Raw genomic sequence first — 288,358 nt, 5'->3', positions numbered from 1 at the left:
CCTGTATCCTGTAAGTTTTGTTTATATCCTGAGCCTTGTGTTTATATCCAGGTGGCTGGATCCTTTCTCCAGCAGACAGCGTTCAAGTGTGTTGGAAATAGAAATGTGAAATAAGCATTCCAAGAGTGATGGGGGGAGTGGCTATGATGGTACTGGGGTCGATAGGAGTACTGAGGGTAAGGACCAAGGTGGGAGCATTGGTGGTGAACATGGGAGTGGAGGGTGTGGCGGCAAGAGTGGCAGCAATGGTGGTGCGTGTGATGATGGTAGTAGTCATGGCATTCTGGGGTGGTAGACATTATGGTGAATATGGTGAAGGTGTTGCGATGGTCTTGGAGCTAGTAGTGATGTTAACAATGGCAGGAAGGATGGAAGATGGAGATGGTGGTGATAATAATGGTGAATATGAAGCTGGTGACAATGGTCCAGCTTTTAAAAAAATTAAAAAAACAAAACTAGGCATGGTGGATATATTAGTCAGGGTTCTCTAGAGTAGTGATTTCCGAGCTTCCTAATGCTGTGATCCTTTAGTACAGATCCAGTTCCTCATGTTGTGGTAATGCCCAACCATAAAATTATTTTTGTTGCTACTTCTTAACTGTAATTTTGCAGCTGTTATTAATCAAAATGCAAATATTTTTGGAGATAAAGGTTTACCAAAGGGGTTGCAACCCACAGGTTGAGAACTGTTGCATTAAAAGAGAAAACTGATATAATGAATCTATTATCTCTCTCTCTCTCTCTCTCTCTCTGTATGTATGTATGTATGTATGTATGTATCTATCTATCTATCTATCTATCTATCTATCTATCTATCTTTATATCATCTATCTATCTATCTATCTATCTATCTATCTATCTTTATATTATCTATCTATCTTTATATCATCTATCTATCTATCTATCTATCTATCTTTATATTATCTATCTATCTTTATATTATCTATCTATCTATCTATCTATCTATCTATCTATCTATCTCCTATCAAAATGAGATTATTAGAATGGTTTACAGGCTGTGGTTCAGCTAGTCCAGCAGTAGCTGTCTACCAATGGAAGGTCCAAAAGCAGTTCACGATGCTGGATGTCTCAGCTGGTCTTCAGTATATGCCAGAATTCAGAAGAAGTAGGTTCTAATGCCAGTGAAGGAATGGATTTGCTGGTGAGAGCAAGTGCAAGCAGGTAAAGAAAGCAAGTTTCCTTCTTTCATGCCCTTTATATAGCCTGCCAGCAGATGGTGTGACCCAGATTAAAGGTGGATCTTCCCACCTCAGAAGATCCATCTTAAATGTGGGTATTCCCATTTCAAATAGTTTAATTAAGAAAAATTTAATTAAGAAAAAAATCCCTCACAGGTGTGCCCAGCCACTTGGGTTTTAGTTAATTCCAGAAGTAGTCAAGTTGACAACCAAGAATGGCCATCACACTCCCCAAAACTCCAAGAGCTGGAGATGTAGGGATTTAGTTCAGCTGGCAGAGTGCTGGTCTAGCATGCATGAAACCCTGTATTCCATCCACAGCACTGAGTAGACTGGGCCTGGTGGAACACTCCTGTATTCCCAGCCATGCAGAGATGGAGACAGGAGGATCAGGAGTTCAAGACCATCCTTGACTATACAAACAGGTGAAGGCCAGCCTGGAGTCCATGAGGCCTGGTTCAAGGAAACAAACAAACAAACAACTGGCTTGGGTTTCCTTAGGTCTCCTTTTTATTGGCAGTTGTCACCGCCTTTGTCATTCTGCTACCCCAAGAACTAGCTTTGTACTCAATGCGGACTTACAGTGGCCTCTAGGTGGCGCTAGTGGACTTTCCACTGCTTTGAGGCTCTTGTGACTACAGTCACATTCTTTATGAAAAGGGTAAGCAGTCTGGTGCCCTCTTCTGGCCTGCAGACACAGAAAAGGGTAAGCAGCGTTTACCAACCCTTAATAAGTAGAACTCTAAAACAGTATTTAGAAGATTATGCTAAAATAAATGGCGTCCTTTTCTTTCCCATTTTCTCTATTTACAAATTGTTCTCCTATGAGTTCTCTAGATAAATAACCTCCAGTTGTCGGCTTCTGCAGGCAGGGTAGGTTTGGGATGTTGTCTGCAATGCAAACAGGTAGAGAAGAGGCTTTGATTGTTTGGACAGAGGGTCTTGTATAACGCAGGCTGGTCTCGAACCCCTTAACTACAGACTACTAAGTTCTGGGATCACTGGGAAGTGCTTTACACCCAACAGAGAAGGCTTGCTTGAAGTATACATCAAGGCCCACCAGAGTGAGGAACTTTTAGGCAGTTGGAATGCAGCTTCCTGGTTCTTCTCAGACCCTGAGAAGGCTTGCTTTGGAGACTATATTTTGGTACGCACATGAGGGGATTAAGATATATATTATTTATTTTTATTTGTGTGTATGTGTTCGTGCATGTTTATGTATACCACATGCATGCAGATGCTCGAGGAAGCTAGAAAAGGATGTTGGATCCCCTGGACCTGGAGTTACAGGCAGTTATGAGGCGCCTGATGTGTGTGCTGGGAAAGGAACCTGGTCCTCTGCCAAAGCAGTAAACGTTCTTAACTGCTGAGCCATCTCTCCAGCCTCAGACACCAGGGTTGTTTTTTTTTTTTTTTGTTTTGTTTTGTTTTTTTTTTAAATGTAGTCCTATTAATGGATCTAAGTGTTGACTCTTTGTGACATTGCTGTAGAGGGCTAACACATCACATTTTGTCCTTCGCGGTCCCACTTATCTAACTGGTATCAGAATCCTCTGAATAGAGAGCTCCATGTGCCAAGGCTGCCATTTGGGGATTGAACCCAGGTCCTCTGGAAGAGCAACAGTTCTCTTAACCACTGAGTCATCTCTCCAGTTCCAAGGCTGCCATTTAAATGGCTCCTCTTCCCAGCATCTGCTTTCAAAATTAACCAGGCAGAGTTGACTGACATCTTGTTCACCTGATTCTTTCTTCTTCCCCTCATCCTCACCCAGAGCTCCACCTTAGAACCTTCCAGATCCAGGGGCTAGAAAGATGGTCCAGTTAGTAAAGTACTCAATGTATAAACGCATGAGGATGTTTTGGCGTAGTGGTGGAAACCTGTAGCTCCAGCACTTAGGGAGGTGGAAGCTTAGGATTAGGAGGTGGCTGTGGTTTGGCTAAGGATTCCTGAAGGCTCATGTGTTATCAGTTGGAGATGGGGAAGGAAGTTAAGGTCCTGGAGGGGGGTTATGTCTTTGAGTGTGATATTAATGTACCCTCTGTTTCTTCTCTTCCTGGTCTTTGGATTTCCAGTCAACATGAAGTGAGCATCATTGCTTCAGTACATATCCCCACCATTGCTTGCCAGAGACCAAGAAGCATGCGCCAACTGAACGTTGACTGAAGCCTCTGAAATGGTGAAGCAATGTAAACTTCGCCTTCTAAGAAGTTGTTCAATGAGAGCATTTTGTTACAGTAATGAAAAGTTGGCCGACACAAAGAATATCCAATGATTTTTATTTCGATTTAGGCCCAGAAAGGAAAGGTAGACTGTTGGGGAATATTATTTTCAGGCGTGTGACTTTTGTTTACACTGTATCTGATTAACCTTGAAGCTGTGATTTTTTTTTTTGTCTATCTAAAACACCTGATGGTCCTAATAAAGAGCTGAATGGCCAATAGCGAGGCAGGAGCAAGGACAGGCGAGGTTGGCAGAGGGTAGAAATAGGAGACGGCTGTGAGAACAAGGAGAGCAGGGAGAGGAGGACACCAGGGCCCAGCCACCCAGGCACCCACCCAGTCACGGAGTAAGAAGGAAAGAAAGGTATACAGAAATAGAGAAAGATAGCCGGGCGGTGGTGGCGCACGCCTTTAATCCCAGCACTTGGGAGGCAGAGGCAGGCGGATCTCTGTGAGTTCGAGACCAGCCTGGTCTACAAGAGCTAGTTCCAGGACAGGCTCCAAAACCACAGAGAAACCCTGTCTCGAAAAACCAAAAAAAATAGAGAAAGATAAAAGCCCCGAGGCAAAAGACAGATGGGATAATTTAAGAAAAGCTGGCAAGAAACAAGCCAAGCTAAGACTGGGCATTCATAACTAAGAGTAAGCTTCTGTGTGTGATTTATTTGGGAGCTGGGTGGTGACCCCTCCCCCCTAAAGTCATAAGAGTAAAATATTCCACAGTGGCAGACTCAAGAAAGGCAGAGGGAAGCTGAGAGAAAATGATTTCTAAGACAAACACAAGAAGCATGGTATAGAGGAGTAAATTTGTTTTAAGGGAAGCAGACGGGGATGGGGGAGAGCTAATGACGCTTCACAATTGTTAGCAAGGGCCACGCCATTTTGTAAAGCTCCTCTTGATTAAATGGTTCTAATTCTCAAAACTACAGTGATTTTTTTTTTTTTTTTTTTGGTTTTTTGAGACAGGGTTTCTCTGTGGTTTTGGAGCCTGTCCTGGAACTAGCTCTTGTAGACCAGGCTGGTCTCGAACTCACAGAGATCCGCCTGCCTCTGCTTCCCGAGTGCTGGGATTAAAGGCGTGCGCCACCACTGCCCGGCAACTACAGTGATTTGTATTAACTAAAGTAACTTGTTTTTCTAGATTCCTGCCATTCCCACACTTTCAAACCCCAGTAGTGGCCGGCCACAGGAGATGGCTATCAATCTCCTGCTAGGGCTAGTGACCACTCCCTGGTCACCCTTTGTCAACATTTTTTACCCCCTCTGCCCCCCCCCCCCCCGTCTTTTCACTCTATAACTATCCCTAGTTTGTAAGTGGACAGCAGCTCTCTCTCTTCCACATGTGTCTCTCTCTCCCACGTGCCCCATATGAAACCTGTTCTGTTGTGGGATTGCTTGGTTCCTTGTCTGGCTTTTTGTTAGGTTTTAAACCTGGGACAAACGGCTGAGGAGACTGTCTAACATATCATAATGGGCCTGGACCTGGCTGCTAGGTTCTCTCTGTATCCTTCAGTTCCTACCTGTGACAGAGCCCTTCTGGCTGGCATGCTCCACCCCCTACCCTAAATTCTCCAGCCAAAGGCCTGGGCTGCCTTTCCGCCAGCTCCCTTCCCTATATAATCCAGCCATTTTACCTGGTCCCTTCATGTACTCTTTGGGTCTGCTGGCTGCTACACCTGGTTCCCCTCTCTCCTGTCTCTCTTCCTCTGCCCCATGTCCTCCCATGAGCTGTCTGGTCACGTCCACTCTGGACTCCCGCAGATGTCCCTGCCTCTGGCTACGCTCTCCTACGTGTCTATAGTAAACTCTCTCCTCCACCACACCTAGGAGCAGTCATGTCCCGTTCTTTTTATTTCTTTTTTCATTCACCCTTTGCCAACCTTTCAATAATCTCTTCTTTGTAAGCACTTGTTCCTTTATTCATGGAAGGAGTCTGAATTCCTGGCATTGAACAATCTGGGGCTCTTGTGAATGTCTAAGCAGGTGAGCAATTTAAGCAGTTTAAGAAATAGGAAAGGAAAAGGCCTAGCTGATAGGGTGTGGGTTTTTTTTTTTTTTTTTTTAAATTTTAGTTTAAAAAGCAGTGGTGAACTTCAGTGGCAAAGCATGTGGGTATGTTTGCCCTTATGAGTGTGAATATAGCACCTGCCACGCTGGGCTAGCGACTTCCAGGGACTTCTTCCTACGATGGAACTTAACGTAGACTCAGGGAGTAGTACCCCAGCAAGCCAGGTTTAGCCATACATCCTCAATCCAATTAAAGGAGTCAAATTAATAATAAAATGTGGTGATTCCCCTGCAGGTTCTACAGCAGGCAGGAGAAAAATGATCCACAAAGAGACAAGAATGGAACTTGGCTCAGCCCAGTTTTATTGTAACCGGTGCTGGCCAGGACTTCTACAGTCTGGCCCAGATCATTTTACTTTAGCCATATTTAAGCACAGCACAATTTTTGAAAAAAGTATTCAGATGACAGTGAACTTAGTTCTAGGTGCACGACAATTTAAGACATACTTATACTGAGAGTCTTTACAAAGTACCTCTGCTTCTTTCACAAGAATGGGTTCTGTTGACTCAGAGATAGTGCCCAAGATTTAGGGTCTAGGGAGCTTGACTGAGGTAAACATAGTGCCTGTGGGAGTCAGGATTGGCCTGGCCCTATGATAACAGATGTCACTTAGGCTGTTCTAAAGCACAGTGACCTCACTCATAAGAATAGGTTTTACGGTCTAAAAGCAATGCTCAAGATTTAGGGGGAAAGGTCTTGGATAAGTAAAGCCATAAATTCTGGGAGATAAGGCAGAGCCTGTCTCATCAGACAGCAAAGATCACCAGGTTGTAAATCGACATCATTCCAAGCATTCCTGGAAGAGCCGCTTCGCACCTCCTTCCTTTGAAGAGGTGAGCTGTGTGTTTAACTTTCCTGTCTTTTCCAGTGCTCATCTGTGCACAGGCTTTTTGCTCTCTACGTCTCCCATTTCTAAGCTTTTAAGAAAAAGTTAGTGGCCGTGATAGAATGCATTGCCTCTGTGGCTCGTCTAACTAATGCAGGCAAACAAGAATAGCTTACAGAGGACCAAAGAACGGGGAGAATGATCTTTGTCGTAAGGACCATTCAAAGGTCACCTGAGAGATTTTATCTATCGCTTTGTACAAAGCGTTAATTTGATCATCAGTAGGATGAGAAGAATCTGACACAATGAAGCAGACCGTGTTGGGGAATCGTTGACAACCAAGATTACGCTTGAGCAACAGATAATCTATAGTAGCTCTGTTTCGTAAAACTCCCCCATCTCTTGTTGATTTTTGCCAATATTTTTGCTCTAATATTAGTAGTTTTACTAATCATCCAGCCCATTTTAGATACTTCTCTTTGTATTCCGGTAACTGATCCTGGAATAGGCAACAAAAGAGCTGAGGTGGCTGCAGCCATTACAGGAGCTAATAGAGGTAAAGGATCTTCAATTTTCAGGGAGACCCTGCCCATTCTGTTGATGGACTGCAGGATTTACTGAGTAAAGTGGGTGTGATATGCTCCCCACTCATGTGGTTAAATATTCTTAGACCATCTTTTATCCAGACAATCGGTCCTATAGGATTACAGCAATCCCTAGCACGGCAGAACAACATCAGCCTATCTCCCATCACAGGTGTTGCCCTTTATCCCCCCTGACAAGCATTTGGATTCTGCATGAGCAAACTGAGATTTAACTTGCAATATAATCAGTAAACAACAGATTACTTTTTAGGTCAGTCATATAGTATCTTTGCTTCTTCAAAGTCTCAGCTCAATGAGTCAGATTTGTAATGTTTCCCAAGTTACCAGTTCACTCTTTCTCTTGGGGTGTCCCCTTTTGATGGGTTTGCCATCTGCCTTCAGAAGTTTCTTTTGCCCAGTGGTCTCTAGATATCCTAGATGGCTACTTCAGATCAGGAGCCATCTGGAGACTTTATTTTTCTGTAAAGAAATACACATAACCTTGCCTTGATAGTAACAGAGCATCAGGCTTTTTATTTTTTTATTTAGAATTTACTTTAGGTTGTGACTGTTATGGTAAAAGTAAACCGGCGCTGTTCCCCCGAGCGGCTGCAGCGGGCAGCGGGCAGCGGGCCGCGAGGATCTGCAGTGGGAAAATGCTGTGGTTCCCCTAGTGGCCTGCAGATCCCAGTCAGGGAGCTGTGTGGCCAGTGAGAGACAGACGCACCATACAGAGAAAGTGGGTATTTATTTAATTTATTTAGTTGGTTATGGAAGGGAAAGGGGAAGGGGGGTAAGGGGAGAAGGGGGAAGAACAGAGAGAGGGAGAGAGAGGAGAGAGAGAAACAGAGGGTCGGGGGGCAGAGGAGAGGAGCCACCTCTCCAGAGAGCAGCTACCTCTTCCAGAGAGAGACTGAAAGGAAGGGACTCAGGCTGGAAACTGGAAGTGGAAGGAAGATCTGCCTACCTCAGCAGATGGGAGGGAGTGGGCAGGGCTTATCTCTTGAAGGGACAGGACAGACCATTACAGTGACTCCTTTAGGGCAAAAATGCTTTGGGGCAGTAGAAAAAAACATTATCCTTTAAAAAAATTTAAGTTAACGTAACTAAATGCAGTGTAATATACGGGGATATAAGTTGGCATAGCCTCTTACCCCTCTTTTTAATTTTTTAAAAATTTGTTAATTAAGTATTTGATGGTATTTTATAAAAGCTTTACCCATGTATAGTAAGGAATTTTAGTAACATGATTGATAATAAAATTTATTAAATTATTTTTAGCTTAAGCAGAACCATTATTAATGTTCAGTTGTAGTGAGAGTCTTAGGGAGGACAGCTATCAAGTTATTTGACAAAGTCAATAATAGATAAGATAAATAGTCTTTTCTGGAATTTTCAGGGCCTCATGTCATGCCTGGGATTGTGTTTTGTAGTTGACTAGTTAGGGAGAGGCATTATGTATGTCCGTAGTGAGTTTTAGCACAGGTCTTTACATACCTGATAGCAGGGAATGTCTAAGACACAGACATCCATAGTTGCAGCATCAAGTTGATATCCACTTATTTCTAATTATGTATTAGAAGCTTGAAATAAAATTATGTCTTTATACTGTATAAAATAATGTCTTTAATAAAGGTTAGGCTTTTGTGAGCTTTTTAAAAATTACTTCCCTTTTCAATGTCTGATCACTTATCAGACCAAGGGCAAGTATAAAATTAAAAACAAATCTATTTACTTAACAGTGGTCATTAATTTTTTTTTTTTTTTTGCATTTTTCAAGACAGGGTTTTGCCGTAGCTTTTTGGTTCCTGTCTTGGAACTAGCTCTTGTAGACCAGGCTGGCCTCGAACATTAATTTTTTTTAAGAACTTAAACTTAAGGTTATAAGAGTTGAGATCTTTAAAATTTAGGGTAATTTTAATTTTGAGCTTAAGGCTCTCTTATTAGGTAGCAGAATATTTAGAATTACCTGAGAAATAATCACAGAAAATCTTGAAGGAGGAAATGTCTGAGTTTTTCCATGCAAGCATGAAAGTTTAAATTTAGCTGATATTGTCAATGAGGACAAAAAATGTGAATAGCATCAATGCGTAGCAACTCCACGGAGGAAGAACTAGTTAGAGGGCTTTAGTTTAATCGCATTTTGTAGGCAGTGTGAAGTAACAGGTTTTCAGGCTGCACCAAAATAATTTTAGATAAAAAATTTTAAAATAATCTAATTTTATTGACTGTATTTTTGGTTTAACTCCCTTTGGCCTCCAAAGAAATTTAAGAAACATGTAATTATATTTGTATGTTTTTGGTCATCATATTATTTAGAAGAAATATTTTAAAAACTTTTGATTTTAATTTGCTTCTATTTTAATTCATCCTAAGCCTGTTTATATTGTTATTTTAAAATTTTTGTTATGTTGTACAAAAATATAAATTTAAAAATGAAATTTTAGTAATAAGAGACAAGATGAAATATTTTGTTTTGCTAATGTTGCTAGCATGTTATTGAATGGCTGCATAATTTAACCATTAAATAATTTAACTATTAAATATACCTTATTTTAAGCAAACTTTGTACTTAGTTCTTTGCTTTAGACTTAGCCATGAAAACATATACAGAAAGTCAAAGCTTCTTTTTAAGTCAATTGTATTTGTACTTAGGACTACAAACTTAGTTTTGAGCACATTAAAAAATTTGATCATTGGGCCGGGTGGTGGTGTCACAGGCCTTTAATCCCAGCACTCAGGAGGCAGAGGCAGGTGGATCTCTGTGAGTTTGAGGCCAGCCTGGTCTATAAGACCTAGTTCCAGGATAGGCTCCAAAGCCTGCCTCGAAAAACAAAACAGTATTTTTTTTTTTTTTTTTTTATCATTGGAAGTTGGAGTGATGGCTCAGGGGTTTGGAGTGCTGGTAGCCCCCCCAGAGGTTCCAGCATCCACATGGCAGCTCACAAGCCTGTAACTCCAGTTCCAGTGGATCTGACACCCTTTTCTGACCTCCTTGGGTACCTGGTATGCATATGACGAATAGGCATGCATGCAGGCAAAACACCCATGTACATAAAATAAAAATATATAAAAAAAGATCATTTATAAAGTGATTGACCATTAATTTGTATGTCTTAATTATCTTTAACAGTTTATAAGTTAGTAGCTTTTATAAGATTAGGATTTTATAGTTTTAGACATACATTTCTAAATTAATTTTTGTTAATCTGAGTATACTTTTATAATCTTAGACATTTATCATAAAAAATTCATTCTAATCCAAGATATCTTGGAGAGTTGTTGTTTCTTTAGTCTAAAAGGGGGATATAATAATAAACAGAAGGCTGAGTGTTAGTATCCAGATGAACCTGGCCCTGCTCCTTGACGACTGGACTGTTGAAGTAGTGGCGGCGGGCTGCTTCCCGCCACCCGGCTAGCTTTACCCAAAATAATTACATGGAAACTGTATTCTTTTAAATACTGTTTTGCCCATTAGCTCTAGCCTCTTACTGGCTGGCTCTCACATCTAGATTGACCCATTTCTAATAGTCTGTGTAGCACCACAAGCTGGTGGCTTACCAGGGAGATTCTTAACCTGCGTCTGCCTCGGAGAGGAGAATCATGGCGACTGCCTGACTCGGCTTCTTTCTCCCAGCATTCTGTTCTGTTTACTCTGCCTACTTAATTTTCTGTCCTATCAAAGGCCAAGCAGTTTTCTTTATTAATTAACCAATGAAAGCAACGGATAGACAAATGACCCTCCTCCATCACTGGACAGTGCATTAAGCCCTGCATCATGTCTTCCCTGTCTCTTTAAAAGGTGAAACTCCACCTACTTCTCTCTCTTCTTCCTCTTTCTCTGCCTCCCTCTCTCCTCTCTCTTTCCTTTCTTTCCTTCGTGTCCTTTGTGTCAATAGAACTCCCCACTTAAGCTCTGTCTGAATGATGTGCCTGTCCCTCCCTCTCCGAGAGTTCTCACCTGCAGTGGTTTGGACCCACCCTCTGCCAAGGTTCCTCTTGCACGGAATAATTACACCTAGTACGACTAAGGTTTAAGAGTGCTGTCTTAACTGGTTTATGCCACATGATCATATTAAGTTAATGATGAAATTATATGGCATGCATTTTCAACCTTAGTAAAAATGTCTACCAGGCATATGGTCTTTTTATCCTGATGAGGCATCAGCTAAGATGAAGACAAACCATGTAACTGTTACTAAGAACATCTATTTTGTGTGCTATATTGTAGCAGACCTAATTTCTTTCAACAACAGCTATAATAAATTTAAATTACCCATATAGACTTAACTATCAGCCTTTTGTTAAAAGTTTTAAGCTAAAATTTTTGTTACATATTTCATCAATTTTTAACCATAGACAATAAACTTATAAATCTGGGGATAAAGAATATATAGAACAGAGAGATACCTCTATCCTCTATGTGTTGATTTATATGTGGGGTCAGTTATTTTTGAGCCTTATTTTTTAGGATCCCCATTTTGGTAAACTGGGGATCCAAAGTTATCCATTATGTCTATAAGACTCTGATTCTTTTTAATCCATTTATTTAAACTTAAATAAATGGCAAAGTCGGTTAAAATACTAACGACTGGGAAAGATTTAATTAAACTGATTCATTAATTAAAGCAAGCTTCCATTTTTGAACTATCACCTGGCATGGGTACAATCTTTGAGGAACATGTGGAATTTGTATACAGAATACCTGTTCCATATCCTTTTAAAGAGTCATCTATAAAAGCATTAAAAGCAGTCTCTTAAAACCCTAAATCTATAGAATTTTTAGATGTTATTTTAGGCAATACCTGTAAGGTATCTTTAAAATCTTAAGAGGAAAAATTCTAGATAATTACGTATAGAATCCAAGTAATGTGCTAATGTCACCCATCAATTATTATTAGCGTGAAACAAATAAATGACCTGCATTTTATCTAGTGACACAATACTTTCTATGGGCTCTCTATCAGGAAGGGATTATTCTGAGTTACTGCTTTAGCAATTGCACTATTTAATAAACCAATAGTCTGCTCTGTTTCAGATGTTACATTTGTTTTAGAATTTAACTGAGAGCTTTCAGAAAGCAAGTTAAAGAGCAGAGCTAAATCCTAGCGGTGCTAAACATAAAGGAGGGTTCCTAATGATATGTCCCTCAAATTTTAAATTTTGCTCTTACCATGAAAATTAGGTGTTTATTTAAGCATATTTAGGTGATCTGGAGAAGATAACATCTTCCATGCGATATATGACTAATACCTCTAGAAATGAAACAGCATTGGCTTGGTGTGTTATACCCTGATTGCAATCACCTCTATACTGTAAGTTGGCCTTGTTTGACTTTTTTCCTCCCATAAAGGGACCATTGATAATTACTTTGATAGTTACTTCCAATATGAGGGAAAAACAAAACAAAAAATTATTTCTCATATGGGATCTTTAACATTGATTTATTTCTGCTATGAAAAAAACTCCCAAAAACATTTAAACAAAAATCAAGCAAGCAAAAATAATCATCCCTGGGGTCCTGATATGAGGGCAGGGCTTAAACAGAAAGCAAGAAAAATGTTTAACTAGGTAGTCTAGCCAAGTGTGGCTCCCTAGCCACCATTGCGTCAGTGCCGAGTCTTTCCACCAGGGTCACCTGACAAGTTGTAATCTTTCTCCTGGAGACAAGTTCCTCCTCTGGGTGTCCCAGACATTGTTCCTCTAAGCCAGAGATCCCTGGGGAATCTGCTTTCTTGGGATCCACTCTTTCAGTAGTGTGATCGTCAGAGTGGAGCACAAGAGGTTGCTAAAACAGAAGCATTTTTACCATTTCTGCCGTCCCTCCTAGTCCCTATTTATTGCTCTCTCTATACATGACGTAACATCTTTTATGAACATTAGGTAGAGTCTTTGGATTGTATGAACAGACTCATAGTTCCACTAGCCAGTGGGCTAAGACTGCTGCCAGACAGCATTGGAGGTCAACAGCAGAGTTGCTCCCACTCTGAGGTTACCGCCTACCCGAGGTATGCACAGATGTGTTTTTGTAGTGTGTTATCCTATGATCTTCTTTGTCTTGTTATTATAAAAAGTTCATGAAATCACTACCTCATTGGAACATGGCATTTGGAGAAACCGAAATCTGTTCTAGGCTGTGTCTCTCATGTTTGACTCTAGAATAAAGCATCCCTCTCTTCCTTTGAGGTGAGAGCTTTTTTTTTTTTTTTTTTTTCCACAGACACCTTGAGCCTCTGACCATCAGTGTCCTGAGCAGCTGGCATTCCAGAGCCGTCTTTACCTACCAGCCCCAGCTTCTGGATTAGCACTAACCTTTGCTCTCAGCTCTTCCAACTGTCTAGCAATGTTGCCAAGAGCAGAGATGAGGATAAATTGAGTCAAGATTCAATTTCTCAGATCTACCTGAAAAGTTTTTGTGCCCCAGTAAACTTCTCTACCAATACAATAATCCAATACAATAATCCAAATCAGATACAATAATCCAAATCAGACCAAATCAAACCAAAGTAGAAAAAACCCAGGTTTAATGGATACTAGGACTCCCAGGTGGCCTTCCAGGCCCTCAGAGAGGAGATGGGGAAGACTGGGAAACCACGTGTTTGCTCTGGGGGGCAGTTTAAATACCCTGTGGGAGTGGTCTTAGCCTCTCTGGGGAGGGGTCACTGTTTGGCGAGCTTTCTTGGAAGTGGAATTTGGTCTGAGGTAACTCCCAGAGGAGGGAGCTTCAGATGGAACTGTCCACCCAAACATTTGAGACTCTTTGCATATACGGATGCCAAGGGCTGGGGTGAACCTTCTTTCCCCCCTCCCCATCCATCTTTCTTTCTTTCTTTCTTTCTTTCTTTCTTTCTTTCTTTCTTTCTTTCTTTCTTTCTTTCTTTCTTTCTTTCTTTGTTGAGACATAAGCAACACAAACATACAGGCTCTACTTCTTTTGTGGAAGTTTTATCTGCAAATTCTTAGACACATATCCTATCTTAGTTAGGGTTTCTATTGCTGTGAGGAGACACCATGGCCACAGCAGCTCTCACAAAAGAAAACACTTAATGGGATAGCTTACAGTTTCCAAGGTTTAGTCCATTATCATGGTGAGATAGGCAGATGTGGTACTCGAGCTAAGGTCCTGCATCTTGATAGGCAGGCAGCAGGAAGAGGTCTGACTCATTGTGCATGCCTTGAGCATATGAGTTCTCAAAGCCCGTCTCCCCAGTGACACGCTTCCTCCAACAAAACCACAACTACTCCAACAAGATAACTCCTCCTAATAGTGCTGCTCCCTTTGGAGGCCACTTTCTTTCAAACCACACAAAATACACCTCCTATTGAGAGCCAGGGTCTATGAACCTTCCTTGGGAATTTGAGGATGCTATCTCATTGGCTTTGACAGACCATTGAGGACAGGTGTGATGCCCTGTGATTTCTGGAGGTTCTTCTGGTTCTTTCAGAATGTCACTCACAGACGTCACTATGAAAGTGGTCACAGCCTGAGGTTCCCAGCCTGGAAAGGCCACATCAACAGCCCTGCGGATCTCCAGGCCACAGAATGGCTTCCATTGTCCCTCACAACTTTGATTTGCTCATCAGCTCCCTTCCTGTGCCTCCTCAAATTCTGCTGATGACAATCAGAGGACTCCCCTCCCAGCCTGGCTTCCCTCAAGGCTAGCTTTTTTCCTATCTCTATTTGCTATTTGAGGAGTGCTGGGTTTGCATTTGCTCCTCCCACTCTGGAACGGAGTGCAGCTAATGATTCTTTTGAAATTGTAAATTGGCAATTTACAATTGTATAAATTGACATGGCTCAAAGTGATATGAGGATCAATGAACACAGCGTGCAGCAATTAAGCTGGTTAAATTGAATACCGCCTTAAACACTCTTTGTTATGAGAACATTCGGAACATTCCACAGTTTTGAAATGTCTCCTACTCTTGTCAACTATTATTCAGAGCACTGCACAGAAGAACTAAAAAGAATAATCCTCCTGCCTGAGATTTGTGCCTCTTGGCCCCCAGCCCCCAGTTCCCCTCCCTCTCCAGCCTTGGTAACCACCAGGGCTGCTCTCTGCTTCTGTGAATGCTTCAGATTCTAATGCCTAAGTGAGAACATGTGGTTTTTGTCTCTGTGTGTCTCTTGTCTATTTCAACTAGCAAAATGTCTCCAATTCCATACGTGTCGTTTCAAATGCCAGAGCTGCTTCTTCCTCCTGTCCTCTTTACTGGCTCCTTCCCTCTTCCCCTTCTCCCCGCTTTTCTCTTTTCCACTCCCCCCACCACTCTACCTCCCCCAGCAATCCCTTACTACTCCTCTCCACCCCACTTTAAAAATCTTAACACCTACCTACTTGTGTGTGCAGGGTGTGTGTGTGGGTGGGGTGGGAGGTGGGGGGGTCAGACCACAGATTTTGAGAGTTCTCCTTTTACAACTTGAATCCCAAGACTTGAATTGAGTTCATCATGGCCTGGAGGCAAGCACCTTTGCCTACCAAGCCATCTTACCAGCCTGTTTTCTTCTACTTAGAGACAATCTTTAGGGGGCTGGAGAGCTGGCTCAGTGGTTAGAGTACACTGACTGCTCTTCCAGAGGACCTGGGTTCAATTCCCAGCACCCACATGGCAACTCACAACTGTAACTCTAAGATCTGACACCCTCCTGCAGACATACATGCAGGCAAAACACAGTGCAAATAAAAATAAATTATTAAAAACAACCTTTAAAACTTATACATTTATTTAATACATATGTATGTGGACCACATGTGTGCAGAGATCAGAAGAGGGTGTCAAATCTCTTGGAACTGGAGTTACAGATGGTTATGAGCTTCCGTGTGGGGTCCTCTGCAAGAGCAGTAATCAATCTGGCTGGACAGGACTATTCTCTGACCTGAATTACTGCAGTCTCCGAGAATTATGCTGGGCCTGTGAGTAAGACATGTTCATCACTGCTGGGCCTGCTGATTATTTACTGTCTCTCATAGAAGGAAGGTGGACAGAGGCTCAAGGGACCCTCATCTGAATATCCTGCGGCTCCTCCCAACAGGTGTATGCAGTTTCTCCAATTGGAGACGGGTCTTGGGTGAAGGGCTGGAGGATATGGGTGGGGAAGAGTGAGGGGAGGGTTCCACCTGCATGGCTGTGGGGATGCAGTCACTTCTGCAGGATGTAGACCTTTTAGGGCTGCTTTATGGTTACTTACAAGCATGGTCACAACCCTGCAGCCTATCTACTGGACGGAAGTAAGTTTGTTAAACTCACTGATTCTTCTAGGTGAGCTTTGGTGGAATTTGACCTGAGGAGGATGGCTAGACATTTGTCTCTCTGAGGGAAGGAATTTTAGCTGTAGCTCTTAACTACTGAGCAATCCCTCCAGCCCCTGATTTCCTTCCTGAAAAAATATTCCACTGTGTTTATATACAATTTCTGTTGGTTTTGCAGACAGGTCCTCATTATGTATCCTGTGCTGACCTGGAACTTTCTATTTTATAGGCAAAGCTGACCTTGAACTTAGGTGATTCTTCTGTCTCTTTCCCCGGAGTATGAAAAAACAGGCTTGTTCCATCACACACACTTTGCCAAACCATTTCTTAAAATGTGACTCCTGGGTTGGCAACATCAATAGCACCTGAGACCATCATAGCAATGCAGATTTCTAGGTCTCAGAGACCCAGAAATGGGGTCCTGCTCACCTGTGCTTTAGTGAGGTTACAAGGTTGGGGATGTAGCTCAGTTGGTCCTGGAACACACAGATTTAACAAACAATCCCGATAGCTCACGTGCTTCTGAGCCACTTAAATTGGCAAAATCCTGGCAGAGAGCATGAGGTAGCGGGCCTTAGCCACTTGTCGCTGTGTCCTCAGAACTGAAAATGGATGCCCAGGGAATCAACAATATTTGTTGAGTGAGATTTGTGGAGTACGTTTCAAGCCAGGATGACTTTTTAAGTACTTTGAAAGTGTGAACTTGGTTAATCCTTGTGCGCTGGGTTAGGTCCTATGGGGGTCCTATAGCTATCCTGTTTAACAACTGAGGAACCACAGAGATATTAGGTGGCAAGTTCAGAGTTAAAACTTAGCCCTCCCTTCTTTCTGGTGCTGCAGCAGATACCACACTCAACATTTTCCAAGCCTCCACTGTGCAAAATGGGAAGGAGAATAGAAATTTGGAGCCAGTCAGGGCTACAAGCAGCTCATACAGAACAGAAGCAGATGTAGCTGGTGCCTGCCACCGCTTCCCACGGGGCCTTCAGAGGGAGTCTCTGGAGGAGCCTCTCCTTGCGGTCTTCTGAGGCATCCTGTCTGTTGATCTGGGGTTTGCTGTGCTGTGGGGTCATGGCAGCTGAAATCCGTTGAAGTAACAGCCTCCTGTCTTGTCCTCCCCATATTTCCAGGATCATTCCACAGACAAATCACCCATCTCCAACTTCTTGTATCTAAGGCCTTGACGTCATGAAGACACCTGCCTTTTTCAAATTGGAAAAGGAGAAAAGGGGAGTGGTGGTGGTGGTTGGGGGAGAAGCAGCTATTGACGGACGACAAAGCCTCTGTTATGCACAATTTGGCCAGCAGATGGCAGTCTGTGTCCGTATCCTTGCAATTGTACCCAACTGCCTGAATTCTGATCCAAGCTCAAATCAGATCAAGAGAGCCTTCCTACTGTTCCTGGGGTGACTGGCTCTTGAATCGAGCTTTTGAAGGAGATCTGTGGAGAGGCTGACATCTTTTGTGCTCAGAAGCCTGGGACAGAGGCTGTAATTTGCTGGAAATCAGCCTTTATCTTTTGTACTCAAAAAAAGCTTGCCTAGAAAGCTCTGCCAAAGGCCTGTGCTGGTTCAATCGGAGAGATACTCAGCTGCCGAGGCCTGGGGCCAGCTCATTCCTTCACCTTAGCGCACTGCTCAATGCTACCTCATTTTCGATCACAGGAAGAAGCAAACAACTTTGAAAAAGCAAAACTAGGAAGATTCCCTGAAAAGGGGAGCCCTTGAGAGTGCGTTTGGCTAGCAGGGTTCTCTAAATTTTAACATTTTATTAAAATCCTGGAATGTATTTTGTGCATTTTTTTTATTATTATTATTTTATTTTATTTTTGAGACAGGGTTTTATCTAGTCCAGGCTGGCCTGAAGTAGCCCGGGCTTGCTGTATAACCCAGCGTGGCTTTGAATTCATGGTCTCCTTGCCTCTGACCCTGGAGTGCTAGGGTGACAGATGTGCACAACCGCATTTGTCTGTGGAATAGTGTTCTGTGCTGTGTAGGAGGTTAAGAGAGAGACTCAACTGTGCAGAACATCTGTCAAGTAGGCAAGTCATCAAATGGCTGAACATAGACCGTTATATGTTAGCGACTCAACTTTCTACCAAAGAGCAGAGTTCAAACACAGCCCAGGGGTTGGAGAGCTGACTCAGTGATTTAGAGACAAGTGTTCCCATTGCCAGATACCTCATAACTATGTGTAGTTCCCGCTCCAGCAGGTCCCATGCCCTGGCCTCCAAGGGCTCTGCATTCATAGACACACACACATAAACATAATAAAAAAATAATACAAATGAATTTCAATTTAGCTTTTAAAGGAGATTTATTTATGTTTATTCTGTTTGTATGAGTGTTTACCTGCATGTATATATGTGTACCATGTGTATGCCTGGTGTCTGCAGAAGTCAGAACAGGGCATCAGAAAACTTGGGATTGGAGTTGTCAATGGTTGTGAGCCACCATGTGGGTGCTGGGAACTGAACCCAGGTCCTCTTGAAGAGCAGTCAGTGCTCTTAACCATGGTTCCATCTCTCTAGCTCCATAAAAATAAATCTTAAAACAAACACAGAAGACAGAATAATTGAAAACTATGTACCAATGGAGTAACATTGATATCAGTTTAAGCATGATGCTGTCCTTTGAAAACCAAAGGATGTCAAACTTGCATACTGAGGGTTTTTAGGTTTGAGACCATGAGTGATGAGCCAATCTAGAGGACGGAGTTAAATGGTTCTGTTTCTAAACCTTATCCATGTTGACTCATTCAAGTTCATGGTGAATTTATGTGATCGATCAGAACTATTACTTTCACCGTGGAGATGAAAAAACAAACAAACAAACAAACAAACAAACACACAAAGCAGAGGAGCAGGTAGATCAGTTGGCCCAGGATCACAGCGCTAAAAGCAGGAAGAGTTCTTACTCTCAGTTCCCTTTCTGTACTTTTTTCTCCCAGTGTCACGGTCTCTTCCACGATTTCTTCTATCTGGATGGCGGGGAATTCAGCTGTAGGCAATGACTGGAATTCTCTCCTCAGGCTCATCTCTACAGGCTTAGTTGGAGGAAGGAGGGGGTCTTGAGTTCAGGTTATTCCTATGTGGGCTGCAGCTGCCTGGTTCCATAATAGTGGCCACGCTAGAGTCTGTTCTCTCCCCATTTCCATGCAAAATGGAGAGGTGTTCCTCAGGCTGCACTGTGTTGCAAAGACCTGTCCTCCACAGTCCCCATCCCTGTAGCATGTAGTATGTGGGCTGTGTCCACACTAGAGGTGGAGTTTCAGAAACTTCTGTCTCCCTTCTCAAGCCCGAGTCATGGCCTCTGCTACTTCCGAACATCTTACTGAATCCCCCTCAGTTGTATGGGTACAGGATTTTTAAAACAATCCCTAAAAAGAAGGAGGAGGTGTCTTAGTTCTGGTCCCTCCTGTCAGGGAGGGAGTTAAGGACAAAGCATCAACACGTGTGTGTTTGTAAATCCTTTATCCCATTGTAAACCCTCACGAATCAACCTGGGAAGGAAGTGAACCAAGAATGGGCAGAATCTGAGATGGGAGAACATTTGCTTTAGAGCAATGGTTCCCAGCCTTCCTCTTGCTGCCACCCTTTAATCCAGTTCCTCATGCTGTGGGGACCCCAACCATAAAATATTTTCACTGCTACTTCATAACTGTAATTTGCTACTGTTATGAGCTGTAATATAAATGTCTGATCTGAAGGGCATCTGATATTCAACCCCTGTGGAAGGGGGCTGATAAGTGACCCACAGGTTACAAGCCACTGGTCTAGAGATTAGAGAAGGCAAGACCTAGACTCACTGGGAGATAATTGTTAGAAAAACACAGAACTATACTTTAAGGCTGGGAATCAAAATACCTCAGAAGATTCGGTAAACACTCAAATGTGAGATCCTTTGGTCTGTAGAACCCAAAAATATGCTTCATGTGTGAACTGCCATCTGACTATTGACAGGAAAAGTTAGACAATATATGAAGTCCATCAGGAGACCCAGGGCAAACATGATTGATATGCCCCAGTGGTAATGAAGTGTCTGTATGTGGGATTTATCCATCCATCCATCCATCCACCCATCTATCCATCTGTGTATGATTGTTCTGCCTACATATATAGCTGCATGCTACATGAGCTACATACATGCCTGGTGTCTGTGGAGAACAGACAAGGGTTCTTGTAGAACTGCAGTTACAGATGGTTGATCATGATTTGGGAACCATACCTGGGTTCTCTAGAAGAACAATCATCTTTCTCCAGTCTCTATGAAAATTTTTTTTTGAGACACTGCCTTAATATAGTCTAGGCTGGCCTTGCCCTCTTCAACCTCAAGTGCTTAGGGTACAGCCATGTGCCTCCATGCCCAGTTTTTAGGGTGCTGGGAATCATACCCAGGGCTTGGTGCATGCTCGGTAAGTACTACTGTCTTAGTACTTTTCTGTCTCTGTGATAAAACACCACGGCCCAGGAAACTTACAGAAGAAAGCATTTAATTGGCCTCAGGGTTCCCAAGGTTAGAGTCCATGATGGCCAAACAAAGGTGTGGTGGCAGGAACATCTGAGAGCTCACATCTCTCAAGCAAACAGAAGGCAGAGCCACCTGGGAATGTGTATGGCTTTTGAGACCTCAAAGCCCACTCCTCCAACAAGGTCACACCTCCTCATCTTTCCAAATACTTTCACCAACTGTAGACTAAGTATTCAGACACATGAGCCCATGGAGACCATTCTTATTCAAACCCCACAACTAGCAACTAAACTGTCTCCCCAGACTCTGTAAATGGAGTATCCCCATAACAGTGTCTCGAGAGAGCAGATTTGGATAAAAAAAGGAAACTGCTAAGTAAAATTATGTAAAATTGGGAATGGAGTAATAGGGTGAGTGCCTGGCATTTTAATGCCATGCTAGAGTGCTTTCTAATAAGCCTGCTTTAGGGCATTCTGACTTGTCGGTAATGTAATTTTCCTTGACTTACCAACCGCAATTGATTAGACCGCATGTGCTTTCCAGCTCTGAAGAGTTGGAGATTAAATTGAATTGAACTGAAAAGAAATCTTTTTTTTTTTTTTTTTTTTTTTTTGGTACCAATAGAGATGCTAACCCTACAGATTAGGGCTTTGCTCTCCTTCAGCAAATCCTACCGGCGTGCGCCACCACTACCGGCAGGGCTTTGCTCTCTTATAGAAAATTAATCAATACTATGTCTGATTTACCCTTACTTCCTCATTCTTTTGACCCCTGACTATACACAAGTCCAGTTTCTCAGGTCCACGTGGAATTGCTCATGTCTGCATTGATGAATCAAAAACTTTGACATATGCTTATTAACTATGCATATGAGAATCACGACTATTAATAACCAAGGACCATGCTTTCCAGTAGCATCCTGAATGTCCTTGGGTGTGAGAGGTAAACTGAGGCAATGGAAACTGGTCAAGAGGACAGAATCACGCCGCTAGGAAGAGGTTGAGTAATTCAGGGTGAAGGCCACACATCAGACCAGGTTGCCAGGCCTCATGCTGGCCAGGCATGGCCCTACTGGGCTCCACTGAGATAGTCTAGGCACTGTCTAGAGCCACACAAACCACTGTCCTTCATTCTTGTTTAAGCAGTTAGAAGCCCAGAGCTAATGGTGTATGCCTATAATCCCAGCGTTTGGGAGGGTCGGGAACTCTAGGTCATCCTCATGGAAGGGAATGACGCTCACTGGGCATATGAAGTATACGAGGCCCTGCCCCTTCCTAAGGATATCTAAGCCGTCAGCCATTGCTAGGGAAGGGGAGACTCTTATGTAGCATAGTCCTCTGTAAGTTGGTCATGTTCTTTGAAGTAACCTCAGTTAAACTTACTGGCTTTCTGTTGACTGAGTTTTCTGTCCTGCCTGGTTCTCGCAGTCATTAAGTCCCAAAGAAATCACACATAGGTCCTCATTAATTATAAACTGATTGGCCCTTTAGCTCAGACTTCTTATTAACTCTTATAACTTATATTAGCCCATTATTCTTATCTATGCTAGCCACATGGCTCGGCATCTTATTCAGTGAGACAGTCACATCTTGCTTCTTCTGTGGCTGGGTCAGGACTGCAGAAAGAACTTTCTTCTTTCCAGAATTCTCCTGTTCTCATTGACCTGTCTCTACTTTCTGTCTGGTTGTCCCGCCTATACTTTCTTCCTGGCTACTGGCCAATTAGCGTATATTTAAAATATAATTGACAGAATACAGCCCATTGTCCTACACAAGTTTTCCAAGCTAGATTTGGAAGGAAGTGTTTCCTTGGTCTATCCTATCCCATGTGGTATGTGTCAGTGTGCTGTCTCGCTATAGCAGCAGTCCTTGGCCCTGCTGGAGGCCCATGCAACTCAGGCTGAGCTACCTGAAGCTGCGGGAGTTGGGGGGTGAGGATGGTTGCCTTCTTCTACAGTATGGAGTGGCACACTTCTTTGGTGAATGGGTTCTATTGTGTGAGTCCAGGGATACCTTGAGAAGGGCTGAGAGACTAAAGAACACATTGCTGTCCCTGGAAGTCACATGGGATAAAAATGCATGTTGGCTATGTTGTTGTGGCCTTTGCTGTGGGGGAGAAAACAACCGAGTCTGAGTTGTTTTTCTGGATAGTTTTATGTCAACTTGACCCAGTCTCAAAGTCATCTGGGAGGAGGGAACCTCAATTTAAAAAATGTTTCCATAAGTTGGAGTTGTAGACAGGCCTGTAAGGCAGATTCTTAATTGGTGATCAGCGGGGAAAGGCCCCCAGACTATTGTGAGTGGCACTATCCTTGGGCTGGTGGTACTGGGTTCTATAAGAAAACAGACCCAGCAAGCCATTGGGAATAAGCCAGTAAGCAGCTCCCCTCCATGGCCCCTGCAAAGCTCCTGCCTCTAGGTTCCTGCCCTGTTTGAGTTCTTATTCTGACTTCTTTCAGTGATGAACGGTGATGTGGAAGTGTAAGCTGAATAAACCCTTTCCTCCCCAACTTGCTTTTTGGTCATGGTGTTTAATCGTAAAAATAAAAACTCTAACTAAGACAGCTGTCTACCCAGGAAGAACTTGCAGGGTAGAAATACAACGGGAAAATCACACGCAGTTACTGCTGCCACGGTGGCCTTGGAGCTGGCAGGAAAAGTGGACAGAAGGGAAAATGGGGTGGGTAGACTTGATAGAAGAAAACCCTCTTTGACCTTTAATGTCGAGTAAGGGAATGTAATCCATGCATGATTCAGTATACAAACAGGGGCCTTCGTGGTCTAGTATGGAAATTCCCTACCCCATCCAAGATTCAGGTTTATTAAGGGCACAAGGGGCTACCGAGAGCTCTGGTGTATGCGGGTAAGGCCTGGCATGTGCCTGGGCAGGTAGGGAGGGTTTTCCCAGTTTAGGGCTACTTGAAAGTGTAGCTCTCAGGACCACCTCATCCAGACTCTTTGGGCCTGAACATGGCGAGGAGCAGGGATGGCTGTAGTATTGTTTGCCTTCATGGCCCCCAGATCTGTGTCTTTCCACATTTCTCACACTTCAGGCAGGGCTGAAGCCAGTCCCTGTCTAGGGAGGTGACTTCATCAATGAAGAATACTTCCTCGTCACATATGAGGTGTTGGGAAATAGTACTTTAAGGTGTGTGACTTTTGTTAATGCTGCATTTGTTTAACTCTGTGACGCTGTGATTCTTTGCCTGTCTAAAATACTTGATGGTCCTAATAAAGAGCTGAACGGCCAATAGAGAGGAGCAAGGATGGGCGGAGCTGACAGACAGAGAGTATAAATAGAAGGAGAAAACGAGGAAGGGAGGAATGAGAATAGACCAGCCGCCTTATTGTTTTTTATTTTGAGGTAAGGTCTTGTTATTATTTTGGTTCTTTGAGACAGGGTTTCACTATGTAGACCAGTCTGGCCTTGAACTCATAGAGAGCTGCCTTTGCCTCTGGAGTGCGAGGGTTAAAGGTGTGTGCCACCACAGTTCTGACTGAATGTATACGTTTGTGACAGCATTGTCTAATTCATTTTAAACGTAGATCCTTATGTTTCAGAACACAGTGATTGTAACCGAATCTTAGGGATTCTTGAGTTTGGCACCAAGACTTCTCTTGAAGCCTTAACAAATACTGTCTACCTTTTCTGAAGTGCTTGACCCCTTGCTGGTGTAAACTCGGGGCTCTGAAATGATTTCAGAAGTGTTAGTTCTTGGTAATGACCCATTATCTCTCCTCATTTTCCTTTCTCCTTTCTCGAGGTCACCATTTCTCCACTGTCCATCATCCTCCCATCAGCGAAGGAAAATGGACTTGTTCTCACTGAAGGCAGTTTCCAGATTAAAGGATGGACTGGACAGAAAGGGATCAAAGTGAGCAAACCTGAGTTACTGAAGAGCATGTCTGGGAAGGGCTCAGGTGATGTTCCTTGGGCAAATAGCATTCTTAGAAGACAGTTTTTTTTTTCCCTGTAAAAGGTTTTGACTACATAATCTAATACATCTATTCCAAGGCTAAATTCTGTGACTATAAATGTATCTGAAATGTATTTGCCCATTTAGGTCCTGTGTTTGGCTTTACGATTCGTGGGTGTAAAGGACAAGATAAAGCCATATTGTTTTGTGAGGTTTGTGGTTTAACTAGCAGAAGCACAACCTTGCATTTTCAGAGATGGCATGGATGGTAAGCCAGAAAGCATGGTTTGGACTCCGGAGAAAGTGTTTAATCGCGTCTGCAGAACTCAGATGATGATGGCGGATCACAAGTGGCCAAAATTCACACTGAGCCAGTTAAAGCAGAGAAGGTCATATACTCACTCTCATCAATAACACCCCTCCCCAATAAAGACCAAACAAACGACATACAATGAAATAAAGAACGTGAGACGGGCAGAGTCCAGGATTTCAGCTCCTCTTTTCTTCTGTGCTTTAGAACCAGAGACCAAGCTGAAACCAGAAACCAGGAAACATTAGCATCCATTTCTAAAACTTTATAGCAAGAGGTATGTGTGTCTCTCTGTCTGTCTGTATGTATGTATGTGTGGTGGTGGTGGTGGTAGTGGTGGTGGTGATGGTGGTGACTAAGGCAAGATTATTATTGGTCAGCCATGGTCACATGCTGATTCTTGGCTCAGCTGAGGTGTGGACTGTTTTCTGTGATTGGGAGCTCCCAATGTAGCTGAGGATGGAGTTTCCTGCTGTTACCACTACGGTAGCTCCTCTTGGCCTGGTATTTGTAATGTAGATCAGGCTGGCCTTTAACTCAGAGGTCTGCTTGTGTTTGCCTCCTGAGTGCCTCTTTCAAAGACCATCAAACTGTGCATAGCGGCTCAGGTTTGTAAGTCCATCACTTGGGAGGCTAAGGCAGGGTGACTGCGGTGAGTTCCAGGCCAGTCTGCACCACAGAATAAAGCATTGTCTCTAAATAGTGTCTCAAAGCAAGGTCTGGAGAGATGATGGTTCAGTAGTTAAGAGCGGTTACTGCTTTTGCAGAGGGACCTTGAGTAGGATTTCCAGCCCCATCTATAGCTGCCTGTAACTCCATCTGCACAGGGATCTGATGCCTCTGGCCTCTGTGGCAAACACCCCCCCCCCCCACAATCTTTAAGCAAAGCAAAGGAAAACAAACAGTAACAACAAATCAACCTAAAACTCCATGATAACGATATCAGATCCCATTATACCGGTAACGTTTCTAAGTCTATATAAAAAAAAAAAAAATCCTGACTTGGGTTCTGATTGACGTTTACCTGCCCAGTGTTTTTTTCTATCTGTCTCTATGCAGTTTTTATGTCAATGACTAGCAGGCTAGACCTAATAATCGGTGATGTATACCAACTGACTAGAGATGAGCCAGTCAGCTGGGCAGGGCAGTGCTCAACCGTCAGCCTAGCTCAGACCAAAGAACACAATAAAGCAGCGACGAAACAAGGAAAAGTTCATCTGATAAAGACTGCGCTGATGTCTGACAAAATTAGGTTAACTTGCTGAGCCAGAGGCATCCTCCATCAGAGAGCAGAGAGGCCGTGTGGAGGCACAGTTACTCACAGCACTCCAAGAGGAGCGAGGTTCTGATGAAATTGCAGCAAAGCGGTTTGTTAGCTCAAGGCAAGGCTGGGATGTGTAGACAGAGATTGACATCTGGCTTAGGCTGAGAGGAGAGCTACGGATCTTTGTTTCCTTGGAAACTACAAAGTGAAGCCGCCTGTAGAATGCTGGATGGTAATCCCTTATCTGATGCTGTGCACCTGGGATGGATGGAAATGGAGGCTGTGTTAGAATGCCTTCGGTGCTCCAGGCAGGAAGGAGGTGCTCGTTCTCACTGTGATTTTTAACAGTTGAGTTTCTGACACCGTCGTTTTTAAAACAAGATTCATCATGTCCTTTTGTTAATTTAAAAGAAAAAAAAGCAGCGTGTTTTTTATTTTTTAATTTAAAACAAACAAACCTATCTTCATAGGACATCCTCTCCGTAGAAATCGGTTTATGCTGGGCGCCAGGGTCTCCTGGGAACAGCAGCCTGTCTTCCTTAGCCTGACACCGGGAAGTGTCTTGGGATGGAAAGCCTTGATAGGACTTTTGGAGTTTATGTTCCTGAGGTGAAAATCCGCTCACCTATCTGTCCTGTGAATACTTATGGAGAGCCTACTGTGTTCTACCCGTCGTAAAAGAGATAGTTTCTCTCCTTGAACAGTTTATAATTTGTTGAGGGAAAGCCTGAAACCAGGAACAAGCCCATTACGCCCCCATGAGGTCAATAGAGGGCACTGGCAGAAATTTGTTTTTCAACAGTAAAAGGTGAAGGCTTTGTGGCCTCTAGCCTGGGAATTTGGTCCCATCCCTGGTGAGATTAGACAGTGCGAGTGGAAAGGGGAGGTTCTGAGACAACATCCGTTTTGAAAACGTTGGCGAGCATGCCCACGGTGGTAACCCACTGTCCAGATCCGGATCTCAGAGCATCCCTGAACTCTCCAATCGCTCGCTGGTAGGCGGACCAAGTCACACGCATGCGCGCATCCTTCTTCACCGAGCTTTCAGCCCTGCACCTTCAGAACTTTCTTAAGTGTGCAGCGAGTTTACCAAGTCTGCTCACAGGGTAACTTGGAAATGCCAGGTGTTACCTCTGTCCTGGAAGCAACCACTGAAAGGTAGCAATTGCTCCTTAATGTGCGGCCTCCAAAGCTCATTCTGTCAGAGGATGCCCAGAAGAACTGAACTTGTTAATTCCAGGTGAGCTGGGGGCACTGTGAGCATCCCCAGAATCAATATTGAGTGTTGGCAGGCCCCGTCTTTTGTATATCACCGTGCTGCAAGAGTTCTTGAATGCCAAGGCCCCATCATGCCCAAAAGAGAGCCTTCATGTCATGCCTCCATTTCATCTGACTCTTATGTTCTTTCTGCCTTCCTGGGCTCTGAAGCGGGGGTGGGGGGCGTGTGTGTGGGAGGATACAGATAACAGCAAACGGTTACCCTTAGCATTTTGATTTGGCCTGAGTCTCTGCATCAATCACTGTTTGCCGCAACAAGAAGCTTCTCGGACCAGGACCCCGGGCCGCACTAGTCCCGGGGTAGAAGCACAAATATTTTGGAGGCATTTTGGCCTTAAGTATTTGAGCTTAACTGTATTGGTAGGATTTTAAGCATCATAACTTGCTTCTCTCAGGAAACCAACCTCATAATGAACAATGGCTGCTTCTTACCTACATGCTAAGTGACTGTTTCCAAGAGGAGCAGCCTTTGGCTCCTATTATCCCTGTGTCATGGATAATTAAGGTGGAGGGTGAACTGGTCCAGCTCTTTGGGGCTAATCCTCTGTGGAGGAAGTTCCTTAGGTTTTTCTGTCAAATTAATCAAGTCAAAAAAAAAAAAAAAAAAACCAGAACCCACTGAGAAATGAGAATTCAGCTCTCTTAATGACAGGCTGTCTTTATAGTGACAGTGTATTTCAGGAAATGTCATTTGACCCCATTTACTCAAATAGCAATGCCAGAAATTAAATAGTGCTTCATGCCAAGCATGTGCCCTCGGGTCCTAAGATGATGGTAATAATGACAAGTCCGAATCGTGATTTCGATGACAGCCAATTTCCAGGCCCCTCGTCTCTCTGCCTGCCGCTCTTACATGATAATGGAATCCAGCTGACTACATGGCTGTCTAGCTGGAGAGCAAACCTCCCATCTTCCTCTGAAGCTGGATATGGTAAGTGTCCACACTTTGACTAACAGAATGGGAGTGGAAACGATGCAACTTCCGCTTTCCTTGTCTAGAGGGAAGTTGCTGGGTTTAGCCCTTTCATCCTTTCCACTGACTCTCAGGTGATGCTTGTAAGACTCTCAGGTACCAGGTATTGAGTATGGCATCTGTGTTCGCCTCAATCCCTGAAAGACCATGTGGACTATGCCAGCCACCTGCTGACCTGTAATACCTATGAATGTGAGACAGAAACAAATCTTTCTCCTTTAAGCCAACGTGTTAGGTCTTTTCCTATAGCAGGTATGTGCTGGTTAGCTGGTCTTTTCCTATAGCAGTTAGTTATGTGCTGGTTAGCTGTTTTTGTCAATGTGCCATCATCTGTCTGGGAAGAGAAAATGCCTTCTTCAGATTGGCCTGTAGGTGAATCCATAGGGAATTTTCTTGCTTAAGCTTGATGTGGAAGGGCCCAGGCCCCTGTGAGTGGTGGCATCCCCTGAGCAGGTGGTCCCGAGTGTTATAAGAAGGCAAACGGAGCAAATCAGTAGGTAGTGTTCCTCCATGGACTCTGATTCGCTTCCTGCTTCCAGGTCCTAAGTTCCTGCCCTGATTTCCTTAATGATGAACTATAAGCTGTAAAACGGAATAAACCCTCCTCCTCCCCAAGGTGCTGTTGACCGCAGTGTCTATCACAGCAGCAGAAATCAAACCAGGACGGTCTCTTGGTCTAACTCATGCGCATACACATGTACATGCTGATACACAGATTTTTGATTCCACTTGCCCCTTAGTCTGGTTGTCATGGCTTTTTTAGAGCATTCAAGGTGAATGCTGACACTTCCTACACCAGTTTTAGAAATGCAGGCACTGCTTGTCCTTGTCTGGTTCACCAATTTTTTTTCTTTACCCATCCGTTATATAAATTGTGTTGAGACTCAGTATGTATAGAACTCTTTGACAGAGGGTAAGCAGGTGTGTGGATGACCCAAAAAAGAATGCTTTGAAGAAACTTATAGTTTAGAGACTTCAAAGAGGGTAAAAATATTAAATCAGGCGTTCTTGTGATAGACATTTTTTTTCCCTTCAGAATATAATTAGAATTGGAAAAAGAGTTGGTTTCATTTGTGTTATTTCCTTAGTACTATTTTTCTTTTTGAGAACGTCCTCCCTGGCACGTTTGTATATTCATTCTCAAGGCCAGTGTTCACAGGGCAGGTTACCATTTTTGGTTAATGACAATCAGGCAGGCATGAGTGTGGGCCTCGTATCACCCGTAAACTCAGCCCCCTTTCCACCCCGCCCCCAGTCTCTGGAGAGTATTAAACACTGGGGAAGCTAGTGTGTCATAGAGTCCTTCAGGCTTCCTGTGTGCCAGGGAACTAATTCCTAGGTTCAAACAGAATCTGAAGTGATGAGGATAAGAAATTGAAAAGACTCCAGGGTTTGTCAGGTAAGAACTATTTGCTTTTCCTAGGGGGCAGGTTGATATAGATGTATATGTTTTGTTGTACTTTTTCCACATGAAAGTATCTTTTATTATGAATGAACACAAGACAAAATCCTAAGCAAGTAGTTTGTAAGATCTACAGATGTCCTGTTTTTAAATATGACCACAATAAGCTTTGTATTTAAACTTTACCACTGTGTCATGACCCTAACTGCCCAGTTGTAAGAGTAACAGTTATTGAAAGAGGTTACATTGGTTTTGACTGGATACTGTTGCGGAATCATTAATTTGGCTATAATTGTTTTTGTTTTAACAAATTCTCTCTCCTCCTCCTCTCTCTTTTCCTCTCCTCTTTTTCTCTTCCTTAGCATTGTTTGTTTATTTTGATTTTTTTTTGAGGTAGAGTCTCATTGTAGCCCAGGATGGCCTTAAACATGGTATGTAACAGAGGCTAGCCTTGAACACCTCCTGATCCTCTGCCTTTCCCTCCAAAGTACTGGGTTTGCAGGTCAGGCACCACCATGCCACCTATGCTTGGCCTCTAAAAGCATTTTCTTTCCTTCCTAGGCCAAGAGAGAAAGTGGCACGTGAGAACACAGATGAGAGGGAGAGAGAAATCGAGGCAGGGGCAGAGGCAGAGGCAGAGAAGAATCCAAAGGAAAACTTGTTAGAGAAATAAAGTAACTCAGGTTGAAACCGGTAAGGAGGAACCTGCAAGCCTCTGAACTTTTACTGAGCAAGAAGATAAGAAGTAGGAGACACATCCAGAACTTTCCATCCCATGGAAAGGAGAACCCAGCTGGTTATGGGTCTCATGTGTGCTCTGTGGATTATTCCACACATACAAAGCTTTTGGAGAGTTAAAAGTTGCACATTGGTGTTAGCTGGCAGAACTAAGGGGAGGGGACAGGCCTGACAATTTAGTGCTTCAACAGGTGTAGTCAAGATACAAACTCAGGGGAAAGGCGACTGACTGTCCTTGACAGAGCCTGCTGGGGAGACGGTGGCAACCCTGAGTCAGAGACTGGAGTGGTTTTCTTTTCTTTTCTTTTTAATAATTTATTTATTTTTATTTTATTTGCCCTTCCTTCCTTCCTTCCTTCCTTCCTTCCTTCCTTCCTTCCTTCCTTTCCTTTCCTTTTTTTAAAATTGATTTTTAGAAGCCAGGCAATCACCTCAGGGACTGCAAAATGTAGAGAGGCCATTTTTTATTTTGGCCTCTGAATGCTGCAGCTCTAAAAACCTGATTTCGCAAAGTGGTTTTGGACTCTCAGCGATGGGCTTCCTGGAAAGATCTTTGGAGCTGTTTGCTGTGTCACTGACCAAGAGGAATGGAATCCCATCTGTATTCTTCAGCAGCAGCAGCAGCAGCAGCATCAAATCCAGCATGTTACAGTTAAGAGGAACTGAAATGATGACCCTTGTCTGCTTGGGGCTTTAGCCCTGACCAGTCTGTCTTGTTGCAACATCCCTAGTTCATCTTGTGCCTTTTGTGTAAGGAGCAGCTCGGGACCTTACTGACTTTTGTGGTTCCTCTTCCTGACCACATTCCCAAGTCTGCCTTGGCCAGAGGATGCAACAGCAGACTGACTCCTCTTCGGTGTTCTCTGGGCTCTTAAACTCAGTGCCCACATTCTGTTTGGTTTTGTGCTGTTGGTTCTGGATACACACACACACACACACACACACACACACACACACACACACACACACACAATTTTAGGGTCTCTCTCTATGTAGTTCTGGGTATCCTGGAACTTGATCTGTAGACCAGGCTGACCTTGAACTCACATAGATTCACCTGCCTCTGCCCCCATGAATGCTGGGATTAAAGGCATGAGCCACTACACCTGACATGATTATATCCTTAATGCAAATGACTTTAAAATTTAATTTTGATTAAAGTATCAGTGAGAACACAATAGGGTTCACATCTGTTGTGAACAGATGAGGGCACACCAGATGTCCTAAGGATACCTTTAAATCTTTGTAGAACATCCTATCTTAAAAGAGAAGCCTTTCCCGGTAAGCCAGTAAATCTATACAGTCACATTCAAAGTACAGCATGGAAAATGGAAGGGTTCGGCTGTGTTCTAGAGAGGGGTGGGGGTGTGAAAATGGCTCTCAACGACCACAGTGACAAAGGGGAAGTGGAGCAGGAAGGAGGGCTGATAACTACAGACAGCGTGGTTGTGAAGGTGGCATCTGAGTGCAGACATCAAAGAGTAACCTCTTGATGGTCATGGAGCCGCGCTGAAGAACACTCGAAACAGAGGAAAAAGACATGCAGAGCCCCTCCTGCCACAGGGAGTGAGTGTCTGGCTGATGTGACTCAAGTCAGGAGCATAAAAAGTGAAGGTGTGGGATGGGGAGATGGCTTTGTAGGTGAAGTGCTTCCTGGGTGAGCATGAGGACCTGCTTTGGTCCCCAGAACACGGTAAAATGCCCTGTGTGTGCTGGGAGGCAGAGACAGCTGGATCTCAGGGCCTTGCTGGCTTGGCTTAGCTTTTTTGGCAAGCTCTAGTGAGAGACACTGTCTCCAGAGGAGGATGGTTTTTGAGGAACAATACTCCAAGTTGATCTCTGGCCCCCACATGCACGCATGTGCACTTGCCTTCACCTAAAGGCCCCTCCTCCTCTACCAGATTAATTAAAAGTGTCAGTGAGAGAGAAATGGGAGAGAAAAGCCAGGTCACATCGCTTAGCAGTCTGCGGCCTAATTCATCTCTTCCTCGGAAGAACAGGGAGCCTCAGGAGGTTTTGAGTAGAAGTGGCTTACATTTCACAAGTATTGAGAGCAGAGTTCAGGAGACTTCAGGAGACAGGTCAGAACAGGGACCCAGGAAAGTTGTTGCAGCCATCAAGCAAGAGAGGTGAGATTGTCTTGTGCTCAGGTGTTTGCAGTAGAAATGGTGACAGATGAGCCATTTCTAGTTAGCTCTCTTCAAAGGCAGAGCCAACAAAATTTCCTCTGCATGGGAGAGGAGTGTGTGCTAAGTACAGGGTTTGTGTCTGTTCAAGTAAAGTCTTTAGTTGCCTCTGTTTTTTTAAAAATTTTTTAAAGACTTTAAGACAGGGTTTCTCTGTAGCTTTGGAGCCTGTCCTGGAACTCAGTGGATCAGGCTGGCTTTGAACTCACGGAGATCTGCTTACCTCTGCCTCCCAGTGCTGGGATTAAAGGTGTGTGCCACTAAGCCTGACTTAGTTGTCATGAAGTTAAGTGAGGAAAAAACTGGGGTGTGGGGAGACAGATTCAGGAGAGAACTGCTAGGGACACTGGCTGGTATACACAACAAAGAAAACCTGACCCGTTTGAGTTATTCATGGAAATAAGTGTACTAGGTTCAAAGGCGAAGTGCAAGAGGAGCGAGGGACTCTCCCTGGCTTGGCTTGGGAAGTGACCTGTGGGCTGGGTTCTGGAAATGCTTAGGAGCCTGCCGGGTGTGTTCACATCCATAGGTGTGAGTCCTGAGGATTCCAGCGAGAGGAAGGAATACAGAAGCTTTAGGAATCTGCGAAGCCGGAACCAAACTGGGCAAACGTGTTATCTTGTAATTACCACCTCCAAGTTTGTAGCCCAGGGAATCTTAGGATAGAAAATGAAATAGCTGATCCTTTTCAGCAGCAGATAGGTTTGTGTTATTGCGTGCTTTTCCAATTCCATTTAAAGTTATTAAAGATTTCAAAAATGATGCAGAAGCAGTTCAATGTCACTGAGTTCCTTTAAGCTGAGATCCTTGAGATAAAAATGAAAGTCATTGAAAAAGACATAGGCAGCTAGTTCTGAAGAGTTTGTTTCCCTGTGGTGACCATGGTCTCCAGGGGGGTGTCACATCCCCACGAATGCACCATTTTGATGTAGGGAGGCTCTCTCTCCCACTGCCATAGAAAGTCTGTTAGAATCTGAAATCTCATGTTCATCAAAACATGGCTATTTCCTGGATTTACCCAGTCAAAGACGTGGTCAGGTCTTTGATACAAAGGAAGCATTTTTCTTTGGTTAAAAAATACTGATGTTTTGTTCCACCGATGAGAAAGGACTCAGCCCGGGGTCCTGTTTTGTCACTCAAAGGAGACAGACATCTCTAATTTCACAGCTCTCTACACATCTGTCCTCCTCCATGGGTTCATTGTCCCCACACTCACTCTGTTGAATGGTGCTGGCAAAGAAGCACACGCTCTAATTTTATGGCTGACAGAGCTGAGGTGTAGACTATTCCAGAGATGTGCAGGAAGACGTAAAACGGGAATGTGGCAGGACTGTCATTGGAACAGAAATCATGGGCTAGCTCTACGCAGTTCTTACTGTGCTTTACTTCCCTTCATTTCTGGAGGAAACTTGGGTTCTGGGATTTCAGCTGCTCCCCTGCCTGTGTATATCATCATCATCACCATCATCATCATCGTCATCTTCATCATCATCAGTAGCAGCACACTAGGCCGGTCTGGCACTGGGAGGATGAAGTTGTTTTACACCTAAGTCCTCTACCCTTCTCCCCTCCATCCCTTTTCTGGTCTCAGATAAGCCCAGGCTGGCTCAAAATTTGTTATGTAGCCAAAGCTGGCCTTGAACTTTTTGCCTTTTCTCTTCAAGTGCTGGGGTAATAGGTATGTATCACCATGTCCATCTTACAGGCTTAGGATTTGGGTAGTCAAGAGCTGGGGCCAATACCAGCTGGTGGAGAGAGATACAGCAACTTGTCCCCAGGGAGTAGGTTGGCTTGGGGATACATGTGTGGGTATGGTGCAATGATGACCATGATGATTGTGATGACCTTGGTGACAGAGATGCAGTAACTAGTCATCCTCTGGGCCAGGATTCATCCTAGCAGTAACTTCAGCTTCAAGGCGACACACACCGTAGCAGCTTGGGCCATAGATGGATAGCATATAATGTAGGCTCCTTTCCTGGATTAGTGTAGTTATGTGGCCTCTAGGCTGCTTCCCCAGCTGCTGAAGCCGGGTATGGATTGCAGTGTTCCCCAGCAGCAAAGACCTCAGATGTCTGGGCAGTGCTTAGGGCCACTGTGAGATTCCTTACTTTCCCCCAAGGGGTGATGTGTAAGCCATGTGCTGGTTAAGCTGATCTTGACTAGGAAAACAGGGAGCAGAAGTGGGGTGTTTCCTTCCATCTCTGACTGGCCATCTTGAACGTCTGTGTTCTACAGGGCTTCTTCCACTCCTTGTAGCACCACGGTATGACGCCTTAGACACTCTGACCAAAACAGAGGTGTTTACTCCTTGTTCTGGTCACTTTTCTCTGTGGAGGCGAGCCTGAGACACCTCTAGTTGGCTCTTGTACTGATGTCACTTTCAGCAGATGGCCCAGCTGATGTCTGAACCAGGTATCACAATGAGTTAGACAAGTCAGCCTGTGAAGAAGACCCAGGCTGATTAAAAATAGCCCTGCAGCCAAGGTTCCATCCCATTCCAAAAGTTTAAACTCTTCACTGGTTGTGTGCCAGTCTTTGGATTACCATGGGTACTTGGCACATGGTGGGAGTCAGCATGTACTTATTGCTCCACAGAGAGCCATGCTAGCCTTCTGTCCTCACCACTTGCTGATGGAAAACTCCAAGCTTTACATATTGTTGTTTTTGGAGTCTAAAGAGCCATTAATTGTCATTGAAATGTTTGACACAGCTTCCCTCAAATATTTTACAACAAAGTTGTATTTATGTCTAAGCCAAGATTTAGGAATGGGCACAGGAAGCTAATGTTAGTGTTTATGCAATCTCTTTAGGCTGAACTTTAGGTTAGTTCTTACTGCCAAACATACCATTTGGGATCCAATATGATGTGTGTAGAAGATGATCTTCACAGCTCCCAGTCATTTGCTTTCTGGAGCTGACAGTCCAGATGTGTAACACTGCAAGACCGCGCTGTAAGAAAGTTCCTGATCCAGTGTTCATCCTAACCCCATGGGCATGAGAAGAGAGAACGCCAGTGTCAGAGAATAAAGGATAGTGAGAAAGAACATGGGGAAATACATTAAATTAACTGTGCACGTTTGTATGGGATAGTTTGTCTGCTATCCTATCACCGCAGTCTATCTTCACACACATTTTGGCTGTTTACTTAGCTCTTTCAGTCTTTCAGAATATCTTTGAGGGACACAGGCAATTAGTTTTCAGACTGCCCTTAAATTGTGGTTTCTGTGATTATCTCCCTGTGATGAGATTTTGGGGTGGAAGGAAATATAAGGAGGGATGGTGAGGTTTCTCATGCACAGTTCCAGGAGATGCACATTGTCACTTCATCCTGTTTGTTGATGTTAATTGTGACCATTTGGTTGTCATGCCTGCCAGCTTTCTCCATTAGAAAGGCTATTTGTTGTGTCCTTTGTAACTTGTAGATAATATTTAAAAGAGATACTTTGAGACTTTGTTGTTGGCTTAGTTACTTTTCTATTGCTGTGACAAACAACAAGGCAGCTTAGACAAGAAAGCATTTAATTGGGCTTCTGGTTTTAGAGGGTTAAAGTTCATGGAGGCAGAGCAAAGGCATGGTGGCAGGGACAGCTGAGAGCTCACATGTGGATCCACCAATAGGCAGAACACACTGGGAATGGCGCCAGCCCTTTGAGCCCTCAAAGCCTGCACCTAGTGGCACAATTCCTTTCCAGCCAAGCTACATCTCCCAATCCTCCTCATAGAGCCATCAGCCAGGAACTGTTGACTGAGGTTTTTGTCCTGCCCGATTCCCACAATCGTTAAGTCCCAAAGAATTCACACAGAGGTCTATATTAGTTATAAACGGATTGGCCCATTAGCTCAGGCTTCTTATTAACTCTTATAACATATTAGCCCATTATTCTTGTCTATGCTAGCCACGTGGCTTGGTACCATATTCAGCGAGGCAGTCACATCTTGCTTCTTCTGTGGTGGGCTCACAACGGCAGAGGAATGGGCTTTTTACTTTCCAGAATTCTGTTCTCTTTGACCCGCCTCTACTTCCTGTCTGGTTGTCCCATCTATACTTCCTGCCTGGCTACTGACCAATCAGCATTTATTTAAAATATAATTGACAGAATATAGACATTTGTCCCACACCAACGAACCACGTATTCAAATGTCCAAGACTCGTGGGGGCATCTTATTCAAACCACCACAGTAATTATCTTGTTTTTCAAAAAATTTTATCCAATGGTCTTGAGGTGTCATCTGGAGTCATTTGTTCCTGTGGTGGTTGCAAAATTAAAAAAACATTTCGATTATCTGTGTATATGTGTGCTGAGAACCAAACTCAGGCCCCCTGCGAGAGCAGCAAGTACTCTTAACCACTGAGCTATCTCTCCAGCCCAACAAAGCAATTCTTTGAATGAGTGAATCTTAGAAAATAGATTTTTGGGTTGAGGATGAAGCTCAGTGGGTAGGGGAACTAATTACTTGTTTATATATTAATAGAGAAGCATTTCATTCTGTGTATTTAATTTATTTGTTTGATTTAATTAAATCAGTTGGTTTAATTTTAACTTTCTCAACATTGATTGCTGTCAGGCTGGGGTGTATTTCAATGGTAGAGTACTGTTCCAATGTGCAAGGCTCTGGGTTCAGAACCCTGAGTGGTAAAAAGAGCAGCCAGTGCTCTTAACCGCTATACCATGTCTCTAGTCTTGTCAGGTACACAGCACTGTATAAAGTTTAGATGAGTTATTTGTTCAACATGATTCGAGAGAAGTCTTTCTCTATTGCAGTACCATTAGTTATTGGACTTAATATCCCCTGGTTTCCCAGCCTAATCATACTTCATCCAGTGGTTTTATGTCTTGCTTCCATGGTGGGCCCTGCATGTTTAAATGCAAACTATCAGACTTAAACAGCTTCCTGAAGTAGTATATATGATATAAACATCAAGTCATTAATGTATATTTACCACATGTATGCACAGCTGTCAAGCGTTTATAAATGTTTGACTTTCCTACTAGATTTTATTTGCAATCGTAAACACATTTTTGACTAATTGTATTAATTATAATAAGGAGGACATAATGCAATATGAAAATGTAGATGCCTTCTTGGGAGATTTTATCTTACATGTAACTTTATTGGCCCCTGAATTAAACAATATTGAGATACAACCTTTTATTTCTTCCTTTCCTCCCTCCCTCCCTCCCTCCCTCCCTCCCTCCCTCCCTCCCTCCCTCCCTCCCTCCTTCCCTCCCTCCCTCTCTTTCTCTCTCCTTTCTTTTCTCCCTTCCTTCTTCCACAGGATCTTAGTACATAGCCCAGGCTGTCCTGGAATTCACTATATATAGCCCACGCTGTGCTTGAACTCGTGGCTATCTTTCTGCCTTAACAACACATGGCTATTTATTTACTTATTTTAAGACAAGGTTTTGCCATTATCCCAGGCTGGCCTGGAATTCTGCTCCTTCTGCCCTGACCTCCTGAGTGCTGGGATTATAGGCATGTGTGACCGCTCCTGGTTGAAATGTCGTATGTTATTGTAACTGTGAGGGCCATACATGAATTTATTCTGGCTTACTTTTTCTTGCCATTTTTATAGATAAAATGTTTTACAAAGACAGATTCATTCAATTTTGATCACAGCACTATGAGGCAGGTGCTATTGGGGAAACTAAGGCACAGAGAAATGATACAATTTGCCCAAGATGCACTGTTTAGTGGATCATGGTTTAGAATCAAACAACGCATCTCCGGAGTTCTGGGAGACTGATGGCCAAGAACATAGAGATGGGATGTCCCCTGCGCCACGTGGAGCCTCACTCATTGTGATCCCTACACCGTCCTTACAGTAAAAGAAAAATTGGCTCAGACTCGATAATTTTCATGGATGCCTCTGGAAATAGGCTCAGGTTCAGGGGGAAGAGGTTATTTTATGTCCCTTCCAGGGGAAAATAAAATATGCTCAGGCTGAACTGATCTTACCAGGCAGATGTGTTCTAAGATATTGGACTGTTTCCGGATGCTGCAAATGTTTATCGGGTCATCTAACTTTTGTATAAAAATACAAGCAAAATCACCCAGAGATGTTTATGTTCCACTAAATGGATTCAGTGTGTGAAGTGGGAGTTCTACCTCCAACCCTCATATGCTTCCCCCGCCCATAAGCCACATCTGCACAGATGTCAACACAAGTCTGAGGTGCACTCTTAGTGTTTACAGAAATTTTCCTCAAGTCAGACTAGTGGGACACTTTCCTTGCATAGTTGAAGCACCGTGGCAAGGTTATTATTATTACTATGAATTATCATCATTTTGTGCGCATGAGTGTGTCTTGTATGTATGGGTGGGTGTACTCACCTACATAGGCACGTTCAGAGGCTGGAGGTCAGTGCCAGGATGTTTTCCTCAGTCATGTCTTCATGTTATTTCACTTATTTACTGTGCATGTGTTTATTATTTATTTGTGTGTGTGCACTCATTTGCTATGTACACCTGAGGGGTCAGAGGACAACTTGCAAGTGTTGGTTTTCTCTTTCTATAATGTGGGTTTCAGGGACTGAACTCAGGTTGTCGATTTGGGAGAAAGTAGCTTTACCCACTGAGTTATCTTGCTGGCCCTTCACTTTTTTTTTTTTTTTGAGTGAAGGTCTCTTCTTGAACCTGACACTGCTGACTTGCTGTCTTCTCCCTTCCCCCTGCTAGGGATGGGGTTACAGGCTACATGCCCAACTACATGAGAACCTGTCTTCCAAATTTTTTTCAACATTGCCCAAGTATAACTTACAGACAATGTGATACAATGTATCACTTTCAATGAGGACATAATTTTTGATCACAAGGTTTCTTTCTTTTCCTTTCTAGGATCACATCTAGCATGGGGACTTGGAAGACATTTTGGTTGATCATCTCCCTTGCAGCTAGTTTGGACTGCATTAAATCACAAAGGATTGGTAATATATGAAATTCTTAAACTCCTAATGTTTGTTTGCCAGGGACCTGGTAATAGTGACAATCTTAAACGGAAATGTGACAGGAACATCATACTTAATAAAATTCCTTGAATGGAATCTGGAAGCTCTTTGTGAGGGATGGGTACTTGATTTTTAAAAAATAATTAACCCCAAATGGTAAGGCAAATAGGTGTGTTGAAAGCGTCATGCATCTGAATGGATTGCCAGAGTCTAAGAAGCCTGTGTTAGGGGGCTTTGCAAGAGTTGTGTGGTTTGTTTTGTCTCCACGACAGAGCTGTTCTGAGGGAAATTGTCATCACGAGGTGGGCACTTGTGTCTGATACTAGTGACACCTCTGCACTTGTTTTGTAGTCTTTGTATGTATGTAGTATATATGCATATGGGTATGTTCACATGGTATACATATAGGTGTGTTCATGTGTGCTTTTGGGTGCTTGTACACATGTATATATCATCTCCCCGGCCCATTTGGCAGTCATTTTAATAGACTGTGTAAACTTTTCAAGATGAAAGTCTTGTCAAGGGAGCATTTTTTGAGTGATCTGAAGCCCCACTGAGATACCACTGAGGTTTAAATACTCAAATGCAGTTGCCCAGACCGCCATATGTGTTGGTAGAAAACTCTGAAGGTCTCCGTCTTTCCCATCCTGTGAGCAGAGCTGTGACGGCAAGTCTCGTCATGTTTCACATGCCTTCTAAAACTACAAAGAACTGACGGAGACAGTACGATGAAAGCGTGAGGTACCTCTGTGGTGTTTCATGGTAGAACCAAGACTTGCTGGAAAAGATGGGGGTGGTTCCTTCAGCTTGGAAGGACCAGGGAAAGCTTTATGGCTGTGTTTGCTCCTGTGAGAGGTGTGTATTAGTCAGTGTTCTCTGAAGGAACAACTGATAGAATGAATATGAATATATATGATGTGGGAGAGTGGCTTACAGGCTGTGCTCCCAGTAGTCCAACAATGCTGTCTCCTTATGGAAAGGCCAAGAATATGGAAGTTGTTCAGTTCACGAGACTGGATGCTTTGGCAGTTCCAATCTGGTGGTGGAGTCCTGGAGATTCTGAGAGAGCTGCTGGTCTTTGGTCTACACTGGAATTCTGAAAGAAGATTCTAAGTATCAGGGAGGGATGGCTCAGCAACAGGACAGATGAACTTGCCAGTAAGAGTGAGGGCAAGCAGGCCTCTTCTTCCACAGCCTTTCATGTGGGCTGCCACCAGAAGGCATGGCACAGATTTAGGCTGGGTCTTCCCACCTCAGATGATCCAGTCAAGAAAATCCCTTCATAGGTATGCCCAGAGTCATGGTTTTAGTTGGTTCCAGATGTATTCAGGTTGACAACCAAGATTAGCCATCACAAGGGCAGAAACTAATGAGGCGTTTCTGGACTAGTGATGGAATTCTCTCTTCCCAGTGGAAGAGCCCAAGAGCAACAATACCTGTGTTACCTGTCTTCCTTTCCTAAAGTCAGACTCCACTTGGCTTTCTGACCAAGGTCAGGCAGACTTCTGCAAGGCAGGTCCCAGGATTCCAAAATGGACACAGGGATTTGATGTCCCTGGGTTTTTACCACGTTTCCCCCAGCCCTTCTCTGTTTATGCCTGGATGGGGTTTTTCCTTTCGAAAGCACGGACTCATAATTAAACTTTTACGGGTTGGATGTTGGAAGAGCTGGGCTCTGTGTAGCTCTTTGAAGGAATGTCTGTGGGGTGCTATGCTGATAAGTTGTATGTCAACTTGACCCAGGCTACTGTCATTTTGGATGAGGGAATCTGTTGAGAAAATGTCCTTACCAGACTGACCTACGGGCAAGCCTGTGGTACATTTTCTTGACTGATAGCTGATGTGGGTGGGACCATTCCACAATGGTGCTGCCACCCTTGGGTGAATGAGATGTGTTATTTTATACATGTGTTGTCCAATACAGTGGCTACTAACTGCCTGTATCTATTTGAGTAGCCTGTTTTTAGTCTATTGTGACTATTTGACTATTTTGAGTATAAAAATGCAGTAAAATACAGAGTCATGTTTCTCCTTCACACTAGCTGTGTTGCAGGAGCTCAATGACCACATGTGACTAGTGGCTACATTCCCCTGGTTACAATGATTTCTAGCTCTAAAATGTCAATGTCTTCATTGCTTTCATTATTGTTCAAGAGTTCCATCCTTGGGCCAGTAAGATGGCTCAGTGGGTAGAGGCCTTTGCCTGATGACCTGGGTTTGATCCTCTGAACCCATGTGAAGGTGTCAAGAGAACTGGCTCTATGACGTTGTCCTTTGACTTCCACACGCATGCTGTGGTGCACACGGGACAATATGATGATGATGATGACGACGATGATGACCATAGCAAGAGTAAATGCTATCTTCTCTCTCTCCCCTTCCTTTTCTCTTCTTCCAGACAGAAATGTGAGTAGTTAACTGGAGCCATTGTGGCAGCTAGGGAGATACGTGTGTCAGTCAGTGAAAGAAGTCTGAGTATTTCTACACTACTAGTAGAAAGTGGGTTTTCTTATTACGTGGGCAGGAGGTCATGGAGAACCTGCGGGAGGGACCTAACTGAAGGGTGAAATGTCTGAGGAGGGGATGAGAAGGTGGTAGATGACCAAGGAGGGCTGGTGAGCAAGCAGGGATCAGACAAAGGAGATCGCCGTGTGTCTGGGCTGCCTACTGTCTGATATCTGTGCCAGCACACTGGTGGGGAGGAGACATGGCGATGAATGAGACTGGCTTTCGGCTGGTGGCTGTCCACTTGTATTTTTTTTTTAACACAAAGTCATTCTCTTTTGAAGCCTGCAGGGAGGCCTCTGTGGGGGATATTGTGCTTTTGGTGCACACCAGCATCGACCCCCAGCAAGCCCGCAGCGTGCGGAACTTCTTGTATGTCTTGGCAAACAGTTTCCATGTTGGCAGAGAAACTATCCGTGTGAGTCTGGCCCAGTACAGCGACACACCTGCTTCTGAATTCCTGCTTTCCACCTACCACCGCAAAGGTGACGTGTTGAGACACATCCAGAGACTTCAGTTTAAGCCTGGAGGCAACAAGATGGGCCGGTCCCTGCAGTTCATTCTAGAGCATCACTTCCAGGAAGGAGCTGGGAGCCGGGCAAGCCAAGGAGTGCCTCAGATGGCCCTGGTGATGAGCAGTGGCCCAGCTGAGGATAACATCCGCCAACCTGCCGAAGCTCTCAGGAGGGCAGGAATCTTGGTATATGCAGTTGGTGTCAATGATGCAGCTCAGGCTGAGCTCAGGGAGATCGCAAGTAGTCCCAAGGATAAATTCACCTTTTTTGTTCCCAGTTTCTCTGGTCTGCCCGGCCTCGCCCAGAAGCTGCGGCAAGAGCTCTGCAGTACTCTAGCAAAGGCAGCTCAACCCACTGAGCACAAGTCTCCAGGTATTCTTCCCTTCTTTCTCATCTGGACATCAAAGAACCCCAAACTTTGTTTTTCTTGTACTCCTTTACTACTTTATTATATATTATATATCTATATCTATATATATGCATGTTTAACTCAGAGATTAGAATTTCACCAACAAGATGCATCTGTATTTCTCCAACCACTCACCACATCTCACCCATCCTGGGGCCTTGTGGTGGCGCCATACACCGAAGGAGCGTGCATCTGTTTTTGAATGAAGGGTTCTTTGTTCCTAGAATGATATTATTGTTCTGGGTTTACCTTCCCACTTTGCTTGGTCAACGGGCCACAGGAGTTGAGAGGACCAGGATGTCCCCAGGATGTTTGCTTGTTTCATTGTTGGCAGGTTGGTTAAGAGGACACATTTTTGAGAAAAGAAAGACCTGGCCTTAGATCCTAGTTTTTCCACTTACGGTGTCATCTTAGATAAGCCATTTAACCTCTTCAGATCTGAATTTTCTTCCTGGGACATTAGTACCTATCTCAGTCAGAAGGATCAAACAAAATTGTGTCATTAAAAAGCTGGGCACAGTGGTCACAAAACCAGGGGTACCCGTGCATTCCTTACTGTTTGTCTGTTGGTGCCTCCGAGAAGACATACCTGTCTTCAACTTTGTGTTGCTGGTGATCGGACCCAAACTGATGAAGATTCTTCATGCTAGTTACTTAGCTTTATGAGAAAACATGAACCTTTGCTTTTTAAAAATCCTCTCAATGCATTCATTTTAGATTTGCGGACACCTGCATTGGATTTCCTAAAGTATAAACCTTCAAGTAGAGAAAGAGATGATTGTGTATGAACTCCATTAAAATCCACAAGGACAGAACTTCATTATTTTGATATTTTCCTATGGTTATATGAGTTGGAAGAAGTGCTAAAAGTTGACCCCTTAGTGAGGCAGTGTGTGGCATTCCTATGACCAAACAGATATTATATACTTTTAGAATAGCACTTCAGTGCTTAGAGACATTGTGTATATGTAGTCATAGTTACCCCCCTGCTTGTTTTACAGTAGCGGTTCTCAGTCTTCCTAATGCTGCGACCCTTTAATAGAGTTCTCATGCTGTGCTGACCCCAAATTATTTTCACTGCTACTTATAACTGTAATTCTGCTACGGTTATGAATCATAATGTAAATCTCTGTGTTTTTGATGGTCCTAGGTGACCTCTGGGGAAGGGTCATTTAGCCCCAAAGGGGTCACGACCCTCAGGTTGAGAACTGTTGCTCTACAGTTTTCAAACCTTGTTTACATTGCTGTCTTAAATTTGCAAATAAGCAGGATGATTGGTATCATTATTCTTGCATTTTTCAGCTCAGGAAACTGAGGCTGAAGGCACCACAGGAATGTGGAAGTGCTAAAGATTTGGATCCCAGGACTGTTAGGCCCACTGTCCACAGCAGGCATGGTAGACTGCAGGGGGCAGTCACTAAGGCTGTGCCGGACAGAGACGCAGAGGAAAGGAAGGAAGGGTGTGACTCTGGCAAAGCTCCGCCAAGGCTGGTGTCGTCCTGACCCTTTGTGCGACCTTGAGAGCAGACGTTACGCCTCAGGGTTGTCTTGACCCTGAATCTAGGTCCAGCAAGAAACTGGCTTCTGTGAAGCTGAGTAAAAGGCAGTAGTGGGAAGCGAGTCTTCCAAAGAGCAATGCTTAGAAACGGTCCAGAGGAACCAACAGGACCTGGGCGGAGTAGTGATGTCTACTAGAGCAGATGCTCCTCGAAATACCCGTGAGCACGCAGGGACTGGTGTTAAGATCACAGCTGGGCAGAGAGGAAAAACCTCACAGGCGAGTGGCAAATAGGTCACAGGTCCGCCAGCTGGCAGAACGGCAGCGAGACCACTAAAGAAGGGTGACATACTCCAGCTCTCTGAGCTGTTAGTGCCGGCACGAGCCTGGAGATGAGGTTCGGGTCAGGAGGGGAGAGACAGCTGGCTGATTGTGACTGGAGAGGAGGCTACCCCATCTTGCAGTATGCTGCCAAAATTTCAAAAGGTTTAACTTCTTGATGTGAGTCTAGGCATTGTCCTTTGGATTTCAAGGCTGGAGGTGGCCATGGCAGTAGAGCAGGCCTGAAGTCTTGGAAGACGAGGGGGTGGAGGGAAGGGACACGACTTCCCGGTACACTGATATTGGGAGCATGAGACCCCAGATCCTGAATTTCTTGTAATCCCCTGATCTGAGTGCCTACAGCTGCTCTGAGCACGAGATCTTCAGGAGTTCCTGATGGCAGGAGAGTGGTTTCTGGTGGGTTTGGCTGGGGCGTGGCTCTCTCTATATAATCTGCCCTTGAACACAATAAAGGGGGCATTCTTGGGGAATTCAAGGATGGCCCGTGTCGCTGTCTCTCTGTCTGTGTGTGTCTGTGTATTTTAACCTCCAGCCCCCTTGCCCGAAGCTCGGTAACTGGGTGCCAGCGCACAGAGTGCAGACACAGGGGCGCGGTGCGTGGCACACTGCCACGCCACTCTCCTTTCTTTGTGTTCAGCATTTTGCTCTACCGACTCAGTCTTTAGAACAAAACCTCTGAGCCTCCTTTCCTTCCCTCTTTCCTACAGTTTGCCCAGAAGCCTCCCTGGCTGACATCGTGTTTTTAGTGGACAGCTCAACTAGCATTGGACCTCAGAACTTCCAGAAAGTAAAGAATTTCCTTCACTCGGTTGTCTTGGGGCTTGACATCAGCAGCCACCAGGTCCAAGTGGGTCTGGTCCAGTATAGCGACAGTATCTACCCAGTTTTCCAGCTGAAACAGTCCTCTCAGAAGAGCGTAGTCCTGGAATGGATCCGGAATCTGCCCTACAGCACAGGAGGCACAAATACGGGAAGTGCCCTAGAGTTCATCAGGGCCAACTACTTGACTGAGATGAGTGGCAGCCGGGCCAAGGATGGGGTTCCTCAGATAGTTATCCTGGTGACAGACGGGGAGTCAAATGACGAGGTCCAGGATGCGGCTGACCAGCTGAAAAGAGATGGCGTCATTGTGTATGTGGTAGGGATCAATGTCCAAGATGTCCAGGAGCTGCAAAAAATAGCCAGTGAGCCGTTTGAGAAGTTTCTCTTCAACACAGAAAACTTCAGCATCTTGCAGGAGTTCGCAGGAAGCCTCCTCCAGGCTCTGTGCTCAGCAGGGGAGAGACAGATGGAAAGTAAGCCATGTTCGATCGACCACTCCAGATCTAGCACTGAATTACAATGTAGCGATGCGATTCCAAAGAGGAAGGAAGGCCTGCTCTCATGGGAGCACCTAGAAATGCTTCCGAGCTGAAAGGAAGTTTGAGCCAGGCTAGACGGAAGAAGAGAGTGTTCATGGGTGGGAAAGAAGGGAGAGGCTATGCTGTGGTGTTGTTGGGAGGAAACAGCATGGGGGCTGGAGTCCAGAAGACATGCTTTTCAACCTTGCATCGGCCACGTGTTAGTTACCCTTAGGTCCAAAGGAAGCTCCAATTCCCCAAATTCTGAAAGGCAGTCCATATATCCAGAATGAGTTCAACAGATTTCTGGCAGTTAGATCAAAGCCAACATTCTCCAGGAACTTGTAAAACCTCTTTCCAGCTGCCAAAACAAGTCATTTCCCTCATCTCTGATAGAAGGAACAGATGGCTAACGGTGGTGCCTCTCAACACATCAAAGCGCATGCGGGCCTCCAGCTCCCTCAGTATCGCAAGTACCTGTTATCTAGCATCCTAGCCCTTCTCACCCCCTCCTCAACCGCAAACTGCCCCTAGCTCACAGGCTTCCTAGCCCTTCTCACCCCCTCCTCTACTGCAAACTGCCCCTAGCTCACAGGCATCCTAGCCCTTCTCACCCCCTCCTCTACCCCAGACTACCCCTAGCTCACAGGCTTCCCTCCCCGCAGCTTCTCACTCCTTATAATCCAGCTATTCTCAGTATTCTCCGCTCTGGCTGTCCTCACTGTACTCTCCATCTCTTGCTATCATGCTATCTCCACTATTCTGTCCTGCTCTCCTGCTTCCCTAGCCCCTCCACCCCCCATCATGTCCAGTCTGCTGGTTGTGTTCAGTCTACATCTTTCTCTGTCTGTTCTGGACTCTTCTAGATTCCTCTGGATATTTGATCTCTCTTAAGTACAATTAAAAGAAACTTCCCCTTAACCATACCATGCTGTGGTCATGTCAGCCGTTATATGAGCATGAAGCAACTCCAATTCTCTTCATTGCCCTCACCTTCACGATGGGGGCAATGATCTCATAGAAGAATGATTTATGAGGATTAGGCCACTAAGGTATATAAAGAGCTGTGGCTTGCAGAGGCTGTGCAGTTGTGGTTAGTTTCTCACCTTCTCCATTGGTGGAAGAAGAATATGAAGTAGAAAGTAAAGAAGCAGGCCAGAGAGGAGGAAGAAGAGGTGGAAAAGAAGACATGGAGGAGGAGAGAGACAGAGAGATAGATATATAGATATGGATAGAGATAGATAAATAGATATACACACATACGGATGGATGGAGAGAATGCCCGTGATAGAGTCCCAAGCAGAACAGGGGCAAGCCCTGGGTGTACAATGCTATGTCAGTATATTACCTGTCCTCGTTATTGCCCATGCCAAATCATCCTTGTACTCCATTTTTCCCCTAAGAACTTGATTTGATTCATCTTTTCTGCCCATCTTCTTTTCCCTCTAGAGTCCACCAAGACCTATGCAGATGTAGTCTTTCTTATTGACAGCTCACAGGACACATCACAGGCCAGTTTCCAGTGGATGCAGAACTTCATTTCTAGAATCATTGGCGTCCTGGAGGTTGGCAAGGACAAGTACCGGATTGGGCTGGCTCAGTATGGCGATCAAGGTTACACCGAGTTTTTGTTTAATACCAGCAAGACCCGGGATGAGATGATTACACACATCCATGAGCATTTGGTGCTCCGAGGTGGCTCCAGAAGGACGGGCCGAGCCCTTCAGTTTCTTCACCAGACGTTTTTCCAGGAGGCAGCAGGGAGTCGGTTCTTACAGGGTGTTCCTCAGTATGCGGTAGTAATTACCTCAGGCAAATCTGAGGGTGAGGTCCAAGATGCCGCACAGATCCTGAGGAAGAGAGGCATTGAAATCATGTCTGTGGGGGTGCAGGACTCTGACAGGACGGAACTGGAGGAGATAGGGTCTCTGGTGTTTGTGTCTGACCAGCAGGGAGAAGATGGAGTCAGACAGCTAATACAGGATGTAAATGTGGTGATCCAGGAGACTCAAAAGTCTGAGGTCACGACTGAGGCTGCAGAGGGAGCTGCAGAAGGTAAGTCTTGATCCTTGGCTACCTGGGTCACCAGGAAGTCACAGGGTAGGAAGAAAATCTGGGGGACTGCAGTAGTTCTATTGGCAGAGTGCTTGCCTAGCAAGCCTGAAGGTTTGGGTCTGATTCCCAGCACCACATAAACTGTCCAACAACGCATGCCTATTACCTTAGCATTTTAGGTATAGAGGCAGGAGAATATGAAGTTTAAAGTCATGCTTCATTAGTTACATATTGAGACTCCTCCCCTTTTTGAAGGAGGAGAAGAAGGAAGAAAGTGTCGGGAAAGACTTCTACTGAGGGCATCCCTCGGTGTTAGGGCACTTGTCCCTGTACATAGGAGAGAGAAAGGGGACACGGAGTGCCCCAGTCGTCATCTTGTCTCTCTTTGGTTACCACTAATACGCTGCCGAGCAAACTCTCTGCAATCAGTGCCTGAAATAATTTATCCTCACAGCAGGTCTGGGTCGGCTGGCTGTGGGGAAGTCCCACACGTAGATTTGCTGACCTTGCCTGGGTTGGTTCAGAGATCTGAGGTTTAATGGGAGCTGACTAACTGAGAACGGCTCTGCTTCTGAGGTCAGCCCAGCTACTCCGAGCACATTCTCCCTGTGGTAATTGCAGAGCCCTAAGAGAAAATCTAACTATATAAATGCTTTTCAGAGCCCTGCAGCACCTGCTGACGTACTATTAATCCAAGTAAATCACACGACTGTCAGCATCCTTGGAGGAAGAAAGCATATTGTCGCATGGACATATGAGGAGCAGGAATGAACGTTTCTAAATATTAACCTAAGCTACCACGTACTTTTCCTAGGCTGACCATTAGCCTTTCATTTGATATTGTTATTTTATGTATATGGGTGTTTTGCCTGCATGTATGTCTGTGTACCATGTGTGTGTTTGGAGCCTATGGAGGCCAAAGGAGGAAGTTGGCATTCCAGATGCCTGAGGACTGCCTGTAGGTACCGGGAAACAAACTCAGGTCCTCTGGAAGAGCAGCCAGTGCTCTTAACTGCGGAGCCCTCCTTCCACCCTTGTTTATTATTTTCATGTGTATGTGTGTGGGCTTGCGTACAACACATACATAAACGAGTTCCTAGAGGCCGGAAGAGAGCATCAGATCCTTGAATCCGGAGTCATAGGTGGTTGTGTAGATGCCTGGAACTAAGCCCAGGTCCTCTGTAAGAGCAAAAAGTGCTCTTAACCACGGAGCCATGTTTCCAGCCTCTCAATTTCTGTTTTTGAGACACAGTCTCACTACATAAATCAAGCTGGCCCTGAAAATGTGACCCTCTGCCTCAGCTTCCCAAAGGCTGGAATTACAGGCATGCCTCACCCTGCCCAGTTAACTCAATATTTGAAGAAAGATTTTCACAAAGCTTTCAGAATTTCATGTTGTTTCTGTTGAAATAACATGAAGAGGGGAGAAGTGATTAAATAAAGGGTGTTTTGGACCCATAAGGGGGATTTTGACCCAGAGTCTTTTTGAAGGTAGAAAATGAAGGAAAAAGCCTTCCAATACTCGAGCTTCTAAGATTGTTACACAAACCAGAAGGTGATCTCGAGTGACTTTATGATGTATGTCTGTAAACCGAAAGAGATGTGGATACGTTTTGTGTGTGTGTGTGTGTGTGTGTGTGTGTGTGTGAGAGAGAGAGAGAGAGAGAGAGAGAGAGAGAGAGAGAGAGAGAGAGAGAGATGGAGAGAATATTTTGGGATAGGTATGAACCTCTTGATTATCATGTTAAAAAAGACTTTTCTAAATTCTAAAGCACCAAGTAGAAGTTAGCATAGTGTAACTTAAAACCTTAAACACGTTACTGTGGCAGATAGGCCACGTCACAGTGCCGCCTATATATATGAGTGTTTCCGTTATTCGTCTGTTCTCATGCTGAAATCCCTTATGTCTTTTTGGTTTCCAGAATGTCCAGTTGCCATCCCAACTGACTTGGTGTTCCTTGTCGAAGAATTTAGCAGGGCCAGGCAACCCAATTTCCAACAAGTTATCCATTTCCTGAAGACTACTGTCCAATCTCTCAGCATCCACCCTCATGCTGTGAGAATCAGCTTGGTCTTTTACAGTGAGGAACCACGGCTGGAGTTTTCCTTGGACACATTTCAAAGCGCTGCCCACGTCTTAGACCATTTGGACAAGTTGACCTTCCAAGGAAGAAGAGGAAGGGCGAAGGCGGGTTCTGCATTGGATTTCTTGAAGAATGAAGTTTTTATTCCAGAGAAGGGCAGCCGTTCCAAGCAAGGCGTGCAACAGATAGCCGTGGTCATCATGGAAAGTCCCTCTCTAGATAATGTGTCTATGCCTGCTTCTCGCCTCCGCAGGGCTGGGGTCACCATCTATGCAGCGGGCATCCAGCCTGCCTCTGTGAGTAAGGACCTGGAGAAGATTTCCACATACCCTCCCTGGAAGCATGCCATTCACCTAGAGTCCTTTCTGCAACTTGTCATTGTGAGAAACAAGCTGAAAAACAGGATTTGCCTTGAGACCGTGAGCAAATTCTATTCTCCAGTGGGTTTTAGTCCACAAAGAGCAGAAGAAGGTAGGAGGGATTGGTGCATTTCGGGTGTGTGTGTGTATATGTGTGTATGTGTGTGTGTGTCCTTCCTGTCCTTTTCTCACTATGAAAAATATGGAGTCAACTCATTAAAAAAAAAAAAAGAAACCCCCACTTAGGAAATACTTATTGTCTTGGTTCTAAGCAGCGCAGAGGAAGTGCAGGGCTAGTAAGCATCTTACTTTTTGAGAGAGGCTGTCTTGTAACCCAGGCTGGCCTCAAATTCATCACAAGCTGAAGTTGACCTACAGCCCTTATCCACCTATCTCCACCTCTCAAATACTGGGATTACAGTCCTGTATTGCCAAACCTTGCTTAATATGTAAAATTTAGATGTTGGGCTGCTGCGAAGGCCTTTGGGTCTGCTTTTCTGGTTTCCCCTCCCCTGCTAATATTTCTTAGATTCAATTTAGAATAATAGGTTTCAATTCAAATCACTGAAATATGGATAATTAACTAAGAAATTCAAGCCCATGATGATATCTTCAGGGGAAAGACATCACTGAGGTTTTATTAAAAATACTAAATGATTTTTATATTTTCTTGATTTCTTGTCCTGAGGTCTAGAAATATGAAATTATACAAACATGTTTCAGTCTTTCCCCTTGACCTGTGTTGTTAGTCCCTAATTCTGTTCTGGGAAGGTGAAATTTGTTAAAGATGGCTTTCATTTCCTGGTCCATTTCCTGCTTATATCCTATTGGGCAGAAAGGGAGAAAAGGAGTCTGACTAATTTATAGTGGTTCGAAGAGTCTGAGAGCTGACTTCTGTCCCAGGCTGCACAGTGGCTAAGAAGGGACCTGGAATCAGGAAAACTGTCCCAAAGTCTAGAGTGTAGAGGGTGCCTAGATATTAATAGAAGGTTGGATGATTTTTTTATCAGTAGGGTAGAGATTGGGATCAGTGACTGGGCACACACCTCCTCCTGACATTCTGTTCTAACGGGTTGTGGCTTCTTCTCATTGGCCAGGCTGCGTGCATGTGGAGAAGGCAGACATCTACTTCCTTATTGATGGCTCTGGCAGCATCCAACCAGAAGACTTCACTGAAATGAAGGCGTTCATGAAGGAAGCGATCAACATGTTCCACATTGGGCCGGACAGAGTACAATTTGGAGTTGTTCAGTACTCAGACAAGATTATAAGCCAACTTTTCCTCAACCAGTGTGCCAGCACGGCGGAGCTGAAGACAGCCATCGACGACATCCAGCAGGGAGGAGGTGGTACCACAACTGGCGAAGCCTTAAACAAAATGGCCCTGATCTTTAAAGGAACCGCCAGAGCCAGTGTTGCCCAGTACCTCATAATCATCACGGATGGCAAGTCTTCAGACCCAGTGGCTGCAGCTGCACAGGGCTTGAGGGACATCGGAGTCAACATTTATGCCATTGGAGTAAGGGATGCTAATACGACTGAGCTCGAGGAAATAGCAAACAACAAGATGTTTTTTATATATGAGTTTGACTCCTTGAAAGACATTCAACAGGAAGTGATTCGGGACATCTGCTCCTCAGAGAGTAAGAATTAATAAAACAATCGTATATATTAATTACACGTAACAATTGGGTTCCATTACGATCCCTCATATGTGTGTATATTTTAATCACTGTCACCTCATTATTCTCTCTTGCCCCCTCCTGTTTCTGCTGATCCCCCTTTCTTCCCAACTGTCCCCTTCTACTTTCATGGTGTTTTCCTCCCTTTTTCTTTTATTCCTTTTTCTCTGTGTGCGATCCAGTAAGTTTCATGAGAGTTGCTATGGAAACGTGGGTGGGAGGTTGCTTACAGGAACGTGTGGCATTGCACCAGAGGTTTTACCACTGCTAGAGTAAGAATTTTTTTAAATCTCTTTAGTGGAGCTTTAATCGTTTGAATGATCTTTCTTAAGTAATTCACTGGCTTATGAGGGAGTTTTGAGCGCAGAGTGACAGTGACCTAGAATAAACCAAGCTGGTCAAATTTTATATCTTTATCCCATGCCTGTGTCTTATTTTGAGACTACTTTGTGCTGACTTGCTGGAAGTTTATTGACTGATCTTCACCCCCTTTAAAAATATTTTTGTGCTGTATATGCGACCCTTGATTGTCTGCTGCAACTTGTAATCCCCGGGCTCCTGGTTCTGACCGAATGTCCTCTTGTGCTGCCCTCCTCCCCTCAGCCTGTAAAAGCAGGAAAGCTGACATCATCTTCTTGATTGATGGCTCAGAATCCATTGCCCCTAACGACTTTGGGAAGATGAAGGAATTCATGGTGAGGATGGTGAACCAATCTAACGTTGGTGCTGATGAGATTCAGATTGGCCTTTTGCAGTTCAGTTCTGCTCCCCGGGAAGAATTCAGGCTCAACCGATACTCCTCAAAGGTGGACATGCGCAGAGCCATCTTGGACGTCGAGCAAATGAACGACGGCACTCGCACTGGGAAGGCCTTGAATTTTACTCTGCCTTTTTTTGGCAGATCAAAAGGAGGGAGACCCGGTATTCATCAGTATTTGATTGTGATCACCGATGGGGTCTCCCAGGATAATGTTGTCCCCCCAGCCAAAGCCCTCAGGGACAGAAACATAATTATTTTTGCCATCGGAGTAGGAGCGGCTCAAAGAACCCAGCTTTTGGAGATCACTAATGACCAGAACAAAGTGTACCATGAAGAAAATTTTGAGTCCCTGCAGAACCTGGAAAAGGAAATCCTTTATGAGGTCTGCAGTTCCCAAGGTGAGCGAGAGAGAAGCTGTTTGACCTGTGAGCTATCAGAGGTGACAGCGAACCTGTTTGTCTTCTCAGTAAAGTAGAACTCTGATCCTCCATGCTAGGCATGAGGTGGGTGGGGAGGTCGTCTGTGGGATCTGAGCTCTTGACACTGCAGCTTCCCTGGGAACTCTTAATTATCCCTTTGCTGTCACCACCCTGGCCACCTGAGATCTGAGCATGCTCAGATCCATCACCACAATCCCTTATCACACTTCCTGTAGCATAGACAAAGCCAGAAGGAAATGTGTGTGCACATCTTCCTGAAGTTTGTGACTACTGTCGGGGAAGGAGCAGAGGGCCATGTCACTGATACAGTCTCTCGTGAAGCAGAACACACTGTCTTTTCTGTGAAACCCTTGTACAGAAACTTGCTGCCCGTTCTGTTGTTTCTAGAGGGCCAAAGTTGTCTTTGATTCCTCTCTGCCTTATCCTGTTAAGCTTCCACTCACTCCCTGCCCAAGATAGCGAGGTCTAACCTCATCCTGGCAGTCTGGACCTATTCTCTTCTTTCCTTAAGATTGACTTTCAAGGAGTGATGGAGATAGAAAACCACCTTCATGAATGACTCTACACTAGGTGAGAGGCTGTCACAAACACCTTCCTCACCACAGAAGCTAACACATGCACAAGCAGACACACACACAGATATGCAGAGACACACAGATACACACAGACACACAGACACATGCATACAGACACACAGACACATGCACACAGACACACAGACACACACATGCACACACACATAGACATACACGGACACATGCACACAGACACATGCACACAGACACACACACACATGCACACACACATAGACACACACGGACACACTTATACATATACCCACACCCTAACTTTGAGGAACCAGTCCAGGAACTTGACCATCCCAGGAAAAGTATTCTGCCATCATGTTCCATCTTAAACCCCTAGGATTGCTAATCTTTACTTTTTTCAACTATGTATTTTTATTTTATGAGTATGTTTTGCTTGCATGTTTGTCTGTACACTACATGTGTACAGGTGCCCATGGAGACCAGAAGAGAATGTTGGATTCTCCCTAGGACTGGAGGTACAGACTGTTATGAGCCACCATGTGAGTGCTGGAACTTGATTCTGCAAGAGTAGCCAGTGCTCCTAACCACTGAACCACCTTTCCTGTTCCGCAGGCTGCCCCTCCCCCTTCAGCATCCCCAAGGCTTTCAGGATGCTAAACAAGTTCTCTGCCCCTGAGCTGCATCCTCAAGGCTGTGGGTTCTGCAGTCTCTGTGGCACAGCTCGTTTGTTTATTTATTTATGAGACCGGTTCTCCTTATGTATCCCTGGCTGGCCCTGAACTTGCTGTGATGACTAGTGTGGCCTTAATCTCCAGAGATCCACCCGCCTCTGCCCCTTGAGTACTGGGATTAAAGGCGTGCGCCACCTTGCCCAGTCACTATTGTGCCTTTTGAAGCAGTCTAAGATAGCATGACAAGGTCTTAAACATGTTTGGATCATCTTCGGTCTTGTTAAAATGAAGAATCTAAGGTCAGGGTCTGCATTTTAAAAATGAATTGACTAATTATTCTTTGAAAATTCCATCCATTTCTATAATGCACATTGGTCATGTTTATACCCCCATCACCCTCTGTCCTTCTCCTTCCGCTCCTGGTGAACTCATTCTCTTCCCAACAAGTATCCATGTGTGTATGTGTGTGTACATGTGTGTGTGTACACATGTGTATACGTGTGTATGTGTGCATGTGTGTGAAAACCACTGAGTTTAATTAGGGTTGGCAGCCTTTGCATGGATAGAGTTTGTTTACTGTAGCATGGGCAGGAGTCTGTATATCTAGAAAGCTACCAGGTAGTACTAATCCTGCAAGTCTGTGAACTGTGCTCTGATGGGGGGAAGTGTAATATGATATTGTGAGGCATAATACAGCCATGGAATGGTATAGTATGGGGTAATGTATAATACACCATAGCATAGAATCATGTAGAGGAATATATAATAAAACCATGAACTCTAATATTCCTACAAAAAATACTATGTATATAGGAGATGATTTTGTTATTTTATCTCTAAACATATATGTTTTTATATACACATGAGTACATGAATTATCCATTTATTTTCTTTGAGACAGGGCCTCTCACTGTAGCTCAGGTTAGCCTGGAACTCCCTGTGTGGCCTGGCAGTCACGAGACTCCTGCTAATCAGTATTAGCCTTGTGAGTGCTGAGAGGCAGGCATGCGCCACCATGTGTGGCCTTGTAACTTTTTAGCTCTTTGAGTCTGAAGGGACCAAGGAAGAAAATATGGTCTTTTCCTTATTTAAGTGCCTATTAACAGGGTCCCATGACTTGTCAGCCTTGGCGGGAGGCAAACATGGGCTCTGAACATTTACAAAGCCCTTGGTTCCTCAGAATCTGAGAGAGCAAGCAGTACTTAAGAACAAAAGAAATGCTTTCACCAGGATGCTTTTCCCAGGGGAAGCACTGCGTTCCTTACCATACGTGTCTCACACGAAGTGGCTTCAAGGCGGGGCGACTCCTCTGGGGCGCAATCAACATTCTTTCTCACTCCGAACAGTGCTGTCAACGTGTTAGATGGTGTCCGCTCATCTGATAGTCATGTGGGTTCCCGTGAGGTAGATGCCATTATTGAGATACTCAACTCCTAGGTGAGGAAAATCGGGCTGAGAGTGGTTGCAAACAAAAGGGAAATGGTGGGAGGCAGGGGTTGAATTACTCAACAAGGCAGCAAAAGACAGATCACTCACTGCCTGGCATGGTGGTGCATGCCTTTAATCCCAGCATGCAGGAGAAGGAGGTGGAGGCAGTTAGGTAGGATCTGTGAATTCTAGGCCAGTCTTGGCTATAGAGTAAGACTCTGCCCCCCCCCCCCAAAAAAAAACAAAACAAAAGGCCAGGTCAATATCATTTTGGTTCTAGGTCAACCTCAGCTACACAGAGGGTTCAAGGATAGCCTGGCTATATGGGACCCTATCTCAGAAACAGATATGGAAAACAAATAGGGCCTGGGGAATTGGCACAGTCAGTAAGGTGCTTGCTTTTCAGAGCCAAATACAAGCTTGGTGGTATGTACCTGTTATCTCAGGAGACAGAACTAGGAAGATCCTTGGGGCTGGTTGGTTGGCAAGTCTAACTGGACCAGTGAGCTCTGGGCTCATCCAGACACCTTTGAGTCTAGCTGGATCAGTGAGCTCTGGGCTCATCTAGACACCTTTGTCTCAAAAAAATAAAGTGGCCAAATACTTGAGGGAGACACCCAGCGTCAACCTCTGGGCCCCACTCACTATGCACATACACATGGACTCACATTCTCTCTCGCTCGCTCGCCCACTCTCGCTCTCCCTCCCCCCTCTCTTTCACACACACATACAAACTGTACATATGTACATATGTGACTACCCCCCCCCGCAAACAACAACAAAAGCCCACACGATAATCATTATGTAGGCACACAGAGACTTTTCTTGAGCAACTGGGGTCTAAGAGGTGCCAGGCTTTATTGTGGAAGACTCATTTGGGCTTCCCTGCGTCCTATCAAAGCTTTAAAGTCCATTTTTGTGAAGTATTAAATTAGGGTCTGCTCAGGCTGCTTCAAGATGCCCAGTGAATTTGGAAATTGTTTGAAACAAACACATAGATGAAGCTGTTACAAAGATGGGGGCTAAGGTGTGCTCTGGGATCATCCAGATACCTTTGAGTCTAGCTCAAAGTGGTAGAGGACACCTGCTTAAAGCCAACCAACCAAAAGCAAACCACAAAACAAAACAAAAAAAGCAGGATTGTAGGCTGCCCTGCATATGTAGTTCGAATTCTCCGGATATCAAATTCCTGAGTTTTCTTTCTTTGCAGGGGAACATGACTACCTTTTCTTTCCGTTCGCTTTGTACCAGGTGGATTAAGGTTCTTGCTCATTCAGTTTTACTTTTAACTTTTTGATGAAATTGGGCTAGACATTCTAATAGCAGCCAGAAGCTAGTTAATTACAGAATTCTGGAGTCACAGAGCTGAAAAAGACCTTGGAGGTCGCCTGCCAAGATCCAATCCTCTCCGCTAACAGAGAAGAAAATGGCTCCTTGCATTTGTCAATTACGGAGTAAAACCAGTTGAGAAGGTTCTAGGGGAAACGGAAGCGAGCAACACAATCTTATGCCACTGAGAAAGCCAAAGTTCTCTTGTCTCAAATTGGATCTAACATAGAAATGGGATTTACTTCTGTGAAACTGCTATTTTGTCAACTTGAACTAGATTTTAAAAACAAAGCAAAATCCAGTTATTTTATACGAAAACAGGAGAAAGACACTTTCCACTGTGCTAGCTTCAGGAACATACCAGCTAGTGCGGGTACAACCTTCAGGGGCTAAAGCTCATGATCCAGCCATGGGAAATATTTCACTGGTGAAGGGTCAGCTACATACTCATTGCTCCCCAAATTGTATTGCCTAATCTTTGGTTTAATTTTTCTAGTTTTGAGTCAAGTATTCCAATGTGTGTGTGAGTATGTGTGTATGTATGTGTATGTATGTATATGTGTGTGTACGTATGTCTGTGTATGTATGTATGTGTGCATATGTGTATATGTATGTGTGTGTATGCATGTATGCGTGTATATGAATGTATGTGTGTGTGTGTGAGATCAGAGAACAACTTACAACAAACAGTTTGTTCTCCTTCCACTATACGGGTCTTGAACTCAGGCCCTCTGGCTTGACAGCAAGAGCCTTTACCCACTGAGCCATTGTGCCAGCCTACAATGTGTGAAGATTTAAGGAGGAAATGTCCACATACTCAGTTGCCTTGAGTAGTTTTAAGCTATCTATTGCCCCTGCTGAAGTAATTAATAGTGCTAGCTCTTTCATGGTGGCTAAGTTATTCATTCATCTACATTTGAAACCAGATGTTGTCTGTGGGCATCAATTTTGCATTCTCGATGGAGTTTCATAAGTGGGCTTATTATACACTAATTATACCCTGAAACGCCAGTGGACCTTCAAATTCTAGATTAAGCCTCCCCAGGGGACCTTACAATTTATTCAGGCAAAAGAAACAGAAAATAGAGGGTACCATTCAGCCCTGGCCTTTTCTAATAGTCTACCACCCCACAAAAGGCTGCTATATGGGCAGTAGACGAGGAAGAAGACTCCCAGCGAGGAAGGTGAGTTACAAGGACTGCTGAAAGAGACTCAAGGTTTACTTATAGGCTACCCTTACCTGCCAGACATCCAGTGAGGGTCTGTATTAGGTCACGGGAGAATAGCATGACATAGCACCCACTCTTAAGGAACCACCGTAGTAGAGGAGACTAAAGGGAAGCCTCAGTGATACACAGGATATTACAGACTTGATAGGAGGGGGCACAGGTAAAAATTGGAGACCACTTGGAGGGTGAGGCAGGCATTTGGATTGCTACTTAAAGGACTTGAATATGTCAGTTGGCTACTTAGGAAAGGACATTCCAGGCAGAGGATAGGATCTGCCATGACAAAGACAAGGCACAGCCTGTTTTGTATCAGTTAGCTTTTACCATGTACCAACCTTCACACTTAACCCACCATTTTCCAGGCTTGGCCTTGTGGGAGTTGTCTGGGGGAGCGTTCTTTCCAGCGTGGGTACTCACTTCCACCGCAGCAGGGGACTGATACTACTTCTCCACTTTCAAAGGATGCAGCATGGATCTGTCTGTTGGAATCGATCTCTCAGCTTCTTCAGAGCGAGCTCAGCAGGACCTTCGAAGGCTGCTCCCGGGGCTGATGCAGCAGCTCGCTGTGCTCTCTGATGTCAGCTGTGACACTCCCAGCCAGATGGACCCCAGGTTCCGCTATGTGATCCCAGGCTCCAGCGGCCAGCTTGTCTTTGATTCAGGCTTTGAGAAATACAGTGATGAGATCATCCAGAAGTTCCTGGTGCATCAGGGTTTGGTGAACAATCGTATGGATGTAGACTTTCTGCAGAACCTGGGAGAGACTGCCATCCAGCTATCTCTTGCTACAGTGAAGGTAACACATGCTTAGGACCCAGGCTATGGAGCCTTGGGGTAGGGTAGGATAAAAAGGCTTTTGTAACTGAAGCCAACAGAACTGACAAGAGGAAGCTTTCATTCAGCCGTCATGTCTTTATTAAGTCATGGAGGCTCTGGGCTAAACAATACCAGGAGGGACCAAAGAATACAGCCCTGCCTTCCAACTGCTCACAGGTTAGAGATCCAAATCCTTCCATGATATAATTCATCCTTTTGCTTATTTGTTTGTGACAGGGTCTCTCTATGGAGCCCAGGCTGGCCTTGAACTCACAGAGCGCCACCTGCCTCTGCCTTCCCAAGGCTGGGATTAAGAGGTGCGCCACCACACCCTACCTGCACAATTCTTTCTTAAGACATCCAGAGCATGCTGCTAGGCTCCCTAGTCTCTTGTGTTCGCTCCCAGCTATTCGGAGTTCAACCATTATTTTTGTAATCATCACATTGAGCTAGCCAAAGCCCACCCGTGGAGTCCCTCCCTTCCTGATGCCCCTTGAATGGTGTACCTCAGGTATAAAGTGCACTTAGTTCTTCCTCCATTCAATATCCAGTGTCCCTCACATGCCTCCTCTCCTCTTGTCAATGGCACTTTGGTAGTTTTTGAATGGATAAAGATGGAGGAGATGATTTTAAAAGCATCTTTGAGTGGCTAGTTTAGACTGTTTCAATTCTTCTCTTTTTCTCCCCTGGGGGTGAAGGGGAGGAAAAGTTGAAATGGAAATAAGTTTGTAATTTAGTAACAAATGGATAGGTCAGGAGGAATATTTTAAACTGCTGGGCGCGCACAGACAAATTCACTTGTATTTTTAAGAATTGTGTCTGGGTAGTGGTGGCAAATGCCTTTAATCCTAGCACTCGGGAGGCAGAGGTAGGCGGATCTGAGTTCGAGGCCAGTCTCATCTACAGAGTGATTTCATGGACATCCAGGGGTACACAGAGAAACCCTGTCTCGAAAAACCAAAAGAAAAAAAGAAAAACAAATTGTGCAACTTTTAGCATTTACTTCTGCATTCTCTTTTCTTCCTTCTTTTGTTTCCTCTGTTCTTCCTGCTCTCTTCCCCTCCCTCTCTTTCCCATGTCCCAGGTCCTTTTAGTGCTTACTGATGGACTTGACGAGGATCTACAGAGACTGAGGAAAACCTCGGAGCTCCTCCGCAACAGAGGTAAGCCTGCACACCTCCTGCATGGACTGGATCCTCCCATCGAGGCCCCTCCCACCAAGGCCCCTCCCACCAAAGTCGAGCTCCTTGAACAGTTACACCGCTGTACTCCAGTATTGTCATTGAGTATTTTGGGTTTCTCAGAAGTCTCTGTATGTCTTTTCCTTAACCGCTGGAGCCAGCTGGAAGCCAAACATTGCTCTTAGCCCCGCCGTTCTCTTCAATCTTTCCCCCTGCCTTCCTCCACTTTGAAGGGTCAGGGAGCTACTCCAGGTGGCACGTTTGTGAAATTCGAAGATGCCCATTGCCCCGAGTGGATGCAGCCCTGTGCTGGCTGCTGGCTGCATCTCAGAACACACTTGCTGCTCAGCTGGGTGTCCTAGTGTAGGACAATTTGTGCATATGCATAAAGTGGCTTTGGCTGTTCTCGTTTTGTGTCACAAAAGCAAACGCAGCATGAATATCCAGCCACACTGATTTGTTCAAACTCCCTTGAGGCAGAATAAAAAGGAAGGGAGAATTCTGGGGACGCAAGGATGGGGAGGGGAGGAGAGAGAGGGAGTTCCTTCATACAAGAATTTGGTTGAAGTTCCTTACCCACAGCAGTTGAAAAGGGCCAAGGAGTTTAAGTGGTGAGCAGGAAGCAGAAAGTGCATATATTCCGACAACCTCATGCCCCTGAGATTTGGAGAATCTGGGATTTTAGGCAGACCCTATCCTATCTAATGAAACAGGCACTAATATATCAGTGGGGTCACACTGAGATCAGACAGACATGGGTGTTCAAGAAATTCAACCAGGAATTGCCATGTTTGTTGTCAGGACAAATATTACTGTTAATATTTTGATCTGTAAACTCCCAGCATATACACAGTTGGCTTCTTGCTACTGAACAAACTGCTGACAACCTTGTACATATTCCCAATTTATGCCTTAAAAATATGTTCTTGGCAACTAATGTGTGAGCAAAGTTTGCAGGCTCTTGTCACACACTCTCAAATTTCTTCCAGAAAAAAAAGTTGCAATAATTTAAATTTCCAGGGTAATCAATGAAGCAAGTTCATCTGGAAGCAAGCTGTCATTAAAGAAAACAAACAAACATGCTTTTCAACACCAATGGCAAAATCGTCCCCAGTAGTATGTATTGAATACGCCCCATCAAAGGAGAAGGACAAAGGTGTCACCCACAAGGGGACTGACACATAGCTCCTGATACACTGTCTTTCTTAGCAGCCTGAGAACTTCCTCCAAACTTGTAGAGACCTAGCCCTGATATGGGATTGCCCTCTGTAAGCTGTGAATATTATTGGTTAATAAAGGACTGCTTGGACCTATAGCAGGGCAGTACTTAGCTAGGCAGGCAAAACTAAACTGAATGCTGGGAGAAAGGAGGCAGAGTCAGTGAGAAGCCATGTAGCCCTGCCAGAGACAGACACTGGGAACTTTACCTGGTAAGTCACAGCCACGTGGCGGTACACAGATTACTAGAAATGGGTTAAATTAAGATGTAAGAGTTAGCCAATAAGAAGGTAGAGCTACTGGGCCAAGCAGTGATTTAAATAATATAGTTTCTGTGTGATTATTTTGGGGCTGAGCAGCTGAAAACCAACAAGCATAGCCCCAGGCCAAACCAGGGTTCATGTTGTTAATAGAGAAGAATTACAGGACTAGTCCTGATTACTCTTCCAGAGGACTCAAGTTCAATTTCAGGTACCCACATGGTGGCTCACAACCATCTGTAACTCCAGTTCTGGGAACCTAATACCATCTCTGGCCTCTTTGGGTACTACATGTGCATAGGCATACATTCAGGCAAACACTCATACACATAAGATAAAAATAAATAAAATCTAAAAACTTAAAAAAAAGATACTTGAGGGAGAGGCAGGATACCATTGATAATTTGAGGTTAGCCTGAACTTTCTTGAGAGCACTGGGCTAGCTAGGGCTACATAAGTAGATTCTGTATGAAAGAAAGAAAGAAACAAACCCAAACCAGACAAGCCAGAAACAGCAATGAAAAAGAAGGCAAATTGTACTTTCACTTTTTTTTTTTTTTTGAGTTAGTCTCACTGTGTAGCTCAGTTTCAGCAAACCATGTAGCCCATGTGGACCTCGAACTCCTGATCTTTGTGTCTCAGCTTGCATGTTCTGGGGCTGCAGATGTAAGTCTCAATTGGTATGGGAACTAGTTTTAACAAAAACGCAGCTTGAGACAAGAAAGCCTGAGGATGTGGCAGTGGTGGAATGATGGTGACCATCTGGGATGGAGACGGAGACAGATGGTTTGGGAAACAGGTAAATAACCCCCTTTGATACTTCAAAGGACTCTCTGGACTCCTGCTCATCGGCCTGGAAGGCATGCAGAAGATAGAGGAGCTGCAGGAGCTAGAGTTTGGCAGAGGGTTCGCGTACCGGCAGCCTCTGAGCATCGGTCTGCCGTCCCTCTCAAGCGTCTTACTGAAGCAACTTGTGAGTCCTCTTCCAAAGTGTCCTTTGGTTGATCCCAGTGATGATAATGACTTTGAAGACTTTGGGTGTGTGTGTATGGGAATTTTTCCTGTCTAGTGTGTAGTATGACCCAGGCTGACACAGATTCTGTGTTTTAGGACACAATTGTGGAGAGGACATGTTGTCATGTGTATGCCAAGTGTTATGGAGATGACGGGCTCAGAGGTGATCCTGGGACTCTTGGGAAGAAGGTGAGAATTCCTGGTGGAGGGAAAAGGTGACACTCAGTGCCCAGTGCACACTGAGGCTGACATCCTCACAGCCTTCTTTCTAGTTCTACAGTCCTAACAAATGTTTGAGGACCTTGTTACTTCACATATGCGATCTTGAAGTTCTGGGAGTGGACAATACTCTCCCCAAACTGACCAGTATGGAAAGGCATTTGAGACTCGAGCTCCTGTGTTTTCCTGACATCACCATAGCCTGTTCTTTCTATCACACAAGGTTGCCTTTTTATGTTGATTTAAAATTATTATTATTTTTTAGTTTATCACTCATTTTATTTTTAATAAAATTATTTTTAATTCACGTGTTTGTTGCATTTATTTGTGTGCATGTGTATGTATGTGCACATGTGCAGGCTATGGTGTTCATGTGGAGCTCAGAGGACAATCTTTTGAGAGTTGGTTTTCGCTTTCCATGATGTGGGTCCCAGGGATTAAATTTAGGTTATGAGTTTTTGTTTGTTTTGTTTTCTTTTTTGAGAGGGTCTGGCCTAGAGCTCGCTCTGTGCACCAGGCTGGCTTTGAACCTACATAGGTCTGCCTGACTCTTCCTCCGAAGTACTGGGCTTACGGGTGTGCACCGTGTCTTGCCCAGGTCATCAGTCTTGATGGCAAGTGCTTTTATTGGCAGACCGTCTTGCCGGACAAGTTGTTTTACGTTTTTTTATTTGTACGTGTGAGTCTGTGTGAAGGTCACAGATCAACATCTGGAACCTCCCTCAGGCGGCAACTGTCCACTTTAGTGTTCTGAACCTGGAGCTTACCTATTTGACCAGGTCAGCCAACTGGCCAGCAAGCTGCTGAGTGCTCCTGTCTCCACCTTCCCAATTGCAGGGGTTACTGGCACGTGTTGCCACGTAAGCTCAGAAGTCATGCTGAGGAGCTCGGACTTTACCTCTGAGCCATCTCTATGCCCCCTTCTGTCTAATTGACAGAAGGATGTTGCACTTACCAAATATTGACCTGGCCAGCATCTTTTTTTCCAGCACTAACTGCCTTTCCCTTCCTAATGTTCTTCTCACAGCATTAAAATCGGAGAAAAGATACAGTCTTCGGCTTCACGCAGCAGTTGCTTTTCTTCTCCATTAACTCTGACGTAACTGGCAGGAAAATTAGTACCTGATGCTCTGAGGGATGACTAGCTCAGAGAAACATTCCTCAGGTACTCAGGGCTGGCCAGGTTCTAAGGGACACCCAGGGGCCAAAGTTTTGTGAGAGGTGCATGGCCTCAAATCCCTGTGTGAGGTTGAACCAAACCCACCTGCACGGACACTGTTCTGGAACTCTCTAGGCAGCTGGGGCAGCCTTGAGCTGAGGACAATTACAGGTGTGTGCCAGGCATGTGCCAGTGATTGCCAGGCGTGTGCCAGGTGATTGTCAGGCGTGTGCCGGGTATGGTGGCACACACCTGTAACCATCCTCAGCTCAGTGCTTGGCTGGAATGAGTTCTTTTTTGTTTTTTCTTTGTATATAAAGATTTAATTTTATTTTTACTTGTATGTGTGCACCCATGCCTGTGTATGGACATGGCTAAACAAGGCTGGCACCTGTGGAGGAGAGAGCATCTGCTTCCATCTGTCGTGGGTGCTGGGAACTGAACTTGGGTCTTCTTCAAGAGCAGCCTGCTCTCTTAACTGTGGCACCATCTCTCCACCTTCTAGCATGAGTTCTTAATGGCTTTGCAGGTCCGTCCTATCAATTTGAAATAGTAGAAAGTATGTAAGGATTTTTTTTTTTCTGAGATAAGGTCTCAGGGGACCCTGCCTGGCCTTGAACTTCTTATGTAGCTGAATATAACCATAATGTTTTGTCCCTTCTGGCTTCAGTTCCCCAGCAGCAGGATCAGAAGTGTGCACCAGCATGTTTAGTTTACACAGAGCTGGGGACTGAACTCAGGGCTTCATGCATGCCAGGCAAGCACTCCGCCAACTGAGCTCCGTGCCTAGCCCTGTGAAGTCTTTTAAAAAAGAAATCGGTTAGGCCTTAGTGACAGGTTTGTGTCTCTCACGTTCTTTATTATTAGACTAAAGGATTGAGTTTGGGAACCCCTTACTGTGTGCATGGCACCTAAGTGGTCATGTCTCGAATGCCAGCCGTGTGAGGGCTAGAAGATGCTGACTTCCCTGCTCGGTTAGAACCGAGTTGTGCTTGGTTGTATTGAATTTACAAATAAAACATGTCTCGTTGATGTTACTGGTGGATTTTAGGCTAAATAAACAAATCTACCTTTCAAATAGCAAGCCAACATTCCTGGGGATGATACAGTTTGTAAACATGAAACTGAAAAAAAAAAAGACTAAACAGTTGAGTCAGAAAGAAGTGCTTCCTCATGACAAATCGGGGCGTATGACCCCACAGATTGTGTTAAACAGGGTCAAAGACCTATGTAGGAATAACACTATAAACTAGAAACTGGTCTTGGTTTGAGTTTTCATAATAGAATGGCTTAAAAATATTTTGGAATCATAGCAATAACCTGATGAGCCAAACAATTGTCCATATGCCCCCTTTAACGTAGGCCAAAAATCTCTACTTTCATGCAGCTCCTCCAGCAAGCAGCGAATGGATTGATTGATAACATATGAACCTAGTGAGACAAGACAATCTGATAGTAGTGATTAAATTTTTTTGAGAAATGACAAAGAATCCAGAGTCCAAGTTACTTATTTGAGTTTCCTGTCTTCTCAGGGTGAGAGGGGTTTGGACGGGCTTCCTGGCCATCCTGGAGAAGAGGGTGACTATGTGAGTACTGAATGTTTTCCTTTCTCTTCTTCCCTTCCTCTCTCCTCCCCACCAGCTAAACTGAGGTGATTTGTTATGATTATCGGGTCACCCACGATAATGATTGAGGTAGCAAGGTGAACTTAGTCCAAGTCTGTTCTTATAAGGACCCAGCTTTCTTGGGTGGCAGTGAAGGCTCTGGGGTCATGGCGAATCCCTGAAGGTTGTATAAACCCTGGATACTTCATGCCACCCCAGGACGTGCTGCAGGAGCAGCACTTCCGTTTGTTTATCAGCGAGACAAATGTTTGTTACAGAGGGAGCATGAGGTAGGAGCACAGAGCGCGGTTGAGACCGTGGTTTTCAGGTGATTTTTAAACAATTCTTTGTCCCCCGAGCCTTTTGCATGTACACCACTGGCTCTCAAGCTTTCCCGGTTTCAGACTGTAGGTGTTTTGTATTGAGTGGGTCAGTTGAAGAAAGGAGGTCACCCTGAGATGGAGTTTAGGCTCTCTGCAGCATGGAAGAACGGTTTCAAGGTACCGTGTCTCGAACTGCCATGCTGAAGCATTTTTATTGACTGTTACACAAAAGTTGCTTTTGGGTAAGACAAGTTCCTTCTACCAAAGCCCTGATCTAAACTTTATGTTTTCTGAAGGAAAACATTGCATCCCTGCAACCTTAGTCCTTACTGTGTACAGTTTACCTGCAGGGTGAAATAGAGTTCAGGTTTCCAAGCCCTAGTGGAGCTTGTAAGTCAAGAGGCCTCGGGTGTGTCAGGATAGTCTTGTGATCAAACTGTAAAGCTCCTTCAGAGACAGAAAACGACCACCGTTTTGTGATGTCTACTCTAAGTTAAAGCTAAGAGAATTTTATTTACTTATTTCATAATGACAACAATCCACTATGCATTAACGTGCATGATATTACTTTATGAAAAATGAATATATTTGACAGAACAGAAAGCACCAGCATAAAAAGAACAATGTTTTCCATATTTAGCTTTTAGGAAGCAGCCGAATTTGCATGCCTGATTCTTTGTCTAGCCTGCTCTGGTGCCGCTATCTATGTGACTCTTCCCTCTGCCTCGTACTTGGGAAAGAATGCGAGTTGAAAACAGAAAATAACACTGGAATGCTGTTCCACCTAGCCCGTTGTGTCCCACGGGGAAGGAGAGAGACAGTACTTACAGCTTCCAAAGACTTTACTAACTCACCACATAAGCAGTCAGTGATGATCAGGGCTGCAGGACAAGGGCTCTAGAGCCTCGTTTCTCCCGAGCAGAAATAGAAGCAGGGGTTATTAGCACAAAAACCGCAACACATTTGCTGCCAAGTTAGAGTTACAATTTTCACCAACCAGGAATCAAATTTTAGGGACTTTTCCTTGTGTGTTCCATACAACACAAGCCTTTCAGTCCAACCAATCAGATTCGTTGTTCCTTCTGGGGTCAGGAGCAGCCACAATGTTTCTAGAGAGCTAAAGATACATAACAGCTGCTTCTATGGTTTAGGGAGGAGGGTGGTCAGCTATTGGAAGGTTCCCGCTGCTCCCCTAGGGCTTGGGAACCTGAACTCTATTTCACCCGGCAGGTAAAATGGAGTCTGAAGTCAAAATGGCAGTACTCAGGCCAAGGTGCTTTGGCCTGTTTCCTTCAGTGTAACTGGGAAAAAAACAAAAACAAACAAACAAAAAACCAAAACACCTTTGGGAATTACTGTACATACAAACATAGATATTTTCTTTGCTCCAACTGTTTTTTTAAAAAAATTATTTTATTTGCCAGAAGATGTGTCTACATACTACATATGTGGCTGGTACCCAAAGAAGTCAGAAAAGGATGTCAGATCCTCTGGAACTGGAGTTATAGGCAGTTGTGAGCTACCATGTGGGTGTTGAGAGCTGAACCTGGGTCCTCTGGAAGAGCAGTCAGTGCTCTTAACCACTGAGCCATCCATCCTTCCCTCTAGCTGCTGCTATTCTGAACACCTACACTGTCCGAATGTAGAAGCTAAGCATAAATTAAAGAAAGAATATAGCTGCCAAGACATGTGTAAACCAACCTACTTTGCAGTTTTGGGAGACTTGCTCAACCCTCCCTCCCTTTTTTCAGTAAGCACAGCCTTATTGAATACGAGTTCTTGCTCTTTCATTTAGAAATAGCAAAAATATTCCTTCTATTTTTCGATGATATTTAAAATGTCCTGTGCTATTTTTTGTACCTGTGGGGTGGGTCGATGAGTGAGCATGTGTGTGTGTCACGTGGAGGTCGCTTTTTGGAGTGGGATCTCTTCTTCCCTCTTGAGGCAGAATCTCTCTTGTTTATACTTAGGCCAACTGGCTTGGAAGCTTCCAGACAATTCTATGCCTCCCATCTTCCTACATGAGTACTAGGATCATACCACAGCTCCGGCTTTTTAATGTGGGTGCTAGGGACTCAGCTCATCACATTGGCACAAGTTCCCTTGCCCACTGAGTCATCTCTCCAGCCTTCTTTTATCTTTAATGCAATTTCTTACAAGAGAAGATGACTTCACTGCATGCTGTCCTCTGAACAGCTCTTAATATTGTTTTTTTTTCCCCTAAAAATGGGTAGGTTTTCCTGCTCAGCACCAGAGATATCTCTGTAGGTGGGATGCTGTCAGAGGTGTGAGCACGCATTTGTAGACTCAAGCAGAACGTGTCTCGGGAACAATTTATTCTCCCCGATGTCTTCTGTTAGTAACTCATCACGCCTCTCCCGAGCCCACCCTCCAACCCAAGGGTGTAAGATAACATCCTGAGACTGGGAGAATGGCTCAGCGGATAAAGCCCTTGCTGTGCAGTCTTGAGGACCTGAGTCTGGATCCCACAACTCTGTGTGCATATATAGTTGTGTGTGAACCTGGTCTCCCAGGACTCAGATGCAGCTAAGAGCAGGAAACTGTGTGTCGAACAAGGAGGAAGGCGAATCTGTCCTCCTGGCTTCCACACCCGGCCATGGGCCAGATGTGCTCCACTCACACATGAACACACGCACACGTGAACACACATGTGCACATGCACAAGATTAAAATAAAAATTGTTATGTTCATTGATGTTGTGGGTGAGGAAATAAAAAAGGGCTCAAAGGCCAGGTGTTCCTCTATGTTTGGGGTCCCAGCTGGGCTGATGAGAACTTCTGGGGCTCTAGAGACTGGATTGGAGGACCCATTGCTGTGGTGGTATCTTCTCTTTTGTGCCTGGCATCTCTGCTGGAATGATGGATCGACACAAAACTAAAAATATAGCAGGAGATTCTAATATATTTTAAAATACCTTGGCTGGTGAGATGTCTCAGCTGGTGTGAGTGCTTGCCAAGCAAGCCTGGCAGCCTGTGTTTGACCCATGGAATCCACAGTGGAAAGAGAGAACCAACTCCTGCAAGGTGCACCCAGACTTACACACATTCATTGTAGTACCTTGCACCCATATACATGCATACTTATGTACACACGCCCTTGCACCCGTACACACGCATGCTTATATACACACGCATGTATACAAACATATGTGTCAATAATAATAAACTGCAAAAAATTAGAAAACATCTACCAGTCTTGGTGGTATGTACTTATAATCCCAGTCCTTGGGTAGAGGCAGCAGGATCACAAGTTCAGAGCTAGCCTGGGCTAAATAGCAAGACCCTGTCTCAAACAAACAAACCCAAAACCTAAGTAAGAGAAATGCAAAGTTGATCTCCCAAATACTATAAGGACAGTAAGGGAAAAATTGGGCGATCTCAACAGGAAAAATTGCTGAGGCGAGGCAGTAACCTTAGGGACAAGAAGGGAGTCACTGATAAGAAAATGTTAAACAATAGTTTATTTCCCTCTGAGACCACAGTTTGAGCTATCTGAAGGAGATGCTAGACACATCTGAGGTTTGCAGTTTTTTCTCCTTTGGGAGCTCATCTTGGCCAGATGAGTTTATAATCTGATGACCTTGTAGGTGCTGTCTGGTCGTGTGTTTGAAGATGTGAAACTCTAGGGACCTCTGTGTTCCAGCCCTGTGCCGGGCATCCCTGCTGGTTAGAATTGCTTTGTAGGCTTGGAGATAGCTAATTAGTATCTTCCTACGTTTTTCTTCATAGGGACAAAGAGGCCCCCGGGGTCTTCCTGGACTTCGAGGTGAGGAAGGGTGTCCAGGTGTGAGAGGTCTTAAGGTGAGTGTGTCCTTGAACTTTGAGGTTCTTTGCCTTTCATGATTTTGTCCCTTGCGTTGGAGAAAGATCTTAATTCCTCACCACAACTATAGAATCTCAACTCCTAAGAATGAAGATTGCCTGAAGGAAAACCTGTAGCCTTTGCAGGGAGGTGATCCCAGGAGACCCCAGGAGTGATGTGATGATGAAAGGGAAAGTGACCTAAAAAGACAGTATCAGTTAGATTCCATGCCGTGGGTGGAGCAGGCCCATGACCAGGAGCTCTGGTGGTCAGTGGCAAAAATGAGCCTGAGCCATATCCACTCAGACACAAGAGACCTGGAGATTCTACTCCAAATCACCAGGAAGGGGTATGGGGCTGGTCCCAAGAAGCTTTAATTCCCTAGTACTTTAGCCTGTCCTGCATTTGAGAAGAGCAGGCTCTGGTTCCAGAAAATGAAAGAAAGAAAGAAAGAAAGAAAGAAAGAAAGAAAGAAAGAAAGAAAGAAAGAGAAAGAAAAGGAAGAGAGACCCTCAAGACAAGAGTTGATCGTGCTGATAGTAGGAAGGTAGGCTTGGAATCTGGATTTAAAGGATTTAAACAGCTAAGGGGAGATGAGCAGAACGCCCCCTTTGAAATGGCTGCTTTAGGTGGCTCTGAAGCTTCCATGATTGGAGGGTCTCCTTCAATAAGTTCAGAAAAAATATCTACAACATAAAAGTCCTAAAGAGAACACATACTGATTGTGTCCCCCACTGAGCTATATCCCCAGCCTTCAGTCCTTTCTATCTTAGTTTTAATTAATATGTAAGAATTGTATCTATGAATGAATTCAGTGGCTTATTTCAGTAGCTGCACATAGACTGCACCAGCTGAATCCAAGCTTCTCCCTCTTCTGTTCTGTCCCATTGTTGTGGAATATTACTTTAACTAGGGAAATGTGTTACATTTGTTTCTGCTGCCTTTGTTAACGCTGTAAAAATGTGCTACATTTGTTTAATTAGGTAAAGATATGTTTCATTTGGTTCACCTTGCCTGCCTAAGGCAACTGATTGGTCTAATTAAAAGCTGAACAGCCAATAGCTAGGCAGAGAGAGGGTTATGTGGGACCAGCAGGCAGAGAGAATAAGTAAGGAGAAATCTTGGCTGGAGAAGAAGAGATCAGAGAATGAGGGAGAAAGAGAGGGACATGCCTGGGGCCAGAAACAAGGCAGCCATCAGTCAACCAGACAGGAGATGCAGTGAAAATTAGATATACAGAAAGAAAAAGTAAAAAGCCCCGAAGCAAAATGCAGATAAAGAGAAATAGGTTAAGTTATAAGAGTTGACAAGAAATGTGCCTAACTAAGGCTGAGCATTCATAACTAATTAGTCTCTGTGTCATGATTTGGGAACTGGTTGGTGGCCCAAAAGAAAGCCTGCTACACCCCATTGCCTCTGCATCCTTTAGTGATCAGTAGTCTACATTTGGGTTGACTTCCTATTTTTACTTTTAAAAACTATAAATGTATTACTAGTCTTTTTTGTGCCTAGCTTATTTCATTTAACACAATGCCTTCCAGTTCCAGATGGCAGAATCTTTCTTTCTTTCTTTCTTTCTTTCTTTCTTTCTTTCTTTCTTTCTTTCTTTCTTTCTTAATGGTTGAATAACATCCCATTGTGTATCTGTGTCACATAAAAAAATCCTTTCCTCCATTGATGGGTCCTAGGCTGCCTTCCTACCTGGGCTATTGTGAACATTGTCATAGTAAACACAGGCATGTAAGTATGTTTTTGGCATGGTAACTTCACTTCTTGGATCTGTGTACATAGCTTAATTATTTTTATTTCTTCCTGACTTCAGGGAGCAAGAGGATTTTCAGGAGAGAAGGTAGGACCACCTTCCCTTTTCTTTCTCTGGCTGGCAGCTTCCCTGGGAAACAGTACCGAGTTCATGCCCTGTTCTACGGCTTCAGTAAAATGCCAAATTCTTAGACAAGGAGGTAGACATTCCCAGCTGACTGCCTGGCTGATGGGCTGACTTTAAGACAGTTATTTAAGCACAAAGGCTGTAACATATATTGCTATTTCCAACTCTGTAATAATTGAACTACCATTATCTATCACATGATGATCTAAAAAGAATTGGTTCTGGTCCAAGTTGTGGTAGGGAGAATGGGGTCACAGTGTACATATGGGGGAGAGGTTGATAACCTTGGTGGTCACAATAAATGAGTAACTTTGTATCCAGATTCAGAATCAAAGTATCTATTTGTTAGCCGGGCAGTGGTGGTGCACGCCTTTAATCCCAGCACTCGGGAGGCAGAGGCAGGCAGATCTCTGGGAGTTCGAGGCCAGCCTGGTCTACAAGAGCTAGTTCCGGGATAGGCACCAAAGCTACAGAGAAACCCTGTCTCGAAAAAAAAAGTATCTATTTGTTGACTTATTTGCTCCAGAAACATACATGGCACACCCTTTGTGTTCCCCTCGTTACCATGGAGGAGAGTTTACAAAATGATAAGACAGACCAGGGCTCAGGCTGATCTTATGCATTCTAGAACCTTCCCTTACATCCTGTGACCTGGGGCAAAGGTGTCACATCAATTCCAATTCAAGAGCTTGCTAGATGTGTTTATTGTCATATGCTAATTCAATTTTACTCGGGTTAAAAAACGAACTCTTTTTAAACTTGATTTTATTGGGTAGACAATAGGTATAAACCCATTCTTTCACAAGTGTGGCAGGGGTTTCATTTGGTTGAAATTCTGACAGTTTTTCTTCAAAAGATGCTATCTCTCTGTCATTTTCTGTCTCTCTGTGTCTATCTATCTGTCTCTCCCTCTCTCCCTCTCTCTTTCCTCTCTGTGTGTTATGTTTTTAGACAGGGTCTTACCTATAGCCTAGGCTGGCTGAACTCTTGATCCTTCTCCTCCAGACTCTTGAGTGCCGGGATTACAGGTGTGGGCCACACCAGCTACAAACGTCATTTTTAGAATGTGACATTGACAAAGGGCTTGCTCACTTTCAGTGCTGAGCTGCAAGAGTCTTACCGTTTCTTACCACACTTGTGTGTCCCCCCTTGCCATTTTTTTAATACATCTTCCTCTTCCTCTTTTTCCCTTCCTAGTCTTTCTCCTCCCACTTCAGCATGGAACCATCTGGGAAAGCAATAAGGACTGTTTTGGGGAAGACCAAATTGTTACTTTTTAATAATTGGGTGTGGTGTTAACACTGTTTTAGAATCTCTGTGCTCTTGTCAGCTGAAAAAGAAATTAACACAGAAGAAACAATCTATCCCGTGGTCTCTTGTCTGACTTCTGCCCTTCATTCCCACAGGGCAGTCCTGGTGAGGAAGGTGCCCGGGGCTTAGATGGAGAACAGGTATGGAACTCTCTTGCTTTATATTTTCTGCCCATTACTCTGGCTCTATCTGTCTGTCCATCTGTCTGTCTATCTATCATGTACCTAATTAATTGTGTATGTGTGTGCACACACACATGCCTGTGTGCTTACCACTGCACACACATGGAGACCAGAGGTCAGATTGTAGAAGCTGGTTTTCTATTTTGACCTTGTGGGTCCTGGGGATTGAATTCTAATAGACAGGCTTGGCAACAAAAGCCTTTACCTGCTAAGCTATCTTGTTGTGTCCCTATTTATTTATTTACTGAGACAGGGTCTCAGTAGTTCTGGATGGTCTGGAACTTGCTATGTAGACTAAGCTGGCCATGAACTCAGAGATCCACCTGCTTTGCCTCCTCAGCACTGGGATTAAACATGTCTTCTCAGAGACCACATTCATGTCATTAAACTTCCCCTCTTACTTCCAAGGAAACATCTCATGTCCATTTTAAATTAATTATATACAACTTTGCAAGAGTGATTTTTTTTTAATTTTGAAAACTTTATTGTCAGATTGTGATGGAGGAAGGTCATTGGCTAATAAAGAAACTGCCTTGGCCCATCTGATAGGGCAGAATTTAGATAGGTGGAGTAAACAGAATAGAATGCTGGGAGGAAGAGGAAGTGAGCTCAGACTCGACAGCTCTGCTCTCTGGAGCAGACGCCATGCTCCCCTCTCCCCGGCAGATGCGGTGAAGCTCTGACCCAGGATGGACGTAGGCTAGAATCTTCCCGGTAAGCGCTCCTTGGGGTGCTACATACATGAACAGAAATGGGCCAAGCAGTGTTTAAAAGAATACAGTTTGTGTGTCGTTATTTTGGGGCATAAGCTAGCCAGGCAACCATGAGCCGGGCTGTGGGAAGAGGCCCGCAGCTCCATACTACAAGATTGGACTGAAAAACAACTTTTGACCCTTAAAATTTTTTTAATAATTTTATCACACACACACATACGATATGTACTTTGATCATCTATCCCTATTATCTTATCACCCCCATTCTACTGAACCCCACATCTTTCCAAGTCCCCTTCCTATTTTCATGTCATTTTGTTTCTGATTCACTGCTTTTAGTTAAAGCTGGCTTAACTAAACATGTGTGTGTGTGTGTGTGTGTGTGTATTTATTCAAGCAGGGTGGCTAACCAATGGCCATAACACTAAGGACTAGACTCCCATCTCTCAGCTACCATTAACCAAACAGCTTCTCGAGGCAGGATGTGGTCTCTCCGTTCCATGATGGAATGCTGATGGTCCCAGCCTTGTGCACACAGCCGCTGCTACTGTCAGTTGACGTGGCAGCAGCCATGCTGTGTCCAGAAGACAGCCTTCCATGCACTCCTCACTGTCTCTTGCCTCTCACATTCTATCCGCCTCCTCTCTCACAATGGTCCCAGAGCCTCAGAGCGAAATGTAATCTTTTATTTCATAGATCTCACAATATATGTTAAAAGAATTTAAGTTAGTATGTAAAAATTATGGCGTCTCCATATGTCAGGGCCAGGATCCTTTGTTCTTATTCATCTCCTTCTCCCTTCCCTTCCTTCCCCCTTCTTTCTCTTGCTTCCTCTTCTCCATCACAAATAGTTCCCCCTTCTGCTCTCCTATTAGCCCGGTGTATGTACTCTTAAAGCAAGGACAGCCTTCCTGACTAGTCATTTTAAAGCGCACATTTGACAGCGTCCTCATCTCTCCATCCGAGGGCCCTTAACGTCAGTCAGTCCCCTCCCAGACTGCCTAGCATTGTCCTGAATTTCATTTCCATCTTCTGTTTTGTTAATTTCAGCAATTAGACATTTTTCTTTTTTGCTAAAGATTTATACTTGTATGCATGCGTGAGTATACGCCCCTGTGTGAAGGTGTCTGCGGAGGCCAGAAGAGGGTATTGCATCCCTGATAGCTGGAGTTACAGGCTGTTGTGAGCTACCCTGGGGGTCCTGGGAACTGAATGCAGGTCCTGAGGCAGAGCAGCAAGTTCTCTTCACCACCAAGCATCTTTCTAGCCCCAGGCTGTATTGTCAATACTGTTTTAAAAAGCTGACATTCTCTTAGCTTTCCTCCCATATTTATCAGCATCACAGGTAATCTTCCTTCAAATAATTGATATCTTCAAAAAAAGAAAACACGAAATGATCTCATTTCTTTTGCCTAAGATACTTGCAGAGTTTCCTTTAATGGGGGTCATGGTCATTGTAAATTCCCTTGGCTTTTGTTTCTCTGATATCTCTTTGTTTTAGGTTTTCTTTTTCTTTTTTTTTCCACAAAGGATATCTCACTGAGTAAACAAATTTGTTCTGAGAGTTATCCCTTCTCAGAACTTTGAGAATGTCATTACTTAGTCTCTGGCTTCTTTTGCCTTGGATCTTTCATTATTACTGTTTAGAAGCTATCTGTCAAAATAATTATTTCTTGGCAAGCAACATTTCAAAAGTATATAACAGGCTGCATAAAAAAATTCCCATTGCTGTTAGTTTTGGCAGTTTCGATATGATGTATCCAGCTGTACGTTTCTTTCTATTTATTGTCCTTGGAACTTGTTAAGCTTTTGGATCTATTTATGCCTTCTGTGGATCTTAGAAAATCCATAGAAAGTCACCCTATTGGAAGTTTTAGCTTTTGTATTGCGGTCAGCTTCCCATCACATAACGAAATACCCCAAATAATTTACATATAAAGAGAAATGGCTTATTTCCATATTGGGTAGACCCACTCTTAAGTTTCTGATGTGGAGGTCACAAAAGACCGTGATGGGGAGCGTGTCATGGAGAATTCTGCTCACTTTGTGACTGGAAGAAGGAGAAAAAGAAGAAAGGACAAGGGGACCTCCCCTGAGGCCCTACTCCTGAAGTTCCACAGCGTCTCCCAGCACACTGGGCTCAGGACTGAACATGTAGACCTTGGGGAGACATTAAAGACAACATACAGCAGCTGTTTCCCCTGTTACAGTGGTTCTCAACCTGTGGGTCACAACCCCTTTGGGGGTTGACTGACTCTTTCACAGGGTCCACCTAAGACCACAGAAAACACACATAGTTACATTACAATTCATAACAGTAGCAAAATTACAGTTATGAAGTAGCAACAAAAATTATTTTATGGTTGGGGGGGTCACCACAACATGCAGAACTGCATTAAAGGGTCACAGTATTAGGAAGGTTGAGAACCACTTCTCTATTATGACTTTATGGATATCTAACTAGAAATGTATGAGAAATTCCCATTTTGTCCTCAACTCTCTCCACATTTTCTTTTTGAGCTCCATTCCATATAATTTCTCCTCCTCTTTCTCCTCTTTCTTCCCCTTCCTTTTCCTCCTTCTCCCCCCCAAACAAAAGTCTCACTGCGTAGGCCTGACTGGCCTGTAACTTGTTATATAGATAGACCAGGTTGGCCTTGAATCCACAGAGATCAGCCTGCTTCCCCGGTGCTGAGATTAGCAGTGAGAGCCACCGCACACGCTTTGGTTTCTTACTGGTTATTTTTTTTACTTCATTCATTTCTGTTTCTCTTGCTATTTAACACATCATTTTTTCAGCTCAAGAAGTTCTATATGAATCTCCTAAAATTCCATCTGTATCCTGATTTTTCTTCATCGAGAGCCCTAAGAATGTTCTCTTATTTCTCAACTTATTAATGACCTAAGAGTTGTTTTAATTTATCTGGTATTTGAAGTTGTTTTGGTGTGAGGGTCACTCAGAGCCCCTGATCTGTCCTCTTGTCAAAAGCACTAAAGCACCTCCCCTCCCACTCCTGGCTGGAGTGTAAAACTACCTCAAGAAAGCTTCCAGAGTGATCAGAGAATAAATATTACTTGCATATTTATTTTTCTTAGGGTGATCGTGGAGCTGCAGGGCCGTCTGGAGAAAAAGGGAGCAGAGGCAGTCGGGTAAAGTATGAGCATGTCTTTACTCTGTTGTATGGCTACTGTGCACACCGACACCAGCAGTTTAGGCTGTGGGAAGGAAGTGTCTGGTGGTTTTACTTGACACCTATGTGAAAGGAAGCTCATGTTAAATGACCCTTTGGAAGCTTTCCTCGGGACCTGAAGGACGGCGATGAAGCAAGTTGCGTGAATCTAGGACCTTGTGCTTTGTACCATGAGCTTGTCACCCTGCGACTCATAAGCTTCTCATGGGACCCTGGCACTGATGATGTGGTCTCCCACCAAGGACCCTTTGGTCTCAGTTCAGATGCATCCCTCCAGCCAAACTGTACCCCCCTCTGCCTCCAGAACATTCCTCATGCTTGCCTGCCCCTGTGACTTTGCCCATGTTGGGTGCCATGCCCCCCCAATGCCTTTTCCATGACTACATCTTCAGTGGGTCATTTGAATATTAACTTGTCTTTAACTCTCTAGTTCCCTTTCATTTCTTTCCATGATAGTTTCCTTCATGTTATGTAAGACTTTACTGGGGAGATGTGAGCCAATGCTTCCTTACCCCAGATGGAAACCAAGGATCAACCAAAGTAACTATTCTCCCAAGTCCAGCTTGGTTAAAACGATGAGTTCCTTGGGGTTACTTGCAAGTGTCTGAGTGAAGGGTTATTTAGGAGGTATGCATGACACAAAAGAAGCTATCACTAAAAAGGCCACCAGAGCTTGGGTGATGACTCACCGAACCTGGAACCCTGAATCCTATGCATGACTGGCAGACAGCTGGACAGGTCAAGTTGCAGAGTCTCCTTGGGCAGTTGGCTGGTTAGAGCATTTCCTCTCCCCATGTTTTTTACTGCCTCCATAACCTTGGGGAAGTCTTATGAGTCTTAGATGTTTCAGGAACTTCCTGAGACTTCTGAGTTGCTTGTGTCCTGAATCTAAGGTAGCTTCCTCCAGGATAAAATGTTTGAGCTAAGGGTAGTTGCTACACAACACTCCACTATGCCAGTTTGTAGGGATCCCTCTTTTCTCTATGTCTTTGATAGGCATTACTTACTGTCTCCTGTCCTACTTTTAGTTCTGTATAGGAGAAGGGAGATATCTGCTGCATGTACTTCACCTCCTCCATTTTGTGCCCATGGTAGACATTACTAATTGAACACAGACTCAAACTTAGCTGGAGAAGCCATCTCAACAAAGACTTGGAGTTGGTGTCAAGTAATCACTAGGTTTGCAGAGGAGCCTAAATTTACTTGTCACTGTACTACTTGGGGATTAAAGTGGTGCTTTTATTTCTGGGGTGCATAATCAGTGGTGTGGACCAGCTTCCTGAGACATGAAAGAGAAGGGAGCCTTTCTTTAGGAAGGTTTACTTCCCAATTAGAATGTCCAAGTAAATACTAGACATTTGTGGGTCAGGGTTTGAAACCTATAGAGGGTACTCTGCTTCCTAAGTTTCAGTTAAATTGAGATGAATATAATAAAGATCTGCCAGGTACCTCCTACCAATGGGGCATTTTGTTATCTAAATAACAAAATGGTTCATAAATAAGTTGTGGCTATGGCCAACACAGGGCTATTACCACATGTAGGAAATAAAGTTTGCAAAGGGCTATAGTACAAGATACACCACGGTAAAGAGTGTAGAATGGTGCAAATAAAAATTACTGGGGCACAGCTGAGGAAAACAAATAGGGTCTTTCTCCTTCAGTCATCATATCAACTGAGCATCTGTTAGAATCCAGACATAACTTAGAATGGGTGGGACTTCCTGGTGCATTCAGGAAGACTTCCTCCATGAGGTGAAGATGTGATGAAGTACAAAGGTTGAATAACTAAGAGGTCAAGATGGCTACCATTGACCTTAAGGCCCTGTGGGGCACTTGAGCAGAGACTGAAGGACAGAGGGGACCCTAGCATTCCGGGGACCAAAAGTAATTGTGGTATTTTTATTCGGATATCACTGAGAGGGGATGGGAGAGAGAGACACTGAACCAGGGTATTCCAGTCAGGAAAAAGACACAAGGAAAAGCACAGAGTTGGGAAACTTCAGGGTGGGCGTGAGGATGCAGGAACAGCGGATGAGTCAGAAAGACAGGATGAGCAGGAGGCTGTCCTGAAAGGCGAGCTGAGGTCAGTTCTGTGCCATTTCCCCCTGACTTTGTAAGAACTAATCAATCAATCAATCAATCAATTCTTCTCTCATATATAACATCCTGACTGCAGTTTCCCCTCCTCTCCTCTCAACTCGTCTCTGCCATGACTTTTGTTTTTCTTCCCACTGAGTCCTTCGGGGCTGTTGGCTGTTTCTGGGTAAGGGAGCCATCCTTGAGGCTACAGGCATGGGGAAGGACTCTGCGAGCTCATTGTGCAAGCTGGAAAGGGCCCCGGAAGAAGTATGAGAGACCACAGTAGGAACGCTGTGCCTGCCTCTGTACTGAACATTATAATTTCTCTTTAGATCCATAAAATGGCCTTATAAGGTCACATCTAACCCTCCTAAGCACTGGGTTCCAGCTGTGTATCCATAAGTGTATCCTGCCTCCTCCTTCCATCCATGGGATCTTTCCCTGCCAATCCTACCCAGAGGCATGGTGGGTAAAGCAGAACCCCCTTTGCTGCAGATCCCCCCACCACTGTCCCACTGTGTGTGAGTCTTTGCAGAGCATGGGGGGTGTTACATGAATGTAATTGGTCTTAATAATAAAAAGCCAGAGTCAGATATTAAGGGGTGAAAGCTGAAAGATCAGAGAAGCAGAGCAGCCAGTCACTAGTTCTTCATGTCTATGAAATCCTCAGACTGAAATGGGTATCCTGTCTGTACAAAGTTCTCAGACTGAATCCTGAGCTCCTGTCTCCTCCCGCCTTATATTCCTCTCTCTGCCCAGCCATATCCCTCCTGTCTCCACCTCCCTAGTGCTGGGATTAAGAGCATGGGATCCCAAGTGCTGGGATCACCTTTGTGTGAGCTCTGTTTCTCTTTTAGACTGATTCAATCTCCTGTAGCCCAGGGTGTCCTTGAACTCACAGAGATCTGCCGCTATCTTGGTAGAGACCTCCAAATGCCGTGCACCGCACCCCCGTGTCTGCACTCTGTGCTCTGGCACCCAGTTACCAAGCTTTGGGCAAGGGGGCTGGAGGTTAAAATACACAGACACACACAGAGAGACAGCGACAAGGGTCATCCTTGAATTCCCCAAGAATGCCCCCTTTATTGTGTTCAAGGGCAGATTATATAGAGATAGCCACGCCCCAGGCAAACCCACCAGAAACCACTTTCCTGCCATCAGGAACTCCTGAAGGTCTCGTGCTCAGAGCAGCTGTAGGCACTCAGATCAGGGGATTACAAGAAATTCAGGATCTGGGGTCTCATTGCTCCCAACAGAGATCCATCTGCCTCTCTCTCCTAAATGCTGGAATTAAAGATATGTGCCACCACTGCCTGGTCTTTATGACTAACTAGTGGCTTAGCTTAATACTCTGATCTTCAGGCAAGCTTTATTTGTTAGAGCACAAGTAAAATACCATCACAGGGAGGTAAAAAGACCAGGGGCTGAGACCATAGGGAGACCTGGGTCCTGGTGTATGCAGAAGGATTAATTCCTGAGATGTGAGAGTCAGGTGTGCAGACACTTCCATAGAGCCCCGCATCGGGAGGCTTTCCAGAAAAATGTTAATGTCTACCTCTCAACCTTGCTGCTGTTTTGACTGTGAATATGTTAAACCGCTCTTGAGATCTACTCCCCAGTTCCCCTCTTACACCTTTGTGAGCGTCCAGTGATTTTATAATGTGGTTCACTTTTCATTTTTTCCCTTTGTGATTTAAGGGTCTGACTGGACTGCCCGGACAAGCTGGACATCGTGGGGAGCCTGGACTGAGGGGCGATCCCGTAAGTAATGGCTGTGGGTTTTCTGTGCAGAGGCAAAGGCTGATCTAGTGTTGGTTAACGAGGCGCCAGCTCAGTCTGTCTTTATGGCATTGTGGCAAGCTAGAGATTTGAGAGGCACACAGTCTCAGGGAGGATCCCACTGTGGAAAGAGGGTGGGGCTTTATTTGGCTCGGGTGTCTGTGATTATTGAGTAAACAGGTCTGGGCACTGCAAGGGTCCTTCTTGGTCCCCTCTTCCCCTTGTTCTTCTCTCTCCTCCCTTCTCACCTAGTGCTACGAATGGAACCCAGAGCCTTGTGATTGCTTTGTAGTTACTCTGCCCCTTTTGTTTCCTCAGGGGGATCCTGGGATTGATAATTTTATTCAAGGCCCTAAGGGAGAAAAGGGAAGGCGTGGACGTCAGGTAAGATGGGTTCAGTTTGCATGTAGGGACTAACACAGGTAGCAATGACCATATGCTCTTTCAGAACACTTGGACACGTTGGTTGAATCCAACCGGACACCAAAGAGCAAAGCCACAGGACTCTCATTTTCCAGGACACAGGCGTCCTGGCTGCCACCTCCCTGTGCTTCCTTGTCCTTGAGTTCTTATTGAACTGTTTCTTTTCCTTACACAAGTCCCCGCCCCCTCACTCCAAACTAGTAGCTTTGTAAAGGTGATCTTAAACCTCTTCCACCTTCGGTTTCTTTCCTAAAATGAAGGCATCAGACTTAGAGAGGTCCAGACTCTTCTCTATCTTGACTTTCCCTGCTCCTGGAGGGCTGTGTTGATTTAAATGTCCTTATACAGCTGCCTTGCTTTCCATCCTAGCCAGAGCTGACTGGTGTGAACTGGGCAGTAGACAGTGGTAAAGATGGGATGCCCGTCTCATCCTGGAGACTGGGCCCGTCACGACAGAAGACATTGCAGAGGGAAGAGAGACAGGTCAGCCTGACGGTTGCTAGTGTCTTATAGGACAGCCTTAGATTTTTATGGCTCAGACATTAAAATGCATGATCCTGAAAAAAAATGACTAAGATATTGAGGGTATCAGTTCTTATAACTCACCTTCCTAAATTCTGGTCAGAAGGTCTACATAGCTAATATTTGGGAATATTCATTTACTTGGAATTCCAACTTAGGATCCCTTGACAAAGCCTAGGGCACTTGTTCCCCTCTTAGAGTGTGGTTAGCCAGAATCCATGTTGTGATGTCTAGGTTCTGAGTGAAACTCGTCTTGGGACCATCGTTTTTATGTCACTGTGTGGGAAAAATTTCCATCCTGCCATTCATTACAATTATATTGAACAAATAAGTTGTTTCCCTCAGTGAGCTGAGATCAGAGAGCCCTGTGAATGGCCACGCTCTGGGGTTGAGCTAAGCACACAGTGAGGATTCAACCCTTCCCCTGGCCCTCTGGATTCACATCTGGAAGATGGGAAGGGTAGAGAAACTATCAGTCTGTGAGTCATTGGTTGTCATGGGAAGAAACGTCACGATTGCAGCATCACCGTGGAACGCTCTAGCTGTTAGGAAGGGCCCTAGGCTTCGGAACACACTGTTCAGGGTGGTGACCACCACTGCTCCGCAGCTGTAGTGAGGGCCTCATGACCACAGCTCCCGAAGGCCTCCATCCCTGAGTCGGCCTGTTAATCTTGACTCCATTCCTGTATTGTGTGTGGAACAGAAATTGTAACTATTTCAGAGAGTGCCATGTTCGATTGGATTTTGTGTTTCCTGTGGCTTCTCCTCCTACGCTGGGCTCAAGGAAGGGTGTTAATGAGTTATGCTTTGACTAGACTCGTGACAGAAAATCACTTCTTTGCAAAAGCAGTGCATACTGCTAGTACAGTCTGCCTGCGATTAGAAGATAGACCTCCAGGGGGCAGTCTTTCCTTGCTAGTATTTCTGAGAGGCAATGGGATCAGTGTCACAGTTAAGATGGGAAAATTCCTCTGTGAAACCGTGTTTCCAAGCAAGCAGAGAAATTGTATTTTATACCTAGTATGGGGAAGGAGCATTCATGCAGGTCACGAGTGTGAAAGCTCGCGCGCGCTCTCTCTCTCTCTCTGTGTGTGCATTCGTATATTCTCATGCCTGGAGAGGTCAGGGGTTGACACCGGGTATCTTCCTCAAAGCTGATCATGGATCAAGAGCAACACTTAGCTTCAATTATGATTATTGCAGTGATTTTTAAAATAATAAAAACAAGAATGGGAATGTGGCTCAGCTGGTAGAGTGCCTGCCTAGCACACACACAGCCCTGGTTTGAATCCTAATGTGCCCTAGCTGGGTGTGGTGGTGCATGCCTGTAAACCCAGCACTTTGGAGGTGCAGGCAGGAGGGTCAGAAGTCGAAGTTCATCCTTGGCTCCATATTGATTTCTAGGTCATCCATGTTATATACATGAGACCCTGTCTGAAAAGAAGTAAAATATTGAGATAGTCAGCATCTAATTGTAAGAGATCACTTACATACTCAGTGTTACTTTCATATGCTGCAGTTGTGTTAGGCAATGAAACACAACAAAGAACACTTTATTTTTGTTGTTTGTTTTTGAGGCAGCCTTACCATGTAGCCCAGGTTAGCCCCAAACTCACTGACTACCTTCCTGCCCTAGCTGTCTAAGTCCTGGAATTCTAGGCATGAGCTGCCATGCCTGGTTTTCTGCCGAGGGTCCAGCCTTCTGCAGGTCTGGGAATGAGATGCAGAGTTGGTGAGAAAACACACAGACTTCCGAGGGATAAAGACTTCTTTTATAAAATTATTCTTTCTGTTGCTCATTCTACTCGATTCTTTGTCCCTCCTGTTTTTCTACCCTGTTTCCCTGCTGCCTTTTCCCTGGCATCTTCCTTCTACCCTCTTTATTTTTCCCTTACAACTTATATGCCCAGCACACTCTTTCAAGCAGTATAAAAATCACAGTGTGGCTGCATTCTATTTTTTAAGTGAATGATTACAATGAGTACAAGTAAAAAATAGCATATTTCCCATTTCCCTTACATGATTAAACATTTTACATATTACAGGTGAAAAACAAATTATCCCCAAGAACCCACATATAGTTAAACATTTATCTTTTAGACTTTTCATAAATCAGGAGCCTTGCAGCCATGACTGTTTCCATAGGCAGCAGTTTTTATAATTGCCAGGAAAACAGGTTACTGGTCTCCCTTTTCTCATTTCAGGATCCTGTCCAATTATCTCAACTAACCATCCAATTTCTTGTCTTCTAGTCACACGGAGTCAATTATTTAAAGCTTTGCTTTAGCTATGATGCACACTGAAACCCGTGAAACACATTTTCCAAAACCAGAAAGAACTTGAGCTAACTCCTGGGACTCAATTGTTTTCCTTAATCATTGACCTAAACCATTGTCTGTAGGACTCCTCAAGAGACGCTCATAAGCCCAAGCTGCATGACAATCTCTTGTTCCTATTTTCTACCCTCTGCAGCCTTTGCTTCATCAGGGGCGGGGGCAACATCTTATCCTACCTTTAATTTTCTCTCTAAACTAACCTCTATCATAATCCTTTACTACATTTGTTAAAAAGTCGTCATCAAAATTCTATTTGAACCAACTCTGTTATTGTATAAAACCTTTGCTTTAGTTAAACAATATAGCTTAAGAGAGTCATCTTCATTATAATCCACAGGTAAAAATGCCCAGTAGAACTGGATATTCCATGAGATAGTCACACTACACTAAAGGTAGTGGAGATCCCCCAATACCATACAACATGACAGAAACCAGAGAAAAATGGCAGTGGCAAACATATAAAGGTACAGCAGGAGCAAGAGACATTCTGGAGCTGAGCCCTTGGATCTTGCTTAGCTGAGAGTCACCCATCAGTGCCTTACATTCTGGTGGGCTGATGCCCTGAAGTCAGTTGCTACCTCCTGCTCCTCTGACATGGACACCAGCAGTTTCTACATATTTTCCTTTCCACTCCCCCTTTTCTCCTTCCTCTCCCCATCCCCTTTTCTTTCTCCTGGGAATTGAAACTGGGGCCTGTGACAGTGGGCAAGCACTCTGCCACTGAGCCGCATCTCCAGCCACACAGCTTCTCTCCTGAGGGAAAACATCCGTGACATAGCAGTAAGTGAAAAAAAAAATCACAGGCTTGCAAGAGTGTATTCAACTCGTGACCACACTTATGGTGAAAAAAAGTCACTACCTTTATCACCAGAATGTATGCATTTCTTTCCCTTTGCATTCTGAGTTATTGATATAGTCCATGAAGAGCTTGTATGACTTTTTATTTAAATGTAACTGCAGGAATGAATAGCAACCATTACCGTATTTGCTTTATATCCGCGTGTGAGTGTGTGTGTGCGTGCGTGCGTGTGTATGTATGTATGCTTTTGGAGCTACTTGAAGATCAATTGAAAGCATTACAGCACATTACCCATAGTATTCAACAGGCATAGTTTAAGAAAAAGGAAACCTCTCTATATTGACACAATAGAATACTCACACTACAGAAATGAAATATTTATACATTATTTTCTTTTTAAAACTTTTAAAAATTGAAATAGAATTATATCATTGCCTCCATCCTTTTCCTCCCTTCAGCCCCTCCCCACTACCCTTCCTCAAAATCCTCCCATGCCCCACCAACTCTCAAGTTGATAGCCTTTTTCTTTGATTATATTTGTTACATACATATTTATGTATGTGTATGCACAAATACACACACACACACACAACCTTCTGAGTCCATTTTTGTTGTTTGTGCCACACATAAACAATATTATTTTCTGCACAACCCATGGTCACCTTTTTCTACTTTTCTCATGTCTTAGTTTGGGCTACTATAGCGGAATGCAGCAGACAGGTTGTAGTAAACAACATTTATTTTCACACCAGCCTCTGGAAGACTTGGCACGTGATGAAGGCCCAGTTCCTGCTTCACGCGTTGCCTTCTTGGCTGTCACCTCGCAGAGGGCTAGGGTGCACCAATCCCACCCTCAGGACCCAGCTCACCTCCCAGAGGCCCTATGCCCTGATTCCTTCAGATTGGGGATTAAATTTGAACACGTTTCCTTTGGGGGAGCACACTGATGGCTAGCTTCCATAGTGACAGAGGTACTGTGCAGACTGCTGGGGAGAAAGGTCATCAATGGTATTGCACAGCGCTGACCCCCGAATTTTGCAATACCAACTTGCCGAGTAAGATGCGTTCACTGGTGCGAGCTTGGCATGAAGTGCAGTGTTGGAGCTGTCACGAACTGTCACTCATGGAATGTTCTCTAAGCCCATGGTTGTCAGGGCATCTTGCCTTTTTATTTTTCTTTAATCCCAGCAGTCAGCATGTTGCTCGTTCGCTTAGATGACATTGGCATTCCTAAGTGTTTTTTTTTTTTTTTTTTTTTTTTTGCTACACATCCCCAATTAGCACTTGTCTGATTGTTTCTCTACATCTAGAGGCAGACGGATTCTTCCTTTTCAACGTATGACTTAGTAATGCTGTTCAGGAGTTTGCCTTGGTTTTGGTGATGCTGTATAAGTGAATAGTTTGAGGAATGCACTTACTCCAGGACCGTGGCAGCCTTTCACCCAGTGGCTCCAGCGTGTGTCCCAGTAATCATTTGACTATGCTGGCGGCAAAGTGCTGTCTGCTATCAAAGTGAGGTGATAAATCTTTTAGGAGAAAAAAAAAAACCTTGCTATGTACAGATATCTATTATGAGAGGCTTTATTTAGTGTCTTCTCCCACATACAGCCCACTTCAAAAAGAAGTTCACAGAAGCATTTACTACAAACTGTGGGGATATGGAGAAGGCATAGAGGAGACAACTATCAATATTTCCAGTAGCTGAGAGCAGAGGAAGTCAGGTCCCAGGGACTTGTTAAAAATGGTTTTGTGTGTAACATATGCATATTATATATTTATGGATGTGTGCATTGTGTGCATGGGGGAGGGGAGAGGGAGGACATGTGCATGTGCCATGGTACACACGTGATGGTCAGAGTACAACATGTGGGAGTTGATTCTGTCTGCCATGTGGGTCCTAGGGATTCAACCAACTCAGGTTATCAGGTTTGGCAGCAAACACCCTTTCCTGCTGAGCCATCTTGCCAGCCTTATACTTGAGACAGGATCTCTGGTGGTTCTGGAGCTCACTGACTTGCTAAGCTGGCTGACCAGTGAGCTCTGGGGATCCATTTTGCCTTTGTCTCCCCAGCACTGGGTTTACAGATGTGTGCTTCTGCTTTTCTGTGGTTGCTGGGGTCCTCAGATCCTCACACTCATGTCCTAGGTGCTTTTTACGCACCGAGCCACCTCCCCAGCCCCCAGAGGTAGTGGGATCCGTGAGAATGGAGTCTAAAGACAAGGCAGACTAAATTCTCATGCATAGCCAACTTTATTTTTATTTATTTATTTATTTATTTATTTATTTATTTATTTATTTATTTTGCTTTTTTGAGACAGGGTTTCTCTGTGGTTTTGGAGCCTGTCCTGGAACTAGCTCTTGTAGACCAGGCTGGTCTCGAACTCACAGAGATCCGCCTGCCTCTGCCTCCCAAGTGCTGGGATTAAAGGCGTGCGCCACCACCGCCCGGCAGTAGCCAACTTTATTTAGAGCATCGGACAATTTATATTCTGAGCGTTAATCAAGGTCATATGACAGAGCTCACGTGAGTTCAAGCTGCATATGATCACAGAACGAGCCTTGCCCGGGAACATTATCTGAATATCCATATGAGATGATGGGCAATCTGAGTAAACCCACTCTCTTTCCACCTGGGAGGGGCACACAAACACATTCTAAGAACAAAGCTGTGCTTAGAAGGAGCGGAGGTCGCAGGACTCTTGTTTTCTCACAAGCCCTCAGAACTCTCCTCACATAGCTCCATTCTGGGACAGTCTTTAGACACCTAATATAGTATTTTTCTTTTCAAAAATGAGGACTTGTCATTTTTCTTTATTTGGGATAAAATTATTCTTTTAAATAATTTGCCTTAAAAGAACAGGCGCACACCACACAGTTTTCTACTTTATAAAGTTGAAGAAGATGATTTGTCTTTGACTGTTTCACACTTGTGTGTAAGGTGTCTTGGCCATGTCCACTCCCAGTTCTCCAAATCCTTCCCATCATGTGCCCTTCTCGCCTTCACGTCTTTTCCTCCTTGGATTTGCTTTGGAACCCACTGGTCCGGACAGTGCTACCGCTGGAATGCTGACTAGCCTTGCTGGAGTGATCTCGTGTGGGTAACAATATCGGCAGTGAGGTCAGGAATGCAATGACCACCTCATATCCAGAAGACATCTGGTATTTCCCCACACTCCTCTCTAGTCTCTAGCTCTTATATGCTTCCCACCCCCTTTTCTTCACTGCTGCCTGAGTCTTAGAGGGTTGACCTAGACAGTTGTAAGTCTCTGCGTTCGCTGCTGTCCACTGCAGAAGAAGCTTCTCTGGTGTGATCAACAGTAGGTATGTGGGTACAAGCAAAAGCATTTAGAGTACAGTTTGGCAACATTTCCATTTATTAAAACAACAGTAGTAGGTTGCCTCTAGGGCCTATGATGTCCATAATCATAGACTTTTGGCCAGGTTTACGGAGCAGGTCTTGGATTCCCTCCTGAGAGGGAGGCTTCAAATCTAACCAGGAAATGCTTGGTTATCCCCACAACCTTCATCCCAGTATTGCACTAGTGAACACTCTTGACAAGTTGGTATTGCAGAACTCAGAAGTTAATGCTATGCATTACCATTGATAACTTTTCCTCCCCCGGTGGTCTGCAGGGTAACTTTTGGCACTATGAAAGCTAATAGCGAAGGGGGAAGTTTTTAGATCGTTTCCAGCTTGAGTTCTCATGACCTGCAATCAAGGTGTGCTGTGTCTTTAGTAAGAGGGCTTTATTGTCTAGTCTGGTGCACGGTAAAGAGAAGTAGTAATAGTCTATGCTGTTTTGGTGGTCTCAAGGGCTTTTCTAACCAATAACTTGTAAGGATGTACCCCACACTCGACACTGAGATATACATCTCATAACCCATGTCTTCTGGGGGAAGCACTGTGTCCAAACTCCTTTTTTTAAAAAAATATTTATTTTAAACAAAAATTTGCTTACAAAGTAGTTGGTTTTCTACAGAGTTTTCATACAGCCTTAGTTTTGGTTAGCGTACCCGCCTCTCCTCTCCTGTCACTCTTCCCCCATCCTTGCTTTAACCTTTAACCTGAATATTTTTCTTTTCTACTTTAATATTTACACCATTCCCTTACTTGATAAACTTAAAGTCAAACAGATTTATTATTTGTGTTGATTTTAAGGACCTCCAAGAAAGTATATGAAAAGTAAAAAATTATAACAGTGTTTATTGTATGATCCCACCTGAGTTTATGAAAACATACATTTATATCTTCTTGAGCGTTCAGAAAAATTTTGGAATTTTACAAGAAGTAATTGGTTCCTAGTGTTTCTTGTCTTAGTCACTGTTCTATTGCTATGAAGAGACGCCATGGCCAAGGTAGTGCTTATAAAGGGCAGCATTTAACGAGGCGCTTGCTTGCAGTTCCAGAGGGTTAGTCCATGTTCATCACAGCAGGAAGCAGACAGGCATGGTGCTGGAGCGGAAGCTGAGAGCCACCTCCTGATCCACAGACAGCAGGCAGAGGGAAAGAGACAGACAGAGAGAGAGAGAGAGAGAGAGAGAGAGAGAGAGAGAGAGAGGAGAGAGACTGGGCTTGGAGTGGGCTTTTGAACTCTCAAAGCCCACTGCCAGTGACACACCTCTTCCAACAAGGCTACACCTCCTCCAACAAGGCCATACCACCTAATCCTTCTACACAGTCCACCAAGTGGGGACTAAGCATCTAAATCTCTGAGCCTATGAGGGATCAGTTTCATTCAAACCACCACACTACCATAGAAGAAGAATGAGTCTGAGATTTTCTTTCTAAGTTTGTATTCTTTAGTTTTTATGCAGTGTTTTTGTGTTCTGTGCATGCGTGTATGGATGTGTAGTAGGAGCTGCGGGCTGTGTTCCTGCCGCCCCAGCTCCTGGTCACCTGGCTAGTTTATGCCCCGAAATAACATCACACAAACTGTATTCTTTTAAACACTGCTTGGCCCGTTATATGTAGCCTCTTCTCGGCTAACTCTCGCACCTAGACTAGCCCATTTCTAATAATGTGTGTAGCACCCCAAGGTGTGCTTACCGGGATGATTCTAGCCTACATCCATCCTGGGTCGGAGCTTCATCACATCTGCCCTGGAGAGCAGAAGCATGGTGTCTGTCCTGGAGATCAGAGGCATGGAGTCTAAGCTCACTTCCTCTTCCTCCCAGCATTCTGTTCTGTTTACTCCACCCACCTATGTTCTAACCTATGAGGGCCAAGCAGTTTCTTTATTATTTAACCAATGACCTTCCTCCATCATTTCCCCTAGCTCAGTCGGTAGAGCATGAGACTCTTAATCTCAGGGTCGTAGGTTCGAGCCCCACGTTGGGCACCAGATGAAGGTGTAGGTCACAAACAATTCCACACCAGTTTGGAATTATGATTAATAGGGTGGTATTTATTTAAAGGGGAAAAAACATACAGATAACCGTCCCAGACAACAGCCCTCTGTGCAATCAGGAAGGAGTCTAGTGGCTGGAAGCGGAGCAGGAAGTAAGAGAGCGCGAGGAGGAAAGTGGCCACTTTTTTAAAGGGAGAGAGACCACACCCCAATGGGCTGGTATCTCAGCGGCTATTGGCTGAAGGAGCGGAAGGACCTCCCGCAACATGGATGTGTGTTTCCGTACATATGGGAGGCCCAACGTATCAGGGATATTTCTAGACTGCTCTCCACCTTTGTCATTGGAGCAGGGTCTCAGAAGAACTCAGAGCTCGTCAAATGCAACCAACTAGTCTAACTAACCTGGTTTCTGGTTTCTGGGATCCCCTGTCTCTGCTTCTGAATTCTATAATTACAGGAGGATACCTTGCCCACCTGGCATTTACTTGGGTGCTGGCATTCTGATCTCCTGTCCTCAAGTTTCCCTGGTCAACACTTTATACATGTGACCATCTCCCCAGCCCCACAACATTGTTATAATTTTTTACTTTTCATATAATTTCTTGGTGCTCCTTAAAATCAACACAAATAATAAATCTGTTTGACTTTAAGTTTATCAAGTACTTAAGAGGTAAGGGGATGGTGTAAATATTAAAGTAGAAAAGAAAAATATTCAGGTTAAAGGTTAAAGCAAGGATGGGGGCAAGAGTGACAGGAGAGGAGAGGCAGGTACGTTAACCAAAACTAAGGCTGTATGAAAACTCTGTAGAAAACCAACTACTTTGTAAGCATTGTTTTTATTATGATACATTTAATTCCTTAAAAAAACATTTAAAAAGAAACTTTGGAATACTGGAGACTTGTTGGGGACTGGCCTAGATGAAAACAGCTATTGCCAGAGTAAGGGCATGGGGATTTAGAAATCCTAGTAAAGAATACAAAGATGCACGTGAAAATAATAAAACAGTGAATACTGGAATCATCCACATTTAATTTTCCATACCCTTTTATACCCCATTACAAAAGAGGAAGAAAGTAACAAAAGACTTCTTTAACATGATACAAAGGACAACTGAACAGTTAATTGCTTTAACCCTTTGAGGCATCAAGTCATTAGCATTCTGTTGTTTAGGCAGTGAAGTCACCCTAGTCCAAATATCCTGAAGACAGCCACTCCCCGGGTGACCTCATAATACAAAAGAAGGAGCAGAAGTACGCTTGCATACCCTGACCATCTGTCAGGGTGGAGATGGGCTCACATTTTTGGGCCTCCACAAAGACTACAATGACAAGGAGTCGGCCATCCTGGAAAGGCAATTCCGAATAGAAAAGTCAAACTGAACAGGGTCTCCCAGCCAGTGAATGCAGAGGACCAGTGGACAGCAGATGCTTCCGTGCATCTTTTGGGTGGTTTCTCCTCACAATGCTGCCATCTCAAGCATGTGGCACCACTTTCATTTGTATATTTTTATCATGTGATCTTAAACCAAAATCAGTACCTATTTAAATATTGAAAATAAATCAATATTTAAAGTCCTTGAAATATTTAATGAAAAGATATAATGAGCTGAGTTGGTGGATCACACCTGTAATCTCAACACTCAGGAGACTGAGGCGGAGGATTGTAAGATCCCTGTGAATCTGAGTTAGGATGAGTGTCTGTCACAGTAATAGAAACAGCAACCAGGTGTGATAGCACATGCTAGGAATCCCAATACTTGGTTGGCAGGAGGATCTGAAGTTCAAGGTCAGCTTGAGCTACCTGAGACCCTGCTTGAGAGAGAGAGAGAGAGACAGAGACAGAGAGAGACAGAGAGATATCACAGATATAAGCTTTCATGATCCCACCACACAACTTAAATGAAACTATCAATAATGGGTCTATTCAAACATATCCTGCCCCTCTCATGCAACTCTTTTGAATTTTTTACCCTTTTTTGTGTTTTGATAAGTAAATGTTCCTTATTTAACTAACAGCATACTAGGCTAAATTTAGTCTTTCGTAAATAACAGTAACATGATAGTTTTTGCTTCAGTATTTCATTTAACTTTCCTCACTCTTCCTACGGAGGTAGCAGATCCTTCACTGAATGGTTATCTGTGGGATTCCTTCTTGGGATCCTATGATGTTTCCATTTCTCCTGAAAGATAGGTTCATTTGCTGGACTCTATTTCTGACTTCACAGAGGTGACAGCACCAGGTCCTTTTCCTGGTAGCTGTGAGACCTTTCTTTCTATCATCACCAGGGTTTGTTGGTCCCTTCATGACCAGAGACACAACTTCCTGCCTCCTCCTACCTGCCACTCAGGACCCTGCATAGCACCTGTATGAAAGGAAATGCCAGAATGTTTAGATGCCAAGCATGGCTTGCTGAAGAGGATTTGATTTGCTGTCATAGCATAGCATAGAGAACCTTGTGCTATTGTCGAAGGGACAGAGGGAAGGACAGCAACTATATCAATATTCAGAAGCACAAGAATCTAATGCCATTTACTTCTTTGTACATGTGTGTGTGTGCATATGTGCATGCTCGTGTGTGTGTGTGTGTGTGTGTGTGTAGGTGAGAAATCTGTGTTGGGTATCTTTCTTAATTGCTCTACCTTATTTTTTGAGACAAGGTCTTTCACTACTCCCTGTTTTTGCTAAGCCATCTGGCCAGTGAGCTACTGTCTTTCACACACCAGTGCTGGGGTTACAGGCACACAACTCTGCACTCAGCTTCTTTGTGGGTGCCGGGGATCTGAACTCAGTTTCTCATGCTTGCACAGTAAGCACTTCACCTACTGGGATGGAGGTTAGCTGTTGAGCAGTGCTGACCAATGGATATTCTGTCTCCACACTTCCCAATATGACAGCTACTAGCCCTATGTATTTGTTGAGCCCTGGGATGTAGCCAGTGCTGATTTTTAATTTCATTTCACGTTAGTTAAGTTGACTCATCACATATCGCCAGCAGCTTGGCATTGGACAACACAAGTCTACAGAATAAAACCAGGACTCTGTTGTTTCTCTGTTGGCACAAAGGCCATGCTTTCATCTACTGCTGTTTCAGCCAGCGACTGTGACTCTGCAGTGACTGGCCTGCATCTCTGGCATTGGCCTGGAGGCTCAGGCTGTGGCCTGGAGGGAATTCTGTTCCCATAGGCACTGGCTATGTCGCTGCCACCAAATATAGTTTTTCATTAAATCTCTATCATTCTACTTATCAATAACACTTGGGAGTCAAGGGCTGGGGTGAAAACCTGCTAGCTCAGAGAGGTTGAGTAACTGCCCTTCTTGCTTTGCTGGCATCTCCGAAAGAGTGTCCCCTCCACTCTGCTAAAACAAAAAGCCCACAGCACAGAAAGTCCCTCCCTACTACATCCTGTGCATCTCTATTGTCTTACAGAAGTCCTCTGAGTCTCTATGACGACTTTCTGTCAACTAGTTGCTAACTCAGCCTCCTGAGTTGATTTTATTTAATTAACGCAAACACACACTTGGGGTTCACACAATACTCTGTGGAATTTAAACAGGTCTTTCTTTTTTCTCTTACTTTTCAGGGAAGTGCTGGTTTCCATGGACCTCTGGGGGAAGCAGGCAGTGCGGGACCTCTGGTAGGTGTAATTGCTGAGGGGGCAGGGGACTCCATTGCAGGAGAGCTGGGTAGTAGAAGAGGGCTAGGCTGCTGCACGGCTAACTTGTTTCCTTTTTTGAGATCTTTTCTTCCCTTGTGCTCTTAGGGGTCACCTGGAAGACATGGCCTGCCAGGGTTGAAGGTCAGTATTCTGGAGAGTTCTCTTTGTTCTACAAGGAAAGTCTGTTTTTATGGTTCTCTCTGAGGTCAAGGGGAGTATTGGTTGGCTGCTGAGGGGGCATAGGGATCACTGGGAAGTTATTGTGGAAGAAGAGAAAGGATAAAATGGCCTCCACCCACTAAATTTCATTAGGATTTAAAACAGTACTCTAGAGAAGAGTTCTCATTTCTGAATAAAAAGACATTTCTGGGTGAAGGCCAGGGCTCCCTGTGTGTGCACGAGCAAGCGCACACTGTGGAGATGAAGGGAAAGCACTGAGGCCAGGATGTCTCCAGAGGAGAGTCAGTGTAGTTTGATAGTGGGCTGGGGACTGTTCCAGGGAGGAATCTTGTTTTTCCTATTAGATGCTTGCCCATGTCAGCTCATGGAACCCTTCCCATCACTCCTGTTCCCATAGGGTCAGGAGAATGGCCTACAATAGCCATTGCTTTTGGTTTAGAATGAGTGAGTTATGAAGTACATAGCAAGTCAAAGCAAAAGAATAAAAAAGCAAAAGGTACATACAGAGCAAACTGTCATCAAATTGGGTGTTTGGAACATCCAGCAGAAATCAGCTGGGGAAGCTTCGGGAATGGTATCTTCAGATCCAGCATTCATGATGTTTAGTAGATGACACCAGGGGAAGCTGAGGCAGTGACCTGGCAATTCCCAGGTCACTTTGTCTCCATGGATGAGCTTCCCATGGCTGAACTTTTGACTGGCCCTCCCCCACAGTGATGTGGGAGTCACCTCTGTGTACTGTGATTACCATTAATGAATAAAAAGACTGATTTGGGCATATAGCAGAGTAGAACTTAGCTAGGCAGGGAAAACTAAGCTGAATGCTAAGAGAAAGAAGGGCGGAGTCAAGGAGAAACCATGAAGCCGCTGTTGGAGACAGATGTGCTAAAACTTTGCTGGTAGGTCACAACCTTGTGATGATACACAGATTAATGGAGATGGGTTAAATTAAGATGTAAGAGTTAGCCAATAAGAAGCTAGAGCTAATGGGCAAAGCAATGATTTAATTAATACAGTTTCTGTGTGGTTATTTTGGTTCTGGGAGGCTGGGACAAATAAGTGGCCTCTTCATACATCATGGGATAAACAGCAGTAACTTCTGTTGGGATGATTTTTAATTTAACTGTTCCCAAGATAAAAAGCTTCACTCTTGGGCTGTTTTGCTCTTCTCTGCCCTCCTCACAGAGCTGGGAGTTGGCAGCCCATCCTGGGACAAGGGAGCCTGAGATGACCCCTTCAGAAAAACATGCTTAGGTCTGAAATGGAGGGGTGGGCCAGCCCCACTTCCAGAGTCAACTTTCCAGAGAGTTTAAACAGCACATGTCAGTTTAGTAATATACTGACGTATGTTCCAGTGCCCCAGCCCCAGAGAATGGTCAGCTTAAGGTTTGTCTAAGCTTTTACAGAGCGAGTTCAAGGCCAGCCTGAGCAACTTAGTGAGACTGTCTCAAAATGAAAAGTAGAAACTGGTTTGGGGTGTACTCTGCCTTAGAGCTCTTGCCTAGCAGATCGACTAGCAACTTGGAAGGAACTCGCTAGAGACCCCACAATTGACTGATTCAAATCTAATGCCCAAATCAAAGACTATGATGCTCTTTTGAAGATTTTGTACACAGCTTAATGCCTCTAGGCTTCTCTTGGACGCAGTCTGACCACACTCTGCTCATGTTTTAGAGACATGGAACCAGTTTGGCTCACTTTGCTGTTGATTTCTTACCCATCTACCTCCTTTCCCATCTACTCCCTGCCACATCCTTGTCATGTGTTTATCTGTCCACTCAAGGTCACATTAATTGGGTATCCATCACTTTATGATTTTGTTTTCTATGAACCCCCCCTTGCCCTATTTCTTCTATGTTCTGTGTACCTGTTGTTAATTAATCACATAGCTTCCTAATAGAACCCTACTATACTCAGTCATGTGAGGATTTTTTTTTCTGTCACTCTTTCATCTGGCACAGGGATGAACTTATGAAAATTATGGGATGTAACTAGATGCTTCTTCTTTTCACAGATTATCAACATGATGGGCTCTTTACAGAGGCCTGCTTGTGTTTCTATTCAAGTTTTTAGTTAATGTTTTTCCTCAATAGATGAATGGCTAATGAAAATTTGGTCCACCAACAGAATGCAATTTAGCTCTAAAGAAAATAAAATCACAAAATTTGTAGAAAAAAAAGGATGGACTTAGAATGTATACTATTAAGTGAATTTACATAATCTCAGAAGGAAAAAACAGATTATTCTCCCTAATATGTGGATCCTAGCACACATATTTATCATAAATGTATACATACAGTACAATATGTAGAAAGGAGAATTAAAAAGCAGGGATGGGGTGAGGTGTAAGGGTCACCCTAATCTAAAAGTTCAAGAACAGCTTGGCCAACATAGTAGGACCACATTCCCAAACCTCAAGTGAGGCCTCATTCCCGACTGCCATGTGTGGTCAACATTATGTTTCCACATGTAAGATAAAGATCCTTGACACTAGGGTGTCTATTGTTATGATAAACACCACAACTCAAAGCAAATCAGTGAGGTGAGGTTTCTTTCAGCTACTAGGTCCACATAACCATCCATCCCCAGGGAAGTCAGGGCAGGAACTGAAGAGGAGACCATAGAAGAATGCGGCTTAGGAGAATGTGGCTTAAGGCTTGCTCTCCCTAGCCTGTTCAGTTTGCTTCCTACATACCCCAGGATCACCTGCCCAGGGTTAGCGCCACCCATGTGGGCCCTCCCATGTCAATCACTAACCATACATTGCCCCACAGATACGTCCACAGGTCAGTCTGGTGAGGGCATTTTCTCAAGTGAGTTTCCCACTTCCCAAGTGACTCCAGTTTGTGTCAAGTGACATAGCACTAGCCAGCACATGAAAGCTGAGTCCATGTATCTGAAAGAGAGGGCAGAAGGGCTGGAGAGATGGCTCAGTGGCTAAAATGCTTGCTGCACAGATGCAGGGGCCTGAGTCCCATCCCCAGTACCTACGGGAAAAGGCAGAGGCAGGGAGATTCTGGGGCTCACTGGCCGGCTGGCTTTCCTAATTAGTGAGACCCAGGTCTCAGTAAGTGACCCTGTCTCAAAACAAACAAACAAAAAAAGGTTGACACACACGCACGCACACACGCACACACACACACACACGCATGCACGCACGCACAAAATACAGTTTTTTTTTGAGATACAGTTCTTATGCAAAATAGAAAAGAGTTTGGGTTATTTAAATAAAGGAATTCTGTCCCATCACTGGTGGAACTTCTCGCAAGTGATGTATGAAGACTGGGAAGGAAAGACAGTAACAATCAGCCCCTGTATTTTCTCAGTCAAAGGGGAAACCCCTCAGATTCCTTTTCTGGCATGGATCCATTTCTGGGGAGGATTGAGCATAACCAATCTAGTCTTTTTTCTGTGACTTATCCTGAGGGTTTTTAAGGGATGTCTTGCAAAACTGTCTTTAATAGAACACTTGCTTTGTCTAGAAGCTCTCTGAGTTGTTTTTTCTTTTTCTTTTTTTTTTTTTTTTAATTTCTGCAGGGTGCGCGTGGAGATGCTGGTGAACGGGGTTCTCAAGGAGAGCCTGGGTATCCAGGCCCACAGGTTGTATTGGGAACTGGGTTTTAATTTAAGGAGATGTATTTGAAACCTTTTCTTTGTGTGATATAAATTTGAGTCATAATGACCCTAAGGAAGTTTCCTGGCCTTCTAAAGCAGCTGTACAGCCCCTCTTTTGGAAAGGCCAAACCACAATAGCTGGTATTGATTAGATTCCACGTCCTTGCTACTAACCTAGGTCTCAACACCGGTTCACTCATTCTGCCATCCGTGGGCTGAGAAGGTTTATTAGTCCATTTCACAGGGACCAGATAGAGAGGGGACGGAGAAGGTGGGCAAATTGGCCAAAGTCCCACTGCTAGTGAGTTGATAGGGTTGGAAATCGAAGTTAAGTCAACGCTCTTAGTGAATGTCTCGAGCTATGATTCGAGTTGCTCCAAAGTTGAATTTAATTCTTTAAAACTGTATTTATTCCATCAGCAAAGCACTTGCTTGGTGTCTGTTATGCATGGGACTCCCTCCTCACAGTCCCTGGGGTGCTTAGACCAGCAGGATGTGAGTCTTCTCTTAAGAGCTTCAGTCCATTGAGGGTCGTAAATTACAAGGCATCAAATGGACATGCGAATTTCCAAGCAGCTCATTTGGAACCTTAAAGAAAAAGCCAAACCTACCATTTTCCAGACCTTCACGTTGTTTCTTTCATAAAACAAATTATTTCCAAGTTCCTTGCAAACTTAAAACTGACAACAAACTTCACTTCCGTCGACTCCTCTTCCCATCGTTAAAAACCCTGTGAGTGTCAGACGACAATTTGAGAAGCTGTCTGCTGATGTACGTGGCAGAGACACTCAAAAGAAAAGAGCAATCAAAGTGTAATTAGGGCGTGTTTGCTTTATGACAGAGAAACGGCATCTGGAGGATATAATGAAGAAGCCTGTTTTCCCCGTTTTCTCTTTGATCACTGGCTCATCTCAGATTCGGACCCCTGCTACTTCCATAGCCCTGCTTTCTTTCCTTTACTCACCGGGTTCTGCTTTTTTGAAAGGGTTACACATCGTGCTGAGAACCATAAGCGAGATAATCGATAGAACCCGCCCTCCGTTCTCACCTTCCCACTGGGCTGTGTGGGGTGATGGTCTATTTAAATCAATGATTGTCAGTACCTCACCTGGGAGAGTAGAAACCAAGATCAATGCTTCCATTAGGGAAGTATTTCTCAGAAAAACCGGAGAAAAATTAAAGTGTCGAAATCAGTAAAGCAAAACAGACCCAGAGGAAATAAGCACCTCTTGCTATAGCAACAACATAGAGTCACTCCAGGAAACCTCTGGTTCTGGAGAGAGAAACAGTTGTCATCTGGCCTGTGCAAATAAAAGGGTCCTTTCCAAATTAGAGGGGTACCATAACTGCTGCCCTCAGTCCGCTCTGTCGGGTGGGTGAGGATATGAAAACACTTTCAAACTCCAGTGCTTGGCAGGTCCATCTGGAAAGATTGCTAAGGGCATCTATGCCCTACCTTGTAGATGGAGGGAGTGTAGAGTGGGCGGTCTGTGAACACGTCAGCGTGTAGAGACGACACAGTGATGGGTCTGGTCTGGGGTACCTTTGTTAGCAGACGTCTGAGATGATTTTGCACTTGCATGGGGGCATAAATGACTCTTTAAAAATTGGTTGAATTTTAATATCTCTTCTGGAACAGGGACCCAGAGGAAGGCAAGGACCCCCAGGAATTTTTGGCCAAAAAGGGGACCTGGGTGCCCAGGTAGGTTTGCAAAACAAGTAGCTACAGTAGAGCTGCTGCTGAGCAGTGGCTGACTCGTGCCTCTGAGGACTCATTGGGTGAGCTGTTTGGGATCTGTGAGTACCAAAGACTTCCAGAACATCTAGTTTGATGACGCTGGCATTGGTATCAACTCTGTACCCCCTTCGTTTTGGACACACAGTGACCAATAAGTTCTGAGTTTGAACCTCAAGGATAGATCACAGCTCGTGTTTCTGTACAGGAGGCACGTTTACCTTGCTCATTCCTCATGAGTATGAAAGGCATCCTTGTCTGTGAAGATAAAGCCACAGAGGCTGAAGGAGAGGCAACGACTTGTACAGATAGCAAGTGGTCAAATGGACTCCAGCTTGGGTCTTTCTAGTGCCCGTTCCACTGTCCATCTAATGTCTGTGGCTAGTGGGATGTCAGAGAGACTGAGCTGTGTGGTTAAGTGACTTCCTGAGGGCAGGGACATTTGCCTCTGTTTAGACACTCGAGCAGCAGGATTGGAGTCAGGTCTGCAGTTTCTACCCACTCAGAATGGGAGCTCTAGGATGCTCAAAGCCATAGTCCTGCCCTCAGTCTCATCCTGGGTAACAAAGTCTAGTTTGCTGCTTTTAAAGCTTTTGGAACACAGCTATCTGTCTGTCTGCCTGCCTGTCTGTCTGTCTCTCTCATCTGTCTGTTTCTCTCTCTGCCTATCATCTATCTATCTATCTATCTATCTATCTATCTATCTATCTATCTATCTATCTATCTATTTATGTATGTATTCTCTATCTATCTATTGATGTATGTATGTATGTATGTATGTATGTATGTATGTATGTATGTATCTATCTATCTATCTATCTATCTATCTATCTATCTATCTATCTATCTATCTATCTATCTATCTACCAATCATCTATATCTATTGAGGCAGGGTCTCACTATGTAGTTCTAACTGGTCTGGAACATACAGAGATCAATCTGCCTCTGCCTCCCTAATGCTGTAATTAAAGGTGTATGTTACAAGCCCTGGCTAAGCTGTTATTTAAAAAAATCTCACTGTGGGGGTTAGACAGATGGCTCAGCAGTTAAGAGCACTGGCTGCTCTTTCAGGGGACCCAGGTTTGATTCCTAGTACCCATGTGGTGACTCACAGCTGTCTGTGACTCCAGCTTTCTGCACATCACTGCACGTAAAATAAGGTTAAATTAAAAAAACCCAACTCATTGTGATATTGTAAGTGTTATTTAAACAGATTTCCAGTTTGGAGTGGGTAAAAGTCTAGGCTCTAGTTTTCCTGATCTTTTGATCAAGTCACCTTTCCCAGATAGTGTATAGATAATTCCCCCCAGTTCTCAGTATTTTGTAGATTTAATTCTCACATAGTAGACTTTGTGCTTCTTCCCAGACTTCCCCAGCCTACAGTTTAACTGCATCTGCTATGCATTTTGCATGTTGGAAGATAACAGTGCTTACATCTTCATGCCAATTCCCTTCTTCCTTGTGAAGATACAGGCAAATGTTCTGTTCCTGTAAATAGCATCACAGAGGTTCAGGGAGATTAAGCAACTTGCCACCCAGACAGAAAGTAGTTGGATTGGCCTCTGACTTGGGTCTGGAGGTGGTGATTCATGAACACATTGACAATTCCAGACCATTTCAGTAATATACATGCTCTTGACTCAGAGTGGGATGATATCCCAACGAAGCCATCCACAGCTGAGAATGTCAGCGTGGCCAACCAACATTGTAGTTTAGCAATACAGCCCTGGAGAGTATCGGTTGTGGACTCCTGTGGCTTCATGGTGGTGTTTCACTGCCAATACCCAACATTACAAGACAGTCTTGTATCAAGTATGAGTATCCCAGGAAAAGGTAACTTGAAGTATGGGTTTGACTATATGCATATGATTTTTTTCTCTATTATAAAGTATAAAACAAAAATTAGTCAAATTGCTATAAGCCAGGGGCTATATGTAGTAAGAGCCATGATTTTAGTCGTGGTATCATTGCAGGGGACTCCTGGGCCTCCAGGACCAAATGGCTCAAAAGGACGAGCTGGACCCAGAGGAGTGAAGGTGGGTGTCAGAGAACAGACGCTTGGGGGATGACTTTAAGAGCCCTTTGGACTTTCTTCTTAGGCAACTCTTTCCCTGCTGTGTGATCATTTCCAGCATGTTTCTGATGTTGATGATGCTATTGGCTGCCTTTTAGCCGATAGCAGGATAACGCATACAAAGAAGGAAATTATATAAACTGACCTACGGCGAAGTGGCTCACATATATCAGGAGGCAAAAGCGCAGTGACAGAGAGACACATGGACTCACTGCAAGTGTACGTTCTCACCCCCACATCTGGGAAAGTGACAGCGATAAAGACCTCTCTCATTTATTCTGTGCATCTATTCTCATCGTCAGCACAAAGACCACTGGTATACTTACAATTGATTTTATTTAACACACACACACACACACACACACACAGAGAGAGAGAGAGAGAGAGAGAGAGAGAGAGAGACACATATACTTTTGAATCCAGCTTCTGTGTCTGAGAGGAATCGTGCAGAATTTGTAAGTATGGCTTATTTCTCTTAACACAATGAGTTACAGTGGCATCCATTTTTTCCTACAGCTAGTGTGTCTTTTCTTTGCAGCTGTATCCAATTCCACTGAGCATTTGTGTTCCATTTCCAAGAAAGCCTTACGCCTGTTGACTGTATGGTGATACTAACGGCTTGAAAAGTCTAACCAAACAACCTCTAAGGAAAATGGCACAAAGATGCACAAACTCATGAGAGAAAATTAATTTCATCTTTCCTCTCTATTAATAGGGAGAGCTTGGCCTTGCAGGAGAGAGAGGCCCACTGGGTCAGCGAGGACCAAGAGGGCAGCCTGTAAGTCTAGTTTCTGGTTTCAACCCCTGGTTGAATTCCTTGTGTTTTTCTTATTTGGTCTGTGTTCTTGTTTCACATAAAAGAATACCCTTGATGATTTAACTTGGGGTTACCAATGTGACATAATGGCTTGAGTTGTTGAGGATTTAGTCAAAGGTTCGTAAGTTACACATAAATAAAGGATCCAAAAATGTGCTGGGGTTTCTTTTGCCTTTTCATTGTTGAAGGGGGAAGTGTCTGTGAGCCTCTTCTATTTGATAAGAAAGTTTTTCAAATATCTGAGTCTTTGGGGACTAATGAGATGCCCAGAGAAACTTAAAAAAAGCTGTGTATGTGTGTGTGTGTGTGTGTGTGTGTGTGAAAGAGAGAGAGAGAGAACACGTACACATGCTGTGTGTGTATGTAAGCATGCTCATACCATGGCATGTGTGTGGAGGTTAACCTTGGGTGATGGTCTGCATTTTTTGGCTTCATAAAAAGATTTACTTTATGTGTATGGGTGTTTTTGTCTGTGTATCACATGACTGCCTGGTTCCTGGGGAATCCAGAAGAGAGTGTTGGATCCATTGGAACTGGAGTTACAGACGGCTGTGAGCCACCACATGGGTTCTGGAAATTGAAGCCAGGTCCTCTCTGGACGAGCAGCCAGTGTTCTTAAACTCTGTGCCATTTCTCCAGCCTTCAGCCTTGTTTGAGGAGGGATCTCTCTGGTTTTTATATGTGTGTGAGGCGGCCCAGATAGCCAGTGAGCTCCACTTCCCTCTGAGAGGATTGAAGATGCGTGCTACCATATCTAGCTTGATGTGAGTTCTGGGATTCAAACTCAAATCCTCATGCTTGTTTGGCAGGAGCTTTACCCACAGAGCCATCTCCCCCAGCATAGAGACATACCTTTCTAGATATCACCAATAAGACATCCAGTTAGAATGGTTAACTTTTCAGACTATGAGTTTAATTATCTAGAGCATAGGAATAATGTTGGAGACCAATAATCACGAGTGATTTCTTCCTACAGATGGCTAGCACTTTCAAAGGCAGTGCTCTGTGCTCTTACCTTGCCCAATGATGTGAACACAAGAATAAATTAGTTATTTTATATGGCTATTTTCAGCTCACCACTTCCCTGCAGTTTGCTTTATTATAAGAGTAACGCTGTCTTCCAGAGATTTCTTCCAGCAACAGTTAGGAAGGGCCTAAAGAGTGTCCCCCCCCCCCTTCAGCACTGAAATTAAATTTGTTGGGAGGGAGAGAAAACTGAAGTAGGCCCAGGAAGCTTAAATTAAAATGTGCAAGAAGAAGGAGCAGAATAGGACTTCTGTGGACTGAGGCAAACGACGCCCAGTGTCTATACTCCAAAAAAGTAGTGAAATTAGTATTTTGTTTGATTTTTATTCAACTCTCTTGGTTGAAAATATTTCAGAGCTTATGCTGTGCTCCTTCTTTCTTTATCTCTGTATCTCTCTGAAAGCTAGGGAAAGATATTATTATCAGAGGTGACATTTCAGGACCACATAGCCTGAGGACCTACATTTGAGCCCCTAGAACTCAGGAGAAGATAGACGTGGTGGTGCACATCTTTAACCCCAGCTCTCCCACAGTGGGCAGCTTCCAAACACAGGCCTCAGTCTCTCCCTGTAGCTGCCTGCGTGAATGCCCTGTGTGTCTTCAGGAGACGGAGACAGAGTAACAACCAACAAAAGGCACTTTCCTCCCCACAGAGGATTCAGTTTTTTTCCCACTTCCCTTACTTTTCTTTCTTTTGTACTTTGATTTTTTTCCCAATTAGGGCCACAGGAACAGGTTTCTGGCCTTCAACTTCATTGTTTGCCTTCCCTGTTGATTCAGAAACAGTTTCTGTTCATTCCCCGTAAAACCTACCACGAGTTTCTGAGTTCACTCCTTATGATAGATCCTTCTTATCTGTATATGTAGGTGTTCAGATCAGCAATGTACCAGAGCATGTATGTGTGTGTGTGCGTGTGCGTGTGTGCATGTATGTATGTGTATGCATGTGTGCGTCGAGACAGGGTCTCACTGGGTAGCGCAGGCTGGCTTAGACTCAGCCCTCTTGCTTCAGCTCCTGAGAACTGGAAATAATATCAACATGTTTCCCAGACGATGAGCATGTTGTGGAATAGTCCTTTACACCATGTGAAGATATGTCACTGGGATTGGCTAGCTAAAAACAAGCCTAAGCTATCAGCCAAACTTACCTAATTAATAAGAGGTCTCCATGTGGTTATTTGGGAGCTGGCAGGTGGGACAGAAAAATCCGCCCACAGAACACATCTATGCAAATTTGCCATCTCTTCCCAACAATCATGTAGATGGAACTGTCATGGTCTTTTAAGTCTTATTTCCTCCAATGTGAGTGTTTATCCTGTTAAAGTATTCTCCCAACCTCCACCAATCCCCATCCTCTTCTCCAGTTTCTTACGTAGTTAACTTATGCAAAGGTTTGGCTCTTGTCATGAGCCATGAGTTGGTCTGGGCGAGTCATAGTAGTTCATCTTGTGTTCTCTTCTTAGGGTCTTCTTGGTCAAGATGGTTATGGTCATCCGGGAAGAAAAGGCAAGAAGGTGAGTTCCCTCCCTGAGAAGTAAATGTCTGATTTAGTTACTTATTTAAAAACTCCCCCAGCCTTGTCCTCCAGCCTCACTAGGTATGCATCCCCACTCCATCCGGATCTGGAGACATGAACCCTTTCCCAACTCTGTGTCTCTGCAAATGATATAGACTTTTCTTTTCATTCTCCTTCCCTTGAACAACTGTAGCTCATGTTCTAAGATGAACTCACACATCCACTTATTCTCGTAGAAGCTGTGGACTTCCCCAGACACAATCTACTGCCCTTTGCTCTGTGCCTTTAAAGCATCAGGCCCTTCCACCCTGTGATCTCCAGCTGACTCTTCTATTTTAGATCAACACACAAACTCCTCAGATGTCTCTTTTTTATCATCCACAACAAATTAAGATCAGCCCATCTTCCAACAATAACTTTCCTCTTTAATTTTCAACATTTTATTTATTTACTTTTACATTTTAATTCACCTTTCTCTGCCCCCTCACCTGTGTGTGTGTGTGTGTCTGTGTGTGTATGAGCATTGTATACAGGGACAACTACTTTAGGGAGTAACTTTTCTCCTTCCATCTTGTCAATTCTGGGAACCAAACTCAGGTAGTTAGGCTTGGCAGCAAGTGCCTCTAACACTGAGCCATCTTGTTGACTCCAAGTTCTTATCTTGGCAAACATGTGAATGGACAGGTTGGGATACTGACATATGTGCCTAACACCTTGATTCATCAATGGAAATCTTAGGGCCAATTATGTTTTATCTTACTCAAAGTCTCACTCATTTTTCCTCCCTCATAGAAATTATTTTTAAGAACATCCCAGAAATCATACATTTCATGCACAAACATTTTAAGTTACTTATTTAAAATATTCTTTATAAGTATAATCAGATACCATTATCATACCTGAGAATTAACAATTCTCCTTTAACATCATCCAACATCCCATCCATCAAAATTGATGCTTTGGACAATGATGGAGGAAGGTCATTGGTTAATTAATAAAGAAACTGCTTGGCCTGATAGGTTAGAACATAGGTGGGTGGAGTAAACAGAACAGAATGCTGGAAGGAAGAGGAAGTGAGCTTAGACACCATGCTGCTCCTCTCCAGGGCAGACGCGATGAAACTCCGACCCAGGATGGAAGTAGGCTAGAATCTTCCTGGTAAGCGCACCTCGTGGTGCTACACACATTAATAGAAATGGGCCAGGCAGTGTTTAAAAGAATACAGTTTGTGTGTTGTTATTTCGGGGCATAAGCTAGCCAGGCGGCCGGGAGCCGGGTGGCAGGAACGCAGCCCGCAGCTCCTACAGGACAAAGCTCTTTCCTCCTGCAGCCTTTCCTGTCTCAGGGACAGAGAACCCGTCCTTCTGATCTCATCCTCTGATTGCTAGGACAAGTGTTTAGAGCCATTTTTGTCACACGTCCAGCCAAGCTAGTTATCACTTCTCATTGTCATTGCTGCCATCTAGGCCAAGTCAACACGGCTTTCTACTTGGATTCTTTCTGAAGCCACCTAAGTTGTTGGCCTCCAGGGGTGAAATGTGGCCATATGACTAGTTCTTTCTCAGACGAATGTTGAGGAAAATCTTTTTTTTTTTTTTGGTTTTTCGAGACAGGGTTTCTCTGTGGCTTTGGAGCCTGTCCTGGAACTAGCTCTGTAGACCAGGCTGGTCTCGAACTCACAGAGATCCGCCTGCCTCTGCCTCCCGAGTGCTGGGATTAAAGGCGTGCGCCACCATCGCCCGGCTTGAGGAAAATCTTAATCACCTGGCACTGATCATTATCTTGTCTCATTTTGACCCTAGGGTGAACCTGGCTTCCCTGGCTATCCTGGTGTGCAAGTAAGAAGAGCTCTCTGTAGGCCTGGCAACTGGTAGCCATTGTCTGTCGTGGGTTTGCACATCTTTCTTTACATTCAGAACTGTTTTTGTCTTTGTTAAGGGAGAAGATGGTGACCCAGGCCATGGAGGAGAGAAGGGGGCCAAGGGAATCCGAGGGAAGAGGGTAAGAACCAAAGGGTCATTAGTCATCATCACAGGCGTGGAGGGCACTAGCCTAGCCCTGCTCAGTTGGTACACATTGCACACCCCACCGCATCTTCTCGTTTACGTTCAGGGCAGAGTGCAGCAGCTTCCAGTGACAAGGAATGGTAACTGCAGAGCAGGCAGGCCAGAGTCGCAGCTCTGCACTACCAATTGCTCAAGACAATGGAGGGCACCTCTGCCTTGGTGATTCTAGGGAAAATTTGGAAGGGCATTGTCGAGGACAATGCTTTTGATCAAGTGTAGTTTATCTGAGTCTTCCCTAAGCTTCTCAGGGATTAGAGTCCCAAGAGCATGGCTTCTGTCTTGGTAGACTTTAAGTCTACTGTGCTTCCTTGAGTCTCCCATTAAGAACCCATTCCTATAGGTTCAGCAAATTGAGTCACCTGCCACTAAGCCCGACTACTGAATTTGAACCCCAGAACTCACCTGGTGATAGGAGAGATGTGATGGTCTCCACATGTGCACTGCAGTGTACACACACACAAACACACTGTCAAATAAGTAAGTGTAATTAAAAATGTTTAAAGTAAAGCCTTCTGGGAATAGAACATGAGCCTGTATTCGGAGCAGAAGGGAGGGAAGGCAAGAGAGCGTGTGTCTTCCTTGGACTCGGTAGTTGGTGTTTTCATCTGTCGGCCAGCTCATCTGTGCTTGCTCAGCTTGCTTCTGCTCGTGGTTGCTCTGACCTGGTAACTTATCTTTCTCCTTTCAAATATAAAAGATAAAGCTTTGATTAAATCTAGTTAATCGGTGTGCTGTGTTACTTCAAATACCTAGAACGTGAGCAGTGAGCCCCTGGCCACCCAAAACCTTTCCTGAGACACTGAGGCCCAGAAAGCGCTGTGTGAATTTTTCCTTTCCCATGGTCAGACCCTCACTCCAGGCCCACACAGTATGATTATCACATGCCCATGAGACGTGACTGAGGGTTAAGTCATCTTTTAAGGCTCTGCATGGAAATGTATCTGTGTGTGTATCAGCCATGGGCAAGCTGGAGCTACATGGGTAGACTAGGAGGGAGCAGTCTAGTCCCCAGAAAGCCTCCTGTTTCCATGGATACATGGTTCACAGAGGTCAATGACGGACTCATTGGTCTTAGGTCTGAAGCAGTTTGTTATTTTGGGAGGGTCAGTTCTTGTAGCCAACAGGGAAGCTTATTGCTTTGGTTTTTCTCTTTTAGGGTAATTCTGGCTTTCCTGGGTTTGCCGGAATTCCAGGTGACCAAGGCCCACCAGGAAAAATGGTAACAAGTACTCTTCCTGTTTTTATTTTCCACCTTGTGTAAAGATGAGTAAGAGTTTGATAAAAGGCCTCATGGAAGAAGAAACAAACACCTGGGACATTGAGCAGGGTCACGGGAACAGGCAAACTGCTTGGAGAATACCGACTTCAAACCCTAAACATAATATCCCATGTGCAGTTTTTCTCTGAATGTGGGGGTGACCTCAGAGTGACTAGAGCTTTATGGATCTTCCTAAATACATAAGCCAATATAGAAAACTCATGGGAGAACGTACTTACCAATGCAAATCCTATGACCAACAAATAAAACCAGAAGGAACTCATCCTGTAGATTAGGCTGCCTCTGCCTCGAGAGCTGGGATTAAGGGTGTGTGCCCCCACTGCCCCACCCAACCATACAATCTAAACTGAATTGATAATATTGTAAGACTAGATGAATTTTAAAATTCCCTGGGACAAGCTGGCCAGTGGTGGCACATACCTTTAATCCTAGCTCTTGGGAGGTAGAGGTAGGTGGATCTCTGTGAGTTCAAGGCCAGCCTGCTACAAGAGCTAGTTCCTGGACAGCTAGGGCTGTTACACAGAGAAATCCTGTCTCCAAAAGCCTCCTCACCCCCCCCCCAAAAAAAAAAGGAAAAGAAAAAAGTGGGATGGGTGAAGACTAGAATTCCCTGGGACGTGGAAAGACTCCGAGGCTCCACCCTCTGTCCTGTTTTAGAGACTGGTTAATATAGTTTACCTCTCTGTTGCTGTGAGAAAACACCAGTCAAAAGCAACTTGGGGAGGAATGGGTTTATCTGGCTTACAGGTGACAGTCTATCACTGAGGGAAATCAAAGCTAGGGCTTAAAGCAGGAAGGAGCTTGATGGCTGGGACTGACGCAGAGACTATAGAGGACTACTGCTTAATGGTTTGCTCCCCTACCTGGGACGGTGCTCCATCTATTCAGGGGTGCTCCATCTGTCCACAGTTGTCTGGGACCGTCTGTCTCATATGGCAATCGAGAAAATGCCTCATGGGCATGTCCATAGGCCAGTCTGAGACAGTTCTTCAGTTGAGAGTCATTCTTTCAAGGTATGTCTAGGTTTGTATCAAGTTGACAAAAGCTAGCCAGGGCAAGGACTGTCATTTTGTGAGGGGTAGTGTATTCATCAGTCAGGGACAGGCAAGGGGGACATGCTAGACTTATTGGAGCTCAGGATTTTTACTGTAAAGAGCAACTAAGTCAGAACACCAAACATCACAGAGGTAGTTCATGGCCATTTGATGGTGAAACAGATTGAGCAGGGGTTTCAGTACAGCAAGATGCCTAAGGCTACCAGTTACTGCCTTGTAAGGTCTAAAAAATGACTTTCCAGGCTCCCAGAGGGGCTGGAGGCAGACAGCTAAAGTTGGAAGGCTTCAGGGAGGCTTCCTCTACTATAAGGCAGAGACAGGGTAGGGTGAGGGGCCTGAAGAGCAGGAACAGGGAGATAGAAGGATATACTTTGGAATAGCTTGTGGTAGGACCTGGGATTGTGAATGACTGTGTTTTGAATTTGAACTTGAACTATGGATTGGTCTCAAAACTATCTGGTCTCCCAAGGGTCTGTGTCCTGTCTACCTGGGCTTCCTGGACTCCAAGGTCTGGGCTGTACCGTTCAGGCACTCTGTCCTTCCTACTGGGCTGGACAGAGCTCCAGGGCCAGTGTGCCATGGAGAATCCTCAGGATCTCCAGTTGGTTGTGGAGAAGAAAGTGTTGGCAATCAGAATGTTGCATTTGATCCTCTTTTCTGTTCTTTCCAGGGTGCCAAGGGCTCAAAAGGTTTGGCAGATAGGACGGTAGGTAAAGACTCTTAATTTGAAAATTCACTCATTTTAGAACATAGATTTTTCTATATCCACAAAATAAGGTTTGTTAATCTTAAAAATTCTTTATTTTAATAAATTCTGTTAATATTGTAAGTTTGCAGAGTGTTCCCAGAAATGCCACTATAAAAATAGTAGAATATTTTAAACATTAAATGACACAAGAGAAAATATTTGGAAGATACCACCTTCCTGCAGTGTGCTCTTTCATTAAGTTAAAAACAATGCTTTTAAAACTATGCATTTCTAATAAGCCAATTCGCAGAATAGTATAGACTTTTGTGTTTTATGGGACACTTTAAGAAACAATCTCAGGAATTATGGCGTGTGCTTCTCTTCCAGTACACACAGACTGTTAGGTAGGGATTGGAGGATGTGGAAACACCTGAGGAATAGGAAGTGGTGGGGTCTGATGTTGATGGAAGAACAGAACAGAGGAAGGGATAAAAGGAAGGAGATAGAATTATGGGGGTGGGGGACACAGGGACACCTGTCTTGGCATTCGTTCTAAAGAAGTATTCTAGCAAACGCTACTATAAAAGTGCACACACTGGCAGTAATCTCCAGTGTTCTGTGCTTAGATCAACAGATTTCACCTTCAAGATCAGATATGATCCCATTGATTAGTAAGGCAGATTATGAAGTAAAGTGTTTTAAATTAGCTACTGGATCTAGAAATAAAGTTGTTAGGTGTCAGCTCTAGCAATTTTGTGGTTTTTCTGTTACAAATTTAAACACTTCAGCTAGGCACTGAAGACGCGCACACGACATTTCAAGTCACGACGGTGAAATCCGCTTCACATTAAATGCTTATTTCCTCCCTCCGTCCTCCCCCGTCTCTTTACAGCCTTGTGAAATTGTTGATTTCATGCGAGAGAACTGCCGTAAGTTGTTTGGGAGACACTCAGATGGAGCGTGGGGGGGGGGTGCGGATGGGGTGGGGTGGGAGAATCTAAGGGCCTAAGCCAGCGGTGTGGATGGGGCAGGGATCAAGGTCTAAGGGTACAAGTATTTGATGGAGGCTTGGGAAGTGGTTTGTCTGTCATAAGAAAGATCTTATTCATTGACAGAATGGGCCCAATCCCCCTTTGAGTACGTCATCTTTTCCTAAATGGGCTCAGAAAGGAAGTATTTGAAAGACATACTGTCTCACTAATGAAGAAAAACTCCCCCCAAACATAACCACACTCACACACCTATGTGCCTGAATCTTGGTGCATGAAACAGAGCGTGGCTGGTACTGTTCTTTGATTTCAACAAGTAGGATCCGTGATGGTTTTTCAGAAAGAATATGCCCCATTTGGTTGTCATTTCCATTGCAGAAACGGAACTATGAACTACTAGGCCTTAGGTACTGCTTTGTCACATAACAGCGGACACTTACGTATTCCCTTTAACAAGCATCTTGGGTGCGCGTGTCTACCGAGAGCACACTCCTCCCCTTCCTGGAGGAAGTTTGGGCTTTGTCCACAATCGCCTGCTTTCTTGCTCAACCTTTTGGCTTCTGTCCACTCCCAGCTGCTGGTTAAGGAGATTCCAGGATCCGTTTTTGTGGAAGTCACACAGAGAAATACTATCTGTCACCTTGGACAGAAAGGAAGAACTGGCTGTGTAGAAAGTTAAAACCTTGTCACGTTTGAGGAGCTCCACAGGGGCAAGAGCAAATAGAAAAGCAGGAAAACAGACATTTGAGATAGAAGCAACAGGCTCAAGTAGAGGGCTCAGTGTGCTTGCTATGCCAAGATAAAAATTGCTGCTGCATAACCATGTTATCTATAAACAGACATTTTTAGAAAGTTAATTCTAAATGTTTAAAAAAACTTTTGAATTGAAAATAGGCAAAAGACTTGAAAGGAGAGTCAGAGAATAAAAAAAAATTAACAATGCACCTGTGAGAGTATTCACCCTTGATGGAAATAAAAAAATTATCAATTAAAACAATGATAGGTTCTTTTTGGTTCTCAAACTGAAAACATATATACAACTGCTATATATTCATACATATATATGCATATTTGTTTTGTATAGTTTTGGCCTTTAGAGATAGAATCTTGCTAACTAGCCTTATCTGGCTTGGAACTCCTTATGTATGCTGCTGTGGCTTCAAACTTGTAATCCTCCTGCATCAACCTCCCAAGAGCTAGGAATGCAGGCTTGTACCTCCAGGCCTAGGCTTCATATTCGAAATATTAAGAAAATGAGAATAATCTTTGCCCCTAGTTTGGGGAATGTGTGGCAGCTTGTGTGACCTGTGGAACTACTACAGTGCCTTCAAAAGAACGATTGGACCGTCCATGTAAAAACCCACGATTCTAGTGACAGACACAGACTGTGATTGGACAGACAGACAGAGACTTGCATGATTTTCCTGAGAGACACTGGCTGAAGAAGTCAAGGGACATCTACATAATAAGAATATATGATAGCTCTTGGAATTTACTGATTAAAAAAAGTCATACCAAGTGGAACATATTTCAGAGTCAAACATACTTTAAGCTCCAAGTTTTATCAAATAAGATGAAAAGTACTTTTATGTATGGATAAAACAGATGGTGAAATAAGAACAAGCTTAACTTTTTATGCACATGTGTTGCTCATATATATGCACATCTCTATACATATATACTTTTACATAAGATATCATTGTATATGATTTATATTTATGACTATGTATATATGAGATACATGTAAAATACAGCGTCAGAATAGCTTAGTGTTTTAGTTGGATTTAATTTTAGCTGAAAGTAGTCAACATCCTCATAACAATGGGGAAATTGTCTCTTAAGTCAAAGCTTGGACACCATCAGTCTGGGCTGATGAGGAGTCCTGGGGGGCTGGCGTGTTCCAGAATAGATCCCCCTCCCCCCTTAGTCAAGCTTCAGTCATTGCTTTTGCATTTCTGCCAGCCTGGAAGGGAAGGAGAACAGAGGCAAAGGGCAAAGGGTAAAGGGTGCGTCAGCTTTTCTTTTAGCCTTTCAAGTCATGGATTTCATTTCTTACCATTTTTCTTATCCTGTTACCCAGAATGTAGCAAGCCAGTCAACTCCATGAAAGTGTGGCCTGCATTTCAGGCAGCCATGTACCCAGGTGGAAATTGGTGCCCTATTATAATGGGAAAAAAAAATAAGAGAGTGAAGTGGTGGCCCATGTCCTTAGTCCCAGCACTCGAGAGGCAGAGACGGATATCTGTGAGTTTGAGGCCATCCTGGTCTACAGATGAGTTCTTGGACAGGTTCCAAAGCTATAGAGAAATCCTATCTTGGAAAGTCAAAGAGGAGAGAGAGAGAGAGAGAGAGAGAGAGAGAGAGAGAGAGAGAGAGAGAATAAGAATACTGGCAAATAGCAGCAGCTCTTGCCATACTGGGGAGGGATGTCTGGAAGGCCATTTGGATTTCTCAGAAGAGAGGGTTTTTAAAGAGAGGGTTTTAAAAAAGTGGACATGGTTTGAAAATACCAACATCTGGGGTGCTGAGGCAGGAGGATTTTTAAGTTGAATGTCAACTTGAGTAATACAGGAAAACTTTCAAACCAAAAGAGTATATTTTATATTAAGTATAAACTTCTCATATCCACTAACAGTGTCTTCTTTTTCCTTCCAGCTTGCTCAAAAGGTAAATAACACTCACTGTTCAGGTAATCCATAACCCATCCGGAGGCAGCACACATAGCTCAAGTTCTGTGTATTCCTGTGTCAAGGGATTTCCAGATGCCCAGCGTTCCCAACAGAAGTGCTCTTTGCCTTGGACATGTCCAACGATGTCTCCCAGTCAGCCTTTGAGAGGATGAGAAACATTTTATTATCTCTGTTGATGAAGATGGAAATGGCCGAGAGTAACTGTCCCATTGGTGCCCGAGTGGCCATCATTTCCTATAACATGAGGACAGATTATCTAGTGCGCTTCTCAGACCATCAGGGAAAAGATGCCCTATTCCAGGCTGCCAGGAAAATCCCCCTCGAGCGGTCCTCTGGGTCCCGGAACCTTGGGGCCACCATGAGGTTTGTGGCAAGACACGCATTCAAACGTGTGCGCTCAGGCCTTCTGGTAAGGAAGGTGGCCCTGTTCTTCCAGGCTGGTGGGAACCATGACACAGCCTCTGTCAGTACAGCCTTGCTGGAGCTCCATGCTGCAGGCATTGTCTCAGCAATTGTAACCTTCACAGAGGAGCACAACCTCCCGGATGCCTTGCTGGTACGTGAGGAGTGGGGAAGGGCTGATGGGAAGAGGTGCTGGGGCTACTCTCGTTCTTACCCCTCCATCAGGGATGGCGTGAGCTGTGAGTGTGGTTCAGGGGAGGAATTCTCCAGATCTGCTGGAGAGGAACCAGCTCGTCTGGAACACATGGTCTGTGCAAAGAGAACACAGATGCTGTCTTGTGTAATAGCCCCAAAGCTTTATTAGCTCGGCTTCGTTGGTTCTTTCTGTTTCAAGAATGAGAAAAACAGACTCAGAGAAGAAGGTAAGCATATTCTTGAGGGCCAAGTAACTAGTTAGGAGACTAGCTGATCTAATCTGCTGTCACACGCTGTTGTCTGAGGGTTTCTGTCCTGCCCGGTTCCCGCAATTGTTAAGTCCCAAAGAAATCACACAGAGGTCTACATTAGTTATAAACTGATTGGCTCATTATCTCAGGCTTCTTATTAACTCTTATAACTTATATTAGCCCATTATTCTTGTCTATGCTATCCATATGACTCGGGACCTTTTTTTAGTGAGGCAGTCACATCTTGCTTCTTCTGTGCTGGGCTCAGAACTGCAAAAATAGCTTCCTTCTTCCCAGAATACTCCTGTTCTCATTGACCCACCTCTACTTCCTGTCTGGTTGTCCCACCTATACTTCCTGCCTGACTATCGACCAATCAGCATTTATTTAAAATATAATTGACATAATACAATTGTCCCACACCAACATGTGTCCAGAGCACTGTACTCATCTGTCACCCGAGATTGGACATGTGATTTTCCTCCTCTTCCTCCTTCCTTTTACTGGTATATAACCTTATAAACTCATTTAGCAACATGGAAAAATGAAGTGCTTTTAAAGCAAACACATGAATAGATTGTGTGTGTGTGTGTGCACAGAGACATGCATATGAAGGCCAGAGCTCAACCTTGGCTGTCAGTCTTCAGGGGCTGTTTAACTTGTATTTTGAGACAGGCTCTTTCCCTGTCCTGGAGTTTGCTAAGTAGGCTAGGCTGGCTGGCTGGCAAACCCCAGTACTCTCCTGTCTCTACCTCTCCAGTGTTAGGATTACAGTTTTGCACCACCATATAAGGTTTTTTGCCTAGTTGCTGGGGATCTGAACCCTGGTCTTCCTGCTTGTGTGACTTTGTTGACTGAGTCTGCTCGTCAGCCCCAGGTGGATTCTTGTGTGGTTTATTCCTCTGTGACCAGGATGTGATTTAAGGCTCAGAACACCTTTGGTATTTATAAATTCTCTCCCCATTCCTTCCCAAATCACAAAGCCCAGCATAGCTTCTCCTCTGACTAATTACAAGCTTATTCTGAATCTTGATATAAATGGAATCATTCAACGTCTAGTCTTTTGTATATGACTTCTTCCAATCAACATGTCTGGTCTTGCTTATCCATGCTGTGTGGAGGGGGAGTTGTTCACTGTTGTTTCTGTGTGGCATTTCAATATGTGTAGAAATACACATTGGAGTTATTCACCTATCTAGTCTCTAAAGTTTATCCTTCTAACTAAAACCTATATAGTACATGCTCACAGAATTTCTGAGACGATTTCTCCGAATGAAAGTTGATTTTTTTTTCCCACTGTGTGTGAATGCTAGATTTAGCCATGTGACATTACCAACATTTGACCATTTCTGACCTGGAAAAATGGAAATGCCGTACAGTTTTACTTAATAACTAATGGGTTCCTCTGTGCCAGGCCACTTCATCTTCTCTTGAGACAGAGCTGTGCAGCAGAAGTGCTAGGTGAGAAATCTGGTTGACACACAGTGCGCGTGACTAAGACCCAACAGATAAGCTTGTGGTGGCTTACAGACTCCTGGGAAGATGGGCAGCTGTTCAGGTTGAGAAACAGAAAATGAAGAGAGGGCTTTTTGCTGTTCTTGCCACATCCCTCTTGTCTAGCAGGATGTCTGGATAGGGCGGGCTGGTGGCGGAGGTCTGCCCTGACAGAGAGCAACACCGTGGTGCAATTGCGTCTCCTTGAATGCACCCCAATGCTGCTCTCTGATGGCCTGCTTGCTGGACAGTCAGTGGTCGCTTCTGATTTGTAGATAATCCTCAGTCATAGCCTGCTTGCCCTTCTTGTCTTGAAGTGGTGTGCGAGGAGAAGCTACCGGCTGGAATATTCTCGCCTCTCTGTGCTGTCATTTTTAACTGCTCTCCCCTCCGTTATGTGGGCATGTTCTTGCCCCAGGGTTCTGGGAGATAGAGCGGCATCTTGGAAATTGAATGGTTTAGAAAAGATGTTAAATGATGCTTGTCAGCTCAGATGTAACAAATGACCTCGCTGCTGGTGACACTGGCAAGGAGAGAAACTGTCAAAATGACAGCCCGGTCTTTAGGGCGTCTCAGGAAACCCTTGTTCTTCTCCAGTGGGCACATTGCACTCTTCCCCTGCTCTTCCTGTTCCTTACATGAGGGCAATCTTGTGAAGACAGTGGGCTGATCGTGTGGTTTGTTTTCTGAATTCATTGCCTAAAGGCTTTCTGATTCTGTGTGAGGCTTTTGTCTTTCAACTCTATGCTATTATCATTTTCCAAACAGTCCCCACATACTTCTGGGCAAATGACGGTAGCTCAAATTGAACGGCTTATACAAACAGATATCCTAACTTCTCAGTTCATTTAAACACACTTGGAGACTGCCACGCCTATTGGAAAGCTTTTTTTACATCATCCATAGAATTATTTCAGTCCTAAATAAAACAGCATTATCGCATTTGGGCTCCTGGTGCCTAAACCCGTCATTAAGAAGCATCTTATGTCTGAAAACATAAGCCTTCATTAGATAATTTTTTTTTAAAGCAAAGGAATAGAGCCTTAGAGGAAGAAATGCAGCTTGCACGCCAGGCTTTAGATTCCATTTTTCTTTCTAAAAAGCCTCACGCAGGTTCCCTTGAAACAACGCCTAGGAAAATAGCTCATGTTTATTGATCCAGCCACCATTCTAAGCTTTTATTGATTCACTTAATCCTCAGAACCCAACGAAATAGGCAGTATGATGAGCCTATTCGTCAGACAATGGTGCCGAGACCCAGGCAGTTAAGTAAGCGTTCAAGGTCTGGAGCTCGCTCTCACAAGCGCTGAGGCTTTGAATTCAAATGCCAAGAGCAGGAAAGAAAAACAGAGACCTTCCAAGCTTAAATCATTCCTCTCTTTTAATGCATTTTATCTTTATAATAATATTAGGAGATATGGCTACAAATTGGTCTCAGTTTTACCCCTTAACCAATCCAAAGAATGGAAGGCTGGCTGTCACAGAAGTCCCCTCCCTCCATGCAGCATGAGCTTTAGAAGATAGAGACACCAGGGTGTGTGTGACTTTTAAATTTTGATGTAATTTTAGAATTTATGAAAGCTGCATAAAGAAATAGCCTCTCTCTGTCTTTGTCTCTGTCTCCCCCCCCCCTGTGTGTGTGTGTGTGCATGTTCAAGCACATGTGAGGGTGTACATGCACGTGGGGCCAGATATCAACCTTGGTTGTAGCTCCTCAGGAACTGCCTGCCTTGTTTTTCAACATGGTCTCTCCCTGGGAACTGTTGCTCTTCTGTTAGGCTCAGCTGGGTGGCTATGGAGCCAAAGGCGTCCACACATCTTGTTCTTTCAAACTCACACTCACACCACCATAGCCAACCTTTCACATGGGTGCCAGGCATCAGACATCCTCAAGCTGTGTGACAAGCACTTTATCAATTGATCTATGTCTCTAGGTCAAGATATTATTTTTTTAATAAAAAGACCGACCTGCTGCCAACACCTGAGGCTGTTATGTTCCCTCTCAGCTGTGCAATGTTCAGGAGCAGCAACTTAGGGAAGAAATTAGACTTCAAACCATGGTTTTGGCCCTTAAATTATTGTACGTGAGAAACAGAAGATTGCTAAGCAATGAAGGCTGGGTTAAGTCTTATTTGCTTGTGGTCGAGAGCAGGCTCATGCCTAAAAGGACTATTGGCCCTGAAGTGAGACAAGAAAGGGCTTATAAAGTCAAATCCCACAATTATGTCACACCAGGAGCAGGCCACGTAACAGAAGTTTCCAAAGTTTCAGTTCAGTGGATTAAAACAGCTTGTTTTATGTTGTAAAGCAGTGGATCTCCTTAGCTGCAGGTCCGCTCTGCAAGATGTGGCTGGTTGGGCTGGGTGGGGCCTGGGAGCAGTCGGGTGAAGCATGAGATGGAGTTAGCTAAAATTAGAATATAATGGAGTCACTTTGGGCAGTTCAACATAACGAGAGTATGGTTTGTGGCTCATAGGATTATTATGAAAATTATAAAATATTTACAAGGACATCTGATACCCTCTGTATGATAATCAGCATGGATATATTATACCTTATGTGGCCCAGGAGCTACCACTGAGCAAGCACCTACATAGTTCTAGCCACCACACTGCACATTGGCCACGCTTTATTATCCTAACCTCATGGGACTCAAACTGTAGTCTGGGGACCAGAAGTAAAGGCATCACCAGGCAGTACAGATGGCCAAACTTCAAGCCCTGATTAATCTGATCAGTCTGAACCTGCGTGTATATGTCAAGATACTTGGGTAGTTTGTGTGAATGCCAAGGACTGAGGAGTGTTCTCATTTCATTTCTGCTACTATGTTAAAATATGTAACAAGAAGCAATTTTAAGGCTTATTGCAGCTCATAATTCCAGGTTATAGTCCATCATTGTGAGGAGGTCGAGGCAGGAGCTTCAGCCTGCTACTCACACTACCCCCGCAGTCAAGAGCAGACACACGGGCTTACATGCTTGCTTGCTTTCATGTGCTTAGTTTTTTTTCTCTATTCCTATATGTCTCAGGGCCCGCTGGGTAGGGTATGGTGCCACTCACGCCTGCAGTGAGCTGGATCTTACCACATCAGATAACTTAAGATTCTCTTCCACAGACTTGCCTGCAGACAGACCCAAAGCAGACAGTTCTGCACTGAGACTCTTCCCTGGTGATTATAGGCTGTGGAAGGTTGTCAGTTAAATCTAACCATCACCAGCACTGTCTAAATCTCATGACTGTCCTCCCCATTAATAACGCTGACCTACATTTCCCAGATGAAGAGAGCAAAGGGAAGAGGGAGAAGGGATTTGCTCTGAGCCAGGTCGTCCAGGCATTTGCATTCAGTTTTGAGATGGTCCCACGTCCTTCTTTCTCACTGTGTACTCTTAACCCAGTTCCGACTTGCAGTGTTTCTGCAGAGTACAGGGAGTGTGGGTTGCTTGGTTGACCTTAGTGGCACTATGATAATTTAGAGGAGCCGAAACTGTACACAAGCTCCTTGGGCCATCACAGGTTAGGTGGTGACTTTGTCCTTTCTCCCTTCCTCTGTCCTCCTAAACATGAATTGTCCCTCATAGTTTCTTCTTCTTGCTTTCTGAGCCATCCCCCCAACTTGGTGCCAGATAGTTCGTAAGCTTCCAAAGATCTCTTCAGTTCTAGGTAAACCTTCCTCCCTAGCGCTTGCTTCTTCCCTCCTTCTCTGCTTCGGTTCTCCTAAGCCAAGAGCCTCCCCAACTCAGTTCCAGGAATCATCCTTTCTTGGCCTCTGGCAGCTGAGTACAGCAGCTGAAGCCTCGACTTAAGTCTGGGAGTCTCTCCAGGACAAGGATTCGTGGGAAGTTCTTTAGTGTGAGGTAAGATGGGGTGAGGTTTGAGCATGGATGTGGTGCCACTCTGCCTGTTAACTAGAAAGGATGTCAGTACAAACTCACGGGTGTATGTATTCCCTTCCTGTCTTTACTGTACTGTGGAGGTGGGATAGAGAGACAGGAAACATTGGTGGTGACATGAGAAGGGAAAGAAGTCCCTCAGCCTGGTGTTGTTGGGGTTTTCTGTCCCACCCGGTGCTTGTGCTGCCTGGTTCCCACAATTGCTAAGTCCCAAAGAAATCACACAGAGGGGTCTACATTAACTATAAACAGATTGGCCCATTAGCTCAGGCTTTTTATTAACTCTTATGATCTATATTAGCCCTATATTCTAGTATATGTTAGCCACATGGCTCGGTACTTTTTTCAGCAAGGTATTCACATCTTGCTTCTTCTGTGTCTGGGCCAGGACTGCGTCCTCTTCCCAGAATTCTCCTGTTCTTCTTGACCCACCTCTACTTCCTGTCTGGTTGTCCCACCTATACTTCCTGCCTGTCTACTGGCCAATCAGCATTTATTTAAAATATAATTGACAGAATATAGACCATGGTCCCACACCACCCTGGGACCTAGTTTGCTTTTCCTACAGACTGAGTGTCAGGAAATGTCAACATCATGGATCCAACTGAAAGTGCCTGCAGAAACCATGTGTGTTTTCCTAAAACATCTCAAATATGAACCTCAAAATGGGTGAATAAATTATGTCTACTTGGAGTCAGAATGTTTGTAACCCTGAGCTCACCCTATCAGCATTGCTCTTATCCTAAATCTTTGTGTGTGTGTGTGTGTGTGTGTGTGTATGGTATATGCCCATATGGGCAAGAGCACCCCTGAGTCAGGAGAAGATATTGGGTGTCCTGTTTATTATTCTCTTCCTTATTCCTTTGAGACATGGTCTGTCATTGAACCTGGAGGTGACTGGCAGCCAGCAAGCTCAAGATCCTCTTATCTCCACCCTATCACAACACTGGAGTTACAGGAGTGTGTGTGGCTACTCTGAGCTTTTTACATGCTTATTGGGGATTTGAACTCAAGTCCTCATGCGTGTACAAAATTATTCTAACCCATTGAGCCATCTTCCTAGCCCAATTCCTAAATCTTAAACAGTACACCTCACCCCCAAAACTGCCTTACAATTGCATCCACAAGAAGAAATTATTTTGTGTGTGTCTATGTGTGTGTGTGGTGGCAAGCATACATATGTGCAAATGCAGGTTCATATGTATGAGGGTGGCCTGTGAAGGTCAGAGGACAACCTTGGCTTTTCATCAGGTGTCATTCACCTTTTCTTGTGAGAGAGAGTCTCTCATTGGCTTGAATCTTGCCAAATAGGGTAGTCCTGCTGACCATTGAGCCCCCGAATCTGCTCGTCTCTGCCACCCCAGTGCTGGAATCCTAAGCGCGTGTCACTGTGCACAGCTTTTACCCCTTTTTCCTGCGGGTTCTTGAAATCAGACTCTGTCTTCATGTTTACAGGGCAAGCACTTTATGATCAAGCTATCTCCCAGACCACAAAAGGAAAGTCTCCAAGATAAGAAAAATAAGCACACTAGCTTAAATAGATTTTAAATCTCACTTAAATTTTAAGCTTTGCTTAATGTTTACATTTATTCCTAGTCAGATGTCTCAGAAAGGATCACTTGGCTTAGTCTTTCGTTCTAGTTGTAGATTATATCCTTGGAGGAATGCAGACAGGGTGAAGACGCCACAGCACTTCTCTCTCTCTCTCTCTCTCTCTCTCTCTCTCTCTCTCTCTCTCTCTGCCCACATCCACACTTTGGGACTACATCTATCTTTTTTCTGTAAGAGTCTGTCTAAATACTTAATCAGTCACTTTGCCCCATTCTATCTTGTCCTGTAATTGTTTTCTGTGGCATAGCCAAGAATCCCACTTTACCCGAGTGGGGGTCCCTGAGGGGCTTGTACTCCTGAGGCTGCCGTTGACTCTGCTGTGCTATGACTTCTGCTGCTGCAAACACTACTGGACATTTCAAAATCAGGTTGGTTGAAATACGTCAGTGGTGCAGATTCTAATGAAAGTTGCGCTTTGGTTTGTGTTTGAGGCTTTCTGGTTTTGATTCTCTACTCTGGTGTGGATGCAGTTCTCAGTAAGAATCAATGGGCCAGTGCTCCCTCTTCACATTGATGCTCCCTCCCACACTTTCTCTCTGCTTGAGTTTTCTCAGGAAACCTTTCTTCTACCTTATTACTGACAGTGACTATGCTGACAGGTCCAAGGTCAAAATCATGGAATGTTATTAATAAACCCCCACACAGATGCACCTAGATTGAATCACAGCTTCCCTGTGGACTTCCATTGCATTTTTGGTCTTTGTTACCACAATTATTTGGCAAGAACAGTACAGATATTAAGTGAGATCTTGAAGTGATTGTTTCTAAGAAAAGTTAAAAGTGAAACTCGTGTCTCTGGTCAAATTTCGTTGAATTTGACAGTTTTCCAATGAGCTGAATAAAACACAGAAGAGTTATGGGCTCCAGGATGCTCAGCACAAAGTAGCTCATATATTGTCCCAAACAGAAGCAGACATGAATGATGGTAACCTAGGACCAGGCTCTGCTGGCTCAGGAGAACTCAGCAGCATTGACTTCCTCCCTAAAACTGTTCCCAAGGAAACCCAAGGCAGATGCCTCTCTCTGGCCACGTATCCACATTTGGCAGATCAAGAACTACAGTCAAATTCCCAACATCGAGTCTGTTGACCTTTCTTTCCCCTTGAGCCATCTCTAAGATGGAAAAACATGACTTTGTAAAGATGTAAGATGAATGTCTATATTTGTCTGAAGTTTCTCATTGCCCTAAAACTTCAAATTTGCATTTTCTCGCTTCTACCACACTTCCTGTATTTAAAGATGGTTGTATGCCAACTCCATCTCCCTGCAAGGCTGGAGTGAAGTGCTTGGGTTGTTCCAGCTTTTTATGTCTCCTGGCTCATTGCCATGGGTCCTGGTCCCAGTAGCCTCCCAATTTCCTTCTGTGATTTCCAGTAAAAGGATGACATGTCACATTCCTGTCTACGTTGTTTTAATCTGGAGTGGTGAATTGGGCCCATTTGGTTAGTCCGTGCTCAGATCTGATGACTGTTTGGAGGAGATCTGCACGATGAATACCAGCTCTACTCCAGAGGCTCAGTGTTAGTGTCTTCCATGTGTCAGGGAGCCTCGCAGCTTGGATGTGCTCAACAGCTGTACCCTGGAGGTGGCCTTATCTAATATATAGGACATGGGGCAGAGTTCAGATGAGCAGTGTCCAGCTCCAGGCCTTTGTGCATACCATCCTTCACACTAGAAGGCCACCACTACTGCTTTGCCTGTTAAATCTCTTTTCTCACTCTCTTTAAAACGTCAAATGACATGGCCTTCACCAACCCCTTTCCTTGAAATACCTCTCTCTCCTCTTCCCATGTTTCTAAAATATATCACTAGAGCCCTTCCTTTCGGGAAGATCTTTGTCCCCCTTTCCACAAGCGAAGGCATGGCCATGTTACCTTTCTGTCCTTACATGGCTTGTGAGGACTTCTGGGAGTATCTACTAATCAGCCTGAGTATAACCTAATTGTTGCTTTTGCCTCGTAAATAATGAGAGAGGATTTTTTTTCCTTTCTTCTTAGATTTTTGCCTGTTTTTGTTTTGGTGTGTGTGGTACATTAATATAAATGTCAGTTCTTCACGTTTCTTTCCTCATTAAGATGTTTACTTCAAGTGAGCTTGTTCTGAAAGGCAGTGCCGCAGGTTGGCTAGAGCATCAAGACGAAAGATTAAAGAGCTTTGTAAAGAACACATGGCACAGAAATAACCCTGGACTGTCTGTCTTTCTGAGAGCTGGTATGATGTCTTCATGACCTGGGCACCCTATGACCTAGAGGTGAACTCAGAGTCGGCGTGTGCCTAGCCGTGGGCATGGAGTGTGCGGAGCAGACCCTCAGTGGGGCTTCCTCTTACAGCCTTGGACAGAGTGGATAAAAAGATGGGTGTGGCTAAGCTGGGACACTTGAGGCCTTCAGACCTCACTCGGCTCCTCGGAGGAAGGATTGGAGGACATTTCCAGCTTTCATCATGAGATGGAAGTCTCGGGAACTCTGTTAGTCAGGGCTGGCTAACTGTGGGGACATTCATACCACACACGAGTGCCATGATGTTTTCTGCTGAGTGCATGTAGCCCTTAGGGAAGAGCGTGGGGCAGGGTGTGTTCACTGCATGTAGCCACTTCAGAAATTGGGCTTCTTCTCTCTGTGCCTTCACTAGACTGTAGGGCATCAACCCATTTCTTCACCACCCTTTAAATCTGTCAGACAAGTGAAGGAGAGGGAGCAAGGAACTACAATGTTTGTACTAGAATGACCTGAATCACTTTTACCTTCATCTCATTAGCCAAACCCAGTCATATTTAGGAACTCATTGCAAAGGAGCCTGGGAAATGTAGTCTGACTGTGCCTCTAGGAAGAAGGTGGGAGATTGTTGATCTGCTTTCATGGTGTTCCAGGGACCTTTTTGAGTTTATTGTTATTGTCCACATTTTATTTATTTATTTTTTTTTGAGATAGGGTTTCTCTGAGTAATAACCCTGGCTGTCCTGGTACATTTTATTTTTAATCTTTCTTGTTGGTTTTTAAACTTATCGTGATCAGAGAGGTACATGAAAGAGATAAACAGATTTTCCCATCTCTTCAAAGCGTTCTTCATTCCTCTCCTTTGCCACCTTCTAGTTGTATTGTGTTCCAAGGAATGGTCTACAGGTGCCTCCTACACAGTGTCCCCCTCAATCCCTTTGAGTGTTACAGGACTCCCTCCTTACCACACAGTGTGTGTCCTGTTAGAGCTAGGGCTGGACATGATTCTAGTATGTCACATAATGTCAAAGTATTTATAAGTATTTTTAAATTATATATTTCTTAAAAACAACATTAATGTTTTATTTTTAATCTGACTTAGGAAAAAAAAGCCATAGAGACCATGACCTTGAATTTCATTGACCATGAACTTGTGTGTGTATGTTTGAATTAGGTGGATGGACTTAATGGATTTCACTTGTTTACATGGGAGACCGAGCGCCAGCAGGATGTGGAGCGCCTGGCCAGCTGTACTCTCTGCTATGGTAAGAGCTAGGCCAGTGCTTCGGATCTGAGGGCTTGAGAGAGGATGGATAAACTGCTGGCCACAGGCTGATCTGCCCTGCAGATGTGCGTTTGTGCAGATGTGTGGGGCTTTAGAATCTGGGAATTTTTATTTCATCTGGGTGTTTAGTGTTTCTTAGGAAGTCAGAATTATCCTGAGAGGCACACACACTGCATTCCCGGGTACCCACAGACTAGAGGATGCCTGATTCCTCACGGCTTGCGTGCCTGTGGCTCCCCACAGTTCCTTCTCCCACCCTGCCCCTTGGCATATCCCTGAGACATTCTGTTCACTTATCTTCTTCAAAGTTCCCACGTGTGTCTGGGCATGAGCATCACCCTTTAATGGCTCGTTTGTGGGAAAACCACTGAACTAAGGGTCAAGAGTCTTGGGTTTTCGATAATGGATCTATTCTGGTCTGCAGTGAGATCCACCCCCTCAACCTCCCTCACTGTATACCACACAGCTCACTAGCTTGTGCCCAAGGGAACTGTCTGCAGAAGCCCCTGCATGCCCACCTGTAAGGCGTTCCCAGCCACACCCATTTCACTCAGGCTAGCGCAGACTGAGGAACTGCACGTGTGGACTAAGCCACGACCGGGGAGCTGCATTCACATGTGTCAGCTCACGTGACACATGATCACTCTTTGAGCTCCAGCTTCTCTTTTGTGGAAACCTAACCTTATGGGTGTTCCTTGAGATCTTACAGTCCAGCAGGCTGTGTTCTGAGAATCTGCATAGATGAACTCATTTCTAAATATATACACATAAAAATGACCTCGTTTTTATTATTTATAAATTGTGTGTGTGTGTGTGTGTGTACATGTCTAGAGGCCAGGGTGTCAGATTCTCCTGGAGTTAAAGTTACAGGCAGCTGTGAACCACTCCATGTGGGTGCTGGGAATAAGAACTCGGGTATAAGAGTGGTATGGGCTCCTAACCATGGCACCATTTCTCCACCCCCTGAAAGCAACCCTATAAGATGAGTGCTATTATTATCTTAATTATCTCTGACAGATGGAGGTTGGAGGAGACAAGTTCATTTGCCTGAGTAAAAGATGAACCTGGATTGAACCAGGCAGCTAGGTTCATTTTAACCTCACTCAGAAGTGAGTCTTGTTGGACCTTTTTCTCTGGGATGATATAATCACATGCATGCTCCCCCAAATAGGACACCAATGACAAACCAAAGCATGTTTCCAGTGAAGTCCAACTTGGGGGACCAGTGACTTTATGGGGCTTTCTTGCAGAGCATGGTGAGGGGTTACTTCCGGGAGTGTCAGTGACCCTAAGGCAGTTGCACCATCAAAGGTCTCATCCCAGCATGGGTGACAATTTACCCACAGTTGTGCAGAGGAAGTCCCCACTTCAGTTGACAGTCTGCCTTTTATATATAATAGCACTTCCTGAGACCAGGAGGCTACAAGCTGTTACAGAATATCTTAGTGGTAGATGGGAGGAGCAAGAAGGAGTAGCTGGGATCTCAGTGGAGGGTCTGCTGTCCCTCCCTACCTCTTCCTTCTATGAGGGAATGTCAGTAGTCAACAGGCCCAACCTCAGGGTCTCTCGCAAGTAGCTATAAGCACTCTGATGGAGGGGCCGACCCTTATGCTCAGGGGATTGAGTTCTGCAATGGAGAGATTGTATGGTGTTTTCTTCTCTGTGCTTTGTTTATTTCACTTAACATAATGTCCTCTTGATTTATTCACATCACAAATGACAGAACAGCCTACTTTTTGATAGTTTAATGCTCTTCTATTGTGTCTATACGATGCACTTGTTAATATAATTAGTCCATCATGTGCTTTAAAAATTAGTGTGCCAACAAGCTCTAGCAGAAAGTCTAACCACTACGGCAATGATAAATGCGTGTAATATTGAACTCGTACCTCAACTATAATACATGGTTGGTTGCCTTTATGCACAATGGAAGGAAATATAAAATTTCATTGCAATAGAGGTAGTGAAAATAAAGATGTCATACCCCTCCATGCTCTATAGACCACTTGGAGGATGATGGCTCAAGGTTAAGAACACTGGCTGACCACCAGTTCTTAATGAAAGGGTTTGTCTCATGGATGGGTTTCTAAAACATTGGCAGAACCTAAGTGCACTTCCATGTCAAACTCCTGAGCCCTGTGTCAGCTCTATTAAACTAGAATCTGTTGGTGGAGACTGCTTGTTTTCTCCCTGCCATCCAGACCTGAAATAATCACAGAAACTGTATTAATTACAACACTGCTTGGCCAATCACTTAAGTGTATTGCTAGTTAGCTCTTATATCTTAAATAAACCCATTTCCATTATTTTGTATTTTACCATGAGACTTGTGGTTTACTGGTAAGGTTCCCAGGTGTCTGTCTCCTTTGGTGACTTATATGGCAACTCTCTGACTCTGACTTCTTTTCTCCTCTATCTCTGCTTGGAATTCCCACCTTGCTCTATTCCGCCCTGTCATAGGCCCAAAGCAGCTTCTTTATTAACCAATGGTAATAAAGCATATTCACAGCACACAGAGGGGAATCCCACATTAAGAATCCACATTAAAAAAAGGAAAGAAATTCCATCTGCTTGTGAGGCTGAACCAGTTTGAGAACTCCGTGCTTGTGACCAGATTGTCATTTTAAAACCACCAATATTTGCTTTCACGTAAGAAAACAAACATGAAATGTCAGTCTCACCTGGTTGCTAAGTTCATTGTTAGCTCTAGCAGCCGATGTGTGTGCGTGTGTGATTTTTCAAACATCAGTATGATGTTCATGGACTTGCTTAAACAGTTTGTTGCTAGTTCTTTTTTTATGGAGAGGAAAAGACACTGAGAAACCAGAGATTAGGAAGTCAGAAGGCCTAATGCACGTGTTCAGCCTGGGCCCTGTGGGCCCCGTGCATCCCAGGATAGCTGTAAATGTGGCCCGACACACTTGTAGACCCCAATATGCTTTTGCAGTGTCAATGGTCTTGACACGGCGGCAGTATTGGAGAACATTAAATGCGCAGTCGGTTTCAATTTTGTCTTCTGAAGAGTGGGCACCTGTTTTTAAATGAACAGATCGCTATCTCAACCCAATTCTTCTGGGGCAGCGCTCAGGACAGGTGTCCTCTAGGAGACTGGAAGGGTTTTCTGCATAGAAAGGAAGGATGTCTGGTTTAACTCTACCTTTTTCCTGTTTCCTTGCTAGACAAGTGCCGACCAGCCCCAGAGTGTCGGCCCGATGCTCCCAGGCCACAGGAGTTGGACATGGACTTGGTGTTCCTGGTGGACAGCTCCCAGGGCGTCAGCAGGGATGTATACCTTGGGGCTTTGCGGCTAGTGGATTCGGTGCTCAATGATCTGGAGGTGGCTGCCCAGCCTGGCACATCATGGCAGGGGGCACGTGTAGCCCTGGTGACACACACGACTGCAGGCTTTTGGCCTGGTGTGGGCCGAGCCCCTGTGCTTGAATACTTCCACCTGACCTCCTATGGGCATCGGATGCAGATGCAAAGGCAGGTTCAGGAGGCTGCGGGTCACCTGCTGCAGGGAGCCCCTGCCCTGGGCCACGCCCTGGAGTGGACGCTGGAGAAAGTGCTTCTGGCAGCTGCTCTGCCACGGAGGTCACAGGTCCTCTTTGCCATTGTGGCCAGTGAGACAAGCAACTGGGACAGAGAGAAGCTGAGGACTCTGTCTCAGGCGGCCAAGTGCAAGGGCATCACATTGTTTGTGCTGGCTGTGGGCCCAGGAGTGGGAGCCCCAGAGCTTGCCGAGCTGGCTGGTGTGGCCAGCGCACCCTCAGAACAGCACCTGCTACGCCTGGAGGGCGTCTCAGAGGAGGAGGTAGCCTATGCCAGCAGATTCACGCAGGCCTTCCTGAGCCTTCTAAAAAGTGAGTGGCCATGGGGATGGGTATAGGTGTAGGTGGGGATGTACATGGGTGGGGGCGTAGCGGGGAGGGATGGGTAGGGACTGGGTTACCCTAGGTAGTGCTGGCCACAGAAACTTACAGATTGTTTGTATGTTTTTTGAAGCAGTTATTTTATTTTTTAGTGTTATTTTATTTGGTAGTTGAAAGTTTTTATATTTTATATTTGTTGGTAATTTCATACAGGAAGATAATGTATGTAAATCACATCACTTCTCTTGCTTCAACTCTTCTGGAACCTTCCCTCACATCCTCCTCCCAGTTTTACCATTTCCTCCTTCCTCCTCATCCTCCTCCCTCTCTCCCCCTCCTCGTCCTTTCCTCTGAGTGCCTTTAGTGGTATCAGTTAGCCGTTGGTTCAGGGCCATTTACTTCAGGAACACGGGAACCCTACTGTGGGCAAACAGACCACTGGAGACGGCTGACTGTCCCCAGCAGCCATCCCTGTATATGACAACTTTCCAAGATACCGTTCCCAGTGATCTGCTGCAAGTACCTTGCCCCCCCCGCCCCAACCTGGTAGCTTCCACGTAGCTTCTAAATTTTCTCAGTTACCAAAATGAGAATTTTGATTTGTCTGTTCCTTGCCCGTGAAGCCAGGTGCTCGCGGAGGGACTCTGAAGCGTCACTGCTGTGGAAATACATAGGTGCTGTTGGCATGACTGCGGCTGCTTTCCGGTGGTAGATGCCATGCTTCCCAGATTTTAACTCACACACCCATCCCCCGGGGATCTTTTTTTTTTTTAATTAATTATTTTTGTTTTATGTACATTGGTGCTTTGTTTGCATGTACACCTGTGTGAGGGCGTCAGAAGCCCTGGAACTGGAGTTACAGACAGTTGTGAGCTGCCATGTGGGTGCTGGGAATTGAACCCAGGTCCTCTGGAAGAGCAGTCAGTGCTCTTAACTGCAGAGTCACCTCTACAGCCCCCTCTCCTGCTGGTAGGATGGGATCTTGGTCAGGTGTGGATCTAGTTCTGTAGGTCTGGGCTGGGGTCTGAGATTCTGGGTTTTTCATCAGCTTGAGGATGATGCTATTGGCCCATGGACTACAGGCTTTGTTTGTTTTTGGAGATAGAGTCTTGCTATACAGTCCAAGATGGCCTTGAACTGGTTGCAATCCCCCTGCCTCACCCTTTCAAGTGCTGGGATTATAGAAGTGTGCCACTATTTCATCTCCATGGGCCGCACTTTAAATAACAAGGACACAGAACATTATTTTTCTTCTATTTTCTCATTAAGTTAGCACTCAGAGAAATAGGTTTCATTATGCATTTCCATATATGTATGTGTGTGTATATATACATATATATATATATGTACGTATGCATGTGTGCGCACCATTATACTTTGTTCTCACTCATTCCCCTTTCCTATTGCCCCCTATTAAGGAATCTCAGCTTTCTCTGGCTGGTTCCTCCCCACATAGCCCCTCTGCTTCCATGCTACACATATTCCTTTACCCTCCTTGGCCTCCCCTCTTGCAATCCTCTTTCTAGTTTCATGATCTGCATATGCATACATGTACATGCCTTCACATGCACACACACACAATTTAGATGTAAGTTCTGTACATTAGAGAAAGCAGGCAGTGTTTTCTATTATTATTAGGAAGTACAGTTTGAATTTTCAGAGTGAGGTCAGAAGTCCATAGAGACTTTCCAGAAATTAAGGGTGACTCAAGAGCCTGGGGTCTCCCTCGTCAGATTAAAGGGTGGGGCTGTGTCAGTGTATTCTGGCTGGATTTCTCCCTACATCCCCACCCCAGCAGCCTCACCTCCCGTCACACCCAGATGAACCTAATTCATGAGCAGCTAAGACCAGAGTGTACCCCCGATATAACAGTGGAGACTTAGCATGGGGTATAGGGGGTATTAGCCTGGCCAATTCCAAGTATTTGTCTTGCAGTAAGTAATTAAAAAAACAAGCCAAACAAAGAGGCTCAGGGTGTGTGGGGAGCTGTGGGTGATGCCCCTTACCCTCCATCCTGGGAGGCAAGAGTTCGTTCCTCAGTGGGTGTGACATCCCAAGGGGGGTCTTGAGGAAGATCTACTCCTTCATCACTAAGGACATGAAGGGATTCTGATGGGTATCTAGAAGTATTGCCATGCATATGTGCCCTCCCATTTGACAGAAACGTCAGTGAGTTAATAATTCTAGTCCTAGTTTTGTTGCTCATGAACTGTGTGGTACCAGGAGAAGCCCAGGGCTTTCTCTGAGCCTTAGGTTCTTGCTCTTTGCAGGGGGTAGTGGAGACAGCAGACAGCTCAGTGACTCTTTGAGCAGAACAGGCTGAAAAACATCTTTCTTTTCTCATCCGTTTAATGAAATTTTGCTTTATTTTTGAAGTTTTATTAGATTGTACTTCATATTTTGTTATATTCTTTTATGTTGGGGTATTATTTATCTAGCAGAATGAATGCACTTTATGTTTTGGTTTTGCTTGCTTTTGATTTGATTTTTATTGTTTTATTTGCATTTATTTTTACATCTGCTTTATGCTTTGTTCGAATCCCTTTTATGATCCTTTGATTTTGCATCATGGACTTTTTTGTTCTTATTGTTCAATTTGGTCTGTATTTTCACATTTATTTTATTTCATTTTAGACTTTGCTTTGATTTTATGACTTTTGAATTTGATGCAGTATTTTGGTGGTGATTTTAGTAGTATTTTATTTTATTTTTATGTTCTATTTTATATATATATATATATATATATATATTCCCCTGTCAGAGCTTCTCTGGGTAGCTTGGGTTGTTTTAGAAACTCTGTAGACTAGACTGGCCTTGAACTTAGAGATTCACCTACCTCTGTCTTCTGAGTTCTGGGATTAAATGTTTGTACCACCCCTGCCTGACTTTAAATATGATGTTTTTATTCTTTGAGAATTTCATATAATATATTTTGGTCATAGTCACACCTGCTTCTTTGCCTGTCTCTTCCCAGATCACCCTGATCGCCACACCCCTTCCCACCTTCACCTCCTCTTTACTTTTAATAACTCACTGAGTCCTACATGTGCTGCCTACATATTCGTGGGAGGCTCTCTACTGGACCATAGTTGACCTATCAGAGGCCATACCCTTAAAGAAGACTGGTTTTGCCTCTCCTAGAAGCCATCCGTCTTCAGTATTTCTCAGACAGGAGTAGGGACTAGTGAGCTTCTTTCCTCCGTGCTAGAATGCCTGCAGGCTGGGGCCAGGCAGCCAGCTCTGCCCTGAGTTCTTGAGCGCAGCAGTAACTGTTATGTCCAGATATCACTGCTTTGCCCTGGTGACCCCTTAACTCTGGCTTTCACAATCTTTGCGCCGCCTCTTCTTTGAAGGTCCCTGAGCCTTACAGGGTGCAGAGTGGCAGTGGCCGTTAGATGTCCCATTTGTGTTGAGTTCTCCACTGATACTTACTCTTTTCCCTTAGATTATTTTTACATTTGATGTGATTTTATGTTTGATTTGACTTAAAATGTTTTCCTTTCAGGTGGAATAAACCGGTATCCACCCCCAGAGCTCACTGAGGAGTGTGGAGGCCCAAACCGTGGGGATACCTTGCTGCAATTAGATGCTCCTACCAAAAGGTGAGCACGTGATGAGGCTGACCCGAGGAGGGTGCTGCCAGCCTCTCTACAGACAATTCCAGTCCTCAGCTTGACCCAAACCATCCGGGAAGCTCCTGGGTTTGACAACTCTGATGATGCTTAGTGTTTCTTTTGTAATTTTTAAAGAAAGGGTCTCAGTGTAGGTCAGGCAGCTTTGTTCATATGATTCTCTTGCCTCCCAAGCTCTGGGTACAGATGTAGTACCACTCCAGGCTCTTTTTTCTGATGTTCTCATGTTAGAAGTAAGAATGGACCTTATGCTGGAGAGATGGTTCACAGCTAAGGGTACTTGCTGCTCAGCCACCTGTAACTCCAGTTTCAGGGAGTCCCATACCTCCTTCTGGCTTCCGTGGGAACCAGGCATGTACATGGTACACATTAAGTACATACAAGGCAAACACCCATATACATAAAGATAATGAAAAGCATTATTGGACCGATATTCAAAAATCATTCAAAGAGCACATGGGTACATAAAAGCACAAAATGAAAATCCCATCCCACCATAGCATACATCCTCCAGCCTCAAGTTTTTCAGGGGCAAAGTTGGTGATGTTAATGCCCAGTGCTGCCTCTGGTTCAGCCATAGAGTAGTGTGAATCCTCAGCCCAAAACCACACCAGCGATGTCCACCAAGGGCAGAACCTCTCGGTTTTGTCATGTGACACGGTCTTTCCAGAGGTTGAACCTAGGGCCTTGCCCATGTAGGCAAGTGTTCCACCACCGAACTACATCCCCAGCCCAAGTCACGCAGTATGACAAGGACTGCTTTCCCACAGGTTGTCCAAGCGCCATTTCGGCATATCTGCCTTTGGTTATGACCCAGACACTCTCAAATCGCCAGACATTTTTCTAGAAGAAAAGGGAAAAATCAAGACGACAGCTGTAGCTCAGCAGGAAGCAGTGGGGAAGTATGAAATGCGCGAGTCGGACATGGAAGAAAACGATCCAGAAACACCAGCAAAAAAAAGACGTTTGGGCACTGCCCGTGGTGAGACGCCAAACCATGGCTTCCTTGCTCTCTAAGTGGGATTCACTTTTTAAAATCTCTCTCTTTAAATAAAAATTTCTTTGTACTGTGTTACCATGTGCTTTTGGAACACACTGTTCGTTATTCACAAAGTTATGCACACAGCTGTAGAAATTAAGACATCAGAAAGAGCCCTCTTTCACTCCCGCAGAATACACTTCAGGGTATATTATGCCACTTTCTCCCCAGGAGATGATCCCAGATCACAAAGAATCGAGGGTCTATTAAGGTGCTTCCCAACCTTCCTCATGCTGAGACCTTGTAGACACTTCCTCATGTTATGGTGACCCCAACCATAAAAGAATTTTCGTTGCTACTTTATAACTGTAATTTTGTCACTGTTATAAATCATAATGTGGATATCTGATATACAGCTTATCTGATATGTAACCCCTATGAAAGGGTCGTTCAACCCCCAAAGTGTTGTGACCCACAAATTGAGACCTGCTGGTCTAGTACAAACAAACAACCCACCAACCAAATGGATGTCTCTTGCAGATGTGGTGACCTTCTCTTGATCTTGAACTGAATTCCCTGGTAGACTTCTGGGTCTATGAATGTTCACTCTGGCGTATTTTCATCACGTTTAAGGAGTATTTTAAAACAACTAACTGTAGGTTGGCTTTAGATCACAACATGAAGAAATGTTGCATCTTATCTGTGATTGACAGATTTAACTGAACATTAAATAAATTATTGAGGGACATGGGGGGATTTACTGTAATGCTTTCTAAACTTTTTTTTTTTTTTAATTTCTATATATGGGTATCTTGCCTGTACTATGCACATAGGATATGTCTGTGCACTACATGGGTGCAGTGCTCTTGAATACCGGAAGGGGGCATCAGATCCTTAGGAACTGGGGTTACAGACAACTGTGGCCCACTAAGTGGGCTGTGGGAATTGAACACAGGTCCCCTAGAAGAACAGCCAGTGCCCTTTTGTTTGTTTGTTTGTTTTTTGAGACAGGGTTTCTCTGTAGCTTTGGAGCCTGCCCTGGAACTAGCTCTTGTAGACCAGGCTGGCCTTGAACTCACAGAGATCCACCTGCTTCTGCCTCCTGAGTGCTGGGATTAAAGGTGTGCATCACCACCACCTGGCTTCAGCCAGTGCTCTTAACCATGTCTCCAGACCCTGACCTTAACACTGTCAAGAGAAAATGCAGAGTTTCTAATGAGGAGTTAGTCCAAGTTGTATAAAAGGAGAGTTGCTGAACATTCCTACATGGCTCCTACAATTAGGGCTGCTGGCCAGGTGGCCACAGGAGCTATGTAATTTTTCTGTGGCTCATTGTTCTGATCTCTAAAATGGGAATTAGTTGAGTGCTTTTCTCTTAGGGTTGTTTTGAGGACAACGCATGTATTTTGTTTTCAGCACAAGCTAAGCAGACAGCTCTCTTAGCTGTTGAGATGCAGATGCCGTGTGTAGTGAGTTACCTGTTAGATTCCAAAGCAATACACATCCAAGAGAAATAACAGAACCAGGCAACACAGGAATAGGAGCTCCTACAGTGGCTTCCCCTCCTTTGGTCAAAGTGAGCACTGGAAGAAGATGCATGTAGATCATGTCTTCAGTACAGAATACCCTCAGCTAACCTTACAGAGGGGATGACTTCTAGTCCTGGATACACTTTGCAATCTTTTCCTACTAACCAAACTTGTTCCTATAGTTTTATAATGTATACAATGTATTCTCACCCCCCCTCCCGTTATTCCCCTCCTACCCCTCTCCTTCAACCCTCCTCCCTATCCTACAAATCCCCTTTTCACATTCTGTGACCCACCAAGTTTAACACGCCATCTGTGGGAATTGTGGGCTTGGAGTTATCCCTTTGAACCTGGTGGGCTCAGCAGTGGGTAAGCAACTGAAGTCGATGACTCCTTCGGCTTCCAAAACCTCAACAAGGAGGAGGGGTAGGCCCTCATGAGCTCCTTCCCCTCTGTGACTGACTGTTGGCAGGGCTGGTCTTGTGAAGACTCAGTTCAGGTAAACCACCATTCAGGATTCCAAAGGCTGCATTGAATCCAGAAGATGGCGTTTGCAGCCCTCCTCTGTAGATAGAGTTTCTCTGTGTCCCAACAGCCACTCCCCAGATATCCACACAGAGACTTATCATTAATTATAAACGCTCAGCCAATAGCTTATGCTCGTTTTTAGCTAGCTCTTATAACTTAAATTAATCCATTTTTTATTAATCCATGTACTTCCCTGAAGCTCAATTGCCTCATCTGTGTGCCACCCTTCCTGCTTGCTTTGCATCTCATGGCATCCCTTCAAGACTTCTCAGACTCTGCCCTTCTTCCCAGCATTCTCTCTGCCCTGAAAATTCTGCTAGCTATCGGTCAATCAGCTTTTTATTAACAACGAGAGCAACACATCTTCAGTGCACAGAAGGAGTAAGTCACAACACTCCTATTTTCTGGCTTTTACATTCTCTCCACCCCTTCTGGGATGTTCCCTGAGCAGGTGGTGGAAATACCTTATTTAGGGCTGAGCTTTCACCCGCCTCTGGGTCGGAATCTTGGAACATTCTCCTGAGGTCAGTTCAATCAATCTTTTGGAGGAGGGGGACTTAGAGGACTTACAGGTGTTCTCCAGGGCAATCAACAATGACAGCCACCGTTCCGAGGCATCCTTCACTAAGTTAAAGAGGTGGAGTATTGCTGACTGGCTGGCTAACCCAGTCCCATCCGTAAAACCGGCACCCTCGGTACTTCTTAGCCACCTGCCGCGTGTCTCTGCCTGGCTCTCTCCTGCACTCTAAGGCCATCCTTAGCCTTCATCAGAAACTCAAGTTCCTTCCTCTGGGTCCCCCCCAGTTGCTCTTTTTTTGCATTTTCAAAAGAAATAAAGGTAAATAAATTAAACCTGCAATTTCCTTTACCTTGCTCCATCCATCCCATGCTCTCCTACAGGAGAAAAGTGCTGGCTGGCACCTGACTTGTTCTGAAATGCAGAGAAAGACCAAAGCACTTTTTTTTGGGGGGACCTCATTGCCTTGAGTTCTTTGGGGCTTGGCCACTGTTGACTGTCACCTTCCTTTTCAAACCCCTCTTCCTTTGGCTTTGGGGAAGCAATTTGCATCTTCCTATTTTCCTCCCCTCGTGTGCTCTCTGCTGTGCTTTTTCTCATCCCTGCCTCTGAAACAGCTCCGTTCTGAACACCTGCCAGAAATGCAGATCAGGGCACGTCGTTTCTATAATAGGACCCTGTGTAAGGAACACAGGGCCTCGGGGTCGGCCCATGCTCTGAGGTTCGAGACTTGGTCGCTGCTGTGTCCCTATGTATTATGTTTATATAAGTCACAGATGGCCCTTGGGTCCTACTGTTTGTTCCCAGCCTCTGTGGTCCCCCCTCATTCTTCCCTGCTCATCTCTTCTACCCTCTCTGCTCACCCATTACTTCTGGGCTGAAGTTTACCACTCCTCAGGGTCCTCTCTGTGCCATTATGAAATTTTCATAGCCTCTCCTGCGCGCCCCCCTCCCCCATGCTGTAGCTGGTCTCTGCCATAGCAACCTCCAGCCTACGATTGCACCAGGTGGGGAGAATTTAGACTAGGGCTATCAACTGTCATCTCTTTTCACACAAGCCAAGATGATCTTGACATAGTTCCGGTTTTGGCGTTATCTCCCAAGCAGGTAGAGCTCCCCCCCCCCCAGTAGGGTTATAGTGTAAACATCTGTATTGGGTTCTAGAACTAGCTAGAACTCCGTGAAATCGTAATGTCATCGTAGCTGCCCTCCCACCCACCAGCACGCTCCCTCCCCCACACCCTTTCCCCTTTGTCACTAGATTACATGGACTTGAGTAAAACCCTAGATGGCTGCAGTGTCTGCCAAGAAGGCAAAAGTTAATATTCATGGGAAAACAATGGCTAATACAAAATTAGGGGTTTCCAGTAATTGCTTGTTATTCTCCCATGATGTATCATACGCACTCAGAAGGCTCAAGACTATAAGGAATATTGAGTGTTAGGCTTCAAGCCAAAGCTTAGGGCTGGTTAGTGAAAGTGCCGAGGACCCGCCTCTAGTTCTGACCAATACGGTAACCACTGGTCACATTGGCTGTTAAAGTCGAGAGATTTGGAAATTCAATAAAATTGAAGCTCCAGTTTCTTGGTTGACCCAGACACACCTCAAAGGCTCAGCAGCCTCATGGGTTAAATCGATGCTGTCACTGCAGAGATGAAGTGAAAGGCCTGGGCTCACTGTTACTGCAGAGATGAAGTGAAAGGCCTGGGCTCATGGTCGGTGCTTGTTGCATTTGCATTGCTGTGAGAAAACTATCCAAGGCAACAAATTAAGGAAAGGCGTGTCTGACTCAGGTCTCAGAGGTTTTGGTCGATAGCCTTCATCTCTGTTGATCCCAGGCCCTTGGTGAGGCACAGCAGCATGCTATAGGAGACAGAACAGGAGGCTGCTGACCTCGTAACAGACAGGGAGAAGGGGGAGAGTGAGCTGGGACTGGGGACATGGTATGACCATTAAAGTCACACTGCTAATGACTTCCTTCATTGAGCCCTCCCCACCTCACCTCACCCCTGCTCTTAAAGCTTCTAGTGCTGTACAGCTGGAGAGTGAGCTTCCATCCATGAGCATGCTCTGAGTCATTTCTGGCTCACACCCTAACCCCAGTGGAGAGTGAGCATTCCACACATGAGCGTGTGGTGGAGCATTTCATGCACGCCATAACCCCAGCAGATGAAGCATTTTGCAGGACGGTGACTGGAGAGACAGCTCGGCAGTTAGCAGAGCTTGCTGCTCTTACAGAGGACTGGAATTCAGTTCCCTACACCCGTGTTCCTCGGCATACAACCACCTGTGACTGCAAACACAGACACACATACACAGACATAGACACACACAGACATAGACACACAGATGGACAGACATACAAGCACGGACACACAGAGACACACAAAGAGACAGACACACAGACAAGGAGGTAGAGACAGACAAACACACCGAGAGTCAGTCATTTATACACACACACACACACACACACACACACACACACACACACACACACACCTTTTTTCCCCTGGCTTCTGAACTTATTCCCAGCTTCCATCAAGTGCTGGGAAGGAGAACTCTGGGAAACTTAGGGAGTCTGCCTTGGGGTTTTTGTGAAATCATGTATTATTCATCTTGGGTTTCCCTATGGAAATATCACAGATTGGACACCCTAAGCAACAGAAGTTTACTTTCAGAGCTTTGCCTAGAAATCCAAGCTCAGTGTGCAGGCTGCTCGGTTTCCTTGGTGAGGGCTGTCTTCCTGACTTGCAGATGGTCACTTTCTTGTGTCCTCACATGGCCTCACAGGACATTTTCTTTTGATGCTCATGGAAGGAGGACGGGAATAAGGTGGCGAAGAGACCCTGGTATCTTCTAAACACTAATCATATTTTATTAGGGCCTCACCCTTCTGAATATTTAATCAAAAGGCTCTAAATACAAATGCAATCAGATCTGGGGTTAGCACTGTCATATGAATTTGAGGAGACACAAATCTGCCAGACAAACAGCTGATGGCTTCATGACTCCCACCCATCCCAGGGCACAGTGGAGTTTGCTCTCTGGCATATTCCTGACAAAGGAACTGTTTGGTTTTCAATTTTCATGGTTTTTAAGATTTTTGTGTATGCCCTGCATATATGTCTGTATAACCCGTTCATGCCTGGTGCCCCCTGAGGTCAGAAGAGGGTGTTAGGTCCCCTGGAACTGGAGTTACAGACTACTGTGAGTTGCCATGAGGGTTCAGGGATTCAAACTGGGTCCTGCCACAAGAGCAACAGGTGCTCGCAATGGCCAAGTCATCCCTCCAGCCCCAGAAGCTGGGGTTTTAGAGCCGTTTTTGTTCCTTTGCAGTCTGGTGACCCTGGTGGCATTTTAGAAGCAATGGGAATCAGCCTAAAGATAAAACATCTTAAATTTTGATTATATATTTTCCACGTGTATGGGTGTCTTGCCTGCGTGCATGTCTGTATACCATGGGTGTGGCTGGTGTCTGCAGAGGCCAAAAGAGGGCGTTGGGTGCCCTGGGACTGGAGTTACAGATGGTTGGGAGCTGTTGTGTGGGTTCTGGGAACTGAATTCAAGTCCTCTCGAAGAGCAGTCAGTGCTCTTAACTGATAAACCATCTCCCCCATCCCGGGAACCAGCTCTAAATAGAGTGCTCAACCTATTGCTGCAATGATCATTTTTGTCTTGTCACAGAGGGATGACTGTCTGTTCCCAGCAACACACCTGCCAGGCCCAGGAAGACACGGAAGACACGACCACAGACCTATGAAATCTTTTCTCCCAACCATTTATACATATCCTAGGCTTCCTTACACCCGGAGGCCCTAACTTTTTCTCTTTTCTGTGGTAGCATATTATGCGTCTGATTTGGGAGCCGGTGTTTTTAATGAAGGGAATGAAACAGGTGTTCTGGCTCATTGGCAAAGCTGCTGACTGCCGGTGCCTGTCTCTTTTAGACACAGTCCCAGCTGTCTGGGCAGCGGGGAAATGAGTCTCTATCCAGAGGACGGTATTTGAGTTGTGATGCATTCATACTTCTGACTCCGACTCTGCCGTTCTTGAGTCTAGTAACTGGGGACCTGAAGGCTAAGATTCAACCTTGGTTTCCTTCCTCCGGACAGTTGAGGTCTAGCTGCAGTTCTCCTTGGGTCTCCTAGATGGCAGCACAACCCTTCTGCTCAGCTTCTCTGGCGCCTCTAAAGACTGCGGAGGTGCAGCCGCCTTATCTGTTGTTCCCAACACTGAAGGACCCACTTAGTGTATACGGTCTGAATACACAGGCTTTCTGCATTCTCGTCCGTAATTGCTCATGCCCACCACTAACCCTCAGATGATAACGAATGTCTTTTCCGGGAGGAGGAAACCATTTTAGGGAAGGGAAAAGGTTTGACAAGGTGAAATTGGTTTTGAATTCCTTTTATCCACAGGCTACGGTTCTTATTTCTCCATTATGTTTGTTCCTATTATCTCTCATGAGAGGATTTTTAGCGTCACAGAGATGTGGTGTGGTGGGACGTGGTAGAGAACGACAGGTTTGGCTCTTGTGCCTTGCCCAGCTCGTTCTGGACCTGGAGAGAAGCCGGGATAATACGGACAGTGGTTGAATTGCTGGTCAATCCTGATGGCAGCTTTGTCAACCCCCGAAGAGCTCTGGAATGAAAAGGGCTTTTCAGGGTTGCCCAGGGCAGACTCAGGTGGCTGGGTCAGTACCTCCCGCCTCCACAACCACTGGTGTGGGAAGCTGAGGAACCATGTCTGTGGTTCAGGCACCTCTGCAGCTACGGCAGACCCTGAAAAGACCCTGCTGAAGGCTTTCTGTCCAGAGTCCCCCAGCAGTTGGGGCCAGGAGTCCTGCTTGAGGGGTTCCTGGGAGGCACATTATTCCTGTCAATCTCTCTACTTGGAATGCCCTTTCTCGTTCCATTTTTAGGTCTCACTACCTTGCTGGATGCACATTCAGTGTTTGTGCATCACGCAAGGCTTGAGGATGTGGTCTTTGTGTCCGTCTCTGAGCCTCACTGATTGTGCCGCCCACGCTTCCCTTCAGCAGAATCAAATAGAACTTTGTAGTTTCCTGGAAAGTTATATTTCATTCCATCTGTGCCCTCGACATTTCTATAGGAAATGTATTAACGTCATTTATTTAGAAAGTAATTAGGGGCTAGGGGATGGTCCAGTGGGGAAAGGTTCTGTACGAACACATCTGACTTTGGGTCCCTAGCGCCTACTTAGAAAGCATGGCATGGTGGCGCATGCCTAGAATAGCAGCACTGGGAGGCGGAGCCAGGAGGGTCCTGGGTTCCTGCTGGCCAGCCAGCCTAGCCAATCACTGAGCAGTGAGAGCGCCAGGCGTAGTGAGGGACCTTGTCTCGAGGCTTAAGGTGAAGAGCTACAGAGGAAGACCCCTGACGCTGATTTGCCCTGCTGCCCTGCTTCGCTGCTCTCAGAACCAGCGTCTCCAGGCTTCCAGTGGCTCTCAGGGAAACTTCCAGGTTTCCAGAACCAGATCAGAACTGTCGAGACATCGGCTTCCAGGACTGAGCAAGCTTCTCAGGTGTGACTTAATAAATTTCCTTTCTCTGTCTCTCTCTCTCACACACAGAGACATATGTATATATGTATATGTATGTATACATATGTGTGTGTGTATTCTCATCCCATTCCGCTAGAACAGCGGTTCTCAACCTTCCTAATGCTGCAACCCTAATACACTTCCTCATGCTGTAGTGACCCCCAACCATAAAATTATTTTCATTGCTAATTCATAACTATAATTTTTCTACTGTTATGAATTGTAAATATCTGCTATGCATCCCCCACAAAGGGTCACGACCCATAGGTTGAGAACCACTGTCCTAGAATCCTAACAATACGGTGAGCCTTGTTCCTGAGAACTCCTTGCCTAGCCCACAGCTAGGTGCATCTCATTTTAGTTAGGATTTAACTCTCTAGGAATGTTCCATAGTAGCAGGCCTTGTGTTAAAGACTTAGCTCCCAGACTGTGGTGTTATTGGGAATGCGGTGGAACCTTTAAGAGGTGGAGAAAGAAAATTAGGTCATTGGGGACGTGCCCTTGAATGGTCCTTGTCTCATTCTCTTGGCTGGCTGGCTGCTGTGAGGTGAGCAGAGTCCTCTGCCTTGTGTTCCTTCTATAGTGTCTCTACTAGCTGCAGACTCAGAGCAAATGGGTCAAGTGACCATAGACTGAAAGCTCAAAATCATGGGTCCAAATCAACCAGCTTTCCTTCCTACAAGTTGATTTATTTCGGTCATTTAGCAGATTTCATTCTTAGGGATGGCTCCCAGACACCCTCCATGCTTGCTTCCTTTCTATAGCTCTTGCTCTAGGGAGACCACTTTCTATGTTCTGCACTCCTTAATGCTTGTTTTCAGATTGATATATATACACAAGAGTTTGGTCTATATGTATGTGTGTGCACCACGTGCTTGTCTCTACCTTCAGAGGTCAGAAGGGGGCATCAGATCCCCTGGAACTGGAATTATGGGTGGTCGTGAGTCACAGCATGGATGATAGGAATCGAACTCAGGCCCTCTGTGAGAGCCACGAGTGTTCAAACCACTGAGCCATCTCTCCAGTCCCTCTGCCTTTGTTTATTTTGTATTTACTTCAAACACCAAGGCTCTGTGTACCATATCACCGCATGGAAAAGCTTCATGCATGCATTTTGAAGTTCTCATTTGGATTTGTTGTCTCATTAATTATCACCTTGTATTGCTTTGGGGAATATTAATTCTTACGATGAAATTAAGTTGTAGAAAGGTCAAGTGACTTCAAGCCTCATGTGATGAATCAGTTGGTCTAAATTTAGAATGAAATAAATTTTGAACTATCTTGGCATCTGCTTAGTTCACTTTGCAAAACTTAAGCATTTTAGTCATTAGGTGAATCAATTGCATGGCGCTTCTAAACATATAGTGCATCTCATTGATTCTATGAGATTGGAGGGTTTAGGACTGCTGGGCTCAGAATTTGGTTCCCAGCTGTGTTTAAAAGTACAGAAATCAATATGAGACCCAGGTGTGGTGGTGCCCAATATAATCTCAGGTCATCCTCTGAAATACAGACCTTGAAATGTGAGACCCTGCCACAAACAAATAGACAATCCCCCCAACACAAAAGCAAAATAAAACAGAAAAGGTTAGCGATGGAGTTCTTTTAAGTCTTATCCCCAAGCATGCACATGTAAGCGTGTACACACACACACACACACACACATACACACACACCTGAGCAGTAGGTTGAAGTAGAAAGATCAGAGAGTTCAAGGTTCATGACTGTCTACATAGTGATGTCTTGTCCCATAAAATAAAATGAGTCCTGGTAACACAGCTCTGTAAACCAAGAGGATTAGCAGCTCAAGGTCATCCTCAGCCACAAAGTAAATTCAAGGCCAGCCTGGGCTAGGGGAAACTTGATCTCAAAAACAAAAATCCAGTATTAGCCTTTTCTAAGCAGGGGCCACGTTACTCCGGTATGATTTGGGTGCTGTTTTTTCTTGAGCTTTGTCATCCCCCTGTAATAGACCTTTCCTTTGCTTTTAAAATAGCCTCAGGCCGGCAGCTAAGAAGCCTGGGAACTGGAGAACCAGCCAACCACACTCAACCTCAGATCACCGAACCACATTACAGTGAACTAAATAAGCATCTGCTTGAAGGGGCGCTGGGCTAGGAGTGACTGCCATTGGAGGGGAGCTGTGACTAGGCACACTCATGGGCTCATCGTCACCTGGCAGTTTGTTTGGTCACTTAGCTGGCCTAGCGTCAATTTCTAGAGGTTGATTGAAAAAACAAAAGGTATAAGGGTCTAAATTGTCCACATGTGTAGGCCAGAGAAAACATGTAGGGGCACAGGACAGCCTGCTCCATCGCTCCCGAGCCTGCGTAACTATGCAGCAACTGGCTGTATCGGATGCCAAGCTGTCCAACGGGCTCAGGAGGAGATCTTTGTTGTCAAGAGTCACTGAGATGAGGGGGTTGTTACCATACTATTCCAAACTTGTTCCCAGTGACGCTCACAGGGATCCACAAGGACTCCCAGACAGGACTACAAAACCCTTAAAGCATTTTGGTGTTTTCTAGTAAAACTGAAAATCCAAATCCTTTAGTGGGTGCTTAGCAAATTCATCCCCAAACTTATAACCTGGAAACTCACCAAGACATGTGCACACCCCCAACCCTATCCACAGCAGCCTGGTCTTTAAAGCCCCAGGATGCGAACAACTCCCAGGTGCTACAAGAATGAAATGAGTGGCTACTGGGTGGTGCTGGTGGGATGGCTCAGTGGATAAGGACACTTGATGCCAAACCTGAAAGCTCGGGTTTGATCCCCAGGACCCACGTGGAAGGAGAGTAACCCCCGCAAGTGATTTCTGACCATCACGTGCTTGCTGCAGCAAATGTGCACGTGCACACACAAAACACACACACAAGTGTAGTTAAGAACTGGATTAGCAAGGATGAAAATAAATGATTGCTGCTGAACTGAGATTCAGCAACAAGAATACATCTGAAAAGATACATTTTGATAGCAAGACAAAGACCCAAAAGTATACATTGTACATCTTCAGCACTGGGCCCACAAAGCACAAAGGTTTCTTCTTCAGTCGTCTTAACTGTGGCCAGCTGTGGCAGGATGAGGCAAGCTTGGGGTGGATAGAGCAGGATTTACATAGCTGTCTTAGCATTATTTCTCCAGATAGATATCCATATCTTCTACAAATGTATATTGCTTGAATTTTCCCCCTTTCCAATCCTTTTCCTTTCCAATCCCTTTCTCAATGTTCTCTCTAAGCTTCAAAATATACAACAATTAAATTATGTTGTCTCTTACATGATCAAAGAAGAATAAAATGAAGATGTGGTTGCCATGCAAGTCAGGATGTCAATGTGATAGGGGCTTTGATGTTCTGTGCCCCTCCCCCTCTCCCTCCCCCTACCTAGGGAGTAAAGAACGTGTCTGTCCAGCTGCTGGGCAGGTGGATCATGACTGTATTCCTAGCACTCAGGAGGCAGAGGCAGGAAGATCTCTGTGATTTTGAGGTCTATATAGTGAGTTCTAGGACAGCCAGCAGTCCCAGAAAACCAAGGAAGAGGAGGAAAAGGAGGAGGACAAGGAGGAAGATGATGAGGAAACTGGACAGGGCTCAGAGAAAAACAGGAAGTAAAATTCATTTGTTCCTTGCATAAATATGCACTGAGCACACACTTATGCTAAGAATTCTTCCAGAATATCCCATTCCAAGGATTTATCTGTGAAGAATAAAAACAAACAAACATAACAATTCTTTCCCTTTCTGGGGGAATTTACTAATTTTATAGCCTGGTCTCCCCTGCTGTTTCTGTGCTTCCTGACTGAAGATGCCATGTGACCACCCTCCTCCTCCTGCTCTGTGTGTCCACCCTCCTCCTCCTCCATGTGACCACCCTCCTCCTCCTCCTCCTCCTTGTGACCACCCTCCTCCCGCTCCTGCTGCATGCTGTCCCTGCTGTGATCAACTGTATTAAACCCTGAGTCAAAGGCACCCTTCCTTCCTTCCTTCCTTCCTTAATTTGCTTTTGCTAGGTGTTTTGCCATGACACCCAGGAAAGTAACTAATAAAATGACCACACTAAATATTGTCTATTAGTTACCTATTTTATCTATTGCTATGTAACAAATTGTCTGGCTCTTAATAGCTTTGTAAAAAAAAAAATCCCCTTTTTTTCTTTCTGGTGCACAGATCCCCCTCCCCCCAGTGTGTGTGTACTTGAGTGTATTTATATGTGGGGGTGCAGGCACTCATGTGCCATGGTGCACTTGTGGAACTCAGGATCTAACCTTGGGTACCAGTCCTTGACTTCTGCCCTGTTTACTGCTGCCCACTCAAGGTTAGCTGGCCTGTGAGATTCTGGGGATTCTTTTGTCTCCACTTCCCATTGCACTGTGTAGAAGTGCTGGACTTACAGATGAAACACATGAAATGTATATTTCACTTACCAACTGTGACTGGAGGAGACCAGTTCTTTTTTCCTGTCTCATATCCTCAGAGTCTGTCTACTACACTAAGGGCTGGAGGGAGGTAAGTTGGGTGTGATTTGATAGGATACAGTCACTCACGTCAGGGAAAGCATGGAACAAGAGGTGGCTGGCTATGCTATGTTCACAGTCAGGGAACAAAGAGAGATGGATGCTGGCGCTCATCTCATACTCTCATTCTCTCTTTTCATTCAGCGTGAGTACCGACACTCTGGGTGTGTCTCCCAGGTGACTCCAAACCCAGATGAGCCATCATAGTGGTATAAATCTCCCCGTCACACACATTGTATGACCACAAACATTTTTAATCTAAAGTCTCCTGTAGCCCATGCTAGAGACCAGCCAGGACTCCAGCTTATTCACAGGATCCCCAACTCCTCTAACATCCAGTTCACATGGAGGAAAGCCCCTTATCTGTATGTGTGTGTCTGAGGACATGTCATATGAGTGCAGACACCTGTGTAGACCAGAAGAGGGCGTTGGATCCCTTGGAGCTGGAGTTACAGGCAGCTGTGAATTGATGGACATGGATGCTGGGGATTGAGCCCCAATCCTCTGGACGAGCAGCCAGTGCTCTTAATTGCTGAGCCGCTTCTCCAGTCTTCCATGTTTTTACCTTTAGTTCTGTTTCTTTCAGTGGGTTAGCTTCAGTTTTTTGGACCAGTCATCTTCAAGAGTCTTGAACAAACACTTTCCCACTAAACCATTGAAAGAAGAGTCGGAGGGTTGGGCACTTCCTCCTAGAGCATCAGATGTCACCCAAGTCCTCCCACTAAAGAGCGGCTTCTTGACACCTGGACTTGAACAATGGAAAGCTTGCTGCCTTGGTTGCCCATCCCCAGTTCTGCTTTCCTGTCAGAAAGACTTCTACTTTCTGATTGATACTGACGGGGTGGCTTAGATATTGGCGTATTAGGAGTGTATCTTATGTGCCTATATGCAGCCATATCTTCTCATAAGTGCTGCCCCTTCTACCCTGCTTCAGATGTTGCAAGAACGACCTTTCCTAGGGAAAACCGAGAAGGAAAAATGAAACCATTTTTCATAAACTGGCTAACACACAACAGAACTGGCCAGAGAATGCGGTTTTTGGATTCGGATTTGAGCGAGGATGGGGAAAAATGGTTGGGCTTTAAACAGCTTCCCACATTCATATATACAACATGAGGCCCAAGGAGAAATACAAAGGAATGTCACACTCCAGGCTGCCATAACTCACGAGATGAGTGCTTTAACACAAAATGAGGCGGTGGAAGATGTCTACTTAAGTACAGTAGAACCAAGAAAAACTAACTCCGTTCTCACCAAAGCCCCAAGAAAACAAGCAGAGGATTGATTGGCACAAAGGGAAAACCTCAAATCCCCATCTATGGGATGTCACTGCCAATGCTGTGGAATCTAGAGAATCTGTTTTCACCTGTAGCGTGTTAGTCTGCTACCACTCCCGACCCCCTCTCTGTCTCTCCCCGCTCACCTGTAGCGTGTTAGCCTGCTACCACTCCCGATCCCTCTTTCTGTCTCCCTCCGCAGGTGCTCATCACTCTTTCGCATACTGTATCATTTCTGGTATTTGTTCGTTATTTTCACCTACGCTTCGCTCAGGCCCCGATAATGCGAGTCTCACAAGGGCAGATGTGGACGCTGTTTTGAGTCACTGATGTGGAGCGGGCTTTGCCTACAGTTCTGATGGCTTTGAATTCAGTTGTCTTTGGCTGGTGGTGATTCAAAAAATAGTAAATAGTTGGCTGGTGGCATCACTGGGGAGACAGAGACAGGCAGATTCAAGTTCAAGGTCAGCCTGGTTGATGTAGTGAGTTCTAGGATAGCCAGAGCTACACAGAGAAACCCTGTCTCAAAAAATGACAAAAAATTCACAAAACAAAATAGTAAATGGAAAAATCTCAGAAAGAAGCAATGTAAGTAAAGCCCATTGTTCTGAGTAGCATGGTGAACTCCCGTACCATCTTGCCCCATTGTGCCCAGAATGGGAATTTCCCCTTGGTCCAACCTGTCTGAGTAGTCATCTGAGTAACCAGGGGACACTGCAATGCTCATGTCTGAGTGAGGTCAGTAGAAGCTAACAGTATGGTGAGGATCTGTCTCGCATGTCCCTTCTTTTCATGTAACCATTGTATCATTTCACAATATCATGAGAAATGTGAGTATAGGGTAGGAAGATATTCAGAGAGAGAGAGAAAGAGAGGAGAGAGAGAGATCACATACTCTTCTTACTGTGTATTATCACAACTGTTCTTTTTATTATTAGTTATAATTTCTAATTTTTCACTATACTGAATTTATAAATTAAACCATACTACAGATATGCACATGGGGAGCAAACATAGTATAAGTGAGGTTTGGTTCTATATCTGGTTTCCGTCATCTATTAGGGGTGGGCTTGAAAAGCCTTCTCCATGGATTAAGGGGGGCTGTTAGAGTTCAAAAGCTTAAAATAGTTCCTGGAATTTGGAGATTACTCAATAAATATCTTGGAATAAATGGAGTTGCTTCTGTACACCCCACCAGCACACAGACCTCTCCATCAGTAGGTGTTAGTGAGGAGAACAAGCAGTTGGCCTCGGGCCTTTGAACAGACAGCTTCCTGGGAAGTTCCTGAGCTCCATTTCTTTACAAAATAAGAAAGCACAAACTCAAAGACTAGTGGACAAATTGTGTGATGAGAAACAAATTGTTGGATGGTGGGCTAGAGGAGATATGTTGAGAGGTAAGATGACTTAGAATAAGTACAATACCTAAGAAGAATTGATGCTCTTGGCTTCATTGAGTGCCATGTGCAGTTCTTGATTGCTGAACCAAGAGTGCCAAGAGTAGGAACCTGGAGGGGGAGCATTTCCTAGTAATAGATACAGACTCCGCCTGCCAGTTAGCCCTGAACAATTGGACTGATGCCTCCTACTGCATTGTATTCTTCAGCAAGTAGCTGGCCAAGCAGGACTGGCTTCCATGAAAAAGTTGAGCACCAATGACACAGAAAACAAAAAAAACATCAAGAGAGCAAAATGGAAAAGCTTTCTGTGTCAGGAACCTGAGAAAAACAGGGCATGGTGGCACACACCTTCAATTCCAGCATGCGGGAGGCAGAGACAGGCGGATCTCTGTGAGTTTGGGGCAGCCTGATCTTCATACTAATCTATAGGGCACCAGAGTTATATAGTGAGGTCCTAGCCTCGAAAATAAAAACAATCAAACAAATAACCAGCAAAATAAAACAAGCAAAAACAAAAAACTCACGAGAAAGATGATGTTGCCAAGAATAAGAAAATATGGAACAAATAAAGTAAATAGGGGAAAAGAAAAAAAAAAAACTCAAAAACTTTTTTTTTTTTTTTTTTTTTTTTTTTTGTAACACGAGTTCAAAGAATAGACGCTAGGATGCAAAGAAGATCCCCTTTAAGAATGCTAGGAAGACGCCCAGTGATGGGGCAGAATACAGAAAGGTCTGAGCATCTGGGAAATGAACAAGTAGTCTCTGCCTACAAATGATAGTGGAAGAGAAGAGATGTCACTTGTGGAGCCAGGACAACTCTTGAAACGCTTCAATGCCAGCATTGCAGCCATGAGCTCAGAGCAGCTGTGGGTACCTGCAGAAGGCTTACACAGATCAGGCCAACAAGATCAGTCAACATCCCAGCAGGCAGCACTAGTTAGACTCATGGCTTAGGAAAGCAAAGATGAAAACAAACATAAGAACAACAACAAAGAAGAGGATGTGGTGGTGGTTTGCATGAGAATGGCCCCATAGGTTAGTGTTTGAATGTTCAGTTTTTCATTGGTGGAGTGTTTAGGAAGGATTAGGAGGTGTGGCCTTGTTGAAAGAGGTGTGTCACTGGTGGTGGGCTTTCAGGTTTCAAAAGCCCATCTAGGACCAGTCTCCCTCTGCCTCCTGCTTGTGAATAACATGTAAGCTCTCAGCTACTGCTCCAGACCGTGCCTGCCTGCCTACTGCCATACAACCTGCCATGATGGTCATTACCTAACCCTCTGAAACTGTAAGCAAGCTTCCAACTAAATGCTTTATTTTCTAAGTTGCCTGGGTGATGGTGTTTCAACAGTGACTAGAATAGATATGACTATAGGAAAGCGACCTGTTGGGGGAGCATGCAGAAAAAGTAAGGGGGGGTTCTCAGGGTAGACAGGATCAAGATATATTGTATACATTAAAAAACTGTCAAAGAATAACTAAAAGATGTATGAAAATTGACCGCTGAGAACTAAACACATTGTCAAAGCCTATAATACCAGCACGGGAAGTGGAAGCAAGAGGCTCAGGAATTCAAGACCATCCTGGGCTACATAGCAAGTCCGAGACCGGTCTGCTAGCCTGGGCTAAAGACCTCATGTGGAAACAGAAAAGGAAAGGAGAGAAAAAGGGCAGGCAGGCTGACTGTGAGTAATGGCCCTGACGCCAAGCCTGACACCCAAGTTTCTTCTGTGAGAACCGCATGGAGGAAGGAGAGAATGCCACACTCACTGGACGTGTGCAACACACATAATACACCACACACATTTTTTAAAAAGCAAAAAGAAAGACTATAATAATTGCTGCTTGAGTTGCTGATCTGAGTTGTATTTATTTTAAGAAAAACCATTCAATGATGTTGGGTTTGGGATTAGATCAGAAAGCCCAAAGGTTTCCAAACTGACCCTAAGCATACTTCTGTGATTTTTGTCCAGAAAATTCATACAAATCCCATTCTCACTACTTGGGGTTATAAAATCAAAGTATCAGTCATCAAGGCCAAATATTCAACCAAGATTTTTTATTTTTCATGTAAAATGAACAAATATATCTATCTCATTAGTATGAAAATTTGCTTTTATCCATAATAAATGGTAAAATTACTTGTAATACCAAAGAATTGCTTTAAAATAAATGTCTGACAATGAAAAAAAAAGAATGTTAGGAAGAAATAAAAATGAGCTGGAAGAACTTAGGGCTGGGGTGAAAGGGAAGATTGAAACCATTATATGTTAGAAGTAGAAAGAGAAAAAAAAAAGTCATCATAAAAATGTAGCCAAAGTTAGAAATGATCGTAAAAGGACCAGAGAGGAGACAGTAGAAAATTAAAACTGGCTTTATTTCTATCATATGCAGTTGGTTTCTGTGGCTAAAATTAGAAAAAAGTGAAGCATAAGGGGCTTCAATGTCACGAAATGAAGGAAATCTGTAGCACAAATATCAAGTTGATCGTGACAGCCCAGGCTCTTCCTTTGTGTAAGGGCTCACGTGTTTTCTGGACAGGAGTAAGTCACTATCAGGAATATTAGATGCTGTGTGTATTGGTCACTCAACACTGACAGAAGTATAGAGAGCAGCTTACCGGAGGGAAGAGGGCTGAAGGTTCCAGAGGGTTTAACCCGCAGTGACTTGGCTCTGTGCATGGGGCAGGTGGACATGGCAGCAGGAGTGTGCTGGAGAGATCTGTGTACTTGATGAATGATGAGGCAGGCAGGAGTCAACAAGGGGCCATATAACCCAACCCCCTCCCGCTGATCTTCATCTGGGTCCTACCTCCCAAAGCTCCCAGAACCTCCTCAAAGAGCACCTCTATCTAGGGACCAACTAGTCATAATTTTAATAGTTCAAATGTTGGTCAAAAGTCCAAATGCAAGTTCCCACCCAAGATTCAAGGCAAACCCTTAGCTGTGAGACCCTTTAAAATATACATACTCCTGACATTTAATAGCACAGAGTAGGCATACCCATCCCAAAAGGAAGGGGTGGGAGAATAGACTGAAATCCAGCACCGAAAATAATCTTCAGCTCTGTACCAGACATTAGAACACATGGCGTCCTGATGTGAGCCCCAACAGCCTTGGGTAGCCCTACATCTCTGACCTTTCCATTTGCAGGCCACATGGCCACAAGGAGCCTCTCTTCTGGCTGACTCCACGCATTGCCTGCAGCCTTCCTCAGTGGATGTTCCACAGTCCTAGCATCTTCCACTGTCTGGGGTCTTCTTTGGAACTTTAACTTCATCTCTTATCCTTTTGGGGGCTCCCTGCTAGGAACCTGACCCTGCTCGTGAGGACAGGAGGTAGAAGTTGGCTAGGTTGTTTAGGGTCAGGGATCTGGGAAGAGCTGTATTATCATTCTTGGCCAGAGGCAGGGAGTTTCCTTGATTCTTGTCGTTGAATGCCAGAAGGGAGAGGCTCCATCTTACCTCCTAAGTGAGCAGCCCTGCCTGGAGGGTCATGTGGGGGTCATGCTGAAACTCCTGTCCAGATCTGAGCCCTTTCTGCTGAATGGAAAGCTCGAAGACCACATTATATACCACTGTTTACTCAATTAGGAAAATCCAGCTGGGCCTGTCAGTCACCTGATCAAGAGACTATCCTTCAGCAAGGTTGGTTTACCTTAAGCCATGCTAAGAAGATGGGAGAAATAATTATCCTTTTAATGAGATAATGCAGTCTTCCTACCCAGAAATCCTACCCTTGGTGATGTTGCTTTCAGAACTGACACCATGCGGCTTCCCTGAGCCTGCCCACTTTTTCTGAATTACTCATAAAAGCAGGTGGGGCACCCAGCCTTGTGTACAGAAGTGAACACATGCGGCTTGTTATCTCACAGGCACTTCCGTCTTAGGAATTCTCTTGCTGTGAAGAGATGCCATGACCACAGCAACTCTTATAAAGGAAAACATTTAGTCAGGACTGGCTTACAGTTCAGAGGTTTAGCCCATTGTCATCATGGCAGGAAGCATGGTGGCATGCAGGCAAACATGGTGCCAGATCAGCAGGCAGCAGGAAGGGCGAATACCACTCTGGGCCTGGCTTGAGCATCTGAGACCTCAAAGCCTGCCCCAGTGACACACTTCCTTGAACAATGCCATACCTGCTCCAACAAGGATGTACCTCCTAATAGTGCCTCTTCCTATGAACCTATAGGAGCCATTTTCTTCCAAACCACTACATTCCACTCCCTGGCCCCCATAGGCTTGTAGCCACATGGGAATGCAGAGATACATTAAGTCCAACTTTAAAAAGTCCCCAGATTGTGTAACAGTCTCAACCCTGTAAAAGTCCAAAGTCTTTTCTGAGACCCACGACAGTCTCTTACTATAATGTCTACTAAATCAAACCAAGACCAGATTAGATACTCCCAACATATAAAGGCACAGGATATACACTACTATTCCCAAAGGGTGGAAAGGGAGCACAGTGAGGAAATACATGACCAAAGCAAGACCAAAAACCAGCGGGTCAAGCTCCAAACTCTGCATCTCCATGTCTGATGTCAAAATGGTCCTCAGATCTCCAACTCCTTTCAGCCTTTGTTGTAATAGAAGCGGCGGGGCTGCGTCTCCGGCACCCAGCCGCCTGCATGGTTAGCTTATACCCCGAAATAATTACACGGAAACTGTATTTTTTTAATCACTGCCTGGCCCATTAGTTCCGGCCTCTTATTGGCTAGCTCTTACATATTGATCTAACCCATTTCTAATATTCTGTGTAGTACCACGAGCTGGCTTACCAGGGAAGATCTTAACCTGCATCTGTCTGGAGTGGGAGAATCATGGAGACTCCTGACTCGGCTTTTTTCTCCCAGCATTCTGTCTGTTTACTCCACCCACCTAAGGGCTGGCCTATAAATGGGCCAAGGCAGTTTCTTTATTATTTAACCAATGACCTTCCTCCATCAAGCCTTGTTGACTGTGATGTGCTCTTTCTCTTGGGCTGGTTCCACTGCCTTTAGCACTCTCCTTAGCAGGTATCCCACGGCTCTGGTCCAGCTCACACAGTTAGACACACATACAGTCATGATCTAAAGAGTCCAGGATATACTTAAGCTGTTAGTAGGCTTTGGTGTCATTGCATGCTACTGTTGGACTGGTAGGCAAAAGACAAGAGTTGAGGGTAACAGAGGCTTTGACCAGGGAATCCAGGATTGCTCTTTGGGTTCTTAGTCTCATTATAAAATGCCTATGCAGTTTTCCTGAGTTATTTCTTGCCTCAATTAGTTGAACTAGTTTCCTTTTAGGGAACGAAGGCTGCAACAGCCCAGAAATGTCAGGTGTATGCAGCTGGGACAACCACAGTGAGCACTGATATAGGGCATCCTGATAATGTATGACTTGCTCATTGAGTGGAATTAGCAGGGAAAACTTGAGAGTCCTCTCTTTTAATATCCTTTAAAGACATCTTTACACAATTATGATTATGCTTGACAGATGGTCATTGATTCAGGGATAAACAATGGCACAAATATGCAAACACAGAGTTACTCAATAAGTCACACAGAGAACAAGTTTCCCAAGAGAACCAAGAGAAAGAAGCAGAAAAGACTTGAGCTTTGGGTATTCTTTTAAATGTTTTGCTTGAATATGTATGGACCACTTAATGTGTATTTGTTTCTTTAAATTTTCAACTTATATAATGTATATTATGTCATAAATTGCCATGTGCTATTTGAGCTCACTGGAAAGCTGATTCTAGAAGTGGGGCACCCTCTTTCCCTCTGTCAGACTCAAGCACACTTGTCTCAAAATGTAGACGCAAGTCACTAAATAATCCCACACTAGTCTGGAATTATGATTAATAAAAGTGTTATTTAAGGGGAAAGTGTACAGATCACTGTCCTAGACAACAGCCCTCTGTGAGACCAGGAATAGAGTCTAGTAGCCAGAAGCAGAGCTGGAAGCGCGCGCGCGCGAGAGAGAGAGAGAGAGAGAGAGAGAGAGAGAGAGAGAGAGGAGCTACCTCTGCTTTTTAAAGCAAAAGAGACCACACCCAAGTAGGCTGGTATCTTCAAGGCTTGGCTGAAGGAGCGGAAGGAGCTCCAGCAGCATCAAAATATCTTCTGAGGACTCTTGTCTGGGGAAGGGCTGTCCACTTAACAGGGGTGGGAATAGCAAAACAGACCCCAATAAAAACATCATGCCTTAAAAACAGCAGAGTACCTTACCCATCTAAGATCATGTTTATCCATTAAAAATGTCTAGAGTGAAAAGGAGGGGCTGGGAGGTTGGCTGTGGGATGCTCATTCTTGGAGAGAAAGCCCAGTCGGGAACTCTAACCAGCTGCCTCAGTTTCCCCGGTTGACGCCTACTAGATGTTCTAAATACTTGGTTTAATGATGTCTGTCTGTCTTTCTGTCTGTCTGTCTATTATCTATCTATCTATCTATCTATCTATCTATCTATCTATCTATCTATCTATCTTCTATCTATAATCTATCTATCTATCTATCTATCTATCTATCTATCTATCTATCTATCTATCATCTATCTATCTTCTATCTATCATCTATCTATCTATCTATCTATCTATCTATCTATCTATCTATCTATAACCTATCTATCTTCTATCTATCATCTATCTATCTATCTATCTATCTATCTATCTATCTATCTATCTTTCTTTCTATCTATCTATCTATCTATCTATCTATCTATCTATCTATAATCTATCTATCATCTATCTATCTATCTATCTATCTATCTATCTATCTATCATCTATCTATCTTCTATCTATCTATAATCTATCTATCTATCTATCTATCTATCTATCTATCTATAATCTATCTATCTATCTATCTATCTATAATCTATCTATCTATAATCTATCTATCTACCTACCTACCGTCTACCTACCTATCTATCTATAAATGTATCCATGTACCTATATATATGTCACTTATTGATTATTATTTCACTTGAACTTAGTGTTAAGAAATTTTCCTAATGTGAGCTCTCTGTCGACGCAAAAATTCTAATCAAGTCAAATCACAAAAGCCAAATTAAAAACGCAACCGTGGAGGGAGGAGAGGGTGGAAAAGAGACCACGAGGGAACTTTTGGGGGAAGTGGTTTAAATAGACTGGGGGACTGGTCCTGACAGCTACATCCTCAGCTGCACTCACTGAGAGAACCGCCTGTGCACATTCACCATGTTCCCTTTTAAAAGGTGGGCCTGCCCACCTCCCATCTCTTTCTTCCTCGTTCTCTTTCTCTCTCGCTCCCCCTCTCTTTCTCTTCTGCCACCCTTGTCTTCAGGAACTTGTCTCTGCCCCTTACTTTGCCCCTTTCTCTGCTCCTTTTCTCTCCTCTTAAAATAAACCTATGTGCACCTTGTTGCTTAGCGTGATTTCTCTTTGTGGCATTTTTAAAAATTACAACACCATGCCTTCCCAAACTTCACCAAAACCAATGTGGTGGACCAAAAAGGTACTGTTTTTTTCTTCACCAAGGGGGCTGACAGCAGGGAATCTCAACTCAAAGATAACCTCAGAGTGGAAAAGGATCCAATAGTTATATCAATTCAGTATCACATGGAAAGGATTCATTCAGAAAGAAATGGGGAATCTGAATTCAAGGAAGTCAAGTAGGTAGAGAAATAAGGACCCAGAGATGTGAACTCCATCGTTACCTAGCCCTGCCCAATCTCAGTATCATCAACTGATTCCCAGCAGAGTAAAAACAATATCCCATCTAATTTACCATCAACTTCAGAGATGCCTGACTCTTTCTCTACCTAAATTCCCACTTAGTCTTTCTTCCACTGTGACCTCCTTCAGTGGCTTGAACAGCACCTTTCACTGTAGTCTTGTTAGAATTTTGGCGTGTACTCCCTCAGGCTGACTCACAGTGTCTCGTGACTGCTTAGATAATGTACACCCCACCCCTTTCTTCCCTAAATCATGTGTTCCCACCTCCGGCATGGAGCTGGTCCTGGAGCCATGACTAGGGCAGCGAGGGAATAAAGAACACACACAAACACACACACACACAGAAGTGGTAGAATTGGGTGGCCTGTGTGTACTCTGATGGAGTTGGACAAACCCCACAACTCCCTAGAAACTCAGTGTGTTTATTATTACATCGCAGTGCAGAGGGTTAGCTAGTCTCAGAAGGAGGCTTCTGTAGCTCAGCTGCCTCAGGCTGTAAACACTGGGAGAAGACGCTGTAGTCGCTGGGTTTTGTACACACTGATCAATTATTCATAAACACTTGTACTTGTGTACACTGTCAACATCAAATTTGGACCAGAGGAAGGCGCTGGCATCCCTCTGAGCCTTACTCCAGGGGAAGGTTTTGTCACTCCAGTGGGTCTGAGTCATTGGGTTTGTGACATGGCTATTGCCATGTCAACAATGCATACTCACCTAGGACTTTATTTCCTCCTTGCACATTCAGACAAGGCTCTCTCCATGCCTTACAGTGTGTTCCTGGGGCATTAGTTGCACAAGGATTCGATCTTACTGCAAAGCCCACAGGATATCTTCATTTGTCCTTGCTTTCTTCAGATAGTAACCATGTTTAGTCATTTAACTCCTTAAACCTGGTTGTTAGAAAGAGCAGATGGAAGCTGTGTAAATTTAGGACAATAAAAAAGGCAAAATAAGTATATGGCAGTGTGTGGGTGTGGTGGTTTAAAAGAAAATGGCCTCCAAGGAGAGTGGCACTATTAGGTGGCTTGCTGGAGGAAGTGTGTCACTGTGGAGGCAGGCTTTGAGATCTCATATATGCTCAAGTCACACCTAGTGTCTCAGACCACTTCCTGTTGCCTTTAGGTTGAGATGTGAGAATTCTTTGCTCCTTCTCCAGCACAGTGTCTGCCTGCATGCTGCCTTGCTTCCTGTCAAATGTTAATGAACTAAACCTCAGAATGTAAGCAAGCCACCCCAAGTTCAATGTTTTCCTTTATAGGAATTGCCTTGGTCATGGTGTCTCTTCACAGCAATAGAAACCTTAACTAAGACAGTGGGTCAGGATTCTGTGCATTTGACTGCATGGCTCAGTTCTTTGGTCTTGTACTGCTCATCTTTGCCAGTAAGGTTTCTGTCTAAGGAGTCTTCCTTGGTGTCTTATCATATCCAAGTTCCTGGCACCATTCTCTAAGAACTCTGATTGAGTCAACCTCAGGTGGTATGTCATCTACTGGAGTATGGCAACCTACCAGTGGTCCCATCTCCAAAGAAAAATGACTCTTTCCTGTAGTAAGAGGCCACTTGTTTGTTCCCGGCTGCTCAGCTCCAAAATAATCACACAGAAACCACATTATTTGCAATACTCTTTGGCCAATAGCTTAAGCATATTTCTGGCTAACTCATATCTCAAATTAACCCATATCCATTAATCTGTGTATCGCCATGAGGCTGTGGCTTACCGGGTAAAGTTCCGGCATCTGTCTCCAGTGGGGTTACATGTCTTCTCACTGACTCTGCCTTCTTTCTCCCAGCATTCAGTATAGTTTCCCCCACCTAGTTCTACTCTGCCCTATCAACAGGCCAAGGCAGTTTCTTTATTCATTAACCAGTAAAAGTAACACATATACAGAAGGACCTCCCACACCACTTCCCCCAGCAGCCATCAACTGCCAACAGCTCCTCAGCTAGGGGTGGGGCATCAGGAGCCTTGTCCTTTAGCCTAGCTGGAATTTTGATTGGTTTGGTCTTGTATAACCATAGCTGCTTTGAAATTCATGTGTGCATTGGCCATGTTGTGCCCAGAAGACAGCATTTCATAGATCTCCTCTGAATCCTCTGACTTTTAGATTCTTTCTGCCTGTCCTTCTGCAATGTTCTTGCCCTTGGATGGGAGGAGAGGGGCCTAGGTGACCCATCTGTGGTTGCGTACTCATAATCACTGATTCTCAAGTTCTGAGCAGCTCAAGTTTCTGCGTTACCCACTGCCCATTGCACATGCCTTAATCTTTCAATTTAATAGAAGGGAAGCAGGAAAAGGAAAGCCAAGAACCCATTAAGAACAACAGCTCTTTGAAATTTGTCTTGTGCCAGTGAATTCCCTTAACCATTTAGTACAAGTTGTTGTTGCCCAGCAACATGGTGTTGGGACTGCATGTTTTGTTTATCAGACTGAGCTAACTCTAAATCCCACTTTGATGGCTGGACCTTCTGAGAACTTCCCATCTTCCTGGGGAAGCATGCTGAACCCTGGATCTGAGCGTGCCTGGTATTAGGCTCTATATGGTGAGTGAGGTCAAGATGAACTTTCTATTTCGAATGGGGACAGAGAATGCCACTGTTTATTCTTTTACTGTCGTCCTATTTGTAAGTTCATTTAGGACAGTTCAACATGCCAAAATGACTAAGACATGACTTTAGTAATCAAATGTAACCAAGATTGAGAGAAATAGCCATTCTGTTAGCCAGGCTTCTTTTATTGAGCGAAACACAGCTTATGTAAGCCAAGACAAGCTATTTCCTGTCCAGTGTATTTATGGGAAAGGTAAAGTCTCAAAGCTTACTAGAACACAGGCTTCTGATACCCCCAAAGTCTCCCTCTTGTCTTCTCATGCCAACACTAATATCTGAAAGACCCTTCAGGGTGACTGGAATGTGGTTTCTGTCACTTTAGACTCACACCAGAAAACCAGCTTCCAGCCTCCTTGGACTCAGGACCCTTGGGTGGATGGAACAAACTTGAACAAGGGCTTTCCCTAAATCAAGAACTGTGGCTAATAATACGGGTCCCCTATTACCACCAAGTGACATCTCTCTGCAGTAATATAGCTAGAAAAAGGTTTTCTTTTCTTTTTTTTTTTATTAAAAATATTCATTTATTTATTATGTATACAATATTCTGTCTGCGTGTATGCCTTCAGACCAGAAGAGGGCACCAGACCCCATTACAGATGGTTGTGAGCCACCATGTGGTTGCTGGGAATTGAACTCAGGACCTTTGGAAGAGCAGGCAATGCTCTTAACCACTGAGCCATCTCTCCAGCCCCTAGAAAAAGGTTTTCTAAGATAGAGAAAAAAAAATCTAGGAATTCAAAATAAAATAGGGACTCAGTACACACATAAGAGGAACCTGCTAAAATTATATTTGTATATAATTACAGGAAAATGTCTTTTTAAACAGTGTCATGTATGGTTAATATATTCAATGAAAATTAAAATACAAATTATATTATGAGGTGATGGGGATATTATTTTCAGGTGTGTGGCTTTAGTTTACTCTGCATTTGTTTAGCTCTGTGAAGCTGTGTTACTGTGCCTGCCTAAAACACCTGATTGTCTAATAAAGAGATAAACAACCAATCGCAAGGCAGGAGCAAGGATAGGCGGGGCTGGCAGGCAAGAGCATAAATAGAAGGAGAATGGAGAACAAGAAAGAACAACAAGAGAACAAGGAGAGGAGGATTTCAGGGGTCAGCCAACCAGCTACCCAGTCAGCCATGGAGTAAGAAGGAAAGTAAGATATACAGAACTAAGAAAGATAAAAGTCCAGAGAGAAAAGGTAGCTGGGTTAGTATAAGATAAGAAAAGCTGGCTAGAAACAAGCCAAGCTTAGGCTGGGCATTTATAATTAAGAATAAGCCTCCATGTATGAGGTTTATTTGGGAGCTGGGTAGTGGGCCCCTCAAGAAGCCAAAAGAATAAAACGTTAGACTACAATGTTGTAGCTTGATATTGTGTTGTGTGTGTATGAGAGAGAAAGTAGGAGAGGGAGAAGGAAGGATGGAGAGCAGGAGAGAGCGAGTGAGCACGTGTACTATACAGACTGGAGTGACCATTGCTGAGTGGTCCTGATGATAGGGAAGAGAATTCATAGAGGAATGTTTGAGTGAGTTTGTAAGGGGAGTGTTAGCAGACACACGACATATAAAACTTTACCAAAAGAATGAAGGTATATGCCAACATGGGCAATAGCAAGCTAGATTTGTTTTTCATGTAAGTTAGGAAAGTCGGCTTGCATCTAAATGACTCCCATTTACATTCCTGGCTCTCAGGTGAACTTCATCCCTTTGTTATTTAGAACCACGTTTTGGGTTGATGCAATGGTTCAGCAGGTGAAAGTGCTATGGCCAAGCCCCAGGTCCCGAGTTCAAACCTCCGGAGCTTCACAGTGGAAGGTGAGACCCTGTTCCCGCACATTGTCTTCTGATCACTGTACATGTGCTGTAGAACCTGCACACCCACGCTCACACCCGCCATGCCCACGCACAGTTAGGCGAGTTCAAAGTCAGACTTCCTTTACAGGAAGATTGTTAGGCATCCTTGAACTTCCATCTCCGGTCTGGAACCTGAAGTTGGCCAGCGGCGCTGTGCTCAGTCTAGCTCAGCATGCCTCCCACGGTGCTCTTCATACTTCTGTACCCCACTACCCTTGTGAAAGGTATGGCGTGTGCTTCAGGAGGGACACACGCCGTTCTTCTGTCTGATTTTCCTGAAGGCCAGCAGGACTTCTCTCTCTAGTGCTGTGGTGGGGCCAAGGGTTGGGTTTAGGGTATATAGCAAGAAAAGGCCACCTAAAGATTTAAAGCCCTGGTTACAGTATATCAAAGAAAAATGGATGCTACATAATGGACACTGTTGAGTTCCAAAATCATCACCTGGGGTCCTTCAAACTGTTTTTCCTTTCCTGTATTGTTTCCCCTTTGAGGTTTGGCCTCGCTCATTCACATGCCACTAAGTAAGATAGATTCAGAGACAATGCAATATTTGTGGCCCTTGAGCTCTTCCTATGGAAACTCAGACTTGCCAGCGTTTGTCCAGACTTGCCAAGGAGGCTACTGTGGCAATGAGGACCTGCCTTCCTTACCTTGGCAGTAAATCCATACTTCTTTTTGGTTCCTGACACTACCAGTTTTATAGGCAAAAGGAATGATGGGTCTGGCCAGTGAAAACAGATGTTCAAAATCAAATCATATTGTCCATTGGTGTGGGAAGTCCTTCTGTATATGTGTTGCTTTTATTGGTTTATGAATAAAGAAACTGCTTTGAGCCTATAGCAGGGCAGAACAGAGCTAGATGGGGATGGGGGGAACTAAACTGAATGCTGGGAGAAAGAAGGCGGAGTCAGAGGGATGCCATGTAGCTGTAGATGAACAGAACCTTGCCGGTAGGCCATGAGCCTCCAGGTAAAATATAAATAATAGAAATGAGTTAATTTAAGAGATAAGAGTGAGCTAGAAATATGCATAAACTAATAGGCCAAGCAGTGTTGTAATTAATACAGCTTAAGTGACTCTCATACAATAGTCCATCTCTGTGGAGAAGGGATATACTAATTAGCCTCCCAGTCTAATTAGTAAGACGAGCACATATTGTTTTTCATTGAGAGCATGCTAATATTACAATTAAAATGACTGGAATTATGACTGAATATGAAGTTGGTTCTGCTAGCTTATTGTCTAGTTTGAGGCTCAGTTTAGAGATAAAGGGAAAAACAGTCCTGGATGAAGATACGTAAAAGTCCAAATGTTCAGGGGAAAACGCCTATGGGCTAATTCAAGTGATGAAGTTCATCGTGCAGCCCAACAGCTTCCAGGAACCCGGAGATTCCGGAGAACACAAGGCTGTGTCTCTGTGATTCCCGGGGCACTCCCGAGGGACTGGTGGACGGATGGATGCACGGTGACACACTACATACTGCTAGCTACTCCCCCACAAAAGACAGAGGGAAGCAAGGATCATCCCAAACCAGTGTCACTAAATCACAACCCCAATGGCATCCATCAGGCTGTCATGTGTTGGATACCTAACATAGTGATAACCGATGTCCTGACTGCACACTGTCCTCCTTTCCCCACCCTGGTGTCCCGCAGTTCAAGTGAGCTTTAAATTATCACCCATCAGGCCGCGCTCTGCCTTTCAATGCTTTCAATAAATTCTTTAATAGATCCCCCCCCTGCAATTCTTATTAAACCCACCATCTTATTGTAATTGGCAAAGCCCAGTCGGATGCAGCCCCATCATTTTTTTTTTCGCATGCCAATTTCTCGTCCACACTCTGTCAGTGATACTGGGCCCTATCGTTTCCTAGGAAATGCCGAGGTCTATCTTGTTCCACAGCCTTTGTACTCGGCGTTCTCGAGCCTGGCCCTCGCAGAGCTGTGGCCGCTTTAGCCAAACTTCAAGCTCACTGCTTCAGAGTCCCAAAACCTCTCCTCACCCCCGATATCTGTGCCAGAGAATTCTATGCTTATGGCCTCCTCTGAAGCACAGGAATCCTCAATTGCTTATTCCCGCCACTCTCCAAGATGAGGGATTTGGTTTATAAGTCAACCCTGTGTCTCTAACGCCTAAAACAGAGGCTGGCACATAGTAGGTTTTTAATAAATTATTGAGTAAATGAATTGGCAATCAGAGGGCAAAAGGTTGGGGAGTATATAAAAATATAAGGTGTAGAGATATAGGACTAGTGAGAGGTTTATTAAAAATCGTAAGTGCTAGGTGTGGTGGCTCACACTTTTAATATCCAGTAACCGGGGGGCGGGGGGGGCAGAGGCAGGTGATTCTCTGTGAGTTCCAGGCCATCCAGGGCTTTACATTAAGACCCTGGCTCAAACAAAAACATTGCCCGCTGATCATAATATAGTAAAGGTGGGCTCCTCAGAGACAGAGCCTTCAGCATCCCCCACAGAGCGAGTCAGGTATGTGTGCAGGGTTAGGGTCCTGGCCTTAACCTCCTGGATGGTGGGGCTTGCAGTCAGATAAAGGGTTGCATTTGGGTAAAATTCATGATGTGTTAGCTTTGGGTTGTTGGGGATGGGGAGAGGAAGGAGCTGAAGCAAGTCTTTTGGGTAAATTGGTTAATACTGACAAGCTAGCTGTTTTGGCTAGTCACAGCCTTGTCTTTTAGGTGCAAGGATTTCCCGGAGTAAGTCACCAAGTCACTTTCACTTGTTCTTCAGAGAGAGAAGAGAGGAAAGCAAAGCATGTCCTAACATTATTTAATAATGAGAGCAACGTGGATTGGCTTCAGTTATTAGCAAACTTTTGTTATCAATTTAAAAGTGCATGTGTGTATGTGTGTGTGTGTGTATGTGTGTGCATGCGTGTGCACTGGGCAGAGATAATCTGAAAGCAGACCAGTGGGATGTGCAGCTTGGACAAAGCTAAACCCATGTGGCTTGTGTTTAAATAAATACCTTCCAGGAAAGTTTCCAAGTACTTTACAAATACCTCTTCTATGATTTGGGGTTTTCTTGGTTTGGGGTGTTTTGTTTTTCTTTCTGTTTGAGGGTCTTACTGTATAATCCTGGCTGACCTGGAACTCACAGAGATCCATCTGTCCTTGCCTCCGCGTTGCTGGGGATCAAAGGCGTGCGCCACCACACCTAGTGCTTGATATGATTTTTTAAAAATATTCATTTATTTATTTATTTGTTATATATACAATATTCTGTCTGTGTGTGTGTCTGCAGGCCAGAAGAGGGCACCAGACCTCATTACAGATGGTTGTGAGTCACCATGTGGTTGCTGGGAATTGAACTCAGAACCTTTGGAAGAGCAGGCAATGCTCTTAACCACTGAGCCATCTCTCCAGCCCCCTTGATATGATTTTTTATTGTCTAAGGATAATCTTGGGTTTGGTCTTTGCCTACCACCATGTTTGAGGCTCGTTCCTTGGAGCCTTTGCCAGACTAACTGGCCTGCAAGCTTTTGGAGACTCTCCTGCCTCCACCTCCCATTTCTCAACAGGGTTGCTGAGATTAAAGACACATGCAGCCTGTTTCATGTGGGTTCTGGGCATCTGAACTCAGGCGGTCAGTTTTCAACGGCAAGAGCCTTACGAGCACAGCCATGTTCCTAGGCCATTATTAGTACATCTAATTTATCACAGGCATGACCAAATGACACTGAGAAAGTGTCTCCTTTTTGTTTCTTTTAAGAGCTCTGATTGCATCATAGAGAAAGTCATATTTCAGGCACGCTATCTGCAACCCAAATCATCTTGCGTATTTCTGATAAGATAGATTTTAGATTTCACTGGTGTTTCCCAATGGGGACCATGGCGCACAGAGCAGAACACGGTATCTCACTGTGATAGAGCTCTCAGTTTAAAACATTTGCAGAAGATATGCACCGTGCACGCTGGGTTAATGAACAGCAAATATAAGTAATGATAAAGTCTGACGAAAATTTAAAAATCTTTCTGCACTTGAAGATGCAGGGTTTCTTTCCCTTCACTCAATGCTTTACCTCTTTGCAGAGGAAATACAGAGTGCAACCCAAGTTAGGAAAAGTAACTGAGGTTCCTCAGAAGCAATGCAGTATGGGGGAGCCTGGTGCTCTTCAGGTGCTTGCTCAGCGAGGGGGAGCCCCAGGGCTCTTGCGATAGTCTGAACTTTGCAAGTACCTTCAGCAGGTGTCTTCACAGGCAGCCTGGTGTTTGTGTGTGTGTTATGGTGAAATCTCAAGCCGGAATACAAGCCCATGAAAGGAAAACGAAAGCCAAATGTTAACAATATGCAAGGGTACTCGATGCTTTCAGGTCTGCTGTACTCTGATACATATGTACGAATCACACCTGTACTTTCCTTAAACCCACCCCCGCGCGCCCCTGCCACTCGTTTTAGAAATGCCAGGTCAAACTCTGCGCTGCTGAAGTTAGCTTTTTGTCTTTTTTATGCACCCCCCCCCCCCTTAGGGTCTAGCCTCCTAGGAGTTGTTTTCTGGTTCCCTGTTGGCTAGCTTTGAAGAATTGCAAGATTCCTCGGCCTCAGTAGCTATAGTGACCTCAGCCAGCTGAAATGGTTGTGGATTTCTGAGAAACTTTGCCTTGCCAAGTTCATGTGGCTGCCTTAAGACCCCGCAGTAGGTCACGCCAATGAACAGCTGGAGACCTCTGCCCGCTGGAGTTCTGCAAAGCATTAGTCCCTGAGGGAGCCCGGCCAAGGCACAAGTCAGCAATGACATAAAAGAGCCCTTGGTACTCCGCAGCACCTGCCACGACTCAGCCTGAACCCGGAGGCTAGGCTCGCGCTTCAGGGCACACAGGGCTGCAGCGCGGGGCGCCCCAGGAACCTTGGGGACCCCAGGAAACCCGGGTGAGTGTGGCGTGCAGGGTCCGGACCTGAGCCTCAGGGTCTGAGGAGACTCTTCCTCTGCAGATTTTGCTTGTGCTTCAGGTTCGAGGCTCAGAAGAAACCGAGGTCCCTAAAAGTTAGAAGCTTAGAATAGAAGGGGATCTCAGCGAGTGTGGTTTCCAAGTGTTAGGAATCTCTTAGAAATGCCTGGCCCCGCGGGGGGGAGGGGGTGGGAGGCGGCAGTGGGGGGTGGGGCTGGGGATCTCAGACCTGTTGAATCTGAATCTGAGAGGTTTTAACCGGTTCCCCATGCTCTCGGCCAGGCCATTCAGTCTAACCTTTGGGGACTAATGCTCATGCAGAGAGCCCTCGGATCCAGTGGTAGTTGTTCAGACCCTGAGACACAAGACGGCAGATGCTGTGGGTGGATTCCAGAATGTTCTGATATACTGTGGGAATTGGTGTCTGGCCTCAAGCTCTAAACTGGTCTGTGAGGTTTCCTCAAAGCAGCATCCAAGGCTTCCACAAACACTGCGGAGTTTCTGGTGTGTGTGGAACCCCAGCGAAGGTTCTTCCCTGTGCTAAGGGAATTACCTGCTCTCAGAATCTCCATATGGAGGCCTGCGATGTCTCCTGGGGGAGCCTTCGGAGATCCCTGAGTGTTTCGCAGGCCACGTGGAGTCTGGTTTTCAGCACTCAGCTGTCCCTTCTGAAGTTAATTTTCATTGCTATTGTTGTCAATTTAGGATGAGTGGTTAGAAATTTTGGAAGAGATGTAATTTATTTTATGAATTCCAAACAAAATCTTTAAGAAAAATCCACATTGGCAAGATAGACTTCTTGGTCTGGCATACTTAAGTTTATTGTGCTACAGTTTACAAATAAATAGGATACTAATTTTTCTTTGTGTGTACGTGTGTGTGTGTCCACACGTTCCACTGATGTACTTCTGGAGGTCAGAGGACGAGTAGAGGGAGTTAGTTCTCTCCTTTCACTACGTGGATTCTGGGGATTGAACTCACGTCTCCAGTCTTGGCAGCAAGCACCTTTACTGGTTGAGCCATCATGTTAGCCTAGCCCCTAGGGCATCCCAAGACTTCTAAAGAATTGATGTGAAAAACACAATTCCCCAAGGTTCTGAATCATCCCTTCAGATGAACTGGCTCTTCATTTTTGCCGAGAGCCCAGCTCATTAAATACTTGATAATGAAGGCACAAATACCCGAGGCGAACACGCCCCCTAATGGGCCGGGCTTATCCCTACACTTTTGGGTACCAATTTTCTTTGCAGATCTTTCTCAGATTTCCCTCTCTTCAACAGGTGCAATAAGTGTGTGGTGCTTTGGTTCAGCACTTGCCAGTTTTATTCCAAAGTATTTCTCTGATATTCCCTACTGGTCATAGGCTTATGAATACACCGAGTGACCATTCGCCTATCAGATAAAACAGAGAAATAAAACTCAACATATGATCATATACTGATCAAAGTGTCTGGAAAAACAGTTTTAGTAATGTCAGTAAAATCAGGAGGCTTTGCTAATAGTGTCGTAAGCCTGCAAAGACGGTTTGCAGCTGCCAGTTTTCTGAATCAAGTCTGTTTCAGTGAGCATGTGCGCAGCACTTTCTGTAATGCAGTGTGAAGTTTGTGATGTGTGTCTGTGCACACGTGTGTGCGGGTGCACACGTGTATGGAGGCCAGAGGCCAGCCTCTGAGGCTGTTCTTCCCACGCCTGCCTTGTTTACGGAGATGAGGGTCTCTTACTAAATCTGGAGTTCACCAATGAGGCTGAGCTGACTGGCCAGCAAACCTCAGGGATGCTGCTTAGCCTGTTTGGTAACTTGGCTTCTCACACCCAGGAAGGGCCACAACTTGGCGAAGAGATGCAATTGCAGCTGCCACCAGGAAAAGGAAACCCATCCTTCAGCCACAATCATGTGGCTAGTGTTTTAGTTTTTATTTTAAAATCTGTAGCTCATCGTGGTTTTGAACTCGCTGAGAGCCTCCTACCTCAGTCTCCCTAGTGTTGCGGAATGACAGTTGGGTACCACCAGCCTGTCTTGCCAGGCATTTTGGGTGGTTTGGGCCCTGGGCAGACTGCCACCTGCCCTTGGCGCTGAGGTTCAGGAATTTCACTAGGACATCTACCCAGAGTCTCCCTTCAAAGAGAAAGAAAAAGCTTAAGGAAGTTTTTCTTAGTCTAGGCTGTCCTTGAACCATGAAGATAAGGATGACTTTAGACTTCCAATTCTCCAGTCTCCTTCCTAAATTCTAGGAAGCCAGGTATGCACTCCCATGCCTAGCTTATGTGGTGTTGGGTGCTGGGGTTACAAGAGTGCAGCAGTAAGCTTGGCTTTTTATGTGGTTCTGGGGTTGAACTCGGGGCCCTGTGTCTGAGTGGCAAGCCCTTTACAGATTGAGCCATCTCCCCAGCCCTCAGCATGTGTTTTGTTTTCATGGTATTTCTGATATTGCTTTTCTCTTCATCAACTTCAAATCACCGTCTGAAGGGAATGAGTTCTCAGGGTGGACCATGTACCCAGATCTCTCTGCATCTCTCGTAGTGGAGGGCCTATGCTCACTAGGGGGGTTTACTTTCTGGGCAGTGCTTTGGCTTTGATGAATCCCCATCACTCAGGATTTCAGATTCAGGTTTGTGGGCAGACACAAAGGCTGAGGAAGGGTGCACTGGGCAACACTGGTCTCAATATATAAGAGCAGTGATATGTGCTTCCTGAGAACAGGCTATGTGTGTGCCAACTGCCACTGTTTTGTTACCTCTCTAGCCCCGGGTGCTCTGTGGTACCTACTTCCTCTGACCTGTGTGAATTTTTACCCTTACACTACTTTTTGGGGGTCATAATTGATTCAAGGTCTGGCCTCTGAAAGGCTGCCTTTATGTTTTACATTATTTGGTGGTCCCAGTTGATACTTTAAGCCCGTTCTCTTAGTATGGAGTGATTTGTTAGGCTAATTTCTATCTTGGAAGGTAACAAGGATACGAAGAGACCAGAATGATAGAATAAAAACATTAGATAGATGAAGTATTGCATTGGAAAAATATCTTTGTAGTCAAGAGACTTCAAGCCTTTGGACAAGCTATGATAACTGCTGGAGGCCCTGTCTCTCTGTAGAATGGGTATAATTATCTTTACTTCACACAACCAAAGAGAGAACTGAAGTGAAATAGACAGTGCATATAAATAATGTTTTCCACATAGTGGATATAGTGAATGGATGATAACCTTTATTAACTTTCTAATTATATAGCTAATTTTTAGGCTACTTGTCTTTTTTAACAACCAGGAACTAAAAACATAAATTTGGGTAAGTTGTAATATAATAATTTAATGAAATTTAAAAGTATTGTCAAAAGTCTGGCCAGACTTCTTGACTAATAGGTAAGTATAATTTATAATTATATGTCAATTATTTATATATGAGTATTGCTAAAAGCTTAACTATATCTACTCAAGTGCATACTACCAATATTTTCTCACAGTGACCAGAGAGCTAACAAGTGAGGACAGTTCCACTTTCCTGCAGAGTCATAGACCTTCTTCGTCTATTTGTAAGATAGGCTCAGCTACAGCAGAGGTTTGTAATGCATTTTGATAGCCTAGCACAGTGCCCTGTTTAGCAATATAAGTTTTTTTCCTTTTTCCTTTTGTTTTTTCTAAATATTTGTTTATTTATACTTTGTGTGTGAATGTGATGCAAAGAGCCAGCCTTCCCATGCATCCCATGCATCTCAGTACCCACTCTTCTCCCAGCCAAAGCCAATTGCTTGCTCACAGTTGCCAACAGGGTAAAGTTAAGTTCCTGCAAAGCTCTCTAGGGCATCTAAAGCTTCCACCACTGTGTCCTTTCAACCCTGTCTTTTCTACATTGTTGTCTAAGCCCTCTCTCTATCCTTGGCACAGCCTACACAGCAGCCTCCAGTCTCCAAAACACTCAGACACTCAGTAGACACACAGACACACAGTAGACACACAGACACAGACACACTGTAGACACACAGACACACAGTAGACACACACACTCACACACTCTACTGCTTATTTCTACATACAACATTTGCTGTCACTCATTCACCAGGTACCAGAACAGTTTGATGGTCCTCGTTTTGCCTTTTCTACTCCAGGAGTCTTGCAAATCCGCTCCAGATACCACCCCTTTCGTCAAGCCTTTCCCAAATTCTGTGCTGTTTGCCAAATGTTTTGCTGATGCCTTCCTTTGAGATGATGCCTCCTTCTTCCTCCTCCTTACACGAGTATTCCCTGTCTACTTTCCTCGTTTCCTTCCTTCCTTTGTCACTTAGCACTCACTTTGCCCCAGGCACTTAAGAGGGTGGGGGTAAAAGATAGGCTTGATCTCTGCTCTTGCCATTCAGAAGGGCAAACAAAAAGAACTGAAATCTTCAAGTAAGCTTTTTGTCTGTTTTCCTCTTGCTAAATCTCAACCACCTTCAACAGTTCCAAGAGTATAGTTGGCACTCAAGATAAGTTTTCTGAATAGGTAAAGTATGCATGTGTGTGTTGTGTGAGTGCACATATGTACATATACATGTATGCTCATGTATGTAAATATATACAGACTATATAAAGTCCAGTGAATCCAGAGAGAAGGAAAGACAGTTGAACGGGAAGCGTGAGTTGACATTGTAGAAGGGAGCTGCAGGCGGAGCTGCGGGTCGTGTTCCTGCCACCCAGCTCCCAGCCGCCTGGCTAGCTTATGCCCCAAAATAACGACACACAAACTGTATTCATATAAACACTGCTTGGCCCATTTCTATTAATGTGTGTAGCACCACGAGGTGCGCTTACCAGGAAGATTCTAGCCTACATCCATCCTGGGTCAGAGCTTCATCGCGTCTGCCCTGGAGAGCAGAGGCATGGCGTCTTACCTCACTTCCTCTTCCTCCCAGCATTCTGTTCTGTTTACTCTATCCACCTATGTTCTAACCTTTGAGGCCAAGCAGTTTCTTTATTAATTAACCAATGACCTTCCTCCATCAGACATGACTTGGGAAATGCACTGCTTTTGTTTCATGGAAAGACGAGGTCTTCATATTTTTGGTTCTATGTTGCAGGCTAAACTCCTTTCTGTTTTCACACACCCTGAGCCAGCCCTGGGGCCTCTGTTTATTGCCAAGGTGAAGCTAGGACTGTCTCTATACACTCTCTGCTGGAGTTGTTCATCCCCCAGGGGTGGGTCAAGAACAGCCTGATATGGTAGGGTGGAATGTTAGTTACTCCATTTGTTCACATGGCAAACACATGACGAGAACCAGCTTAAGGAAGCAAGGGAGGACTTAGTTTTGTTCATAGTTAGGGTGGGAAATGCACAGTGGCAGAAGGCAAAGCAGAAAGAGATGGATATTGGTGCTCAGACCACATCGCTCTATATTTGTTTGTGTTTTCCTTTTAGATAGGGTCTCTCTACACAGCTGTGGCTGTCCTGGAACTCAATATATAGACTAGACTGGCCTTGAACTCACAGAAATCTACCTGCCTCTACCTCTTGAGTGCTGGGATTAAAGGTATGTACCATCACACTTGGCTATATTCTATATTTTAAAAATTATATTCCCGTGTGTGTGTGTATGTGTGTGTGTGCGCGCGCGTGCATGCACATGTGTGCACTGCGCAAGTGTGCAGCCGGGGGACAACCTCTTCAGCCACATTGCCTACTTCCTTTGAGACAGGATCTCTCATTGGCCTGGAGCTTACCAATGAGAGTAGGCTTGCTGTCCAGTGGATACCCGGGATCTTCCTGCCTCTGCCTCCCCAGTGATGGGATTACAGGTGCATGCTTGGTTTTATACATGGATGGTGGGAATTCAACTAAGGTCCTCATGATTGCAAAGCCTGCACTTTAGCAACTGAGCCGTCCTGCAGCTCCACTCCCCCTCTTATTTGGCCTGGGACCCCAGCCCATCATCTATATCCAGGTGGTCTTCCCACCTTTTTTAAACCTCTCAGAAACAAACTCAAAGCCAGGCACAAAGATGTGTTCTTTAGTGATTCTAATCCAGTCAAGTTGACAATAAGGTTTGAATAGCACATATGGGCTTGGTATGGGGTGCTTAAACTGGAGAATTTGCTTCTCATGCGTAGCACGCTACTTTGTCATTCTCAAGACAGTCAAAACAAGGCCATTTTTTTCTAAAAGTGCCTGGCATGCTGCAGTGGGATGTTTAATAGGCCAGTGAGTGGCAATGGCTAGCTGGAGCCTCTGATCATTTTCTGAATAATTAACCCAATTCAACACATTTTTCTTAAAAACTTTTTTGAGCAGACACTGAGCTAGACAATTGAGACTTTCATTGGTGAAAGGTGAGGTACCCAGTTCTGCCATCAGTGGGGAGAGGAGAGGTTCTGCTGTCAGTAGCTGTCCAGGATGGAAGAGGAAATGCATTGAGAAAATCCCATCAGGAGTCACAGCATATGGTAAAATGTGCGGTGTGGCTGGTAGGAGGATAGAGTTGGTCGTCCAAAACTTGGGTGGGCATTGGGTGTGTTGGTGGACTCTGGGGTGTGGGGAAGATCACACATTCTCTGAGGACTGGAGCCAGGGAAGAAATAAGAAAACCACAAAAGCCAAAGACAGCAGAGCCATATAGCACCCACATGACGACAGGAAAATAAAGCTTGGCCCCTCATTATTCCTAGTGATGGGAAAACGAAATATGTATTCCAGATGCTCTCAGAGATAGGCCAAAGCACCAGCAGCAACATGACCTTGGATTTGCCCTTCAACTTCAATAGACCTCGGATCCCCAGCTGGAAAGGCAAGCCTGTGTGGTCTGGGGCTGTCACCAGCTGGACTGTGGTTCCCATAGTCATGACCTTTTTCTTTTCGCTTGAGTTCCTTACTCTGGTGCAAGCTTGGCCCTGGTCTGCACTGGGGCATTTGCCCCACATGAGGAATGCTGAACTAGGCAGAGAGGACGGTAGGCACCAGGGGAAAGGAGACTCAGTGGAGGACAGAAGGGGCAGCCTGACTAATTCTCTACTCTCATTCATTTCTTCTTGTTCCTTTAGCTGCAAAAGGAAAGGAAGGAAAACAAATTAAGCGTGGTAGTTCCACCCTGACTGCTCTTCAGGCTGCTGAGGGAGGGGGACTTAACTGGGGGAGGGGGAGGGAAATGGGAGGCGGTGGCAGGGAGGAGGCAGAAATCTTTAATAAATAAGTAAACTAAAAAAAAGAGTGTTGGTTCCAGGATGCTATTTAATAAGCTGCTTTAGAGCTAGGATTTAGCTGTGTAAACTTCTGATAAACTGTTTACACAAGCAGTGGAAACCCAGAGGATTTAAGACACCCCAATGCCTTTGTTGTGTTATAACTTATTAATTAATCGCTGGCTTCTTTAGTGTCTGACTCTGCCAGAAAATCGCAAGCCTTTCCATGAGCTTTAAAAATCTTTGTTAAAATTCTCAACCCCAGAGAATCTAGACAACAAAGAGGACCTTAAGAGAGACATGCATGGATCTACAGAGGAAGGAGAGAAAGACAAGAGCTCCTGAGTAAACTGGGAGCATGGGGGTCATGGGAGGGGGTAGAAGGGGAAAGGAGAGGAAGGGAGGGGAGCAGACAAAAATGTATAGCTCAATAAAAACAATAAAAAACCCCAAGGGCTGAGAGAGGAAAGATCTAATATAGGGGAAATACCACCAGCGCAAAACCAATGTTTTTGTCTCAGTGTTGGAGGAGGTTGGGAGGTAGGAAAGCACAGAAGATTTGCTCCTTAAGCCTTTCTAAGTACAATCCTTGGCAATGTGGGAAGACAGAAGTGGGGGTGGGGTGAGGTAGGGGGCTGGGAGTGGGAAGGAGAGAGCATTATGACTAATGGGACTTTGTCCTCAGGCATGGTAGATATCTGTCTAAATTATATTTGTCCTTTCAAATAGTCACTTGGAGAGACTAAACACTTATTACAGTGGCACTATTGAAAAAAATCCTTGAGCGATCCCCTTTGCTAACTGCCTTCTGAACATCTTGCGAGCCACAAATGAATGCTAACATTATTGCTTCAGAAAACCATCTCCTCTTCTCTGTATATGGTGAGAACATTATATATGGACATAAAATGTATTCCATTAAAAAAAATCTTTGTTAATGTTCTCTCATCCCGATTCACCAAGTCTCTTCGAGACCTCAATTGCATGCTTGTAACTAAAAAGACTATCCCATAGCGTGACAAGAGAATTGGGGCTGGATCAGGAACTGCTAGGATTAACTATGAGGGAAGCCAGCCTGCAGGGAACAGGGTGGAGACCCTTCTCCACCTGGGCTTCATGTATTACATGGAACATGTTCGGTCAGTATGAAGAGGATGCTGGGAGCTTGTCCTCACCTGGGCTTCATCTAATGAACTGAGCATGCTTGAGAAAGCTAGGTACAAACTAGAGAGACAGGTACTGTGTAAAGTCCTGTAAGATATTGTCTGCCTTATGATCCATGCTTTCTGGGCCCTTCCTCCCCCACTAGCCCACTCCCAGCTTTGGGAGTGTTTTTCATTTCTGAATAAGTCATCTCGGTTTCTCCCCTACTTCCCTGGTGCTATTCTTGGAGCCCAAGTTCCTAGACTTGGTGCCCTCTGAACCCCGACCCTCAGCCGGCTCTAAGCATGTTTTTCTTTTTCCTTTCTTGAAATCTTCAGATACTGGCTGAAAGCTTAAGCACGCTTTCCCTGGTACTCTGGCTTTTCTCATTCTTTCTCTGAAGAATTGCCACTCCTTTGGCCATTTGTTTTTTCTCTCTCTCCCTTCTCCATCTCTTCTCTCCTCCAGGAAGCTTGTCAAGATTTGCAGTGTGGCCTGTTGCTTTTTTATTTTTATTTTTATAAACCCCAATAGAATTGTCCTCAAGCTTCCTTCTGAGTAGGTTTGTAGATTCCTTTATTAATGAGACACAGGGAACCCAAAAGGAAACATTGGTTTCCCTGGTAACAACGGGAAGTATAGCTGTCAGAACAAGTGATGCTGCCCAGTATCAAATGTGTGGACTCTACTTTCTAGATGGGTGGTTTAACTCTCCCTCCTCAAGTGACTTGGGTCCCCCTTCAGAGGTGATGCTAGCTGAAATTCCCACCAGCTTCTCTGAGCTGCAAAGCGTGAGGATGATTTGGTTCTCTTGGAAGCTATTCAAACTTGTCATTTCCTTAAGTCCCCAGTCTGGTTTGGGTTGTATCTACTCTAGAGACTGAAATTGCTAAAATATAATTCATTTGCACCACTAAATTCTTTTCAACGTATTGTTAAAGAATTATACAATTTTAGAGTAGGGAGAGTCTTTGAAACGTAATTAAGGCACCCCTAATTACCGAGATCTTCTGCTGTGATGGTTTGTTACCAACCAGCTGACTCTATGCAGATAGAACTGCGTCCTCTTTTGTTGCTGGCAAGGCTGGTTTGGGTGCTGAGGTTGGATTAGTGATGTAGAGACTTAAAGCTCCAAACTGAGAGCCAAGGACCTCTTGCTCCACACTTTAGAAGCCGAAGAGATAGGTTCCCAGACACTCACGTGTTAGGTGCATTGCCCTGGGGAGGGTATAACTGGCAACAGCTCTAGCTGGCAACTATTGTCGTTCTGGCCTACAGCAGCAGCAGCAGCAGCAGCAGCCGCCACAAATAGCTAGCAGCCCAAACTGGCACCTTCTTAGAGCTCTTAAACAGGTATGGGTGTTGGGATTGGGACCCTTAGCCCATCAATGACGAGTGTTCTTAGGCCCAGTGTGTTGGGATCTTTAACCCTAGACAGTGGCTAGTGACAGTGGCTAGCTAGCCCTTACAACTCTCAGGCCATAGTGTCTTTAAGATTTGGCAGTTCTCTGGGACTTTTCCAGCCACCCCCACTTTTTCTTTCCAGGTCCTTCTTGAGCCTAAGCTCCTCATCTGCCCTCATCCCTCATTGCCCCTGGCATCTCTGCTCCCCCTCTCCTCTGCCCTGAGCACTCTCTGGGCACAGCTGCTATTGCTGCTGTTACTGAACCTGCTGTCACCTCACTGCTGCTGCCTTTGCCGCCACAATTGCTTGGCTGCCAATTCCACTGCCATCTCCCCATGTGTGTTGTAATATGAGCGGCGGGGCTGCGTCTCTGGCACCCGGCCGCCCACATGGCTAGCTTATGCCCCGAAATAATTACACGGAAACTGTATTCTTTTAAACACTGCCTGGCCCATTAGTTCCGGCCTCTTATTGGCTAGCTCTTACATATTGATATAACCCATTTCTAATATTCTGTGTAGTACCACGAGCTGGCTTACCAGGAAAGATCTTAACCTGCGTCTGTCTGGAGTAGGAGAATCATGGCGACTCCCTGACTCAGCTTCTTTCTCCCAGCATTCTCTTCTGTTTACTCCACCCACCTAAGGTTTGGCCTATCAAATGGGCTAAGGCAGTTTTCTTTATTAGTTAACCAATGAAAGCAACAGATAAAATACAAGAACCACCTCCATCATTTCCCCTTTTTCTGTTTAAACAGAAAAGAAAGGCTTTCACTTTAACATAGTAAGATTACATATAACAAAATGGTTATCAAGCAAGAATTACAGTTACAATATTTACATCTATTTTATCTCTTATCATAACTAAGGAAAACTATAACTATCTATCCATTCTTCAACTCCATCAAAGACTCCAGAAGGATATAATATTACCTAAGTAAACAAGAAATCCAAAACTCTAGAAATGACAGAGACATTTCGCTGCCTGGACAGTCACTCAAAGTTCCTCTGTACTGTTGTGGCATCCATCTTCAGCCTACAGGCCCATAGTATCCAGCAGACTCTTCCATGAAGCAGGAAATTCCAAAGACAGTTCAGTCACTTTTTGCTGTGTCCTGCAGAATGTCTCACAGACTCTTTCACGAATCAGGAACCCCGAAAGAACATCTCACCTTTAGGCAAGTTCAGCAGTCCTCTCTCTGTGGGTTCTTTGTTTAACAGTCCAGGCAAGAGCAGTTTCTTGCCCAAATGGCTATCAAACTCCATAAGGATCCTCTTCGATGCCCATCTTCCTCTTGAAGTAGATTGGTGCTGTCAGGAGCAGACGTGTCTCATTGTCATGAAAAGCCCTAAGTTATTAAAACACTTAAATGCCATATTCTGTAGCCTTTGAAAGATATGAAGAATGCCTATCTGAAATATATCTATGCACATCTAGAAAATCTAACTAACATGACTAAAAGCTTGACAATTATCGATGATTATCCATTAACAACCTATATACATTACATTTTTAAATGAACTATACAATCACAATACCTTAATCAAGATTAGAAATATGCATATACATATAACAAAATTGACCTTCAAATCCACACCAATGCAAATTATTTATATCTATATCATATCCCCCTTTAAATGTAAAAGAACATTTATAAACCATATTTGGGAACATGGGCGCAGTTTTTCTCTCCAAACTGCTTCCTACTGAATGGGGGCGTCGTTAACTAGGTCTTTCATGGTGTAACCTGTGTGTCAGGGTCATCTCGGTTGGCAGTTGAGTGAAGTAATTTTCTGAAGGTGTTCACAGCAACCTTTCAGGAGGGCGTGGTCTATCATACCATATTGGGATAGATGCAATCCACAGAGTCTCATCCTCTGTGAAAACAAAAGAAGACCCTCTCCAAAGCATCATATCCTTAGACCCATATTCTGAAATCATAATACCCTTATGTCCATTCTGGTTTAGCTTGGCAGCCCATATAATGAAATGTCTCTCTGTACTTAGCTCCTTCACAGTCAAAAATTCTAAAGAAAACACAATAATACAAAGAATCCAGACTCTCTGTGAATTTTCCATTTTTACGTGGCTTATGTTTCTTTATTTCTTTTAATCTATAATTATCTGTACTCTGTCTCTTTAAAGACTTTACCCTTTTTTTAAAGACATTAACTTTATTCTTTATATATTTTTTTCTCTCTCTCAAGCCTACGTACATTCATCCAACAGTGTCTGAATCTGTACTATTGTGAATCTGTAATTTTTTTACTATCCAGGAGCATTTCTTAAAATGTTAAGCACTTCTCAAAAACTTAAGTTGCACCATGTACAGATAATACGGTACCGCCTGTGTCCTGCCCAGTCTAAACCTTAACTGTGCTGTTATTACAGTAATTACGGTAGTTCCTGCTTGAGACCAGCACAGTTCAGCATGGCGGAGTTGAGCCGCTCCTGCTTCAGAGCCATTTGGTGACCCTGAGCCACAGCTTGCAATGACTTCCTTTTAGGCACACAGCGAGTCTAGTTGCCATCAAACAAATCGTAGCACTTTATTCCAAATGCTCCATTCAAAGATTCTTTCTCCCTCAGGAGCCAGACAGAGATCGCAATGGCGGCACAGTGCAGAAAGCCGGCATTTTAAAACAGCCAGTTTTTTCCTGTTGGCTGAGTCAGGACAATTTCTTTGCCGCACGCAACCCACAAACAGCAAAAAGCTGTCTTAAATTCTCTCTGTGTCCTTTTTAAGCCCTCTCAGGTTTTACGTGGAGTTCATTAGCACGTTGGGTGCCACTCTGTTGTAATACGGCCGGGTGCCGGGGACGCAGCCCCGCCGCTCTTATTACAACACATGTGTTTCTAGTTCAGGCTGCTCTCCTAACAGCCCCTTAGCTGTGGACACCTCCAGAGAACAGGACAAGCACAAGACTCCCTCCCCCAGAAAGAAGCCTTTTATTGGGCCTGACGTTGCAGCACCAAGAAGCAAAACTCTATCTCTAAGAAGAAAACATTGGGGGTAATTCTTCACCATGGTGGAGTAGACAATGATGTGTTAGATACTCTGCTAAGTGCATATGCACTGGGGCTGGAGACGTGGCTCAGCAGCAATTCCAGAGGATCAGGGTTCAATTCCTAGTTCCCACATGGCAGCTCACAGCCATCTGTAACCCCAGTTCCACAGACCCTCACCCCCTCTTCTGATCTCCGAGGGAACTGCCTGCATATGGTGAACCACCTACATACATAAAATAAAAAATCTTTTTTAAAAGTTTATTTATTTATTTTACATCTTAGCTGCAGTTTCCCCTCCCTCCTCTCCTTACAGCCCCTCCCTCTAGACCCCCCCCCCTTCTATCCCCTAATCCACTCCTCCATTTCTGTTCAGGAAGAGGCAGGTCTCCCATGGGTATCAACAAAACAGGGCACATCGAATTGCAGTAAGACTAAGCACTTTCCCATGTTGAGCAAGGTGACACGGTATGAGGAGTAAGGTCCCAAAGGCTTGTAAAAGAGCCAGAGACAGCCCTACTCCCACTGTTAGGACCCACAAGAGAGAGGACCAAGCTATCTATCCTCTCTCTCTCTCTCTCTCTCTCTCTCTCTCTCTCTCTCTCTCTCTCTCTCTCTCTCTCTCTCTCATCTATCTATCTATCCAGAGTGCCTAGGTCATGTAGGCTCCCTGGTTGTCAGTTCAGTCTCTGTGATCATGGGTTAGTTGATTCTGTAGGTTTTCTTGTAGTAGCAGTTGCTGGATGAAACCTCTCTGATGACAGTTAGGCTAGGCACCAATCAGTGAGTATAGCAGAATATCATTAGGCATCATTACGTTGACAGCTTTTCTTCTCCAGTGGTGTTTTTGTTCTTTCCTAGGTGTCTGGGTCACCCAGCCTGTGGGTCCTGGTGTTCCAGGTAGTGTCAGGCATGGACTTTAGGCTAGACTGGCCATTGGTTGGCCACTCCCTCAATCTCTAGGCATATTCCATAAGCAGGACAGACTGTAGGTCAAAGGTTATGTGACTGCGTTGGTGTCCCACTCCCTCCACTCGAAGTCTCGCATGGTCACAGGAGATGGCCGGTTCAGACTACGTACCTGCTATTGCTCGGAATCTTAGCTGGGGTCTTCCTTGTAGATTCCTGGGGGATTCCCTGGCACAAGGTTTTTACCTGACCCTAAAATGTTCCCTGTGGTAGTTTGAAAGAAAATGGCTCTCAAGTGGAGTGGCACTATTAGGAAGTATGGCTTTGTTGGAGGAAGCGTGTCACTGTGGGGATGGGCTTTGAGGTCTCCTATGCTCAAGATGCTGCCCAGTGTGTCAGTCTACTTCCTGCAGCCTGCATGTCAACATGTAGCAGCTCCCTCTTTGGCACCATGTCTGCCCGCACCCCACCATGCTTCCTGCCATGATGATAATGGACTGAACCACTGAAATTGTAAGTTGCTGTGATCATGGTGTCTCTTCACAGCAAAAGAAACCCAAACTAGGACACCCCCACTTTCCCAGTAGTCTTTCAATACTCTCCTCCTCTACCTTGTCCCCAACCTGATCCCTTATGTTACTGTCCCCACCCACTGGCAGCCCACTCATGAAATTTCTTCTATTTCCCTTTCCCAGGGAGATCTGGGTGTTCCCCCTTGAGGCCTCCTTGTTACCTAGTCTCACTGGGTCTGTGAATTGTAGCATAGTTATCATGGGTTTTATAGCTAATAACCACTTATGAGTGAATCCATGCCGTGTTTGTCTTTCTGGGCCTGGGTTACCTCACTCAGGATGATTTTTTTCTTAGTTCCATCCAATAAAACAAATCTTAAAAGCATAAGCAATGAAATAAAACCCAGACAAATTGGGCTTTATAAAGCTTGAAATCACTGTGTCTTAAAGTATGTCTTAAGAAGGTGAAAATATAATCCGTAGAATGGGAGGAGTCTCTTTGCAAGTCCTTATCTGCTAAGTGTCTCATATCAGGACATAGAAGTAATTACCTCTACCCAGCAGTAAAAGCCTACTTAAAAGTGGGCACAGAACAGATGTTTCTTCAAGGAAGATATAAAAATGTCCAATATGTACATGAAAATATATAATCAGTTTTCATAGGGAAATGCAAATCAACAGAATGAGATACCATTTATAGTTAATAGAACGGACATGTGTATGGTCTCATGCAGCTGAGGTTGCCTTTCTAATCATTATGTACTTGAGAATGAACTTGAACACTAGATTCCCATGCCCCTCCCCCTGAAATTATGGGATTACAGGCAGGTGCCACTATACTCAGCAAGTTTAAGTTCTTGTTTTCATTTTATGCATATGGGCATTTTGTTTGCATGTATGTGTGTGTACCACTTGCATTCAGTGATCATGGAGGCCAGAAGAGGGCATCAGACTCCCTTGAACTGGAGTTACAAATCATTCTGAGATGTCATGTGGGTGCTGGCAACTAAACCCAGGTCCTCTGGAAGAGCAACCAGTGTTCTTAAATGCTAAGTCATCTCTAAAATTTCTCAGCAAGTTTATTTTAAATAATAACAAGCATATGGAAAAATTGGAGTATTTACATTCATACAAAAATTTGTACATGAATGTTCATGGCAGTCTTACTCAAAAGAGCCCCCAAAACAATCCAGATGTACCGAACTGTCTATAGATTTTAAAGCATACAGCTACATAATAGAATATAAGTCAGCTAGTAAAAGGAATTAAGAATTAAGACATGCTATAACATGGGTAAACTTTGGAAACACATGAAAGTAGTTCCCCCCAAAAGGCCGCACAGGGAAGGTAGAGGGGCAGTTGTCAGTATGTGTCGGGCTGGGGGATGTGGGGTAATTGCTGAAGGGTTGTGCTTTTGTTCTGGAGTCACAAGAACGTTGGGACATTAGGGATAATGGTTGTGTATATCAATATATACACATATACAGCATGTGATTGCATATCAATGTATACACATATACAACATGGAGTACATATCAATGTATGCACATATACAGCATGTGACTGCATATCAATGTATACACATATACAGCATGTGAACTGTATATCAATAACAAAAAAATCAAATAAGTAAAATGTGTTCTATGTCAGAGGACAAGGTATAGATTTCAAGGTCACTGTTCACACACACCAAGTTGCTACCCGGGACTGTCACTTTCCTTTTGCATAAAGAGACACAAATAAAAACCATCCCTTACACCTTTAGTGTCTTCTTGAAGACACGCCTAGTTGAAAGCATTGGCTGTTTCGATATCTTCTGTCATTTTTTAAAAGTAAAGAACAACTCTAATTTGAAGGGATTTCTGTGAGATTTAAATTCCCTATGAAGATTTCTGATTGAATGTGAATCAGGTGGAGAGAAATGATGAACTTTAACCCTTGCTATGGGATGGTATGAAATGCCGCCTTGTACAGGACTAACCTTTGAGCCAAACTGCTGCCACCATTTTTTTTTTTTTTTTTTTTTTGGTCAAAGACCATTACAGCTGGGCTTGTTGACTGTTGATTTTCCTTCTTAGGAGGGTCATTGGACCCTCACCTGAATCTAGCCATGTCTGCCAACCAGCTGTATGCAGTTCTGCCCTAATTGCAGGGAGCCTTGGGGTCTCTGGGAAGGGGCAAGAGATTATAGTTGTAGAAGGATGAGGAGCCCGCCACACAGCCGTGGGGATCATCTCCATCCATGCGGGGTTCAGACCGTCCAGTGTGGCTGCTCCCACCTTTATCCCCTCGCCCACTGATCTGTAGGTAATACGTTCATTGCTTCCCCAGTGATGACTTTGACGGGACCTCAGCCAGGTTTGTTGCTGGAACCATAGGAGGAGGCAGTCGCTGTTCCTGTCTCCCCGAGTGAAGGAATTTAGGCAACATCCCCAAGGCTCACATTTGCATGCTTGGTCGGCAGCTGTTCTGGAAGGTTGTGGAACCTTTGAGAAATGGGGCTTAGCTAGAGGAAGAGTAATCTCTGTAGTTCCACTCTACTTCCAGTTCCGTCTTCCTCCTGGTTCACTGAGATGTGAACATGGTTTTCCACATGCCTGCTTGGCCATGATACCTTATATCACCTCAAACCATGAGTTCAAATACTCTCTCCTTCCACTAAGTTCTTGTTTGGTTGCAGCGATAAAACAATGAACTAGAGAGGACAACAGCAACAGCTCTGTGCCCTGTCACGTGGCTGGGGAGAGCAGGACTCAACCAAGCCTGGTTTCTGGCTGCCAGGAACTGCAGCAACAAACAGCCTCTGGCATCAGGCAGTTGGACACCATCATGCTTGACAAGTACAGGGTGGGAGGTGGAAACCAGACAGAGGCAGAGTACTTGAAGAGGTGAGGGTGTTGCAAGAGAGAGACCTTGGCAGGTCAGAGCGGGAGACAAATACGTGCCACAGTGCAGGCAGAGCTTATATTTGAGAGAAGGGTAAAGGGGAGAAAAGCGGGAGGGAGAAATACAGAGAGGAAGCTGAAGAGGCAAGTACTAACCTGCCTCTTCAGAAGAGCAGCAGGGAAGCTAGATTGGGAGTGGACGGGGCTTATCTCTTAAAGGGACCTTTGTATCTGCGGAAAGACTCATAGTACAGACTATGTATAGTGACGGTAGCAACTATAGGATCCTGGGTTGGTCAGGGTTCTGCCTGGTACTTGTCAGGTGTCAGGGGACAGCATAATACCTGAATCCTAACAGCGGGTGCCGGGGAATAGGCCGGCATGAATGGGCTGTTTGCCAAGGGTTGATATCGAGGCCTTGGCTATAGCTAAGAGCCAAGTCTTGATACTGAGGAGGCCTGAGATGACGTCTTTGGCTCCTGTCACCACTGAGGGCCTTGCAGAGGCCATTAGTCTGGTCTGCCCCCTAGGGCCATGTTGGTGTCTGAGGGCCACACTGCCACGGGCCATGCTGATCTGAGTGACCTGCGCTGCCATCTGGGGCCATGGTGACATCTGAGCCCTGGCTGCTTCCTAGGACCGTATCCGGGTCCATAGTCTTAATCAAAACCAGGGCTTGAATTGATGTCCATGACTCCTGTTGCCACCAAAGGCCACACAGATGCTCGGGGGGCGAGGCTGCCAACCTGTGGCTCCGTGAGTGTCTGCTGGCTATGCTGCCTCCAGGGCCAAGTGGATTTGAATGGCCTGTACTGTCACCTAGGTCCATGGTGTTGTTCTGGCCAGGGCTGCTGCTGAGGGCCAAGGTCTGGGGTGAAGTCATGGCTCTTGTTACCATTGAGAGCACTGTGGATGCCCAGGGTCTGGTCAGCCACCTCAGACTGTGTTGATGCCCAAGGGTCATGCTGCTGCCAGGGCCATACTGATCTAGGTGGCCCATACTGCTGCTGGGGCCATGGTGATGTCTGGGCCTGAGCTGCTGTTGAGGGCCACATCTGGGTGCATAGTCCTGCTGCAGCTGGGGTTTGTGTTGATATCCATGGCCCATGTTACCACAACAGGTCATAGGAACCATGTATGTTGAAATCTGAGAGCCGTACTGAGCTGCCCATGCCCCTCACTGGCCCTGGAGTAGCTGGCCCTGCCTCTCACCAGATACTGCTGCAGAAGAGCTGGCCCCTGCCCTCAGGTAAAGATGCCCCACCCCTCACTTGGGCAGTACACTAGAGCTCACCCTCCCTGTTGTGAGCCAGCCCTGAGGGCATGAGAGAGAGAGCACAGAGCTGGCCCCAGCAGGGGTCAAGAGAGTGGAGAACTAGTCCTGCCCCTCACCAGCTGCAGCACACAGGCAAGCAGACCCTCTACTGCACCTGGGCAGCACGCTGGAGCTGATCCTCTTGTCCCAGGCACAGGTGAGCCAGCTTGGACCTGAGAGCAGGAGAACTGGCCCCGCTCCTTGCTGCAGGCTGTGGTAGGTATGTTGGCTGGAGTTCTGGTGGTGACAATAGGAGATCAGTCTAGCTGCCCTCCCGGGGCCAGGACCAGAGCGGTGGCCCACCCCAACATCCACTTCATCTATGAACTGTTAGAGCCAGAGAAGGGCACGAATCTGCAGATCCAAAACTGCAGGATCTCCATGACACAGGACAAAGGCGGGATGTGGGAGCAGAGTGGGGAGCCCGGGGAGCGAGAGCCCTGGTGAACCCATTGTTGGTGTATCGTTGATGGTGTGACAAAGGACAGAGGCCACAGATCAGACAAGTGAAGATGAAAGGACAAAATGGCGAAATGTGGGACCCATCAGTGTTAGGATTACAGAGTTGGGACCCTAGTGGGTCTCGGGCAGCTGAGGACCCTGGGTGGGAGGCGAAGGAGCTTGACAGAGCTTAAGTTTTATTGAGATCAAAGGGGGAAGGGAAGAGAGGACGGGAGAGAGACGGAGATGCAAAGAGAGAGAATGAGAGAGGGGAAGAAGAAGAAGAAGAAGAAGAAGAAGAAGAAGAAGAAGAAGAAGAAGAAGAAGAAGAAGAGAGAGAGAGAGAGAGAGAGAGAGAGAGAGAGAGAGTGCTGCTTCCTCAGAGAAAATGGCGAAGGGAAGAGGGAGGGAGTAGAGGGGGCTTGTCTCTGAGGTACTATCTGTCATGCGTGAAGGTGGCACTCTTAGGAGGTGTGACTTTGTGACCTTGTTAGAGGAAGTGCATTACTGTGGGGGTGGGCTTTTGCTTAAGCTTTGCTCAGTGACACAGTCAGTCGACTTCCTGTTGCTTGCAAGATGTAGGACTCTCAGCTAGTCCAGTACCACGTCTGCCTGTTTGCCTCCATGCTCCCTGTCATGATGATAATGGACTGAACCTCTGAAACTGTAAGCGAGCCACCCTGAGTAAAAATTTTCTTTATAGTAGTTGCTATGGTCATGTTGTCTCTTCACAGCACATATAATTCATATTGTAATTTTTTTTCAGAATAAAAGTTAAGAAACCCCCATTAACAGAATGAAGCTCCAACTAATTGCATTCATCCTAATCCTCTGGACTGAAACGCTGGCATATCAGAGTCCAGGTACCAGTATATTTTTTTGTTCATATTATTTGGGGAAAATAAATATTTTTGTTTTATCAAACTTTAATAAAAAGGGATACTTTATTTACTAACAGATCAAAGTACACAACAATTAGTAGTAGCCACAGATCATAACATTCAACAGATTTCATTCCTTAAAGATGGAGAAAGCTATAGATTAAAAAAAAATCATGTTTTGTAGCCCTGACTTTAAAATCTTTATTCATTGATTTGCATAACTCTTGACATCTCATATCTCTGTGAATACAGGAAGTCCACTTGTGTATTGAGTAGCTGGAGCCTTATTTATTTAGAAATGTTGCAAAAATGCTGACCAGGGAACAACCTAGCAGGCACTTGGGAGAGAATAGAGGAACTCAGCTTTATTTGCATGGGCTTGGACCGAAGCTGATGCTTTGTAAGGTCCATCCTCCACCCAGTTCCTCACAGCTTGTATAGGTGGGATAAGAGTGTTGAAATCCCCGGTGATGTGAGCATCTGAGGGTGGTCTGCGAGGCTGGTCTCCACCAAGGGGGATCTCCATTCTAGTCACACACGATCACAGGCATGAACACTGCAGGGAGAAGTTAAAACATGCCTTCCTCCGCAAGCTGGGCCTGTGGCGTGAGCAGAACACACGATCACAGGCACGAACACTGCAGGGAGAAGTTAAAACATGCCTTCCTCCGCAAGCTGGGCCTGTGGAGTGAGCAGAACACATGATCACAGGCACAAACACTGCAGGGAGAAGTTAAAACATGCCTTCCTCTGCAAGCTGGGCCTGTGGCGTGAGCTGTGGCATTCGTTTCTTACTGCAAGCGTTTGCCTTCCGAAGAGGAAGGGGCTCCGACAAGCTTACAGAACTCAACATACTAAACTATTTCAGAAGGAGACTGCAATCCCCACTATTCCTTCCTTATTCTGTCATTTCTAGGGATCTTCTGTTCCTGTGATAAAATCCCATGGGCCAACATTGCCTCTGGGAGGAAAGGGTTTATTTAAGTTTACAGTTGCACAGCCCAATGCTTCAATGGAGAGAAGTCGGGGAAGGGACACAGGGCAGGAACCTGGACACAGGAGCTGATGTAGAGGTCAAGGCAGAGAGCTACTTAGATGCTTCTCATAGCCTGCCCAGCCCGTTCTCCCAACACTCAGGCCCACCAGCCTGAGAGTGACGCTGCCCGCAGTGAGCTGGGCCTTCCCACAGCAATCGTCCCATAGGCTTGCCCACAGGTCGATCTGGTGGGGATTTTTTTTTTTCAATTGAGATTCACTGTTCTCAATTCACTCTGACTTGTGTAGTGTGATGTTAACAAAAACCAAACCAAAACGAAACAAAACACAACAAAACCAAAAAACTCCCCCCAAACCCCAAACAACAAACAAAAGCTAGCCAGCACACTAGGCAAGGATTATAATGGGGCTATCATATTACAAAGTATTAATTTGGTTTTGTAGGGTCATATATACAGGTACAATCTATCCATCTATCACATATCTATCCTTTCCCTTTATAGGTGGAAGACAAAGAATCCCCCACAAAAAACATAATCCAAGTGTTTTTGTGACTAAGCCATTGCCTCTTTCCTCCTTTACGATATGAACTATGCATGCTGGGTATCTCTAACCTGCACATCCCCAATCTGTAATGGTCACGACCTCAAACTTTGTGGGCCCCCCAAAAGAGCCCAGGAGACGCAGCTTCACTACAGCCGCTGTAGTGAAGACACACTGGTGACACACCGGTGACCCCGCTTTGCTTTCACGCACATGTCTGACCCCTTCTCTTGCTCTGTGGTTCTCAGAAGATTCCTTGCACCTAAAATCTTCCTTTGCTATGCTTCTAAGTTCTCCAGCCCCAGGCAACTGCTTATTATGCGCTGTTTCCAAAAATAGTTATTAATCCCCTCAGACTACATTAGGACCCCATGTCTGGGGTGCTATCATGTTATCAGTTTTGTAGTACAATATCATAATTTAGGGCTCCAGAAATAAAAAGAAGAATGTCAGTAGTCTTCAGAAGTAGATTTGAGAAAGAAGAATCTGTTGGCTAGCTTTACTAATGTCTAATGTCCCCTTGATGTGTCAGGCAAAACAAGTGGTTTCTTCTGGTTGACTTCCATCTTTGGAATTGTGATAAAGCCACAAGGCCATGGTCCCAAGTGAATAGCGAGGTCTAAACGGGGTCGGTGGTAATAAAAATGTGCTTGCTGTCTTTATTGCGCAGGACCCGGCCCCGAGTATGCAGATGTGGTGTTTCTGGTGGACAGCTCTGATGGCCTGGGGAGTAAGTCCTTCCCATTTGTGAGAACTTTCCTCACCAAGCTGATCAGCAGCCTCCCCATAGAGGCCGACAAGTACCGTGTGGCCCTGGCCCAGTACAGCGATGCTCTCCACAATGAGTTCCAGCTGGGCACCTTCAAGAACAGGAACCCCGTGCTGAACCACCTGAAGAAGAACTTCCAGTTCATCGGTGGGTCCCTGAAGATAGGGAACGCCCTGCAAGAGGCTCACAGGACCTATTTCTCTGGCCCCACTAATGGAAGAGACAAGAAACTGTTCCCCCCGATCCTGGTGGTGCTGGCTTCATCCGAGTCTGAGGATGATGTGGAAGACGCTTCGGAGGCCCTGAGGGAAGATGGGGTGAAGATCATCTCAGTGGGGGTGCAGAAGGCTTCTGAGGAAAACCTGAAGGCCATGGCCACATCCCAGTTCCATTTCAACCTCAGGACAGTCAGAGACCTCAGTGCGTTTGCCGCCAACATGACACAGATCATCAAGGACGTAACTAAGTACAGGGAAGGAACGGCTGTGGCCCTGTTCACGCCTCCAGCTCCAACCACGCCTGCAGCCCCAATTACACCTGCGACCCTAACCACAGCTGCAACCGATGCTGAAAAGACAGGTAGGAAACCCTTGAAGAGGAACCCAATCCTCATGGGCACGGTACCTGCCCACCCTTGCCCATGGCAGCTCTCGCCTGGTATTCATGACTGTATTGAGCTGCTGGGAATTTCCACACATCTGCCTTTCCTCTGCCTCTGTCTGTGCCATATCTCCGACACCAGTCCTGTTGTTTTCCTTTGCCTCCGTTGGGCAGAACAGCTCCATCGTTGAAATCTCTTATTTATTTATTTATTTATTTATTTATTTATTTATTTAAGATTTCTGCCTCCTCCCCGCCACCACTTCCCATTTCCCTCCCCCTCCCCCAATCAAGTCCCCCCTCCCTCATCAGGCCAAAGATCAATCAGGGTTCCCTGCTCTGTGCGAAGACCAAGGACCCCCCACCTCCATCCCGGTCTAGTAAGGTGAGCATCCAAACTGCCTAGGTTCCCACAAAGCCAGTACATACAATAGGATCAAAAACCCATTGCCATTGTTCTTGAGTTCTCAGTAGTCCTCATTGTCCGCTATGTTCTGTGAGTCCGGTTTTATGCCATGCTTTTTCAGACCCGGGCCAGCTGGCCTTGGTGAGTTCCCGATAGAACATCCCCATTGTCTCAATGTGTGGGTGCACCCCTCGCGGTCCTGAGTTCCTTGCTCGTGCTCTCTCTCCTTCTGCTCCTGATTTGGACCTTGAGATTTCAGTCCGGTGCTCCAATGTGGGTCTCTATCTCTGTCTCCTTTCATCGCCTGATGAAGGTTAATATTCAGGAGGATGCTTATATGTTTTCCTTTGGGTTCACCTTCTTATTTGGCTTCTCTAGGATCACGAATTAAAGGCTCAATGTCCTTTATTTATGGCTAGAAACCAAATATGAGTGAGTACATCCCATGTTCCTCTTTTTGGGTCTGGCTTACCTCACTCAGGATAGTGTTTTCTATTTCCGCCCATTTGTATGCAAAATTCAAGAAGTCATTGTTTTTTACTGCTGAGTAGTACTCTAATATGTATATACTCCATACTTTCTTCATCCATTCTTCCATTGAAGGGCATCTAGGTTGTTTCCAGGTTCTGGCTATTACAAACAATGCTGCTATGAACATAGTTGAGCATATGCTTTTGTTGTATGATAGGGTATCTCTTGGGTATATTCCCAAGAGTGGTATTGCTGGGTCCAGGGGTAGGTTGATTCCGACTTTCCTGAGAAACTGCCACACTGCTTTCCAAAGTGGTTGCACAAGTTTGCATTCCCACCAGCAATGGATGAGTGTACCCCTTTCTCCACAACCTCTCCAGCAAAGGCTATCCTTGGTGTTTTTTATTTTAGCCATTCTGACAGGTGTAAGATGGTATCTTAAAGTTGTCTTGATTTGCATTTCCCTGATTGCTAAGGAAGTTGAGCATGATCTTAAGTGTCTTTTGGCCATTTGAATGTCTTCTGTTGAGAATTCTCTGTTCTGCTCAGTGCTCCATTTTTTAATTGGGTTGATTAGACTTTTATGGTCTAGTTTCTCGAGTTCTTTATATATTTTGGATATCAGACCTTTGTCAGTTGCGGGGTTGGTGAAGATCTTCTCCCAGTCAGTGGGTTGCCTTTTTGTCTTGGTGACAGTGTCCTTTGCTTTACAGAAGCTTCTCAGTTTCAGGAGGTCCCATTTATTCAATGATGCCCTTAGTGTCTGTGCTGCTGGGGTTATACGTAGGAAGTGTTCTCCTGTGCCCATGTGTTGTAGAGTACTTCCCACTTTCTCTTCGATCAGGTTCAGTGTGTTCGAACTAATATTGAGGTCTTTAATCCATTTGGACTTGATTTTTGTGCATGGTGATAGACATGGATCTATTTTCATTCTTCTACAGATTGACATCCAGTTTTGCCAGCACAATTTGTTGAAGATGCTCTCTTTTTTCCATTGTATACTTTTAGCACCTATGAATCAGGTGTTCATAGGTTTGTGGGGTAAAGTCAGGGTCTTCTATTCAATTCCATTGGTCGACTTCTCTGTTTTTATGCCAGTACCAAGCTGTTTTCAATACGGTAGAGTTTGAAGTCAGGGATGGTAATGCCTCCAGACAGTCCTTTATTGTATAAGATTGTTTTGGCTATCCTGGGTTTTTTGTTTTTCCATATAAAGTTGATTATTGTTTTCTCCAGATCTGTGAAGAATTTTGATGGGATATTGATGGGGATTGCATTGAATCTATAGATAGCTTTTGGTAGAATTGCCATTTTTACTATGTTGATCCTCCCAATCCAAGAGCAAGGGAGATCCTTCCATTTTCGGGTGTCCTCTTCAATTTCTTTCTTCAAAGACTTAAAGTTCTTGTCAAATAGATCTTTCACTTCCTTGGCCAGAGTTACCCCAAGATATTTTATGCTATTTGTGGCTGTCGTGAAAGGTGATGCTTCTCTGATTTCCCTCTCTGCTTCCTTATCCTTTGTGTATAGGAAGGCAACTGATTTTTTGGAGTTGATCTTGTATCCTGCCACATTCCCAAAGGTGTTTATCAGCTGTAGGAGTTCTTTGGTAGAGTTTTTTGGGTCGCTTATGTATACTATCATATCATCTGCAAATAACGAAAGCTTAACTTCTTCCTTTCCAATACGAATCCCCTTGATCAATATTGAAGAGGTATGGAGAAAGTGGACATCCTTGTCGTGTTCCTGATTTTAGTGGGATGGCTTTGAGTTTTTCTCTGTTTAATTTAATGTTAGCTGTCGGCTTGCTGTAAAAATCTTTTATTATATTTAGGTATGACCCTTGCATCCCTAATCTCTCCAAGACCTTTATCATAAAGGGGTGTTGAATTTTGTCGAATGCTTTTTCAGCATCTAATGAAATGATCATATGGTTTTTTTCTTTCAGTTTATTTATATGGTTGATTACATTGATAGATTTGCGTATGTTGAGCCAGCCCTGCATCTCTGGGATGAAGCCTACTTGATCATAATGGATAATTTTTCTAATGTGTTCTTGGATTCGGTTTGCAAGTATTTTATTGAGAATTTTTGCGTTGATGTTCATGAGTGATATAGGCCTGTAATTCTCTTTCTTGGTTGGGTCTTTGTGTGGTTGTGGTATCAGGGTAACTGTAGTTTAATAAAAGGAATTTGGCAATGACTCTTCTGTTTCTATATTGTGAAATACATTAAGGAGTATAGGTATTAGCTCTTCTTGGAAGTTCTGGTAGAATTCTGCATTGAAACCATCTGGTCCTGGGCTTTTGATAACAGTTTCTAATTCTTCGCGACTAACAGATCGTTCACCTGGTCTTGGTTTAGGTTTGGAATATGGTACTTATCTAAAAAAATGTCCATTTCTTTTGCATTTTCCAGTTTTGTGGCATACAGACTTTTGTAGTAAGATCTAATGATTCTCTGAATTTCCTCTGTGTCTGTGGTTATGTCCCCCTTTTCATTTCTGATCTTATTTATTTGCGTGTTCTCTCTCTGTCGTTTAATTAGTTTGGATAGGGGTTTGTCGATCTTGTTGATCTTCTCCAAGAACCAACTTTTTGTTTCATTGATTCTTTGGACTGTTTTCTGTGTTTCTATTTTGTTGATTTCCGCCCTCAGTTTGATTATTTCCAGTCTTCTACTTCTCCTGGGCGCGTCTGCTTCTTTTTTTTCTAGAGCTCTCAGGTGTGCTGTTAAGTCCCCAATGTATGCTTTCTCCGTTTTCTTTAAGTGTGCACTTAGTGCTATGAACTTTCCTCTTAGCACTGCTTTCATCGTGTCCCATAGGTTTGAGTATGTTGTCTATTTATTTTCATTAAATTCAAGGAAGACTTTAATTTCTTTCTTAATTTCTTCCTTGACCCAGGTGTGGTTCAGTAGTTGACTGTTCAGTTTCCATGAGTTTGTCGGCTTTCTGGCGGTAGCATTGTTGTTGCCTTCTAATTTTAATCTGTGGTGATCTGATAAGACACAGGAGGACACTGATATTTTTTTGTATCTGTGGAGGTTTCCTTTGTTTCCGAGTATGTGTTCAATTTTCGAGAAGGTTCCATGAGCTGCAGAGAAGAAGGTATATTCTTTCTTATTTGGGTGGAGTGTTCTATAGATGTCTGTTAAGTCCATTTGATTCATTACCTCCAACAATTCTCTTAATTCTCTACTAGGTTTCTGTCTGATTGACCTGTCCATTGGTGAGAGAGGTGTGTTGAAGTCTCCTACTAATAGTGTGTGTGGTTTGATGTCTGCCTTGAGTTTTAGTAATATTTCTTTTACATAAATGGGTGCTTTTATATTAGGGGCGAGGATATTCAGGATTGAGACTTCATCCTGATGAATTGTTCCTGTTATGAGTATAAAGTGTCCATTTCGATCTCTTCTGAGTGATTTTAGTTTGAAGTCAATTTTGTTAGAAATTATTATGGCCACATCTGCTTTTTTCTTAGGACCATTTGCTTGAAAAACATTTTCCCAACCCTTTACTCTGAGTAGATGCCTGTCTTTGTGGTTGAGATGTGTTTCTTGCAAACAGCAGAATGTTGGATCCTGTTTTCATATCCAATCTCTTAGCCTGTGCCTTTTTATAGGTGAATTGAGACCATTAATATTAAGTGATATTAATGACCAGTGGTTGTTTACTCCTGTTATGCTTATTGTTTTTGGTAGTAGAGTTTGTGTGTCTCCCTTCTTTGAGTCATGCTGGTGAAGGGTCACTAGATGCCTGAGTTATTGTAGGCAGTGTTGGCAATGTTGGATTCCTTGGGCTGTGATTTTCCTTCTATTACTTTCTGTAGGGCTGGATTTGTGGCTATGTATTGTTTAAATTTGTTCTTATCCTGGAATGTCTTGTTTTCTCCATTGATAGTGAACGATAGCTTGGCTGGGTATAGTAGTTTGGGTTTGCATCCATGGTCTCTTAGTTTCTGCAGTACCTCTATCCAGGACCTTCTGGCTTTCATGGTTTCCATAGAGAAGTCAGGTGTAAGTCTGATCGGTTTACCTTTATAAGTTACTTGGCCTTTTTCCTTTGCAGCTCTTAATATTCTTTCTTTAATCTGTATATTTTGTGTTTTGATTATTATATGGTGAGAGGATTTTTTTTTGATCCAGTCTGTTTGGTGTTCTGTATGCTTCTTGAATATTCAAAGGAATATCTTTCTTTATGTTGGGAAAGTTTTCTTCCATAATTTTGTTAAAAATATTTTCTGGGCCTTTGAGCTGTGACTCTTCTCCTTCTTGTATCCCTATTATTCTTAGGTTTGGTCTTTTTATTGTGTCCCATATTTCCTGAATGTTTTGTGATGAGAATTTGTTGATTTTGCTTTTTTCTTTGATCAGTGTGTTTATTTTCTCTATGTTGTCTTCAGAATCTGAGATTCTTTCTTCTATCTCTTGTATTCTATTGATTATGCTTGTTTCTGTAGTCTCTGCTTGTTGACCTAGATTTTTCATATCCAGCTGGTACTCAGTTTGTGTTTTCTTCCTTGCTTCCATTTCAGTTTTCAATTCTTGAACTGTTTCCATTACCTGTTTGATTGTTTTTTTCTTGGTTCCCCAGGGTATCATTTACGTATTTACTCATTTCTTCAAACTTTTTGTTATACTTCTCATCCATTTCTATGAGGGCATTTTTTACATGTTGTTTAAGGGACTCTATTGCTTTCATAAAGTCAATTTTTTCCTCTTCTTCTGTGTTAGGGTGTTCAAGTCCTTGTGTTGTAAGATCATTGGGTTCTGGTGTTTTCATGTTGTTTTTCAGATTGTTGGGTGAATTCTTGCCTTGGCGTCTGCCCATCTCTTCCTATCGATGCTATCTAATGGGTCTTTTAAAACAGGATCAGGTTTCCTTGCTGGCCAGGGGCCCCGCTTACAAAATGCCCTCGATCCGTTTCCTGGCTCCAGCCAGGGGCCAAGATCCCTCTCACTACTCAGAAGGGTCCTCAGGACCAGGACCAGGCTCCCCGTTCGCCAGGGACCTCGCCAATCAAAGGCCTACCACTCTGCAGGCCAGTCACCCTGGATCCAGCGCCCAAACAGGCTAAAATGGGTGATCCCGTGGCCCCACGGAAGGGAGGGGGAGTGAAGGAGGCCCCCCGCAAGCAAGCTGGGATGGGTCAGGGAGAGAGAGGTCGCAGTAGAGGAGGAGCAGCCCCAGCAGAGGGTACCAGCCCTCACAGACTAACCGGGGGATCAAAGGGGTCGGGGAATGCCCCTGCTCCGTTTCCTGTGTCCCACCGCGGGCCAAGAACACTCTCCCCACTAAGGAGGGTCTTCAGGGACAGGACCAGGCTCCCCGTTCGCCTGTGGACTTCGCCACTAAAAGGCCTACCACTCTGCAGGCCGGGCCCCAAAAAACCTACTTGATTTAATTGTAGTGGGGCAATCTGCTCTCAGTGCGGGCTTCACTCTTTCATGCTTGGAGTATCCCACATCCGCTGCATCTGCGCGCCGGTGTCTCCGCCCGCCGCTTGGGCCTGCGCCCATCGTTGAAATCTCAACCCTGCATTTTTCCTCTTTTGGGATGCTTTCAATGTAGGTCCCAGCATTCCTTGGGCACATCTTATGACAGCAACATTTCCCATAATTTTCCATCTCTGTTTGTCCCCATCCTATAACCATGACCAGGGAGTGTCACAAGCGCAGAATTGGCAGCTTATGTTAATTTCTGTATCTTTTGAACCTAAGCGAGTGAGCTGGTGTTCTGTTTCTTACTATGAATAGATGAAAGTCTGACTCTCATAGACACCAGAAACCCTTCTGGATGATTCCTTTTCCTTCATCTTTCTGGCGATGGAGCCAGATGGGCAGTATTCAATAAATGCCAGCCAAGGAGCACATCAAGACTAGCTTATCCCACGCAATGGGAGTGAGGACCGAGGGACAAAGGGCTTGTCGCCACATTTTCATGCATCGTGCCACACACGCAGCACAGGGGTGAACCTGCTGGTCAGGAGTGTGGCGGGCTGCAGTCTTGGGCTTGTGTCTGCCTAGTGGCTTAGCCCTTCCTGTACCTTCTTTCAAGCACGTCTCTAGTGAGTGTACCAGCGCCTGCTCCAGACAAAAGGCGCTTGCTACCTCTCCAGCCATGTCGTCAGTCATTTTATGGTGAAAGCTTTCACATTTAGGACTAAATATTTCATATTTTCATGTTTTTAACATTAGGATGTGTTTCTGCGGTGCATCAGTAGTGCTTTTAGGAGACTCCGAAGTGCTGCTATTAAGTAATGATGTCTCTCCCAGCAGAATATATCTTTAAAGTGAAGAAATACCGGGGATGTTTATCAAAGGCCTATGGGTATGAGTGAGAGCCAACTGGAAGCAGCTCAAATTGAATTGACTCAGTATCTCCCTCACTTACATAATTCAAGACCTCAGCTGTTACCCCTCCTGTGTGAAATTCTCCCATTCATTTTTCTGAGGACCCCCAAGCATATCTCATGGGATTGCTTTTTTTTCCTCTAAGACCTCACCATTCATGGTGACCCCTAAGCACATCTTACGGGGCTGCTTTTTTCTTTAAGACCCTACCATCCATGCTGACCCTCAAGCTCATCTCATGGGACTGCTCCTTCCTCTAAGACCCCATCATCCATGCTGACCCCTAAACTTATGAGACTGTTCCTTCCTCTAAGAACCCCACCATCCATGCTGATCTGATGTCTACTGCACTAGGGGCTACTCAGCATCAGCATTTACCCCAGCTGTCAAGTGTGACCTTAGGCTGGGGTGATGACCCTGGCCATTGCAGCAAGTCCTTAGGCGAGTTCTGATTTCCATTCCAGAAGCCATCTCTGTTACCTTCTGGCTTCCACTTAGCAGGTGCCTGCTCTGCCTTTTCTTCAGCTCCCGGGAAACCCTGGTATTTTACACACACACGTGTACACACACACACACACACACACACACACACACACACACGGCCTTCTCTTCATTTACTTTTATTATTGATTCCCTCAGCCCAAAGATGGAACCCTAATGCCCCACTAGCTCTCACCTTCTTATTGAAGGATGCTATTCTTGTGTCTTAGCTGAGTCTTCTATGACGATTTCAAAGCAGAATACCCTTGAGTCTCTTATCACTGGAGAGGTGGTCCTTGAAAGCATCAGTAAGAGACAAGAAAAATAGGAGGCTGCCCATGCAGTCCTGGTGATGAAGCAAATGGGCCAATCAGCTCTAGGCAGGTGCATAGCAAGGATGCTGCCCTGGTGAGAAGCCTGGCTATGGCTCTGGAGTATGGTGGGAGAATCCTCAGCTGAGTGGACTTCCCTGGCTAATCTTTGACTCTTAGTCTGGTCTCTCAGGGACAATGGGGCTGTGTTACCGTTTAGGGGGCCCCATTACTGATCCCATTTCTCCTACTCCTTATAGTACAAGACAGGGTACTGCCTGGAAGGATCCCGTCCTTCCCTTCAGAAGTTAAAGCAAGGGCTGTCATCAGTGAAGTCTGAGTTTGAAGTATGGCTGGGCTGCTTAGGACCTTGGGTAGTTTTCTTAACTTGGGAGCTTCTGTTCCCTTCCTTGTAAAGGGAGGAAAATGGCATCTGTCTTCTAACAATGGTGAAATAACCTGTGTGACTTTTGTTTATTGCTAATGATAGTAACAGCAAAATGCTGATTTAAGGAGATCATGCTGGGAGTTTGACTTAGCCAGAGGTGGGATTTGGAGTGAGGCTTAGGAGAATTAGTTTAATTAATTCTTTACAAATAGACTTGTTCTCACACCAGGTGCCCGACACTGGAGGGCCAGCGATAAGTAAGACATGTTTTCTGTCTTCTGGGGTCAGCTCTTGGCAAGATTAAGCTTGTTTCTTGACTGCAGTCTGCACAGACACGATTCATTCACCCATGTTTGGAGTAGTTGTTAGCTGCGAACATGGTCTACTTTGCCTTAGACTCCAGATTCTTCCAAACTGCTCACGTGACATCTCTTCTTGGATGCTCAATCTAGCATGTCTCAGATGGAACTCTCGGATCTTACCTGTAACTCATTCCCACTCTGTCTCAGAAGGACACACTGCCACCACCCATTCAGATGTGCAAACCCTGAGCCCAGGAGTTTCCCGTTTCTTCTTTTGTATCCAATCATGAAGTTTTCCGCTATAAGTAGTGAAATTACCTGGCGCGAGTGAGAAGGAAACACAGAACCCGCTTAGGAGTTTATTAGAGGGCTTGCACAGGCCTGGGAAGTCAGTGTGCAGAGAGAGGGAGGAAGATGCATTGTTCAGCTTTTAAAAGCGGCATAGCGCATGCGCATAGGGGGGTGACGTGGCTGCGTCATACGCAGATGATATGGCTCACACAAGCGCGCAAGGGCTTAGCTGAGTCATACTGGGTCCACGCAGTGGACATCCCTGTGGGCCATTAGGCACTTCTGCCTGAGGGCTTGTTTGCATCTGTATGACCCCTAGAGCCCGGAAGTATCAGCCTTATATGGCTGAAATCATCACACCTAGTTATGTATCAGAACTAATCTTTTTGCTCCATCGTCTGTTGTTATCCTGTTTAGAACCAGCATTTCCTTCCTGGGACAGGGAAGTTGCTTGTTGTAACCTTGAATTCATTATTTTCCTTCAGCACGTGGAGTGATGCTTAAGAAATTTAGAACAGGTCATGTGACATCCAGGTAACCTTGACCTGCTTCCCTCTGACCTGATCACCATCGTTCCCTTCTCCCACTGGCTTGAGCCACTAAGTGGTTCTTCCTTGTCCTCACCTTTTGCTACTCTACTAGAGTTTCTCTTTCTTCTGGATTTCCTACCATTGAATCCTAATTTCCCCCAGTGTGGTCCTTTCGGAGAGGCCTACCCTGACTTCACGTCTCACCTCACACAGGTCAGAGTCTCCCCTGACCACGGTGACCACGTCAGCAGCAGAGGCAGCCGAGCCACCTGCTTTGTTTACTTTGTAGCAACTGTCACCACTTGGAAGAAAATAATTTGGCCACCATGGAGGGTGAGCTTGTTGAGGTCAGAAATACGTCGGCCAGTTCACCCCCACATGTCAGAATGTTGAGCGTAGTAGTGATGAAGGTAGTGGCAGTCATGATGGTCACATTTCTGGTAAAAGGTGGGCGTGGGGACCATGGTGGAGGTGGTCATACCGGTGGTGGTAATGGAGTTGAGCCTCATGTGCTGGTGGTGACGATGGTTGCACTGATGGCTGTGGTCACACTGGTAGTGGGAAGTATACTGGCAATGAAGGCATTGCCAGAGAAGGCAGCAGTTGCGGTGGCTATAGCATGTGGCAGGAAAATTGCTAAGTATAGAAGAAAGAGGACGCACAAAGCCTCTGAATTCAATGGCCTTGCTAAGAGGAAGCAATTCTAACTGGGTCTGTGGTAACTCCATTTCCTTAGTGCCTTAGCAATCCTTGAAGTACCCTTCTCTCTAGGTCAGTGGTTTCTAACCTCACAACTTTTCTGTCTCCACAGTTCCCGTTCCCATATCCTGCCAGAGAGACTCCCTGGCTGACATTATATTCTTGGTGGACGAGTCAGTGGGGACCACACAGAATCTGAGGGACCTGCAGAGCTTCCTGGAGAATGTCACCAACTCTGTGGACGTGAAGGACAAGTGCATGCGGCTTGGGCTGATGAGCTACAGTGACAGGGTCCAGACTATTGCGTCCCTGAAGTCAAGTGCCAATCAGTCTGAATTCCAGCAGCAAATCCAGAAACTCTCCCTTAGGGCTGGGGGGTCGAATGTGGGGGCCGCCATCGAGAAGATGAGGAGAGAAGGATTCTCGGAGTCTGGTGGCAGCAGGAAGGCACAGGGCGTCCCTCAGATTGCTGTGCTGGTCACCCACAGGCCATCGGATGATGCAGTGCGCGAGGCTGCGCTGGACCTTCGCTTGGATGGCGTAACTATGTTTGCTCTGGGCATCGAAGGGGCCAACGGCACGCAGTTGGAAGACATCGCGTCCTATCCTTCCAAGCAGAGCATTTCCACACACAGCTCCTACAGTCACTTGGAATCGTACAGTGGGAACTTCCTGAAGAAGATCCACAATGAAATCTGGACCCAAGTTTCTACCCATGCTGAACAAATAGAACTCGATAAAACTGGTATGTCTAGGAGACTCTTGTTATTGTGGACTAATGGGAATAATTGCCTAGTATTAGGGCTAGAACAGGCATTGACCAAAACTTAGTTGGGGGGCTTGTAAGGGTTGAGAGAATGCTGAGGAGCTGAACTTGGGGGTAACGGTTGCACAGCTATAGATATGCCAAAATCCATTGAACAACGTCCTTACAATGGATTGATTTTATAATGTGCAAACTGTGCCCCAATAATATGGAATAAAAGCATACCCATGATGCATAAAACATTTTTGTAGCATAGATGGACATGAAGAAGAAACAATAAGCTGTAGTCCTACCCTCAGATAACACTCGACTCTGCCTGTTTTCTGGCTTTAATGTGGGTGCCGAGGATCAAAGGCGGACCCTCACTGTGCGCAGCGAGCACTTTCCTGCCTGGGCTCTAAGTTAGTGTAATGAGAGCAGCAGTGACTGATGACTAGTGATGCTAAGTGTGTGAGGGCAGAGGTGCAGGGTGGGCCAGGTCATCACTGTGACGTGCTGTGATGCGTGTCCTCCTCTCTTCACCGCCACCGGCCACCGCCTCCTTCCTCCTGGCCGATCCTTACTTCTTTATTAGATTAAGCTTCAGTTCACGGTGCTCGCGGGTTTGCAGATCAGTCTGTGCTTTACAGATGGTTGTGATCTCAGCCTCAGAGCTTTCAGTAATGACGTCATAGCTTTAGCCTTCTGCATCTGACTTATTTCCGGTATCATTTATTTCTTAGGGAATGTTTGCACAAAGCTACAGCAGTGTCGGGGATCATCAATTGCCCCAAAACTTCCAATGTAGGAAGAATTCTCAAATGGCCAAGTTGCCCTGTGTTTGAAAGATTGGGCTGTTTATTTAACTAGATAATGGGATATGACATTGATAGTGTCAACGTGTGCTACCCGTTTCCCATGAATGACTGCAAAGAGAAGTGATTGCCTGTTGAGAAAGTTAAAATTAGCCGGGTATGGTGGCAAGAACCCCATAATCCCAGCACTTGGGGCCAGAGCAGGGGGATCAGGAGGGTCATCCATAGATAGTCCTGAGCTAGCTTGAGCTACATAAGAAAAAAAGAAGAAGAAAAGAGCACCCCCTTAGATTCAGTGTAACAAAGGAAGGGACATTATAGCAGACTTTCTTGGACCATCAGTCCCCAAATCATGACACAGAGACTTATTACTAATTCTGATTGCTCAGCCTTAACTTAGACTCAGCCCCCTAGCTATTTTAGCTTCCTTTCATTTGTTTTATTCATCTACATTTTGCCTTGGGGCTTTTTACCTTTCTTTCATGCTGTGCTCTCATACTTTCCTGCTTCCTCCATGTCTATATGGCTGCCCCCAGTGGGTATCGGGCCTCCCTTCTCTCTCTGTCTACTAGCCCTGCCTATTTCTTCTCTGCCTAGCTATTGGCCATTTAGTATTTTTATTAGATTAATCAGGTGCCTTAGGCAGGCAAGTGAAAGAGCAACAGTTTACATAGTTAAACAAATACAGCATAAACACATACCACACATCTTTACATATTAAACAAGTATTTTGTTCTGCAAAAGGGCATTGAGAGGTTTTGTTTAAAATAATTGTCAAATTTCTACGATGTGCCAGGCCTATGGAACAGAAGCAAGGCTTAGACTAATCTGTCTGAAAGAAATTTTCTGTGGTAGGAAACAGGTTATGCGCATGAAGAAATCAATTCTGGAAAATGCCACAATGAAAATATGGAGATAGAGCCACGTGTGGTGGTGCACACCTTTAACCCCAGCGCTTGGGAGGCAGAGGCAGCTGGATCTCTGAGTTTGAGGTCAGCCTGGTCTACATAATGAGTTCCAGGACAGCCAGGGCTACACAGAGAAACCCTGTCTTGAAAAAACAAGAGAGAGATAGAGATGGAGGGTAAGAAAGAAAGATCTCTCTCTCTCTCTCTCTCTCTCTCTCTCTCTCTCTCTCTCTCTCTCTGTCTGTCTACCTATCTGTCTATCTATCTATATAGATATCTAGATAGATAAATAGACAGACAGGTGATAGAAGAAAATAGAGCGATGGGATAGAGAATGGCTAACATGTCTCAGCTAGAAGGGAAGTGAAGGCTTATTTTCTGAATTGGCATGTGACTTGGTGTATCTACAGTGAGAAATTTTTCAAGGAAAAAGGATTAGTGCAAAGGTCCCAGGATACATTTAAAGACTAGAAAGTCTGGGTCTTGAGAGATGGCTCAGCCATTAAGATCATCAGAGGACCCAGGTTTGATTCCCAGCACCCACCTGGGAGCTCGAAACACCTGTAACTCCAGTTCCAGAGAATCTGGTTCTGGTCTCCACACACATGTGACGCACAGGCACATGTGCAGACAAAACACCCATGCACACATTAAAAAAAAAGAATCGAAAGCCCAATGTGATTAAAACCAAATGAGTGTAGTGCAGAATTGCTGGGACTAGGGTCAGAAAGTGAGGCAGGAACTAAGGCTGATGTTTAATTTACAATTATAAACGAATGATAAAATCACTGCTCTGATTTGGGCTTTGCTGTAGTAGTTGCTCAGGGAAGGAGTAGTCACAGCTGAGTACGGGGTGCCTGCCTGTACCTGGGAGGCAGTGTCAGGAGGATCATGAGCTCAAGGCCAGGCTGGGTGACATAGAGATTCTGGCTATAAACAAACCAAACCAAAGCACCCAGAACACATGGTTTCTGAACCCATACTTTTCCCCAGGAAGCCATTAAGACATAGACTCTAAAGAGGTGTTTGTCAAAGCTCATCAGATGACTTTGCTTATAGCCTGGAGACCTGGGAAATCTGGTTCTTGCTCTTCCTTTACTGGCTGTGTGGTCTTAGATAAATCACTATGCTTTGCTGTGCTTCAGTGTTTTCCCAAGATGGTGACACATTTCAGAGGTTAAAATGGTTAGAAAGGTCCCGAGAAAGAGTCCAGGCTCCACACAGACACACAGGTCCTGTTCTTTAGACCCTGCACAGACTCATGCTCCACACAAAGCCTTGAACAAAGTTCCCTCAAGATGCTGTTTGATTGGCAGAGAACACACTTACTTCCCACTCTCTATGCCTGTTTCCTTTTTAGGCTGTGTGGATACAAAGGAAGCGGATATCTACTTCCTCATTGATGGCTCGTCCAGCATCCTTAAGAAACAGTTTGAGCAAATCCAGATATTTATGTCCTCTGTGATAGACATGTTTCCCATTGGTCCCGACAAAGTTCGAGTAGGGGTCGTGCAGTATTCACATAAGAACCAAGAGGAATTTCCCGTCTCCCTCTACGTGGATGGCACAGCCTTGAAGAAGGCTGTTTTTAACATCAAGCAACTCAAGGGCCGCACATTCACTGGGAAAGCCTTGGATTTCATACTGCCAATAATAAAGAAGGGGAAATCAGAGCGGGCAGATGAAACCCCCTGTTACCTCATCGTACTGACTGATGGGAAGTCAGAAGACAGTGTTCTAGAACCTGCTAACAGACTCAGGGCTGAACATGTCACCATTCATGCAGTTGGGATTGGTGAGGCGAATAAGACACAACTTCAACAAATTGCCGGGAACGATGAAAGGGTCAACTTTGGGCAGAATTTTGATTCCCTAAAGAACATAAAAAATGAAATTGTACACCGCATCTGCTCTGAAAAAGGTAAGAAAAACAAAATGAAATTCAGAAAGGGATGCATAAAAGTCACATGAGAACGGGAATGTAGCTCAGTGGTATAACGCTAGTCTAAAATGGATAAGCCCCAGCCCTGCAAAGCAAAACAAAACCAAATTCGGGCATTGCAGAAAGTGGCTGAGGTTTTCACTGGAGGGGAAAGAAAAAGATGCAAAATATGTGTGACTTTTCTGAGCTACCAGGGCTTAAATCCAACAAGCAAATGAGTGGTACCGAGGGCAGAATCCCGCATCATGAACTCCATCTTCCTTCCCCCCACGTCGCTAACAGTAATCCAGTTGTTGTATACAGCTGGGGCTATAAGCCTGCTGAAGAGAAGGACCGGTCCCCAGTGTTTCCTTGACGCCAAGGAAAGAGAAGGGCTTTGGGAAGTATAATATGAGTGCACCTTGGATCTTCCTTAGAGGAGAAGGTTCCAGACTGGTGTGAGGTGGCAAGCACATCTTTTGTAGTTCAGGTATCCAGTCACAGACAAGGAAATGAGTCTTAAAAGAGGGCAGAGCGGGATGTTAAGAAGCCTAAGCCTAGAGGCCAGAGAATGGTAACACACCTCAGAGCAGGTACTGAAGGGACGAGGCAGTGTGTCGGGGTGGGGACTAATGCACTCAGACACAAACACTCCAGGCTCAGGGGTACCGAATGTTACTGCTCATTTCTCTCTCACATACTAGTCAGGCTGAGAAAGAAGTTCAGGTCTAGCAGACAGGCAGCTGCTTCTTCCTCTAGGCAGGAGCTGAATATGTGCTTGTTAGCTCCCTCTGTGGATAGGCATCTGAAGGGAGCTTGCAGCACTCAGGTGTTTGGATGGCAGGACCCAGAAGAGGCTGGGCCACTGCTGCTCAACTATGGGCTCGAACTTAACCAAGGGCTCATGTCTGGTTGCAAGGAAGACCGAGACAAGATTCTTCTTCTGGGCAACCATCTTCCTGGATGGAACTTGATTAGCAGTCAAGAATGGGAAACATTAGCATACTAGAAGCAGTCCCTATCACCTGTAGAAATAAAGAGACAGCCCCTGTGAATGTTAAATGTATATAAAATGTCTATTCCTTTATATATGTCATACAAAGAAGTGGCACCAACACTTCACTTTACCTTGCGGCTTTGTTAAGGCCATATTCATATTTTGAATTTTAAAAGATTTTTATCGCCGGGCGGTGGTGGCGCACGCCTTTAATCCCAGCACTTGGGAGGCAGAGGCAGGCGGATCTCTGTGAGTTCGAGACCAGCCTGGTCTACAAGAGCTAGTTCCAGGACAGGCTCCAAAACCACAGAGAAACCCTGTCTCGAAAAACCAAAAAAAAAAAAAAAAAAAAAAAAAGATTTTTATCTACTTTCATCTTATGTGTATGAGTGTTTTATCTGCATGTATATGTGTGTACCATGTGGGTGTAGTGCCTACAGAGGTCAGAAGAGGGCGTCAGAATCACTGGGGCTGAAGTTATGAATGGTTGTGAGCTACTATGTGGGTGCTGGGAATTGAGCCTGGGTCCTCTGTAAGAACAAGTACTCTAAACCACTGAGCCATCTCTCTGCAATCTCAATAACATGTATTTTCAATAGTTTATAGAAGTTGGTTTTATATATACGTGTACTGCATATATGTATATATGTATATGTATGTATATGTATGTATACCCAGTTCCAATGAGGGCCATCTACAGTTTCGATGTGAAAGTAAAGAAATAGTCCCTGGTGAATTGATCCATGTGTGTACTAGCACATGTATTATCACCACTAAAAGCTTTTCTCTACAATTTCTATGTATTAAACGACTTACTTATCAAACCATTTAAAATCATCCCAGAAAATAATGCTGCTTTAAGATTACTTAGAATTATGTTTTTTAAGACTATGTTTAAATCCTGAAATATTAGCCCCATCAATGTTGAGACTTGGTCACTTTGGCTTGGTTAGCTGCATCTTTAATGCTCATCTTGAGGCTTGGTGTTTATATACACTTAAAAGTTATGCCCGGAAGCGTGATGAATGGATGGAGGATGGCTGGATAAATGAAATCGTGTATGAATGATGCAAGAACGGTGAATGAGTGATCGTGTGTATGCAGCACTGAACGTAAGCGTCAGAAGTGTCATTGCCTTTTGTAAATTTCTTGGGTCATCTCAGTGAAATTCTGCAGCCTGCAGGCTCTTGTCAGCGGGCTTCTTCTCCCAACGTTGCAAATAAAAATTCCAAACAAAACAGCAATTCCCTGAGTTGATTTTGAACGTTTTCTCATAAATTCCCTTATGATTACTGTTTCCATGTACCCTGAGAAGCACACCAATTTCTGATCTATTTCTACCACACAGGATGTGAAGACATGAAGTCTGATATCATGTTTTTGGTGGACAGTTCTGGAAGCATAGGGGATGCAAATTTTGAGACAATGAAAACCTTTATGAAAAACCTGGTGGGGAAGATCCAGATTGGTGCCAACAAAACGCAAGTTGGTGTTGTTCAGTTCAGCGATTACAATAAGGAAGAATTTCAGCTGAATACATTCTTCACACACAAAGAAATTTATGCCGCCATAGACAGGATGTCACCTATCAACAGAAACACTTTGACGGGAAGCGCCCTGACCTTTGTAAATGAATACTTTGACCTTTCCAAGGGGGGCCGTCCCCAGGTCAGAAAGTTTCTCATCCTCCTCACAGATGGACAAGCCCAAGATGAAGTAGGGGGTCCTGCGATGGCTCTCAGGAACAAAAGTGTGACCATCTTTTCTGTGGGTGTGTATGGTGCCAATAGGGCCGAGCTGGAGGAAATCAGTGGGGATGGCAGCCTGGTTTTCCATGTTGAGAACTTTGATCATCTGAAGGCGATAGAGAGTAAACTCATCTTCCGCGTGTGTGCTCTGCATGGTAGGTGTCTCTGCCCCCCTTCAAGACTCCAGTGGTTCCCTAAGTTCTTATCTATGATAGTCATATTCAAACTCACACGGCAGTTCAGGAACAATTCTGTAGCTAGTTTGCTATGAATTAGTCTTGCTTCTGGTGAATTCAAATCTATTCTGACAAGGTCTCCAAATATTGCACTACTTCCGGCTTTAATCCTTATGACCTGGATTTTTACATTGTCAGTTTTTAATACTAAATGATTTCTAAAAATCAGTTTAGGGAGAAATTTATGGAGGGAAGGTGAGAGGGAGGGAGGGAGGGAGGGAGGGAGGGAGGGAGGAGAGAGAGAGAGAGAGAGAGAGAGAGAGAGAGAGAGAGAGAGAACTGATTTAGTTGAGTGGGCTGACCCAAAGTGGGAAGAGGGAAGAGTATCTGCCTCTCAAATGATTGGTTAAAGGACTGTTTCGTGGCTATGTGTAGCCATTGTTGAGCAAAAAGTAATTAGAAGCATAAATGAATCTGCCTTTTAACCGTATTAAATGGTTTCCCAAACAACCCTGATCTACCAAAACATTGCTCCTATTTAAATACGTAGTCTATTTTTCAGAATTGATATTTTTTCTTCTTCTTAACTTCTGGTAACGAGGCATTCATCTGCCCATGTGCTATCACTTGTGAAGTTTTGTTCTGAGACTTTCTACCTGATTGTTTGTGGCTCCGACTTCTATCTCATAACTCAGAATTCGTTTCTAAAAGTATTGAGCAATCTTCAGTTGAAGCAATTTTTTTTTTTTTGCAGTGCTGGGAATTGAGCCTCACGGGTGCTAGGTGGGCGCTCTACCACTGAGCTGCACCCCCAGCCCTGATCCTCTCAAGTTCAACCTCTCTTGAGCTAGAACTTGCTATCAATCTGCACAAGGGCTGAAGACGCACACCTTGAAATCTGCCATGCGCTGTTATCCATTTGGACACAGCTAAAACTTCAGTTAGTGTGTTGTGTGTTCTCCTGGCAGCATAGAAACAGTCATTGGTCTCATTCTTTAAAATCATGTATTTAGATATTTTAGAAAGCTAACAAACGAAAGACCTCAATGCAAATGAGCTTTAGGTGCTACCTCAGGACTTTCCAAATAGCAACCTGACTGGCGTCTTTTCTTCCTATACAGTGGTGATGCTTTCTAGACTCAATAGTGTTGAGATATACTAAAGGGTCAGACCTTCAACGTTAGAATCTTCCTTTTGATAAATACTAACATTGACAGAGTCCTGTCTAGAGCAGAGGGTGAAACTTCAGCTGCCTCATGGAGTAACCAACTCATAAATATTTTTCAAGTTATTCCCAGTCACCAAGTCTCAGTGAAACCTTTGGCCCAGGCTTTCTTGGGGATAGCCTGAGCTTATCCATGGTGTCTGGGACTTGAAAACTTGAGAACCTCATAGGCAGAAATAAAGACTGGAGGTAAAACAGACTGGTGGAATATGAAAGAGAAAGGGACTGTGGAAGTCCTAGGTCATGAAGGAAAGGCAAAGAAAGATCACTAGAGTCTAGACTTTCAGATCACCAGAGAACAGTCTATTGGCTTTGAAAATGGAAGAGGACTTGAGACCAGGGAAGATGAAATGAGAGCTTCCACTCTTCTCTACTTGTGTCCCTTCCTTTACTGAGTTTGAATTCTGGAGGCCAGGACGGAGTGCACATAGGTGGGGAGTTCCATGATGCACATGGGAAGGTTTGGGAACTGGGGGCACAGAAGACAGCTGGAGCCAGAGAGAGTGGCAAGTAACCCCCAACCTACACAACGTGCTCCCATACTCTTCTAGACAGCAGTCCATTCTGCAAGCGCTAGCATGTCTCACCGTCTGTTGTCCTTGAACTGGTTTCTGACGTTGCTTTTCTGCTGAAAGTTGGTTAGCAAAGGTGCCATGGGGCCCGAGACACAGCAGAACAGAGTGGTGTGGCGCAAGGACCGCCAGTCCTAAGGCCCCTTGGGAAGGAAGGGTACACATGCTCTCAGAATCCTGCTCTGGCAGCTTGCCCTTGAATGAGCTTTGGTTTCTTTCTCAACAACAACCACCTTGAAGAGCCAAGTGAAAATGCTCAATTGGCTAAGTGCTTGCCACAAAAATATGGAGATCAGAGTTTGATCTCCAGCACCCATTTGAAAAAGCCAGATTTTGCCACGTGCCTGCAACCCCAGTGCGAAAGGGGTGGGGATAGGCAGAGCCAGCCAACCTCACACACTTGGTGGGCTCCAGGCCAGTGAGAGACCTTGTTTCAAAAACCAAGGGAGATGATGTTCTGAGGAATGAAATCTGTGGCTGAATGTTGCCTTCCATATGCACGTACCTGTGCACATATATATGCACACATATGAACACACACACGTGCAAAATGGTAGGATACTAAGTGAGGGACGGGGATGGGGTGGGGGTGTCATGTACCTAGATCACTCATGAGAGAGGTCGACCGCTTTCCCTCTTGTGTGTAGAATGCGTGATGGAGCTTGTGACTGCCTGTTGTTTACTTTTTCAGATTGCAAGAGGATCGAACTCTTAGACATCGTGTTTGTGCTGGACCATTCAGGCAGCATAAATTCACAACAACAAGAAAGCATGATTAACCTCACCATCCACTTGGTGAAGAAGGCAGATGTTGGCAGGGACCGAGTCCAGTTTGGAGCTCTCAGATATTCCAACGATCCCGAGATTCTTTTCTATCTTAACACATACTCAAGCAAATCGGACATCGTCGAGCACCTGAGACGACGCAGGGACACTGGAGGGGGAACCTACACTGCCAAGGCTCTCCAGCACGCCAACATCCTGTTCACAGAAGAGCACGGCAGCCGCCTGAGGCAGAATGTGAGGCAGCTGATGATTGTCATCACGGATGGCGAGTCCCATGACAGAGATAAACTCAACGCCACAGCATGGGGACTAAGGGACAAAGGCATCACCATCTTTGCAGTTGGTGTAGGAGATGCCAACAAAGATGAACTGGAGACCATGGCAGGGAAGAAGGAAAATACTATCCATGTAGACAATTTTGACAAACTGAGAGATATTTACATGCCTCTGCAGGAAACTCTGTGCAATAGTTCACAAGAGAGTAAGCTGCTATCACCATTACTAATATAATAGTTTATTCTTTGAGAATTGCGTTATTATGTGTTTTGGTCATATTCACAACTAACTCCTCCCAGGCCCTCATCCCCCCACATCCACCCCCTGCTTCATGTCTTCACGTTTGGGTTGCCCACATACTTATGGATGTGGGACCAACTACTAGGGCTACATCCTTAAGGCTATCTACTGCTAATAGCCCCCCAGTTAAGGGTGGAGGCTTGTTATTCCCTCTCACCTCCACAACAGAATGATGCCTGATTGATCTTCTGCAGGACTCACACAGTCATGGCTACCGTGAGTTCATGAGTATGGAGGCCCTCTCATGTCTCTAAGACACTGCTTTCTATGGTCCTCTTCAACCTCTGGCTCTTACAATCTTTCCACCCCCATTCCATGATGGCATCTGAGCTTTGCAGTGTGTGATACACACATGTGTACATATTCATGTATGTGTGCTCCCCCCTCCATCCGGCCAGTTGCCATGCAGGTCACTCTCAACTGTCTTACCCATACTGGACTATATCACACCACTATGCACAGTATTTTGGAAGCTTTCGAACTCTATCCAACGGTTATGCATTTCTCCCATCTCATCTATTGCCCCTGTCCTTTTCATTTCTTCCTTAATATTCTGAAAATTTTCACGTCTTGGTGCACGTCGTTCTACACACTGCAAATACTCGGCCCGTCACTTACTTGCCTGCATTTCAAACATCTCACAAGTTTAAATATTTGTTTGCTCCATGTCCTCTTACTCCAGAACCTCTGTTTCTCATGGTGTTAGCACTTAGTGCTTATTTTTGTATTTTCTCATCTTTATCAATCAAAAGACCGAGTTCCCTGGGCTCATTATTGTATTCCTGCCAAATCTAGTATGTCTCTAAGACTGCCTTTGTCTTAGGAGTAAGGATGCTACTTTACTCTTCTCTCCCAGGGTACCTTTTGGAAGTGGATGCTGAGATGGATTTTGGGATGCACAGTGTTTATTAAGGAGCCACACTTGAAAAATAAAAAGGAAGGCAGGGTAGGCAGAAGTCAGACAGTAAGGCGTATCCAATGACACTTTAAAACTAGATGCTCCAGAACAAGCACTCCCCAGGACAGTTGTCCAGCATCCCACCAAGATGGCCAGGATGGGGTGAGAAGGGAGTGCTGACTGCCCGGGGATAGGCATGTCATTGGCAAGGCATCTCTGCAAGGAGGCAGACCCTGAAGGAGCTGGGAGCTGGAGGCTCCATGGACAGAGGAAGCTCTAGCTTCCTTGAAGGCCGGTCTGGGCAGCTCAACTCTGTGTCTGCCCCTCTGCTTTTCAAGGAATTGTGTGACACTGGGCAGCCAGTGCTTACCATTTGTGACTTCCCTTCTGCTGTTCCTACCCGAACCAGGGAGTCTGGCTGGAACTTGGAGAAAGTTACCCCTTGGCTCTACAATATTTCACATTGAACTTCAGGGAGATAGTCCCATGCTCTATTTCTAAACAATACACACTTGTCCCATACACTTCTAATATTGAGGTCATGACATAAAAAACTGCAGTAGAAAAAAAGGAGTATATTTGAGTTTCTACAAGTCCAGATACACTCCTTCCTCCATAGTAACTATGTGCTCTTATGAATTACCAGAATTCCATTTCTACACTTACACAATTAGAGTAATGTGTCATAAGCTGGTTGGGACTGTTCACTGAGTTATTGCGTGCCCAAAGCTTTTGGAAATGATACTGCTCGATACATGTGTAATCTGGCAACATCAGCTAACAACAGGAGTTTCAGTGAAACACAGTGCAATTGCTACCTAGACTGTTCCGGTCTGCAGACATTGAAGAGACTTCCAGGCTTGTAAAATATCTCTTCATGAGAATATTCAATCTAACCAAATTACCCACTTCCTTTCTGAACAGCCTGCAAGATCTTTTCCAATAACTCAGGCAAATATAATTACACTTTGAAAAAATGTCTATTATCCTTCCCTTTCCTGCTGTTTTTTCCTTCTCTTTGAGGTTCAATCAGTGTGCCTCTCTTCTGTTAATTTATCTCTATTTGCTCCTAATGCAAAACAATTTAAGTATTTAGCAAAGCAATTTAAATACCCCAGTAAAAGAACAATTTATAATGATACATGAGGAAAATAATTTATTCTTTATTTTCCTTTCTGTTCCAGCCTGTAACCTTCAGGAAGCTGATGTGATCTTCCTTTGTGATGGCTCTGACATGGTGTCTGATTCGGAGTTTGTTACCATGACAACTTTCTTGTCAGACTTAATTGATAATTTTGACATTCAGTCTCAAAGAATGAAAATCGGGATGGCTCAGTACGGGAGCCGGTATCAGGAAATCATTGAGTTGGAGAGCTCCCTGAACAAAACTCAGTGGAAGTCTCGGATCCAAGCTGTGGCCAAGAGCCAGGGCTTTCCGCGAATCGACTTTGCTCTGAAGCATGTGAGCGACATGTTTCATCCCTCTGTCGGAGGCAGGAGAAATGCTGGTGTTCCTCAGACTTTGGTTGTCATCACGTCTGGTTATCCCCGCTATGATGTGGCAGAAGCAGTAAAAGCCCTGAAAGCCCTTGGCATCTGTGTCCTGGCTCTGGGCATTGGAGATGTTTATAAGGAACAACTTCTGCCCATCACAGGCAATTCAGAAAAAATAATTACTTTCCAAGACTTTAATAAATTGAAGAGTGTGGACGTGAAGAAAAGAATGGTCCGCGAGATCTGCCAGAGCTGCGGGAAATCCAGTGAGTGTCTGGTGTTATTTGATGGGTGGCTTCCTGTGCCTCCATTTCCCGAGGCTGTCTCATGTGCTAGACCCTGTGGAATCCATTTAGGACAGTTTGTAATGAGATGAGACATCAATTGCTGCTTCTCCCTGCAAGCTTGTGATGAGCCAGCTTTCCTCAGTGACAGAATTGGGTATAGAACATGAGGGGGCAGGGTAGGGCTGTGTCCTGTAGCGATCCCTGTCCCCTCACGACCATCCAGAGTTTACGCTCCTCTCAGTACTGGAGCTCAGTCTTCTATAGTCACAAGTTCTCTGGACAATGTCCTTCATCTAGTAGGATGTAAGAAAATGAACATTCACTATTGAAATTTTGTTTCAACATTGCTAAACTAGCAAAGGACTGAGTGTGTATATGGTGTATATGTGTATACATTTATGTGTGTGTATACAGCAGATGTTTTCTTTAAGATTTTTATGTTTTTATTATTTTTAAATTTTGTATATGGGTGGGCTTTTTTTGCATGCATGTCTGTGGACATGCCTTCAGTGGCTTTAGGAGCTAGAAAAGGATATCAACTCTTCTGGAACTCGTCTGCATGTATGTGTGTGCACCATGTGGGTACAGTGCCCACAGACGTCAAAAGAGGGTGTCAGATCCCCTGTAACTGAAATTACAAATAGTTGTGAGCTTCCTGCTGTGGGTTCTGGAAGCTGAACTTGGGTCCCTTACAAGAGCAACAAGTGTTCTTAATTCCTGAGCCATCTGTCTGGCCCTATTTTGTTTTGAAGAATAACATCTATATGATTGTAACATAGTAAAAATTTCAATTGTCTTTACAGATTATCCAGTCCATGAACACAAATGGCTGCAAAGGCCTCTTGGATATTGTAGAGGAATCAGGTTGGCAGGGGTGTGAGGTCAACAAAACAGTGATCCATCCAACAGGGATGCCACTAATCAGCAGAGCTGGCAGTAGCCACAGGGGACTCAGGTTCTGTGCATTTGGGGCTGGAATTTGAAAAAGCCACATGGCAGCATGCATTCCTCCCTGTGTGGAATCTGTGCATGGGCAGTAACACCCCCCATGCTGCCATCTTCAGAGCTGTGATGCCCGAGCCTGCTTCCCCCCATACAGCCTGTATCAGTCTCTCTAAGGGCTCCAGATCTTTCCTGCCTTGTTTGGGTACTTGTGTGGAGGGAAGTGACAGAAGAAAGGAGGGCCCTGGCTCTGGAATTAGAAAGCCAGAGTTCTAACTCTGGAACAGTGCCACAATATTCATGAGTCACAGTCCCTTAGTCTGAAAAGGGACAACTGGCAAGGATCAGTGGGGATCCAACATGCAATTTGCTCATTCTGTCTAGCTGGGGGAACGTGTTAAATTAGTTGACAGCGCTTACAAGCTGGAGACTTTGCATTAAAAATATAGATTTAAAAATGGGATTTAACAACTTGGGGCCTTATTTGCCGCTTGGCTGCTCTCAGCTGTTGCTGACCGTGAACAGACATGGGGTTCGGGATGCTCTCCAGATAACTGTCTTCACTCCCTGGCCATTTGATGTCTCTATATTATCCACCTAACCTTTGCAGAACTTTGTGTTTGTGACTTCTAGGCGTGGAGAAATCGCCAGGACAGTTCAAATGTGTAACATGTTATGAGCCTATGAATCAGAATATGTCATCATTAAAAGCAGGAGAATTCACCCCCACATATAAAGCTGTTAGCAATGAACCTGAACCATGGTTTGAACCGCAAATAACTACTGGAACTTACTGCATATGAAAGGGGACGGAAGGAGGACCTGTGGTCTATATTGGTAGAGTAGACAGTACCTTTGTTTTAGAACATACTCTGGGTACTAGACCCCCCGCCCCCGGGACTCCAACTCTATAGCATGACAGAATCCCTTCTCCGATCCCCTCTCCCCCCTTATGCCTGTTTACTAATTAACATGACTTTGTTTCTTTGGTTACCAGATTGCTTTGTGGATGTAGTGATTGGGTTCGACCTTTCCAGTCACCTCCAGGGCCAGCCTTTGTTCCAGGGCCATCCCCGCTTAGAATCATACCTCCCAAACATCTTAGCGGACATCACCTCCATCAGAGGGGTGAGCTGTGGAGCAGGCGCAGAGGCACAGGTGAGCCTGGCCTTTATGGTGAACAGTGACCAAGAGTTCCCAGCCAAGTTCCAAATTTACCAGAAAGCAGTGTTCAACAACTTGCTGCAAGTCACCGTCCGTGGCCCAACTCATCTGAACGCCCAGTTCTTGCAGTCTCTCTGGGACGTGTTTGAGGAGAACTCTGCCTCCAGGGGCCAGGTATTCTCACCACCATCTGTTCCCATTCCCCTTCCTGCATCTATTCCTCCTTGCCCAGTTATATCTCTGGCTTTGCTACCATCCTATTTCCTTCTCTCTTTCTGTAGGTGATGCTTATCTTCTCAGATGGTCTCCAGGGCGAAAGCATCACCATGCTGGAGCAGCAGTCGGACAGGCTCAGAGAAGCAGGTATTGAGTTGAAAATGCAGACGCTGGAGATGGAGCGTGGGAACAGGTTTCTGCCACACGTGTTCTAGATCTTGGGGCCGGTGTAGCCATTTGCAGAAGATGATGTTGATGACTTGTGTGAAGTCCTTTGATCCCCACTTTTCTTCCTTTAATGCTGCAATGCTGTAGTCAAGCGTTTACACCTGTGACCCCCATAGACCCCCATCCTGCTGCTTGGACTGAGGCTGGTTTGCTGATATGAAGTAGCTGAGGAAGGGAAAGTTTATTCTGGCTCATGTTTGGGGGGATACAGTCCATCATGATGGAGAAGGTGGAGGCAGTTTCATGGTGGCATGTCCTCCCATAGTCCCTGAGACTGTCCTCCCATAGTCCCTGAGACTGTCCTCCCATAGTCCCCCGAGACTGTTCTCCCATAGTCCCTGAGACTGTCTTCCCATAGTCTCCCAAGACTGTCCTCCCATAGTCCCCGAGACTGTCCTCCCATAGTCCCCTGAGACTGTCCTCCCATAGTCTCCCAAGATTGTCCTCCCATAGTCCCCTGAGACTGTCCTCCCATAGTTCCCTGAGACTGTCCTCCCATAGTCCCCCGAGACTGTCCTCCCATAGTTCCCTGAGACTGTCCTCCCATAGTCCCTGAGACTGTCTTCCCATAGTCCCCCAAGACTGTCCTCCCATAGTTCCCTGAGACTGTCCTCCCATAGTCCCCCAAGACTGTCTTCCCATAGTCCCCCAAGACTGTCCTCCCATAGTCCCCCGAGACTGTCCTCCCATAGTCTCCCGAGATTGTCCTCCCATAGTCCCTGAGACTGTCCTCCCATAGTCCCCCAAGACTTGCAGAAGCATCACCTCAAGCAAGGCTTTCATTGCTCCCTAATGGTCCCTTCCAGAGAGCTCAGATTTTTCTGATTCTGTCCATCTCATCCATCACACCATGAACTCTGACACAGGAAGAATGTGCCTGAGCCCCTCATCTTGTCATCCCAGTACAACTGGTACACAACAAGTTCCTAAGAAACAAATGCTTAAAGGCAGGATGGATGAATCAACCGGCGAGTGGATGAATCAATGAATGAGAGAATGAGTGACTGAAATAATATGCTCATCTAAGATAGGAATCACCCAGAGTCTGGGTTCCTGGAGGGTAACTGTTGCTAATAGGTAGTCCAGAAAATTCAGAACCCCCCCCAAAGATAATGTATTTCTTAAGAATCACATTTGAATGCCCGAGAGTTGCATCAGAGTGGGTGTGAGATACCGAACACTGCTTTCCACTGGTGCTTTCTTTTGCTTTCTTTCCTGTAACTGTTTTTTTTTAAACTCTTTGTTGGGGGGTGGTCCACCACCCAGCTAGCTCCCAAATAAATACACTGAGACCTATTCTTATGTATGAATGCCTGGCTTAGTGAGGCTTGTTTCTAGCCAGCCAGCCAGTCTTTCTTTCTTTCTTTCTTTCTTTCTTTCTTTCTTTCTTTCTTTCTTTCTTTCTTTCTTTCTTTCTTTTCTTTCTTTCTTTCTCCCTTCCCTTCCCTTCCCTTCCCTTCTCCTTTCTTCCTTCCTTTTTTCTTTTCTTTATTTTTTCTTTTTTGTTGTTTTTTCGAGATAGGGTTTCTCTGTAGCTTTAGAGCCTATCCTGGAACTAGCTCCTGTAGACCAGGCTGACCTCAACTCACAGAGATCTGCCTCCCTCTGCCTCTGCCTCCCGAGTGCTGGGATTAAAGGCGTGTGTCACTGTCGCCCAGCTCTAGCCAGCTTTTCTAACTAAATTATCCCATTTCTCTTTAACTACATTTTGCCTCTGGGCTTTTTACCTTTTTTAATTCTATATACTTTCTTACCTTCTTACGCTGTGGGCTGGCCCCTGGCATCCTCCTCTTCTCCTTTTCTTGCTCCTCACTCTTACTCTAGATTTCTCCTCCTGTTTTTCTCTGCCCACAAGCCCCATCTATTCCTCTCTCCTGCCTTGCTATTGGCCATTCAGCTCTTTATTAGACCAATCAGGTGCTTTAGGCAGGCAAAGTAACACAGCTTCACAGAGTTAAACAAATGCAACATAAAAGAATGCCACACATCTTTGCATCATTAAACAAATATTCCAACAGAATAAATGAGTGTAACACATCTTAAACTAATATTCCACAGCCCTTTTCAGTTGATTTGTCAATAGTTTCTCTGGGATGTTTTTCCTTGGGGGAATTTATACTAAAGCCAGAGACCTGAGGTTAACGTGTTCTTAGAAATCCAGGTGAGTCTGCTGTTGGGGTTTTGTGTGTTGAGAATCTGGCTTCCTCTGATGTTCTCCTTTTCTGTTTCTGGTTCTTTTAATGACATTTACTAAGTGGAATTTCTTCTGTTGGATGAACCCTCTGGTTTCACATGTGCTGTTTTTACTAAACAGGACTGGATGCTCTGTTGGTGGTGTCCCTTGACGCATTGGCTCAGGATGAGTTTTCCAGCTTTGAATTTGGAAAAGGATTTGACTATAGGACTCACCTGACCATTGGAATGACAGACCTGGGCAAGACACTTTCCCAGTATCTGGTGAGTTGTCAGTTATCTCAAGTGCCGCAAGAATCCAGTTGGAATGCTATTGTTTGTGTCATTCAAAAGAACTTAACATAATATTTCCCCCAGTGTTCTCAAGCATTGTAACTGACATGTCTTAGGTTATTAGTGAAGCTAAATTGACTTAAAAAAAAACTACATTTGGGTTTTATTATTATGGTTAGAATGTAATATTTCCATCTCAACAATTTGAAGTATACAGTGTATGGTTGTATTAGTCACTTGTCTGACAAAAGCAGCTTAAGGCCAAAAGGATTTGTTTGCACCTGCAATTGGAGGGTACAGTCCATCATGATGGGGAAGCCAGGCAGCAGAGGCACCACATCTACAGCCAGGGGGCAGAGGGTGGATGCTGCTGTAATTCAATTCCTCCTTTATCCAGCTTGTGGAATGATGCTACAGAAACCTATGTTTAGTGTGGGTTTCCCCACTGTGGGCAGACTTTTCTTTCCCACCCACTAGTTCCCAAGTAACTGACAGGGAGACTCAGTGTTAATTATAAATGCTTGACCAATAGCTCAGGCTTATTACTGTCTAGCTCTTACAATTTAACCCATTTTATTCATCTACATTCTGCCACATGGTGTTACCTCTCATCTTGCACCTCCTGTTTCTTCTCCATATCTTACTGGCAACTCCTCTGACTCTGCCCTTCTTCTTCCCAGGGTTCTTAGTCTGGTTTTCTCAACTAACCTTATCCTGTCCAGCTATTGGCCAGTCAGTTTCTTTATTAAACCAGTCACAGCATAATTTAAACAGTGTACAGAATGATTATTCCACGGCATCCCACCTTAATTAACTTAATCTAGAAAATCCCTCAGACATGCCAGAGGTTTGTTTCCATGGTGCTGATAAATCTTATCGAGTTGACAATCAAGGATGACCACTGTAGTAGCTAATGTGCACGTTGCTGTCCAAAAGACCTCTAGAAAGTTTTTATTTTATGAGAAACTCTGTAAACCCACAATTGACAATGTGATTTCTTTGTGTCCCTACCCCTGCAGAACCTGGCACCCCCAGCTTAACTTCCTGTTCATAAATATTTTCAACTTGAGACTGGCTTAGTGTAATGACTCAAGGCTCGTCCATATTGTAGCATGTGACAGCATTCCCTTCTTTGCTTCACTGCCTTTATCTTTTTGTTTCTCAACTGACATTTTAGGTTGCTTCTTTCTACTTCTCAACTACCATGAATAATACTTTGATGAACACATATGAACAAACATCTCTTTACAATTCTGTATCCAGTTCTTTGGTGTATGTACTACTCACAAGTGGGGTTATGGAATATGATAATTCTGTTTTTAGTGCTTTGAGGAACACAGCTAATATTTCCCATGTCATTCAAGTCCTATTTTCTCCACATCTTTCTGGACACTTGATATATTTTGTTTCTTCCTGCTTAGGTTTTTTTTTTTATTGCTGTGAAGAGACACCATGACCATGGCAACTCTTATAAGGAAAACATTTAATTAAGGGGGCTCACTTACAGTTTCAGAGGTTCAGTTGATTATCAGCATGACAGGGAGCATGGTGGAGAACATGGTGGCATGCAGGCAAATGTGATGCTGGAGCTGAGAGTCCTTATATCTTCATAGATAGGTAACAAGAAGTCAACCGACTCACTGGGTGGTATTCTGAGCACAAGAAACTTCGAAGTCCACCCCTACAGTGACATATTTCCTCTAACAAGACTACACCCACTCAAACAAAGCCACACCTTCTTCTTCTTCTTCTTCTTCTTCTTCTTCTTCTTCTTCTTCTTCTTCTTCTTCTTCTTCTTCTTCTTCTTCTTCTTCTTCTTCTTCTTTTTTTTTTTTTTTGAGACAGGGTTTTTCTGTAGCTTTGGAACCTTTCCTGGAACTAGCTCTTGTAGATCAGGCTGGCCTCGAACTCACAGAGATCCACCTGCCTCTACCTCTTGAGAGCTGGGATTAAAGGCATGCACCACCTCCGCCCAGCAAAAGTCACATCTTCTAATGAAATTTTGAGAGCCAAATATATTCCACCTATCACCACACCTCCCTTCTTTCCTACTTTCTTTTTTCCCCTCTACTTCTTTCCCTCTTTTTGTTCCTTTCACTCACTCCCTCACTCCTTCCTTTCTTGGATATTAGCCATCCTACTACATATGAGATAACATTAAAGACTTTTGTCTGTCTGTCTGTCTACCTACTACCTATCTGAGACAGACTCTCACTGTGTATCCCTGACTGGCCTGGAATGCTCTATGTAGATCAGGCTGACCTCAACTCAGAGTGATCTGCCTGCCTTTGTCACCTGAACATCCTGTGGTATTAAAGTTTCGATTTGCATTCAATAGTTTTTTTTTTTCTGTCCTTCCATTCATTGTCATATCACAGAATGGATGTATAGGGAACCAAAAGATCAATCAGTCCCTAATATTGTTGAAAAGCCCCGATAATTTATGCAACAGAAATTCCAGGAGATTGTCAACTAGGAATCAATATGTCTCAAGTCAACTTGGCCTGTGGCCATGCATGTGCTTGGTGCCCTTCCTATTAACTGAGGTTGTTTTCTGTTGAGAGGGGTCATTGCCCACACAATCTGGTGCCCTCTCTGCAGTTTAAGTCACAAAGCCCTCTTATTGCTTGCCCCATCACCCCTCCCCCACCAAAAACAGAGTCTGGGTTTGTGGGTGGTTTATGACGTGTCTGAATAGGGTTCTTATGTAAGAAAATCCCTGGTGATTGTCACTCACCCCCTTTGCTATTTTTTCCCTCTCTCTCTAGGGAAACATCGCAGAGAGGGCTTGTTGCTGTACGTTTTGTAAATGTCCAGGGATTCCAGGACCTCAAGGGACCCGGGGACTCCAAGCCTCCAAGGTGCCATTTGATCGTGATCCTCTTTTCTCTAGCATGCCTTGCTTTGTTGTGAGTGAGGCTGAAATTGAATAGTTGACATTGCGACCTTTGCTCCAGAAAAATGTAATTGCCTTGGGCATCTTGTGTAACTTCCACAGCTTAGGAATGGGCTCAGAAGGGCTCGCCTCTGATTCTGCCACTGAGAACAGTTCCCCTTTTCCTTCCATGTCCCTGGTGAGGTTGCTTTTTGGGTTTGCAATTTACACTTTCTAAATCTGTTTTAGATGGTCTGAGAGGTGTTAAAATGGTGGAGAGAGCTGGGTTTTCTCAATGATAAATGAGATTGAGCTGCAAAATAAAAGAGCAAATTATCCAAGATCAATTATACAGCAAGAGAATAGAAATTGCATGATGGCATTTCCAATGAAAGACTGTGTCAATGCAAACAGATGAACTTCACTCATTAAAAACCATGAATGAATTTCTACCCACGCAGTAATTACCAGAGAAAGCCGATAAGACAAAGCATGCACATATATAGGTTGGATTCTATTTATAAAAATGAAGCTTTACTGTCTGAGAATACAAGCAGTGAGATATCTTCAAAGTCCAGGAAGTATTGTCCTACGTGTTAACAGTGCACTCTCGAGGGGGGCTGTGGTACATGTGATGGGGTGGCCCAGTGTCTGCGACTGGCAATGTTCCGGTTCTTGGCCCTAGGTGCTGACTGTAGAGATGTCACATATAAATGCTGCACCAAGCTCACGTTGTAGCAACGGAACTGTGCCTTTCTATTGTATTCAGTTTATATGCATTTTCAGATGGGTTTTAGGTCTCACAGCAAAAGGACTTTTTGCGATAAACATATTTATTTTCATCTTAATGATTTTAGTGATTTGTTTTCCTCCCTCAATACGTCAAAAGGGCTTAAATTATTGACTTGGGGGTGGGCGTGACTGTGCCAAGGTGCACCTGTGGAGGTCAGAGGACAACTTGCAGGAGTCAGCGCTCTCCTTTCACTTTGTGAGTTCCGGGGATCGAACACAGATCAGGCTTGGCAACTGATGTGTTTACCCGCTGAGTCTTCTCCTCCATCCAAAACAGATCGATGAGAATACTTGCTGATAATTTCTATTTGCCTGTCACTGTTGAAGGATAATTTATACAGAATGTTTTGCTGAACTGTCATTTTCCATTTATGAACTCTCCTCCTGCGTGTCAACAGGACTGTGCTTCGGGGGCGCAGCAAGGATCTGTGTTGTGGGGGAGGGGGGCACAAACCTCGACGAGATATTTGTTACAAGTTAAGTCACAAAGCAGAAGCAGCTAACCTAAGGCTCAGAGAAAAGTGACGTAGTTTAAATAATGCTCTCAGAAAAGCAGAGGAAAGTCGAATAGGCCCTTTGGAGGTGTTTATGATTTGTCAACAATGGAGCTGGAGAGACGGCTCAGGGCTTGCCAGAGTGTCTGAGCTCAGTTCCTGATACCCACATCAAGATGCTAACGTCATCTATTGATAATTCCAGCTCCAAGGGATCACGCACCCTGCTCTGGACTTCACACGCATCTGCAATCTTACACACACATACAGACAATCTTATGGTTCCCATCACTGTGATGAACATGATAAAAAGCAGCTTGGGGGAAGAAAGAGTTGGTTTGACTTATCTTCCACATCACTGTTCATTACTGAAGGAAGTCATGGCAGCAACGTGGAGGCAGGAGCTGCTGCAGAGGCCATGGAGGGGTGCTGTGTACTGGCTTGCTTCTCATGGATTGCTTATAAAACCCAGGACCACTACTTTCCCAGGGTGGCAGCAGCCACAATGGGCTCTCAGTTCCCTCCCTTATCAGTCACTAATTAAGACAATGCCCTCTATGCTTGCCTTCAGCCCACTCTTATGGAGGCATCTTCTCAACTGGAGCTCCTTCCTCTCTGAAGACTCCAGCTTGTGTCAAGTTGATACAAACCCAGCCAGCAATACACATAATTAAAACAAAAAATACATATTAAAAACTGGTGGTCATAGCTCCTTGTGAATCCCTTAGTTATGGGAGTGGCTTCTCATCCATGAGAGGGTTCTTAGGGTCAGTCTCCTGGGTCACTAGGAGGGTGTCCTTCTGCAGAGGGGCTTCAGAGATGAGTCCAAGGAAAAAGGCAGCTGAAGATGCTGGATTCTCCCCAACTCATGGCTCTATTGGCACAAAGTCTACCCAGCAGTCTAAGGAGGTCCCGGATAGGAATGCCCAATGACTTCATGAGCTGATCTGCTGGAGGATGTTAAATGTTCCCCTCTCTTTGCCTCCTAGGGCTCTTCAGGCCTGAAAGGCAGCCGAGGACACAGGGGAGAGGATGGAGACCCTGTAAGTTAAGACCCCCCCCAATGTCCATTGGAGGAATTGCTTTGCCTAAAGTTGGGGGTACCATACATAAGCTGTGCTCAGTGCTCCAAAAGCTCACTGCTGACAGCTTCCTGTAAAAGTATCTCTTTGAATACATGTCTGGATTCACCCTTTAGGGAAGACGAGGAGAAGTTGGACCTCACGGAGACAGAGGGATCATAGGATGTCAGGGGACTCGAGGCCAAAAGGTAAACTTCTCCTGGCTCATTGTGCTCAGTCCTCTCTGACACCTTCCTGTCCCCTGTGACACCCATAACCTTTATATGACTGTGTAGCCAGAAGCAATTAAAGAGATAATGCAAGACAATTCTCTCTCCAGCTGCAGAATTAGAATCCCTGTTCTGCCTTTGGCCCTGCACTGACAGATATTTAATCTTTTGCAGGGCGTCAAAGGATTTTCTGGAGCCCAGGTACGGTATTTGCTTCTCGGTCGAGTTTGATCTCCTAGCATGGATTCAGTCCTTGACAAGCACATATCAGAGCCCCCCTGACTGTTTCAGTCTTGTTACCAGCGAACCTGACCACTGTCTGTTGTCCCTCAGGGAGAACACGGAGAAGATGGGCTTGATGGACTGCACGGAGAAGATGTAAGCCATTTGTCTCTCTTTTTGAGTTATCATGAAGCCATTATGAGGTCGATTTTTCCAAATGTGGTTTTGTTTTATGTTTGTTTAGGGATTTTATGGACTTCGTGGGGGAAAGGGAGAAAAAGGTGACACTGGCTTTCAGGTAACTCTTTTCAGTAATCAAGTAGTCCCTGGTGACAGATCCAGCCCTGTTTGCTGGGCTTGCAGTTGGGGATAAAATTGACAGCTGATTTCACCACCATCTTACTTACCATTTTTCTGACTGTGGGCGAATGCCTGACCCTTCCAGATACCTCCAAAAAGACACCTTCTGGACGTCTCCAAAAGACACCTTCCAGACATCCCCTAAAAGATACCTTCTGAACACTCCCCAAAAGACACCTTTAAGAACCCCCAAAAGACACCTACAGGACACCCCCAAAAAACACCTTCCAGACATCCCAAAAAAACATCCAGACATCTCCAAAACCACCTGGACACCCCCAAAAGCACCTTAAGAGAGTGTTTATTTCTACTTAAAGTTCAGAGGAATGCAGTCTATTTTGGTGGGGAAAACATGGTATTTGGAGAGTCTTGGTCCATGGCCCTGGCCTGGAAACAGGGATGGGAATGACCAGTGCTCAGTCCTTTCTTCCTGTTTCCTTTTCATTCAGCCTGGGACTTCAGACCCTAGGATGGAGTTGCCCACAGTCAGGGCGGGTCTTCCCTCCTTAGTGTAAACTATTTGGGATTGGGGGTAACCCTCCCAGATACGCCCAGAGGCGTGTCTCATTAGTGTGCTAAGTATTTCTTCAACTCAGGTTGAAAAAAATTAACCATCCCAGTCATGCAATGAAAGCCCGTGGCCAACAAACAGACACCACTCTTTGGTGTAGGACACACAGACTACTGTATTAGCTCCTTCTCTCTGTCTGTGACAAAATTCCTCGACCAAAAGCCACTTAAAGAAGAAAGGCTTTGTTTAGCTGATGGTTCCAAAGGGATAGAGTCTTCATGGTGGGAAGACATGACATGGCAGCCGGAGCAGGAATGAGAGAGTGACTAGGAAATAGGGTAAGACTATAACCCCCAAAGCCAGGCTCCAGTGATGTGCTTCCTCCAGAAGGGCTCCCCCCTTAAAGGTGCCGTAACTTCCCCTAACAGCCCCGCCAACTGGGGCAGGAGCAAGAGTTCAAACATATGATCCTCAGGGGCACTGAGTTTCTCATTCAAAGCACCATAACTACTATGCAGCTTTCAAGAATATCCAGCTAGAAAAATTTACGTATGACGTCTTTCTGTGGCTATGTTTTTCAGAAGTCTGTAAGCAAACATGCGTGGCCATTATTAGCCTTTGTTTTCTTTCCTGACATCAAAAACAAAAAGAATGAAAAAGTTGATTTGGGTGCCCTGGACTTACAAATCAGAGTGAAATATTTTGCTAATTGTAATGTATCCCAACTGGTCTACTTATTTATCAAATGTTTTTGAATATCTGTAATATTCCAGACATTGAATTATTTGTCAAGGAGTCAGAGATTGGGGTGGACCACTGTAATCCTCATCCGTGAGGACTCCATAGTACACAGAAATGGCTGAGGTCACTTGGGGTCCTTCTGACCCTACTCAGCTTGGAGGTGGGGGTGACTAGGGAGTCTTCGTAAAGCCAGAAATACATTGCAGTTAGCAAGGTGCAGGCAGATGTAGAGGAAGAACATTCTAGAAAGAGAGTATGCAAGCACATGAAGTGGGGGTGTGGAGGGGGAGCAATGTCAGTTGCCCCGCCTGGAAGGAACAGAGGTCAGGTGAAAGAAGATGGATTTCAATAAGAGGCTAGGATAGCTCTAGTGAGCCATTAGACTCTGTGTGCGTGTGTGTGTGTGTGTGTGTGAGTGTGTATGTGTGTGTGAGTATGTGTGTGTGTGTATATGTGTGGGGGGGCTTGGGAAGGGTTTAAGCAGAAGGCAGTCAAATTTCTGTTTTAGAAATATGATACAGAGGCTGTTGGAGTTGTCGTGGATAAAAGGAAGGATGAAAAGTCCATAGTAATCGAGGATGAAACCTCGAATAAGGCAGTCACAAAGAGAGCAGGCACGTGGCATATTAAGGGTATGCAGGGGCAGCCTGGGGTGGGACAAGTGAGCATGTGGGTATAAGAAGTTACCCTCATGTTATACAGAGTGAAGCCTGCCTTAGTGTTGTTTCCTAGAAATCCCTCTAGCCCCATTGCAACCCTGGCTCCAATGTAGGAAAACAGGGAATGAAAATCAGTTAAAATGCCTCCAGGGACCATGGCCTGGGAAAATTTCACTGGAAAGTTGTTTGGGGCGACAGTAGAAAACCACTGGGGAGGCTTCTGATGGCATCAGAAGGGCTAAACTGTCTAGAACATTCAGTTAGGACAGCTGGTGTCCATGTGTGATAGACTGTCTAGAACAGCTGCTGTTCATGTGTGATCGCTTAAATTTAAATTCACTGAAGTAAAAAATTCCACCCTTCCATTTCACTAATCACACTCCAAGTATTGCTTTACCAAAGATGGTTCATGGCTGTTGTAATTCATTTAAAAACGTTGCAAAGAGAAGTCACGCCATGCAACAAGGCTCACACAGGAGGTCTGTTGGATGAGGAGAGAAAAGGGACAGAGAAGGAAGCAGAGAGTGGGGCAGAGACCGGGCCCTGGGAACAAGAGTGACAGAAGAGGGAGAGTGGGAGAGGGAAAGAGAGGAGAGGTGAGCAACGCCCACCTTTTAAGAGGGAACTTAGCAAAGGTTGCATAGGGGGGTGCTCTTAATGGCTGCAGCTGAGGAGGTATCCTGTCAGGACCCCAAGGAGCAGGCCAGTACAGATGCCTGCATTCTAACAGTGGCCACCACGGAATTTTTCTCCACTGCCGTGGAGCTTTTCCCAGCTGCCAAAAAGTCCCATTGGACAACCCTATAATAGACAATGAAAGGGTTTCCTGTTTCTTAGCCTGATCATGGTTTACCCTCGATCGTGGAAAGTCCAAGGACACCTGAGGAGGCAGGAAAATGTGAAATAGTTTATTTGATTGGCAATCCACTGCTTGATATTTAATGCCATTATAAAAACCACCCACCGGGTAACATGGAGGCTCATTTTATTTATTTATTTGCTTGTTTATTAATTATTCATATGTCTGTCTGTCTGTCATTCTGTCTATTTTCAGGGCAGCCCAGGTTCCAGAGGTGCCCCTGGGGAAGATGGAGCGAAGGGCTTCCCCGGGGATCCCGTAAGTTATTAGACCTTACTCAGCTCTGAGTTTCGTCTTAGCACCATTCTGCCCTCATTCCGCTAAGCGACCTCCACTCAAGTACAGGCAAGGACCTAGGGAGCTGGGGCAGTAGGTGTTTGTTACCCAGGGCAAGGACCTAGGGAGCTGGGGCAGTAGGTGTTTGTTACCCAGGGCAAGTACCTAGGGAGCTGGGGCAGTAGGTGTTTGTTACCCAGGGCGTTCAAATCTGAAAGGCCCAGAAAGGGGCGTTCTCACAGTATGTTGAGACTTCCGACTTCCTATGGTGAACGCTTCCTTCATTTTAGTGGTCAGATTTCTCACTGGGCAGCCCAGACCTTGATTTCTTTCTTGCTTGCTTATTGGTTGGTTTAACTGCATCAGGACTCAAACCGGGGCCCCTGTGCCTGCTAGGCAAGCGCTCTGCCACCTACCTGCGACCCCATGAGAGTCTCTCCCTCTCAGACTCAACTGCAGGAGGCTTTCATTCTGAGCCTCAGTGAAACCATACTTCAGGGGAAGTTGCGGCATGGCTAGTATTCTCAGTATCCTGTTTTAGTCACCAAATCGCCTTCAAACTGGGCAAATGTTACTTTTAAGAGTTCAAGTTGGAGATTTTTCTTACACTTCATTTCTTAGCTTGAATTAGCCAAGTGGTTCTCGACCTTCTTAATGCTGCGACCCTTTAATACAGTTCTTCATGTTGTGGAGACTCCCCCCATATATAAAATTATTTTCATTGCTGCTTTATGATTGTAATTTTGCTAGTGTCATGAATTTTAATGTAGATATTTTTAAAGATAGAGATTTACCAAAAGGGTTGAGACCCACAGGTTGAGAACTGCTGAATTCTAACACTTAAATATTATACCATTATGAGAGAAAGAGAGAGAGAGAAAGAGAGAGAGAGAGAGAGAGAGAGAGAGAGAGAGAACACACCTTGTGGCAAGGCTCTAATTCCAATTACTCAGGTTGCTAAAATAGGAGGATCTCAGACAGCCTGAACCCATCTCAAAAATCTTCTGTGTGTGATATGAGATTTACCTGATGGGTTCAAAGCCTTAGGTTTAGTCCCATGTACCACACAAGGAAGGAAGAGTAAAAGGAAGCTGAGTGGGGCACACACCCGTCGTCCTAGAACTCAGAAGGCCGAGGCAAGAGGATCAGCCTGGGCTCTAAAGCAAAGCTCTGTGTCCAAACTGAGGACTGAACTCCCCTCACTCTGATGTTTCTGGATTCTAAAACATTTCTGAAATCATCTCCTAGGGTAACCCAGGACGAGACAGTACCATCAAAGGCCAGAAGGGCGCCAAAGGAGACCGAGGAAGCCAAGTAATTGGGTCTATGTTACATAGAGACGTTGACTAATTCCGTTTTCGAGCTAAATAAGTTTAACATGGTGTGTGAACAATCACCATCCAAGTCACTACAGTTAAAAGAGGATAAGACATGTCTGGAGTGGGCTATACTTTGGGGGGATTATTAATTTTCAAGGAAGTGGCGTTATTCTTCATTTGTCACCCTTGACTATGGCGCATTGCTACCCCACCCTGGTTGTCAGCCCTGTCCTTATGTGGCCATCCCACCGACAATGTCACTCTGGGGAATGGCTCCAGCACGGCTCCCTGATTCTGCTGTCTTGATAGCATTTGATGTTTTTTGCTTATGGCTTTATTATGTACTGAGAACTTATAGCCTATTTTTGACTTACAATTTTGGGGAATTATTGTGTTTCTAGGGGAGAACTGGGTGGAAGGGGACACAAGGCAGTCCTAGCTCCGGAGGAAGCAGGGTGAGTATCAAATACTTTCCGCCTTCTTATCCCTTGTGATGGACGCAGAGGCATGGGGATTATCTGTGGCTGCTGAGCCAGCAGACCCATAGCTGGTATATTTGCGGGCATCTTGAATTTCAACACTGCTGACCTTTTGGACCTGAGAAATCTTTCTTACAAAGGACTGTTCTGCACCTCATAAGATGATTAACAACACCCCCAAACTCTGCTCTTCTGCTTACCCATTTGTGAAATCCAAAAATGTCTTTTCAGATACTGCCAATGTCTCTAGCCGGTGGGTGTAGGAGGCAAAAATCATCCCTGGCTGAGAAATGCTGTGCCGCCATCTGCCTTTGCCTCTCTACCTTCAAGGTGTTTGCAAACGCCTTTGAAGAGAGCCAACGACTTGAGCACACACACTCTCCTCTCCTAACTTAGCATCTGGCAGCTATGCCAGACTATTATGGACTAGGTAGACGTAATCTCATGCTCTTTACACATTGACGGGGGAGGGAGAGCACAAATGGCTTCTCCCTGAATGGACTCACAGACACTGGCAAGTAGAGCCAACTCATGGGCGGTCTGGAGCCCTGGGGTAGCTTACAGCATCATGTAATATCAAGCTTACCCTCCAAAAATTAACATCTGATTCCCTTCGAATTTTAAGGATCAACCAAGAAACCGTTGCAATTCTCTTTGTGAATTACTGAAGTTAGAGATGATATTTATTTTTCTTGGGGGAAGGAGAAAAGTCCTGCTAATGACTGGCCTGGAACTCACTATGTAGATCAGGCTGGCCTCCGACTGGCAGGAAATCCCCCTGTCCCTGCCTCCTGTGTGCTGGGATTGCAGGTGTACCCCGCCACACCGGGCTAGAGATGGTGTTTGTATTAAAACCTCCCCTATCTCACACACGGCATGAATGTGATACCAGAAGAGAATGTTGAGAACCCTGGGTTTGTTCAGAGGGTGTGAAAATCCTTGGCTTCCTTTTCTGAGTGTTGGAGTCTTCTCATCCCTTGAAGGCATCAGTCTGCTGCCCTTTTCCCTGGGAGGTTACCTTCTAGCCCATCTTGCCTTTGTTTATCCTGAATGGCAAAGATCCCAAGCCAGAGGGGCTGGGCTTCCCATGCTTCTGGGACCATTCCCTGGGGGGACCGCGCCTTCCTAACTCAAGAAGATTAAGATGTAATTGGGGGAAGCAGCAGAGCAGCAAGATGAGCTAAGTGTTATAGTTTAGAGATAAATTATATCTGTTGGCTCAAGAGCAAAGGGATTTTAGTTTGAAATAGGTTTATAACTGACCCATAAATCATGCTCTTTAGAAACAGAGATGCTGGAGAGCAGGATCGAGATTACTTCTTGGACACACTAGTCAATGCCTTTTAAATCATTATAAGGACAGAAGGGCCTCAACCCTTTCTCCACTTTCCAGCCTTGTAACTTCTTTTCTTTGCAATTAAATAAGGCAACATTCATATTCATGTTCAGAGTTAAGCAATCTGGGGCTTTTCTACTCTCTCCCCCACATTTCCACTGCAGGCCAGAATTCTGTCATGAGACTCAGAGCATCTTAAGTGGATACTGGAGGGTAAACAGCTCAGTCCCAGGCATGGGCTCCCCATGTGACTTCAGCCTGCACAAGCTAACCATCACACCAGCTATCACTAAAACAATAGCTCAGCGCACTGACAGCCACACAAGGAGCCCCATTCCAGGCCTGTGGCCTCCTGCTGACCCCCTTGCAAAGAGTCCTTATGGCATTTGTTTCTAATATGTCATCCGTTTTTAGCAGCTCCTGATCCAATCACGCCCAAGTACTCATTTAGAGAAGTCTCATAAGCTGCCCGCCAGGTGGATTATTATCATCATGTCCACATTATACAGAAGCAGATCAAGGCGGCTTGCCTTAGTCCACAATAGCTAGTAAGTGACTGAGCTGGGATTTGAGCTCAGACGATCTCACTTCAGAGTCTATGCTCCCGACCACTGTGTGAAGTTTAATATGTGATTGCTTTGTGACATCCAGGTACAAACCTGTGGAGCTGAAGGCAAGAGAGTGTGCTATTTCTCCCTCCCTCCCTCCTTCCCTCTCTCTCTCCCTTCCTTCTTCCCTCCCTCCCTCTTTTTTCCCTTCCTTCCTTCCTTCCTTCCTTCCTTCCTTCCTTCCTTCCTTCCTTCCTTCCTTCCTTTCTTTCTTTTTTAGAGGCTTTTTCTGTGTAGCTTTGGAGCCTGTCCTGGAACTAGCTCTGTAGATCAGGCTGGCCTTGAACTCACAGAGATCCACCTGCCTCTGCCTCCCAAGTGCTGGGATTAAAGGTGTGTGCCACCAATGCTGACTGAGAATGTGCTGTTTCTAAGGCCCTGCCTGTAAGGCCAATATTGTGCAAATACAGAATAAACATCATTCTTCCTTCCAACCTTTCTTCTCTACCTACCTCTTTTTCTTTCTTTTCGAGAGAGGGTCTCTCTCATCCTGTAGCTCAGGCTGGCATTGAACTTACTATGTAGACCTTGAACTCAAGGTCTTTGCGCCTTGGCCTCTCAAATGATGCGATTATAGGCATGTACCCACTGTGACAAGCTTATTCTTACTTTCATTTTTATTATTTTATTTTTATTTGTGTGTGCATGTGTATGCTCACTGGCATCCAGATGCCCATGGAGGCAAGAAGAGGATATTGGAGTTACCGGTAGCTGTGAACCACCTGGTGTGTGTCCTCTGCAAGAGTTGCGTACACTCAGCTGGGAGGACACCTCTCTAGCCCCTTTCCTGGCTTTTTCATAGAGACAGACCGTGAAGTCATAGCAACAGTATCCTCCACCGTCGCTGACTTTTTATCTTCTCTATTTTCCTATGTCAAGAGCATCAACTAGTCATAGCCAAGACAAAGAGCTGACGAGTTGCTATGAGTAACTTCTCCCAGAGGGTATTTTAAAAGTCTAATTCCTGGTGGAGCTGATGTTTGCTTGGCTGATTTATGATTTATCCTAAGGAACTTTAGGACCTGGGCAACTGAGAGAAAATGGCAGTTTGGAAATAATTCATACATAATAAGTGAATAAATGTGATTTAAAACAGTTGTACTTGGTTACCACATACAATGTGGATTGGTAGTTGAGAGTGTTTCATGGCTTTCTCAGTGAGAGTAATGTCAGCAGATTTTATTGCTGTAGACTGGGGAAAATACGTTAGGGTCTAGGGCCTTAGGCATTGTCCCGCTTGCTCTTCTCTATCCCTGTAACTTGCATTAGTGACACGAACTCCCTCCCAGAGAGGTACAGACAGAGCTGAGGGAACAGCCTTGCTTTTCGTGAGAAACCTAATCAGTAGCATCTAGATCATACAAAGGAGCAGCCACCAGCAGCCATTTCCTCCTTGAGAAATCCTCCAGAGTCAGACTTCATGTGACACACCAGTGTGTCTAGAAATTCCACTCTGCCCTGCGTTCAGCACACAGCATTTCATGGTTTGGCAAGGAGAGAGAACAATTTCTTCAGGGTGATCCAGACCTCCAAATAGCCCACTTGGTAATCGTCAGAGGCCATTAGACTGGGGCAAGGCTGCAGTGACATTTACAGTGGCTTACCATCTATCCCCTAAATGCCCTGCCAAGGTTCCCAGGAAACCCTCTATGATCGGGAATGGGAGAGATGGGTTTACCTCAGGGACCCTTTGTCTGGAAACTGAGTGATGCCTTGCCTTTGGTGTTCCAGGGAATGGAAGGCCAGAGGGGACTCCAGGGTCCCTCGGTAAGTTTTCTTCTTTACTTCCTGTCCTCAGTGTTAGGGGCCTGAGGACATTTCTTCTATGTAGATGGTACTGGCTAACTAGCATTTGACAGGATGTTGTAAGGATGTCCAGCCCTGACCACAGCCCCCAGTGATAAGTGGGAAGCACAAGCAGCCATCCAGTCAGCTTCTTGAGAAGGGACAGGCCTGACTAAGGCACAGCCTCCCTCATAAAACACCTCCCGACAAACAAGCAGAGCACACACAATCACAGATGTCACACCTTTGATTCACAGTCATGCACATTGGGAAGCAGCAGGCAGGAAGTGAAATTCTCACTACTTCTTATCTTTTATCCACCTATTATTATTAGCTACACATTCCAGGCATTCCTTCCATGTTTTTCTTCTTTTAAACTTGTTTTTAATTAGTATGCAAAGTATTTGGTATCCCTAAGGCATTTTCAAAAAAAAATTTATGTCTCAGTTACTGTTCTATTGCTATGAAGAGGCACCATAATCAACGCAGCTTATGGAAGGACTTGTTTAATTGGAGACTTGTAAGCAAGTCTTACAGTTTCAGGAGGTTGGTCCATGACCATCGTGGCATGGAGCATGGTACTTGAGCAGTAGCTAAGAGTGTCATCCTGATCCTAAGGTGGCAGGCAGAGAGAGAGTGAGACCGGGCCTGGTGTGAACATACCTCAAAGTCCCCCCCAGTGACATGCCTCTTCCAACAAGGCCACACCTCCTAATCCTTCCCAAACAGTTCCATAACATGGGAACTAAGCATTCAAATATATGAGCGTATATGAGTTATTCTCATTGAAATAACCTACTACAGTTTGTTTGAGTCACTTGTTCTTCCTACCCCATCTTTATGAAAATTAGACACATGTTTGAGTTTATTCCTGACAGTTGGGAAAATTAGATCCCAGGCAGTATAAGGGCAGATGAACCACATGATCTACAGAGGAACCTGCAGAGAAAATCTTAACACTGAAAACGCTTTTTCATTAGGGGGAAGCAGGAGACCTGGGACCTCAAGGTGCACAGGGACCAGAAGGACTACAAGGCCCTCAGGTATGCTGGGTATTTCATAAATGTGGGCAAATGGTGTGGAGCCATTCTGGTGGGAAGGAGACAGGTAGCTCAGTATAAAAACACACAACAGAGGGGGAGAGAAGATGGCTCTGTGGTTAAGAACACATAATACCTTGCCAAAGACTGGAGTTTAATGTCCAGCACCCAGGTGGAGTGGCTCACAACAGCCTATAACTGCAGTTCCAAGGGATCTGATGCCCTCTTCTGGGCTCCCCAAGCACCTGTACTCAGTGCACACACACACACACACACACACACAAATTAAAAATAAATTTATTCAACTGGTAAAAGTTCAATCTTCAGCCATCACCTTGTGCATTTCCCATTGTGGGAGATGATTCTGATTTTTTATTTTGTTCCATCAAATTTGCTCCCCCACTTCCAGCTCATTAATATGAGCCTGGAGGGGAAACTTGCGGCCTGTGCTTGCCTTCATTGTGCCCAGGTACTAGTAAGAATGAATAATTAACAGCTCAATAAGATATTGTTATTATTATTATTATACACTGGGTTGCCATCAGCACCCCAAATGCCATTAGGCTTCTCCCTTGTCCTCCTGGCTGCCCGGAAGAAGTCACATCATCCCCAGAGGATGGCTTTGCCACACCTGCATACTGAGTCCCTGTGGAGCGCACTCTGTGTTGAGCTTATTTTAAATGCAGACTTGTCTGAAAGAGTCTGTGTAGAAATGCCTATTTTTAAGGCCTTTCAAGGGTCTCATTTTTCTTCTAGAAAGTTCCAGGTTAAAACTAAACTAGATTTTTTTTTTTTGAGTAATTCTAAGGTCTAGTACATTCTCTGGGTTGAGTAGCCATGGGATCAATCTAGATTTGCCCAGGTGTTTTTGGGGCTGGGTGTGGATGGCAGTCATTTCAGGTGCTCTGGGATCCTTTGACACTAGTGACTTGAGGCTCACTCAGTGACTTCCTGGCAGGCAAGGGCCATTTTACTTCTAATACATAAGACTACACAAGAGACTATATGAGACCTACAGATAAAACATGGCAGAGAGAAACTTTGGTTCAGCTGGCAGAAGCCTGACACCAGGTGTTCTTTAGTCCCAACTGGAAACAACCAGTGCCTGTATTTTACACATTGAGAAAGCACTTTGGTCCAGTGAACCATCAAATAGATATATTGTTTGGTTGTGTGGATCTCTGTAGGTTTATTTATTCCCCTTTTGATCTATTTTTATTTCTCCCTGTAGAAGAAGGATGAGACTCTTATGCCCAGGCAGGGGATCCCTTAATAAGATCTGTGCCACTGTGTCTGGGCCTGTCCCCAGTTATTCTCCTAAAAAACCCTTCTCTCAAATCAGTAAGGCTTCTTGGAGGGCAGACCATTGCTCTGCCTCCACAGGGGTCTGTCTGAGGTGTCCACTGAGAGAGCGAGTTTCATTGACATTGCATGTGTTTGTTGTCACCTCAAAAAGGGGTCCAGTGGAAACCTAGGCGAGAAAGGAGAAAAAGGAGGCCAAGGGTACCAGGGACCTCAGGTGAGTGACTCAGACATGGTAGGGACAATGGCTCCCGACATTTAGTTTGCTCTCACTGCAAAATGCCTTAGCGCATCGTGTGTTTTATGTCATCCATGGAAGGTTTGTTTCATTTTCTGAGCTACTACAGATACATTTTTAGCCCAGCTCAGATCCTTTATACCTCGCTGGCTCACTTTTCTTTCTCCTTTGGTGATTTTTTAACTCTGAAAGCACAGACGCACTCCCTCGGCTCAAGGAAGATTTGCTAGACTTAAAAATGCTACCAAATGCTGAGCAGGTCCACTCCGAATGAACATTCTTCTCGCACTTTTAAGACTTTCTCTCTGCCTCGTATCTGTCTCTCCACAGACTACAGGCATTTGACTGTACAGAGATCTGTGTTTACACAGTCGTGTTTGGTTCTTAAGCCCAGTTTTCCAATTCAGCATTTGAATGAGCTTCCTGATGAGGAGTAAGGGTTTGGATGGTGGTTGGGGGGGGGGGTTGTATGGAGCACTTGATTCTATCAGCTTTTCAGAACTGCCAAAAAGAGCTCAGGATGCCCCTGTGTGCTCAACTATATCTTCCTAGCAGGCTGGTAAAGGATGCTCAGGCCCCGTTTTAGATTGAGAAATGAAATGTGCCCTGTACTCTATGATGGGCATGTCCATAGTTCTGTGTGATGTGCATGTGGCAGAGGCATGTTACAGGGAATTTCCCCTCACTTGGAAAGAGTGCCCACTGAGTCAAAGAAGCCATTAGTCTCCTCCCCCACCTCCTAAGGTCCCCTGTGGACCAGTGAATTTCTGGTCGATGCAGAGCCGTGGCTCATTGCTTAGGTTACCCTCCCTCCCCTGGCTCACAGCCTTTTCTGTTAGGAGACCTTCAGGGATGATGGGAATGATATGAGTGCCTTGTTCCTACTGAGTTTCCAGGAATTGCTGCAGCAGAGGCTTTTGCATCTCTTTCTCTTTACTTTCAGGGTTCTCCTGGACCAGCAGGACCTAGAGGGAGCATTGGAAGACCTGGATTTTGGGGGAGAAAGGTAAACATTATTTCTCATTGGTTTCAAATGTGGGGAACCAAAGCAGCTACATTTCCTCCCTAACTGTATGAAAATTCTTCACGTGGTGACTTAACCCAAGCACCATGCTCAACCACCTACATGCTGCCGGTGGGTTCTCTCCCATCTCTGAGTGGAGACTTCCTTACCGTTCACCTGTCTCTAGGAAGCTGCCCCTGTTACAAGGAGGGAGCTACCTGCCTATCACAAAGCTCTGCTGAGAATCTCTTCAGTTCCCATATTCCCTGAGCAGTAATGCGTTTGTTGGCTGAGATGAGTGGATTGATCTGAACTTATTTTCGCGTGCCTCTTTCGGTCTCCCCCAGGCCCACCGTGGCTAAGGTAGCTGTGGTGGAGATGGACAAGGGTCAACAGCTGGCCTCATGTGCACCCCACTCTTCTGCTTTCGTCCTTCAGGCCCTGGGGTCTGTGTGGCTACAGAGGAGCCCTGCTGGGTTTACTGCCCTCTTGTCAGGGCCTCAGAATACTTTCATAGTTGAGCCCAGGACCTAAGGGTTTTTTTTCCTATGGAGTTCAGGAAACTACACTGTCATTTTTCCATTGGGCAGCTCTTCAAGCTTTCCTGCTAACAAGGCAGGGTGGGAGCGGTAGCTCAATTGGTAAAGGGCGCTTGCGGTATAACATGGGACCTGAGTCTGATCATCTAGAATCCTGTAAAAAAAAAAAAAAAAAAAAAAAAAAATCCTGCCAACTCTGGCACAGAGATGCTGTCCAGCCAATCTGGCTGAACTGGTGCTTTCTAGGTTCCCTGAGAGAGCCTGTCTCACAAAATAAAGTGGAGAGTGACTGGAAAAGGCACCTGCACACGTGTGTGCACACTCTGAACCTACACACACACAATCTAAACTCAAATGGAAGAGTGCTAACAAGCGCTGGTGTGAGAAGTGTTAGCGGACGTGACTGTGGCAGTCATTTCGATATATATACATGTACACATGCTATCTTATTGTACACCTTCAGCTTACTTACAGTGTTATCAACCCTGGGCCAGGGGAAGAAGCTTACAAAGCCTGTTGCACTTTTCCCTACTTCATCTCAAGGTTTCTCGGCTCAGATCTTTCCCCTCCACCCCCTCCCCCTTCTCCAGAGTTGATCCCTCCCCACTCCCTGAGTCACTCTTTGACTGGGCTGACCTGAATGTTTTCTCTCCCCTTTTCCTAGGGGGAACTCGGAGTTCCTGGAGGCCCCGGACCAGCAGGACCCCCTGGACAGCGAGGTGAACAGGTATGAGCTTTCTGGACTTGGCTCTGGGGCAAGGGGAAATGGGGGCAGCATGGGCTTCAGCACCTGGGGTAGGAAGATGTTAGGCTGTTCTCCATCTGTGGCTGCCTTGCTGTGCACCTGGCCTTTTTGTTGCATAGGTGTGTGTGTGTGTGTGTGTGTGTGGATGGTTAGAGGAGATGAGGTGAAGGCAGAGGGAGTATCAGGTGAGTGAGAACAGGAAGTTTCAGGACTTCAACAACCATCATGGCTGTGGCTGTCCATTTTGGTTGAGAAACAAAGCAGCCCATCTTTCTTGTTAAGCCCTAGGGTGACAAGAAGCAGAGGGACAGGCCAGGAGCGGCCACTGCTTGTAAAGGCTGGCACTCAGGACTAGCTGCTCTACTGAACCAAAATCTGAGTATGGTAACAGCCAATAGAGGGAGAGTTCTTTTATGTTAGTTATGAAATTGTGTGTAGATATTAAATGGAAGAAAATTTACCAAGTATAGCCAAGAAATTAGGTCAACCCAAGTGCCCATCTGTGGATGAATGGGTGAAAACACTGTGGTGTAGCTATCTGATGGAATACTATTCAGGCTCAAAAATAAAAAGGAAATCCTGCTATAAATGATTGGTTGAACATGTAAGATGTTACATAAACTAAAAGGCTATGTGAGACCCCGTTTCAAGACAAAAAAGAGCCCATCTGTTTGTGATTCGGTTTGAAAACACAAATACTCAAAAATAGAAAGTGTGAGAGTCAAAGTTGCATTTTTAAGTTTTAATTACTATACCTTAGAGATCCGTGGAACAAGAATGCCTCCGGGCTACAAGCCCCTTGCCTGAGGGCAGACAGTTCCTGCAGTGCTGGAGGCTAAGTCACAGGCCTTCAAACCCCTAAACAAGTTTGTTTGACTCTTCTGCCCTGGTTGGGCTTGATCACATGTGGGCAGGAAGTACACAGGCAGGAAGTACGTCAGGGTGTGTGCTTGTCCCTGGTTGGACCTGATGGAAATTCAGTGAATTATGGGTTTTCTTTCTTAAGTCCTTGCCATACTTAATTCTGGGCCATTTCCTGAGAACCTAGGTACGGACCTGGCCAGAGTCCATCCACCTGGCCTGTATTTAAAGCTTGCTTCAAATTTGACTTTAAACTGTGGTCTTATTCTTGATTGGTGGGATTTACAAAAGAAAAGGGGGAATTTAAGTTTCGTAGGCCTGAAGATGGGAAGCCTGGAAGGAAACATTGCCACATTTGGGCATTTTGAAATGCTCACCCTTAGCATCCTAGACCGAGCACAGAGAAAAATTGCATCGCTCAGATTCCCCTCCTGCCAGCAACTCTTTCCCAGGCCACTGTGTTCTCTCAACGGCACTTTAGTACTTTCAAAATATCCCATGAAAGGGGCCGCTCTCACCCCCCTTCCCAGTGTAGCCTCAATGAATAAGTCTCCTGTGCTTCTCGCTATTAATCTGTCTCTTTTAATTGGCTTGTCGAGGATCAGTCATGGAACTCGGCTAGGGCACAGGCTGTGCTTTCGACAGATCTCTTATTATTAAATATTTAATTTGTTTCTGTTTTCTTTGCTGTTGTAAATAACACACCAATGATTTCTTTTGGAAGAGTTTGGGGTTTGGGGGTCTGGGGATAGAATCCTGGTTTTCATGTGTGCTCAGGGCTCTACCACTGAGCTACATTCCTAGTGCCATAATGAATGTCTGTATAGAAAGTTCTAGAATTTTCATAGCTAGGTCAGATAAGTACATATTTAATTAGGGCTTTGAAATATATTTTCAAACACTCTTAGAAAGATTCAAACACTATATGGACCCATGAGTTATATGTAGGAGCCTGGCTCTTTTAGAGACTCCACACCAACAATGGCTATTGTAACCTTTTCTTTTTCCTCTTTACCATCGCTAAAAATGGTAACTCATTAATTGTTTCAAATTCAGTTTTTTGGTTACCAAGGAGAATGAACTTATTTCCCCACTGACGTCTTGCTGAAGTCTGGCTCCAGCAGGGGTTCAGGTCCCAGAGAGGAAGTGTGGAGCTGTTGGAGGAAGGAGATTGGCGTGATCTGAGGGTGGATCAGGATGGCTGCTGCCTTACTGAGAAAAGGCTGCATCTTTCAATACGCTGTAAAACTGTACAGTAATTTAGCCGCAGCAAGACTGAAGGCACAGACTTTACCACAGCATTTTTCCTGAGGCAAAAAAACCCGTAAGGTCAGCAAGAATCTAAATGCCTATTGTCCTCCAAAGTGCAGTAACCCCACCAGGCACCCTCTTCTGCTTCCTCCTGCACAGTCTCAGCCTCCCTGGTCAGGAGCTATCAGACCCTGAGTCCTAAGAAGCAAACTCCTAAGAGCAGTTTTCATTCCTCAGGGGACATGATGCAGCGCTTGCCCGTGTAACATCATCAGCACTGAGCTGTTCCCTAGTTGCCGCCTCTGTGTCTTGGTCTTACTATATGGCCTGCTCCCCTCAGGCTCCCGAAAGGGAGGGTCCTGATAGCTCACTCTTTTTCCCTTATACCATGCCAGTCTGATTTCCCTATACTTGTTAACTAAACTGTTGCCCTTAATGGGCTCGGGCTCTGGATTTGGGCCCATTGTTTCCCTTGCTAGTGTGCGTTCATCCTCGGGGACCAGGTGTGTCCAATCAGTAAATCTTTAACTTCTCTATTCTTGGTGTATTGGGGGGTAAAGGGGAATAGGGGCGCAGAGGGGTTGAGGTGTGAGGGGAAGGGGTAGCATGGGGCAGGAGTGTACACAATGGAAATTCTTGTGTATTATCTTGCTGTATGGGTCCATGGTGGCGGGGATTTTTTCCAAAGAATGTTTTTGCTTAAAGAGCCTGCTGTTGTGTAAATCCTCATCCTACACAGAAGGATGCACAAAAGGAAAAGGCATAAGGGAGCTCCCATAACACACAGTGAGAATTATTAAAAATGAAAGTAAAAGGATGCTGGAGAATTGTGATCTGCAATGTCAAAATGCTGGAACTTTGTCAAGCAGCCATGGTCACCATGCAGTTCATGCCAACATCTATTGGCCATTTATAACTCTTTTTAAAAAAGATTTATTTTAATTTTATATATTAGCACGAGTGCCTGCATGTATGTCTGCACACCACGTGCATGCCTGGTACCTGCGGAAACCAGAAGGCATTCGATTCCTGGTGCCAGAGTTAAAGATGGTTGTGAGCCACCATATGAGTGCTGGGAATCAAACCCAGGTCCTTTGCAAGAGCAGCCAGTGCTCTTAACCACTGATCCACTTCTCTAGCCCCTATTTATAAGTAGATTCCCCAGTCATATTTCTTTGGGATCAACTCTTAATTTTTCAAGTAAGAAGCTGGCGAATGTCCAGATTCAGTGTGGCTGTGCTTCTGCCTCCTGCAGTGGCTGTAGAGTGGAGCTGGCCAAAAAGTAGAGGGTTCGCAGTGGAAAGTGAGAGGGCTGGGATGAAGCTCGGAGGTAGGACCTTTGCCTAGCATACCTGAGGCTCTGGGTTCAATCCCCAGTACAGGGGAAGAAAAAGATAACAGGAAGTGAAACCCCTTCCTCCCCGCTATCCATAACTCTTGTTTTCTAACACCACATCTTCCCATCGAGACGACTGAAATTAGAGAAACTGAAATTTACCTATTGCTTACAGGGAGATCATGGCATCCCGGGCTATGGCCAGACAGGACGAAAAGGAGTTAAGGTAGGTATGCAAAACAATTATTTTCTCAATTGATAAATCAAACTTAAATACACTGAGAAGAAATGATGGTGTAGGGGAGTGGTCTGTTGACTTACTTATGTTCTCTGCTGAAAATTACAGGGCCCAGCAGGATTCCCTGGGGATCCAGGACAGAAGGTAAGGTACATAAGAATTTCTTCGTTTGCCATTGCTGTGGCCTTCTCGAGAAATGAGATGAACCACAGGTCAGAGTATAGGGAGAGGTGGGGAGGAGTGGGATGCTGGTTGATGGCTTCCTCTGGGCTTCACTAGGAAAGGATGGCTTAACCCTATGAGTCTTTATGTTGGAAAAGATCACATCCTACCCTTGGTTGTCTGGTGTCCAACCTACTTCCATCCCAACGCTCCTATCTCCACCTTGAACCTTTAACTTCCTGGCAGCCTCTCTGGATTAGTTCTCTGGCTTGGTGATCTCATTCACCACCTTAGTTATTGTTATTAATCCAGCATTATTTTGATTTTGGTTCCTCTCACATGAGAATCCCACCATTCTCCTCTGTGGTCTCCTGTTTCCATCTTCTGTCAGTCAACCCCAAATATCATGCCCACAAGATATTTTACCCCTGAAATATAGTCTAATTGTTAGGGTCCTGGAGAAGTCCCACAAAAGACCACCATCCTCGTATGCAATCAGCCAGAGCGTTTATTATCCCAGCATGCTGGGGTGTTGCCACACAGAGACAAGATGGTAAAAGACCCTAAGAAGGACGGGTGGGCTCCTTTTAAGCACAGCGGAAGGGGTGGTCCTAGAGCAGTTGTCATTTTAGATATGATTGGCTTAAGTAAGTGTCAATCATATTATTGCATTCTAATTGGCCAGGGCTAGCCAGAGGCCGGTCAGGACTACAGTTTTCCATTTTGGAACAGGCTTGGACAAGTCCCAGGCCTTGTCTTTGAGCTGCTGCTGTGGCTCAAGCCTAGCCTGGTACTGCATGTACCAGGCCTCTTCCTTGTTGGGGCTGTTGGGGATTGTTCTTTGTTCATGACTCTTTCAGTAACTGCCTGGTTAGAAACTGAAACTGAGGCCTGATCTCTGAGAGAGGACCTGGCAGCCTGTTATGGTATCTGCTTGGTCCTCTCACTAATTATAGTGTCTTTTTGATTTAACATCTTTCAAATTCCTCATTGTCTATTAGATAATCTGTCTGTGTGCTGTAGAGCCAGACATGCCTGTAATTCATCAGGAGCTGCCCTCTGTACATCTGTGTACGCAAGGGCTCTGTACTCCGATTTCCCAAACCCTAGACCGGCTCTGCCCCAATCAAGATAAGAAGTCTGGGTCTAAAGTAGAATATCTAACGAACCAACTCCAGGAGAACAGGCAACGTTCAGAACATCTGAAAGTGTGCTTTGCTGATGGACTACCTGGGGCAGACGAGAGTTTAGGAAGAAATGACACAAATAACTCTCAGAAGAAGAGTTCTCATTACAGAGGATCAATTTTCTGATTTATTAACAAAGGGAGAAATATAGCAACTTATTGATTGATATGAAATGAACATATTAATAAATAACTACTACCAAAGTCAGATTGATTTTCTTTAAATGAACCTTTGTGGTTTTGATTTATTTTTACATCTTAAGTTCTTTTTCCTTTTTTATTAGTTCTTCGAGAATTTTTTATAGTATATCTTGATAATATTTATCCCTCCCCCAATGTCTTATAAATCCATTCCCCTTTCATACCCACCAGACTTTGCCCCCTACCCCTTTAAAAATCCCATCAAGTACAGTCTGTGCTGTCTAGTATATACATATAACTGTATACTATGTAGAAGAGTATAATATGTATAAAAGTATAACTTTGGATGGTGGCCTTCCAGTGGAGCAGGGTCAGTCTACCTCCAGTGACACCCGAAGAGAAAATGGACCTTCCGCTTCTCAAAAGCTATTGATTGCCAATAGCTTCTCAGCTAGGGGAGGGACTTCAGGTCCACTCTATGCTGGGTTTCTGTCCTGGTGTGAGTTTGAGCAAGTCTAGTGCATGCAACTTTAAAATACATTCTTAAACTTAAAACATGTAGTGTATTTGCACAGGGAAGGGTGCCACAGGAGGGGTAGCATTACAGATGTGCACCACTACATCTGGCTATTTGAACATGGATTCCAGGTGAGTGAGCTCAGGTCCTCGGTCTTTTGCCAGTAGCACTTTTACCAGCTGTGACATCTCCTTACTCCAAGATTAATTTTTTAACCTTTAACTTTTTTAGAAGTAACTCATAGTACTAGGAAGTTATTTATTCCTTAATACTTTAGTTAGCCAATACTTCATGTTTTCTAGTATATTCTCTGGTTGTTTTTAGCAACTGGATGATTATTGATATTTATGTATAAATACTTGAGTTATTAGAGTATTGAAAATAGTCTTAAGAATATCTAATTGACCAATTACATCTGACCAATGTTTAGATCTGAGTTCATGTCAAGATTCATTTATTGCTGTATTAGCCTTCATTATATAATGATTACAAGATCAGTTTAAATATTGATCGGAGAGAATTTTTTCATTCTTTCATAGAAAAGATTTTAATATCTTGATCTATCTGAATCAGGGTGACTCTGGAGATCCTGGAAGTCCTGGGGGACCTGGACCCAAAGGATTCAAGGGACTGACTGTAAGTGGCCTATCATTCCAGATGGAATAAATATTTTTTTCTTTTATAGACCCCAGCTCTCTTACTGTGATAGTAAATGTGGATTGTTGATTCATTCCAAGAGCATCTTGAAAGCCACTAGCTAGCCAGTGACTTTTGGAACTTTTAGGGCTTCTATTTCCAGAATATCAGAACTGAACCTGTGGCACACAGGGTCACTTCTGGCTTTGCAAGTCTATGATTCTTTGATTTTTAGCTCTACATGGATCCTAGGGTGGTTGGTTATTGGAGAAATACAGGTGCATTTCAGCCTTTTGGGATTGAAACTGATATCTTCCCTGAGTTCCAGGGGGCTGCCTGATGATGCCATTATCCACAAGGTGGCCGGATGGAGTATTATTTTAAGAAGGATAGTGAAGTGTTCTGATTAGTAATGCAGAGTAGAAGACTGTGTACAAATGGCTGAGACCAGCATCCTTTTAAAGTCTGAGTGCAAGGTCCCTGTTACTCTGGGTGTGGAAGAGATGTAGTTCGACGGGCCCTTGGCGTTAGGCTGCATATAGTTTGCTAATATATCTCTATCACTTTGCATTTGGGGAATAAACATAGTCCACTCATGTACCAGCTTGTATGTGAGAAGTTATTTTCATTATTTGATTTCGAACTATTTATTTATTTTTATTTTATTGAAAATAGATTTTTTCATATAATATATCCTGATTACACTTTCCTCTCCCTCTACTCCTCCCAATTCCTTCCTACATGCCCTCCATCCAGACCCACTCTTTCTGTCTCTCATTAGAAAATAAACAGGCTTCTAAGGGAATATAATTTAATCTCATGCAACAAGACTAAACACATTGCAAAACGGCAAAACAAACACACATATATTTATTTTTATTTTACGTGTATGAGTGTCTACATGCATGTGTGCATGTGTGCCATGTATGTGCCTGGTGTTTTTGGAGGACCAAAGAGGGCACTGGATCCTTTGGAACTGGAATTACAGATAGGTGTGAGAGACTATGTTGTTTCTAGGAAAGAAACCTAGCTCCTCTGTAAGAACAACAGGTGCTCTTAACCTCGGAGTCATCTCTTCAGCTCTTATTATTTGATCTTTATTGATAAAGGTTTTTGCACAATCTTTGTGTACCTTTTCTTTATCATCAATCCCAGCTTATGACTAATATAGATTTAAGTTTGCAGCCAGTGTCAGAGCACTGTATGCCACTAAATAAAGGGGACAAGGGGGAAGTGGATGTTCACCAATGGTTAAGAGTTGATGGCTTGTGTTAATAGCAAGGAATTCACTTGATTTGAATAAGCTGCTATGTTTTATTTTTAACTAAATTATTATTCATTATCAACATTATTATTTATGCTGCCGAGGGTGGAACTCAGAGATTTCAGGCAAGTGCTCTGACAGAGATATGTGCTTCTGTCCAGTTGTTCTTCTAAAAACTTTTGAGAAGTCTAACATCTCATTTAAACTCAGAAATCTTAGTGCTGGAGAGATGGCTCAGTGGTTAAGAACACTGGCTGCTCTTGCAGAGGATCTGGGTTCAGTTCTCAGCACCTGTATGATGGCTCACAATCATCTGTAACTACAGTTCTAGGGAATCCAATGCCATCCTGCCTCTATGGATACTATAGGCACACAGTCTCTGTCTACAGATTCAGGCAAAATGTCGCCACATGTAAAATAAAAAGAAATTTATTTTTATTAGCCTCCATGCACAGAAAATGTAGAAACTACACTTGTGTGTTCCTGTTTTCAGCTCTCTCAAGGCTTGAAAGGCGAGACTGGAAGACCAGGGTCTCAAGGCCCTCCTGGACCGAGAGTGAGTATATGTGGGAACTGACTGATGTGTAATGGTTTCTGGTATACCCAGTGGAGAGGACGCAGAACTTCAAGACAGAAGCACTGGGCTCAGGAAGCCAGTCACTGTGTTTCTCAGTCTATTATTAAGATGAAGATGACATGTCCCTGCCCTAGCTGAAAATGTACTGTGGGGATCAGACAATCAAGAGCAAACACTGGGAACTGTAAGTGCAACACAGATAGTCACTGTTACCATGATTTATCACCAAAACCTTTGGAATAGGCATGGGCTTGCCTTTGTTTGATAGATGTCTCTTGACGGAGTTGCAGCATGCAAAGCAGACTTTCAGATATAGTTTGCTGGAGCCACTCTTGCTGCCTTTTTAGTCTTTATTTGGACTCTAGAGTGATTTGGAAATGTAACCACCACTCTGGTTCCATTACAAGAGAAATGTCATCTCTGGAAGCATCTTCAGGCAGAGCCAAGCATGCCTACTCCCCACGCAGACCTACATCTGTTTCACTGCTTCTCATGTGGTTGATGAGTCACTGTCTCTCCCCTCTCAAGCAGAGCCAGGGTAGAACTAAATACCCTAGCACCTGCTACGTGGAGGGAACCCAGACAGCACCGTAAAGAGTGCATGAAACACTTGTCTTGTTTTAGCACTGAAGAATTCTTGAACTTGGGATCTAGCAAAGTAAAGCTTGCAGATGGTTTCCTGGCCAAATGACTCTACAGAAGAATAAAATAATTATTTGTAAAGGTTACTCCACTATATGCATTACAGCATGTAGGGGAACAGCTGATCTGTGGGCCTGTCTTCTCTATTCCAGATTCATCTCTTTTCCAAGTCCTGGGGTTGTAATGAAGGTGTTCCATATCTACTTTAGTCTTGTGTTTGGCTCAACTGGTCTGAGTTGGGGTGTGGCCTTCCTTTGTCTCAGGTTCTTGGTTCTTACCTTTTGTCAAGAACTTGCTTGGAGTTACTCTTAACATTTATCTTAGTGTGTGTTTGTAGGTGTGTGTGTGTGTGTGTGTGTCTGTCTGTCTGAGTGAGTGTATGTCTGTGCACCATGTACATGCAGGAGACTGTGGAGGTCAGAAGAGGTCTTGGATACTCCAGAACTGAAGTTACACATGGGTGCTGGGAACTGAACCTGGGTCCTTGGTAAGAGCAGCAAGTGCTCCTAACCTCTGTGCCATCTCTCTGGCTCCTGGAGTCACTCTTAAGCTATCTCTTTCAGGGTAAACTCTTCCTACTTCTGACCATTTGCAAAATGTAGCTCCTACTTTCCATATCACCCCAAGCCTGTTTCTCTGTGTGAGTGACTGTGCAGTCTTTCCTGTTTTCTGTCCTAACTTGAAAGGCGGACAAGACCCTAAGACTCTTAGTGATTTCTTCACTGGGTAGAATCAAGTTCAGCACATAGTTCTGGTTAAATCAGAAGCATACCACAGACCACCTCAGCATTCATTGGACATTGAACTGCTATTGGATGGTTAAACAAATGTATTGCTAAATAGATCATGGATGGTTGATAGATGGGTGATGGATAGATGATGGATGGTTGATGGATGGGTGATGGATAGATGATGGATGGTTGATGGATGGGTGATGAATAGATGATGGATGGGTGATAGATAGATGATGGATGGTTGATGGATGGGTGATGAATAGATGATGGATGGTTGATGGATGGGTGATAGATGATGGATGGTTGATGGATGGGTGATGAATAGATGATGGATGGTTGATGGATGGGTGATGGATGGTTGATAGATGGGTAATGGATAGGTCATGGGTGGTCAGACAGGTAACTCGGTTGTCATTTAGAACAGAAGTTGGCTATCCTGACATTTCTGGTTAAGCATCTGGGAGGGGCAAGTGCCCAAGGAAATTCTTGAGTTTGAGTATGTAGTAAATTTTTTTTTCCTGAAATCAACGTTCTAGTAAATACATTAAAAACCGTGGTCAATGAGGAGCCTGATCCTTGGAAGAAGAAGCAAGAGAAGCAAAGGGAAAAAACCTAAATGGAAGAGAACCAGGGCTGATGTCTTTCCAAAAGTCACCTCTTCTTGATCTCACCTAAGCTACTGGTTTCTTTCTTTTTATTTATGATATTCTATTATAATTGCATTTCTTCTTTCTTTTCCTTTCTTTATATCCTCCCATGTTGTTGAAGGCTGCTTGTTCATTTCCCGCCACCCTGACCCAAAATAACCACACAGAAACTATATTATTTGCAATACTGTTTGGCTAATAGCTTAAGTGTATTTCTGGCTAACATTTAAATCTTAAATTAACCCATTTCTATTAATCTGTGTATCACCACATGGCTGTGGCTTACTGGCAAGGTTCCGGTGGACTCCAGCCTCCTACAGATGGCTACATGGCGTCTCTCTGACTCCGCCTACTCTCTCTATATATATATTTCTTCCAGCCTGGCTATATTATGTTAAGCCATTGGCCTAAAGCAACTTTATTCATTAACAAATAAAAGCAACACATATACAAAAGGTTTTCCCATACCACTCCCATCTATTCCTCCTCATTCTCCTTCAAATTTATGATCTCTATGTTCTGTAATTATTATTGCACATATAAATGTATATATTCCTAATGTATATTATTACATATATTAAATAAATATATATTCCTAATACATACAATATATATACATACAATATGCATATATGCAATACATGTACATATATACTTAAATATAACCTGTTCAGTCTGTATAATGTTACTTGTATGCATGTTTTGGGGGCTGACTATTTAGATTGGACAGCCATTTAGTGTTCTTTCCCTGGGGAAAACCACCTTTCCCCCTCCCAGCTTTCTTCAGTTGTTTATGATTCTTTAGTCGGGTTGAGGCCTCATGGGCTTTACCCCATTTGCTTTGGTATTCTATTCATTTCACCCTTGTTTCATCATACTTGGGCAGACGTACTGGTGAGACTTTATGGGCGTATCTTCTGACATTGCAAAGAGAAGTAATCTCATAGTAAATTCCCTCCCCAGCTATTTATATTCCTTTGTTCCTCAGTCTTGTGTCATTTTGCGTGTAAATTTTATCTGCTATGCAATTGCCTTTGGTTCTTTTATATGTACTGAGGCTTATTGCCTTTTGCATTTTAAGGATCTTGATTTGTAAGATAATCTACCTCTGCATGCTCAATACATCCATCTCCTTTGTTCTACCCTGTGGAGAAAGTCTGCTGTGTATAATTAGGAAACAAGGAAAAATATAATTAAAAAAGACTCCTTTAGAAAAATCTCTTCTAGAGATTGCAGTTTTATTTTGTTTTTTGGGACAGGGTTTCTCTGTGTCATAGCCCTAACTTTCCTGGAACTAGCTCATGTAGACCAGGCTGATCTCAAACTTGCAGAGATCTGCCTGCCTCTGCCTCCCGAGTGCTGGGAATAAAAACATGCGCTACCACTGCCCGGCAGGATTGCAGTTTTAATAGAAACAAAAATAATATACACCCTTGATAGGAGTGGAGTAAGTAATTGACCTACCAGATAGCATAGTACCTAACCACCTTCTGTCATTTTTACCTCCAATAAAGGAAGAGGTGTTTACAGTTTTTAAATTTTCTCATTAAAAAATATAGTTCACAAATAATAACTTGCTCTTCTCCCCCTTAGGGTCCTAAAGGCACAGCAGGGCAGCCTGCGTATTCTGTACGTATCTCTTTATTCTTGCAAACAAGCAGAATCATTACTGTTCATTGGGAACTAAACACATCCCCCAGAGGGTCACTGCACTCATGCTTGCTCTCTCACTTTTAAACTTTGCAGCACTGTGATCTGATCCAGTTCCTGCGGAGCCACAGTCGTGAGTATCTGGGTATTACAGTCAAGAACATTTAGTGGTTGGCGAGGACACTGGGGACTGAGTGTGCAGATCTGTGGAATCAGGAGACTGACCTCTGGTGAGGAGCCTCTCTTGTAGGATTGCCTTGGGATGGCAGGGACCTCTGACAGTCAGTTGAAAAAAAAGGCATAAGCTCACAGGCTCATAAGGTGTTATTTATTTTTAAAAAGAAAACAAACTATCTTTTTTCATTATACATACCAACCCAAGTTCCCACTCCCTCCCCTCCTCCCATTCCCCACCTTCCTCCCCAACCCATATCCACTCCTCAGAGAGGGTAAGACACATTGCTTTGGGGAAAGACCAAGGCCCTCCCTATTATGTCTGGGCTAAGGAAGGTATCCATCCAAAGAGAATGGGTCCCCAAAAAGCCAGCACAAGCAGTAGGAATAAATTCTGGTACCACTGCCAGTGGCCCCTCAGTCTGCTCCAGCCATGCAACTGACACCCACATTCAGAGGGACCAGTTTGGTTCTATGCTTATTCCTTCCCAGCTGGAGCTGGTGAGCTCCCATTAGCTCAGGTAGACTATTTCAGGTTCACCCATCATGGTCTTGACCTCTTTGCTCATATTCTCACTCCACCCACTTTTCAACTGGACTTGGGAGCTCAGCCCAGTGCTCTGCTGTGGGTCTCTGGCTCTGTTTTTGTCAGTTGCTAAATGAAGGTTCTATGGTGATATTTAAGATATTCATCAGTTTGACTACAGGGCAAGGCCAGTTTGGGCCCCATCTCCTCTGTTGCTTAGGGTCTTAGCTGGAGTCATCTACAAGTATTCCTGGGAATTTCTCTAGAGCCAGGTTTCTCGCTAGCCCCATAATGGCTCACTCAATCAAGATATCTCTTTCCTTGCTCTCATCTCTGTCCTTCCTCCATCTCGACTATCCTGTTCCCTCAAGTTCTTCTTGCCCCCCTCCCCTTTTCTCCTACTCTTCCCCTTCCATCCTCCCTTCTCCCCCAGACCCCTATGTTCTCAAATTTGGCAGGTGATCTTGTCTATTTTGACTTTTCAGGTGAATCTCTATATATTTTTCTTAAGGTTCATCTTGTTACTTAGCTTCTCTAGGATCATGAACTATAGGCTCAATATCCTTTGTTTATAGCTTGTATCCACTTATGAGTGAGTACATAACATGTTCATCATTTTGGGTCTGGGTTACCTCACTCAGGATGGTGTTTTCTAGTTCCATTCATTTGTATGCAAATTTCAAGATGTCATTGTTATTTTTACTCCTGAGTAGTACTCTAATGTGTAAATGTGCCACATTTTCTTTATCCATTCTTCAGTTGAGGGACATCTAGGTTGTTTCCAGGTTCTGGCTATTACAAATAATGCTGCTATGAACATAGATTAGACACCAAAATTCCAAATAACCCAATTAAAAATGGGGGTACAGAACTAAACAGAGAATTCTCCACAGAAGAATCTTAAATGGCTGAAAGACACTTAAGAAAATGTTCAACATCTTAGCCATCAGGGAAATGCAAATCAAAACAATTCTGAGATACCATCTTACACCTGTCAGAACAGCGAAGATCAAAACCACTAATGATAGATAGCTTATGCTGGAGAGGATGTGGAGTAAGGGTAACACTCATCCATTGCTGGTGGGAATGCAAACTTGTACAACCACTTTGGAAATAAGTATGGCAATTTCTCAAAAAATTGGGAAGCAACTTACCTCAGGATCCAGCAATACCACTCTGGGCATATACCCAAAAGATGCTCAATCATATTACAAAGACATTGGCTCATACGGTGTTATGCAATTAGGAAGAGACAATATGCATATTGGAGATAAGACCAGCTCAGGGGCTCATAAAGTAGCTCCATTATTGATACGACAACAATAAGCAAAGTACTTTGATGGGGGGCAAAGTACTCAAGGGATGGACCCTGGGATGTAGATTTAGTTGATTAATTACTTAATTATTTAGATATTGGAGCCACTCAATGTGGGTGGTCCCTGACACCACAGAGATAATGATGCTCCCCAGGCTGTGAAACTAGAGACTGAGCTGAAGGAATGAATTCATGAAGGTGAGAATGGAGAAAGGTCAAGGTGCACAGAATGGAGTCCCAAATCTTTGAAAAAGGAAAGTTGTCAGAGAGGAAGATCTGAGGTGTTGGGTAAGAGCACCCATGTAAAAGCATGAGGACCTGAGTTTGGATCCCCGGCACCCACATAAACCACAGCTAGGCACTTTGTTGTGCACATAGCGGGCATGCCACAGTTGTGCACATCTGTAACTCCAGCAGAAGGGTGTTAGAGAAAGAGGATCAAAGAGCTTGCTGCTGGCCACCAGCCTGAAAAAAAAGTGAGCTCTAGGTTCATTAAGAAGACTCATTCCCAAAGAATAAAGATAAGGTAAAGAGCAATAGGAGAATAGTTCTCCCTACTCAACTCCCCCCACCAGCTTCTGCATGTGCATGGGTGAGTGTCCCTGCACATGTGCATGTATACATGCATGTAGAAGATCAGGAGGAAGGGTTAGTATGAAAGACCTTAAGAGCTAGAAATTTCTTCAGCACAGGAGAGGAGGCAAAGAAGAGCAGTGTTGGGGCGATCAGTCTCTGTAGGCATTGCCAGCTCCCCAGGGAGACCCGGGATGAGAGGAGGAGGTTGTTCCTACAGAGTTTGAGATTTGGAGAGAGTTTTCCCAGCATTGACTAAAAGGAGTCAGCCTGTAATTAGTTGGAGAAGGGTAGGTGGGTTGCGTAATCTGGTAGAGAGAGTGGGTTAGCACTGAGCTCCCACTTATAGAACGGAGATAAAAGTTGGGTGGCAGGCCTTTGTGGGCTGCTATATATAAGGCATCACCAAGGCTATGTTGAGGTTGGACCCTGGTCTCGCATCTGTGCATCCCCTGTTCTGCACCAGCTCTCTTTCACCTAGGGACTAGTACCATGTTCTAAATGGGCAGCTGGGACTCTCCCCTGAGGATAAAATTAATTTAGGAATATGGGGCAGGGGAATGATTGATTATAGAACAGGAGGCTGCAAATCGTTAGTGCTTTGAAGGGAGCCGTAGAAAGAGAATTTGAGGAAAATAAATAAACACACTAAGCAAAAGTGAAGTGATTTCTCCCAAAGTCACCCCACTTTCTAGACTCAATCCTAGCTGGCCTCCCAAAGTCAATACATGGAAAGATGTTTTCAGCCTTGGGATAGGGAGGAGGTTGTAGGTTACACATGTGCTTGATGGCTGTAGGGATCTCAGTGACCACAGGATGAAGATAAACTCTCGGTGTTAGGAGGGTTGCCATGAGGGATTGTGTACCATGGATGTTGGTTTGTTGCCAGTGTTAATAAACTTAAAACAAAAAAAAAAAGAAGAAAATTGGGATGATTCATTTGCTTCCCAGGGGGAGACTATCAGGCCTGGGATTTCTTAAAGATCCTCCATCACTTCCCTTGATGTGCCCGAGAGTTACAGTTAGACCAGATGCTGCCCTGCTCGCAGAAATCCTGGGGGAAAGCTCTGGGAGTGAAAAATAGCTGTATTTTTAATCAGAGACAAAGTTTATCTGAAAACCCCCACCCCCACAGTTCTACAAATAGAAATTCCCAAGGTATTCATCAGGAAAGAAAATCAGACACCATATTTTAGCCTTGTGTTGCTGAATGAGTCTCCGAAGGCTCTAAGATGAGAGACAAAGCAAATTGGATTTCAGCTATCTGGCCATTTAATCAGAGCCTCATCTAGTTGGCTTCTACGACAAGTCATCAGCCTTTCAACTTCAGCTACAATTCTGCTGAAGTCAGCCAGCGCTGGTTCACAGGGGCAAATGGTCAGAAATGCTCCCAAATCAACACAGCTCCGCGGATAGCTCCCTGGTCTTTTAACCATGGCTCCCTGAAACTTAGAAACTAGCCTCATTTCAAGTGAGGACCCAAATCTTCAGTTTGGTTGGAATTCTATTGTTTAGATTATTATTTTTTTTTGGTTTATGTTCCAAAAGCATAATTGATTCATCTCTCTTTGTCTTCTTTTTCCTTTTTTCAAAACAGCCTGTTGGAAAGGTGAGTGTTCTGTGTTCTGTTCTTGATGAAATAGTGTTTGGATTTTGATAAGACCAATTTGAAGAAAGCCCTCCTTTCCCAGGAAGAAAGGACTTCCACCTTTTATGCAGACTTTTTTACTGGTGAACCTGTTAGTGTACATGGTCAGCAGTGACCCTGCCACCTCTCACTATTGTTCTGTCTTGGGCCTATCCCAGTTTTCTACTCATTATTTTACACAGTCGCTCCTGACTTTCTAGGAGTCAGGATGGACTGGAGAGTCAGGAAACAGGGTTCTAATTCATCTATACAGTCCCCGATCAGTGCTGGCTTCTCGGAGGTGCTCAATGTTCTGCCTCCCTCTGACCCACATCCCCACCTGTCATTCCACAAAGTGCTGCCACGTATGAACCTTACCCTGCCTAGGGCTGGTCTTGTGAGGCCCTAAGCTGCAGTAAGGATGCCTGAGTCCTTAGATCCCTGTATGACACCTCCACTGTCGCCTGGTATTTCCCGTGTCTGAATCAACTTCACTGGGGTAAGGGTGTGGAAATAGCTGTGACTTAGTGAGATCTTTGAATAGTTTTCCTTTTCCTTTTCATAGAAAAGTGTCCCGTGTATCCAACAGAGCTGGTATTTGCTCTGGACCAGTCCTCTGGAATCACAGAAAGGAGATTTAATGAAACAAGAGACATCATCACATCCATTGTCAGCGACCTCAACATCAGGGAAAATAACTGTCCTCTCGGAGCCCGGGTTGTTGTGGTTTCCTATGACTCAGACACCAGCTATCTCATCCGTGGGTCTGACTACCAGAGCAAGAAACATCTCCTTCAGCTTCTTTCCCAAATAAAATACCAAGTCCCCCAGAAGGCCAGGGACATTGGCAACGCGATGAGGTTTGTGGCCCGCAATGCTTTCAAGCGGACATCTTCAGGATCCAACGTCAGGAGAGTTGCGGTGTTCTTCAGCAACGGCCAGGCAGCCAGCAGAGAGTCCATTCTCACGGCCACAATGGAGTTCAGTGCCCTGGATATCAGCCTTGCTGTCTTTGCTTATAATGAAAGAGTTTTCCTTGATGAGGCTTTTGGGGTAAGAATCTCCGTTGTTCATGTTAAGATGATGACACAGGTCAGGCAGCATGACAGTGACACAGAGTCAGGGTGGTGGAGTGGTCTCTCCATCCCCCTTGCAGTTCCTAAAGAGTCAGCAGCAGGAGCAGCAGTTTATCTGACCCTGCTATGAGCTGGGTCCTGGTGCTAGAGCGTCACGTCCATGTTCCTGTGTTCACAATCATGGATGTGGACACATGTGCAATCTCCATGTTAAAACTCAGAACGGAGGCCTGGAGAGTTCTAGGGAGAGATTCGTTTCTGCACAGCTACCAAGTGCCTAACCAAGATATTAGCTCAGGTCCCTCCGAAATAAAAGTGCGGGAGTGGGCGTTCTGCTCCCCCCCCAGCCCCCCCCCCCCCCCCCCGTTGTCCTGTACTTCTCGGAATAGCCACCTGCTCACTGTTGTCTGTCAGACAAAGACGCTTAACCTGTAATGGAGAAAGCTCAGGGGAGCTCTGAGCTCTTAAAATGGTACAAGATATTTAATATATATGAGTATTTTCCTCTAGAGAAGTTCTTTCATTTTTGGACCCGCTGTGTTAAAGCAATCAATGCTCCTCTGTCTTGCTTTCTTATCCAAAACAAAACAATCTACGAAAACCCAAAACTGTAGATCCTTTTTGTTTACTGTCCCGTGACTTTCAGTGTGTTGATCACTTGTGAAACACGTGTGTGTTAGCATCCTCATAACTGACATAGCACCTGGCAGGAAGTGACTTGAAGGACAGAGGGTTTATTTGACTTACAGATATGTAAGGATGCAGTTTGTATGGTGGGGAAGCATGAGGCAGCAGGTCACCATGGTATCTGCAGTAGGAAGAGCAAAGATGACAGGAAATGGGGCCCAGCGGCAAACACCAAGACCTGCCCCCCAGGAACTGAGTTCTTCCAGCAAGGTTCCACCTCCTAAAGGTCCAACAGCCTTGCAAAGCAGCGCCACCAACTGGGGGCCATACGTTTAAACACAGAGCCAGTGGAGACCATCCCACATCCACAAGAGGCTTCTGGAGCTGGGAGAAGCCATCTCATTGCTCAGGAGGCTATGAAGCATGCATTGCTGGGCAGTGGGGGTGCATGCCTTTAATCCCAGCACTCAGGAGGCAGAGGCAGGTGGATCTCTGTGAGTTCAAGGCCAGACAAAAAAGTGAGAGGGAGTCAACTTGCTCCACACACATGCATGCACACATGCATACACACACATGCACAAACGCATGGTGCATGCACACACATGCATGAATACACACATTCATGCACACGCGCGTGCACACACACACACACATTTTCTGGAAGTAGGAGCCACAAAAGTCTCTGATAAAACAGATATTAGAAGTCAAGGTCCCCTGGTTTATCTTTTTAGGCTTTCCTGCCTGCCTAATTTTGCTCTCTGCAAGAAATAAGTGACATCTCTGCTCTGATTTCTCCTGTTCTAGAATTAGATGTAGAACAGGAGAAATCTGAAGAATATCAAATTCAATTTATAGCCTGATGGGACCATGCCCAACCCCATGGAGGCCTCACCGGGAAGCACTTGCAACTGCTCCCTATAGAGAACTACCCCAGTGATATTTCTTATCACTCTGCTATCACCAGATAACATGCTAGCCACGTGTCATCTTGTGCTGCGCTCCCTCCAGTCACTTCATGTATACCCTGCCTCTGTGTGCCTCTCCATCCAGAATGCCTTCCTCCTCTTCCTTATGCCCTCTCTGTGTACTTTGTAACTTTGGAGTTTTATGCATGTTTTAAAAAGTTTGCCATTATGAGTGGCTGGAGAGATGGCTCAGCAGTAAACAGCATGTAATATTTTTACAGAGGACCTGAGCTCAATCCATGGCACCCGTGTCAGGTGCTCCCAAACACCTGTTACTCCAGCTCCGGGTTATCAGGTGCTTCTGAGTCCCACAGGCATCTACACTCAGGTCCCCATGCCCCCCCCCCCACAGATACACACCCATACATATAATTAGCATCATAAAAATATTTTTAGTGATGTGATAAAGAATATCCTATTATTATAACTATTTTATAAGGAGATAAACATTTTTGTGTGGTTTTGGGCAGTTTCACTTTTCTGAGCCACCTCACACTACTCGTATATTTTCAAACCGCTTCTTTTGATGAATCTATTGGAAAACGCCGCCTCATCTTTATCTCTGTGCTCTGCCTCAGTTGGAAACCAAATTTGCAGCATCCCCCTGATGTTCCGGAAATGTATAAAAACATTGCAAGTTTTATATTGAACTTCGAGAAATCTGTTCTTCTCTGCGGAGTTTCCTCCCATGAGCTGAGCTGGGCAGAACAGATATTGAGCACCCAGGCATTCTCCTAATGTGCTACAGTTTCGTTCTCGCTGGAGGCTCTCTGTCTGCTCTAAACCATTCACTGCCTTCTGCCAAAGCCTTCTAGTCAAGAGAGGAAAAATGTCATTTTCCTGGTCCAGCTGCTCACTTTAGTGATGACCCTATTTCTTAGCTCCCTATACAACGATTTCTCAGGGAAAATTGCCTGTTTGCTGTCCACAGCATCTCTTCTCACCTCCCTCCCTCCCTCCCTCCCTCCCTCCCTCCCTCCCTCCCTCCCTCCCTCCCTCCTTCCCTCCCTCCCTCCCTCCCTTCCTTCCTCCCCCTCCACATCATGCTATGTTGCTTAAGTTGAATTCATGGAGTCTAGAAATGATCTTTCTTCACTGTGCTGGAGGCTGGGGCCATGCACAGGCCATCACCTGGCTCTTGCATTCTTTCTTGAGCAAATCCTATTCACGGTTTTATGCCTGCTCCTGCCCCCAGAGTGCTCTTTTCAGTCAACAATGTTCTCAATATTTCTGTACTTAGGGGCTGGTTCCCACACTCAGCCCATATTATTTATTAGCAAGGTTAAGATAACTGTGGACCCTGCATTTTCTTGGAAACATTTTTCCCCACTGACACCTTACATGAACAAATGTCCACTCACCTCAAATAGGACACCAGTGACAGACGAAAGCAACAACTCACCCAATACCAGCTTAGTGAACCAATGAGTTTATTGGACTTACTTACAGGTACGTGGACACGTGAGGGCTGCGGTGGTATGAATTAAAAACATGTCCACTATAGGTCAGAATTTGAATCCTTGGCCCCCAGCTGGTGACACCGTTTGGGGAGGCTATGAAACCTTTAGGAGGTATGACCTTGCTGGAAGGAAGCCTATCAATGGGTTGATTGGGAACTTATACCCTCACCCCGCGTGTAGTTTGCTCCGTCTCCTTTGTTTAGGGTTGGGATATGATCTCTTGCCTTTCTCTTGCGTGCAGCTGCATCTCCTCACCATTGTGGACTCTCACCCTCCGGAACCACCAGCTGAGGAATTGTCTTCCTTCTCTAAGCTGGTTTTGGTCATGGTATTTTTATCACAGCAACAAAACGTAACTAATCCAATGGATTAGGCCCAAGAGTGTGAGTGAAGGCTTGCTTACAGGTGCCCGGGTAAAGGATTCCTTAGAGGATTGTGAGTGTCACCCAAACCGCTGCATTGCTAAGCAGTTTCATCCAAATGTGGATGACGCCTCTTCCATGACTGCTTAGATGAGGTCTCTATTCAGTTAATGGCTCACTTCCTACATAGCTAGCACATCCCACAACCATAGGCTGGACAGAATTACATACAATTGGAGGAGGCAATGAGGACAGAAGTGTCTAGAATCTCTGGTGAGAGTCTAATGATCCTCTCTTCCCCACTTGCTCCTATGAGGAAAGCAGGAGGTCCAACCCTGCAGATAGTCCTTTGCGTTTAGTCAGCTCTTCTGATTAGGATGGCAATGAGCGTTACACTGAAGGTCAGCCTTCACAGCATCTCGTCTTCCTGGCTCTTCTCTTACCTCACTGGCTGTCCTCGCTCAGTTTCTCTTTCTGTCTCACTTTCTAGGTGAATTTCATTTAAACAGTACCTAGTATTTTCCACCCTCACTACCCTACTCCATTTTCAAGGGAATTAATTTCTGGTCAACATATTAGAAAGTTGACTTACTTTGATGCGTATGATAGGTCTATCCCATGAGAGTATAATGCAAAGGTGTTTTTTTCTGTTCTGTTTATTTCAATATCCCTACCATCAAAAGTGCACCTATAACATTGATGGCATCCAATCCATATTTGTTGGATCCAATCTATATTTGTTGGATGCATGAATAAATGAAGGCAGAGCATGTGGGTCACTCCTATGAACCAATTTCTGTGGGTCACCGAGTGAGCATGTAGTTTTTAGATGTGGGACCGAAAACGGTCAACTGTTGAGTAAGGTCCAAATGCCCAAGTTCATAAGAGAGAAACAACATAACTTTCATCCTAAGGTTGAACAAGTATGTTCAGACATTCAGCACTTTAAAGAAGGGCAGGGGGTCTGGCTTTCATAATCCTTCTGTGATCTGAGGGAGGGGGAAAGCAATCCTGAGCCTTGCTGTGGGTTGTGGGCTAGCCTCATCACCATCTGGACGTTCCCTTCATTGTGATAACAGCATCTGCTTTGCATGGGACCATAAAAATAAACATCCCCAAATTAGGTATTGACTCAGTGAATTAATAAATGGTTGTTGCATATTGCTCATTTTGATGAACATTAAAGCAAAACAGTAATCAAGAAACAGAACGAGAATGAGGGTAGCTGCTGTGGAATAATCCTTCTGTACACTGTGAAAATGTGTTGCTCTCATTGTTAATAAAAAGCTGACTGGCCAATGGCTAGGCAGGATTTTGGGAGAAGAAAAGATGCTGGGAAGGAGGAGGGCAGAGGTGGGGGAGTTGTGAGCAAGGCACAGATAAAGCAGGAGATGGACATGCCGTGCTGAAAGAAGGTACCACCATGTGGCAGAAGGTAAATGAGAAATATGGGTTAATTTAGGTTATAAGAGCTAGATAGTAACAAACATAAGCTACTGGCTGAGCTTTTATAATTAATATTGTCTCTATATGGTTATTTGGGGAGCAGCTACAGGTAGTCATGGGAGACACAATGGAGGAGTTATGAGCAAGAATTTTGGATAAACACCATGTCTTCAGTCTATTGCCATTTGAAATAAACTTCACTGGAATTTATGATCGAAAAGGTTCATGTGACATCGGAAAGTTTGACCTTTTTGATGGGGTGCAATAGAAGTGGCATCCTCACCTGAAGTGACTGATGGAAACCTACCCATGAACACTTTCTGAAGGACCCAACTTTATAAGCTGGTGATCTGTGTATCCTATCAAGGATTGTGCAAAGTAATAGTGATGGCAGGCATTCTTCAAGCTTTTCCTCATGAGGAGCACATAATAATAATTTCTCAATAAAGGCTAAAATTGTACCAACAGCATTTATTTATTGCTTTTTCAATTTCAATTTCATTTTTTTTTCCAGTTTGATGACACCGGGACATTTCAGGTGATTCCAGTTCCTCCAGTTGGGAATTATGAGCCCCTGGAAAGACTTCGGCGCTGCACACTTTGCTACGGTAAGACCACTGGGGAAGGTTAGGTTGACTGTGCAGGAGGTTTAATGTCTTCCCAGGGAGTTATTGAACTGGGCTTTTGTGGGAGATTTCTATTTATGATGGTCGGTTCTATTTTTAAGTTTTAGAAAATGCACTATGTCAGAATTCCAATCTCTAGTGTTTATAGAGTTTCTGCAGAATGTGAGAACTACGTATGGAAACTATCTGACTAGTGTAGTCTTTCCGAGGATAGTGTGTAGTTTGTACTGAGAGCCTCTAGACCTCTGAAAATACTTTCTGCGGGAGTTTGGACATGATTTTGAACTTCATGGGCACATGCCGCCTAAATCTTTCTTTACCATAGACCCCTGATACTAGCACTAGTTGCTACATTACTCGGACATTGACCCCTTCTTATTCATTTAAATGCTGTGAAATAGAAGTTTTGATACGATCATAAATGCTTAGAAGCTCTCAGTATCATATGCTAACACGGATCCCATGATATATCTTTCTGTGTGTTTTCAGACAAGTGTTTTCCAAATACTTGTGCAGAAGAGACTTTCTTTCCTGAAAATTCATACATGGATGTAGCATTGCTCTTAGACAATTCCCGTCACATAGCCAATGATGACTTCCAAGCCATGAAGACATTGGTGAGCTCAGTGATTGACAACTTCCACATCACTTCAAACCCTTCAGCCTCGGACAGGATTGCGTTGCTGAGCTATTCTCCCTCAGAAAATTCCAGAAAGAAGAGCAAGGTGAAGACAGAGTTTGAGTTTACAGCCTACGACAACCAAGCCATCATGAAGAACTTCGTCCACACCTCCATCCGACAACTAAATGGAGATGCCACTGTTGGTCTTGGCCTGCAGTGGGCCATGGAGAATCTCTTCCCAGGAACCCCCAATCTAAGAAAGCACAAGGTCATCATTGTGATTTCAGCTGGGGAGAATCATGAGGAGGAGGAATTTGTGAGGACGGTATCTTTGAGGGCCAAATGTCAAGGCTATGTCATATTTGTGGTTTCTTTGGGCTCCACACAAAGAGATGAGTTGGAACAGTTAGCCAGCTACCCACGCGATCACCATCTGATACAGCTTGGGAGGATGCACAAGCCAGATCTGAATTATATTGTGAGGTTTCTGAAGCCATTTGTATACTCTGTCAGACGTAAGTCATTATTTGGTTATTTTCTTTTTGGAATAGTATTTGGTAGTAGTATTCATAACCTAAGAACAATATCATGAAGTCTATAATGAATCCAAATATATAAATTAGGTAGTGATTGGGGCCAAAGGTGGGACATATCCTGAATACAACTTGCTTATGGCTTATGCCTTGGGTGTAAGATCATGGTGAGACCTTGTTATGGTAGAACATCTTTTGCCAAAATCTGTTCAGTAGAAAACACAGAGTGACTGGTGGTAGTCTTCTGAACTGTACTTGTTCAGCCTGAAGAAGTCCTCACAGCTCTTAGGAAGTAGGATTTGAGCGTTTAAATGAGTTTACTTTCTAATCTCGGCATGTAGTGGAGAACTGTGTGAGAATGTGATGGCCCAGCCATGTCCCATAGGACTCCTAAAAACCTGGAGGCAGCTTCCTGTTCAGCAGCGTTAGGGTGGAGCCTGAGACTGTCTGTCACAGGCACCTGAGAGATGCCAGTGTCAGGGGTCACAGATCATACTCGCAGCAGCATGGCTGCAGTCCTGTGTGCTTCAATGTGTTCCCCTTTGGATACGGGTCAGCCAAGGCTGACCAGTCGAGTTCAGAAATTGAGAACAAGCACTGTAACGCTTTTAAAGGAAGCTGACAGTGACTGCTAGAGTATACAAGTGCATGGTCAGTGGACGTCATGTCATCAGAGAGGATAGAGAGCAATGGTGTCGGCCTGCCACGGTTTAGAACTGGCACCTTGCCCATTACCGCAAACATTGTAAGAAAACACTTCCCTGGAGAAATAGTTTGTGTGTTCCCTCCTCTGTGTGCATGCATGTGCATGCATGCATATGTGTGTATGTATGTGTGTGATGTGCATGCGCATGTGTGTGTGTGGTGTGTATGTGTGTGTGTTAATTTGCCTCCAGGAGATAGTTTGAAATGCCCCAGACAGTTTTTGATCTGATTCTTACAATTTTCATAGTGCTATTAATGTCAAACAGGTAAAAGTTAGAGATGCCATTACCATCCTACAATTCACAGGATGGACAGCCAGCCCTTCCCTCCAAAAACAAAATAAAACCCAGCCCCCAAATACCAAGAACCCTTTGCTGAGGAACCCTTTGTGTTAGTCTGCCTAATACTGAATTAAATACCCAAGGCAATTAGTTTATAAAGAGGATAGACTTGTTTCTGATCATGCTTGTGGAATTTACTGTCCAGAGTTGTTGTCTGAGGTTTCTGGGTGCCATTCTGTTGACTGCAGTTTTCTGTTCCCTACCCGGTTGTCGGGGTTTCTGTCCTGCCTGGTTCCTGCATTAGTTAAGTCTCAATGAAAAATCACAGAGGTATACATTAGTTATAAATTGATTGGCCCATTAGCTCAGGCTTCTTATTAACTCTTGTAACTTATATTAGCCCATTATTCTTGTCTGTGTCAGCCATGTGGCTCGGTACCTTTTTCAGTGAGGCAGTCACATCGTGCTTTTTCTGGGGCTGGGTCATGACTGCACACTAGGACTTCCTTCTTCCCAGAATTCTCCTGTTTTCATTGACCCGCCTCTATTTCCTGTCTGGTTGTCTTGCCTATACTTCCTGCCTGGCTACTGGTCAATCAGAGTTTATTTAAAATATAATTGACAGAATACAGACCATTGCCCCACACCACAGAATCAGGTAGCCTGGTTGTTTGTGCCTTTGGCACATCATGGCTGGGGTGTGGGGGAGAACAAATTTGTGTCCACAAGAAACTGGGAAACAAGACAGAGGAGAAGGGAAGGGTCCTGAAGCTCTTTCATGGGTATGGCACAATGACTTAGGGACCTCCCATTAGGCCTACCTCCTAACGAGTAGGCTAGCTCCCAATAACTCTGCCCTAAACACCAAGTCTTAACCTCATGGACTTCTGGGAAACATTTATCTAATAGCACTGTCTTCTGGAAGATTCCACAAAATGGAGCTGAGCTTGTTATTTCTGGGACTCTGTCAGGTTTAGAGTGAGGTTTGCACCCTCTGTTTCCCTTGTGTTGAGGGTGAACCCACAGCAGGACTAGTATTCTCCACTGTAAGGAGGCCCCTGCCTGGCTCCTATGACTCAGACTCAACTGTTGAACCCATTGCCCATCCTCCTGGGCATGCTAGATTATTGCCTTTAAACCCAATGGTCTCATGTGAATGTCACAAAAGACAGATCAAAGCAGTGCTTCTGAGCACAGGTTGATACCAACCCTTCCACTGGATTAGAATTTTTTTATTTTATAGTAACATTTTCATATATATAACACCATATGTCACAGGAACACCTGTGCAGTAGACTGTTGGGTCATCCCCAAACAGCTTCTCATCTGAAAGAAACTCTTACAAAAACTAAATATTTAGAATCTTAACTTCTTAACTAGAGGCATGGATGTCCATCATAATTCCCCACAGAGTGCTGCCCTTTGTGTCCTCCGGATGGCTGACAATGCAGCGATTTGAATAGACTCAAAACATCCTGGATCTGGTCCTGCTGGGCTGGGCAGTGAGTTGCAATTGAGTTAAACTGATAAACCTTGGCTCCCACCTTCCCCGTCTTTCTGAACACATTTTATCGGTTGTAGTTAAATGGTTGCTCTTGCAACTTCTGGTTCTTTGATAACTTTTCCCCAAAGTGCCAGCCCCAGATCTGTTTTTCATTTTTGCTTTTCTGTATACAGAGGTAACAGCAGTGTCCTGCTTCCTCCTTCCGCCAATAGCCATTGGCAAATGGAGTCGTTCAGAGACATAGTCTCATTTCAGACAAATAGGAAGAAAAGCGTATCCCAGAATAAGAGAAATAAAACTATGAGATGCTTTCTTAGATCTTAGATCTTCAATAACCAAGGGCCTTGTTTCATTAAAATTTGTTTTCCTGAATGAGAGGGAAAATTATGGACCACAGCACTGTGCAGCCTGCAGGCAGTACGGAGAGATTAAAGAGATGTATTGTGTTGACAGTAAGTTAAAATCCTTTTTCTCGTAGGAAATCAGGGTTTATTGGTGCAGAAGCAAAGAAATAATATCATGAAATAAGACAGCATCTTTTCTATGTTTGAGCTAGTAGTTTTAAGTCTGGGAGAAAAGGCCTCAGAGAATCAGGATGGATTGCCTCTCAGTTGTGTTAGCACGGGCATGCAGCACTCATGAGTCCCCGCGTCACAATTAACCCTTCCCTGAATACCTTGAGTGCTTTCCCATGATCCTAGTAATTCTCTGGCCACTGAAAGCCGCTGAAGCTCGAGTTGTGAATGCCATTTCTAAAGTTGTCAGTGTTTTCCATCTTCACCGCAGCCAAATTCTCTTGGAATGTGTCACTAACATTTATTGCTTTGAGAGGATTCCTGTTGGGGTTCTCATTGCCCAGAAAACCCAATTTCTAGTTTTGAAATCAACTCTTTGTTCTCTCCCAAGGTCGCTTCAATCAGTACCCACCGCCAATGCTAGAGGGCGATTGCCGGCGCCTCAATATAGAGAGGGGAGATGCCCTGCACGGCAGCCTCCGGTAGGTAGCAGAGTGCCTACATTCAAGTTAATTGACTAGTGGGTGTGGAACTGTCAGGGAAGGTTGTTAGGCAGAGGAAGCTATCAAAGTCTCTGAGGTAAAGGCTCTTCATGAATTCTAGCACCAAACACCAAGCGCGCTTTCCAGTCTGAAATTTTTAAATACCATCGTAAATTTCATTAAATCGTGCCTTTAAAGGGATGACTTTATTTGACTCCTGAAACAATAACACCTCACAGATTCTCCTCGACCTCACTGCCCAGAGCATCCCTCCTGTTCTCTGAGTTCTAGTTGCACTAGGCTGGTATGTGCCTCGTGGGAACTATGCTTTCCCCTTCCTGGTTTCTGATCAGGCCTGGGATCCTATTCCTTCTCATAAGGTTCCATTCACACTTTGTGGTCATGAGTAAAGTGGTCCCTTCTTTGGAACTGGTATTTACCCCACACCTGTTTAACATCCACCTTATCTGGGTATGATGCTACACTCCTGTAACCCCAGTTCTTTAGAAGCAGAGGCAGGAGAATTGTGAGTTCAAGGTCAACAGAGCTACATAGAAAGAAAGACCATGTCAACAACAGACAGTGTCCTCTTTGCATGCACCTTTTATACCTCTGCAAGGGCACTGTGACAGCCAGCCCTGGGGTCTTTTATACCTCTGTGAGGGCACTGTGACAGCCAGCCCTGGGGGCTTTTATACCTCTGCGAGGGCAATGTGACAGCCAGCCCTGGGGCTTTTTATACCTCTGCGAGGGCACTGTAACGGCCAGCCCCAGAGCCTCCTCTCACTACGTCTAGATCTGCATCAGAGTCATGGTCAACCTCAAAGCATTCCACAGAAGACCTTCAATATGCTTGCACCTGCCAACAATTTTCCTTAATATTATATCTTAAGTAAAAATACAACAATTCATTGGCTGAATCCAGCCCCTCAAAAACTGTGAGAATTAGTGATTGATTTTAGCTGGAGCTCCACTGAGCTTGGATCCCTCGCTATCGCTGGTCTTGGCCCATAGTTGCTTACTCCCTGTCTCAGATTACATTCAGCAAGGCAGCTTCCTTGAGAAGATATGGCTTCTAGGTATCCAGAAACGAGCAGAATTCATGCACGTGCATGCTCTTTTAAAGTCAGATTCCATTTATTTGGTAGTTTAGCAAGGCTGTGTCTAACAGCCAACTGCTAGGAAAGACAACATTAATGTCAAGTAGGGTGGTTCCCCTTGAATAAGCCGCAGACTTTTAAATAGGCTGCAGACAAGTTGCGTTGCTACTTGAGCATGTACAAACACAAGCCTCGCTGTAAATAACATGACACTTGTGATTCTTACCCAATCGTTGAGTCTAAACAACTTTACACTTCAAGTCTAAAATCATACACAAACAGTCCCATGCTAACTTCATGCGGCAAGTGATTTTGTTTTTCTAAAGCTAAATTTTTGAAGACAAAAGGTGTGTCATTTGGCAGATGCTGCAGATGCACCTGGGCCCAGTTGGCCTCTGTTGTTGCATGGCATCCTGCATTCTCCATTCTCTCTCTCTCTCTCTCTCTCTCTCTCTCTCTCTCTCTCTCTCTCTCTCTCTCTCTCACACACACACACACACACACACACACCAGACCATCATCTGTGCAGTGTGTCATGATGTCATCTGGCCTTCGTGGGCTGTGACAGCATTATTTCATATGTTACATCTATTTATTCTGCCCCACAGCCAAATAATACTTCTGCATACCAAACACCAGTATTAAACACAACTACAAATGCTGAATCAAAATGACGTTATCAAGAATATGCTTATATATGTTTTCTGTTATTATCTGAATAAAAATATAATTCTAAGATATCACAAAGAACTCCAACTGTCAATATAAGTGCTGGCCCCACTTCAAGATTCTCCTTGTAACCTTATTCATCTCGGAACGGGGCTTTGTCCATTAATGTCCATTTTCTGTGGTAATTGGTATTGGTCTGAGGGGTAATAAGGTTGTTCCGGTGGCCGATTGATGAATGACTTCCTTGTCTTTTATTGACAGCTCTGTGCAAATCCTTATTCCAAAGGAATATTTCATAGGTTATAGGTGAACGTGAAGAAAGGAAGGCTAAATGGAGATGAATTATTTGATTAAAATTACAGTAGAATTTTTCAGAACTCAATATTTTTCTTTTCTGTGTATGTATGTGTGTGTAGATGTTTGTTTACTTGTGGGTGCACATGTATATGTGTGCGTGGAGGGCCAGAAGACAACCTTAGTTGTTTCTCCTCAGGTATCATCTGCCTTGGTTTTTGGTTTTGGTTTTGAGCCAGGCTCTCTCGCTGGCCTAGGGCTCACTGTGCTGTCTGAGAGCCCCCAGGATCCTCTCGCCTTTTCCTCCTAGTGCTTGGATTCCAAGCAAACACCACTATGGTCAGCTTTATTGTGTGTATTCTTGGGGCTCAAACTCAGGTCTTAATGCTTACAAACCAAGCAACTGTGATATCATTCCCCCATTTCTTATTAAGTAATTCAAGAAAGTACAATGTTTGGATATTTTATTTGCATCTTTCTAAACTATCTGAACTCAGCCTAAAACTTTCTTTTTCTTCATCCAGATTGGCTGCTAATCTACATGAGGTTTCCGCAAGCAAGAGCAGCCTTTTTGGTCAAGAGCTGAGCGCTGGGAAAGACTCATCTTTTATGTTGGAGGATCATGGGGGCGACCATTTGGTTTACATGGCAAACCAAATGCTAAAGCCAGAAACGCTAGTGAGTCACTATGAAAACGATCAGGGATCGGCAGCAATGGCAAGTCTCACGTCTGGTAAGAACATGGACTGGTAATGGAACATTTTAAGTCATTTGGAGGCTTGCCTAGTAGGGAACTAAATACATGAAGGCTGGTATCTGGGCCCCAATTCAGGCTGGTACATCCAGTGTAACAGGCGCTGCTAAGGGAATAACCGGCATAAACTCTCAGAATTGTCCATGATGCACTGAAAGAAATTTAAGAAGTCTTCAGCGTATACAATTTAGAAAGTTTGTGTGATGCATTACAAGAAAGTATAGGGAATATCAGAGCAACGAATAGGCTAAAACACCTGTAAGCACAGCCTGACTATTGCTCCAGAATTTGTGCTTCTGTGAGAGGGGTTAAGCTTGATTTTTGAGACACCCAGAAATGACGTGTACAACAGAACCATAGCATGCTTTCAATATTTTAGCATCAAGATTTAATAGTTTAAAACAAACTGATATGTAAGATAATAACCACATGAAATACATACGGATATCTGTATTTTCATTTGAAAATGTGAGGGGCTGGAGAGGTGACTCAGTGGCAGGGAGCACGTGTTGCTCGTCAGAGGACCTGAGCTTGATTCCCAGAACCCACATGGCAGCTCACAAACACCTCTAATTCCAGTTTCAAAGGGCTGGATGCCCTCTCCGGCATCTGCATGCACCGTACACGCGTAATGTACAGGCATGGGCAAGCAAAATACCCATACACATAAAAGTAAAGACACATTTAGAAATAAAAACAAGTGAAATCTCAAACAGACTACTCAGCCATTCAGACTATGCATCTAGAATCTTCCAAAATCATCATTTGGCCAGAATGTTGGCACTGAAGTATTTTATACAGTGCATCATATGTGTTGCTAGAATATGCAAATACAAAAGAAAAAAGGGTGAATTTCACACTATAATGTGGATTCTTAGCAGCTTCTTGGACAGCTCTTCCCTTCCTTGGATTTAACACTCATGTCCTCGTAAGCATTTCTTAATATAAGCATTTGAGCTTTTTTTTTTTTTTTTTAAAAAAAATAGCCAAACTAGTTTTTTCAAATTTACAGTGAAGAATTGAAAAGTCAATCAGTTATTAGTTGAAACATAAGATGTGATAGCTTTAAAGAGACAGAGTAAACGTGGGCGTGTGTCATCCTGTGTTGTCTGTTCATTAAGCCCGCTTGAGATTTCATTAAAGCGGTTTTAAAGCCTGATCAAGAGAATTAGATCCCTGCTCTTTTTAATGGATATTGTTGATTTTGTTTGTCCATTTAATAGTGAGGGGATTACAGTCGTCCTTGAGGCATAGGAATCCATTCTCATCTGGCTTATAAACTAGAATAAAATGCATTTTGGCCGTGTGTTAGAGTGGGAAATTGTGGTTCGTGATGGCTTCGTTAGAGGTGAACATTTCCAAGTCTTGGAAGTGGATCAGGGAACGCAGACGAGAGAGGGAGAGGGAGGCTCCATTGCGCCATCATTGCTGACATAATGACAGCGATTCAAGAAGGGAGGGAAGGTTTTTCATTTGCCTTTCCAGATGTCTGAAAAATCCAGACACTTGCCGCTATTGTGAGGTTCAGTCTGGTTGAAGAAATACCTGTTCACATCTCTAAGCAGGAGGATCAGAAGGAAATAGTACCCCACCAAAGTTCTGAAGCATGTGGGGGATGTGGGGCATTCCCGTGGAGGACTGTGAAGGTTGTGGTAGCCTGGAGATAGTGTCTCAGACCTGGGAATGATATGCTTACATTTTTATCCCATAAATAAGTCTGAGTCTCAAATCATATTCTCTCTGTCTCTCTGTCTCTGTGTCATCATCTCTTCTCCCCTCTCCTCTCTCTCCCCCTCCTCCCCTCCTCTTCTCTCTTCCTGCATATTCTCTCTCTCTCTCTCTCTCTCTCTCTCTCAAATCTTGTGTAGTTACAAAAAAAAAAATCTAAGAACTTTCTGTATGATGTGCTGTCCTTCCGGAGTCAGTTGTGATTCCAAACCTTTAGTCACTGAGAGATGAGTCTTGATAAGTTCCAGATGCATGGCACAAATTAGTTAATAACTTTGATGAGTATCTCCATATGCCATGTTTATTACTCAATTATAATTAAATTCCTGCAGCTGATGGCTGACCTTTCTGTCCTTGAATGGAGAGGCTTGAGGGAGAGTCAGTGATCTTGGCCATTTAAAAATTGTAGAGTTCCCAGTGGACTATTGTGTGTTGTATAGCACCCAGCACCCTCTTCCACAAGACACCCAACCACTGCCTGGCCTGCCACCTCTCCCTCTGCAGCTTTTACCTGCCCAGGCTTGCCCCAGGTTCATCCTCAGTCCCACTCTATGGGGCTCTATGGATTTCCACACGACTTTGAGTTTGAGATCACCTGCCCAAGGGACTCTCACAGTGAGGTTTTCTGCCCATGGCAGCAGCACCTGGGAACTCACTAGAAATGCATCCTGCAAATGTTCCACCTAGACCGAGTTGATCATTAGTTTGAGGAGTGGAGCCCCCAAAAGAATGGATTTAAAATTTTTGTACATTCTTTGTTCATTATTTAGTTTGCATGCATGCATGCATGTGTGCGTGTGTGCGCGTATGTGTGTGTGTGTGCTGCAATAACCACCGTGCAAGTGGAAGTCAGAGGAGAACTTGCAGGAGTTGGTTTTCTTATACTATGTGGGTTCTAAGGATTTAACTGCAATGCCTGGAGCCCATCTTTATTGTCACAGCCAAAGGGTGATTCTGGCATCTGGTATGAATAGAGGCCTACAGCATCTACAGCTGTCTGTTGCTGTCCCCATCATTACTCCAGGATATTAGTTTTTAAAAGTCCTCAAAGGCACCATAGAGTGACAATAAAATTTGAACATAAAACTTCAAACAATTTATCAAACTGAGCTCTCTCCAGTGTCGATGCATTCTTTGCCTTTCCCATAGGAATTTTTGTTTTCAGAGCTTTATTCAATCGCGGATCCTATTTTTCAAGTAATGTTATGTCTAATATTGTCCATATTGCTATAAACTATATACTGATTTTTTTCTAAACACTTTCATAATGTCCCCTTTAATGAATGAATATATTTAGCTATTGACCGCTTCTTGAACATGTAGTTTGATTTTAATTTTTTGCTGACTCATTTTCAGCTTGAATATACATGAGCTTACACTTAAATCTGCATTTGATTGCAGAGTTGGCTTCAGAGCCATTCCTTGAATGCTAATTAGTTGGCATTCTGTTGTCCTATCACCCTCTCATCATCTGCACCAAAGAGCTGATTTTTACCAGTGTGTGCCTAGTGGGTGGTGATGACATCTCTTCATTTACAAATGGTGAGCTATGATCATTCACCAAACTTGAAAATAAATTAAACCTCATCATTATGTTGGAGAGTTATTTTCAAATAATTTTGGTGGTACGATTCTAGTCTTTAAATTTTTTAATTTAATTAAAAAAATGGTTTATAATAAACCTACTCAGGAACACAAAACACGGAGTAACATCATTAAAACCTAAGGGCAAGATGGTAGGTGGTTTGGGTAGCGATTTCCAGAGCTAGTAGTGTTTTGCCTCAGTGTTCCGGTCCTTTCTGCTGACTTCTGCTCCGGAACACAAAATGACTCAGAAGCGAAGAGCCATTTTATGTTCATCCATCTAAGAGCTACCTAGAAAATTTGAGTCCAACAGAAACATTTGTCCTATCATTGGGGAAAAGGATGAAATCTGTTTAAAACCATTATTTCTACTTAGGCAAAAAAAAGCCAAGAAGTTCTCACAGGGAAAACAAGGGAACTGTGCTGTTCCCTCTGCCTTCCCGGCCCTGGAACCCTCACCGGTGACCTCACCAGACAGAAGGGAGGACAGGCCTGGGCTGCTGCCGTGAAGTGAAGAGGTTCAGGAAGTGCTGCCAAGCCCTCTGCAGATAAGCACACACAAACACGGCTAAGCTGTTATTTCTGGGGGCCCCTGGGAGCGCATCTGTGTGGGAGTTGTTCCACCAGGCTGCATTTTTTTTTCTTATCGAAATTCTGCAGAATTTTCTGTTACAAGAAGGATTTTTGTAGCCTAGGATTCTTCTTGTTGTTGTTTGCCTATAAAGATTAAATTCGTGTAGTGCCGTGGGTGTATTGTGAACTGTGGGAAGAATTCTATCCCCTCTGTCTGAAACCTTGTGAGATTGTACTGTCTTAGCGTGGTGCTTTCTAGAGAGAAGCCAAGACCTGGAGAACTGGGATCACTGAATTAACAGCAGGCAGAAATAAGACGCAGACTCTTTTTGTGAAACAGGGTTTTTCTGTGTAGCCCTGGCTGTCCTGGAACTTGTTCTGTAGACCAGGCTGGCCTTGAACTCACAGAGATCTGCCTACCTCTGCCTCCCAAGTGCTGGGATTAAAGGCCTGCGCCACCACCATCAGGCTAAGACTGAAATTCTCAGGAGTTCCCTATACCACTGTTTTACAATGCCCACTGTTGAGGGGGGAGAAAGACGAAATTCATTTAATTTATATCATGACTTACTTTTAGCAGAAAATATTCTCTCGTGGCTTCTATAAGAAGGAATACGAATGGACGGGAGACAGCGTTCCTCACATCAGACCCCTGAGCCTTTCTTGACCTGGCTAGTAAATGCCTTATTCTTTCTGCCTATCCTTGTTTCTCTAAGGGAGTCAGACATGGAGACATATCTGGGATTAGCTGCCCTACTTCGTATAGGCTTCTATTTCTCGACCGAATCATTGGCCATGTCCAAGCTTCAGTGTGCTCAGATGTGAAATGGGAGTAATGGAAATTCCATCCTTGTGTCAAAAGGAAGATTTGATGAGAGAAGACATGCATGTAGAACTGAACACCAGGCCTGAAGTGGCTAGAACACTCGCTTTAGCACCAGAAGGTTGAAACAGAAAAGAAAGCATTGTTAATCTTATGGGTTGAATGTTGAGAATGTGTTGAACTTGAAAAATTCCAGCTATACAGGGATCTAGAGCAGGCGAGGTGGTTAAAGGGACTTGCTGCTCTTTCAGAGGACCTGGGTTTGCGAACCAACACTCACGTGGCAGTTCACAATCATCCAGTTCCAGGTGATCTTCTACCCTCTTCTGGCCTCTGTGAGCACCAGGTATGCACATGGTACACACACACACACACACACACACACACACACACAGAGAGAGAGAGAGAGAGAGAGAGAGAGAGAGAGAGAGAGAGAGAGAGAGAGAGAGAATTTTTTAAAATACAGCTGTATACATAGCCTATGAAATACCCATGATTAAGCTAGGGGGCAGTGGTATACACCTTTAATCCCAGCACTCAGGAGGCAGTGGCAGGTAGATCTCTGTGAGTGTGAGGCCAGCCTAGTCTACAGAATGGGTTCCAGGACAGCCAGAGCTACACAGAGGAACTATGTCCAAGCAAGCAAACAAACAGACAAACATGGATATATATATATATATATATATATATATATATATATCCATGACTAATTTTGGCACTGGTTAAATTCCAAGCCAGCCCACTAGGTAACTCACAAATGTCTTGCAATTCCCCACAAGTACCATGACAGACAGCCGTGCTGACTCACGGCACACTCAATTTAGTCCAAAGGACTCATGCACCCAAGAGTCTCCCTAAATTTCCCTTCCACACCCACTCCCCCTGACACTTGGCTCTGTGGTGCACATCTTTGGGTAAAGTTAGGCTAATTTCCCCAGGGTGTTCTTCCTTGGAAATTTGACTATGTTATTCATTTCATCCAAGTCTTGTGCATGATGGTGAGCCAGCTCTCCCGGCTCTGCCCTTTCAACTAACTGAACCACGGAACTAACTAACCACAGTACCGAAGGCGAGAGTTTAGTTCTGTTGACATTTTGCGAGAATATAGAGCATTTCTGAGAGCTGTGTGCATGTTATACTTAAGCTTCTGCCAGATTTTCTTAAAGGAGAAATATTTTTGAAGCCCAAGTCTTCCCAACGAACATGAATTTAGACTAAAAAATCATACTTTGCATAGGACTAAAGTTTAGAATTTTCAAGGCACAGCCATCTATATTTAGTTTCTTTGATTTTCATGAAAATATTCTAAGTACAGAGGGAACCTATTTTTAGAGATATTTTTGGTAGGTGGTTTGTGCCCTTTGAGAAAAGGATTTTTTGCTAGGTATTTGAGGGGAAATGAGATTTTAGTTTATTTATAAAAAAAAAACAACAACAACTCTAAAACCAAAATATTTTTAGGCATGCATGAAAACCATTTTATTACCCTAGCCAGTCAATCTTTCCCCTTCTACCACAGCATCTATGGAATCATGTCCTCTGCTTAGAAGAACGTGCTGGTTGACCCTTTTACAAAACTGAAAAACTGTGGTTGGAAAACAGAGAGAGCCTCTGCTGACAACCCAGGTCCAGCACTGTAAACTCCCAAGGGCAGAAACACTGGAGCCCGCATCTGTACAGTCCATCATGCCGTGGCTAACAACCTCAGAGGCGACTTGTTGGTGATGTGCACTGTGGCGCACTGACGGCAAAGGATATTACAAGACACACGCCGTTGTCTTCACTTCTTTGCTGATTAGCAATTTAATCAGGACTTCTTTCTGGACTAGAAGTTCAGTGAGAACTTCAAACTGAGATCTTGGTGGGGAATGGGAAACCGGTATATTTCCAACAAGCTTGCAAAGTACAAAATCCTGCCAGTTAGTATGAATGTTCTAAGAACCTGGTACATGTGCGCCCAGCTCTTCATGTACCGGGAGAAGGAAGCACACACACACACACACACACACACACACACACACACCACTCCACCAATATGACCAGTTTTTCATATCAGAATCTCCTCTGGGACCAAATCCAGAATAACCAACTGGGGGGATAAAAATGCCCACACAGATGAAGCGATAGTTAAACAATGGACTTTAGGAAGTGAACATCGTTGATACTGGGAGATTAAAAACACATGAGGTGAATAGCACATATGTCCTCCTGGCTTGGGAGCTTCTAGGCCATGGTGAAGCAGAAGGAATGCCAGGTGAGCCTAGCAAGCTCTCAGAGATGAGGAGACAGATCTGAGAGTCTTGGGAAACCAAGGTTCACAGGACAGAGGAGAGAGCTGTACAAACCGAACTCCAGAGATCTATAGATGCTCTCCTATGCTTCTCACCAGAGTATGGGATGGTGTGTGTATGTGTGTGTTTGTGTGGTATGTAGTGTGTGTATATGTGGTGTGTGTGATATGTATGTATGTGTTGTATGCATGTATGTGTGGTGTATGTGTGTGTTGACCGAGCACCATTCTGTTGGCAGAGGTTTCTGTCCCACCTGGTCCTGCAATCATTCAGTCCCAAAGAAACGCACAGAGGTTTACATTAGTTATAAACTGATTGGCCTAGTAGCTCAGGCTTCTTATTAACTCTTATAACTTATATTAGCCCATAATACTTGTCTGTGTTAGCCATGTGGCTTGGTACCTTTTTTGGTGAGGCAGTCACATCTTCTTCCTTTGCAGCTGGGTCAGGACTGCAGACTGAGCTTTCCTCTCCCAGAATTCTCCTGTTCTCATTGCCCCACCTCTACTTCCTGCCTGGTTGCCATGCCTGGCTACTGTCCAATCAGCATTTTATTAAACAAGTACAAGAAACAAATCTTTACAGGGTAAAACCATTGTCCCACAGTGTGTGTAGTTACGTCCATGCTCACAGAGGAGGACATTTGGTGTCCTGCTCAACCACTCTTTGCCTTACTCCTTTCAGGGTCTCTCACTGATAGAGCCAGGCCAGCATCCAGTGAGCCCCAGAGATCTTTCTGTCTCTGCACCCCACAGTGCTAGCATTACAGGGCAGCCACACCCAACTTTTTTACCTGGGTGCTGGGGACCAAACTCAGATCCCTGTGCCAGCACACCAGGAACTCTTACCCGCAGAGCCGTTTCTTCAGTGCTCAACGGGGTCTGTGGAGACGAAAACCATGGTGTTAGGATGAACAGTGTACCAGACAGGAGATTAAGGGCAGGCAGCTTGGTGTTAGGAAGAACGGTGTACCAGATAGGAGATTAAGGGCAGGCAGCTTGGTGTTAGGAAGAACGGTGTACCAGATAGGAGATTAAGGGCAGGCAGCTTGGATTTGACAGAAGAAAGAAAAATTGCAGTTCACTTGAAATTTAGCAATAGAAATTACTCAAAATGAAAAAGAGCTCAAATAATTATAATGAAAAAAGTCAGTGAGTTCCTATATTCTCTCCCAATATCTGGTGGAAAAAAAATCGAAAACAGGCACACTTTTAGCAACATTCTCAGTTAATGTAACGTACGTGGCACCTCCACCCAAGAGTGGAATGCACATTATTTTTAAGTGCTCATGAAATACTTGCCAAAATAGACCATATTGTGGGCTATAAAACAATGCCCAAGAATTTGAAAGGATAAAGTCATAACAAGTGTATTTTCTGATGCAACTAGACTAATTAGCTGAAAGATCTCTGAAAAAAATCCCCAAACTTTTTGTAAAATAAATAAAACTTTTTGAAATAATCCATAGCCAAAGAGGAAATCAATAAAGAAATTAGAAAGCAATTTGGAAGGAATGAAAATAAAATCAACATCCCAGAATGGTCGAGACTCTCCTAGACCATAATTATGAGAGAATTCTAATATTAAATGCTTATGCTGGAAAAAAGACAAAATGGAAGAAAGAAAGAAAGATGGATAGAAAGAAAGAAAGAAAATGGCTTCAAACCAGTGACATCAGTTTCCATTTTCAGAAGCCAGAAACAGAGAAACAAACAATCTCAGAGTAAGCAGAAGAAAGCAATAACATTTAAGAACTCAATGAACAAGAAATGAAAAAAAAATCAATAAAACCAAGAGTCAGCTCTCCGAAATCAATAAAAGTGATAAAGTTATAATCAGACTCCCCAGGAAAAGTGGACACAAATAGCCAGTGTTAGCAAAGAGAGAGGAGGCATTTTCCAAGTTCTCCAGCCATCAAAACTGTAACCAGGGAATGTAATCAAGCATTTTGCATATAAAGTAGATGCAAATTTGTTACAATACAAAAAACACTACAGTTTATTCAAAAAGAAATAACCTAACTAGTTTGTCAAAATGATTGAATTTGTACTTGAAACCTTCCCAGGATTTCACCAGACATTCAACAAAACTTGAGGAATGATGAATACCAATTCCTTGTTGTTCTTTTGTTTTGTTTTGTTTTTTGAGACAAGGTTTCTCTGTAGCTCTGGCTGTCCTGCAACTCCCTCTGTGTAGTAGGGAGCTGTGGGCCTCTTCCCACAGCCCGGCTCCCACATGGTTAGCTTTATACCCAAAATAACAAGACACGCATTGTATTCTTTTAAACACTGCTTGGCCCATTTCTGTTCATGTGTGTAGCACCCCAATGTGTGCTTACCGGGAAGATTCTAGCCTACGTCCATCCTGGGTCAGAGCTTTATCGCATCTGCTCTGGAGAGGAGAGCATGGCGTCTGTCTCTCAGAGGAGCTGCCTTGCATCTGAGCTCACTTCCTCTTCCTCCCAGCATTCTATTCTGTCTACTCCACCCACCTAAGGGATGGCCTATCAAATGAGCCAAGGCAGTTTGTTTATTGACAAATGACCTTCCTCCATCATTTCCCCTTTTTCTGTTTAAACAAAAAAAAAAAAAGAACCTCTGTAGGCCAGGCTGGCCTTGAACTCTGAGATCTGCCTACCTCTGCCTTGCTAGTGCTGAGATTAAAGGCATAGGACTGTCATCCAGTCATGAACTGACAAATTCTTTACAAACTTTTCTAAGGAATTAAAGAGGAAATTCTATTTACCAACTCATTCTTTGAAATCAGATCACTTTGATACTAAAGCCCAGACAAAGAAATTAAATGAAAGAAAAACTATATATAACCATGAAAAAAATTGGACTCACTTATTTGTGTGTATGGGTCTTTTGTCTGCATGTATTTGTATGCACAATGTGTGTGACTGGTACCTGTAGAGGTCAGAAGAGGATGTCAGATTCCTGTAGACCGCCTTGACGGGTTACTCTGTCTAGGGTCTGTAACCCGCCTGGCTGGTCAGTTATTCCAGGGTCACGGAGAGGTACCATCTGAAAGACATAGGCCGATAGGAGGAAGAAGGCCAAGCATAATTCTTGTCAAAGCCTTCGTTTATTAAAGTCATGGTTACAGCTTATATAGCCCCTGGATGAGGAGCTTGGGGGGCTGGGGCATGGGATCTTGCCACGTGGTCCACGCCCGTCACGTAGGCCAAGAGGTTACGATAGGTCAGGTCACGATTCCTTGGTCAGGAAGTCACAAGTTGACCCACCTAGTTCTCTAGATAGTTTGGAATGTGAGGTGGGTTCCACTAACAGATAGCTCTCTATTAACAGTTAATTTGAGTGTGGGATAGGCTTTGTCAATAAGACTATTCTCAATACAATTGGGAAGTGAAGCCCTCTGCAAAACTCCTCACGGCGGTGCTTCCTGTAAATTTTGGGGGGACACGGCTCCTGACAGATTCCCTGAAACTTGAGTTCCAGAGATGGCTGTGGGCCATCATGTGGATGTTTGGAACTAAACCTGGGTCCTCTGTAAGAACAAGTGCTCTTTGTCTCAGTGTGTGGGTGCACCCCTTGCAATCCTGAGTTCCTTGCTCGTACTCTCTCTCCTTCTGTTCCTCATTTGGGCCTTGGGATTTCAGTCCGGTGCTCCAATGTGGGTCTCTGTCTCTGTCTCCTTTCATCGCCTGATGAAGGAACTCACCAAGGCCAGCTGGACTGGGTCTAAAAAAACCATGGGATAAAACCGGACTCGCTGAACATAGTGGACAATGAGGGCTGCTGAGAAGTCAAGAACAATGGCACTGGGTTTTGATCCTACTGCACGTACTGGCTTTGTGGGAGCCTAGGCTGTTTGGATGCTCACCTTACTAGACCTGGAAGGAGGTGGGAGATCCTCAGACTTCCCACAGGGCAGGGAACCCAGACTGCTCTTCGGGCTGCTGAGGGAGGGGGAGTTGGTTGGGGGAGGAGGAGGGAAATGGGAGGTGGTGGCGGGGAGGAGGCAGAAATCTTTAATAAATAAATAAAAAGAACAAGTCCTCTTAACTAGTGAGCCATTTCTCCAGCCACCAGACCTCCATTCTTTTATTTATTTATTTAGAGACAAGGTCTCCTTAAGTAGCTTGATCTGGGGCTCACTGTGTAGACCAGGCTGCCTTTGAACTCACAGAGATCTGGTTGCCTCCCGAGTGCTGGGATTAAAGGGGTACACCACACACCCATTCTAGACCACCATTTTTAATAATACAGATTACAAAAATACCCTAAAAAGTGATTTATCAAGTCAAACCTAGGAATAGACAAGAAGGTAGTAGATTTTCTCCAGGAATGCAGGGTTCATTGAATATTCGAAAACTGTTTAATAAAGCACGTTTGATATTAATAAACACATGGTGAACATGTGTTTGTTTCATTCTGTTTTGATATTGAATCTTATAGCATTTATCTAATTTTATTGCATTGAGGATTAAATAAAACAATAAATGTACAAGCGTCTAGTGAAAGATTGAGCAGAACATCTTTTGCCAGTTAGAAAGTTACTTATTGGTTGAGTATGCTTACAAACACACTTCTCCCAGAGAGGAAAAGGACTTGGCCATCTACTTCCCGTCTTTTGAGCTGATGGTTCTCATCATCTCCCCAGCCAGCCTTCCTTTCCAGGAGTGTAGAAAGCTTTCATAATCCCATAAATTTAAAGCAGCATCATTGGAAGGGACAATCTGCAGCAAAATAGCTTGCCTCAGAATGCAAGCTGAACGGGAGGGAGAGATGGAGCGGTGGACAATGCCTGCCTTGCAAGCACTGAGACCCGAGTCCTATCCCAGCACTTATGTAAAAGCAGCCCATGAAAGGACACAGATGGAACACAAGGGCTGGTGTAGGGGTCAGGGGGAGCAGGGGGCGGAGACAGGGAGATCCCAGAGCTCTTGAGCCAGTCAGGTTCAATGAGAATCCCTGTCTCCAAAAGGCAATGTGGAGAGTAAGGAAGGAAGACACCTGATTCTGTTCTCTGGCCTCAACATATGCATGTACATAGCAAGTACACCTGCACACACACACACACACACACGGGGGGGGGGGGGAGGGAGGGAGAGAGAGAGAGAGAGAGAGGGAGAGAGAGCATAAATTGGGATATTACTTTCTTCATTGAGAAAGTTTTGCTAGAAAGAAATTAATGTTAACTGAACTAGTCAGCATTCACTGATACTGTTTGCCCTCCATCATGGTATGAGCTCCTTATCTTGTCATGGGCTGATAATTGCAGATGGCCACTCAGAGAACCCAAGCCTCAGAGTATGTCATATCTTACACAGCAGCGAGTTTCTAATGTCAGTACTGACTTATACCTGTTCTTATGATGTTGCTTTTATCTACACATTTATGCAAGTACACAAGTTGTAACTTTGCCATCTGTACTTTCTCTTGTGCTTGCTCCTTGTAATTAAATATTCAATAGATGTGAAGGTGTGCTGTAGGCTCAGTAACCGTGTGAAAGTTCTAAAATAGGCATGCATGGCTCTAATGAAGATATTTGGGGTCAAATCAGTCATTTTACAAAAACCTCAGACAATCTGTGTCAAATGGAAATAATTCTCTGTGCTGAGTAAAGACAGATTTGAAGAAGACATCTGGGAACAAGTGCTGAGGTTGATTAGTGATATCTACTCTGGTGCTGATTAGTGATGTCTGCCATGGTATGGGAATGAACAACAGTGACACCCCATACCATGTACTTATATTCATGTCCTAAGAGTTTCAAGTTAACCCTTTCACTATGAGTGATTCGGGCTATTCTGTTGCAGAACATGAAAATCATGGCCGAGAAGAACTGGGTCTTGCTGATGAGCCTGGAGATGTTTCTCTTCAAGACTATTATATGGATGTGGCCTTCCTCATAGATGCTTCTCAAAGAGTAGGAAACGATGTGTTTCAGGAAGTGAAAGCTCTTACAACTTCGGTACTGGATTACTTTCACATCGCCCCAGATCCGCTGACCTCTGTCTTGGGAGACAGAGTGGCTGTCCTGACTTACTCTCCTCCAGGCTATCTGCCAGACACTGAAGAGTGCCCGGTCTACCTGGAGTTTGATTTGCTCACTTACAACAGGGTACACCAAATGAAGCATCATCTCCAAGAGTCTCTTAAGCAGCTCAATGGAGATGTTTTCATTGGTCATGCTCTCCAATGGACAATTGACAATGTCTTTGTAGGAACCCCCAATCTGAGGAAAAACAAAGTTATCTTTATAATATCTGCTGGTGAAACCAGCCCTCTAGACAAAGAAGTCTTACAGAAGGCATCTTTGAGAGCCAAGTGCCAAGGCTACTCCATATTTGTATTTTCCTTTGGTCCTGTACACAATGACATGGAGTTAGAAGGATTAGCAAGCCACCCCCTGGATCATCACTTAGTCCAGCTTGGCCGGATACACAAGCCAGATATGGACTATATCATAAAGTTCGTCAAGCCATTTGTCCATTCGATCAGACGTAAGTCTCTCAAGCCTTTCTCCCTTATTGCCTCATTGATGTTTCTGCATACAGTTCATCAGCCTGTGTAGTCAAATGCATCTCATTTTAGTAGAGAGTGCTGGGGTATGAGCAGGAGTCTGTGGAAGAATCTCAGAGACAACTCTTGTTGATTCTGGGCATCACTACAGTTAAAGTTCCAGACAGGAGATCCTCAAATAGGCGAAAGGTTTCCTCTAAGCCTGTCTTCTGAACGTTTACTAAGTGTTCGGCTCTCTGAATGGCTACATCAGTTAATCTTCAGCATAGCCTTCAAAGGGAAGAATTTAGACTCCTTTTCTATAAAGGAAAACCTAAGGTTCAAATACATTAAATAAGGTACTCAAAAGTTCTTCGTTAATACCTGGTAGATTCTAGACTCCACCACACACATTCTGGCCCCAGGACTATGCTCTTTCCTATTAAACTACTCTAAACCCTTAACTAAGTGTTCTATTGCAATAAGCAAAACCCCTACTGCCATCACCCTGCCACCTTTTCCAAGGACATCTGGTCTACCTTGTCATTATTACCCATCCTTGGTTCTGACTTGAATTCTTATGATTCATAGGTGCAGGTATTTTCTAGAACCTCTGTTCAAGACATCTAGCTTAAGTGGAGCTCCACAGAGACCTGAAAGCTGTTTCCCATTGTGGCACTCTGACAGTAGCTGCCTCAGCTTCTACCCTCAGCACTGTAATTTTAGGCAGAGTATGAAATAGCCCAAATTCTCAGAGCATTGAACATGTTCTGGACTGTATTGGGAGTCAGGGAGAGAGCAAAACCATGTTGTGTGGTTGTCCGCAGTGGCTGGGAGCTTGCTATTGTTTACCAGAATTTTAGGGGTTCTGGGACACACACAATCCCAGGACTCACCTTAAGGTCAGGAATCCTGGAAATTAGGCAATATATACTAGTGAGTCAAAAGCAATGTCTTCGCCTTTAATCCCAGCACTCGGGAGGCAGAGGCAGGTGGATCTCTGTGAGTTCAAGACCAGCCTGGTCTACAGAGCTAGTTCCAGGACAGGCTCCAAAGCCACAGAGAAACCCTGTCTTGGAAAAAAAAAAAAAAGCAATGTCTTCTCTCAACCCCAGAATAGAAATATGGAAAACAAGTGCAATAGCCAACAGAGCCTGCTAGGAAGAGCCTCCGTTTCTGGGGTGCAGGGGCGAGGGCGTTCAGAGATGTCCTTGAATTGTATCACAGGGCGTGAGAACCTTTAATTCAATTACTGCTGTATCTCATTGACTTGGCAAGAAGAAGGTCTTTTAATGCCAGCATTCAGACTTTGCTAAGTCCTTGAGTAGATGAATTTGTTTTTGAAAAGACTCCCATCTCCAGGAAAAGATGACCTGGCGTTGGGTGGTAGTCATTATGTGGGAAGGTAAAAACTGCACTAAGAATTCCACTCTGTCTCCAGGTGCTATCAACAAATACCCCACCAGAGAGCTGCAAGCCAAGTGTGCGAACATCACCTTCCCCAGTCCAGAGAATGTTGGCGCAGAAGACAGTTTCTTGTGAGTTAAGAAACCTCAGGTGTGGGGAGGACAGCCCAGGAAACAGCCCTCAAAAATGTGAAGTGAATGACATTTTCATTTTCAGGATGCAAAATTTGGGCTGTGCAAGGGGGATTTGAATGTTGTGTTGCTGATAAAGCCATTTTATATTATAAGCAACCATATCTATTGTTTTTTATCAAAGCTATCTGATATTAAGAATTAAACAATGCACCGGGTGGTGATGGCGCACCCCTTTAATCCCAACACTCAGGAGGCAGAAGCAGGCAGATCTTTGTGAGTTCAAGGCCAGTCTGGTCTACAAGAGCTAGTTCCAGGACAGGCTCCAAAGCTACAGAGAAACCCTACAGAGAAACCCTATCTTGAAAAAACAAAACAAAACAAAAAAACAAGAATTAAACAATGCAACTCACATTGGCTAGTACTGAAGCAAAGCCTACAATATCAAAGATTGGAAGAAAAACATGACAAAGAAAGCATCAGCCTTTCAGACAGCACATGTCAGAATTGCAGGGAGAGTTCTGACTTTGCAAAGCAAAACCATGAATCGCCAATAAAATTTTAGCACTGAAAGCAGCATTAGTTTGGAATCCTAAATCTCTGAGACAAACATGTGTTTAATTTTCCTTCAGAATATTAGAAAATTGTCCTGTATCAAATTTCACGCACAATGATGTGGGATATTCTTCTGTATATGTGTTGCTTTTATTGGCTAATGAATAAGGCTTTTTTGGCCAATGGCTTAGCAGAGTAAAGCCAGGCAGGAAATCTGAACAGAGATAGAATAAGCGGAGTCAAAGGAGACGTCATGTAGCCGCCGAAGGAGTAACATTTCACACGGGTAAACCACAGCCTTGTGGCTCTACACAGATTAATAGAAATAGGTTAATTTAATAGCTAGAGCTAGCCAATAAGAAACCTAAGATACTGGCCAGACAATTGTAACTGATAATAAGCCTCACAGTGATTATTTCAATAAGAAGCTTCGAAAACAGGAAGGCAGAGAAAAACCAGTCCAGGGTGACCAGCGGGATAGAAAATATTCTAGCTACACATAACCCACATTAGGAATATTCTTTTTTTTTCTTTCTTTTTTTTTTGGGGGGGGGGTTTTCGAGACAGGGTTTCTCTGTGGTTTTGGAGCCTGTCCTGGAACTAGCTCTTGTAGACCAGGCTGGTCTCGAACTCACAAAGATCCGCCTGCCTCTGCCTCCCGAGTGCTGGGATTAAAGGCAAGCGCCACCACCGCCCGGCAGGAATATTCTTATCACATGCGTAAGGTGGATTTCCGTCCTCTAATATGACCGTATGTGCATTCAGTCTGACAAGGGGCTTGTCTAACTACCTTAATCCTTCTTGTCCTTCACTCTAGTCTCTTCCCAGAGGTGTACAAAATTGAAACAAGAGACAGTGAGCAGTTTGGAGACTCCAGTTCCCAGGAGCAACATTTCTTTATACTGGGGGACAATCACGGTAACCATTCGGGGACCACTGCTGATTTGATCCAGAAGTTGTACATGCTCTTCTCCTCTGAAGAAGTGATGGTGAATGACAAGGAAGAACCACACTGGGAAGAAACCGCTGCTGCCGTGAACGACAAGCAAGGTAGCCTACGTGTTTCGTTGTTGAAGACCTTGAAGTACTTTTGTCTGGCTAGTCTTTTTACTGGGAGTTAAAAAGCATGGGGGCAAGGAGAAATGATCATAGAGAGATAAAAAAAAGTGCTACTTATGCAGAAATACGGGGAACCGCTAAGATAAGGGGGCAGGGGAGAGAAAATCTCAGTAAAGTACGAAGGGAATTGATTGTTTAGAACAACCAGAGAAGAAAGTAGTCCTGAGGGCTGGGTGTGGAGACAGGAAGCTAAAGATAGGGGGTGAGGGACAAGCAAGAACCACAACCTATCAAGAAGGCAGGAACTGCACCCTGGGTAGGCGAGGAGCCTCCTGACTCAGAACATTCCAGGTCTGCCTTTGCAGCCCAGGCTCCCCTGCTTTCAGACATTGCCTCCTTGCTGAGCCATGATTTCAGTGATGTCCAGAGAGGACAGGCTGTTGTTCTGAGATCTATGTGAAAGCCAAGGGCAGCTTCTTTACAGAGTGGGGGTGGGAGCAGTTATGGATCTGTGGCTAAAGAGGAAATGAGGAATGGAGAACAGGGACCTGTAGAGGACTCCAGCACAGCAACCCAGAGTCTAGCTCTGCTCCAATACCTCATGAGAAATTATCTTATACTAAATATTGATGACTCACGCGAAGCTGGTAATACAACTCTATAATTTTTCTACATTATTTTACTGGATAGTTTTTAATTTCAACTTGATATAGGCTAGATTCATTTGGAAAGAGAGAACCTCAATTAAGAAAATGCCCCCACCAGATTGGCATGTAGGTAGGCATGTGGGCATTTTTAAATTAGTGATTGATGTGGGAGAACCCAGCCCATTGTAGGCAGTGTCAATCCTGGGCAGGTGGACCTGGTGCTATGAGAAAAACAGGCTGGAAGAAGCTTTGAGGGACGAGTAAGCAGTACTTCCCCATGGCCTCTGATTTAGTTCCTGCCCCCAGGTTCCTGCTCTGTTTTCCCTTAGTCATGGTCTATTACCTGGAAGTGTAAGGTAAAAAATTCTTTTTTCTCCAAGTTGTTTTTGTTAATGGTGTATTATTACAGCAATAGAAACCCTAAGAGAATTATATAAACCCAACAGAGCTTATACGCATATATGTATATGTGTGTATAGACAAACATATATAACAGGATATCAGCACATATATAATACATGTGACATATATAACATATAACACATGCACACACGTGTGTGTATGTGTGTGTGTATATATATAGAATGTTTATCTCAAAAGTCACATACTAGGGTTTATATAACAGCACTATCTGTAGTAGCTTCTAATTGAGAACAAAACCACACCCACACCAGTGACATCATTATCCGAGGGTGACACAGAGTTGGTATTATTTACGAAGCTCCCCAGGTGATTCAGATCAAGTTTGACAAACACTGCCATGATTGCTGGCGTGTGGTCCATGTTCGCAGGAGACTTCATTGTCTTTACTGGGCTGGTAGTCCGAGTCTAAGAGCAGCTCTGGTCAAAGCGGTGCCCCCACGGGACACTGTATGAGGAGCCACTGTGCAGAGCTAGGGTTTTGTGCCCAAAGTTCTATAGTCACTGAGCATCTGATGCTGGATGTTGTTTCTTTGCCTCTCTGAGCCTCGGTTTCCTCAGCTGCAAAATGAAGGCTTAACAGAGCTTATGTCACAGGCGAATGTGATGGGCTTCCAGCAGCACGTGACCTGGGCTGAAAAGCCAATGAGCGCCAGCTCTTTGCAGTCCTGCTGAGTGACTCAGAGGGCAGTGTTGGGCTGTGGTGGGCAGCACACCAGACTGGGAACGAGGGGCCCCAGGACCCAGCTTGGATTCGGCTGTGGATTTTAGAGATTCTGATCTCTAAAATTCACGTGGCTGCCGTGGCCCTCCTCCACCGCTAATGAGGGGCTTGGGCAAGCCCAGCGTTCCCTTCTGGGGTGCAGACGCCAGCTTCTCTGCTGGGCACACGCAGGGACTTGCCATACGGTGGTTCTCTAAAAAGCTGGTTATAAAGAGCATCTATTTGTGTGTGAGAGATATTAGAGGCCCTCTCTCTTTCTTGTCTTATAAATTCTCTGACCCCGCCCCCACCACACACACACACACACACACACACACACACACACACACGAGTTCATGCGCATGTGCTAGCGGTGTGTCTCTCAGCCATCCTGCACCTGATTATGGTGCTTTGGTCTAGAGATAAAATCTTCCTCGGAAGCTTTGCAGATTAGGTGGAAATGGTCAAGACAGAAGTAAAAATAATATAAAATTACCCATATAATTAATAAATACACTTCCAATAAAATGTTTATTTTTCCCCATTAAAATGATCAAAGTTTACATATATAAGATTTTGTAACAAATTTTAATATTATCCCATCTGGACACAAAATTAATACTTAAAAGCATAGACATAATGTATATGAAATACACACATACACACACACACACACACACTTTTCCAACAGGAAAGTATAATCAGGCAAGTAGTTAGAGTTTAAAGCTTATAAATCCTTTACAGTTGGCATGAAATTCTGTGCTGGAACTGGACTAGAAGCCCCCCCCCAAATCCTTGAACTTTAAAAAGAAAAATGAACACTGTAAATTATCTGACTTGAACATATTTTATATAATGGATAACTGATATCAAACTACTATGATATTTAGGTTTTGTTGGAAAAGCTAGAAGAAAAACATGGCCCGGAGTGGTGGCACGTGTTTGTGATCCAAGCACTCGAGAGGCCTGGGCAGGAGGAGCAGGAGCTCGTGCGGGCAGCCTAGGGTACATGCAACCCTGTCTGAAAAAGAAAAAATATAGAAGTGTCACTTTAAAACATTTTAAACTGTGTTATTGTTGTATGTCTGCCTCTGTATGATGTGTGTCATTGAGTGTGTAGAGGTCAGAGAACCCAGCCTCTTCCCTCTTTTTACCCTGTGTTGAGGAGGAGTACGTATTCCAGGTTGGCTTTGCCTTCAAGCATCTGGGCCATCCTCCTGTCTCTGCCTCCCACTTCACTCGGAGTGCTAGGATTCCAAATGACCGCCACCATATCAGGCTTTTAAATGTGGATTCCAGGGATTGACCTCAAGTCATGGGACTTGGCTTTTTGCCTTCTGAGTCATCTCTCCAGCCCCCATGGAAGCTTTATTTTTTTAAATGTCAGCTTTTACAGCATGTTGCAATTACATACTTTCAAATTTTTAAGAAAAAAAAGTAGATATTAATTTTCCAAGGTGCAAGCTGAAAAGGGCATGATTTCTCCCTGGAGATAGGTGCTCAGCGAAAATCCTCATGCCATCTTCAGCAGAAGCTGTCCCTGACTTGACAGCATGTGTTCATGGGATCTGTTCATGAAACAGTGGGAAAATCCATCAAGCAATGGAGGAAGTATTTATTACCTAGGGAAGGAGGCGCTGTGTCAGCACAGTCCCGTAGAGGGCAGCCAAAGCCTGGGCCTAGCTGGAAATTGGGCTTCTGAGTTAAGAGGCAGAGCTGTCCTGATCTAAGGCTAGAAGTTGGGTCTTCCTCCCTCCCACATCCCTAATGGATGAACCAAGAGCTGCTGTAGGGGAAGGCTATACTTGCCAGATCCTCACGGAGTGTGTGGTTAAAGCTGCCCCATTGCTCAGCAGCAGCCCCTGAGGGGTAGCAGGTGCCGGTGTTAGCCATCAGAAGCTCACTTGGGGGAAGCCAGGAGCCGGGTGGGTGGGGTGGGAGGAAAAATATTGTCCTGGAAGTGAACGTAGTGAAAAGGCCACAGGAATTCTGAGCTGAGCCTGATAGCCTAGACAATCATCGCCCTCTTCATATGCCTAGGTAATAATCCTAGCTCCTAAAGCCACTAAGCAGGAAATTTCAAATCATGGGTAGAGCAAAGAGAATTGTGTCCACAGTCCGTATGCATTAGTCAGTTTTAGCAATGCTCACCTCGTTCTGCATGGACACATCACTCTAGGTTGGACTTTCGGTTTGACGGTTGAAACTAGCAAAGGTTCACTGCGTTTGTTTTATGCGTGGCACCTGTGGGAACAGGCTCGGGAGGGAACACGGCTAGCCAATGTCGTGACGCTAAGAGCGGTGCATGTTGAATGCTTTGCAGATGGCGAGGATGCAAGCTAAGCACTCGGGAGAGAAGAGTGCCCCCTGGCAGACGGGATTCCCTGCGCGGCTCCAGCTGGAAGTGGCAATCATTTATTAGAAGGGTAGGGGCAGAACTAGAACTAAACTTTGTTCCCAGTCCCAAACCTGAGAGAGAGAGAGAGAGAGAGAGAGAGAGAGAGAGAGAGAGAGAGAGAGAGAGAGAGAGAGACTCTTCAGAATTAAGATATCAAGGAGCAGACATGCCGAAGCAGGAATGGGGCTTCATCTCTCAGGGGGCCTGGGGACATGGAGCAAGAAGAAGTAGCAGTCTTTGCTGTGACGACTCTGTTCATTTTGATCAGCTTGGAAGATGATCCTCCAAAAGATGAGTTTTTTTTCATAGTTATCATTACATCTACATCTTAAACTAGACCCTTGAGTAAGAGCAGTGTCCTCCAATTGTCTTTTACCCATTTGTACAGCGGTAAACACAGTGGTTTTGGTTCTAGTAGGACCCTGAGATTACACCCAGCCTTGATTACCTGTCCTCT

General features: G+C 44.5%; 2 protein-coding genes across 2 annotated transcripts; both read left to right on the top strand.

Moving 5' to 3' along the window:
* The first annotated feature begins 29,692 nt into the window (after nucleotides 1-29,692).
* On the top strand, nucleotides 29,693-134,660 carry LOC130873877 (collagen alpha-4(VI) chain-like). Its single transcript, XM_057768902.1, has 37 exons — nucleotides 29,693-29,757; nucleotides 39,525-39,613; nucleotides 42,424-43,026; nucleotides 45,611-46,198; nucleotides 47,693-48,298; nucleotides 50,221-50,853; nucleotides 51,839-52,384; nucleotides 53,027-53,581; nucleotides 59,290-59,624; nucleotides 60,729-60,807; nucleotides 63,131-63,276; nucleotides 63,414-63,506; nucleotides 66,228-66,281; nucleotides 70,372-70,443; nucleotides 72,267-72,293; nucleotides 73,739-73,783; nucleotides 77,635-77,688; nucleotides 81,507-81,569; nucleotides 81,906-81,971; nucleotides 94,599-94,652; nucleotides 94,779-94,814; nucleotides 98,391-98,453; nucleotides 100,108-100,170; nucleotides 102,177-102,239; nucleotides 102,993-103,055; nucleotides 105,584-105,634; nucleotides 107,439-107,474; nucleotides 107,575-107,637; nucleotides 108,859-108,921; nucleotides 110,707-110,742; nucleotides 111,617-111,653; nucleotides 114,369-114,380; nucleotides 114,466-114,959; nucleotides 125,637-125,727; nucleotides 128,927-129,610; nucleotides 133,125-133,221; nucleotides 134,022-134,660. The coding sequence occupies exons 2-37, from the start codon at nucleotides 39,538-39,540 to the stop codon at nucleotides 134,266-134,268; spliced, it is 6,894 nt and encodes a 2,297-aa protein (XP_057624885.1). The 5' UTR covers nucleotides 29,693-29,757; nucleotides 39,525-39,537; the 3' UTR covers nucleotides 134,269-134,660.
* A 31,830-nt stretch (nucleotides 134,661-166,490) lies between these two features.
* Nucleotides 166,491-288,011, top strand: Col6a5 (collagen type VI alpha 5 chain). Its single transcript, XM_057768747.1, has 41 exons — nucleotides 166,491-166,598; nucleotides 186,142-186,238; nucleotides 188,466-189,143; nucleotides 199,509-200,141; nucleotides 203,225-203,785; nucleotides 206,131-206,685; nucleotides 209,195-209,770; nucleotides 211,948-212,523; nucleotides 214,484-214,824; nucleotides 214,932-215,013; nucleotides 217,409-217,551; nucleotides 220,329-220,421; nucleotides 222,711-222,764; nucleotides 222,920-222,991; nucleotides 223,187-223,213; nucleotides 223,346-223,390; nucleotides 223,479-223,532; nucleotides 226,560-226,622; nucleotides 227,889-227,954; nucleotides 228,361-228,414; nucleotides 232,114-232,149; nucleotides 233,148-233,210; nucleotides 234,664-234,726; nucleotides 235,691-235,753; nucleotides 236,954-237,016; nucleotides 240,658-240,708; nucleotides 240,829-240,864; nucleotides 243,300-243,362; nucleotides 245,120-245,182; nucleotides 248,820-248,855; nucleotides 248,973-249,009; nucleotides 253,062-253,073; nucleotides 253,657-254,144; nucleotides 259,542-259,635; nucleotides 260,143-260,790; nucleotides 264,205-264,295; nucleotides 266,883-267,091; nucleotides 279,897-280,583; nucleotides 282,023-282,119; nucleotides 283,492-283,724; nucleotides 287,827-288,011. Exons 2-41 carry the CDS (start codon nucleotides 186,172-186,174, stop codon nucleotides 287,844-287,846), a joined length of 7,893 nt encoding a protein of 2,630 aa, XP_057624730.1. The 5' UTR covers nucleotides 166,491-166,598; nucleotides 186,142-186,171; the 3' UTR covers nucleotides 287,847-288,011.
* The last annotated feature ends 347 nt before the right edge of the window (nucleotides 288,012-288,358 follow it).

The sequence above is a fragment of the Chionomys nivalis genome, chromosome 4, assembly GCF_950005125.1.
Source record: "Chionomys nivalis chromosome 4, mChiNiv1.1, whole genome shotgun sequence".
NCBI lineage: Eukaryota > Metazoa > Chordata > Mammalia > Rodentia > Cricetidae > Chionomys > Chionomys nivalis.
This window is presented reverse-complemented; position numbering and strand designations above follow the sequence as displayed.

Excerpts from the sequence above, each read along its gene's own strand:
- LOC130873877 (XM_057768902.1), top strand. The coding sequence starts at position 39,538 with ATGGGGACTTGGAAGACATTTTGGTTGATCATCTCCCTTGCAGCTAGT. Across the intron at positions 52,385-53,026 it reads GGACATCTGCTCCTCAGAGA|CCTGTAAAAGCAGGAAAGCT; the intron begins GTAAGAATTAAT and ends TCCTCCCCTCAG. Across the intron at positions 63,277-63,413 it reads GCGTCTTACTGAAGCAACTT|GACACAATTGTGGAGAGGAC; the intron begins GTGAGTCCTCTT and ends TCTGTGTTTTAG.
- Col6a5 (XM_057768747.1), top strand. The coding sequence starts at position 186,172 with ATGAAGCTCCAACTAATTGCATTCATCCTAATCCTCTGGACTGAAACG. Across the intron at positions 215,014-217,408 it reads GGACAGGCTCAGAGAAGCAG|GACTGGATGCTCTGTTGGTG; the intron begins GTATTGAGTTGA and ends TTTACTAAACAG. Across the intron at positions 223,391-223,478 it reads ATGGACTGCACGGAGAAGAT|GGATTTTATGGACTTCGTGG; the intron begins GTAAGCCATTTG and ends ATGTTTGTTTAG.